This window comes from Sipha flava, unplaced genomic scaffold (assembly GCF_003268045.1).
Source record: "Sipha flava isolate LNK unplaced genomic scaffold, YSA_version1 41_pilon_pilon, whole genome shotgun sequence".
Lineage (NCBI taxonomy): Eukaryota > Metazoa > Arthropoda > Insecta > Hemiptera > Aphididae > Sipha > Sipha flava.
This window is the reverse complement of record NW_020273144.1, coordinates 363,135-626,086: the sequence shown is the minus strand read 5'-3', so window position 1 is coordinate 626,086 and position 262,952 is coordinate 363,135. Positions and strand designations below refer to the sequence as shown.

General features: G+C 31.3%; 10 protein-coding genes and 1 long non-coding RNA gene across 20 annotated transcripts; 6 read left to right on the top strand and 5 right to left on the bottom strand.

Annotated features, from left to right (window-relative positions):
• Positions 1–2,143: 2,143 nt before the first annotated feature.
• On the bottom strand, positions 2,144–8,264 carry LOC112688939 (cathepsin B-like cysteine proteinase 3). The gene is made up of 6 exons (XM_025562377.1): positions 8,072–8,264; positions 7,187–7,405; positions 5,456–5,656; positions 3,193–3,340; positions 3,006–3,116; positions 2,144–2,450 (listed from the first exon to the last, which is right to left on the bottom strand). Exons 1-6 carry the CDS (start codon positions 8,189–8,191, stop codon positions 2,242–2,244), a joined length of 1,008 nt encoding a protein of 335 aa, XP_025418162.1. The 5' UTR covers positions 8,192–8,264; the 3' UTR covers positions 2,144–2,241.
• Positions 8,265–14,095: 5,831 nt separating this feature from the next.
• LOC112688992 (transcription intermediary factor 1-alpha-like) lies at positions 14,096–24,930 on the top strand. The gene is made up of 10 exons (XM_025562466.1): positions 14,096–14,261; positions 20,651–20,775; positions 20,935–21,102; positions 21,210–21,317; positions 21,611–21,759; positions 22,834–22,935; positions 23,238–23,447; positions 23,560–23,767; positions 24,110–24,253; positions 24,383–24,930. Exons 3-10 carry the CDS (start codon positions 21,064–21,066, stop codon positions 24,476–24,478), a joined length of 1,056 nt encoding a protein of 351 aa, XP_025418251.1. The 5' UTR covers positions 14,096–14,261; positions 20,651–20,775; positions 20,935–21,063; the 3' UTR covers positions 24,479–24,930.
• A 27,831-nt stretch (positions 24,931–52,761) lies between these two features.
• LOC112689018 lies at positions 52,762–62,871 on the top strand. Its single transcript, XM_025562510.1, has 3 exons — positions 52,762–52,959; positions 57,686–57,769; positions 61,778–62,871. The coding sequence occupies exons 1-3, from the start codon at positions 52,890–52,892 to the stop codon at positions 62,221–62,223; spliced, it is 600 nt and encodes a 199-aa protein (XP_025418295.1). The 5' UTR covers positions 52,762–52,889; the 3' UTR covers positions 62,224–62,871.
• Positions 62,872–70,471: 7,600 nt separating this feature from the next.
• Positions 70,472–73,336, bottom strand: LOC112688988. The gene is made up of 3 exons (XR_003149094.1): positions 73,057–73,336; positions 71,727–71,849; positions 70,472–70,736 (listed from the first exon to the last, which is right to left on the bottom strand). It is a non-coding gene; the product is annotated as an uncharacterized LOC112688988 (long non-coding RNA).
• Positions 73,337–76,688: 3,352 nt separating this feature from the next.
• LOC112688997 (SUMO-conjugating enzyme UBC9-B-like) lies at positions 76,689–86,264 on the bottom strand. Its single transcript, XM_025562475.1, has 7 exons — positions 86,167–86,264; positions 82,606–82,769; positions 78,757–78,917; positions 77,734–77,817; positions 77,227–77,344; positions 77,016–77,160; positions 76,689–76,921 (listed from the first exon to the last, which is right to left on the bottom strand). Exons 3-7 carry the CDS (start codon positions 78,826–78,828, stop codon positions 76,825–76,827), a joined length of 516 nt encoding a protein of 171 aa, XP_025418260.1. The 5' UTR covers positions 78,829–78,917; positions 82,606–82,769; positions 86,167–86,264; the 3' UTR covers positions 76,689–76,824.
• Positions 86,265–98,237: 11,973 nt separating this feature from the next.
• LOC112689049 (nuclear factor 1 X-type) lies at positions 98,238–222,360 on the top strand. 6 transcript variants are annotated; one of them, XM_025562549.1, is made up of 13 exons: positions 98,238–98,746; positions 130,163–130,318; positions 166,987–167,178; positions 179,062–179,245; positions 187,365–187,403; positions 198,797–198,892; positions 204,572–204,700; positions 207,222–207,419; positions 208,093–208,271; positions 210,101–210,209; positions 213,096–213,343; positions 220,936–221,227; positions 222,085–222,239. In XM_025562549.1, exons 1-13 carry the CDS (start codon positions 98,744–98,746, stop codon positions 222,237–222,239), a joined length of 1,980 nt encoding a protein of 659 aa, XP_025418334.1. In that variant the 5' UTR covers positions 98,238–98,743. The 6 variants fall into 6 exon arrangements, with proteins under 6 accessions (XP_025418334.1, XP_025418332.1, XP_025418333.1 ...); XM_025562547.1 differs by lacking the exon at positions 98,238–98,746 and adding an exon at positions 99,251–99,685; XM_025562546.1 differs by lacking the exon at positions 98,238–98,746 and adding an exon at positions 108,764–109,236 and having other exon boundaries at positions 222,085–222,360.
• A 9,050-nt stretch (positions 222,361–231,410) lies between these two features.
• Positions 231,411–233,801, top strand: LOC112688985. Of its 3 annotated transcripts, none has more exons than XM_025562454.1 (6): positions 231,411–231,470; positions 232,657–232,742; positions 232,862–233,061; positions 233,134–233,193; positions 233,252–233,396; positions 233,458–233,801. In XM_025562454.1, exons 1-6 carry the CDS (start codon positions 231,447–231,449, stop codon positions 233,690–233,692), a joined length of 750 nt encoding a protein of 249 aa, XP_025418239.1. In that variant the 5' UTR covers positions 231,411–231,446; the 3' UTR covers positions 233,693–233,801. The 3 variants fall into 3 exon arrangements, with proteins under 3 accessions (XP_025418239.1, XP_025418242.1, XP_025418240.1); XM_025562457.1 differs by lacking the exon at positions 231,411–231,470 and adding an exon at positions 231,939–232,193; XM_025562455.1 differs by lacking the exon at positions 231,411–231,470 and adding an exon at positions 231,939–232,193 and having other exon boundaries at positions 232,646–232,742.
• A 3,055-nt stretch (positions 233,802–236,856) lies between these two features.
• Positions 236,857–239,402, bottom strand: LOC112688938 (thioredoxin reductase-like selenoprotein T homolog CG3887). 2 transcript variants are annotated; one of them, XM_025562375.1, is made up of 5 exons: positions 239,176–239,402; positions 238,775–239,118; positions 237,699–237,828; positions 237,064–237,259; positions 236,857–236,995 (listed from the first exon to the last, which is right to left on the bottom strand). In XM_025562375.1, the coding sequence occupies exons 2-5, from the start codon at positions 238,948–238,950 to the stop codon at positions 236,889–236,891; spliced, it is 609 nt and encodes a 202-aa protein (XP_025418160.1). In that variant the 5' UTR covers positions 238,951–239,118; positions 239,176–239,402; the 3' UTR covers positions 236,857–236,888. The 2 variants fall into 2 exon arrangements, with proteins under 2 accessions (XP_025418160.1, XP_025418161.1); XM_025562376.1 differs by having other exon boundaries at positions 238,775–239,112.
• LOC112689027 (zinc finger MYM-type protein 1-like) lies at positions 238,949–243,648 on the top strand. Its single transcript, XM_025562524.1, has 8 exons — positions 238,949–239,042; positions 242,016–242,074; positions 242,187–242,264; positions 242,362–242,607; positions 242,695–242,793; positions 242,944–243,064; positions 243,238–243,494; positions 243,628–243,648. Exons 1-8 carry the CDS (start codon positions 238,949–238,951, stop codon positions 243,646–243,648), a joined length of 975 nt encoding a protein of 324 aa, XP_025418309.1.
• A 2,944-nt stretch (positions 243,649–246,592) lies between these two features.
• Positions 246,593–252,044, top strand: LOC112688934 (rab11 family-interacting protein 5). The gene is made up of 11 exons (XM_025562368.1): positions 246,593–246,931; positions 247,021–247,059; positions 248,497–248,608; positions 248,667–248,804; positions 249,178–249,341; positions 249,439–249,504; positions 249,574–249,719; positions 249,797–250,022; positions 250,098–250,304; positions 251,198–251,340; positions 251,425–252,044. The coding sequence occupies exons 1-11, from the start codon at positions 246,901–246,903 to the stop codon at positions 251,593–251,595; spliced, it is 1,443 nt and encodes a 480-aa protein (XP_025418153.1). The 5' UTR covers positions 246,593–246,900; the 3' UTR covers positions 251,596–252,044.
• Positions 252,045–254,474: 2,430 nt separating this feature from the next.
• On the bottom strand, positions 254,475–262,926 carry LOC112688993 (serine/threonine-protein kinase 26). 2 transcript variants are annotated; one of them, XM_025562467.1, is made up of 10 exons: positions 262,096–262,926; positions 257,548–257,772; positions 257,311–257,476; positions 257,096–257,253; positions 256,843–257,028; positions 256,639–256,784; positions 256,354–256,564; positions 255,759–255,959; positions 254,943–255,136; positions 254,475–254,881 (listed from the first exon to the last, which is right to left on the bottom strand). In XM_025562467.1, exons 1-10 carry the CDS (start codon positions 262,132–262,134, stop codon positions 254,869–254,871), a joined length of 1,539 nt encoding a protein of 512 aa, XP_025418252.1. In that variant the 5' UTR covers positions 262,135–262,926; the 3' UTR covers positions 254,475–254,868. The 2 variants fall into 2 exon arrangements, with proteins under 2 accessions (XP_025418252.1, XP_025418253.1); XM_025562468.1 differs by having other exon boundaries at positions 262,108–262,924.
• Between the last annotated feature and the right edge of the window lie 26 nt (positions 262,927–262,952).

Genomic DNA, 262,952 nt, shown 5'->3' with positions numbered 1-262,952 from the left:
CACACACACACACACACACACACACACACACACACACACACACACACACACACACACACACACACACACTTATGGTACGACGTCGTCCAGGCAGTTCTCCAAGTGATTTGCGTTTTGGCCAGTGTCGTTGAGTTAGCGCAAATTTATTATACCATTTTTTATTATTATAATTAGTGGTGATTTTATTATTATACTGTCTTCATCTAAATCCCGGATGGCTTACTCGAAGATGGAGTGAGGACACGAACATTGGCCAGTGTGTGGCGGGATGGAGGCGGGAGATCCGGACGCAACATCAACTCAACTCTAAACATTTTGTTAATGTATAAAAATTTAATTTTGTCCTTTTGAAAAAACTATATCCATATCCTTTTGATAACAAAAAAAAAAAAAAAAAAGCAAGATAATAAAAACAAGAAATATAACGAAATTATTTCTCTATTTCTTTCTTTATTCCTTTTAATACCAAAATCAAACGTAACAAACTTTTACCGATTGTAATTCTCAACAACCACTGTATGGATGATATTTACGAAAACACCTCAATAGTTATTTTATATAATGGCGACCCTCAGTTTGAAAATCGCTGGTTCAGATGACCGTCGCGGTAACAACGATAACCGCGTGACGCTCGGAGCCCGTTGAACGTTCGCATCAAGGGTGTAATTGGAGATGTCGCCCGGGGCAGGACGTTTGGCCGACCGTCGTGATGATGAACACTGGGGTGCTTGGGGTTACGCGCGAATAAACAACGCACCTTTTCTGTTGATACCTATACGCGTTGTTATAGTCGCGAGTCGTTTCGGATTTCGTTATACGAGTTCGCGTTCGTATGTGGCAGACACGGCGCGGGGAAAAAACGATCGCTTCCGTATTAATTGAAAAACAACGGACTAACGACGTTTTAATGACTGCGTTTAAAATGTTACCGAGTGCACACAATTGTGATTATTTGAATATTTTGATTAAAAACCGAATCGGAATACGGCCGTAAGATTTGACCTAAAGTCGATTGATAGCGAGAAAAGTTTTCTAAGTGGAGGGTACATTTTTATTAAACTTGAGAATTTACAACCTTTGTTGAGTAAAAAAACTACCCTCTCATTTACTTTTAGTTTATTATTATTACTTACGGTTATTTATTCAAAAACATGATTATATCGGTTTTTCGACTTATATTAATAAAATATACTTAGAATATAATTATAATAATCGTTTTCTTATAATGTTTTGAACGAAAATGTCAGTACTCTTGAGAAACAAATACAATTACAGTTTTAAATGAATAGGTACATTGGTGCCGAAGTCCTAAAAATCTAGCCAGACGTAAAATATTTAAAAAGGCCCCGTCCTACATTTTCAAAAGATGTTGATCAAAGGCTTAACCGCAATATAGGGTTTGGTACTACTGAGTAGATGTATTTTACTTAATTAAGCGCTATAAAATAAGTACTAAAATGTTGTTTGAACTTAAATTAAGTTTTTATACAATAGCTAGTAAATAAGGCCATCAAAAATTGGTTTTAATCATTTTTAAAATGTTTAATGCATAATGTTGTATTATTTGAACTGGAAAATGTACGTTAAGAGAAATCGAATTTCTAAGTTATTTCTTAAAAATTCTAGTAATCCATTCAATTATTATTAATCCAAATACTTGGGATTGTACTTCTTTTAATATTTTGCACTTTCAAACTTTATGTTATAAGTACAAATCGCTTTTGTTAAACTTTTTAATAAATATATTTCACAAGTTTTTTAAATTGAAAGTTTGACGAAATAAAACAGTAAAGTGTTGGAAAAGCTCCTTTTTATAATGCATATAACAAGGTTCTGCCTTATTTTTTTTTGTAAATGTAAGCATTAATTCATATATTTTTTAATTCTTAGTATGTTTATGAAAGATAACTTTTTAATTTGAATAATTTTTATTTTTTTTCAAACACATATGCCATACATATATTTTCTTAATATATTTACTGACTTTTCGAAATAAATTTTAATCGATTCATTCCAATAAGAATTTATTATTTTTTTTTCGCAAATTATTCTAGGAAAAATTGGATTTTATATTTAGTTCATGTACAGTTTCATAAAATATAAATGTAATACATATTAAGCTTTAGATTAATTATATATTTCATTGATAAAAATAATGATTATAATATTTATTTTTGAAGATATAATCGATAATACATAAATGCAGTACATTTTAATAATAATATTTGTATTTTAGTCGTTTCACACCAGTGGTACACCTGCCGTAGTAGAATTTTCAATACCACACTCGTTAACCCCTCTTAGAATCTTAAACATTCCTTTGTCTCCCCATTGTTCACCCCAAGAATTGACCATCAGCCAGTAAGGTATTTCGTTTTCCTTACCCCATCCAATGAGTTTAACTGCATGTCCACCCAGATAGGATGCGTTTTCAGTTTTTTGATAAACACCTAAATTGCAATAAAACGAATTAAAAACAATTAAAGTGTTAAAGCCATTTTATAGTTTGGTAAAATAGTACTTAAAAATGTGTATTTAATCCCGGACCGTATACAATAATTTACCAACCCGTAGCAAAAAAAAAAAAAACATATATACCTATTGTTTTTTTTTTATATAACATATATACCTATAATTATTAATAATTTAAAAAGATAAAAAATTATCTACCCTCATAAAATCTGCTATCTAAAGTATTATTATGTTTTACTTACTAATAGGAAAAAAATAATTAAAATAATGATACGAATATTAAAAACTTTTTGCTCTGATTTTTTTAATATTTTATCGATATGATAATGTTTAGTTGGGAACACATCGAAGTTGTAATTCGGATCAATAATGAAAAAATCTAATAAGCCAGGTACATAACTAGATAAATTTTTAATATTCACTTAGCTTAATTAAAAAGTATTCAATAATATCAATTGAACATTAATCAAGTATTAAAATGAATAACATAAATTATTTATTAGACTGTTCATATCTCAGTTTAAAGTACGTACCAGATTCGTAGCTAGGAAAATCATCGTAAACGTCGAAAGACGCCTCAACAGGCCCATAGGCAATCACATCTTTCTGAATGCTAGAATTACTGAGATAATACGCGTCTTTGACTGTAAAAATTAAAAATAAACAAAAAACGTTAATAAATTGCACGATTATTAGCGAGGTTGTTGCATAGTGATTTACTTTTGTGGTGGTCGGACTTGAAGACAATCATTTTGTTGCCGTAACAGTCTTTTGGACATTTGTGATTACGTTCAACTGATTTTCCTTCACATGAACTATGCCCTTCTGTGTCTTTTTCGCAAGGCGGTACCTTGTATGGTTGACATCCCTATAGCAAAAAATTAGTTTATCACGTACATTTGATATTCGTTTCAAATCTAAACGTAGCTATACGTTTATTCAGACTTCTATGGTAATTCAGTTAACTAGATGGCGATTTTAAAGTGAAGGCAAAAGTTTCGAGTGAATGTCGTATCGATGTAATACATTTTAATATAATATTATACATTTGGTACTAAAGGTCAGTGGCGAATTTAATATATACGCGCCCCGGGGCAAAATCATTTTTCCGCCCTTCCCCCTTACCAAAAAAAAAAATAAATATATATATATAAATAAATTCAAAGTTAAGCAATAAAAAAATTAGTTTTTTGAAACAAATTATAAATCAGTTGTTTTGCAATATTGTATTAGATAATTTTATAGTAATACATATCATAACGTTAACCTAATTTTTTTTTCAGTGAATATTTCTTTCTTAAAAAAATATATATATATATATTAAATATAGAAAACGGAATTAATACTTATATGCACAATGATTAACAATACATGGTTTTTTATTAGATTAAATATATTATATTTGTTATTAATTATATATAATAAAATAATCGATGCTTATAATTTTTTTCTTGACTTTTGAGAAGAAAAATGTTCAATAATATCAATAAAATTAATAGTTTTTGTTAAATCAGCTTCAATGTTAAGGGTTGTTAATTAATTCAGACGATTTTCTCCTGTTGTTGATCATAAATAAGTTTTGACCCTTTTTAATGTAGAAAATGATTTTTCCGTTGAACATTTAATTGAAGGTGTACATACATAGTAGCATCCTTAGAGCAATATCAATATAAGGATATACTTCAACTAAACTATTCTCTTTTATAATTGCTAACATACATTGAACACTTTTAGGTACAATTTTACTCCTTTTGTAAACTTTTTAAATGTGATCTAAAATGAATACCGCGTTTTGTGTATCCGAGTATTTATTATAAACATTGAACGAAAATATAATATCTTATCGAATAATAAATGTAGTATACCTATTTTGCTATTTCACTATTACCTACGTGACTAGGTATAGTATAATTTTTTAATTTCTTTTTAGATGCTCAACAATATTTTTTAAAATACTAAACAATACTGAAAAAGGTGTGAAAATTAAAAAAATCATGAACACATCAATAATAAAAGTTAGAATATTTTGCCGCCCGGAGTATTTGCCCTTTTCCCCCTTAAATGTGCCACTGCTAAAGGTATTAAATCATAACGATTGAAAATAAAAACATTCGTCAACATTCGTTTTACTTTATTTTATACTTTTATAACTTAAACTATTAATAATTATTTTGTTATAAAACAGTATAAAATCAGAAATATATTTTTGATTATACTCAGTTTATTTTTCGGTTTTATCTTCAACTCGATATAACTACTAAAAACATCGAAAAAATGTAATATTTTAAGTCATGTTTTGAAAACTACTTTTAGTAACCATTTCGACTATCAACTTCTTAAGTAATTTTTAGATTTTTAATTAAAACTCTCCTCAACAATTTGTTTCTTTTAATAATAATTAAGTACTGCAAAAACAGAGGTTTTTGTATATGAGCCTTCTAATATCCATTTGGTGATACTGTTATATCAATATATATATATATATATATATATAATGTCAAATTTATTTTGGTCGTCATTTATGTCTCATGAATAATCATTTTGTACTTAGTAATAATTATATTTTAATTTGTGAAGAGTCGTGAAAAAAAAATCGATTAAAGTAAAAAACGTATTTGATACAATGCGTATTGAATTTTAATTTAAATACTCTATCGGACATTACATAGTTAAAGTATTTCAAGTGGTATTCAATGCCAAGAAAATATTTAATAATCGGTACCAGAACGTGTTTTGTACTTAATTACGCTGAAGTATGGTGTTTGATTTTCCCTAGAAAAAATTGATGTGCGAAATGTTGGCCTAGAAGTTTGATCGGAAATCATGAAAATTCCTCGTTTCCAAACAAATAACTCCAAACCAAGCTTCGGGGCGTCAGGGATGTTAAACGATCTCATTCGTATCTCAACCCTCCCGGGAGACAAGCGTCACCGAGAGCCGGCTAATCGTTACATCGATCGATAAACAACGTCCGAGTACTTACATCGGAAGTGTTGTAATTGCCTCCGGTGACCACGCCATTTCTTTTGAAGTATTCCCATGCTCTGTACGGGTTGCCTCCGTGACAGCCGAAACCGCATCTGTGACAGCAGAACGTCAGCTGTTCGGCGGATATGAGCTGATCGAAACTGCCGTCGGTCGCTACGCACAGTCGATCGGCAAACGCGCTGGTTGTACCGAAAGCCTAAACATGTTACGATTCATTAACGGGTTTTTCTCCCAGGGACGGACAGGGCCGCCGGGACACTGGGATTTTCCCGGTGGGCCGCTGCTTATATTGACGAAAATGGGCCGATGAAAAATATTACCTACTACTATTACTATTATACATATACATTTAGACAAATAAAAATAAATAAATATAATACTGATAATATATATTTAAATCTAGCTTAAATCTATAAATATCATAGTAATTCCTTTAAAATGAAGAAGAAAAAAAAGTATTTACTGTAGGGTTACATTATTTTAAATGTAATTTTTGTTATGTATTATTTTAATTGAATGATCAAAAATTAAAAATTAAATTTTATTCAAAATTTTGAGTGCAAATTTTAACATATTAGTGCATATACTTGTATATGTTAAGCGCATATTTGATTTTTAATGCATATAATTCCGTGCTATAATGATAACTGATTGTTCAGATTTAAATTATCAAATATAGTCACTAATAAAACCCAACGGCAAATTTGATTACTGATATATAATTTTTTCCACCATAATTATACGCGAACCATGTAAATAGTATAATATTGCTAAAATATTGTTTAACAAGGTATACTTCAAAATGAATTAAAAAGAAAAGGAGGTGTAGAAAATAAAAGAGATAAAAATCATAGAATTGTTAGAAGAGAGCAAAATATGTGTAAAATTCAGACTTGGGTAAAATACTTTTTAAAAGTATTTAGAATAAATACTCGAATACTTATAAAAAATTGTATTCCAAATATGTATTCAAATACTTTATACAAATTGTATTCCGAATACATTATTTAGAATATTTTAAAAGTATTCCGAATATTTTTAAAATACTTCTAGTTTTCATACTATAAAAATAATAGATTTCTACTCAACAAAAATATTTGATATTGTAGACTAAATATATGTTATTTTATTGTATTTCTATATTACATAACTGTTATAGTTTATGGTTTACAACAATAATAAATACCTGATATTAGCTTGTACAAGATAGGGTATAATTAATAGTAAGTTAATATTAATAAAATCATTTAAAAAAGAGATGATTTAACGGTATTCGAAATACAGTATTCAGAATACTCATTATAAGTATTCGAAATACTTAAAAAGTATTCTGAATACAGTATTCCGAGTATTGTATTCGGAATACTACCCAAGTCTGGTAAAATTGGATAATATAATATATATTATAATTTTAAATATTTAGTTTAAGAACGTCGAAAAAAAAGGTGGTAATTGCCGGGTTGGTTTTCTCAAAGTTGAGGTAATTGTTTAGTTAGAACTTGGATATAATCATGCTTGCCTCTGTATTCTATTTTTCCCGGGTCTGTCAGATTATGCCTAACCGCCCCTGTTTTCTTCCTTTTTTTTTTACATAAGCTGTATACACATATAAATATATAATATATGTTGATTTTTTTTTTCAGTCGAGCTCTGAACACGGTAAGCACACAGCGCTCCGCGACCGTTTGAGAATAATATAATAAATATAATAACGCTAATTATTCACCCAGCACGAGCCGCAGTTCCCTTGATTGCGCACCAACCCGATCGTCGAACAATACTTCCACTGCGTCCTCGCGTCGAATTCACTCGGGATTTCACTGTCTTCCACGTACAACGGGTCGTTATCCTTCACCGGACTCTTTAACACGTTCGAGACGCTTTGCGAACCCAATAGACGTACAATCCGTTCTCTGGGCGTGTTGGGTGGAAAATTTTGTTTGGCCTGGAACACGCGTCCATAACATATGGATTACAATATTATTACTACCAGGGTTTATTTTAAGGTTTTTTTTAGAAATGCGCAAAACTTAAACTCAACCCCCTCTTTATACTCTCAAAAATATTACTCCCTGTGTGTGATTATAAACCCCGCTGCGGTCGTGCAATAATATTGGTATAATAAAATAATAATAATAATAATAATAATAACACAGTCTTAATAAACCTAATCTAATGATTTTACCTGCACTCGGCCATGAAGTCGATAACTACAATTTATTATTGTGAGCAATTTTATTTATAAATATTATTTACAACTGCACAATTTTTTAATTAGAGCTGCGCTTTTTTCATTTAGAGTTACGCAAAATGTTTTCAAACACACATTAAATAAGCCCTGGTTACTACTAAAACGGTTGTTGAACATTCGGGTATTGTTTTTTCTCTTGTTCTTTCTCTTGTGTGTTTTTTTTGATTTTCGTACACCATGGTCGATTTTCGTTTAAAATTACTGAATTCACATCGAGCAAAACACGATTACCGTATTTTACTACTGCAACGCGAAAGATCATTATTTTTGCTGTACCTTATTTTAATTTGGAAAAAAACAAAAAACATACCGTTTCTCTCAATCCTATTAAACAGATAAACGTATACATGTTGATATTACCTTCCACGTTTTAGCGACTTCATTAATCTTTTTTATATGATCTATGCTCAAAAAATTTGATTGTTCCGTCAAGCGAATACTGATTAAAACTATGGAGGTCAGAACTACCAACTTAGTCATTTTATTTCACTGTTACACTGTTACGTACAACCGATTTTATACACTGCCACCGTTGAAATGATTAACATAATTAGTTGGAGTTAGTAAATTATATAGTTTAACTGTAGTAATAATTGATAAACATATAATTTGAAGTACCCTTATTTATTTATAAATAAAACACTTTTATTGCAATTGCGTTTTAAATCTTATCGGTTTTTTTTTTTTTTTTTTAATAAACAATGTAATCGGTCTTCCATGATGAATAGTATAAAGTATTCCAGCTCTCTTATACTTGTATAAACAAGTTGACTCTCAACACTCGTTCGTACACACAATGCCATTTTATACCTACTTGAAATTAATATCGCATCACATGTTATAATTGGTTTGGTTCAAGTAAACGTAGTTTTAAGTACATTAAGGATACAATTTTTTTCAACTTTAAAAAAAACACTTTTCTGTTTTTAAGATGATAAATTACGTTCCAAATCGTAAGTGACATTTTATTTTTTAACCATTAACATGTTACATACACTCGTAACATTACACATTAGTAATAAACTGATACATTTTTATACAATTTCAAATTAATTAACAGTAAAACTTCTCTGGCACAATACTGTACAATCTGTACTCCACTACGTTTTTAAAACTTTCTCTTTTCTCAAATATTTCTAATTCCAATTTATTTCTCCAGTGTTTTTTTTTTTTTTTTTATCGAAAATATATGTTTAGTTTTACACACAATTGTAGTATAAAATATATGAACTATGAACACGGAAAAAATGGAAATATCTTAGTACATATATATTACTAAGTAAACACAAATAATATTTTCTAAAAATATTTCGTTCGAAGACACCATAAGCAAATTTTATGAATATGATTTTATTTGAGATTACTTTTTAAAAACACTCAATAATATATATACATTTAAAAAAAATTATCGCTTGCCTTAGTCACTTGACACAGTCACGTTATAAGTGCGAACTTAATCAATATATTAAGTTCAATCTCTTTATATCGAGTTAAATCAAACTCTTGTACTGATTAACTCAAGTTGTTCCTCGAAACTCACTTAATACTTCACTTAATAAATTACTGCAATGATATTATACAATTATAAACAATAATTGACCGGTATTGTGATTAAATTTGTAATATCACTTTTTATAAATATTAAAAAATAACGAATAATTGTATATATATATATATATATTATTATTTAATGGTAATTGAATAAAAAAGAAAAAAAACCAAGTTAAATGTAAGGTGGTGTAATGGAATAATACATTACGCAGTTTGGCCATAATAAAATCGGATAAGTAGTATTAGTACAATATTGTTGACCATTTAGTTAAGAAATATTAATCAGCATTTTCTACTGACAAAAAAACAAATATTTGTACAAATACTGTTTACCAATAGAATTGTAATCACTATTGTTTTTGTGGCTGTAAATGGTTCTGCACTGTATCGTGGTGGTTTTTTCTTTTTATTGTGATTAGAAAAAGTAGGAATTGCCTACGATTCGAATAAATATTCACCCGGACAGTAATTATACGATGATAAGCGTTTTGTATAAACGCGTTGTTTTCTTAATTTTTATAAATGGATTTCTTTCATTTCGGTTTGTAGTTTTTGGTTTCAATTTAATTATGTTTGATATATTAAACAGTTAAGTCGGTTGTTTGTTTAAAAATGTAATTTAATTTAATATGGTTCTCGAGTGTGAATTGTCACGCGAACGCTGTTGATAAGTAAATAATACTAAAAAATAAAACGAAGAAAAAAAAAAGTATAAGATATCACGAACAGAACAGATACACGTATAAATATAAGGTCGACAATTCATTAACAATATTTTCGATGGATGTTTATAGAAAAAGTATGTAGTTATTTAATAACTTAACGATAGTAAAATGATTAATTTTCAAGTCCGAAGACCTAATTTATCAAGCGATAAGCAATTAAACAATTTTCTACGATGTACCATATTCGCGTGTTGACTTTTTAATCGTGACGCAGTTTTTAACTATTATGAAAACGAAAACGGCTATTCAAGAATTTCGAAACATAAGAAAAAAATATATAATCGAAATAAAAAAAGAAAAAATATTGTTTTTGAAAAGCAAATAAATAATGATAATATTACATGATTTTCAATAGTTTACAATTTCTTATAGTTTGAAATCTGAAAATATAATAAGCATTTTCGAATTACGAGTGCAAAATTTAAATAGCCTCTGGGCATAATTTATATTTTAAAAAGAAAATATAATGATAGTTATTGTGATCGGAAAAAAATTAAAAAAGGGAAAAGTCGATATCTAATCTTATACATATTAGAAATTCTAATTTAGAATATCGATTTTTTTCACTTACTTACTACGTAATCATACTTATCACAACATAAAATCAATATTGGAATGAAAAAGATAATTTTTTCCGTGAATAAATTAAACTTTCACGAACAGTATGGTTACTATTTTGTCTCACCCTTGTGGAAACTAGTTTTTTCTTTTCACACATAAATACTATACTCGCACTAAGGAATCGTTTTATTTATTTATTTCTCGTAGAAGCACTCTCCGCATAAAGTAAACAGAATCGCTGGTACATAATCGCTTACTAAACAACTGCTTAAAATTCCCATAAAGTTACTTAAAAGTTTCTTCTCTTTATTTTAAAGTAAATTGTTTCTTTTGTAAGTATTATTTATAGTTAGCTTATAATTATTATGAAATTCTTCGTTTTCGCGCTTGATTTAGACCAGAAAAAGTCGCTTGAAAATATTCGCGTACAAAATATGAAATAATATAATATCATAGTAACTAAAACTATACAGATTATTATAAAACCCACACAATCGTTCGAAACCTGAAAGTTATTCAGAAAAGGTCGAAGAAACAAAAGTAGGCTATTGTTGCATAAATATGCGTAAAAAATTTATAAAAATTTTTATTAATGTGTCTTTGTAGTTGACATATTTATCTGTATTCTATTCAACTCTCGAATAATCAGCTTGTTTCAATAATATTCAAGTATACAGTTATTGTTTTCTGTGCACGAGTTTATGAAATAATAAATGATTACGGTTGACGCTTTTTTCACTCACACTCTAAAATCATCTTTATTGATTTTTATAACTGAATTATTTGTCATTTCAACATCAACCCTTGTTCTTAAGAAAAACAATTTTAAAACCGCATTCATTGGCTTAAATTTAAATGTATAAAGCAATTTTGTTCAGAATTATTAGATGAAATATTTAAATGATATAATTTTAATATATACAAATCTATTTGTTTTTTTTAGGTAAGTTGACATAGATTCTACATAGTTAAAACATTTTAATCAATAAACGTGTATAGTAAGATAAGATATTTTTAAATCAAAATAATACAAAAATAATCTCATGAAGTATAACTGGAAAAAATAAAATAAAATATAGTATAATTCAAAATGTTTGAAAAATATTTTACTCACTATTAGTCCTTTATAAATGTTTCCGTTATTCGAACTCTTCATGTCTCCAAACAATCTTTTGTATGATATAAATTCTTTATGTGATTGTTATTTTCTTTTTAAAAATTAAAAGAAAAAAATCAACATTTTTTTTTTCTATTATTATTATTGAAACCATTGCGGTTAATGTTTTAGAGTTAAAAAGGCAATATGCGACCGATCATTTGAAACTCAAACGAGAATCTATATATGTTGAAACTAATCACTTTGTACGTACGTGTATTTCAAATTAACCGTAATGTAAAATGATACTCTCTTCGCATACACAATGGGGTCCAGCTACCGATACTTCAATCGTTTCCAGGTCTTTATAAATTTAGATAATATACATGTACAGTATATCGTATTAATTTCAGTATCAAATGAGTCACTTGTATTGTATATAATTAAATATTCCACGAGACGAAAACACAACAAACGCCGAGTTAACCAAAACAATGATGTCAATATAAGACGACGGCTACGACGGTCGGGCAAGTAGCAGAGTGTCGCGGCTAAGACCAGTTCTAATCAACTGTTAATTGTTTTGATTCATTTTATTATACTTCAGTTATGTTTTTAATCAATTTTTCTTATTTTTTTAAAGGTATTAATTTTAATATAAATTAATAAAATATAACCTCCGATGTGTGTACTGAGGCGTATACTGCGAGAAAACACTTTTAAAGGTAGTCTAGACGCTGCTGTGCTTACTTTCATTTTCAGTGCTAATTATCGTGGTCAGTTGAAAAAGAGTACGTTTTAGTCTAGAATAGAGAATTCTATTACCATCGGACATCCGGTACTCGTTATCGTGGTCAGTTTGCCGAGAGTAAAGCGACCATAGAATAATGAAGTGTACATTCTATAGAGCCTAGTTAATTTATTCTTTTGTACAGTACTCGTTATCGTGGTTACCAAAAGGAGAGTAAAATAGTATTTTACGACAGGTATCGGTGTTTATTCGTTGGATGGTCGGAGAATCAATGATTAAAAAATATCGGTTAAATACGTCAAGCCTTTGTATAGCGTACACGAAACTTGTTAAAAATAAAAACCATTTAAATATTATGAAATTACACAATACTTAATTTTTAAACTAAATTAAATGTTAGCAGAAAAATATATATTTTGATATTTTATAAATTTAGTTTTTTAAGAAATGTTTTAAAAGCCCCGGATTTTAAAAAATTACTCGGCTTACCTAATTTGAACAAAAATAACCCATTGCGCACATGTTCCCGAATGATTTATATTTAGTTATATTGGTACCAGAGGAGCCGCCAGGAATTTTGTCAGGGCGTCGTACATAGGCTGATAGGCTGATTTCAAAATAATACATTAGTTGTTTAAATAAAATACGTAGGAATATTTTCTCAAATTATATGATAATGAAAAATGATTTTAGTTTTTTTTTTATACGGCTACAAAGTAAAACGGGCTACATTTTTAAATTTTATTTTTTTGTTTATTTTTGAAAAGCCATGAATGGAATGGATAATGCTTTCGGAGTTGTGTGACACGCGTAAGCGATAAATCTGCTGGGTAAAAAAAAAAAAAAAAAAAAAAAAAAAATAATAATAATTGAAAATACTCTCGAAAAGTGTAAAGCGTAAAGTTCTGAAAAAAATTCGCGTTCGAATCCGTCGGGGTCTGTTATTTACGATCCTACGGGGTTCGCGACGAGAACAATAAATCGGAAAAAAGAGCTATTAGACGCGTATCGAATATCGGAACCGGACGAATCGTTTTGCAGATCCGTCGCGTTCGGACGTACCGAAACGGAAAAGCGGAAAAAAATCGATCCGTCCGTAATGAGAACGTTAAGCTGATTTCTGGCCGCAACCGATTTCTAGTTAAGCCGATTAAGGCCGGCGCGCAGCGCTCGGTCGACGGGATCTCGAAAAAGGCCCGAGATCGTTAAAACCGTATTAGCAAAAGACGGCATTCGTCCCGGATGTTTTCGACCGACCAATCGTCTTCTTTAGCACGCACGCGCACGCGCAGCAGCAGCAGCAACAGCAAAAGCAAAAGCAGCAGCAGCACCGCGAAACTCGCCGCCACCGCCGCCGCCGACGTACACCACGTGCGTCGTCGCTCCGGACGGTCCGATGGGGAGGGGTAGCGGTAAGAGGGGGGCGGTGGGGTACGAGGAGGAGGAGAGTAAAAAATAAAACCGAACGAACGGATCGTCCGTCGGCGCGATTCACACGCAGTCGTTGGCACGCGTACGGCCGCGTCGTACGCAACCTTTGCTCGTCGTGACATCGGGCGCGGTGCGGTGGCGCGCGCGTCTCCGAAACCCAAACCGAACGGGTAACGCCGTTTGCGCGCAGAGCCGGTGGTCGCGCGGGCCCAGGCTGACCGCGAACGTTTTCGCCTCCGCCAGAGCCGCCGCCGCCGCCGACGACGACGTACCGGCGCGCCACGAACGCACGCGAGCGCAGGTCGCAGCCGCAATCGGAGCGCGCGCGGCACCAGCACGCGGAAGTACGGTCCCGGACCGCGAAGGAAACGTACCGCGCGCGCGCGTGCGCGGACAACGTGTTTCGCACCCGATCCTGCCGGCCAACGTAACCAGGTACAGTGCACACCGTCCAAGCTATCGTTTCGCGCGTACCCGATGCGTTTTCGGCTTTACGCCGTTCGTAAACCCATGTTACACGTTGGGTCCGGTCGGCCGGTTGGGGGAAACGGGAGACCGCGGCGTACCCGTTACGGGATATGACGAGTGATTTTTTAACGCTTAGCGCGGCCCGGGTTTTCATCGATTGTCCGGCAAAAAATAACAACCGGAACCGTCCGGTCGGCAGTCTTTTCGGAGACGCAATCGTGTTCTCATCGGTTCAGTGTTTTTAAAAAATATTTTAATACGTGTATGGTGTGATAATATAACGGGGACACGCAAAAGATTATTTACACGCCGAAAATAATATATTCACGAACGTTTATAGAAAATTCCAGTTTTTTAGTACGACTCCGCGGTCGGGGATCGATCTATTCCGATGAATAAATTATGATAGATGATATTTGTAAATAATGAATTCAAACCCAAAATTTAGGTCAAGGAATCATTTTGTAGTATTTTCGATGCCGATCTATTGTTTTATTACCGGGTATTTCGTAATACGACGTGTATTCTTAATTATAATATTCATTCAATTACAGTTAATATTTTGCATGTTAATAGACATCAAATGAGTAAGAAACAATCAATGAATGATTCGATGAAGGATAAAAATATAATTGATTTCTACTCCGAAATAATAATTTTTAATTACTCAAATTCACGTACGAATGAGTTTCAATTGAGTAATGCATTATAGGTATATATGTTTACAGTATTTCGTTGTCTTTAGTATTAATTTAGAGTCCTTTGATGACATAATTACAGCTCGAGTATATATATATATATATATATATATATATATATATATATATATATGTCCTCGCTGTGAGTTAAAATATAGTAAAGTTCATAATGTTATAATTCAGATAATATCCTCCAGGTAATATGTGTATTACTAATATTTCTTTTTTACTGAAAAAAATTTATTTTAATGAATAAGAATTACATGTTTATTATATATATGTGTGTGTTTGTGTGTGTCTGTGTGTCTGTGTATATGTGTGTGTGTGAATGTTTATATAAATCCACTGAGTAAATGATGTCAGTGGTATGAAAAGAAAATAGTAAAATGTTGTAGACGCAACGGACAGATGTAAATATAATTATAGTATGTAAAATATACTCTTGATGTAAACAAAATTATTTATCAAAAAATAAAATTAAAAAAATATTCGCTTAAAAGACTTATGGTTCACGAAATTTCAAATTACTCGCGGATGCATTGATTTAAAAATGTTTTTATGTTTTTATATTCCTTTGATCAACTTTTCAAACGGTTAATTTTCATCTAAAATCTCATAGAGTCCCTGAATAAAATCAAATAATAAACTATATATACCTAATTGGTATACTTTAAGAAGGTTATTTTCGATTTTTCAATTATTTCTCCGAGTAAGGATTTAATTTAGTCAAGCAATGTTTGATATGTCTTTTATAAAGAAAAGTAATTTTGTTTTTGGGTACGAAAATTTCAGTCAAGGTTAACGCCTTTTGACCAAGCATTATAGCAATAGAGTTAGTTGAAAGATATAGTTTGGATAGGTGTTTTAATTTTTTTAAAAGGATTTAAAGCTTTAAATTCGACAATAGTAATTACATTTATGAGTAGGTTCAGACGGTAATTATCCTTTTTTATGGTGGTCTCAATAGTTTATTTTGTATAATTTGTAGATAAAATAATTACCTCATTAAAATACATGGTTTAAATACGAGTATGTAAAATTATTTCATTGCATAGCAAGTAGATTTGAATTATAATAATTATAATCGATAAGAATATATTTGACATGCGCATGCATTCCACAATACCGAACTATGCCCGGATCCTTTTTGGAATGCGATGATCGATCGTTGCATTGAAACGGACCAATAACGAATAATACGACCAGCTGTTCAAAAAGGATCAAACAATCGGACCCAGTGTCTAGCCGCGCTTAATTGTCTTTACTTATTCGATAATTGTCAACTAATCGCATTCAATAACCGTTTACAATATGTTATTATTCGATAGTATTTTTGTAAAAAGCGTTTGCTGTAAACTAAGGGAAAAAAATTAATTTAGGATGCTGAAACGACGTAAAAACATGCTGCGTAATATACGCAGTACACATATAATTAAATGGGAGCTATATACATATAATTATATACAGTATAATGGAAATGAACTGAGATGAAAATGTCACTACGAGAAAATGTCAAAAACCGTGTGATGCGTACTATATCGGAAATGAATATGATAAACCGTGTAAACAATGCGTATCTTAATTATAAGCGTGCACACGGGTACAGAACTTGCAGCCTAGGGTGAATCTGCTCTTTCTCGGACTTCAATTTTTTTTTAAAAATAATTATACACAGTTTTGAGTTTATTGATAGATGACAAATTTTCCTTTGTCTTTTTGCATGTTCGTGGTACGATTACAAGGTTAATAGATTATCTATTAAACTTGATATGATTATAAGTTTAAAATTTTTAATACCGATAAATATACAATGTATCTATTGACAAAATATTTCCTTAGAAAAGTATTTCGTAGTACTGCGGCTGATTGGGAACTGCGCGCGTCTATGATCTCAATATTATCTTATAATATGCTTGCGAGAAATGTTTTTGTTCGTATGGACGGAAATTCCGCGTTAGCAACCGACGCGCGTCAATCCCCGACACAACATAATACATTTGTTCCGAATTCGGTAGTATCTCTAGGGGACCGCGTCAAATGGGTGTGATTTTTAGCCCTCTTTATCTGTGATGTTTGTGTATATAATTGAGTGACGTAGGCTACTCAAATATGTTCTGTGGCAGTCCCAGTCCATTTCACAACCGTTTTTATCACCGTTTCTTTTGTTTGCTATGGACATGTTATTATTATACTGAACTAGCGAGGAACAAATGCTATGAATTGCGCGTATAGTTGTGTTATTTTATACTCTTTGTAAGGGAGGGCAATGGAATTCTAAAGCACCTATAAAGTGTGCCGATGTAAGGGCACGTATTTCTCGACAGCGAGTAATGTTCAAGTGCAATATAACCCTGATGCAGTTCAGCCTTTTTCAGCAGCATATTTTACTTTTTGAGGTTTAAGAAAAATTTAAATTATTAGGTCATATGATACAACTGACATAATATTTGACTAGAAACGATCATCTAATCATAAATATGATTCGTACAAAAGATTTCAATAATTAATAATTAATAATAATATATACATATTATTATTAATAATAATGAATTAACTTTTAATTAGATTTTAATAATCTTATGTGACATTATCGTACTATTAAGTTAATGCAATAAGATAATAAAAAGTATGAAATAATACTGAATTGCCTTTAAATATTTATTTTTATATAGTTTACTAAATCGGTTGTTTTTTTTATGTACAGATGTACATAGATAGTCTGATAATGATCGGTTGTATTGAGCAATAACGTCATAGTAAAATTACTTCATATTAAGGTACCGAAAATCTTTAATAATTATTTGACACGTCTGCCCTTTTACGTGACCTATTGTCATTCAACAAAATTGTTAACACAAACTTCATGTTCTATGAAATATTATTTTTTATCACCGAAACAGGATGTGAAACAAAATAAATATTATGTACCAATTACGAGTTAAAATCAATAATTAGGTTACAGGTGTAGAGATTATTCAAATATCATTATCATAGAGAAATCATATCGACAATATAAATTTCTTCGCGGTCGTTTGTTACACAACTTCTAGGTATTTTTATAATATTTAAAATTTAATTATCGTACCTCGAATAAAACTAAAACTGAACATTATTTATCATTCATTACGTAATAATAACATAACTTTATAAATTGTGCGGACTAAAAATTGGTTAATTAAAACGGTAATTGTTGTAGGTATTCGATATTATAACGTTTTTTCGCATCTCCTTCCTGGTATTATTGATAACCACGTTCGATACGACTCGGTTATGATTTTACTCTGAAGTTTCAATATTTCATAAATTATCAAGCATCAACGAAATCCAGTTGATTTTAGGTGCTTAATTGCATATATCTTGTGACTAATAATAATTTATCAAAATAATAAATATAAACGTATCATATGAAATATAATTCAAAAAAACAAAAAGCCTTAAGCAGCGATTTAATTCCACGTACGAACATTTAAAAGAATTTTAGTATTGCTTTGCGATATCCAGAAACCGATAAAAGATCAATTAATTATAGATTACATTCATACGTTTTTAACAGCCAACAATAAATACTCTAATCGTTTATCGGTTCAAATATTATAACAAGAATAATTCAACAGTACAATTTCTTTGTCCTCTGTACATACGATAGATGCTGTTAATCTCCATAGTTGTTCCGTTGTTGACGAACGTGATACTTGGCGTTTATACACATTTCGTCGGTGATATTTCAGATCATGATTCGATTTCGATGTCCGGTTCCCGAAACCCATTAATGCGGGTACCATTAATGTATAAGCGTATCTAAAGAGGGAGGGGTGTAGGGAATGAGTTGTACAAGCAAAAAACTAATAATAATTTTTAAACGTAATGGGCAAAAAGACTTTTGAATTTGGCTATTACGAACATCGACGGAGATACCTACTTATTGATATTTTAAATACATTTTCAAAAACCGAATGAAAAATAAAGCTGTCGATGTACACACATACACACACGTATAAACACACACATATTTATGATGTATTGAGTACCACATCAAAGTCCCCGCAACGGTAAAAACGTATACGGAAAAACTACACAACGGCGGTTACGGTGCTAGTGCATTTCGCCCGCAAAGCAGAGATGAACAACGCGTGACCTCGTCGGACCCCTTTCGGCGGCCGTCGAGGAGTAACGCGGCGTCCGTACGCGTAATGCGTCATCATCAGTCCCATCAGAGAATGATCTTGCGAAACACGGAATTCACCGAGGTGTAACTTTTTTTTTTACCAAGTAAATTTTCCCGAACGTTATACCGACTTAATTTACGGATTTATTTATGTATGTATTTTCAAACGACCGCAATCGTAGATAATCGAATATGAATTAAAACAAATAGAAAATTAACTAATGATGTCCGATATCATAATTTAGTACATTTTATACATTGTACATCGTTTTTAATGATCATTACTGATGTTTATTCAATGTTTTAAATATTAATTACATTAAATCATACAAACACTTTTAAACGATTACATTTTAACTCACGTTTGCACGCATAATCTTATCTCTGTTATTCATTTTAGTATGTCGGTACAAACGCACGTCCAGTTTCATAATCTCTAATATAATTTTTATATTAGATTTTTCTTTTTTTGAGAAAAAAAAAACATGTTTCCGTCAAAATGCGCTTGTGGTTGCATGGTAAACGGCAAACATAACACATATATTTTTGCTCACATGAATACGAACTGTCAAAAACAATATTTTTTCATTAACCCCGTTATTGTTATTGTAATACGTTTTTTTTTTTTAATGAAACCTAATAATCGGTTCTATGAAATACAATTTTAAATTTTCTCTGAAATATACTGTTTATTAGCTATTTTGAAATATCTTTTTCACGCCATTCCCATGTACTTTTAGGTTACCAATAGAATGGTAGGCGAAACCATTCTTATTTTTATAAAAAAAATTTAGGCATCCAAACAAATCAATACAGTACGTTTTCACAAAAATTATTTTTATAGTTTAATAACCAGCGTTCTTTTTTCGAAGAAATTCATCATACTATTAGGGTTATAATTGATTGTGTGATGTCAAAAATCTATCAATGAATATCATCAATATAATCATTAAGAGTCTGGGATAAAAAATTTCACAGTTAACAACGAAACAAAATTATTGGTTAAGTTAGGGAATATGAATTTTTTAGAATTAGAATTTCTAAACCATAAATCCGATACTGCCTACTATTAGTTCAGTCGAAAAAATCGATTCTAGTCCAATACAATTTTAATAAAATTAATAATATTATGATATTATTAATTTTAAATTAATAATCATACTTATATTCACATAATAATGATATACTATGTTACACATAGGAAAAACAATTTGTATTATGTTTTGCGACAACTGTTCATTCATTATAAAACTGACATTCTTGTCATATTACGTTATATAATATGGTTATTTAAAAGTTATTTAAAATCTTCTTCAACATGTAACAGTTAAATTATGTCGTTTTATTGAAAATATTTTATATTTTATTCATATAAGAAAATCTTGAATTTCAATCTGTAGGCGCGATGACACATCATATACACTACACTATAATTATACCTATTTTCATATTGTAACGTATATGTTATAGTAAAAGTGACTTTTTTTTTTCAGTAAAAAAGGAAATATGGCTTTAGTTTTCAATTACGATAGTGTGTTCGAAAGAGCTGACACTTGGGATACTGAAGAAAGATGTATATTTTTTGATGGGATAGCGACAGAAACATTAAATTTCGTATGTAAGTAGTACAAAAAATAATCGGATCCAGTACATTACATTTATCACGTTGATAAATGTAATTGATTGTTGATAGCAATGCTTTTTATTTGAAAATCCAATAATTTGACACTAAACAACATTAAAAGAAACAAATGTTTTGTTATTGATATAAATTTAGATATATCATGCAAATGTGAAAAACGTTTAAAACCTGAATCTCATGATGATTATTTTATACCGTTGAGCGATCCGAGATCTGCGAAGTGTGGCGATCCGGTCTGTCGAAAAAAAAGGAACTTTAAAGTGCATGTTTTGTGATGAAGTGTATTGCAGAGCTTGTATAAAGGTATAATAACGAGTGTATTCGATCGTTTTTTTTTTTTCATCTGCAGGCATAATTTTGAAATGCAATTAGTTTGTATTTTTTTTTAAAACGCGTATTTTGTTCAACAGACGCATTGTATTTTTAAGAGGCACAATGCAAAGATTCGAACGTATTTAATGCCATACCCTGCTACAGAGAAAATAATTTTTCCTTGCTACAACTGTAAACTTGATGACGTAAGTTTCGTGTACATTTATTATAATAAGTATTAAAAAGTATAAAAATATGTAGAATCATAATAATTGTAATTCTACATTTTTTTTATTATTTGTTTTGCATTGTTGAAAGACAATTTGATTATTATAAATAAGAAATAAGAATTAACTAAAATAATTTAATGGCAGTTCTAAAAAAAAAAAAAAAAATGTTTAACAATTAAATGTATTCATTTTTAAAACTGACTTATTTTTTATATAAATAAAAAAAGTATTTTATATTTATTGTATTATTTATTTGTTTTTTTTTTCAGAAATGCGCCGAGTATTATTGCACTCAACACTCTAACTTTGTGTGCTCAACATGTAAATTTCGCTTTCACTCTGGACACAATTGCAAAGTCATTATATACATCGGAAATGAAATGAAGTTAATATTTCAATCAAGTATAATTTGGAACGGGTACGGATACATATAAATTATTGTATTATATTTTATAATTTAGAATGTTCACAACATATTATATTTCTGAAACAACATTAATCTTATAATTATTACGAAAAAAATATATTCGAAGTTATTTAGCAAACAGCATTGCAATTATTCGAAGATAAACTCAAGTGTTCATTGTTATTTTTCTAGCGTATTGTTATTATTGTTCTTCAACCATTTTTGTTTTATATTGATCGCCAATGATTCTTCTAGAATTAAATGTATATTCTCTTCTTAGGAGCGTATATACATATATTATATATATATATATATATATGTAGTTGGGCACTCGAAAGGAATAATATTATTATCCACACGTATCCACACGTATTATGTTTCACGAGTGGCTCGGATAAAGTGCTTTATGAAATAGAAAAAAAAATATAATAATAACAATGAATCGTAAATTTTACTCGGGAGTAATTGCTATGGAAACACACGACTTGTCGTTAAATTTGTATAATGCGTGCAAGCCTTATTACCTTTCCCGCAGTATTGTGAACCGTTTCGTAAAATTTACGCCAAAACAATAATTATTGTTATAATAACGTACATTAAACGAATAATTATTACCTATTCGTTTAGTATACGTTACTGCACAAAAAATTATTGTGCGTGTAGTAAATAATTATATCGGTTCGTGTGTGTATTATTAATTCGTCCTTTTGCCAAGTGCAGCCGTAACTCTCGTTCGAGAACAGCCGGGGTACATTTTGAATTTGATTTTTTTTTTTTTTTACGATGAATTATGTTTTTTGTAATATTTAAATAAAATGTACCAAAATAACATTAATTCAAAAACTAAACTTCTTTTCGTGTTGCGTTCGTGTTCTTTAATTTTTTTTTCATGTAAATCAATAATTTAATCTCCGTTGAATCTGACAGGATTAGAATTTAAGAATAGTTAGTTGTTATTGCCTACTGTTCCACAACTTATTAGAATATTAATCATCGACTGATTATTGAACAAGAAATATGAAGAATGTGTGATATAGTAACATTTGACATATTAATGGTTTTGAATTATTTATTAACATATTTTAGAACGGACAACGATACAGATCAATATACATCAACAAATCCAAACGAAAACTGTGACTCGGGTCGTGTACCTATACCGAAGTCAACACGGTTTATGGATTATATGTAAGTTTTGACGAATTTTAATAAATTATAAATTAATCAAAAACACAAATATCAATTTAAGATAATTATATAAATTCTATGAAATACACGAATACGGTTTTCGATTAAAATTAATATATAATTTTTTTTTATAAGATAATTTTGCCATTTGATACATCTTTATCCATATTTTCATATTTGTTCTGCTTCCTTATTCGTTTTTATGACAATACGTTCTGATCAAAATATATTATTCTCACGAATTTAGAAAAAATATGAAATTATAATGATCAAATGATCTGATGTTATTCTTATGTTTGAAGACCAGCAACAACTTCTACAAATAGGAAGGTGTTGATTAAAAATCGTGGTAAATATTATCCGCCACCGCCTTCTGCTGCAGAAATCGACCCGATAATAGTGTGCGCATGCTGCGGTCGCAAAGCCGAAACATCGGTTAAATGTTTTTCATGTAAGAGATCTTATCACCGTAGATGTCATATCCCTTCACTTCCGGAAGAGACCACCGACGAGTAATTGTTAATTTTTATAAATAAATAATATAAACATATATATATATATATATATTAATTCGATTGCGTTTACGCGTTGTTAATATAATTATTATATTATACCGTTTTATAGTGCACCTATGGCAAAATGGAAATGTACAATGTGTATAAATATCACTAAACTCAAGTCTGCAAATACTCCTGATGAAAACAGACACCGTCATGCAGGAAGTTTTTCGCTTAGTCCGATCAAAAAGAAGATCGCCGAACGCATACTTATGGAATTGTATTGCCGAGGTCATGACAGTCAACATTACGAAGAGTGCCCTGATCGACAAAAGGTAAGAATTAAAAATTCTTACGTCGAACTCGGTATTTCAATCAATTGAAAAACAGTTATATTCGAAAACGCAAACATCATTCAAATCGAATATTTCTGTGCGAGTGGGTTATTCTGTATTTGTATTTAGCGTTCTAAACAATAATAACAGAATCGTAGAATACATTTAGATACGGAAATATATACGGTTTCCATTTGTCCTGCGCTCTTATGTTTCTCTAGAATATTTTTTTTTATCGGGTCGTTAACCGTTTCAGAAGGGCACGTCGTCAATGCATCACCACTCCGTCGTTTTACGCTTGCGGCGATAAACGTAGTCATTGTGTTTGCTTACGTGTTTCAGAATCCTCAGTACTATCAAATTATTGCTAGGCCCATATCGTTAAATGCCGTGAGGAACCATCTAAATTCCGATATGTATACGTCATTCGGCGGCATCGTTGAAGATTTGAATATGGTGTTTTCGAACGGCTTGCTTTATTATTGGGTAAGCGCTTTATGTACAGTAACATAATGCAACACTGCAATAGTTATTATAATATACTGCTATAGTTATTAATATAATACTGTTACAATAGTATCCAGTACGTTTGACACTTTTTTTGTCATACTTTAGCCAGGTGATGCACGACGCAATGCGGCTATGAACCTTCAGGATTCGTTGAGGCGAATGCTTCGAGAATGGATGCCGGCAAGTAAACGGTCTAAATGAAACGATCTGGATGAGACCATACTAATATAATATTCGGATGTTTACACAGTTTTCATAACGTTAAGCCTTTCGCAATTATTATTTTTATTTAACGACAGTTGTGTATTGCACTGGTTATTATTTTTTACGCATTTTCTAAAAACTATTGTGTTCAGTAGCGATAAATGTAGTGTCTTACAGTGTATTTAATAGAACGATGATGTGTTCCTGCATTGTCACTTGGTGGGAGGGGGGGTATTGGGTGAACAAACAATACTACCCGGTACCTTTTTTTTTTTTTTTAATTGTTTATAAACGTTAAGTTTTTATTTATTCCAGTGCGATGCATAATTACAAAACATATATAAATATAGTTTGTACTTCCACAAGCTTATTTTTTTGCATACATCGCACTTATCCTTTACGAGCATCCGACCTGATGTGTCCAGTACAAATAATTTGTAGTTTTATTAAGTAACGATGTGTTCAAAAAAACTTAATTTTGTTTTATTATTTTGTTATTTATCCTTGTATTTTAGATTTATAAGTATTTAAAATAAATACAATATATCTCATCAAAATATGCTTATGGAATTTTATATTTACTATGTAAATAAATCCTGCAGAAATAAATAATACTTTATCACACAAGGTTTTAGCGTTCTATCCTTTCGTCCCTTAACCTATCTACAGCTATGTCTATACTCCAGAATTCTCCACTTCAATTTTCAATTCAATTTGCGTTCTAGCATTCAATTCCACTTTAAACAAGCATATGTCATTATTGAATACCTTAGACGCATGCTTTTTCCTGTTCACATTGGCGACGTCACAGAGCAGTCGTCTTCCAACTTTAAATAAAAAACATGTCGGATTCACATATATTTTATTGATATTTCGAAAAGTTAAATTTGAACTATCATTACCATCTTCAATAATAATTATATTTGGCTCTCTTTTTTTTTTTTTTTTGTAATAAAGTTGAAAAAAATGTATAATTTGTATACATAAAATAATTAATTTTGTCGACATTTATTTATTTTACAAGGCTGGACGGCTTAAGTGATGTAAAACTTAAAACTTGAAAATGTATTACTGGATTCTTTTGTATAATATTTCTCTGTAGTCAATGAAAAAAAAGTTAAACGGAAAATCACAAAAAATATATAAATGTATATTTAATTCCATTTGTTCGATAAATAATTCTATTATATATTTTAGTTTTCGTCGATTCAAACATTTTTTTACCCTCCGTGTTCTATGAAAATTACATATTACCTATTAAAAAAGATTTGACAACGCGGATAAATAAATAATGATATATGTTCACACGTTTATCATTAAATTATTTTATTATTATTATTATGCGATGAAGCAGATTACACGGCGATGTTTCGTGAATAAAATTATAATAATTAACATTTCATTTTAAATAATAATTGTTTAAATTATTATTGATACTATCGTTAATTCTTGTTTAATAATTATTTGGTATTTATTTTTGTTTATCGGTTGCGTTATCAAGTCGGTATACCCTTTATCTTTCACGCTCTGTTGTGTTTTCATTGTCGTGTTGTGCGCAATCACTATATTTTCGTTCCCGTTTTACAGCACTTTTTCCAGCAAATTACGTTTCCGACGTTTTCTGTTGTGTTCCTGTTTCGGTAACTTTCGTTCGGGCACTCTCTTGTTGCCCGTATTTACATTATATTTCTTTTTAGACAAATTACCAGCGGCCATTGTAAACGAAGTGGTTTGGTCATTTTCGTCGTTGTATGTTGCAAACGCAACTTGTTTTTTCGTCGTGAGCAGTTGACGACGTTCGACCGCACGTGCGTGAGTTCATCTTGCACCTTATTTAAATTTTAATTTAGTTTCTCACGGAACCCCAGTACCGTAGCGTGGGTGTAAAACCAGTCGGGCGCAACAACTGCTATGTGAATATTGGTCGACCACATATTCGTTTGTAAAAAGAAGCCGACGGGTCTAGCCGACAAAAGACGTCCCATTATTTTATTATGTTTATATCTTTTACACTGTATTGGTTACTTGTGCCTCTATAGGGCTATTCAATTGATTCTTAAATATTATACTTTCGTACTTCTTCCCGTGGACAAATGGCACCGATGTATTTTTCATATTGCATAAAAATAAAATCTGAATACGGCTGCAACAAATGCCGAGTATATTGCGTTGTAACTGACATTTTGAAACAGTCTTACATCCAAAATGCAAATTTCTATAACATTTGTCATCCTAGGACCAGTGTACTATCTGTCCACCACGGGAACACCCACCTAAATGGAACTATACATAGGGCTTGGCGCCACTGTTTTATTCCGTGTCTTCCACATTATTCATTGTTTAAATAATTGTTATATTTATATTGCTTCTTGTGTGCGTGGGAAACATTTTTATCGATTAATCTTCATTATTTATATTATATTAATTTTGCCAAACAGACGACTACCGATTAATATTTATTAATTCATTTTTCAATTATTATATATTTTTTGTTGTAAGCCGCTTTGGGAAATACTAATTATTCTTATTTTATTTTCATGTTTATTTTATATTTATTTTGCGTCACCAAACGTGACTGATTCCTCTTCCGATATTGCACAAACAATATATAATTGAAGAGTTTAGATAGTAAGCAAATACAGTTTTTTTAACTTTATATTTATCTTAATTTTATTAAAATAAAACGATAATAAAAAGTTGTTGCATCATAACTTTTATAATTGAAGAGGTTAGATAGTAAGCAAAAACAGTTTATTAACTTGATATTTATCTTAATTTTATTTAAATAAAAACGATAATAAAAATTTGTTGCATCATAATCTTTATAATTTATAAAATAAATGAAAAAATTGCTGAATTAATTTTCAACGATTATAAATAATTTTTTTTTATAGTATATAAAATATGTATAAATATGTTAGAGATCAATAATATAACCCAAAGTTTGAATTTGCTTAGAGGAACTATCTAAATTTGAAGAATTTAATATATTAAAAATAATTTAACAAGATACTATTATGATATAATTTAGTTTAATATAGTGAAACAGAACACCTGTATATGTAACATATGTATGTTATATATGTTATACATAACATATGTATTAAGTTAATTTTAATAATCAAAATGCATATGAATTATTCATATGTATAATTTCATGTTTTTGCAATGAATTATTGAGTGATGACATACCTGGACCGGTGCATCCGAATCGTGTGCGAAAAAAAGTTCAATTGCGTCCTCGGTTTTTTTAGTCGGCTACGAATTGGGGATCACCCATTGCTCTAAAATAAAAAAGGTATGTTATTTCCGACAACCCGTATGTGCCAAATTACCTTGTTAAATATTTTACATTAACGACTTGGTTAATTCAAAATGTACGTATACCTACTAATTATTTATTATTGTTTAAAAAAAATATATGTATTATTGATTATTATTTTAAAAATAAATCGTAAAATTGACTACAATCGACTATCATTTAAATAAAATGTTATTTATTATTATTAATATTATTATTTAATTATTATTTGAGAAAAAAAATGTATTACTTTATTATAATTATCTTGAAACGAAATAACATCCGGATAATAAAGGGTTCGTTTAATGGATAATCTGTACTGAATATGAATATTTTATATGAATTAATCAATTTGATATTGTACAATGTATACGCAGGTAAATTTGGCACAAATAGGCTGTCGGAAATAAAATTCTTTTTTTTTTATTTTGACACAAATGAGTAACTCCCACAAATCGAGTGTGTGATATATTTTTGGGTTTGTACAAATTCTTATAGGTATTAATGATACTTAAAAGTTTTAATTTTTTTTTTCATGTAATCAATTTACTTACTTAATATTACTCGTCAAAAAAATAAATAGTACGTTTATTTTTTAATTTTTTATAGATTTAATATTTATTGCGCTTCGGGGATTAAAATTCATAGTTAATGTATAGAAAAATATATAATTTAAAATATAAATAATATAAAACGTATATTAGTAATAAAAATTAAAATGAATAATAATGTTTTAAATAATAAATATAATTTGTATATAATCGAACCTACCACGGGCTTCGGAACCGCACACGCAACTCGGTTGTTGCGTTTTATTTTCGCACGCAATTCGGATGGTGCAGGTGGCTGCCACCTGGACTATAAATATTACATTGGTTCATTAATGGTCGTGCATTGTCACTATTCTCTTATTATGTTCCATGTTTTTATTGCCTTCTGATTGCGGTTTACAAATACCAATTGCATCTAGAACACAACATAATACGAAAAATGTCTTTAGTTACAATTGTTGTACGGTCGAATTAAACGTTTCGGGTTATCTTACAAAATATATTTTGAGGACCAATGGATTGTCCACACTACTCGTACGAGGGCAATAGCAGATGTGAAATCATTGAGACGTACAACGGAAGGAGACAGGTGGTCTCTGTATGTGGTCCTATCTCTCTCACTCTCTTTCTCGCCGTCACCGTAGTCCAAAAGTTCAGTAGTTTTTTCTCTTCTTCCGACTGCACACGAGTCAGGAGGAAAATCTAAGGCCATGGCTGTACTATTGAGAGTTAATTCTCGGTGTCAGTGCGAACTCTCGATTAATGCGAGTGCGAGTTAAAAACGTACGAAGAAGCTTTCACTGCGAGTTCAAAATTAACTCGAATGTTCTCAGAATTGATGGCGATTCGCCATTATACGAAGGTATTTTGTTCAAACATTTAACGCGAACGTCCAGTGTAAGTTTTTACTCATAATCAAAAACAATCTAATGCGATATAATAAAACGATACACTCGTTGTAGAGAGGCTGTTCAAGCTTAAGTTTAGAAATTGTTCCTAAACGTAAGATATTTAGTCGCAGGAGTTTCGTTTTTCTCATTAATGTATCGGTCTAAAGTTTCCAAGCCATTCAGCCATGCATATCGAGTGTTGCCCGCAGTTGTTTTGTTTGGCATTATAAATCAGTCAAAGTCTATGCAAAGAGCGGTGTGCTGAACGAATTACCGCCGATCGCAGAAACTTTGCGACGTAGCGCGCGTCACGAAACTGTAGCAACTCGAAGGGGCACAACCTATTTTTCGTTTAAATCGCGGTGCACGGTAATGCATACATTTAACGTAAGAAAAATCGCATGAGTGCAAAAGAGTGTATTTAACATCCTTTATCGTGCCCGATCAATCAATATACATCTTCTATTTCATTCTTGACGAGTTCGATTGACGACCAGACCTGCGAATACGCGGGGCGACATACGGTTATTGATGTTTTTTTTCATTGCACTTGTCCATGAAATTATTTTCGTGAACCGCGTCGCTATAAAAGTATTAAAAAAATGAAACGAGATATTTAGAGAAAAATGGTATATAAAAAAAAAAGTATACAAAATCAAAGAGCCGCTGGAACAGAAAACAGAGATAAGCAAATAACTGCATAATTCAACATTATCGTTTCTAAAATACCACTAATTAATACGATACTAATTGATAATTTTCGTATCGTATTATTTATTTATTTATTTATTATCGTTATATATTTCGTATCCTGAAAAATTATTACTAATAACTTATTAGGCTTTGTGTTTTTGAGATTTATTTTACGTTTTTTTTGTTGATATTAGGAAGGCTGAAAGGAAATATACATTAGTTTAATACATATTTTTCTAATCAAAACGGGACATAAAATAAATGAATATCATCATTTTGATTAAAAACAAAGTTTTTCCTTTTTTATTTAATTATTATTATTAAAATTAAGTACTAGTATAGCTCCAAGGAACAAAAAATTTAATTAATTAATTGCACTTATTAATAAGTAACTCATTTTTATTACAAACAACTTTTTTTTTATACATAGGTATATAAGAAAAAGCGTCTACGTAAACAAAACGATTGACGGTTACTGAAACGCTGAAATAATAAACGATGAAAAATAATTTTGTTTTCGTTGATATTGTAATGTTTATACTCGTATATTATATACTTTATTAGTATAGTTATCTATCTCGATACACTGCACACAGTCCCAGCCATTCGCCGCCATCACTCGTCACCGTACACCATACAGTATATACACATCACGTACACGCACTTTTTAAACAAATAGTTTAATTGGACATCGTAATTTTTTACTATTTTCTAAAAATCGGATATTTGAGTGTCCCGAAAAATCCCCGGGGAGGGGCAGCGGGAAAAAGATATGAAAAATAGGATTGTCCCGTTCAAAACAGATTTTTTTTTGACCGCGACAGAACTATTGTTCTTAAAAAAATATTGAGTATTTTTAAAATTAATGTTTTCGACATATCTATGTACCTAAGTATATCTGTAACGATCGTAAAAATAATTGATTTTGGATCATTGACCTTTTAATTTGAATGAGTAAGTAATAAGAGTGTTTCTTCACGCATTCAAAAAATGTCCTGTACGTATTTATTGAGTAAAATATATGAAAACATTAATTATAATTTATTAACGATCAGTGACGTACCTATCTAGGATTTTTTTTCGCATAATTTATGTATTATACTACATGAAAATATATATATATATACGAGTATAATAGCTGCAAAATAAATATGAAAGTTTAATACAATAAATTACATTTTTCGATAATTTTGGTTAAAGAAACACCGAATGATGCTTATGTTTTTTATATTATTCATCGTTTAAATTTATAATTATAGATTTCCTGAAATTTCGGATGTGGCCACAGACCCCTGAACCCTCCTGGGTATTATATTATAATTATCTATAGCTGAATAATTATACCTATAGTAATTAATGAATAAAATTATGGTATTTTTAGTCATGAATCATTGCGATATTTTGAAATTAATTACGTCCCGCTATGATAATATTCCGTCTGCTGTTTTCACTTTTCGATGTACGTCAATATTTTACATGCCTCAATCCACGGCTGTTAAAAAATGTCGAAAGTTTCACGTTTAATAAACATGATTGTAATAACGAATGATACGCAGAAAAATTACGACTAAGATGATTATTAATATGTCACACGTCGTTTTTTTATCATCCGATTGTGACACAACTGAATTAGATGCTTCAAAATTACTAATTTTATTGAAAACGGTTGGAAAATGGAAATATGTAAACCGAAAACGAAAGACGGTTCGTCACATGTTAATCGAAATAAATACCATGTCGTCCAAAATTTGGTCGAGTGTAGAAATGCAAATCAGTGTCTGCAGAACCAAATTCAATATTTTTATAAAAACACAATGGTGAATTATTTTTAATTGTAGTCGTTAATTAACGCGCCGTGTACGTATTTAAGGGAAAGAGGTGGGGGTACGTACAGTAGGCGATCGGAAGCGGAGGAAATTACTTTGTCGACAACGAAGAGGAAGGAGGCGGCAGGTTGATGAGACACTTGCCGTTCAGATAGTTTCGATTTTACAACAGAATGTAAAGTAAATGAAAGATTATTGTAAATATAGATGTGATTTGAATTTTAAATTTTTGCTCATCAAAAAATGAATCACCGGGAAATATTAAAAACCAATTTCTCTAGAGAATAAATGTGTTCACATTATGCATAAAAAGAAAAATCGATATTAATTAATCATTAGATAACTTTTCTCGCGAACGTTTGCTTAGTGAAATTCGTCTCGTAAAGCCTAGTAAATTTCGTTTATCACAGCAGGGTCGTAGCAAAGGGGGGGGCTTAAGGTGGTTACGTCTCAGGTGCAAAAATGAAGAATATGCAATTTAATTGTTACTTATACGAGTAAGTTATAAGTTATAACCAAAACTCGGGAGTTAAAGCATTTGCTTTTTTTTATAGATTGACTTAAAATGTAGCAGAGTGTTAAAGAAGTGTATATCAAGTTATAACATGTACAATTATGAAATTTGAAAGTGACTTTTTTTGCTTTTTTCAAAAAATTTTTAAAAAAAAGCTTATTTCCAGTTTTTCTGATTATTTTTGCTTATTTGACCAGTTTTTTTATGTTTTATAGTTTTCTCCTGCAAAGTCGTTTTTGATAGAATTAAAATTAAAAATAATTCTTAACTTATCTACGATGTCACGTAGTTCATCGCCGTCCAAGGCATCGTTGTATAGTGAACAAAGATATTCCAATGCTGAAAATATAACTGAGTGTCAAACGTCAGAATGATCAAGAACAGAGAGAACAGTTTACATTTTAATTTTCAGAAAAGTCCATAAAAACCTTTAAGTCTTGAAAGTAAAAATTTATTTTTATTTTGTTTGATTTTTGCGTTATAGTTTTTTTTTTTTTTTTTTTAATAAATATTTTTGCTTAATTTTAAATTTTTTAAACACTTATTTTAGTACTTATAATAATGTTTTTAAGTGCTTATTTTAATGATTTTAAGTGCTATATGTCCCGAGTCCAGGTTATAACTTATAAGCAAGGCTCGGAACTTTATGCTCTATAAATTACTAAAATATGCGTTAAAAAATATCAAAATATGCGGTATAATATGCAGTAGAAAATTGGAAAATAATTGCTTAAAAAATAATAGACTGACTACTGACTAATGAACACTGTACAATGAAGTCGCTTACATGCAGATGTATGTAGTATTATAACGCACAGAAATAATATTGTGTATAAGCTGATAACCTAATAGTTAAACATAATTTTTTACGAATTACCTATGGTTATACAATTTGTTTATGTCATGTTACAAAATATAAATGCCGTGGTAAATTTGTATAAAAATAAATACGGGCCAGTGGTGGTCACTATTGCGAGTTCTCGGTACTATAAAGATTATAATATTATTGTTAAATGCATTGGGAGTCGGAGCAATACAAATAATAGCCGTTGATGAATTAATTTATTTTGCCAAACGATATAAGACTTAGAATTTTGGTTGTCATATATCTAATATTTTATTATTAAACTATACATTTTTTTAAAAAATTTTGTTAAATCCATGAAATATGCATATAAATGTTCTTAAACCCAGAATATACGTATTAGTACAAAAAATAATAAAATATGCAAAATTACGCAACAAAAATTTTTATATCTGAAATATACATAGGTACTATGAATCGAATTTGTATCGAATCAGAATTTCAATAAGCACTTTCTAGACAAATACGCAAATGCCTAAAGTTCCGAGCCTTGCTTATAAGTAAAAGTAATATTATGTATTTATGTATTTACTTATATAACATAAATATTATTATGTTATACCTATGTACCTATTTACAATTATATTGTATAATTATATTATATTGTATTATTATATAATTATATTAATAAGTTATCGATTAAAATAAAATTAACAAACGCTTAAATTGCTATAATAATAAAGAAAAATCATTATTTATATTGCGTTTATAAAAAATATTTAGTTTTTTATGAGTCTATTTTATAAATTAAAATACTTAAGACGCATTTTGAAGTGTCGCCCCGAGTGCAATTTACGTTCTTACGGCCCTGATCATAGATATTAATATAAACATGTGTAATTTATTTTTAAATCGCTCTTGGCTGAATATATTTCGTTGCGAATAAAAACAATAATTTAATTAGTATTAAATAACGTTGAAATGTTTGTTGTATGACTTTCACTAATTTTTACTTTTTTAGTTTTACTGAGACCGACGTCTATACAAATATCTGAGAATTATCAATTCAAAGTGTTCATTATATGAATTAATACGAAAATACTACGATTGATTTCGAATTGTTGCAAAACTTTTTTGCGTAATTATTTTAAAAACTTGAATAATATTCTACTGCTATGAAGATGTCCAGTTAATCAACATATCTTATGCATCTATTGTTTACAGTTCTATAGCTTCATTAAAGGTTTCCGAAAAATAATAAACATTATTGTATTGTACACATCACAACAGATATTATTCCGCTTAATCGGAATGCAAAAAAAAAAAAAAGAAATCGATTAGCATCCGTTTGACATTCCTTGCCGTTGTAATGTCGATGTCTCGCAGTATGAATATATCAGCCAAGTTATGGGTAAAATTGTCCTACGTGATTAATGTGTCTATATTGATTATACGTGTAGGCGATGTTAATTACCAAGCACGAATAACTTTATTTGTTTATCACCGACGTGTTTTAAAATCGTCACGCCCCTCGGATAGTAATGCTGCGTTCGTGCACAATACAACATTAATTACTTCAATAAAAGTACACTATAATAATTATATGTTCGCGTTTATTGTGTTACTTAGAAAGTTCTTCAATTTATCTCGAAGTGAAGTCAAAGGCCAACAATATGCAATATCGTACCTCGTACAGCAAAATACGAAAGCAGTGAATGCAAAAATAAGAGGTGATAATTTACCACAACAAAGAAAAAAAATCATCTTTTGTTTGCGCGTTGGAGCACGAGCTCAACTTTGTGCGGACGACTGAATGATCGTACGAGATCCTATCCGTTATTGTGCACCGGTGTTATAATATTATAATGCGTAACATGACGTAACTAATTTTAAAGTTGCACCCGTACGTATAAAAAAATCATGTTTTGCACGACAAGACCGTCAAAAGATTGTATCGTATTGTTGTTTTTGCGAAAATATTGCAATACGAGAGTGGTTTCGTGGTTTCATCCGTGTTCGATATTGATGCAACTGCGGTGCTTCCCGTTGTGTAATTGCTTATCGGGACCATAAAATATTCCACCCTTGCAGTTGCGCGTGCAAAGGGTGCGCGTACAATTAAAATAATTAAATATCTTTCGACTGAATGTCACCCACTGTCGGGCGACACGGCCCCTGAAACGAAACACGATTACGATCTGCGAATACGTGCTGCAACAGTACTCGACTAGTATAGGTATATTTTCACACAGCATGTATGTTTGTGCGTTGAATTTTGATTGACGGTAAAAATTGTGTAGCTAATTTTTTTTTTTTTTTAGTCCGTCGTGCGTTTCGTACTAAATCCATAGACGCGCGTTAAATCAAAACGATCTAAAACGACTTCGCGATTGACGGAATTGACGGAAGGAAGCGTAATGTTTCCAGCCGGATATCCTTTGAAGATAACGAAAACGGTGATCCGGGCACTCTCCGCCAGCGGCACGCGCGACGTATTCTATTTCGACAACGCGTCGATCGATGCGTGCCGTGCAATACTGGGGAAAATATTTGACTCCGTATTCGTCGCAATACTGCCGGTACGAAATACACAATAGAGAAAAATAAAATATGTAGATTTGTACGGAGAAAAGTGTACGTCGCCTGATCTCGAGTACGCTTTACTACGGATTCGTTTTCGAAATATCTCGCATCGTTTGAAAATAATGTTTAATAACAATAATAATAATAATAATAATAATAACTATAATCTTTCAAGTATATTTTTATATTTATTAAAAAAAAAAAAAACCTAGACCCCATTGATCTTGTATCCCCTACTACGTCGATAATTTCGAATACGTAAACGTTGTCGTCGAACCTTTGTACCGTACCGACGTGTGCGCGCGAGCGGCTCGTAAACAGTAAAAAAAAAATTGTTAAGCTCTGCACGTGAGTAGGTTGGCATTGATAATACATGTATGATACACAGGTCTGTAAAATACGATAGGCATATCATGAAAAAAATATGGTGAATAAAATCAAAATACATTTTTGAAGTTGATTCACTTTAAATTAGACGAACGTTCAATGATGTGTTTCGGTTATACAAGCTATTTAATTTTCAAATTGACTGACCCTTTTTTTTTTAAGTCGAACACCCATAATCGTTCCTCTGTTGAACACTCAAGAATCGTAGACATTCCACGTGTACACTTACCGCCAGAACCGCTGGCGGCTAATATTTAAAAAAGGTGCTCCAGCACTCCTTTCATAATTGAGGTAGGTGGGTTGCAGCCTTTATGTCTCAGTTACAAGTCGAAAGATATTTGGTTATCAGCAAATTATAAAATGTGGTGCAGTGTACTACGTAAGTACCATATAGGTACTAAACTGACTAGCTCAAGTAGTAAACAGATATTCAATAGTAAATCGAATGATTAAAGTAACTGTGCGTGCGATTATGTTTTAAGCGCTGAATTGTGAGTAAAAAAATTAGAACTCAGGGTGGGTACCGATTATTTAAGTGAGCACCAGTTGTACTTTTAATGATGGTCGCCACCGAACTGCAGTAGATTTGCTCCGGTTGACGGTATCGTCGTGTAAAACATTTCGATTTGTCCGACGAAAACTCGACCAAAATAAACGAAAACATGTTGCTCTACCGATAAACCGTCGTAACAGTGTGTTAATCCTACAGTCTTCGATTGATTCATGTACGCCTGCCGTTCGTTTTTTTTCTCTTTCCACAAAAATCTTATCGCGGTAGTGCAACACGTCCGCAGCATTACGAGCACACCGTACGGTTGTTCTATTTCGACCGTGACAAATCTCGACAATGGCTACACGTGTGCGTTCCTAACAGACAAATGTCCAGCAAGAACTCGGGACACGGTCGATAGTCGAGCGGCGGGATACAAAAATATTATACCGGTTTACAAATGACGTACACCCGGCACGCACTCGCAGGCGCGCGTGTACCAGTACGAAGACGCGTCCACGTTCGGCCGATAAACGCCATCTCGATGTAATACCACCGGGCTTTCTCCGATCCGGACCGACACTCGTGGGATTCGGCCCTGGCATACCAGTTGGCAAAACATTGCCGAGCAAATGGTCCGCTGTTGCAACTACGGCGTACCCAGAGGGGTAGTTAGGGGGTTAACCCCCCCCCAATAAAGTGTTTAATGTATGTAAATTGTCTATTGATTACAATGAAATCACACAAAATTCAAAAAAAATGTAATATTACATTTCTCATAACCTCCCCTCAAAAAAAAAAATTAAAAAAAATTCTGGATACGCCGCTGGTTGATAACGTGCGACATTCGGTAAAGCCACGCGGCGTGGTATTCACGCGCCTTAATGCGTGCGTTCATAACGCGTGTACTAGAACGGTTTCCCGTGCACACGCCTCCTCCGTCAGCTGTCTCCGTTGTTACGTTAAATCACGAAAATCACGTTCTGGCAGCCGGCACCGATTTACATAACATTCTTACCCGCCGTCAGATCCGTATTTAGGGGGGAGCACGGGTAGGCACAAGCCCGGGGGCGTCAAGTCTCAGGGGCGGCAAAATATTTTAGCAAAAGTAATTTTAAAAATGATGTACCTAAATGAAAAAAAAATAAAACAATAAAAAACATAAAATAGTACGTTTTATTATGTTATAATTTATTTAATTTGTTAGTTAAAAAAAGTATTAAACGATTTTCATTTATAAATTATATTTTAATATTAAAGAATCTTGATTATGGACGAAATATTAAGTGTTATATTATTATTAATTATTTTTGGGGAGGGGTATAAATCATGTGCCCGGAGGCGCCAAATTTTTAAATATGGGCCTGCTCGCCGTACGTATTTAAATCGTGTTATGTAAAAGAAAAATAAAACTCATCGGTATTTTTCCCCACGGACGTTACCGGTACGCCGTAGCGGTGATTGTTTTGATTTTCGATTTTTTTATCACGTCGTAAACGATTCATAAAACCGAATTTTACCGACAACGTGTTCCGAAACACGGTTGGACGACGTTAGCGCATTTTCGTTTTTCAGTCGTCGCGGCCCGTTCGAAAAACTACCCGATCGACGTTCATCCTTCTTTTTCAAAACGATCTTTATTCGATGGCGGACCGTCGTATTATATTGTTTTCACCAGCTCGTAAAATAAGTTATCCAATTACTATGCGAGCAAACGATCGGTTTAACAACCATCCGGAATGTTTTTTTTTTTTTTTTTAAATGAATCGTTCGGGTTCCCGAAAAGCGTTAAACGTACGACGCGTAAAACGTTCTAACGTATTATCGTAAAACTGTCTACTGATAATGACTAATAATTACACGCGCTTATCGGAACGGAAACGTAATAAACTTAACGATTACTTATGTACATATCAATTTCGTACTACGTAAATCTTATTATTCAATGATTATCTGTAAACAGCTCAAGCGATAAATCGATTTTAATTATCGTCCATCATTATATATGATATTTGAGAAACGGATGTGTAAGTATACGTTTTTTACAGTTGTTTACAAACGCAGATGTTTTAAACGCTACTAAACCGTGAACTGTACAATGATGGTTATGCACGCAGTTATTTTAAAGCTCAACCGTGTACGTCTTATGTTCTATGAAATAAGATAGAAATTTTGATCAAAGATATGACTCAATACTTATATATTATACTTGAATACTAGTATGAGCAATGAATTAAGTTATGGTGTCTGTGTAATAGATATGTTATGGTTTTCACGTTCAATTGCGAACAACGTAATTTATTATTATAAGAATCCGAATTTCAATGTAAAAGTCGTTTTTTTACTTTTTTTTTTTTTTTTGAGGTATACGTATACCTCAATATATAACAATATAATTATAATGAATAAAATATAATAATATAATGCTTTTTAAGTACATCATTTATTTCATTTAACAGACACATCAATGGTAAAAGTCTTATTTTGCATTTGCCGTTTTTTTTAAATTTTTGAGAATTTTTTTTACCATTTTTCGATCATTCTGTTTGTTATAATTAGGGCTCAGAAGTTGAGCATTTAGCATTTTTTTTCGAATTTTTTAGAAGATGCTATCCTGGCCACAAATGTGTTTCATTAGCATGTGAATCCAAATAACTAATTTTTATTTTGCATTTTTTGGCATTTTTTGGTGTTTGTTACTTTTTAAGTCATTTATTGACATTTTTAGGTAATTTTTCCACATTTTTAGTCATTTTTCTGATTTCACACTAGTTCATTTTTTATTGTTTCTTATCGACCATTATGCGATTTACATTTACATTTCATAGTAAATAATACCTATTATATCTAAATTTTATTATTTTTTCGTAATATTTTCAAAATAGCGAAAATTAAAACGTCGGTTAATGCTCGTCCGAATCTCACAATCACTTCAGTGGACTTGGAGAGAAATTTTTCCAAATATAAATATTTATAAACAGATAATCGTCACTGATTTACTTTTGATAACATCAAATAATCGTACAATGCAATGATTTTGATTTTTGGGTAATTTGTATATATTGATAAATTTATAAAACAAATGTTTGTCATTTTTTTATTTCATATTTTAAGAACATTTGTTGTCATTTTTATGTCATATTTTGAGTAATTTGTAAGTTTTGAAAATTTATATAGAATGTTATAATAAAATAAAATAAAATATTTAAAAAAATGTATTTTTATCAATTAAAAACAAATACTTGTAATAATTTAGGTCATTTTTTAAGGACATTTTTTGTCATTTTTATGTTATATTTGTATCTTTTTTTAGGTCATTTTTTTAATGTTTTTAAGGTCATCAACTTCCGAGCCCTTGTTATAATGCATATTTGTACATTATGTACGGATTAATAATTAAAATTTATATAATTTTTAATATTATCTACAGTAAAATTGCAGTCGTACCATACATAACACAAATATTGTCACTGCATCACGTTGAATTATTCAAATTTAAATTTTTTATTGTAATTTATAAATTAAGTACCTAATAAAACAATTCATTTCGTTGAAATACATTATTTTTTATTTTTGTTCATATCATGCATAATTCAAAAGTAATATTACTGCCAATACACAACGATATTAATTATAATTAATAGTAATTACATAACATAAGCGTTCGTGCCTTATTACGTTCTTTTTTTTTTTTTACTTAGCTCCACGCCAATACTCACGCGCTGGGTAAAATATAAATACTGACGTTAATTATTTTTTCTTGACATTATTACAATATTTCTGTATCTAATACATGTTTGGAAAATCAGAATTTAAACATTTCTCGGACTTGACGGTTTTCGACGATATTTAACTGTGCCAAATAATCGTTTGGATTGTTTTGTTCCGGCGTGCGTTTGGAACCGGAGTCTGCCTATGGTTTCCCGTCTGTGTGACAAAGAAACGAGCTGAGTGCAAAATACGAGTATTCCAGTCACCTGCAACGCGATGATTACCATGTCGTCGGCCGTTGGTTTTGCAATACGCTATTTGCCATTTATTGTTATGCCGACGAATCAATGTTGTAATCTCTAATCGATATTTTCCGCTTGGCGTTACTCTAACAATAACTGTTCATTTCCCATACGATTTGCATTGGCATGCCGTGCCGTATTTCCCAGTAAACACTATAAGCTAGTGCTTAAGGCGGCAAATAATTTTTAATACTACATTTATATTATATGTAACTAGAACTAAAATAAATGCAACTAATTTTAAAATGTTTTATTTTATAAAAGCCGATGGGTACTAGACACCAACTATTTTATTTTGATTATAATTTAAACATGAACTATTTAAATATTTTTTACTACCTTCATATTTTTATAATTCGGTTTTGTATGAATGCATTTTTATAACAGCTGTATATTTTTATTTTACATCATTAACATTTTAAGTAATAAAAGAACCTACTATAATTGTATGTTTTAATATCATTTATTAGACTAGAAAAATATTTATATTAATTGGCGGCAATTTGTTTAGTGCATAAAGCGGCACAATGATGAAATCCGGCTCTGGCTGCAGCACTGGCTAAATTTTGGCGCGAGGTGTGCGAAGCGTCAACGCCAACGGCACAATAACCGGACTACCGCACAGAGCCTCGGTTTTTTTAAAGGGTCCCAGTGTCCGTAGATTCTACCTATCTTTAATGTTGCTGGAAAAAAAGTTTCGAATTGCAAAACAATAACAACTTTTCGATTAAACCATGGTCTTTATTATTGAAAATAAAATACGGCACAGTGTTCATATCGACCTTCATTAAGGCCTCTGATAAATTATGTATACCGATTTGTGGTGTCTGGTCACGGGCTCGAACGACACATTTTTTGTGTCGATTTCATACCGATATAACGAGATGAAAATAGTCAACATTGAATAATATCGGAATACATTAAGTTTATGTGTTTACGTAACACAATAATGTGATTCACAGTAAAAGTTTTATGAATGATACATCGTCATATTTAAATATTATTATAAAAGCATATGTATATTTTGAATAGAGTTTGTATTTTTTGTTTCTATGTTTTAATACGTATGTTTTACATACACATTTTTTTTTGATCTATTCACGTTTTTGTTTTTCGTATAATACAAATCGTAATGTTAAAGCCAATTGTTCGTTTTAATAATGTTCTCAGTGTCTTCTTATGAACATTTAAAAAGTAATAATTTCACTTGTGTTTTCCCCTTGTGAATTCTGCGTATAGCGATCTATACGATCTTGTATAGGATGAAGATACTCGCAACCATATAAAAATATGTATTTATAAATACACATTAATTCCTGTGGTATATTTAAAATGTAGTTTTTAAGTGTATGCAGAAACATACGATTTTTGGAGGTTACATATATTATTTTTTAGGCAAATCAACCTTTGCACTACATATCGTCTATAAAGTGTAGAAAGATTTTATATAATTAGAATTTCTTAAACAAAAACGGATATTCTTCCATAAAGTCAACGAACTACGTCTGACGCGACCAAGCGTATAATGTAAAATTATAGTCCTATAACAAGAGCACAACTGTAAAGTGTGTTGATTATATTGATATTATAGTGTATGATGATTTTATTGATCAATCGAACGTGTAAAAAGTTCCGAGACGGAATAGTTGCAAAGTAGGTTTATTTTTTACGTATATCACATTTATTTTATTACTGTCAGCCAGTCTTACGCCCGTTGACTGCACCGCGATTTAATTCATTATTGTGCTTTTACGATTCCGCGGTATTTTAATTGAAAATCACCAATACTCTACACAGACGAAACATATTTTGATAATGGTTCACTAATGCGTGAATCGATATTTTATCATTACGATTAAACGATTCTATAAGTGTTTTTTTAATACACGATCTAATTGTATTGGCTTGATTGCTGACCAAAATGATCTACCGTCTTAGACGTTCACCAGTGTTTTGAACGTTTAAATTTAGCTTTTATCCGTTAATTTTCGCCCAAAAATATCGACTTTAAATGAAATATTATAATTAATGAACGGATTTTAATTTGGTAAAAATCAAAAATGTTTAAATATATATGTGTTTATTATTTCATACAAATAATACATAACAAAAATTAAAAATATTTATTCTAAATCATTCAAATAGTCTTCGTAAGAGAAACAAATAGAAACAACTTATAATCAAAAATTGTCGAGTTTAAAATTACGGCAATCCGATTTTAGCATTCATTCATAATGACTTCTCCGCTTCAACAGATGTGATATTTACATATTTCATACATGGTAATTATTTTGGACAGAACTCGATTTTTAAATTCTTTTTGGGGTTTTCATTAATAGTTTATCCCTTATTGAGCGTTTAATCTCAATATTTTTTGTAATTTGTAATTATTTAATACTCCGATTTCTCTAAGAAATCGTTTCATTCGTTTTATGACATAAAGAATTATTTCTAGACTTTCGGTTAATAAAATTTTAGAAGTTTCTAATTTTTAATTGGTATGAACTAAAAATCCAAAATTAGCGGAAATAAATGCTAAATTGTTTTGCAAATTTTTATTTTCTATGAGCTCAAAAGTATTTTTTTATTCTTATTGCAATAATAGCATCAGAATCTTAATTTGATATAAAATAAAAACGGAAAATCCACAATAATACTAATAATACAGAATATGTATATTCATTTGTAAAATGTTTAAAATAAATCAATTTGTTATTATTATTATTTAAAAACATATTTAAATTAGCATCAAAATATTCGAAATAAAATGGCACGTACACATATGTCGAAGACTTTTCGACGTTAAAATATTATTTAATAATATAAAAATATTTGTTAAGATTAAAATCTGTTTTATACGTTCGTGTTAAATTGTATTAATTTCGTTTGTTACGAACGAATAGCATATTCTCGCGTATAGAATGAGGACGAATTCTCAATAATTTCGTTACAACACTATGTTTACCACGGTATAATTCAATCCGTGTTGGTTTCCGTTCAAAATGCGGTTCACGTTGTATTCGAAACACGTGTACGATTACCGCGACGAGTAACGTCTGTAAATCATGGCCGAAATCTACTGCGCTAACGCACGCTCCAGTTGCGTATTAAGAATTTATTTAACGATGGGGCGACGGGGGGGGGGAGGGACGATACTTACTCGGTAATTGTTGTACTAACGATATTTTCATATTTTCAATCGAAACGCAGTCCAATCGAGACAAATAACGGTGTAAGGACGAAACGTATGTTTACGTCGTAAAGTAAAAAAGGCTTAACGTTCGTGGTGTAACGCAGCCGACGCATAGATTGTATTATTTCGGCCGGGACGATTGTTGTTAATAACACATTCGCGTTGCCGATCGGTCGAACGCGCGGCCATAGTACGGGCTCGTCGACGACACCGGGTGCGCGCGTTCGCTGATTTCCGCCGCCGTCCCTACCCCGGTAACGCTACCACCACCACCGGTCGCAGCACGAACATCCCCTAGTTTAGGCTCCTACCCGTGTCCGCACACACCGCGTTGTTCATAACATTTTTCGCCATCGCGTCAAGCGCACGTGCATAAGAGAGCTGTCGAACCCGCACGGATCTGCACATCTTTACTTCTCCACGTTTTTACAATCAGGTATGTACTGCGTATTATTCGTATTATTCACGCCTGTACACGCGTGTTTGCGCGCGTGTGCGTGCGATCAGTGGCGTCGAGAACCGCGATTTTTCAGGATCAGTTGATCTGGTATTCGGAGGGAATCGTGGACCGTGACTCGGTCCTTTGTTGGCAAACGGTTGGGAGGAAGACGGCGGTCGAATTCGAATAACATATTAAATTTTGAAATTTAACGTGTAACGCTAACGCTTAATCGATTTAGTAGTGGGTTAGTCAATACATTGTTCGTTTCCATATTCATTGTAGTTCGTTATAGTTAACTGCGTGTGTTTACGTGCTCGTGTGTGTATATGTACTTGATTTTGTGTGTGTGTGTGTGTGTGTGTGTGTGTGTGTGTGTGTGTGTGTGTGTGTGTGTGTGTGTGTGTGTGTGTGTGTGTGTGTGTGTGTGTTTGTGCGTCTGTTGCGCGTTTGCGCACACGTGCACTAGTGCGCGCACGCGTGCGTGCGCGTGCGCGTGCTCGTGTGTAAACACCAAAAGCGCGTCCTCCGTCGGAATTCGAAATTCGTCGGCGTTTTATTATTATAAGTCACTCCGGTTCCTTTTGCACGACCACTGGGTCGACCTGAAGAACGATGTTTCCTGTCGACACCGGGATTAAAAAGGTGACTTCTACCTGTAGCGGTACACATGCCTGGGGCGCGTATCCTCTTATTAACAACCTTCGAACACTTGTATGCATATGTTTTATTTGTCCACGGATTACGGCTCTCCCGACAGTGTTAGACGGTAATACACTTGCTGTGTGTTTATATGCACGTGTGTGAACGTGTGTGTGTGTGTGTGTGTGTGAATGAGAACCGCGAGTGACCAATGCAGTCCGCCCAATATATTCGTTATCCGTGCACGGGATCGAAACAAAACGGTAACATCGCATTATTGCCCCGTATCCGTCCTAAAACCGATTTTTCCGTTGAAATTCTGTCGCGGTGCGTTATCCTCCGATGGTTGCGGATTACCGTATTTAATACAAACAACATGTACCTGGTCGGGTCGAGTAGTAATATACATTCGAAATATAACAAAAACTGTATTAATATAATTTGGACATAGGTGAACAGGCTCGGCCGGAGCTGTTACGGTTACCTACATGTTTTGTAGTGAAGACGCGTAGGAAATATCTTATTTAAAGTAATGTTAAATTATTAATAAACGAGATACTAATCGGTATAGAATAATAACGGTTTGACGAAACAATTTCATTTTGTAGGTAAACGACACGCTGTGTGTGTGTCAAGGGGAGATATTTTTGAAAAATATAAATGTAGACAAAACTAGAAGACAAGCCGTTACTTTTCTAATTTCCAATACTCAGATTTATTATACCGGGTTCTTAATATTAATTCCCGGTAATGCGTTCATATTTCCTAAAATGTTTTTAGTCAACAGGTAGACTTTGGTCACTACTAATAACCTATTGCGACCATTCTGTATTAACATAATAATTATTACCATAGCTATAAAGGGCATCGGGGTTACTTATAGTGCCCCTCTCTGAAATCGATTTCCTGATTTCGTACGCTAACACATTGGTCGATTAAAGCTACTACTGTGTCGAGTAAACTAATTATTGAATTAAAACATATTTCTTAGATAAACGTGTTGTAACTGCCCTCTCCCGTACCTCATATATTAGAAATAGATATAAGTATATTAGTTGAAATAAATGTGTTAAATAATTTTTAATTTTATTTATACGATACCTAACAAATTAGTACAATAATTCCCTGTAAATACAATTTAAAATATCTATGTGAATTTGCACACTTCGTACTTATATAAAAATTATTTAATCGCAGATTGGCCAGAAGCAATGGACGGGGACATTCCAAAATCGGAGCTATTACAAAAAATCGAGTAAGTAAAAACTCTTCTACTCCAATTATTTAACAAATCTGCTATTTAATGATGAATACATAGTTAATAAAATAAATTATGTCGATTTCTGAAAAAAACATTATTTAATTATTATATGTAAGTAGTACAACGGTTTGACCGAGTCTATACTATTTGCTGCGGCAAATGATTATTGTAATCGTAAATTGTAATCGTTAGTATAAAAATATTTATTTAAATATTACACATTTGAAATAAAATATTTTTGTAGAATCCACTGTTTCGGTGTACTAGATTATTATTCTAAAAATGAACGAAATACTAAGATCGAAAGATTATTTTTCGTACAGAATACGGTGAAGTCTGAATTCTGTTTAGGAAGTTGGAAATAATATGAATTTTTTTAAAGTTGTAGAATGATACTCGTATTTTTTTCTTACATATTTTGAAGCAATGATTATTAATTGTGTTTGAAAAATTATTCTTAATTAAGTGTCACTTATTTTATTTCTCGTATGATTTAATCCAACACTAACAGCATTAAAATTAGTTAATGCTATAGCAACAACAAATATTACAATAAGTGCCACTAATATTCTAAGTATAAAATTGTTTAGAAATAATCGTAATAACTGTCATTTATGATTGTGTAAAAATATAGAAATTTCACGGATTAAAATTATTTTATATTCTAGTATATAAATAATAATATCGATCAATGTTTTTTGAATTTTATCAATGTTAATAAATCCCACAACTTACAACATTTTCTATTTATTCCGAAAACAAAATACTGTTCGATATATTTTATGTATTTTGGTAACAAGTGTAAGATAATATTTATACTTCCCTTGTTTTACTCTATAACTGTGTGTACCTATATATTACATCGGAAGGCGATAAAAACATAAATAAAATCAAACGTACATTTTATTTAGGGCCAAAATGAATTACAATAAAATAAACTGTATTTAATTTGTATTGAATATATAACGTCAACCGCTAAATCTGATAAAAAGGTAGATAAAAATTAGAAATTAGAAAAAAAATCATTCATCGTAATATTTACCGTGTACTTTTATAAAATAACATCAAAATACTTTTACGAATTACCTCATGTTATAAATTATTCAATTATTTTTGTTTTCAGAGATTATTCACCATACTCATCGGGAGATGAGGAGTGGGTCAAAAGTAAGGCAGCGAAAATACTTGAAAAGTAAGAACGTACTTAAATATATATCATACTATAAGTTATAGAATATACATTTTTTAGTTTAAGAATAATCCCAATACCTAATCTATGCAGAGGCGGAATAATCAATAGCCACGTATAGATAACTAATTTATGGGTGCGATATACTGATAAACGGGAATAAAAGATTTTTCAATATACATTTTTATAATTTGAACTAATCGTAAACTAAACCTTTGAAATCCGTCTGACGCGACTGCGGCTATTGTACTACGATTAAATAAATGTTGTGATAAAAACTAAATAATTATAAATATAAAAATATAAAAGATATATTTGATTAATTTTTGAATTACAAAATAATATTATAAAGTATATTTATCGCCCCAAAACCATTTAATTAAAAATCAGACCATCCAGCTGATGATAACTAATTCTCCTTAATTTTTTAATTAAAAACTGTAAAACAATAATTTATTTCATTCATGCTTCTACATATGTATTAACTTTGTGTCAATAAAATAATTTGAAAAAAAAATAGTGAAGAAAAGTATGTTTGTATTACAGTGAGCTAAAAAAGAAACTTGAAATCGATAATGAAGAACTGATGGTGGTGGATGAAGCATTACCTACTATCGAAATCAGCGACGACGATGAACCCATGTGAAAAAATATGAATTGAATTATAAATAAAAAAAAAAAATATATAATAAGAAAGGATTGTTTTTGTTTTTTGTTTTTTCCCCAAAACATAGATTATATCATATAGGTATAGTTCGAACTGTTCATTACGGATCACTGTCAACAGAATCGAGTTCGAAAATCGAGTCCGTCACATCGGAACAAATAATTTTTAAAACCGCCATAGACGGTGGTGTCGGCGACGGATGTAAGCATGACTTTTCCTCGTCCAGCTTGTCGGCCGCGGCAAAATACTTTACCGCACGCTGCGCCGTTCGATTTTCGCCGACCAGACTGTCCCCCCCCCCCTGAAATATTTAAAGGGGCGGCAATATTTTACCGTGATTCTAAATAAAACGAAATCGATTTTTTCGCATTCTCAATGGAAATTATTTATGAATAAATAAAATTATATAAAAAATAATTAGTAAACTATAAAGTCATTTATATTATTTAGTATCGTACAACATTAATAACTATTTAAGAGTATTTTATTTGACATATTATTTTATTGAGATATGTGCATTGATTTATTGTTGATTTGTATGGGAATGTGACATTCGGACCGAAAGGTTCTAAGTTATTTAAGAATACCACCATTTGTCTCATCAAAGACAATTTTCTATAATTTAATTTATGTAATTTTAACTCAGTTATTATTTTGGAATCGATATTAGTTACAAATATTGCGTAACAGTGTACTGAAATGAAAATGCGAGCGGCTTTTTAATAAATAGTTGGAGACACTTATTATCGGTTTTACAAATTCAGAGAAGAGGGGCGGTAAAATGTTGTTGCTCCTAGGTGGAGAAATTTTAAATACGGCCCTGTCGGTGTGGTGTGACGACAAATTAAAACGGCGAGCGTGTTGTGCAGCGGGGCCAGGGTGGAAAGGTTATTTCGGTCCCCGGCCCGATTATTGCGGCCCTCGCCCGCGCTCAGTAACATGGGCTTTCAGCCCTTATAGTGCATTGCGAGCGGGTTACTCGCCACGAACATGTTCAGCGCGTGACGCCGTTCGAAGCCCATACCATGTAGTAGTATCTACTATTGTGTTTTTGTATTACTGTACCCAGGTACTATTCATGTGCGGATCCGGGGGAAAGTGCCAATCCAATCGGAAAATAATAATAATAAAAATAAAATACATTTAGAAGAACTAAATAATAGATAGTAAAAATCAACGTTTTAGTACAATATTGTCACATTATTTTTTGAGGGGGCCCTAAACCCTCCCCCCTTCAAGACACCCTTACATTAGCCGATGATTGGCTATAATACATAATTTTTGGATCCGCCCTCGGTACTATTAAAAAGTTTCCCACGACTCTCCGGCTGAACTACATACGGGTTGCGCATTAACGCTACACCTATATGTACCGGTTAAGTGATTTTTTTTTTCGTGGCGAGCACACACCTACGTACAATGGGAGATGGTAAGTTCCCACACGAAGCATAGCTGGTAAACATTTACATATATAAGTGCATCTACGAAAAAAAAATATACATACTTTTATATATTTTTACATGTTTAGTATATACGGATACACGTCAATTTATCGTAAACAATTTACCGCACGGCAATTGATCGAAAAATAACATTTTCAGGAATAATTCTTAATTTGAATAAATTTGATACAACTCTGGTTACATGTATGGTTAAATATATATTTTTTCGTCTTAGATTAAAAATGATTAAAAAATATAAAAATGAAACAAATTAAACTATAGTATGTAATATTTTTTATATAAATCGACAATATTAGTACATTTAATTGAATATAAAAAAAAAAAAAAAATAATAAATCATCAAGGTAGGTATTTAATAATGAAAAACGCTAAAAATTAAAGTTGCAATTGAAAATTGTAAGCAATGCCACGAAGAAAATCTTCAATATTTGTATTATTGTTATAATTGGTATATATTTTTTCTATTTTAGCTGCTCTATCTCGGTAAATATTTTTTTCGGAGGGCTCGTTACCCCCTACATATTGTTCAATTTTAAATCTGTTAATGTTCTCTTCTGCGATCAATTATCGTGCAGTAAATTATAATTGCGATAAATTGGCTTGCGAACAATTGTTTGCGGTCAATTGTCACGCGGTCAGTTGCTTACGATGAATTGACAGTACACCAGTATATACATTTATTTATCATATTACCATTTATACATATATATCAATTAAATATACTGGTATGTAAATTCCTACACCAAAAATTTTACCGGTACGTAAGTTTCTACACGAATAAAAGTACGTAAAGTAAGTTTTATTGCTGAAAAATCAGATCATAATAAAAAATAAATAAACTTTGCGATTATTTAGTGACAATTTTCATACCAGGAATATAGTACTTTCCTCTCTGGTATTTAGACTAGTGCTAATTCTTATAAATGTCTTACTACAAATGTTTGTGAAAGTTTTCAATTCGAATTCAAATCAAATATTTACCATTATTACCCTAATATTTTCAAAATAATAGAAATTTTAAAAAATTTTCAAACAAATAAATCAAAATAAGAACATCAGATAAACCTATAATATAGATGTATACACTAATAAACATAACAAGTTAGCAAAATAAACAAAACTATATAAACAATAAAATATTAGAATACAAATTTAAACAATTAATACAGTATGATTATGTTAAAATGTTGAGCTTTCATTATAAGCCACATACAATTTAATATATTATTATTATTATTATTATCATCATACTATATTCGTATAATTATACGAGTATATGATGTATGATCTCGTATGATTATACTCGTATATAGTCATAAATGGAAAATATTCAATTAAAAATTGGATTACATTTTCTTACAACATTTTTACTTTTTAACTCTTAAATATGTACTTAAAAACTCTAAAATATGCGCAATAAATAGCGCGAAAAATAAAAAATATGCATTTAACTTGAAAAAAAGTTAAATGTAATTTTACAAATTTTTGGGCTCATAGACGTTTGGACTGGTTGAATTATAAACTGTTAACAAAAATGTTAAATTAATTAAATATATTTATAAATGTGTACTAATAATTAAATTATTTTATAAAAAATTGGAAACCACCCTGAATTATAAAAATGTTTGATAATCCAATGCAATGATACAATAAAGGAATAAAAATGACATCACTAACTATTAATAAATCAAATTTTCGATGAATACATAAAATAATATTTGATGAAGTCTATTTATTTCCAATAATTCAAATATTTTTAAAAATATAACCAAGTAAATACCAGGATTATCGACAAAATGTGATTATTTTCTGTATTATGTGAAAATATACCAAAAAATAGCACCATAAACCTTAAATTAGCATAATATCAATCCCGTAAATATGCAAAATTAAATGTTGTGTATTATATCCAAGTAGTGTGAAACATATTTGTTTCTTACTTTGGATGTTCTAGGATGAACCAAGAATAATATGCATTTTCTAGAACTTCCGAGCTCTGCTCATTACAAAATTGTAATCACACCCATTACACTATCAGTCCTAAGTCTGGATAAATTAGGAAGAAAATTTGTATTCGTTATAATTTTTATTTGTGTAGAAACTTACGTACTGGTATATTTTTTCCGTGTATGATTTTACGTAGAGTAGACAACCCAAAGGTGTTACGAGTAAAATACGATTGCCGCCGTCGAAAAAAATTTCATATGGGGAATAATTTCATCGCGACATAGACATATATATTAATTTGGCGCTCACACGTTCACATTATCGTTCTTCGATCTCACGAGTTTGAAACTAATGTTTTATTGGTTTTAAAAAACGATTCGGAGCAAAGGAGAACGGTGGCAGATCAAATTATATGTATACAGATAGCTTATATGGTTATCTTTCTGTGTTACCTATCTAAATCGTTTTAACGGGTACAAAAAATAAAAAACACATTGTAATACGTGCTGGATTCACTGATCTTGAATTAAAATGTATTAAACAAGATTAAGGAAATCGTCAACTAACTAATGTTTTCAGTTCGATTCGTACATAATAACAGATAGTAAATTCGATATGTAAATCAATCAATCGACCGTAAATCGTTTAACTAATTTGGAATCAACGTTGGTTTTAATAAAATAGCATACGATGACACATTTTGAAGTTTTATTTATACATTATATCAAGGAGTAAATCGTTCGTATGCTGCGTCTCAGATGTGTTAACTAGATAGTAGAATGTGATATTATCAACGTATGCTGTTTACAAATAGTGTAAACAGCGCGATATCGTTAAATACAAATATTGATACATAATATACCTGTAGATAGAGCTCTTGGAAAACGGTGACCATATTGCACATGTATTTTATTCGTTACCATACGAACTATCTAATTGGTCATAATTATCTAATTTATAAATAAATATATTTAATACAAGTATAAATAGGAATAATTGTAATATCAAATGAATTGTACATCTTAATTAAATTGCTTCCCGTGTAAAATATAACACAACGGTCCAACGAGAATACCTGAAAAGTACCTGTTGAACACTTATATATTTCCACTGCTCGTTATTGTTATACGTTATTTGCCGCGGTGCACTGCACGTTCACCCGTTCAATTGGAATTGTATTTTAAAACAAAAACCGAATCCGTTAGAAAAAGGAAAAAAAAATGGTTGTCCTTCCTCTGATAAACTGTTGATGTAATAACTGTGTCGATTCCGTTGCAGACACAGCTCATTATAATAATAACGATATTACACCGAAGTAATTATGACTACTGAACACATGGAACAACCTACTACCACTTCCAACAACTGCGCGTACGAAGCCGTCGGGAATGTCTGACGGACGGACGCGAGAGGACGTATAATAAAGCTGAAGAAATCGATCGCGGTAAAGTGAAAGTTTCGTCGAGAGAAAACCTGTGTTGCGTGGGGACATATGAGTTCGTACGGTACTGCTATTATTTTTCGACGACAGTCGACCGTCTTATCGCTCGCACGATGGTTCGTAAAGTATCCACGCCACTGGCGCGTCTCCTGCTGCCACTGATCGCGTTGTTCGTGACTACACGTAAGTACAGACAATTTACATATATATATATATATATACATATATATATCGTATATACGCATTAACATGTACCGCACACGTAGTACCTACGCCTAATCTCGCACACAGAACGTGTAAATTCTATAAAAACATTGGTAGTAGGTTAATACATATATCGCACGATATTATGTTCCGTTCTAGAGACGACATTAGTTTTCACTTACTGTCGGTATGTGGAATTCCTAGTTCGCGAAAAAATACTAATGCGAAAATCAACGTCGAAAAACTGGACGTAACGGGAATTGTTTTTTTTTTTTTTTTTTACGCTTGGCCAAAGCGTTTTTCTATTACAATATACGGCTTACGTCTCGTTTCCAACCGCGTCTAGTTAACACGAGTTCGACTTACGCGTAGTACCGAGTAATAATGGCTGCACATCGAGAACGGATTAATTTGCTCGGGAATATCAAAAAATATACACTCGCGTTTAGAACATTTTTGTAATAATTAACGATTTTTTTTTCATACGTGTGAAAAATGTTTATTTGTCGCGTTAAAAATTATGTGACGGAAATCGAAAAACGCGCTATATAGTGTACAATTTGCTTGGGAAAAAAAAATTAAATCGATGCACACGTACCGATATAAACGTGCTGACGATGATAAAGTAAACGAACAAGAACGATTTTAAAATCCAGTCAAAATACGTAGAGATGTGCATTCGTACTGTATGTAAAAAAAACGATCGTTTTCACCAACCGTTTGAGGTTTGAAAACCGCGCGATGATCAACGTATTAATGTCTACCGGTCATGTTTGTCACGTATAATTATTGTTAAAACGCCTGGGTCGCTTGTTAAAATGTTGAATATTTGATGTACGAATGTTTATGGAATCACGAGATGACGCGACGGGAGAAAAATCCAAATTTCAGCTATCCGAAATTCATTTGCACGACGATTCCGTTTTACCGCGATTTTCGAATTCGGTTTTCCGTTCCTCGAACATAAGATTCGTCTCCTAAGCCTTTCCGTCGACCAGACGACCCGGAGCGTTGCGGCAGGACGATACCGAAGACCGAAAGCGTATCGCACGCGCGTAAACCGTCGTCGAGCGCGTAGGTATATGGTATATTTTACGGATATAGATTGAGGTCACCGCGAACCGGCCGCGTACAAATAACACGCTGGAACTCGTGCACCTCGTCGGAACGCGAGTCGAAAACGAAATCGAAAACGTATTATTATTTATAACGTTACTGTAACGCCTCGCCAAGGCCGTGTACAATACAGTTCACCGGATGATTGTTACTTTCGGTCCGAATGCGTGTTTTCAAGCGCACACCGTAACCGGACAGGTTTACTACGACGTTTTCGGACGGTCCCGCGAAAGTCTCAACACCGGTAAGCCGCGTGTAATAATTAACATCGAAACGTTATTGTCGTTATTATTATTATTATTATTATTATTATTATTACTCGGACATAAATCGTCTCGTACGTTTTACCGCTGCGGTGCGCCCGAAAAACGCGCGCGTACGATGTTAAAATATGTCGTACGTTGAACCGTTGAACCAGTCCCAGCAGCGAGTCGGTCAACGAAATCTAAAAAGATCTATGACTCCGCGACAACGCGTGGTGTGCGGAGACATCCGGAAACAGCGGCCCGGGTAAACGTGGATGTAAGAAAAATGATACGAAAATGGCGAAATAAAATTATGAACGCAAGCTGGGTGACGAAACGCGATCGTGGAAAAGTTATCGTTGCGAAGATCATTCGACAGCGGAGATGAAATGCTAAATCCGTCGACGTACTACAGCTCTGCTGTACTACATCTCCGTTTGCAATGGTTGTTGTCGCGATTAAATCATCTCCGCGCGCGTTTTAATACTGAAACGCTAGAATAGTTGTACATTTGTGTGTTTATCCGAGTACGGACTGTGCTCATTGGAAATATGATTACAACGTTTATATAATCACACTAGTCTCGCTCATAAACCATGATAAACGTACGCGCGAACGAATGCACGAGTACAACGTAATCGATCTCTTCGGGGAGATTTAAACGTACCGCGGTTGGGTCAGGTCGTCCGATCGGTATTCGTTGTGGAATCGGTGCGAGGTGCGTGTTCCGATGGACCGATTTTCCGGTAATCACGTAAAATGCATACTAGCGTTCACTTGGATTAATTTTGAATTTTTCCGCAAACGCATCGCAATACAGGATTTATATCCTTTTTCGATAAGACGGAATAACGTACTGACGTAAATCATCTATAGACATATGTGTTAAAAGTATCAGTTGTTGGTCAATGATACGGTTTATCGTTTTAGTACGTGTTCGCTATCGCTTTAAAAACGATCATAATACGAGTATACATATTCATCCGAAACGCGAATGGAATTGTGTGGCGGAACAAAGTTTGCAGACTTAGTCATCGAATATCGTAGTACTTTTAGTCGTAAACGTGGTTAATATTTATGAAATGTTGTACACAGTAATGACCTAAATATATCTTACGCAATATCGTTTACATAGAAAAACGACACGGTCATTCTACAGAGGGTTTTTCAAATCACGTGTCTATACTGTACCTATGTCATGCACAAAACCAAGGTCTAAAAGTTTTGTATTTTGTCACTGCCCACAACAAATCACAATCATTCCTCAGTAATCCGACAGTAAACAAATTAAATAAAACAAGTTATATTATTAGATACTATATTTTTGAAATATATATAGTATTGTAAAGATTAATAAAAGCTCTACATTTGTTTTTTAGAATGAAAAACATAAACTTAATATTATTTGTACAACGTTGGTAATTTATTCACGAAGAGGAGAATTAGCCATAAGTATTTTATTATATTTTAATAAGAATAATGAATAAAAAAAAACAATTTACACTAGGTATTGTGATTTGAATCGAATCAGCGGGAGACTGGCCGTGACACTGAATTCAATATGAAACACGTACATGTGCGTTAATATATATATTTTTATATTTTTGATTTGTTTTCCCATCAAACTGTTTATTTTAATAACGAACCCGAAATACTAGATTATCAACAAAAAGAAAGTCTTGGCGACATTAAATAAAAAAAACCTCTCTAAAACTTCTCCTTGAAATCATTTGTTATCAGATAGTTATAATGTGTAAAGTAACATCAGTACAGGTGACGTGACGTAGGAATATAAAAATAAAAATGTGCGTACTAAATGTAGTGAAATTATTCATTCACGTTTACAATATGTACCATTAATTCGAATACAAACAACCGACGAGTGTTATTTATGTAAATATAGTATTCGGTCATTTGCTAACCCATACCGAAACACATTTAACGATTGTGATTATTATTATTATTATTATTATTATTATATCATCTAATTAACAGGACTAATAATTCGTAACAAATATAGTACTATTATTTCACTGTAAAAAATTCGAATCGTATATTTCGAGTATATTTTCGTGTATATTAATAATATATATCTGCATATCTACTTGTTTTTAAAACAGGTACTCGAAGTAATCCAGAAATAATCATTCTATACTGACTAATAATAAAATAAATTTGTGATTATACTAAAAACAACGACAAATAATAAATAAAACAGCTAGATAAAAATTCTTTACATTTAGTTCGATACCCAAGTCAAAAATTGTCTTTTCGTTTCATATTCAGTGTAAAAAGTTTAAACGACAGTATCTATAGATCATTTATGTAAATTCTTATTTCAAAATGTTTCCAATATCCGCATAGGCACATTATCTTACTATAATCGAACGGCGCAACAGTATGTGTGTGTGTGTGTTTGTTATAACGACGAGAACACGTATTTTCTCTACGATGATAATTATTATCATTGAAAACGAATAACGTTATATACAGTATTCTAAATTCTTATCGCGTAATATACGCCGTGGGTACGGAAAATAAACGAAGAAAATAATTAAAATTTCGCAACGGTTTCCGTTTAATTATACAGTATGATTCGTTTCACGGCCCTTATTAAATGCAATATTAACCGACTAGAGAATCTAATGTATGATGTTTTCTCTTTTTATTTCATTAAAGAGCTCAAAATCTAAAACTATCGTTCCGTATTTCCGTGCAGTAAGAAAATTGTTAAGATTTTTTTAGTTCTAAATGTTAACTTGTTTTTTTATCTATTATTATTGTATACAAGATACTGTTTATATTTTCATGCTTAGAATATACTTTTTACAGTTACAACTAAAATTTAAAAAAGCAGTTAAAATAAACCACTTTATCAACCAGTAGTTTGTTACGTTATGTACTTAGTACTTAATACTTAATAAAAATGTATATATATATATATTGAAACCACAAGATATCAGTGTTATAATGATAATTTCGCAATTATTTTATTAGTATAATATTATTTTGAATAAAATTTAATTTCACGATTCGTTAATTGAATTTGCAACGTTAAATACTGACAGTTAAAATCATAAAAATGTCTGAAGTTTTTCATAAGTTTGATGTTCCGAGAAAAATAACATCTTAAAGAAATAATCAACAAATATTGGAAACATAATTAATCGATAATATTATAAACGACGTACTTACATATTGTACCTATTTGTAGTAAGAGTAGGTACACCTATTATTATATTTTTTATATTATTATTAATTATATTATAGGTTAACTGTAATCTACTCTATTATTGACCAATAAATAAATATAATTCCATTGTTTGTATTTATATGTTTTACAGACGTCAACGCTACGATCTTCGTGCCAGAAGAAATCCCATCGTTATTGTCGGTGGTCTACAGTAACATACCACCGATTAAAAAAGGTAAATATCGATGACGAAGAACCCCATTTATAAACATTAGAATATCAAACGCAGTAAATTATTAATAAAAATAAAATGTACCGAATACGTAGTTAGAGATAGCTATTGAACATGACACATGCATTTTTCTAAAAACATCAAATATTACTTTTATGTAATACGATAGCCACAAAGTCGCATAATATAATCTATATAATAATAATTACTTATTATAATAATTTTCAGTTAGGCGCCTAGGTCGTTCAGGTTGCCCATAGCTTTCGCCGACCATGATACAGATTATTATTATTTAAGGACGACAATATTTTATTTACTAAAAATTAATATCTACGGCGCATATTCGTGTTGCCACAAAGTTTCAAGAATTATTTAATTGATATTATGGTTAATAGTGTATTGATTACGTTTTACTTTTATTTTTTCAACAAAAACCGTAAATTCTCGTCAGCAAAGATATTTATGAGTTTTTTAACACCCAAGGATTTCAATAGTGCTAAAACAATAATATCATGCAACTTATTACAGTGTTAAACGTAATGCGAATAAGTTTATCGCAATCGTTTATTTTTACTGTCGAGTTTACACTGCAGTTGAACACTTGTACTTGCCGGAAACGAATGAATAATAATAATAATGAATAGACATATTTTAGTACGCACAATATTATACGGTTTATTGTAATATCGCAGACGTTAATAGTAGTGACAGGACTGTTTAGTGACGTATGTACAATTTATAAACAATCGAAGAGTACGTATTTATTTCAATACAAATCTTATTTAGTAAACCAAATGTTCAAATTTGTGTCCATGATTAACAGTGTACGCAATTAACCAATCTACCAACACACGTGCGACATTTTTCTATTCATAATAAACATTCGTTTGACTATTTTAATTAACTTATTTGACACCTGACAGGTCGAATAAACTGTAACAATAGTAGGTAATATACCAAGATAAAAAATAAATATTGAATCCAAAAACACGTACGTAAAAAATTAACATGACAATACCGTAATTATATAGTACATTATATAATATATACAATTAAAAACGTTTTTGATAAATTCAAAATACCTTTATTAACGTCCATAAGGCTTTAATTTTTTTATTAATTCCTTTTTAATTTTATCTAATAAGATCATAAAAGTAATCTTGATCGTAAATGGTACAATAATTCGGTTATATGACATTCGAACCGTACATGGGTTAATATTTTTTTTCTTAATTATTGCACCAAAGATCTATCGCCGTATTAGTTAATAATACAAATTTAACTTTATTTAAAATTATTATAAAAAAAATTGAAAAGTCGAAACATAACATTTAACAAATTGCGTATTTTCGTCCGACTTTACGACCAAATCGGTTATGTATTAATGTAAAAAGAAAAAATATGTTCATGAGTAGAAACACCCGTCGAACTTTGTTTGCACTACATCCCAACGTTTCGATACGAACAATCGAGTATCGACTATCAGAGTATTGTATTATACCGTATGTGTTAAAAAATCACATCGAAATTGTAAGGAGAAATGGGCGCATGCAAATTTCGCCTAAAATAGACTACAGGTAAAATAAGATATATGTAAATTCCGGCCAAAAAATATACAGGTAAAGAAATATGCATGTAAATTCTGCCCGAAAAAAATTGATGGTTAATAAATACATCCTACATATAACTTATAAGTTATAAGTAAGAAGTATTACTTAATGAAGCTTAAAAGTTTAAAGTTACTTTTATTTGTATTTTACGATCAAAACCGTATAGATATAATAGCCAATAGGTTTATAAAGAATATATTTATTACTTACTGTTAATGAACAAATTTCTGAACTGGTCTTATTAATCATACTGACTTAACATAGATTAATCATTATAATTTATAAGTAGGTATTTAAATAAATATATATTTCATATATTAAGTCAACGATTACCACATATTATAAGTCATGTATGTTGTATATCATATAAAATTGTTAAGCGTATAATACTCTAGGACGTGTACTGAACACAATTTATAATATTTCTATCTGATATTTCCAATTATTAGATCCACAATATGTGGCGAAGCTGATAAGATATGACATGATTGACGATTGTACCGTGTTCATTCGAACATTACAGTCATGGGAAGCTTAGTTTAAAATTTTTTTTTTTTTTTGGGCGGAATTTACAAATCGATTTTTGTACCTGAGCAGGTTGAGAGTATATATGTGTCAGTGTATTATTGTTAGATCTCCAATCTCTTACGATTTTGATTGGGCGTCGTTCATAGCCGCACACTTTCAAAAACAGGTCATCGTTCAAAACCGCACACTTTTATATCTTAATCCCACATATTTTCGCCAAATTAAACTGTTCAATACCGCACAAATTTATATATATATCAATTACGTACACATTTATCTAAAATAACATGAGTGCACCTCAGCGGGGTCACTCGCTCGCTCGAACAGTTAACAACGAAAATATCCCCCGATTTTTTATGTAACATCATCCCAAGCGGGTCCCAGGATAAAAAAAAAGATTTTGTGTGGGACTCATCCGAAACCGGCAACGTGAACTGTACATGCAAAATGTGCAGAGAGAAAGGAACTGTTAACCAAATGTGTGCGGTTTTAAATTACCGACCTTTAAAATTTCCCTTTTTAACAATAGAATAAATATGTGCGGTTATAAACGGTGAGTGTGCGGTTTGATTATACCCATGTACCTACATATTTTCCCGGGCGGAATTCATCATAGACCTTGTTTTTACCTATTAATTTCGGGCGGAATCTACAACACCCCGGAGAAACAAACCATATCCGCCACCACATACGGCATAAGGCACAGTAATCTGTTTACGGATTATTTGTGTGCAAAGAAATGACACGTCCTTACACTGTAACTATTGTGTCAGCCAGAGCGGAACAATTAAATTGGCTCCTAAACCCGGGCGATAGATTTTTTTGTTCGAAAACGTACCGACAAGGATTTCTAAGAATCCGATTTTGCCACATGGTCTGCTCCCACCAATAGCGTTGAATCAAAACAGTAGTATTGTGTACCGTAATATTGAATTGTACCAACTGCATATTTAGTGTGATCTTGTAATACTGTCACAAAGTATTGAACCAGAGACAATTTAAATACAAGTACAAGGTGAAATATTTCAACAAGACTTGTGTCGAACTCATAGACTTTTCTTTCCAAAGATTACTTTTCGTCTTCTCCGACCGATACATCGGTTTTTCTAATCAATATTATCGGTACACGGTTTTAAAAAGTAGTCAAAATGAAACAAGTCTGTATGTACTTGTACAGATGAAATTAAAAACAATGTAATATCAAAGCAAAATTTCGTCGACGGTGTCATTCGGATCGCGGCAATTATTTTCCGCTTAAAGATATGTATATTACTCCTATCTCGAATGTTTCATGTTTTCGTCAAATCTCTTATACATTTATAATCATACTAAAATGATCGTTGAATTCTCTCGCCATATTGTCATCGAATAACTGAGATCTTTAATAACTCTGTAAACATTTGTATTATATCGACAATTATATAAACGCTATATGAGCGGTGCGCAGCCTTTTTTGATCCACGACTCTCAATTAAATTTGTTTCCTTGGACCCCTTTCCCATCAACATTGTGTAAGTGTATAATATATACAAAAATCGTATTCATATAAATCAAACCGTTCGTTTTAGGCAATTATAATATTTCTTTAACTTAATTAATCGAAGAAAAAAAAAATAATAAAACAAAATACAAAATTATAGTTTTATAAAATAATGTGCATAATACATAACTGTTGGTGTTAAACTGATGACGACCGTCGGGTCGCGCAACACTGCATACATACGTTAAACGTTAACAACTTAAGAGAGCGTTTGGGCCGCTTAAACATTTTTGAATAAATAGAAAATTAAATTAAAAAAAAACGTTTTCACGATCTTCACGCGCGGATTTTAACCCTCCGACGTTTGTCTAACACTGTCCTTTCGCGCAACAGGTACGGATTCCCGGCTGGGAGTGGGCTTCCGGCTGGGCCCGAACGCGGACGTGCAGTTTCAGCTGGAACTCGGGCCGCAGACCAACACGCAACCGATCGGGGCCGCGGCCGCGGGGACGAGCGGCGGCGGCGGCGGCGGCACGGCCGCGGCCAGCAAGAGGCACGCGACGGTCGCGCCGGCCGGCGGCGGCAAGCCCAAGGACTGGTTGAACGCGTGGCGGTTGCAGATGAGCCCGGGCTACGTGCCGGCGGACGACGGCGGCCGCCGGGCGGAGACGGGTCACGCGGACGACCACGGTGGACCCGCGGACGCGGTGGCGCACCTCCAACAGCTGTACAAGCCGCAGCCGGCGGTGGCCCGCGAACGCCGATCCGAAGACTCCGCCGGGAACGGTCCGAACGGGAAAACGGCGTACGCGTCCGACCGCGGCGCGCACGTTTCGTAGGATCGGCGCTCGTCGCGGACTCCACTGCAGCGTTTCCGAGACCACGTGCGTTGCCGCCCCGGGCGCCATGCTGCGGGGATACGTTTCCGAGAACACGCGTGTCCCTGCTGCCACCGCCCGAGCACCGTGCCCGACGATCACGAAACGTTTCCGGAAACGTTACGTACACCTCAGCGGCGACCGTTCGCAGTGATAAGTCCGTGCGTTCCGTTTCGCTAAACTCGTGCACGCACGTCCACCGTTTTCGTCGTTCGTCACGATCGCGTCGTGTCCGCCTGAAACGCGAAACGTTAATTTATTTTCGTCGCCCCGCGAAGCTGGTGCAGGCATCCCGAAAACGGTTTTCCATTATCATATGTAAATATTCATCACGTTCATTACGTTCCGTCGACACGCCGTTGAATAATAAACGCGACTCGGTACGAACAACACTCGTGTAAACGATAATCGAATATCAATACGGACGTACTGCACGTAGTATGCGGTGGAGAGTTTCCGTGTGTTATACGCATGCATGCCTATGTTAATGTTCGATAATATTTTATGTACAGTGTATTATGTTATTAGTTGATTTCATTTCGTATATAGATATAAAAATATGTACTTTTTTTTGTTTGTTTCTAATATAATGGTATAAATCAAGAACAATTTTCAGTTATTACAATACATTTTAATGACACGTACTCGTACCTTGTACACAGAGCCGCAGCAAGGATGGCGGGAAGTTCCCGCATCCAGGACGAAATTCCTGGAGAGGGGAGGCGCAAAAAAAAGAAATATTTGTATTTTATGTTAAAATTTTCAACAGTCAACTGTTGAAAATAATATCTTATACCTAACTATAATGTTTTTCAATTAAAAATACATAAGGGCGCATTTTGAAGTTCCGCTCCTGGCGCAATATTCGGTTGCTATGATACTGATTGTACATGACTGCATAATTGTTTTCGCTTATACGTTGTTAACTATTATGACTGCGTCGCGTTATGAACTTCTCCGCAGAAACTTTTCGAATATCCGTATTATATGAATATAAAAACGGGGGAAAAAAACGATGTATTGTTATGTTTTTTTAATGCCCGCAATTGGTGTTAACAATGAACCATTATATACGTCGAAATATTGTTGGAAAATATTATAACGCGTTGCCGTTTAATGCGTTTACGTTCTCGCGTTAAGTACACGGTAATATTATGCGTTAAAAATATTTCCACGAGAGAATGTTCTTCCACATACACAGTGCGATTTCGAGCAATAAACGCAAAACATAACCGTAAACTCGCAACGCTTATAATACGTTCGTTTGAATTATTTCCACGGGTATAATTTCACGGCTTTATATCAATTGCGCCGAAAATCGCAGGTAAAGAAAAAAAAATTATGGGATGGAAAAAAGTATACATCTATTGCGCCGGTATAAAAAGAGTATAATTTAAAGGTATAGGTACATCTATTGCGCCGATCGATATTCGAGTTAATACATTTTGCGACTACGTCATTGATACAAAATTGATGAAAATGCAACTTTTCCCTCGTATCTTTGGCCATCATGTAACATATCAGGCGAAAGAACAACAAATGTCTGTGAGGCATTTCACTCGGCGTTTAGGAAGTATTTTTATTCACCCCATCCAAATATTTTTGTTTTTTATGAAGTTTTAAAAATAATCTAACGCAACAATCATAATAAGTATTCTCTTAGTTATCACAAATAGATCAAACTCTAAATTTATGACAAAAAAATAAATAGTAAAATAGACGTAACTAATTTTAATATTAGACTTAAGAACTTTTCAAAATTTGTAGGATTAGTGTAAATATATATTATAATATTAGTGTAAATACCAAGTATGTAAAATGATGTTTGATTTTAATTTTAATTTTTGTTTTTAGCCATTATGATTTTTACTTATACTGTATAGTTGTTATAAGGGCGTAATAGATGTATACCTTTTAAATATAGCCTTTTTATACCGGCGCAATAGATGTATACCCTTTTTATACCGGCACAACAAATGTATATTATATAGGTAGTGTCCCAAATGCGGCGCAATTGACGAATACCGAATTTCACAGCGTTTGAAATCTCCGGCCCTCTGTAAAAATACACGGGCTGTACGGACCTGAGATCATACTTACATATTAATGAACATTATACTATAATACAATATTTTCTACAAATCAGTTGGTACTCAATAAGTATTTGAATACAGCTATCTATAAACATTTTGAATAACGCCCGTTTAAAATAAAACACAAAAGTGTTTCTTGGGTTAGAAATACGGTATCTTATTTTTTTTTCAATTCGTGTACACACCTTTTGCAATGAGAGAACATACATATACACACGCACACACAAATATAAGTATAGTTTCGGTAGATTTCGAGATAAACCTTTAAAACGTTCACTTTAACATGGTAAAAAACCTTTTAAGCCACCTGTAAACAGAAAACATAGTTATTTGAGCTCCTCTCCATCATTTCCCACGAGGTGTTTGTGCAAAGGAGGCAGCAAGGCCACCGTATAGTGCGAATAGAAGCTATACGTACAGCGGTGTCTCTTATACGACGAAAAACTAATTATTCATTTTTTATTCTTTTTAGAGGGAAAAACGTTCTATTCAATGCACTATTAAAAATTAATATGTTTCGAAAAAAACAGATTTGAAAATAAAAATAAACATAATAAAATTGTTTTAATAAGATTAACCGGTCTAATGGACGTTGACTAACAATGCGACAACCAGGCGCGGGAACAAGAGGGACTATGGGAGCTGAAGCCCCCCCCCTCCTTAGGTAGAACCATATCGGACGGAAGTACTTAAAATATTAAAAAAATTAGGCATAAGAAAGACTTAGTTTAAATCGACATATGCGACGAATTATAGCAGTGACTCACTTTTCTAGCCCCCCCTTTTTTTTCATTTATAGATCCACGCCTGGTACCTGCTGCATACAATACAGCATAATTAGTTCTGCACTGATATTATTTCAGGTAAACTCGTTGAGTAGACAACTTTTTATCGGTTTCGTTTTAACCGCAAAATGAAAATTTTCCACTGGAAAATCCCTACCATTGCGAACGCGTTACTACGACTTGTATTTTCTATACCGGTAGGAGTGCATACTTTTGAAACAATACGAAAGTTTGGAATCATCTCAACGCTGTCGAATCTTTCGGAAGCGTACTGATCAGTACAGCATCAGCGGATCGGAGCAATTACATCAAACGGTATTATTACATTTACGTGGAATTCGATGTGCGAGGGTTGATTACGTCACGATTGCATGTCACTTAAGAAATGGGGGTGAAACGGGACCGGAAACGGAGCGTGCGGTGTCTAGAGTGTAACGAAAACGGAATCAGACGCCAGATAGGACGTAGAGTAACGTTGAAGAGTAAGAGTGAGTAACGTACGTTTCAAGTCTTCCGCGAATGTTTCCAATCGGATGTGTAATAATAATATTATTCATTAGGTCAACGGGTTTTCAATAGAGACGTTGTGCGGTGTCTAAAACCGAACGTAAAAAAACACTTAGGTTTCGGCCGGGTGTTATTTTTCTGACGCGCACGTCCGTACGTAATATACGTCGAAATACATTATACGCGTGCGCGCAGTGCCCCGTCCGGTGTTTAGGGTCGTGACGTTATCGTCACCGCGTCCGTGGCTGCGCACACAAAGACCGTGCAAGCGCGTCCAAGACGAAAACATCATATAACAATAAAAATAATAATAACGAAACCGGACATGTACCACGGTCGAGGTATTATTTATCGGGTCGTACGTGCGGACGAAAATACGTTCGACGCCGATTCGGTTTTATAGCCGGGTCGGTCACCCGGCGGCTACGAGAAATGAATATAGGATCGTCCCTCCCCCCTCACCCCCCGGACGACATTATTCTAATATCGTTTTATAATATTATCGTCGTTAAAATTCCTTCGCCGCGCGCGCCGCCGCCGCCGTATCCGTCCGAGACGCATTCCGCGCGTCAACGAAAATAATTACAACAATGACATTGATCCATTTTGACGAACGAATAAATGTTAAAACCCCGAAGGCTGTGATCAAAAGTAAGTAATGTTATGCTCGCAGGATCAACGTCGATCACGAAAACCGTCTTGAGTACACGGATTTTGTTTGTTGAAGAGTAAGAATCGACGAGAACGATTCTTAATTTATTACGACGTTACACACATAGGGTAGGGCGGTACACCGGACTGTTGGTTTTTTGGTCTGTCGTATAAGGAAAATACGTTATGTCCGGAATGTTTTCAGACTAATTTTTATTCGATTCACGGCCAATCGTCGATTCAATACGAGAAGAAAAAAAAACCAGAAATCAATCGTTTGGTTGTTAACGACTACCCGTTGCCCGGTTGCCGACTTAGTTGGTATTATTGTGGCTATCCACCTTAATGTCGCATGTGCTATGTACGGAAACGTGGAAAACCTCTTCGGTTTCGTTCTAACTTCTTAACTAGGTATACCTATGGTTGTACGGTAAACGGTCACTTTGTACTGTCCATTGTTTAAAATGCAGAACGCGGACATTTAGTACGGTCTGGTAAAAAGGTACATTGCAGAACGCGGACACTTTGTACTATTATATACATAAAGTATATATTATAAATATAAGTTTTATACCTAAGTAGTAACTAATAATTATTTACAGATTTTTACATGTAGTTTGATGATAGAATGATATTATTGATTATTTGTTTATTTAGATTATTATTATTAATATTATTATACAATCAATATTTTATAACAATTTTATTTTTATTTTTTCTATTTTAATAATTAACACTATACATAATTATTAGTTACTACTTAGGTATAAAACTTATATTTATAATATATACTTTATGTATATAATAGTACAAAGTGTCCGCGTTCTGCAAAGTACCTTTTTACCCGACCATACAAAGTGTCCGCGTTCTGCAATGTACCTTTTTACCAGACCGTACAAAGTGACGTAGAACCATGCATGTACATATGCATATAGTCCACATTTGGATTCCGTTGTACCGTATCGGATATTCAATCGCGTTGAAGCGCACGGATTAGATTACCTTTGCGAACCGCTGCGAAGTCTGCCGTTTGGGCGCCTAGGAAAGCGTTTAATATTCCGTACGTAATGCCAGTGGCGTAACTGGGAAAAAACCTAGGGGGGGGGGGCAATATAATATATTTATTATTACCAAAACCCTGACACCCCTCCCCCTCACCAGTTAAAACATATTTTTATTGTATGTATTTTATACACTATATCTAATTGTTTAATTTTACATAAGTCTTTTAACTCATTTTATGGTTTAGATAAACATAAATTGTAGGTAGCATGTACTAGGTACCAATATTGTTAAATAATATCCATAAGAGCTCACAAACAAAAGGTGCTATTTATACTGTTGGATTATCTGAGGGGGTAAAATTATACCTTTATCTCTCAAAAAATGGTTAGAGGGGGCACTTGAACGCTAATGAGACGAGATACAGGTGGTGGAACGAGTGACTTCTGTTGTCGGTGAATAATTTAATTGATTGTGTTTTTGAAAAACCATTATACGATACCGAGGCAAAATTATTTTTCCGCAAGAACGTTACGGAAATTTAAAAAAATAATTGTCAAACAGAACTCGCGAACCGTTGAAGACAAATGAAATCAAATACTATAAAATAGGGATTTTTATTTTATTTCACACGGTTTTCGTACGCATGGAATTGACGTACTCGATCGAAAAATCTACGAAAAGAAAATCGTTACGGGCCTTTTATATCTTATCGAAATTAAAGTATGGATATGTGTGGTTTAATATTTTTTTTATTATTTACTAAAAATCGCACTCACTGTCGACGTTGCCGATCAATATTTATGTCAATCCGTGAAGTGTATAGTATTATACAAACATATAAAATAATGCAATAGATGAAATAATAATGAAATAGTTATAACAAATTACAACTATTGAACTAGGCACATCAAAAAAGTTGTATTGACACTTTTAGAAGAAATATTAGTTCATCATTATTATACAAACCGAGAGATATAATAATAAGCTAGAACAGAGTTAATGTAAAAAAAAATATTATAAAAACAATATGACGAAAATTAAACAAATGTAAATTAGCATGTAAGCATTTTTTTTTTAAGTAGGTTAAGTTTGATGATAAAGAAAGGAGAGAAATGTGTAACTAAATGGATTCTTATGGTGACCGTATGATACGGTCATGGTTAGGTAGTGTGCCGGCGTTTTTCTAAGTATTTTTATTTATTTTTGTGTGGACGTTCGTTTTAATCGACGTATACGACAAGTGGATTTAAATCGGTAGGCCACCTAACACGCACGAAAAAATATTAGATTGCACTCCACCGCGTAGCACGGATTATTATACATAAAATAAAATAGAAATAGAAATTAATATAATATTAAAAATAAATAAATTAAGTTTAATATAATTTAATTCATTATACTTAATATATATTTCAATATTTTATGTTATTTTATTTAATACAATTGTTTTTAATGATAATAATTTTGTTTTGGCCAAGTATTACAGTTGGTTAATTTAATTTAAATTATATACATTTTTTTAAATTCAATTATTTTGGCCATGTTCGCCACTGAAGAAAACCACATATTTGCAATATAGGAGAAACTAATCAGAACACTAAATTAATATAATCATGTGTATACATTTGAGAGTAATTATAAATAAATTGCCATTTTATTTTATACAACAGAAATCATAAAATAAGTTAATAATATTTCATTATGAAATCTTATTCCATTATATAATTAATTAATCTATAGTTGGTGAGTTGAAGTAATGTATACAATATATTTTTTTATTTATTTTATAAATATATATATATAGTAACTTATAGTTTATATCATTTGATGCTTTATTGAGTAACTTTAACTAATTTAATATAAAATAATGAAAATTTGATCAGAAAATGCTACTTAAGCTTCTCAGAATATTCAATAGAATATTAACAAATTATTTGATTTAATTTAAGGAGTCAAATACTGATAAAAATAGTAACCTAATAAATGCATATTACATCCTAACTACGCAATGTTATTCATAGACATTTTACCAATATCCTGTTAAGAACACTAAACCTATTTCGACAATCAATGACATACATCAGTGTTTTTAACCTTTTTTTATTCTCGACCAACTCTATTATTTTTTTTTTTTAACGACTCCCACAAATAATAAATATGAAGAACTTTTGAATAGGTATATTTAAATATATAAAAAATGTAAAAAAATAATAATAATATGAAAATATATATTAGCAATTTGCTTGTTTTAATAGGAAACTTGGGCTTGAATTTTTGAAATTATAGTCTACATATTAAGTTTTATATTAGAAACTTCTAATCTTAAATCTGGTTTTTTTAACCAAATATATTATTAAACATTATATTTGTGAATAAATTATTGAAATACATGTATATAGTATGAATGTAAAAATAATCATATAAAATGCCAATTTTGTAATTTTAAATTTTGCCTGTAGTACGAGTAATAATGTATAATAATTATAAGAATCTTAATGTAATGTAACATATAATAAAATGTTTTGTACTTTGTCTAAAAAAAAAAAATTGGTATTTTGGATAATTCCTAGGTATTTTATAAAATAATATTGAAAATCTTGTTACGCGACAATCTTATGTTTTATTTACATTGTCTAAAATGGGTCGGCACTTTGCATAATGCCTAGGCATTTTGCAAAATACCCGAATTATCCATATTGCCGATAACAGATATATATATATATATATATTTAATACTGAGAATCATATCTTATTCAAAATCACATTAGATAGGTATCCTTATAGTTTCTATTGAATATCCAGGATATGAAAGTAGAAACTTTTACCAATATTTATTTTTTTAATCTGTTATCGTAATATCAGCTAAATACTTTTCCATATTTTAATTAAACATAATATATACTCTAACATATTTGATTTCTTAATATTAATTCAAAAATATTAAACATATGAATAATTGTTGTAAATGTATATAGTAAAAGTTTGTATTATGTTATATAAGATTTATATATACATATAGTACAATAACAAATTGATAAAATAAAATAATTTATTACTACTGCACTTAAATATAATTTTCTTCAGTTACCAAATAGTTTTTTCTGTTTTATCATCTTTCATGGAATCTTCAATAGTTTTATTTGATACTTCTTTAAGGTAAGCATGCCATATCAATGTTTATATTCATATCCAAATGTTCGGTATTTTCATTCTACCGTTCCCCTGCTGATTTTAATTTTTCCTATGTTATTCATAATATTCCTATTAATCATCCTAGTGACTCCATTCAAGTGATATATGCATGGTTTTTACAAAATCATCTTGATTGTTCATTGAAAATTGATGATTACTGCAATCCTCCATCTTACATGTGAAATAAGTAATTTAGACTTTAGGCTGGTTATCTTGAATAATGAATTCATATTTTGATTACCTAGAAAATATTTTAACTAGTTAAATACATTAATTATGAACTATTATTTGTTATTATAATTATTAATTATAGAGGTCATATTCCTACAGTATATTTTATCAATTTATAAATCCATATATTATATTCAATATTGTATACAAGCAAAACCAGGTAATTTAGCTAGTATTATATAATACTAACATTATATTTTTTAATTGAATTAATTTATTATTATATTTAAAAAGAAAACAATGTAACAAACCAATTATTTGAAGTTGATGTAGGTAAATTACATTCAGTGATTGAATAATATATTAGTATGCAAATATACATTAGTTCACAGATAAAATAGCAACAACTTTTAAAAGTAAAGAAAAAAATTATTCTAGATGCATTAATAAAATACCAACAGCAGCTGGCACTACTTTAGCCAGTATCTATAGATTTAGTACATTTCAGTCAGTTACAGAACAATTGGCGGTACTATAAATAATAAAATGAAAAAAAAAATGCCATATATCTTTTACGTTGTACTAAAAACTAAAATTTGATAACTCTTTAATGTTTGTGCATTCTGCAAGTCCACAAATTTCTCAAAAATGTACATACTTAATCACTGTGTATGATTAATCAACAAAACATATCTTTACCGAAATGTTTATTTGTACTTCATTGACGTTTACTAATCGCAAATGGTTGAACCACTCTTACTAATTTTATTTTAGACTTTCTACACTCCGGGTTATTCAAAAGAAATGGTTAAATGGTGATTTAAATTAATGATCAGTTACTAATGTTAGTGACTAGAATACATACACGAGGCTACTAATGATTTACCTACTGAAGATTGAAATCTGTAGTTTGTTCTATGTAATCATAGATGAAAGACATTTATCATCAATGTTTTGCTGCACAATAGGTATTGTGATAGTTATTCTAGTGATAAATAAGTGGTGATAGCATACTACTACTACAGAATAAAAAATAAAAAGATTTTATGTTTATCCATACCTTGAAAAAAATGTCTATCGCATCTAATTCATTGTTGCATGACAACTGAATTTTTCAGATGTTTCCACCAACTTTAAATTCATTTTACGTTTGTTCATTCTCCATATATATTATACAGAATGTCTAAAAAACAAAAAAAAAAGGTACATTAGCCAGCCAAAAATTTAAGTGACTCAACGGTAGAACGAAAAAATGAAAAAAAATCAACGGTGACAAATATTATAAACTAGTTCAAATTTTACAAAAAGGTTAATTTTTTAACGTATGCAAAATATTTATATTGATATAATCTCTATCAGATTAACCCGGCATCAGTGGTATCGTTTAAAAACACGTGAGAGGTGGCATCAATCTTTTTGACCGAACAATACAAAATTATACATTTTGATCTAGGCATTCTCCGTCAGCTAAAATTTATCATGTAAACACAATATTTAATTAATATGATGAATATTTTATTTACATCTAATTTTTTGCATTTTGTTTTTTATAATTTTCAAGTAATGAAATAAGTTTTCAAAATCTCAAAAATAACCAAATACTTAATAATATTAATTAATAAAAATTATAAATAATTTCATTTATCGATACATTTATTTGAAATTAAAATTTTGCAGTTTAGAAATAACATGATCAATTGGTAAAATTAAAATAGATTTGATTTAAAAAAAATATTATTTTATAAAATGAGTGACTTTACACATATTCGTCCGAATTTTCAGTTTTGTCTAATGCCATGCTTCTAGAACATTCGGGACATACTAGTACAGTATGTTCTCGGCAGATGGGTGAATTACAATGAATACAACGGCTAAAATTTTAGACAGTACTGAACAGTCAAATGTCAATCTAATCTTGGAAGCGTAAATGTGCGGTGACCGATAATACCTATTACCTACAGTAAAACAGATAGTATAATATATCTATGGGTTTAGCCACATTGTTTATAAATAGACATATTATTATAACTGTGTAAACAATATGTTGACGTCAAAATTAAATATACTAAAAATAAATAAAAATAATTACAAAATCAAGAAAACAATGTTGAAATCATATGAATGAAAATAGTGGCATCGGTCATAAATTTATCAATAAACGGTATAAGTTCATGTTAAAGATATAAATTTACATTAAAATATAAAACAACTACTCTTTATGGGTCGAAGAAAAGGTAGTGAGTAGAAAAAATACGGATATGGTTCCAATTATAAAATTATTTAAGAAATTAAAAAACTGCCGGTCAAAAAGATCGAAGCCACTGATGCCACTGACTTAATAAGTCAGTTGCATGACGGGGTCAGTGCAACGGGAGTAGGTAAGAACTTACATGTATTATGTCCGTAATAAGTCTAAGGCGGCAACTCACAAGCAAAACAAAAACGAATCGAAACGGTTGACTGGTTACCGCGCAGTTGTTCACTATTTTATCGGTCGCGTACGTTATTTCGTGTACCCGACTCGACCGTCGTAATAACGATAATTGCTATTATTACTATGGAAAATTAACCGTTTGTCTTGTATTCGCGTAAGCTGTACGTCACACTCATGCTTCAGTTGTTTAGAAGCGAACAGTCGAACCGTTAAGGCTGGGGCACACAGAACGCGGTCTGTCACGGCGGTAAGCGGTATTTTCCCGCAGCTGTTAAGCGGTAAAGAAAATGTAATACCGAATATCGCATTATCCCTGTCACACAGATGGCGTTCTGTCGAGGCGGTACAATTTAAATCGCAACGACAGGCGATACCGTTGTACAAAATTACGAAATTCCGCGCGGGCAGCTGTCGATCTGTTGTTATTTATTGGTTTTTTTATATTCTATTGTAAAGCAATTATATTATATTTTTTAAAATGGCTAAAGAAACTGAAATGCTCACCGAGCAAGTAAGAAAGTATGTGTACTATCCGACACATCTCGTGAGAAAAATTTAGTAAAAAAAGCCGAAGCATGGAATAAAATATCCGAAGAACTGGGTATAACCGGTAAGTATATACTTTATAGTAGAAACTAGAAATAGTAACATACAGTAAAATATAATAGATTTATTAATAGAATAGACTTCTATATTTATAGTCTTTATGCAGTGGTGTATCCAGGATTCATTTAACGGGGCTGTTTTAAAATTTAATAGACTTATAGTAAGCGGGGGTCTGCCCCACCCCCCTACTCCTTACATTTATAAATACCATGTATTTATATAAATTATTATATTGATAGAAATTATTATATTTACATATACCTACGTTTAGTTAAATTATACTGTAATTAAGTTTGCAATTTGGTGAAATACAATAAAATACGGTCGATAGGGGGTGTTCCAACACCCAAAATACGCCCCTGTCTTTATGTATCAAGTTTTTCCTTTTATTTTTAAGGGCAAGCAATAAAAGAAGTTGTTCCTCGTCAGAGAACTTGACATTATTGTAAAATGGCGATTATTAAAATAATGAAATCAAGTGGACAGATATGAGCAGCTGTGTATTAGATTACTAAATTAGGTACTAGATTATGACTGTTGTAGCGGTACAAGTATAATTTGTAGTTAATACAAATTATCGCTGCCTGTGTGCCGTCATCAAATCGCTATCCGCCGCGACAGACCGCGTTCTGTGTTCCCGAACCTTTAATTGTGTTGTCGCGTCGACTACTATCACTGATATCGCATTATCTCGCTTTCCGCTATCCGAGACAACGGCCGCGCCGTGGAACAATAAAACGTTTCAACGGTTTTACGAACAATTGAAATTTTGAAATATTTTATGAAGTACCTTTGTACTATACACCGTACAATTAATCCGATAAAACATTTTGCGTGTATTCCCCTTGTTCATTGTTCAGTAATCGTTTGCACTGCGTTCAGTTGGCATACGTTAAAACGCAATGGCGTCGGGTGTTAACGATTTGTGACCACATCACAAACGTAACGCCTCGACCCATTTATTGTTTTCGTTTTCAGATCGATGGTAGAAGTGTTAGATCCGTAAGTGTAGTCCATAAGTGTGTTTCTTGTAGTTGTTCAGTTGTTTGCACCAATTATTAATAGCACCTATTTTAATCATTTTTGGATCGATAATTTTTTTGAAACAAAAATTTGACATACCGGTTGAAATACACTAGTACAAAAATGGTTGCGATGTTTTGTTCAGTAAAAAGTCTTTAAATTTTGTATTCGACGTCAAAAAAACGAAAGTGAAATAAATTCAAATAACCCTTGGCTTGCCAAACATGATTTGACATTATTAACAAATTGGTTTGAAACATTGATTTACCCAATAAATGAAAATCATTTCAATTGCATGATATGCATCATGATGGACGATATGTTTGACATTCTCAACAATACTGATGACCAAAGTAATTAAGTATAGAAGGAACGACGAGGAGACAGGGTGTTGTTTGAACTTATTATTAAGTATAAGATTATGATTGATTAATCAATCTTGATAAAAAATATAAAATTAAACTGTACTCAAATTGATGTATCCATGTCAGTAAAAAAAAAAAAGAAAATTGTCTAATATATGGTTATTTATGCTTTTACTAGTTGCTGTCATATCTAACTGATAGATTTTTAATCACAACCAGACAGAAATGTTCAATATGTGTATCAAAATAATTTAACAACATTTTGTATTTTACAATAATTAATTTCAAAATGTGATGAACAAGTCTCGATTCTATTATAAAATATATTTTGTTTGTTTGCTCTTCGATCTAGGAATTCTCTAATGAAATAATTTATTCATTTGGTGAAATGTGGTTGATAAAAAGTGTCATTCATGGTAAACTACAGCATATCCATTGGTAGGTCAGTGTTAAACTCTTGCAAACCAAGAAGTGAAAAATATATTAATATCTTGGATTCTTAGCTACCAATATGTAAATGCGTTAAATCGATCATGCAGAAAAGTGATGGGAATGTGATAAAATAGATAAATTTTGGTCGCTATCCAGTTGCATTATCTTGGAAAAGAGAGTATAGATAGAAGAAGACACTAATAATCTATAATTTCTGTGGAATTCAAAGTGAATAATGGATACTATCAAATTTGGAGTATAATGGTACGTATAATATATATTTATTTTATTTATATGTATTGAGCCAGAGCTCTTTGAATATGATTTAAATACATTGAAAATAATTACAAAGACTGACAATATAATGCAACAATAATATAATTAATTTTACAGAGAAATAAACACTAACAATTTAATTTAAAATAACAGAAAAATATTTTTCTAAAAAATTTTAAATTTAAGAAAGAAAGAATTTTATTTGTTGTTTCTTTACATTAATATAACACTACATTTCAACTTTAATGGTACGTTAAATTATTGAGCCATTGGTGTAGTCCTTTAACGGTAATATTTATATTTATATATATATATATATATATATATATATATATACATATATTATAAACAAGTTTTTATCAATATCTTATAACAAATTGGCAAATATGAGAACTCACTGTACACTTTATAAAATTAACTGCATGATAAATAATAATATACAAAAAATTCAAAACATTAATTCATGTAAACATTTAGTGGCCAATTCTAAAACCAAAATAATTAAAATATCACACCTGAATCACCATTTAAGTACAAGGTATAGGCCATGTCAGATACATAATGTAAATGTGTATTATATTTAATACTTTAATTATATGTAGTATGGCACATAACTGTGGGTTATTAATATTTTTATTATACCCTATAATTGTTTTATAAATCGTTCATTGGGCTTCTATTTAATTGAGAAATCTATCTCTGCTTACAACAAATTAATTATAAATACTTCAATATTAAATATCATTCCTAATGATTATTTCAATAGCTATTATATAATTAAATATTTCATATATCATGCTAAGTAAATACAAGGTTAGGTTAACTAAGAAGCCAAATAATAGTAGCCAAAAAATAATACACAATTAATTATAAAACTGTTGTTTATTGACGATAATATTTACCATAAAGTGGTAAAGAACGTAAATTAGTAAGTAGAGCTTGCTCTTGTATTAATTTGTATAACTAAGAAGCCAAATAATAAAAACGGAAAAATAATTCACAATCAATTATAAAATTATTGTTTAATGTTGATAATATTCACCATAAAGTGGTAAAGAACGTAAATAAGTACGTAGAGCTTGCTCTTGAATTAATTTATCGTACTGTGTTCTGTTCTGCCTGAAATTAAATTAAAAATAGTACTTATAATATTGTTAATAAATTAATAATTAAATTGTTAAATGAGAATAGAAATTAAATTAAATGATATTACTCATAAAGTTTAAATGCATCCATATTCACACAGCAATCATCAGTATAAGTTGGTCTATCCAAAAATTCTTGGAACGAAAACAGTATTGTCTTAATTGTATTCTCTGGTTTCCAATTGAAAATAATAGGTGGTAAAATGGCAAGACCTTATCATAAAAATCATGAATAGTACTTATATTTAAAAAAAATTGTCATAAGAAAACTATATTTACCGCAATCCAAAATATTAGGATGGAATAAAACAGGGTTAAATAAGCATTTAGGTGGTTTTATCGGATATTCCTCGTCAAAAATGAGCCTTAACCGATAAACACCACCTTCCCAAAAAGTCTGAAATTATAATAAACAAAACCATTGATTATTTTGATCAGTATATTTAAAAATATTATTATATGTTAGTATTTTTTTTTTAAAAATTTACTAAAAAGTTATGTGCTTTTGAAATGTAATTTAATATTTTTATAAGAGACACTTTGAAAGTATATATCTGTTTTGAAAGTTTATCAATATAGCAGTTTAATTTATTAATGTTACCATATTGAATATAATGTTAGGTCAACAATTTAATTTAAAATTAATAAATACTAGAATTATTTTAAAAAATATAAAATTTAATTTAAATAATAAACCATACTTTCAAAGTTTTAATGAAATAATAACATGGATGTTGAATTATTTTAATGTCAAATAGCTTATTATTTTAAAACCAGAATACGTACGTTCACTTTACCGGGGATCACACATTCCCATTCAAGAAAATTTATACTTCCATCTTCATTTTGGGCTGGTCTAGCAACAAAACCCTACAATAAATTATGTAATAATTAATATGCTATGAAATAGGTGGTTAAATAAGGAAAGTGCGTTCTGTATTGGTATAAGACATCATATGTTTTAAGGGTTTATTTGACAAGTAAATGGTGGGACATATAGGGAAATAAAATGTCATAATGCAATAAGAAGTACATTGTGTAACTTTAAGATTTATATATGAGAGTAAGATCGGGAAATCTCTCTACCAGCTAACAATTCTTTTAAGAAGTTACCTCCCATAATGCGCCTGCACATTTCTAATGAAGTTAAACCAATTATATAAGAGTATATAAGGAAAAAGATAACTAAGCATAAGATTTCATAGTATTGCCAAAAATACTGGATCACAGTTGAGAAATTGATAAGATCATACAAACAAAATTATTTTTCTTGGATATAAGGTTAATGCATTGCAAATATTTAGCTAATTAATAATAAAATAAATTATAAGCATTAAACTAATAGTCGGTAACTGGTAAATCATGGCCCAAATGTAAATGATAGAAGGCAAAAAATTGGACAGTCAATTTGACATTAATACATTAATTTAATTTTTAAAGTTATTTTTATCATAAGTAATACAAATTAATATTTATCACATAAAATTGCTTGAAAAGTTCTAGATACTATATTGTATTTTTGTATAAACATTTTAGTAATAGATACTAATTGTATAAAAAAAAATTTGTTTTCCCTTTGGACATTGTTAATTCATTAATGTGGTTTTGACTCAAATATAAATTACTCGACGTTTGCATTATACCGAGTCACTACTCTACTTGTGTAAGTACTTGCAATATAATGTAAACTATCTAAATTAAGGCATATATATATTTAAATAAAAGTTACCTTTATTTTATAAAGGAGAAAATATTTGAAATGGCTAACTAAATGAATATAGAATGGGTAACCTATTTGCTTTTACTTACTGGAACAGGGTCTCCTCTAAGCCATATTTGTAGTTCATTTTTCAATTTCTGTATTCTGGTCGGTTTATCCATTATGCGGCCACTAATGAATGTTAATTATTGAATGAATGCGGTATTCAGAATGCCAACCAAAAATATGCATTCGTTGAACATGTGAATTTCTACAAAATTGTATAAAAAAAAAATTAAAAAAAATTTACACACATATCACAAGTTGTGTTATCAAATCCAACAGAAATAACGGAGATACCAATCTCGACGACTGACGAACAGGTACAACCTGTTGAACGTTGTAGCGGTATTCATTGTTGTGTGCGTATTGGTGACAGATTCAAGGACGGAGAGTATGTTTTGTATTTACGCGCATAATCCACGGTTTTTGACTACGTCGATAACATTATTGTCTGTAGATAATAATTTTTTTATTATCTCTTAAGGTGAATTCACAGTTACGTCGTTTGTTGTGTTGTGCGATTATAGAAACAACCAGTGCTTTTCGTGAGGGGGCGACGCAGGGGGTCGGAGTACCCCAACTAATTTTCAGAAATTTTAGTGTCCCCCTACTATTATTTCGTTATAATTATAACGCTTAGCAAGTCTTGGGGACGTTATTTTCTTTAAAGTAAACAGAGTCCCTCTTCTTTAATTTTGCTAAGTCAAGCACTGGATACAACTAATAACTACTTATTGGTCACTTTGGTATCTGTTTTTCCATAAAGCCCGTGCGTTTGAAGATAATATAATAAATTGACTTGGTATTATAAAATATAATTATTACTATTATCTATACTTATTAGTTATTATTACTGATTAAAATTGTACGTGACAATAACTACTGCTTAAACTTGTGCAAAAAAAGCCATATTTGTATTACCGAGGATCGGTGGCGAATGCTGACTCTGATATATGGGCATGCTCATTTATCATAATGTTTTATAGTTATATTTAATTTATAATTAATAAATAATACACAAATTCGTATTAATTCAATAATAAGATTTTAATTTGATATATATACAACAGTAATTATTTAAATAATATATAATTAACTAAACAGTAGTAAAAAATAGCACAATAAAACAAAACGAAGAAAAATTGTCTTATACTCGTACACGTAAATTGTATAAACTACGAAATTGACGAAATGCAACAGAATGAGCATGCCCTGGTTAATAAATACCGCGGCAACTAGTAGAGGTGGTCTCGGAATAACTGGTATTTTACAGTGATAACAAGCATCGTATAATTTCCGCACATATCTATCGCATGCTCTGTCATTAAATTTTACAAAGTGGCGATCTACCGAGGGGTGGGTGATCTACGTTTTAATGGTATAAAAACACATTATATTTTTTACTACGAGTGCGTCATATCATACAAATAGTGATTGAAAATGAAACGTCAAAATGAAATATATAACCATAAAATGGCAGTATATAGAAGAAAAGTTGCGTTATTGTATATGTGGCATAGGTCCCAAATAAAAAATACGTAAGTTCAATGATGGCTTTTTGAGTTATCACAACCATATTTATATCATATTATTATTATTCAATAATAAAATAGTGATAGTAAATTAATAATTTTTAACCGTATATACCGGAAACGACAAAAGTTGAAATATAAGCCGGGTTCACACTTCATCGTGCCGTTTGGTGTCTTCTAAAATAATTATGACTGCTTGGCTGAACCATGTTTTTACATCAAGGTATACCGTACAATAAATCACAAGTTACCTCACTAATCATATGTTAGCGTGAAGTTAATTTCAGACAACTTTTGAATGTGTGGCTACCGATTTTAATAGTAATAATTTAATATCCTATGATAACATTAGATATAATAATTAAGGCTTGGAAGATGTTGTATTTGCATGATTTTATTGGGCTATTCAATTTATTACTAAATAACCTTGAAATTATTTTCATAGCTCTACGAAAAACCTAATGGGAATATTTTGAAAGAAAATTTCAAATTTCAAGCTATTTATTTTATTTTATCTTATATTTTATACCTAGGAATTATGCTTAGGTTAGTATATAATATACCAACAACATTTGTACTGTTGTTATATACGAGTATATTAAAAATAATATCTTTATTTATGAACATTTGCGTTAAAAAAAATTAAGTGCATTTTCAAAGCATTTTTGTACTTTTTTAAACGCATGAGTGCATGCATATTTAGTACTTTTTAAGTGCATTAAGTTCCGAGTCCTAGTAATAATATAATATAATAATAATACTTACTATCTACTATATAATTAAATATTCATCAGTTATTGTTTATTGAAACTTATGATAATATTTCATATCTATTAAAAAAACCAAGAAATTTGATATCATTACCGTAAGATATACACAGGTAACAGCTGTTGTGGGCCGGCCACTTTTTTCGTCGTCTTTTAACGAGGTTCTACCGTCCTTGAATCGCTTGTACCACGTATAAACAATAGAGCGTTATACTACACCACCAAAAGCAGTGTCAATCATTTTTCGTGTTTCCGTAAATTTTTTTTTGTGTATCAAAATTTAACTTAAGAACGATATTCGAATATTTCCTCCATTTTGCAATTTGCATCAGAAATACCAATACACGTTCTTCAAATACGTTAAATACATTAAGTACTGAACGGAAAGTGATAAAATTTTGTACACATACTGCTGATAAATGTAGCTACATGGTACCAGTTTTGTTTGATAGATTGCTTCACTTGTACAGGCGCTGGAGAGAAAGTTCGGGAACTTTTCCGACACGCTGTGTATATTGGTATCACATATTTTTAAAGCACATTATCTGGTTAAATACACGTCACGGTGTAGTGTGAACACCCGACTGTATTCAATTCTTGGTATCTTCGGTTTTAACTTGGTTATACCAACATACCAAAAGTTAAACGTCCAATTAGAATGCGGTTTGATTGATACGACGTAGCTGTGAATCCAGCTTTAGACTTGTTGACCACCACGAATTATGAAATATTGGATGCAAAGTAATATTTTTTTCTGAATATCTTGTATTGTCTTATATTTCTTCTAAAGACGTATTATTGCACCTTATATAATAATTTACCCTATCTTAGTGATAGTACCGATGGTCATAAATTTGATTGATCTGAGATCGTACACGGTCCTTGATATTATTTGCACTATTTTCTATATTTTTAAAAGTTTATAACGTTCCTAACATTCAAATTTTTTGTTCATGACGTTTTAATACACCCGTTGTATACACTACTGATATAGAGACATTTCTATACAATTCATACATTTTTTGGTTGAAAGATGTGATCCACTTTTTCAGCGATGGTTGAAATTATTTAAAAAAATACTAGCCTAACTACAACAGTATCAAGACGAGAACAGGAAAAATGGATTAGTCTTTTATTCCTGTCCGCCGTTGAAGTGAAGCTCTATTCTTTTGAGAATTGCTGCGCATCGTTACTCGAATTGATGAGCGAAGCGGGTAGATGAACGAATGCGGTCCTTCATTCATCATTAAAATGTTTTAAAATATTAAAAATGAAATACGAAAAAAGTGCAAGACATCTAACGTCGGTTTAAAACTCATAAAAAATGTTAAAAACGTTCTAATCGGGATAGAACCAAGTCCTGAACTACTTATGTGAACGATTTTATAATTTGTTATTGTCATTTTAATGGTTCATTAGTCAATCTATACTTCCTAAACTTAATAATGAATCATATTCAATATATTTTTCTTTTGAATCACTTATTATACAATTTTTTTTTTTAATTTTTGAATAATAAAACCAGTTATGTATTCGGTAATATCATCAATAATACATTTCAATAATTCCTAGTTTTCTGTAACATTTATTACTTTACCTGCCATTATGTTTGGTTGCAGAACAGGAATGTAAATACTCGTATTTCTTGTTTTACTTAGTTGCTTAGTAATGATTTAACTTTTCAGTGCCCATTGTTGCATATCTGCAGCATGTTATTTTCTTTTTCGTTAGAAACTAGGTTATTAATATAGGTGGTGCTCTCTATGAACAAAAGAAACAACTATTTACCCATTTATTAAACATTTGATTGTAAATAATATGATAAAGTGATTATGTTTCGCGGTGAAAATTTCGTTCTCATCATTTATCATTATCACCGATGGTTTGAGTTGTTGTACTTGTTATTAAACTAAAAATTGATTTTTTGTAGTAAAAAAAAAAAATATTTTTAAGTTAAGGTAAGTTTTAAAGATATATTTTACTATATAGTTGATAGTTTTTATGAATTATTTTAAGATTTATACCATAATTTAATAATGTTGCATTTATGCTATAGTGGATATCAACGTACAAAAAATGAAAAGACAACATATTATAAAGGATGAACAAATTTTGGAAATTTTATTTCAAACAAACTGGTCGGATAGTGAAGATGATTTTGAATTGTCAGATAATGAAAATGAACAAAATAGTATCCAAGTACCAGAACATATTGGAATTCCTAGAAATAATGTTGAAGGTAATTAAACAGTTTTATTATCAATTGTTATTATATTTTAAATTCAGTATAATATTTTTGCTATAGATAATATAGATTTATATGCATTGCCTGTTGAAGTTCAGTTCAACAATGGGGAAGTCCTTGTTCTTCCTCAATATCCTGTTATATCTAATCAAGAACGTAACCAAAATTGAAACTAAAGTAGGAAGTACTCGACCCCAATCATTCTGCCCAACAAAATCTGTAAGAACAGATAAAACTGACCATAGGCCTACATTTACTGAGAAAAGAGAGAGATGTTAAATACCTCAATGTAAAGGCTTTACATTTGTAAAATGCACCAAGTTCAGTATATATTTGTGTTTTAACAAAAATAATAATTGTTTTATGAACTATCATGTACAAAAAAGTTTTAAAATAAAAATGTATTATATATAATAACTATTATTATTATATTTATTACTACCTATATAATATAGTAATTATGTGTATGTAAAATTGTAAGTATGAATTTCTTATAAGATACCATGGACAAAAATTGGTCATTAAAGCCCATTGTTGCATATGTGCAACATGATTTAAAATTGAAAGTTTTAAAAGATTTATTAAGTTTAGATTTTTTTTTCTTATTTTTATCAAATTCCTGACATTTCAATCTTTATAATTAAAATAAAACCAAGAAAAAATAATAATTTGGGCACAAATTAATATTGTATATGGAAAGTGAATATTTTTATGACTCATCACTAAAAACAATTGAGGAGTTAAATATTTTAAAAGACAAGTTATTGAAAAACACATTTAGACTTAAAATGGTTTGTAAATAGGCAGTAGTCAAAATGGCTCAAGATAAGTTAAAGTAAACTTTAACATTCTGGATTTTAAATTATCAGCTAAGCTTCAATAAAATTGTGTATAGTTTATTTTATTTTTATTATTTTCATGAAGTTCAATATTTTTAAAGGCCAAACTGCATTCAAAATTCTCAGCTTCTTTATAAAAAACATCATTACACTTCTCAGACATGGATTCAAAAATCGGAATTTGTCTTCTAATTTAGTTATGAGCATCAGGTAGTTTTGTACAACGTTTTTGAAGTTCTAATGAAATGTCTGATAGTTATTTTAGAGCATTATATAGAAGACATAAATTCAAAACAAAATCAGTTGATGTTATTTTATGTTTTAAACCTTTAAAGATTGCTTTTTCTTTAGATGTTCTCGAGCTATCCAAACTACATTTATCAAAATGTAAATAAAGTGCTTCATAGTTTTTCCAGAAAACTTTAACTGACCTCAAACTTGAAGCTACCCATCTTGTATTTAAAATGCGACCAATTGAAAGAAATTGTAAATCTAATTCATTAGCACAACTCTTTTACCTATACTGGTTTTTTTGGTGATGAATTATATAATGCATAGAGAGTATCAAAAAATATTTAAAAATTACTTATGCCAACTACCTCGTTAACTACATCATCAACAGCTAGTTTAAGTCTATGATTAGAGCAATGCCAGACCAATAAATCGGGATATTTGTCAGTTAAAAGTTCTCCCATGCCTGCTTTTTGGCCAATCATATAAGAAGCTTCATCACAAGCAAAATAAATAAAATTTTATATTAAGTATTCATGAGAAAATTTTTGATTGTTTAGACTCGATAAAAGTTGCAAAACTATGGTCTCAGATTTTGTATTTTCTAATTCTAATAAATCTAAAAAAAATGTTATTGGGTCTGTTTTATTTTTGACATCTATGGAAGCTTTAATACAAACAACCAAACAAGTCTTTTTCGACACTGAGGTAGCTTCATCAATTAATACTGAAATTTTAAAATTATTTTTAATAAGAAAATTTCTAACTTTTGCTTTCATTCCTATTACTATATGACTAGCAATATCAGCACAAGCATGATCGCTGTATAAAATGTGACTCATATCCAATTCAGTTAACTTTTGAAGTTGAATGTCAATTGGTAAATCAGTAAATGGTCTTGTTTTTTTAACGATATAATATACAGTATTAAATACTCTTATTGTACTCTCAAATTTACCAGAAATTCCCCTTGACACAGATTTTAGCAAAATATTTTCTTCTTGTGCTTTTAAAATTTATTCACATCTTTTATGACATTCACTAATTTTATGCTTATTGATTTTTTTGCTTAAGAATTGTCATTTATCTTTTTCACTAGCTCCATGAGTATATACAAGATTTGGGTAAAATACTTTTTAAAATTATTTAGAATAAATACTCGAATTTTTACAAAAAAAAGTATTCCGAATATGTATTCAAATAAATTATACAAATTGTATTCCAAATACATTATTTAGAATACTTCAAAAGTATTCCGAATACTTTTAAAATACTTCTAGTTTTCATATTATCAAAATAATAAATGTCCACTCAACAGAAATATTTGAAATTGAAGACTAAATATATGTTATTGTATTGTATTTTTATATTACATAACTGTTATAGTTTATGGTTTACAACAATAATAAATATCTGATATTAGCTAATGAAATATACGACGGAGAAGTAATAAAATCATTTAAAAAGAGATGATATAACGGTATTCGAAATACAGTATTCAGAATACTCATTATAAGTATTCGAAATACTTAAAAAGTATTCTGAATACAGTATTCCGAGTATTGTATTCGGAATACTACCCAAGTCTGGTATATACACTGCACTCTATCCATTCAATAGCAAATCTAATACCTTGTGTTTTATATGTGGCAAGGTTTTGAACCTGTACGCATATATTACAGCCCAATTTTTGGTATTTTACCACTATCCAAGTATATTTATTAAGAAATGTTAAAAACATTTCATTTGTCCAAATATTTGGATAATCGTTACCATTTTTATCACCACTTTCATTAGAGTTGTTTGAACAATTATTATTATTACAATTTAATTCTGTACTCACAATTTCAGCTTTATTAGATGATGCTTTTATTATTACTTAAGTAAAAATCAATGAATCGTCAATTGGGTTCACGTTTGTTTTTGGTTATCCAATTTAATAAAGACATGCTTAAAATATACTTATTTATTCAAAGTCTATTCGTAGAGAATATAATATACTGTTGTCGAACGGTTGAGCACTAATGTTCTGATACTAATACTAATATTATTAGTGATGGGCGTAATCGAGATATCTCGATTATCAAAATAATAATTCGATTTTATACCCAAGAGATTATTTCGAGTGATATCTCGTTTATTTTAAAAATAATCAATTCTTTATCTCGAAATGTGTATCGAATGAAAAAATATTTCGAACGATTTTCGTGGAACGAAGGAGTGAGGGAGGAATATTATTTTTAATCATCATAATCGAATAAGTAAATACTAGTTGTTCACTTTGAGTCTTTGTATTTATGATTCGTGCTACTCGTGGGACTGGTTGTTAGAGAAATATTGATGGGTATACGGTTGTTATTAGTTATTTATATTTTAAAGTTTAATATAAATATATAGCTATAATTTTTGAATTACTCAACCACAAAACAATAAAAATTTCTTAGAACATTTATAAATAAAATTATATTATATTTATATTTATATATTATATTTCAATGGAACATTTTGAATGATTATTTCGAGACATCTTGTGATCATAAAAATAATATTTCAATTATTGAAATCATTTGATTATGCCCATCACATAAAGAATCAAAATTTAGGTTTAACGCCTACCTTCACAAAAATATAAACGTTTTTCAATGACGTATTACTGAAGACCATGGAGTTATTACTTGTTAATGAGAGACAATGGATATCCCTCCAAAATCTTAATGTAGTGGTAATTTTTATGGGCGCATCATGCATCGTAATTTTCATGAGCGCGTTGTGCATCTACCCGGTTGCCCGGTGGGCCAGTACGGGCCTGGCTTATACTAAATAACGTGATAAGCCCGGGCGCCCGAGCCTGAATGTTAAAAACAATTATTTTCACAGAAAAAAAATAATTTCTTATATATAAATATAAAAATGATAGTAAGTATATCATTTTAAAAAAACAAGTTTTAGGAGGAATCCATCTATTGTCATTGTGGTTGTGTCTGCAGACTTTAATCTATTGTGTACGACGTCGAATTTCTCCAATAATACCTATCTATTTTTAGACTTGTACTGATAAAATAGTATTATCATTTTTACCTTTTGAGTAACAGTGAACATTTATATTTTAATTTAATTATAAACTCAATATGTTTAAAATTATTCATTCTATATATATCTTTCAAATAAATATCTATCAGCTCACTAAATCCAAAATAAATTGTCAGGTGTAGCGAAAGCAGCATTCGCTGCACCAGTGCCCACGCCTATAGTCTCGGTAGTCATTCTTATCCAATACCTCAAATCGTTATGGAAGTGTCGACGATTAGATTGATAGACGACGGATTAATGTATTATACGCGTTCCGTGAAAAAGCAGACGTTTTTGTAGCTATTGATAAGTATTATAACTATTTTCGAAAACCCATTTTTCCACTGCAGTAGACTATAGTATTATGTACAGCACGACGACACGTAGTATGTATACGAATTGTGAATGAGAATCGGGAAAATATATGATTTCCGTCCCTAGTCGACTGATGCACGTAGATGTCGCGCCAGTAAGGTAGGCAACTTAGTATACATGACCGTGTAGAATTACATTTAAAGTAAACCGACAACGTAAAATTATATGGGACTGTAAAAGCGAAAATACGATTCTCTTAAAATGTTTTACTCGAGGAAATTATTTATAGATTTTAGGGACTATCAGGGCCCTCACATAAAATTCTAGGCTTCTGTATTAAATGTTTGTCTGGGACTGTAACAAAACTTCCAATAATACAACTTAACATAAACTATTAAAAAAGTATAAGTTCATAAACATTTTGATAAAATAATAATGTATTTTCTTATTCATATTTAATTAATTTTTATTATGTTGGAAATTGTATTTTACGGGCTTTGAGAACAGTGAACTCAGTTATGATATTGTCGAAGTTAATGTATTCTTCATTGATAAAAAAGCAAGTGAGTTTAATCGTTTTTGACTCGTTACTGATCTTTGCTATAAAGACCATTCTACTTCTGCTACAATCACTGTAATAGTACAAAATATTCGAAAACTAATACATGCGTTTATAAAAAATGTTTGCACACTTTTCGCATAAATATATTTAATAGTTTGAGTGGTGAAATAACAATGCTTTTTTGAAATGTTGAAGGATGAATAGTTTTATGATGTAATATTTCATGACACATATTTTCAGATAAATCTGATTTGTATTTTTATATAAATGATTTGGTTTTTGATTCTTAATTTTCATTAATCAGCAATAAAGAGTATAATAATATTTTAAAAATGTTAAAAATATTTTCGACCAATTGAAATCGATGTTCAAAATCTGACCAAATAATGTCAAACGATATCAAAAATTATGTATAATATTTTTGTGAAAGAATTTATTTTTACCTTCTTTTAATTGTTTACTGGTAAAAAAAAAAAAAGAAAAAACTGCTATTATATTATTTAATTATTTATTTTACACATATTACGCATATCATAATATAAATTATAATAAATTAATAACTACTTATTTTTAGTTTAATAAACTAACAATTACTTGGTATACATTTATTAAATAAAATAAATACCTTTAATTAATAATAATGATCTAATATCACCAAAATATTTAAAATTTGCCACCTTATGAAATTGTCTAGTTTGTCTGACACAGAATTCATCAATGCGTAAATATCGACTTGAAGAAAAGGTCTTATTATTTTTGAATTTTGCATTCACAATAATTTTTAATTTGTTGAACACCTATAGTACTGATTAAACAAGGTATTTTACCAGGGTTCATTCAAGTCAAGGAAACGTCATGGAAAAATTAATTAATTAGATTACACCAAAAAGGACATTCGATCACTGAGAATAAAGTTGGTTGACAATAATAACACTCAACTAGGAAAATACAGTTTAAAACCTTGTAATTGATATTATGTTGTACAAAAAAAAGGTTTAGGTATAATAATTTTTTTATTGTGTAATAGGAGACAAGTCATGGCGATTCATTGTTATTACATTTTGGTTGGCCACAAGTCAACAAAAATACAATTATTACGCTATTCATTTATGGAGTGCTAGATAATTAATTCTTAACATGTCTGAATAAACTATTTTAGAGTATTAAAAGTCTTGAATTATCGTATTAAACGATAAAATAATGTTTTCTGTGATTTATATATATATATATATATATATATATATTAATATATATAAAGACAAAAGGGTATTAAAAAAATATTAGTTTTCTGAAATCACAGAAAACATTATTTTAATGAAATGTTGTGTGTGAGGTTATTTTGATTCGATAATGGTTTAGTTTCACAACTTGAGTCAATATAAAATATTTTTTACTCACACGAAACAGATTAACAAGTTTTTTTTGAACTATTTTTGATATTTTAAATATAAGAATGACGTGTTCGACGGTTTGTGATAAATTTGTATTGATAGTCTCCGGAACTTTTTGACCGATTTTGATCTTATTTTGATTACTGATCTCAAAATGCTCAATAATAAAATAAACTCAATGAATTGAAAATAATTATAAACTAACCCGAGCGAAGTTGGATAAATAAGCTAGTATATATATTCTAAAATGATTTTGAAAATTTTTCTGTGCAGTAAACTTTCTATTTTTCACGGAATTAAGTGGCACAGTAATTGTGGATAAGTGAATTTCACAGGTAAACCAAAATAAGACGAAATAAACTGAAAATTAACACAAAAATGCTTTCAACATTTAAATTATTACATTTTTAGAAGTATTTATTTATTTTCATGCAAATCTGTAAGTTGCCTTTGTTGCTTTTGTGTCGAAACCCATCTTCTTTATTTGTGACTGAAGTTTCTACAGTAAAATTTTGTAATTATGTGTTATCTTATTGCTCCATATATCGAATAAGTCTATCAATAAGTGTTCAAACTGCGTCAACTAAGCTAAAAATCGCGTTATCGCATTTTAGCAAGCCATTTAAGCAGATTGTTTAAAATGTTTAAAAAATATATTAATAATATTTTGTTACCATACATTTTCTATGTTACTTATTTATATACTTCTATAATTATTGGTTATCACATAAAGTTATCATTACTTCTTCTTTGCATTGTAAAACCTTTTTTCTTTTTATATAATTGTTTTTCTTCTTATTTCTTATTAATTGTATTAATATTTTTATATATAAATATAATAATTTTGTATTCACTATTTTTATAATTTTTGTAACTTCTATTTAGTTAGGTACTCTTTCCTCAAGCACAGTCACAGACCTCTGAGAAGAAGTTATGATTGTATTATTTATTTGTAACTGTAATACTATCTATATGCATGTTGTACTTATTAAAATAATTCTGTTCCGTGGAAAATCAAGGATAATCTAGAGTATTATGATTATGTACGTACGCAATGTGCACGACGATTTGAAGTGAAAGCTGTGCAAATTGTGTTGGCCAAATTTTTTCTACACACCTAGAATTATAATATTGACTTTGGTATAATAAAGCTATAAATAATTCGAGATGAAACAACAAATTACATCCGTTAGTCGACAGTTTCACATCGAAGTTTGTAAATCATTTTGATTACATATTATACCATAACGTGTTGAACTAATATTTAATTTTTCCAATCATTATTTTATAATTACGAAAAATTATGTAATGTTTATTTTATTGTCCAAAAATGGTGATTGTTCGTCATTGTACGTTTTCATTATAATTTATTGAACGTCTATTACAATGTTTTCATTGTACATGTAAACAATGTAACAATGTTTACAAAAAGTAGAAAAAGCTAAATGACTTAAAGTGAGGAAAATATTCAAATGGATTAAGGTACTATTAACTTGAATAATTTATCTGAAAAATGTTTTTCATTAATTAATTAAAAATAATTAAAACATGTAAAAATTTTCGTGATTAAATTTCTATAATTTTCTATGTTTTAACATTACTAATTTGCGTATTTATAAGTGTAATACATTTTTGAAATTTTTCTACGATTTTCACTCATTTAGAGTTAATATAACATTATAAATAAATATAGGCATATGTATGTATATAAGTACATAGATGTTTCGTGAATAGAATGGAACTATATTATTATGTGCGTATTATTATGTAAATCGTGAATATGTTTTCGTAATTATCTAGAAAAATATTTAATAAACTACACATTAATATGGTTTGAAACGTTCATATTCAAAATCCTATTATATTGGATATTAATTTATTATTTTTGAATGTAGTAGGTACAATAATAATAAAAAAAATACTTCTATTTATTGGTATATGTTTTACAGAATTTATTTTAAATATTTTTGGGGGATTGCTATGAGTGTCAATAAAATTATAAAGAAATAAAAATTAATATATTTAAAATGTATTACATTATGACGTAAGTATAATTATATTGACAGGATTACTAAATTTTAATATTTTATATTTTGAAGAATATATTAATTTAACAAATAAATGTAATTCACAGATAAATAGACTTCTATGTTATTTGTTAATTTTTATTTACTATGGGTTATTATTTCAAAAACAAATAGCTTATTAATGTAGTTGGAACTAAAATATAACTTAAATAATTGTTTATCGGATAAAAATTGACACAGTTATCTAAAAAGTTATCGAAAAAAAAATAAATATACATTTATATATTTATGCGTAATGTATAGATTATTACGTCTACGAATGTTATTCAAAATGGTTTGATAGTATCGAATAACACATTTTATTATAGTGATTTTTTTTTAACTCTTTATTTAACAATTTTATTTATTTAATGAAATTTGTAATTTTGCTTCTCGAGACTTAAAATTACTGTACAAAGTTGATTCACTTGTCCATGAATTGTATTAAAATGTTATTGAAAGACTTGACCAACAATTTTTTTCATAGCTTCTTAAAATTTGTAAATTGCTTATATATATTCACAAAATAAGCATTTTATTTTAATTTCCAAGCTTGTGGAAATATAAATTAATTTATATTATTAATATAATTTATAAATTAATTTATATTAATTTTAAATATTATATATTTATATTATATTATATTATATTAATTTATATTTCTTAATTTATATTTATAATTTTTTTTCAACGCATTTAATTGCTTTCCTCCATGGTTTTCGAAAACTGTAGTTGAATACAAATAATAGAGTAATAGTACCAAGAAAAAAATATTTTATTAAGATTGGTGAAATTCAATATTGAATATTACAAAACTGATGTTATAACATTGAGTTATTTTCTTGAATTCAAAATTTTAATCGTAAAATGCATCACATAAATATACATGTTTCATTATCAGAGCTCTTATATTAGTTATTTAAAAAAAGTAATTAATAATAAAATATTATTTACATATTTAATGTAAAAAATTTGAATCCAGCTAAAATAATCTGATCGACCCATCAAATCTTATCGAATACATTTATACTGTTGAAAACTTGAATTATAGTTACCTTTTCTTGTTTAATGATCTTCTGTTTAAAATTATAATAGAATCAGGTATGTAAAAAAAAATAATAATAATATTTTTTGAACATCCCGTGTATTACTTGCTTTAAAAAATTTTATCAAACATAAAATCCAACTAATGTAATATATATATACGGTGATACGGGAAAAAATAAAATAAAAATCCTGCTGCGATTTTGATTTAGAATGGATGATAGTTCAAGGACGTGTCCAATGTCCACTATATTACGAACAAACTATCGTATACATTATAATATATACTATTCATAAACATGTGCGTGCGTGCACACTCGTATGCATACGTAATGGATAGGAAAATAATAAATTAAACTAAAAAAAAAAAAAAAAAACATGAGCATACAGATCGATTCATCAATTTGGATTTTTGATAGGTCTAAGTGAATTATTAGTTTGATGTTGAGTGTGTTTTTCGGTCTGCCGAACAAGAAAAATATTAAATCAATCGATGACAGGAGGGGTCTGATTATTATGTTTGTCTTTTATTTTTTTTATTAGTCCATAATATAGTGCGCTCCGAAAACATTTATTACTCTAGTCATCCCTTTAAACGCTTTTTTTCTTATTCTGCTCGTTCCCCTATAGTTTCTAGTATATTTTTTCTCCCATTCGTTCCATTTACAGCCAATTGTTTTTTTTCCAATTTTTCGTTTAATTTTCAAGCCAGAGTTGGGCAAAAACAAATCAAAATGATAAATAAAAATAAAATCATGAATAACTAATTATTTTGTCAATAAAGAATAATATTTTATTTTAAATAGTTTTAGTCGTGAATGAAAAATAAATATTATTCCGAATAATAATTCAACTTGTGAATAAAAAATAAAAATTACTGCAAATAATTTAACTTGTGAATAAATTGATTATTTTGAATAAATTAATTAAATAAATAGTGCATAATGTCCAATTTTCGTGTGACAAAATTATGATAAAAAAATAATTTTCATAACAAAGCAAATAATTATAATAATAATAATTTATATAATATTAATAATAATCATGACAAAAAAATAATAGTAAATAATATACATAATAAAATGTCAGCACCTATAATATGGCTACATCAAGTTATGTCAGATTTTGTTTTAAATTAAATACAATAATGTTATTAAAGCAGTAAAATCGTATGTGTGGGTAAATAACATGTCGATATCGAGTGCTTAACCGATAGCAGATAATATAACAATAAAAAAAAACATAGTGAATTAGAATTTTAAATTATCTACGAATAATAAATACGATAAAAACGACTACGAAGAATAACGAATAAAAAATAACTAGTTGAATTATGAATAACGAATAATAAATAATTATTTTAATATAAAATTATAAAATTATTTTAAAAATTTAAATTATGAATGAAAATAATCTAGAATAATCAAATAAAAAATGAATGACTATAGAATACATTTTTATTCAAATAATCAATCGAATAATTTGTTATTTGATTAACGTCCAACTCTGTTTCAAACTCATATTTATACTTACCATTAGCACGTTTTTGCATTTAATTTGATTGAAAGTAAAAATTATGTGTGAATATAGATTTCTTAAGGATTATGAAAAAGATATTATTAAGATTATTTACGTAATATACAATATATATCAATATTATAATTATAATTATTTATTCTTAAGATTTTTTTTTTATAGGTTTTAATAAAAATTGTTTTTGTTTACTAAAATGTAACTAGACAGTAAAAATTACAGTAGAATTTACAATTTAATGAACGTTGATTCTCGCTGTGCGATTTTTGCAGTTTGAAAGCTTAGTATAAATTAACTTGTACGGTTAAGTGGTAAGCTCGCTACACCAACCGGATTATATGTATCAGATAGTTCTCGTCATACATATGGATCTTACTACCTCGGAGCTGAAAGATCGGTATTTATAATATATTATCGTCAGATATACGTTGTCCCAAGGTCCGAAAGAAGAATTGCTAGGGTTGCTACCGCTCTCACGACGAACTCGTAGGGAAGATATAGCAAATGCTGTGCAAAAATGCCTGGAAAACAACGGAATACATTTAAATAAAATCGTTTCCAAAAACAACTGATGGAACCTGTTATATGTCATGAATACATAAAAGGACAATATCGATACTTCAGACAAAAATTAACCACGAAAACCTAACGTTTCATTGTATAATTCATTAAGAGGCGCTTTGTGCCTAAACATTTCCGGCCAAAATAGTTGAGGTCATAAACTTAGAAATTAAGAGTATTAACAGTATCTTGACAAAAGCGTATTCTAACTGTATTCTGACTTACTTTTGCATAATGAAGTACGATGGCTTTCCAGAAGTAACGTATTGAAAATAAACTAAATCACTTACCGTCAAGTCTTTGGGTAAACCATCTAACAGTTTTCTTTCTCTAGTCATTAAATCATTTATTATACCATTGATTTTATAATATAAAATTTAAAATTTAAATTTTTTTTTTGTATTATAAAATCAATGATTATACTTATGGTTTCAAATAAGGTACTTTTTTTTTTTTTAATAACTTTAAAGAATTTTTCAATATTATTTGTGTTAAATATATAATCTTATCCATACGCATTGTAAATACGTTAAGTCCGATAATCGTAGTATGACGAAACTGATACGATTTTAAATTTGATTATATATACAATAATATCAATAGAAAATGAGATACATAAACAATATACATCAATACATTATGTACTTCAGACTTAAAATAATTTGACAAATTTTATTTCATGACATTTTTATAAAACAGTTTAAAAATAATTAAAAAAATGAAATTATATGAAAAATTTAAAAAATGTAATTTTAAATTTTTAGATTTTCATTCGTACTACATGTAAACGTACACGCCATAAGAAAAATGTGGTTTATATACGTACGCGTCTTTATCAGTAGTCCCTACTAGGTTTTTAGAATAGAACAAGTATCATTATTAAAAATAATTGACCAGCCGCATGAATTAAATCATTTGAATTTATGCAACAGTCATCTAAAAAAGAATCTTCGTTTGTCTTATTTCTTTACTCGGGTATAATAATTCCTAGTTCCTAATTATATTATTTATCATATTAATTATAATATATAAAGATTGAAAAATTTATAATAACTTTAATTTTTTTTTCATCCAATTGCTTTGCTGTAATAATGTTTGATGAAGGCAAAATAAAATAAAACTACTAACCATTGGTAATAAAAATATAATAATGAAAATAATATTATAATCATTATTAGCATAATATATTTATTTAATTGTTAAATTTATACTGATATTTGATTTAATTTTGTTTTGATGTTGGTTGACGGTACCTCTTTATTTTTTTATCATATGGTATCTTGCATAACTCTACCAGTGTTTTTGATATTGACAACTGAAGTGAATCGTCCAAATATGCAAATTTCAAGCGATTTTGGTACTTGTTTTTAATAAATATAAATTTACCAAAAGTGGCTTCGCATAAATATTATCAACCTAAAAAAATGTTATTCGCCTGTAAAGTCGTACGTAATAAATGAATAAAATTAATAATTATATTAAATCTAAAAAAAAAAAAATGTCACACGCATAATATATTTGACCTATATAAAAAGTTTATTTTAACGAACCCTTTTCGGAAACTGTTGAACCACTTGAAACTTTTCTGTTAGTCCCTCGATATAACGAACGTACAGCAGTTTAGGTTAGGTTATACTGTATGCAGTAAAAACGTATCCAGTCTTGAGAATGTTCAATAACGAAAAAAATAATGGTTCTTAAAAGGGTTTTAATGGCTTAACCCCATTAGATTTATTCACGTAGCGCTTTTAATATCACGTTGTTGTATACAATTGTGCACGGGATAATTTATACGTAATAAATTACATTTGAAGCGTGCTGCAATGACCGTATTACCGGTTAGTCGGTATTATATTTGAAATCGCATGTTACGCATTTTAGACGTTTTTTTTCTTTTTTTTTTTTTTTTTATCCTAAAGCAGCGTGCAAGTACGATCATCGTGGCGGTACCGTTTTTTCGGACGTCCGCGCGGCGAAACGGGGACGAAATTATTATTTCGCCGATGAAATGAAACACGGTTACGAAAATATATTAACGGGCGCACGCGCGCACGCGTTCGATCGAAAAGAAAATAAATAATTGAAAAACCTCGAGATATTCGGGACGAGCTGCCGAAAGAAAAACTTTTTTAATAACCCGGAGGAACCCGAAGAAAAAAACAGAAATAAACAGTAACGTTCCGGTCATAAGAATTTGGAATGATGAAGTGTGCGTACGTGTGAGAGGGAAAAAAAAAATGTTTAAAAAAATCGTATCGCATCGCGCGGCGGCACTCGGCGAGGAAGACGCGCGTTGTCGGCGGCAGACACTAAAAATAAAGCGCACACACGATGTCACCGCCGCCCGGAAATTGGAACGCGTTTTTTCGCGCCCATCCGCCGCACGTGGACTCTTTTGGCTTTTCCACCCGTACGCGCGACACGCGCGCGAGAGAAAAACGCTCGAAATCGATATTTCCGACAGCCTGCGGTTAGGTTCTAGGAGGTCTAGTGAACGTGACGATTCGACGTATTATCCGTTCGGTACACGGTCGAGATGACGAGAACGCTGTTTATAAGTTGACCAGCTTAAGTATGTACACCTCGGAATACCGACCTGGCGACTAATGGTTGTGGGACGATTGTGCCTAAATATAAAGCACGTGCGGGTGAAATGCCGCGCAACGAGAATAGGTAACGACTTGAACGATTCGAAAATAAATCAACGAACTGTTGCACTACTGGTTGAACGGTTATATAACTTTCGCACCATTTTCGTAAACGTTTTCGTCAGCGTTCCAAAACGTCGTCTTATTCAAAATGGTCGTTCAGAGCAAAAGTTCAGTAACGCACCGGTTCGAAACGGAATGCAGAAATGCGAAAATCAATGGTGAGATCCTCGTACACGATCGCAGCAGCCCTACGTGTGCACCCGAACCGTGCAATACTTTTTGGACTCGACCTCTGCGCACAGGGCACGAGAAGTTAGATAAGCGGTGGAAATTCGTCGCGCGTTCGGTTTTCGGAGGTGGACCTCCACAACACACGCGCGCGCGCGTGGTCGAGTTCGTTGCTCTGCACACACGCGCACACACACATGAGAAAATTTTACTCCTCGGCTACGGTTTCGCGTGAGTGTGTACACGCGTGTGCGTTCGCAGGTGTGCACATGTGTGCGTGAGTTTGTATATGTGTGCACGTGTGCGGTAGCTGCAGCAGAAGCAGAAGCAGAAGCAGCGGCGGCGGCGGCAGCGGGTTTCGAGTGTTTATTAATAGAACGGCGGCCGTCCGGTCGGCGGCGGACGGGAAGGAGAGTTTATTTTTGCGTCCGGTAGCCACCGCGGCCGGCCCAGCCGCGCAACGTCCGCGGCGAGAGCAGTCGACGGCCCCGGCCCGGGACGCTGCAGCAGCCGCCGCTGGATGCTGTTTACACGCGCACACGCGCGCGCGCGGACCAGAAACCAGCAGCGGCGGGCGGCGCGCAACAGCATCGGTCCGCGAGTCACCAGTCTGCCGGCGAACACCCGCGAGCGCGCGCGTACGACAAAACGCACGACGCGCGTCCTCCCGTGTGCACACGTCTCGCGCGCGCGCGCGCGCCGCCTCGACCGATATCCCCCGCCCCACACCCCGTCCAACAGTACCCGTTTTCGCGCGCGCCGGTTTTCCGCGCACCGGTTTCCGCCGCGCGTCCCGCACCGGTTTCCGCCCTCGCCCGCCACCCGACGCCCGCGTCGTCAAGTGCGCGCGCGATCCACCGCCGACGGACCCTTGCGGGGTACCATGCACGCGTGACCGACGCCCCACCGCCGCATACCTGTTTACTCCTGCTGCGGCCGAACGCGCATCACCCGGATAACCGACGCCCATCGGACTCGCGTTTCGCATGATATCATCGTCATGGTGAGTACATACAATATTATTATTATTTGTAAAGCGTTTTACGTTCCGACCGGTCCGATCGTGTCGTGTTGCGGTGGAACACCATTACGAACGCCTCGTAAAGCGTGGGTTTTTCCTTCTCACGTCGTCCGCAGTGTTCCGTTGCGGTCGCTCGTAATTGCACTTCAGCGGTGCTGTGTGTGCATATAGTTTCGATGCAGGTACTCCGGAGCGCAATATGATGTAGAGATTTCCATTGGGAACGCGACGGTGGCGGAAAATACGGGCGAGAGATAGAGAGAGTGCGTGCGAGTACGAATCGCAACGAAAACGGCAGCGTAATAAATTGGTGGGGAGGGGGTTCCGAGGGGAAGGCGTGCGCGGCGGCGCACGTGCGTGTTCCCCACAGGGGGGTGGCGGACGGGGGGCCGGCGCACGCGCTGCCGCACGCTCCTCCCCGACGGCGGCGTCCGCCCATCGGTGTTCGGGCCGCGTGGTGCTCGGCCGCCGCCGCCGCCGCCGCGTGCTTATTCCGCGTACACGGCGAGCGTACCACACACGCACCGCGCATCTGCTCCGTGCCGCCGTCGCATCGAGTCGTCCGTGCGCTGTACCCGTCGCCGAAACGCGTGCGCTTTCCACTCGCTCGTTGTTACTTCGTACCGCTCTAACCGCTCGCCGTAATCGCATCGACTCGGACCCGATCAGGTGCGGCTCTTTGCGGACACTGGCCGAAGGGTGAACACACTTACGCGGTCGTGTGCACGTGCACGCGAGAACGCCGATCGTGAAACGGGGGCGGGGCGCGGGGAACAAGTTGAGGAGAACATATCGCGAACTTCGCCTTTTCGCCGGACTTCACGGTAACCAAACCGTATTATGTTCATACCGGACTCGTTGCGCAACTACATGATAGAACCGGACGTGTCCAACTATCTGCAAGCTCCTTCTTCCAGCCAGGTGCGTCTACATAATACGGTGTTGTACAATTTTTTTTTCTCTCTTCACGTGCCAAAAAAAAAAAAAAAAAATCCACACGTACCGTCGAGATCGACGCGGGTTCATCTCGTTTTTGATTTTTTTTTTTTTCCCCCCGCCCACGACCGGAGTGTGTCGCGCGCGAACGGTCGTACGTTCGTAAACGCCGTCCGTCCGCGTTACGCGGCACACGTTATGGTGCCATTGTCGCGCGTACCGACGTCGATCTTACGCGTTCGTTACGCGTTGCCCTAAATATTTGCCCGCCGAAATCATCTAGGCGCTATTCCGCGTGCCGCATACACGTACGCGTTTAAAGGGCGAGACAATATTTTTAACCGCATAGCACAACAATTGCGTATTGACATTGGCGCAGGTGTAGTTTTTTGGCCGATGTCCCGTACGCATTTTGTTGTATCAGTAGAAGATTTTTATATATACTTAATGCACGCCGATTGAACTCACCCGGGCCGCTGACGCTAACCCGGTGCTATATCAAACGCGAGTTGTTGATGGGCTGTTACGAAACGAAAACATGTGTCTTTTAAAATAATAAACACTTTTTGGCGGTGTACCTTTCACCGGTGCTTCTTATTTTTCTCTGTCGTCGAAATCAAAAAAGTTTTCCCGACCCGTACGACCACGGCGCGTACGTATATGTTTTTATGAAAACATTCGTTCCTTCGTCGATCGTACGTTCGTTTTTTATTTTTTCTCCCAACCTCGTGCGGTTCAATCTAAGTAAATTATATAAAAATAGATTTACGCGTTGAAACGTATTCGCAGCACGTATCGCCATAAGATGTGCACATGCCTATTAAGTCGATTGAATAGTTCAAATCGGATGTTAAAAACCATTAGACAAACGTATATTATTACGTATATTGAAGTTATAATATCGATTTCTCAAAAGGTTATATTTTTATAATTTTTATAAAATTAAGAAGCAATATTACACGGACAGATAAAGATCTAGGTAAATATTTATTTTCACTACATGTTTCATAAATTAACAAGTGTACGACACACAATTTTGAACAAAATTCATTAATTTACAGAATAAATAATTATTTAATGTTTATAATCTTCATGGACATAACAATTAATTTAAATCTGGAATTCTGTGTATTATTGAATTTTATTTACTTATCTACTTAATATACTTATTTACACTCTGTAGTATGATTGGATTGAGTCCACAAGCTATAATATATTTTAAGTACTAGTAACTTTAGGTATTCATCTGTAAATTTGTTTCTAATTATAAACAAATTAACTAATAATTGTATAATATTTGGATTGTAAAAGTGTGTATAAAAGTTTTTTTCTCTTAATCCGAGACTATGTTTAAAAAGAAATATATGAATCAATTAATATAAATGATGTATTTATGATTAAAGTAGTAAATGACTAAATCATTTGTTTCAATTTTAAACGCTTTTAATTTCTGATGTATATTATGTTGATTAAATTTGCAAATATTTTCTTGTAATGATTTAGTATATCATTCATAATACATGCATAGTAAATTGTATTTACAATTTAATTTAATACATATTAAATATCGATATTTGAGTTATTTTAATTATTATTTTCTTATGGCAATTAAAAATTAAATAACATAAGTAGGTTACTTAAAAAATATTAATCTATTGTTAATATATTTTTTTCGGTGAATAACCCGTGATTGCATGCTGTATTTTTATTATAAAAATGTCAGATTCAATAAAAGATCTCTATGTATAAAGTATATTTAGGCATTATTGAGATTTTCAGTTTAAACTACTTATTTAATCAAACATTTTGAACACTATTCATAATAATAACAAATTAAAAGCCCATCATTTTATATAGAAAATAGTTTAAAACACGTATTACTCCTCTTTACCTACACGTGTCTATATAAGTAATTGATTTTTTTTAAAAGAAAATAAATCTTATGTAAACCTATCTATTTTATTTTAGTATATTTCTTACTCGCCTATTTATAAACAGGACACATCAAAGTTGTTGGTATGTTCATCAGAGTATGTACATAAATTAATGTATTAGACAATAATTATTCAATATTCATTTAAATTTCATGAAAAAATTAATATTTTACTTAAGATAGAAAATAATAACATTCTAATATCACGCTTATATATTTATATTATAATAATAATAGTGATATATATGTGCTTATAAAAAATATGCGGAGCTCAATGCAAAGTTAACGTCTCTCCTTGTTTTAAATATATTTAATAATTACCTATCAAGTACTATGTTGTTCTATAAAAAACCAAGATCAAACACAAGGCTTGCAATACAAATATCGGGACTAATAAATTGAATTATAATAAGAACCCGACTTTATTAAAATTATAGGGACTTGCCGTTTATAGTACTGCGGGGAACTAAAAACATAAAATTCTGTCTCTACTACAACTACAGCCGTTAAGTTTCGTAATGCCCTACGTGTATCCGATTTTGTCAGAACATAAAAGAAAAGAATGTCAATATTAAACAGATCTAAAATTCTATGAAACGTATAGATGAAGACGTCGAGCGTTGAGAAGTATTACGGATTCTAGTAGCTTTCAGTTCGTGCAGTTATTTATACTAATGCTATAAATTGTCTGTACTTCCAACAGAAACATTATTTGAACTGAAATGAAAACAGATGACATTTTTTTCCCAGTGAAGTGATCTAAGTTCGTTGTTAGAAGTTGGTCTGGGTAGCGCTCGTGTTTTATTTGAACGCATTACACGCAAGGTTCGCAGAATAAATAATTTTTTAAGAAAACTGCAGTCGGCTACGGTTGAAAAACGAGAAAAAAAATAAACTACATAATTACATAGTTTAGTATCAATGTTAATGGCATATTATAATTAAACTCTGTATGCGTACGAACTTGCGCGTGAGCGTTATGCCGGGGAAATCGCTGCGGTGGTGTTGTCGTCGGCGAGGACTCCAAGAAGTTCTATTAATAATGTTTCCGTCGGTGTACGGTGATAATTGAACGCACATTCGTGGACACAGGACACAGTAAATATAAACATACACAATATCCATTGTACACATGCACGTATGTTTATCTACTAGAACACGGTAGAATGTGTGTGAACATAAATATTATATAAATATTTCTGTGTACCGTGTAGTATATTTCATGCGATATGGTTTTTAGTTGTATACTGTTTATATGCGGTCGGTACTGCAATGTTACCGATATACAGTGCTCGAAACGGGGTGGTTCTCGGGAGAACGGAACTTCTCCACTAGATTTTATTTTTTGCGTATCTCAACTATATTTTTTTACCGGGACGGGACGACGCCACGGACTTACGCCCGAAACAATTTTCATTCAAATGTGAAGTTAAATTTATGTCGACCGTAACCGCTTTTTATTATCTTTTATTCTTTTTTATTAATCTTTCTTTTTATTCATATTGTATGGTTCTATATATAATTTTTTTAATATTTTATTTATATGATACTGCTTTAAACTTTAAACTTATAAGTATTAGGTCTATGGATATTATAAATATATGCAGCTGAAGTGTAGCATTCAAAATGCAGGTAAGATGGTGGTGACTACAGTGTCAGAGTGGCTCAAATAGGACTACTACGTATTTTAATTTAAAAGGCCCTAATTTTAAAAATTTTTAATATGTAGAAGAAGCTTTTAGGATTGAGGTCTAACGTGCAATTTCGTGTTTACACCATAGGTCAGTATGGATTTGTTAACGAGTGGGGTGAAAGGAAGCGAAACCCCTTATGGGTCACTCCTAGGTTTTTAAATAGTTGTATTGAATTTTTCTACTTAATTTATCCCAATACGAACGCTGCTTATACATATATATTGTGTGTAACGAGTGGCTCGTGCAAAAAGAGAATAATAATCGTAACATTTCGATAAAACGTTTGTGTATGATTTAGTTGATGGAATTTTCCTCGTCGGGTTATGTGGGGGGAGGGGGAATCCTCTCCTCGGCAAAGGGGACGTCCGACGGCGGAGCCTTTTCTCGCGCACGCCCGTTGAGCTTGTAAAAAGGACCACCCGCGCACGATTCGTGTCCGGAAAAATAATTTTACCACCTCTGCGTTTTTGTCGTACACAAAATACTCCTCCCCGCAGCCGGATTTCGGTTGTGTATGTATTATTGTTTGCGACTACCCTTTACAGTGTAACCTTCTCCTCTCGTTTCTCTGTCACTGTACCTGTTGTATAAGAAGTGAAAGATGCAATGTTTTTCATGCGTTTTCAGCAAAAGCAAATGGTGTTTTCTATATTACCGGTATATAATATTATATTCTAATTAATCATCGACGACACACATGCGGTGCAATACTCCATGTGTTGCTACGCGAATAATTTTGCGGTCTATGATTCTAAAATATTTTTGTTGTGGTTGGCACAAACTATATAGGATGTGTTATTTGAACTATTCTTAAAACCGTTTTTACATACGCGTTTTACGCGTGCAATATTATAAAACAACACGGTTAAACAATTTTCTAGGTAAACTATAAAAGTATGGCCTACCCACACGACAGAAGCTATATCACACATTGCTCTAGGCCTAAATATATATGACTTGTATTTTTAAACACACTTCTAACTTTTCATTCAGAAATGCTTTAACAATCATTAAGAAAATAAAAAAAAACAGTACTTACTCGTACCTATTTTAATTTGTTATTTTATATATTTTACTGGATGTAGAAACGTGTAATTTAATTGTTATAAATCTATATTGGCTATTTATAACCATTCTAGGTAGGTAACTAAAAAGATTATTTCAAAATAGTCACTTACTTCTGAAGTTATATTATTGTCTATAAAAATGCAATGTTTTATTTATATACAATTAATTAATTTTAATTCAAAGTCAGTTTTTGTTAGTCTAAAAATGAAGTGTTGAAAAATTTTTACATACTTAAATATACATATATACTATTTAATTATTTAATGTACTATAATGGTATTGATTTCTTATAGTTATTTTAATAATTATCTATACCCTTGATTTCCAAATTTACCTGTATACGGTTAATAATATAAACGGTATAATATATTATGATGAAAATAATATAATTTTTTATGTAATAGATGGATATACATTTGATATTTTTTTAAGTTGTTATTGAAATTAAAAATATTTTTGATATATAATACATTTATATGTACAATTTATTTTCTATAAAAATATCTATAAAAGATATTATAAAAAAAAAAAAACAAAAATCACCACTTTGAAGAGTTGATGCAGCCGCCTTCGAGCGTACCATGTAATATTACATTTTTTAAGGCTAAATTTGAATAATCATATTTTAGATTGTCTTATAATTTAGAAAATCAAATTTGAACTTGTTTTGAAAAAGTTGTTTTAATTATAAATATTATACTGTATTACTCATCTATCAATTCGGATTGAAATGAAGATGGCACTACAATACGTTCCCCAATAAATTACCGAGAAAAAATGTTTAAACCAATAACAAAATATGTTAAGTTGTTTTCAGTAATTTTATGTAACGGTTAGTTTACAGGTCCCATTGAGAGAAGTATTTGGTCGTAGTCTTCCCATTTGATCACATCTGATATATACATAATAAACTGTATTGTATGCATAATAAACTTCTATAATTTATATCATAGTTAGATGTATTGTTAGGTACCAATAATATTACCACAGTAAAATTTTTTTATCAAAACCAAAATGTATTGTATACAGTAGTGTTTTGTATTACTAGTGTTATTGTAGGATATTACCGGATATTTAGCATCTCAAAACTGTGTAGGTATAACACGTTTAAATAACAAAACGGGTTATTGATAATGAAAGGATTGGCAACAAACCGTAAGATCAGCTGATGTGTATATTGGCTATGTTACAGAATTTCACGTATTGTTGTTGTTAGATTTTTATGTTTGTTGATTTTTTTTTTTCTGAAAAACGAAAACCTTTCTTAAAATTATATATTAGGTCAATTTAAACCACAGGTGACATTTGGGGAGGAGGTCATGTGCGAGCAGTTGCCCCACCAGAAAAAATATTGAGGGGAAAAACTTATCATTTTGCCCTCCTCCTAAGTTAAATATTATTTAAACAATTTTTAAAAAAATATTTATGTTAAAATTACGTTTGAACAATTATATAAGAAAATTATTCCATTTGTTAAGTCAGATCAATACTATCAAAATTATCAGTATTACTATAAATTAATATAAACTAATGCATTAATTTACATACATTGATTAAATATACAATACAGTATATTTAATCAATGCTTTGATCTATACTTTTAAAACATAATGATATTATATATATGTATATATTATAACATATTACATTGATATTAATTTATATACTTATCGTCTTAAGTTATCACATAGTAAGTAAGTAAAAATCTAGGTGTAACAATGTATGATATATGCATAAGTTGAATGTGAGTAGCTTTTTAAATTGTGATTAATTGTTGCCCCCCCCCCACGACAATAAGAGCCAAGTACCGCCTATGATTTAAACATATGGAATACGTTAATTAATGTTTGCACGTTTGATTTAGTATTCTTAAATGAATATATATCTAATGGAACACTTCTCAAACTCTTTTTGTTTGTTATAATGAAGTATCATATTTTTACATAATTAATAAAAGAATAACTCCATACAGCTTGTAGGTATATAGAATTATTAACTTCATTCAATTTATACAACTAGACCGATATCGATTGATAATAAACTGCAAAACATTATAATCATTATCGATTTTAAATTTGAATATAATTTCAACCGTATTAACTTCGTACTTTTACGAATAACTATAGGCGGTTATGAAATATTGTGTTGGTTATTTAAATTATGAACAACTATGATATATAGGTTTCTGATAATAAAAACTATACACAGGCCTTCGAGTGAACGTAGTTCAGATATTTATTGGTTATACACGTAAGGACAAATTGTGCAGTCACGATCAGTATATAGGAACTTGAACCGTACATGATCAATTATTACTAGCATTAAGATGCTCGTTTTTTCTTCTTTTTTTTTTTACCGGTATAAAATAAAATTAAAATAATCACCACAAAATCAGTTTTTCCGCCATAGTAATTGAATGATTTTTTTTTTATGAAAATAAATTACCTGATGTTGCGTTAGGGTTAGTTGCGTGCTGTTTTTTCCTCAATAATTTCTGCTTGTGTTAAATAAATTTAAACGATTCCAGACGATTTTACGCGGATTGTCAATTAATAAAAACCAGTTCTTATTCTTGATGTCACTTAATGTAAAAAAATTGACAATATTAATTATGGGATTGAAGATTTTGAAAGCTATACATTAATGCAATAACATCTTTACTATTTGCATCTACTATACTATTATAATTCAATGAACATAATATATTCTGCAGTACATCTATGACGGATAATAATTTATACGAGTTGCCGACGCACCAATGTTTTAGTCAATTACCATAAAGTATGTACTTAATTTTAACATTATTCGATGACGTTTTCACGCGCGTACGATTTTTACGTTCATCTGCGGTACATCAAAACCAGACGCGTTCAGTGTGTTCAAGTTTAGATACGTATTTTTACACTTCGCCGAACGTTTTACGGTTCGTAGACATTTGTTGATCAATCGTCGATTCCGAGAAGATCACCGAGAAAATAAGTATAATTATAAATCAATAAGCCCGTCGTTAACCGGACGACAAAACTGTACTCCACGACGGAGTTCGTAAGCAATTACGTTTGCCGTTTAAGTATTTCACGCGGGAAAACGATGACGAATACACACGGTGTTTTTTTTTTCGATTGTTAATTTTTATAAATTTAAAGGTGTGGCCAGAGAAAAGGAAAATACAATAGGCTGTATTTATATTAATTATTATTAATTTTTCTTCTAACTTTTCGATGTTTACCAAAATACAAATTATACAATATAACAATTTTATTTTCATAGAGAACTGTGATGGTTGAGCGTGCACACAGCGTTAAGAAAATACCTACCGCAGTACTACCGTGTCGATGTTTTTATGATATCAATCTCCTCGGCGGTGAAATTATTTTTTACAAGTTTTCAGTTGTGTATTGGAAAAAAATAAAATGTTTTAAACGAATGATTTTTATCCGCTGTTCGAATCGTTTGTTTTAAACACGTCAACGGAAACCGATCGGGATCGGATAACGCGCGCCTCGCAGCGGCCCGCACGTAGGGCAACGGAACGCGGCTGCTGCGGTTCAGTGACGAGACGGGGGACACGGGACGGTTACGGGCGCGAGCGTCCTCGAACCGCGTAGGCGTAATGAAAATCGCTCGGGCGCGCGCGCAACACCGGCTGCGGGCAGGTGTACACGTTCTCTCTCGCTCCCGGACAGGTACGTGCACGGCGCGCGCGCGCGGTGGGCGGCCGCGACCGGTGAAACAATTTGCCGTCGCGCTCGCGCGAGATCGTTCGTCATCGCGGCCGTCGTGTCCGCGTCACCGCGCGTCATTGTCGCGGACACCGCCGCCGCCGCCTCGGGACGTTTACCGCGCGCGCGCACCCAACAGGATTGGCCGACGTGCGGCGACGGGGGCGTGGTTTGGGACGTGATTGATCTTTTTCTTTTTTTTTTTTGCCTCTTATCCGTCGTCTATCTCTCTCTCGCGCGCGCGCCGACACACACGTACACGCTCACCGCATTAGAACGTGTACGCGAACTGTATAATTTTCGCGCGCGTCCCTCTCACTCGTTCTCACTATCGCTCCGTCGCGCGCGCTACCGCATCGTATCGCTCCCGTGCGACACCACTTTTCTTCTCCTAGCCGTTTCTTTTTCCTTTTTCGCTCCTCCTCCACCTCCCCCTCCGGCGGCTACCTCCACCTCACCGTTGACCGTTTTCCCCGTTTTCGATATCATCGCTACCGTTGTTGTTATTATTATTATTATTATTATCTTCTCATTTTTTCCGCGCGTCAGACAACGCACCCGATAACATTACCACACACCGTTCTCGTCCGTTCGAGGCGTGTGCGTGCGCGTGCGCGACACCGCGATTATTAACGCCATACATTTTATCGTCGTACCGCAGTTGCGTCTTGGGTACGTACCTATATAAACCTCTACGCGCGCGAATACCGCGGTCCCGTGCACAACAGTTACCCGGGTACAATTGTAAAACTTGTGGCAGCTACATCGTGTCGGCGGCCGAGGCGCGCACGTACGTGTTGATGTTATGCGCGCATCGGTTGCTTTTGGATTCGGTAGCCGCGGGCCGATTACAGTTTCGCGAATCGTACAACTATTCTAACATTATTATTGTTGTTATTATGCGACAGTGCCGTGTCCGATGTACGTTCGTGTCGTGTCGAACGTAGGGATAAGATAGAAATAAACGTTTTTCGACAATTTGATCGCGAAATGATCCGGCCTAGTTGAGATCATCCGTATCAGTCCGTTCAAATGTATCAGTGCGGTTCATATCCGTCCGCGCTCGGATATCATCACCAATCGTCCGGCTGGCCAACGCAGTGTTATCCGCCGCACAAGGTAAAAAAAAAAAAAAAAAACAAAAAATCAAAATAAACCTCGTTCATTAATAAAAATATATCACGGCTTGTAAAAGTCGTATTTAAGATTTTTTCACCGATAATGGATAGAAATGAATATTTGGGCGCGATCTTACCCGTCGTACCTATAAAAAAATTAATAAATTAGAATTGTTAATCTTAACATTTTATATTTGAAAGTCAAATTATCATATACGTTAAAGATTGTTGTAGTTTTTTGTTAAATTTTGCCTCAAGTATATTTGGTTCGAATTTAATTTTAAATAAAAACAAAAAATTACATAGTGTAAGCCAAGTACAGCTTTTTGATCATCTATACCTAAGGTTATATTTAGGCAGTATTTTGAGTCAATAGCTTAGTATTATTATCTGTAGTATATTATATAAAGAATATTTAAATAGTATTAACTAGAATTTAGTTAAATTATGAAAATATTTTATAATTATTCACTATTTTAAATGAGTCTAGTTACTATACTCATGTTTTTTATAAAATTATATAAAATTATATAAAGGTAACTATCGCATCAAATGTTAAATACTTTTATTTCATTATGAACAAAAATTAAATTATACTAACATAATCATTTTTAATTTTTATGAGCCAATTAATAAAAATTAGTTAAATTAGTTTTAGTGGTAGCTATATCATAAAGAACTTAAATTTTCTTCCAGAATCAAAAGATATTACAAACCCATTAATCTAGTATATATAAATTAAAAACAGGAAGTACCTATAAATCATATATTTATAAAAAAAATACTTAAAACAATTGATCGAATTATTCTTTGACATTTTAATGATAGACGTATAATCTGTTCAAATTTAATTTTTTTTTTTTTTTTTTTTTTTGATTCACGATAATCGTGTCTGTTTGTTGTGGAATTTTAATTACACTATTACACTATAACAGGAAGCTCTTTTAGAATGATGACAGTTGAGCATAGTATGTTCATTGTATTTTTTTCTAAAATCGTGATTCATATATATATACACATTTATATTCAATATCTCATTGAAAAAATAAATTAATAAATAAGAAACAATACATCTTATTAATTGAAACTTACCATATATTTAATATTGAATAATAAAATATCATTACTGTAGTCTGTATAACTGTTTATGAGCAAGCTGGTCTATACGAAGAAAATCACATTATAGCCCAGATAACGATCGAAAAATTGCAATCATTTATTACTTTATGCACTAATCGTTAATGCATTTTAAAATTAAAACTCATTTCATTTTAAATAGTTATGAAAAGGTTTTTTTTTAACTTGAAAAGTTATATAATTAAAAATAATGTATTGATAGATATAATGTATATTTATTTATATTTATATATTCATAGCAAAAAGTTCATTGTACTTATATTTTACTAAAGAGTACATCATGTATGGTATAACGATTGGTGTACATTTTTCTACATATTATCAAGTTTTAATTTTCGTGTTTTTGACACATGAATAGAAAATTCAGTTTTTTGGCATTTGCTGTAGTTAAACTAGTTGGTCCCAGTTAGTAAAGATTTTGGCATAAAAATCGTTAAGGTTAAGGTTAAGGTCGAAATATTGGATTAAAGTCGGAAAATGAATTTCAGTTCCAGCTTCTTTTCACTCGGTTGATACATATATTTTCCTTAATATTCTTTAGTGCCGTAAACAATTATATATAGCTGAAATTTAAAAAATATCCGGTTTGGCCACGTGTTTCTCTTGTAAACGTGTCTCACATCATCGTACTTTTTAACGGATTTGTGTGTATCAGTCCCACCACGATATGACCTTGACCCGGAATAGTGGGTTTGCAAAATACTAATGTGCAGTTGATTGGAACGATTTCAAAACGGAAAAAAACGCCTGAAACGCATTGTGATTTAACTAACAAAGGAGAGTGGTGAACTGAGAAAAAAATCTAAAGTTATACGTCGGTCCCTATCCCTATATTTCAATTAGAATTTGCAGTCAATGTGTAACGCATTATCTATTGAATTGAAAATAAATAAAATGTATTGTGCATTGTTATTCAAAGAAAATATAAATAAATTGTTATATAAATTGTTACAGTTTTTGTAACTAATGTTTATGAAATATTTAAGTGCTTGCATACATGGATATATAACTAAAAACTTAAATATAAGTATTTTGTATTTTGTATCAATTATCTTTAAAAAATAAATAATGCGTTATTTATACTTGACCTCTGTCTTAAATGTCTATCAGTATTGCGTAGTTTTAATGCATTTCAACATTTTCAACTTATATAAGTCCAATCAATAGAACAAATTATATATTTATAAATTATGTATTTCTGTATTGTCTCACATTTACGGGCTTATTTATACGAGTAGAATAGTTAATTAACAATTAAAGTATACAATTACATACATTTCAAACGACCTTTAATAGACTTCTATTAGTTTATATTTTAGTATTATTACTAGGTATTTTGTTTTACTTTTAGTTTTATCTAAAAGTAATTGAACAAAACAGTTTTATACAACGTTCAAAAATAAATGTAAAAAAATATACGTCATGAAATGATAATAAAAATTGTTTATTTTATTTTATTAATACTGTAGCTAATGTATTATTGTTTGAATATAATATTAAGTACTTTTCCTGAAAATGTGTATGAATAGGTAATAAACATAGGCAATTTTAAATTTACATTATTTTTATGTACTAAAAACTAACTTACTCAGTGTTCATTGACTGCTTCATTTATATATAACAAATAAAATAAAGATGATAAATATTGAAAAACTAGTTAAAACGTATTTAAAATTTCGAATAATTATTAACAACATAATAATATGCTATTGAAGTCAAGAATGAACCACAAGTAATCGGTTTAGTTTTGTTGCATTGAATAATTTCTCACGAGTATTTAACAAATGTGCAAAATCTTTGAACATCTGTTATACATATAAAGATATACTATACTGTTAATGTTATACGATTTTTTTTAATTGGAAAAAAGTTTATTAATAATATTAATTTAAACAGCTTCAACATTTTGTTATAACTTTTTTAATACAGATATATAATTCTCAGATTTTTATTGTGAAGAAACTATTGCGTATGTTCTTTATTAGTATTCATTCAGTGTAAAACAGAAAAAACCTAATATGCATGCATTATTAGTTATATGTTGTGTGTTCATCATAAGCGACTATATATTCTATATTTTGATAGTGGATTTTAGATACCTAGATACAGATTTGTTTTGTATTTAATTTGACTATTTAAATTTTTACATTTGTTAAACTGATTGAATTTGTATTTTTCTTCTTAAATGTTGGTTTGATTTACAATATTTTTTAACTAATTGTTACACTGGTGTGTTTTTCAATAAATAAATTATAATCTTAATTTATAATAATATTATAAATTAAGGTTATAATTTATAACCTTTTATTTTTTTAACATATTATGTTCTACATTTTTCTTTATTAAATAAATTTGCCATGTAATAGATAGAAATTTAAATGAAGTAGTACACATATTTGATATAAATTATATAAATTAAAATATATTAACTTTTTTGATTTGGATTTTACTGTATTATTTATAATGCTAGTAAATAAAAATTTTCAAGGAAAAAATATTCAGTGGGTGGATATATTCGATAGATAACGGAATACGTTTGGACAATAGAATTGCGTTTTGTAGCCGTAATTGATATACACGACCAGATGTATAATATTCTACTCTTTCTGTAATTCCAGTAGTTGGTGGGCGAATCATTTCTACTACTTTATTTATCAAAAATTAAATCTATACAATTCTCCCTTTCTAGATGATATATTACATATTATTCAGACATAAATGTTGCAAAGCAATTTTCACCGTGTCCGGTACGACTATTCGGTTACAGAGTTAGAAAAAAATAAGTATTATATTATATACTAAGCGGAATTGTTAAATAAAAAAAAGGCGGAGAAGTTCCACTCGAATTGTAGAGCTATAATAAAATTTACGGTCTGGCAAATTTTCAAAAGGACAAAATCTTTTTATTTTATTTTTTGTTTTGTTAGAAAATGTTTTTTTTTAGAACGTTAAAACCTTGATGAAGGCGTCATGATTAGGTAATTTAGGTACCCTCGAGCTTCTGTTCGAAAATAGCAGTGATAACTCATATATAATATAAATGTATAAAAATAACGTGTAGAATATATAGGCCATTTCAGTTCGTGAAACAAGCACTCTTGTGATGAAAACATTAGTGCGGTACTAATTTAAAAACGCAATAATGAAATAAAATTGATATTTGACCGAAAACTTGTTTATCAGACTTTGGAATGAAATAATTCTGTAAAACGATTGAGAGTGATATTCACGACTGTATTAGCACGTGATGTTTGGCACGGTTATAAGACACATACTAGACTTGAAAAGATTTCGATTTGAAGGGCATTTGGATATAATCCAGTTGGACCAACGTTTTATTGTATTTTATTTTCTCACGACGTTATGGCTGATAAGTCAGCTTTTACTCATGAGTGTTGCAGGTAAATGTCTGCAAGCCCAGACAGTGTGGCATTATTTATTCAGACGGTACAATGACCATAATATATTTACGTATTTATTTATTTACATAATTCAAATGGTTCGAAAGTATAATAACGGCGATATTGATTGATTTTTAATTTTTTGGTTAATTTTATTAATTATTTTTATGCACATATTATCATGTTTATTATATGATTACGTACGTGTACCTTCATAACTTGAAATATTATATTGAATATGAATTGAATGCGTTTTTTCCGACACCAGATGTATCAAAGTACTGAGCTTACTAAAATTACCTTGTTAGTTTTAAGACACGGTTCGTTGAGTTGAAAAGACTTTCAACTATGGTTCAAAGGACTAGGCGAGCTTATAAGTATCAGAAGTTTTATCTATATTATATTGAGACTGGGTTTTCTAATGGAGTGGACTTCGTGGAATTACTACAGTGAAGCCCATAGCAATAAGTTAACGTAATATTTTGAAAGACCCGAGGGTGTTTTTATGATTTTTGTTGTTGTTGACATATGTTATTTTAAAGCCTCGAAAAACTTCTACGTTTAAACCTACTGAAATTATATACATCTATATACTAAGCATTTTTAGAATTTTCATTTGAAATGTTGTTAATTAATTATAACTTTAAATATGATTATATTAATTATTTTATCACACAAATAATATAAATGTCATTCAATTAGTATTATTGACTAATTTAACCTTTTTTTAATAAATTCATTTTTAATTTATTATTATATTATATTTTAAATATAATCGAAAACATTTTTAATATCAGATAAGTTTAAAGTGTAAATTTTACACTTTATGAAGTCTATCACATTTAGATTGAAGTATTTTTTCTACGAATTTAGATAATTATATTCTTTCAGAGTGAGTTTTTACATGGTTGTTCGATTGTTTTATTATTAATTTCACTGTGATTTTTACTAATATCGTAAATATCCGTATAATAGTTACCTTGAATACTTTACCGTGGTTTGACAGACCGTGCGTCTTGAATCACTGCGGCATCTGTAAATTGGTAAAAAGGTTCCTTCATTATGTTCACTAAGTGTATGTACGGGGGCCCAAACGTTATTAGCATTCCGGTCGGCAAGAGCTAATCAAAGGAGGAGGCATAGTAAATGCATAATGTACAGAGAATAGAGTGAATCTTTGGTGTACCTCTGGGAACATTCAGGTCATGTCTCTCCCTATTTAAACGATACCTTTATGCCAGTTGATAGTTCCTACAGCATAGTTGGGCAGAATCTGATACAATAACAATATATTAATTATGGTCGCGATAACGGAGGAATATATATAACTAGGTATGTATATAGAATGTTCGTGCTGCTTTTTCTCTCTCTATCTCTCAGGCACATACCACCATTTCATCCTTTGTCTAACCCTTTCTCTCTCGTGAAGATAGAATCACACACCCACACATACATACACACACATACAGAACAGAGATTGTGTCAGACAAACTGTAAATTGATATGCGTAACCCATTCGGCGGCCGAGTGCAACGTCGTATATGCCGTAATTCGATTATTATCGTCGTTATTGTCGTTATCCGGATTATACTTTTGGGGTCGGCTCGACGTTTCAAAAGGGTACTAATATATATATATATATATATATATATATATATATATATATATATATATATATGTATTATTACATATATACAATGCATATTACACACACTCGCACATCTTTATGGTCGGGCACTTGTTTTTGAGTATTAGACCGAAATTAGTACAATCAATAGTAATTATTCAATTACATAAATTGACCAAGAAAACATCAATAATGTGTATACTTTATAATATATTATATGTGCATTTATATCTTTATTATGTTTGTTCATTGTAATTTTCATTTCAATTTTTATTCCACATTATTCGAATTATTGGTTGTGATACGAAAAATATAAGAAAAAATGCTCTTATAAGCATCTATATACTATAAATATCGATTAAGTGTTGAGAATTTAATTGAGAATTTTAGTATGATAATATCAATAAATACTAAATAAGTAAATAAATTGTTAATATATAGAAATAAATAATAAATTAATTTAATCTTAGCTTGGAGTATACTTGTAAAGTACGAACAATTTTGAATAAAAATTCATTGTCAGGTATACAAAGTCAATAAAATCGCGACTCAAATTTTTGTAATTCAGTATATACGAGTAAACTATTTGTTTATTAATTTTTTTAATTTGTGAGTATCAACCATTTGATAATTTTTAATTTTTGATTAGGTATACGCATATATACAATAAATATTAGGTATATACTACTTTTTGAGTTTTTTGTCTCTATTTTATTTATTGTTTACTGTAAAAATCGTATATTTGCTTATATATTCTTCTTAGAATATTATGTAATTTATATTATTTAGATAATTTTTAATATTCTGTATTTATTTCCCTAACTATCCAAACGCCAATTCTATACTAAAAAATATATATGTAAGTTAATGTTATTAATATAATTATAAATATGTAATAACTGTTTTCAAACGTTGAAGGATGTAGGTACGTTCACCTATGTAAAAATATAGTTACTTGAAGGGATACTGAGTTATTTTTAAATCATATAGTTGATATAATAATTTACTAGTTCATATTTCATAGAAACCTCTGATGTGGTTCGGATTTATTGACTTGAAACAAAAGCTTCAGATTTATACGGCTCATTTTATGCTTAAAATAGATGAGCACGCACCGAACATAGCTAGTAGCTTATAATAAGTCCTTGGAATAACGTTTGTTCAACAGACAGCATTGTTCTACCAACACTACGAAACTCAATATGAGCTTCATCTGCGTAGCAATTCGTTGGATTATACAATTATTGAAATAATATTCAAAAATAAATATTAAAATGTAATAAGATTCAATTACTAATTTTAAAATTTAAACCTCAAACTTAAATTAATAATTAATGTATATAATTTATGTATACAAGATTTAGTAATGCAGTAAAAATGAAGACTCTTAATTATGTTTCTTAACATTGATGTTGACAAATAAACAATAACGTGCTGAATAATTTCGTTTTTATAATAATTATTCAAAATGTACGGTTTATAAACCTAGTAAATAAGTGTAACTATATGTTGAGTATTACCATATGTTCATTATTTTTTTCCTATAACAATTATTATTTACACATTATATTTATAGTTCTATTATAGTATACACCGGACTGAGTGGTTCGGTAACTTTGTTTTAAAACATTAATCAGAAAAAAATTGTTGTGGCATCCTACCATACTTCCCGTTAGTTTTTGATAGCGAATAAATTTAATGCATCTCGTGTTTCTTGTTTTAATATCAAATTGATTAGCAATATAATTCAGAAGTAAGTTTGGGTCACCATATTATATGGTGTGCAATATGTTAAATATTGTTCCAAAGTGTATGTGTTTATATTAGTTTGAAAAGTAAAAATATAAACAATATTTATTATACATTGGTCATGCAATAATTATATAAAATTATGTATACATTCGTTTTGCGTATATTGTACAATATTATATAGGTAGTTTATGTAATATATATATCGTATATGACACTGAAGTCGTTGCCTGCGTTATTGATTTCAATTGAATTGAAATATTTCGCATAGTCCGCTGTATGATACAAAACTATGTGTACATTGTTTTCTATTGTGATCAACAGATTTTTGCCGTTGTAAAGTTCGTTTCATTCGTTTTGTGCTGCAGAGACTATACTCCACGATCAATTTGTCTCGATAATATCATCTGAAATAAGTCGGTCGGAGGGTTAACAAGCGCGGAAAAAAGGGCAATTAATCTAGGGGGATGTCTAGTTTTTGTATATGTAAGATTGCAAAGGATTTAAGCGTTAGCCTCCGCAGGATTTAAAAGAACCGGCATGACGACTCATTAATTCTAAATGTCAGCGGTGCGCTGGAGAAACACTACCGCAGCAGCAGAATAACAGCAGCAGTAACAAATCTACTAGTAAATGGCGTATAAATGACTGGCGATTTTTCGAATAAAATTCGCGTATGGCTTATACGCACAAATGTACATGCAAGACTTTCATGGATCCGTTTGTCTCCTATTAAGTCGGCGGCGTTGGCAATCGATTTTTCAGACTGATTTTTGAAAATCTCTGCAGTTTGCATTTTGTGCAATAACAGCAGTACACTTCAACTGAATTGTTATACGTATTTGATATTCTCACTGAAATATTTATATATATAATATATAGTATATATCAGGGATGGCGAACCTATGGAATGCGTGCCAAAGGTGGCACGTTGATCAAATTTTAATGGCACGAGCGAAAAATTGAAATTATTAAAAACTGTACAAAAAAAAAAAATTATACTATTTATAAAATGTTGGTTATAAAAAATTCAAAGAAACAAATTATATATTTTTATTATTTTTTACTTTATTTATATCATTACTTATATTTTATGTATTTTAAAAATGACAATATTCCTTATGGTTTCATATTTTTCTTCAACTTATGTTTGTGAAAGCCATAACAAATTAAATTGAATCAAAGGAAATACATTGTTTGATCAATGAAACGACTGCTGCTTGCGTTTCACTAAGATTGACTAAAATGTAATAAAGATAATGTAATAAATCTGTAATTTTATTTTTATTCTTAGAAAATATAATTTTCTTTGGGCACGTGAATGATTTTCAAATCCTTAATTGGGAAAATTTGGCACTTGAACCAAAAAAGGTTCGCCATCCCTGGTATATATGATATACCACTCGTAAATGCATTTTTCATAGTAGTAGTTATTTTAAATATTTTGTTGCAGATGCTACTGAACAAAATAAGTAAACAAAATTGCATTTCATTTTAAGTATATTCTATAATGGATATGTAAAAAAATGAGCTGTACTTTATCTGTTCAAAATTATTTATACAGTGGCTTTCATATTTTTTAGAATTAATTCTTTCAATAATCGTTATTGTAAATAAATTTTTGTTTTTATTATACTGTTCTGAGATTTATAAAAATTTAAATTTAGGGGATAGCGACATTTTCATAAATTTACTTTTTAATACATCATGATTGATCATTTGTTTTTCACTGTTATTATTATTATTTTTTTTTTTTAATTATGTATCCTCGTCTACTAAGTAATAATTGTTTTCCCATTAGAATCATAAGGATGCTTCAATTCTTTCTCGTTTTCGCGTCAGTACATTTGCTTGCTATTAAGTCCTGTACAACAGTATTATTGAACACGATTTATCCGTATAATGCGTACCATTTACAGGATCGTGGGACCACCGGAACGCGAGAGGACAGAGAAAAAAATAAGTCAAATGGAGGGAGGAGTGGATAAAAGCACAGCGTTGACCAAAATTTATAGCTGCGTTTTCAACCAAAGTTTAGGCACTTAAAAAATATTGAAAAAAAAAAACATCCAACCTAAATACGATAAATTAAATAAATATAAAAACAGAGGGAGATGGCGTTCTCGCTATAAGTTTACGTGACTAATAAATTAAAAAAAATTAAAATTAATTTCGGGAGAAAAAATAAAAGAAAAAACAATGAACCCATTATTGTGAAATGTCGAAATCGTTTTGTCTGCCGCTGGTAGCTTTTTGGACGACTCAGTCGTCGTGTTTAGGCGGCCGGACAAGAACGGTGAGCGGGCAAAAATATAAAAGGGGTCAACAAACACAAGCGGGGAACGACGGCAGTGTAACGTGTTCGGGCATCGGTTAGTACAACTTTCCGACCCGTGTCTGCGGCGTGTACGAGGGTATTATATTATTATTATGTATGGTCTTTGGGTCTTTCTATTGTGCTTTCGGACATTCTGCTGAGGATAATTCACGGTCTCTACTGCTGTGTGTGGTACATGTCATTTACAGTTTTAAAACAAACGGATAGTGACCAAAGGGTGTGCGAAATTTCACCCGAAGGATATAGCCATCACAGAGTTTAGATGGGATTCAGTATATGACATAGATTTGAGCGTTTTATCTCATGACCAATATAATGACGACATGCTTGTTTTTAATTATGTAAAATTTATCTCGTTTACTCATGATTGCAATGGTATTTTATATCACTAGTAGTAAAGTATCTTTGTACCTAATTGATGATAGTTTATTCACCACTGTTGATGGACAATCCAAGGATTTCAGCATTTCATGCGCTTAGCAGCGAGGAAATGAAAATGAAAATAATATTTCATTGAAAAGCATTTATTAAAATCATCAACTTAAAACTTGAGTATAATTTGTATTTTTTTCAATTGAACATTTCATATTTTTAAATCAATTATTACGTACTGATTTCATAGAAAATATTTCCAGAAAACATTGTGTTAATAAATTGAAGCGTATCATATATAATCCGCATCCGGTCCGCGAGCCTTATTTATCTGGCTCGTGATATATTTTAAAATTACATCATAAAATTTTAAACTTTATCGTATATACTCTAACTTATCGATATAACAATTGTTATCTGGTGTTAAACATCGTTAAATGTCATATGTATGTATAAGTATAGCTTTCGACCATAGCTGTTTGTACCGAATTATTTAACTATATCAGTTTCTTCGTATCATTCGTATCGTGTTGTCATGTGCGTTGAATTTATTATTTCCGTGTATATGCTAATTAAAATTCTAAAATTCATATTTTGAATGACCTTTTTTTTTCTATGCTCTGGTCCGCTAGATTTTAATTTTCAAAAGATTGGCTCTCTAGTAACTTTAAGTTGCTCATTCCTGATGTATGTAATAAATGATGACGATTATATTCGTTCAGTATTGACCGTTCATTGTAATACTTCGCTTTTAATATGATCTAAACACATATTCCATTAAATGTAATAAAATCAATTGTAATATTTAAATCATATAATATTTGATTAAATACTTATAGTGAATCAAAAGATCGTAAATTTAATTAGGTATTTCAGTAACAATAAATTAAATGATGTATTAATAATTGATTTTTCATTTTTCATTATTCAAACATCATTCTTTCAAGAAATGCATAAGGTGCATAAGGTTATGTAAATAATATTTGAAAAATCCTTAAAATAACTAAGTATAAAATATCACTTAGAACAATAAATGTCTGAAAAAAAGTTGTGAACATCGAATTGCATTTTATCATAGTTGTAATTTACGATTAAGCTTAAGAAATGATATTATTGTTTATAGCCAATTTTCATGAACGCAAATTATACGATCGAGTCATCGTGTTCACATATTACGTACATTGCATGAATACGTATACGATTTTCTTTTCCGGCTATAATAATAAAAATAAAGGGAGGAAAAAACTTATGTTTATCGTCGTGTACGACGTTGGGCTGCGTAGTACACGCGTTATTTACATGCCGGGGTGTGGTGCGGTTGAATCGGCGACCGTTCGTGCGGTGGATAAGGGTGGGGATGAGGGGTAAATTTGCGAATAAAACCAAAGCGGCGGTGTTATGATATGGCGCGGCGACCGTTTGCCCCGCTGCATTTGTGCGCGCGCGACGTAAATCGTTATAAGCACGTCCGTGTTCGAAAAGGGCAAGGAAAGGGACGGACATAGGATCCTATATACTGCTTCTACATAAATACGATTTATGCGATATCGACGGGCGTCTGTTATACGCACGATCCCGGCTCATGGCACCTCCTATGCGATGTCCAAAAGTCTGTGGGATCCGTTCGGACACTCCTTTGTAAACGTCCCTTTGCGTGTAACGCGACTCCCGCCGATGCCGCCGTTTAATTAATAGGATATTTTGAGTATTGTTATATATACATATATATATATATATATATATATATATATATAGTTAGAAATCGACAAGTCTCCTTGATCCTCCGCTAAGCACAAACGGCGTTTTAATATTTTTTAGTATATTTCTAGAGAAAACAGAACCAATACGTGAATATTGCACTCTGTACTCTAAACTATTTCCAAATAAAATCAAAAAAAAAAATGTTGTTCCGACATTGTTAAAATACTCCTTTGTGTTATTACTGTGTGTTCAAGTATAATTGATTAGCGAGTTAATGACTTATCATATTGAGTCAAATTTTATCTTATCTTACTATAAAAGTAAGGATATTAATAGGTGATAAATTCTCTAATTTAAATAATATAAATTTCCTGTACCATTATTTGATTTATCCTATTAGATAATTGTTTATAATTATGAGTTATTAATTTATAAGGGATACAAAATCTGAATGTATAATTTTTTGTTTTATTTCATAAAATTAAGTTATTTTATGTGCTCTGTATCGTATGAATCGTATGAATTGTTGTTATATTATGATAGTACAGTTAAAAATAATACTATATAAATTCTCTTTAAAATCGTTTAAAAAATAACATAAATATTAGTTATCATTTGTAATTTAAATTAAGTACAACGTAGTGGTTAAATGTAAGGTTTTATAATTTAAATAATAAATTCACGTATAATTTTTGATAAATTTCATTTATTATTTTGAATAATTATTTTTCTAAGTATTGGTTTATAGTTAAATGTAATTGAAATGATAAATTGTATAGTACAATTAATATACTTTATATGTTTAACTACTCAGATAAATTTGAAGATGAACTTTTTATTTTGATGTAATTGTATATAATTAATAAAATGTAGGCCATTCTAAATTTTAAAATATGTACCTTAGACGAATGGTTTTATTTTTCATCATAAACATGATATTTTCATAAAATCCAAGGAAATTTTCGGATATTTATAGAAATGTGAATAAAAAGGATTTATAATTCGATAACTCAATTGTATACACTATTCCTATAATCGCGGTTACTTTATATCACCCGCTTATAGTGGTTAAAAAATCTATGTAAATGTAGCGTGAAAATCCAGGGGCAAAAATAAAAAAAGGCAAAGAAAAGATTACGCCGTTTTATCCCTTAATTCATGTTAGCACAAACAGTGCGGCGCACGGCACCCTTCCTCGGGCATTCTCCATTGAGTTATATGATGATGCGTTCCTCTCGATCTTATCTGCGCGCTTCGAAGAAAATGTGCATTGGTGGCGGCAGCAGGAATGGAGAACAGAAAAAAAAAGGAAAAAAAGAAAAGGCAATCGCATTAATACGCCAAGTACAAACTACTATTTATTACTATTTGGGCGGGCGAGACGCGACCGAGAATGAGACTGCATATTATATAAAAATCGTCTGTGCCCACCCCAGCTGCAGTTGTTTATTGCTCTCTGATACGAGCTGTTCTCTCGAAAAATTATGCAAATGGAATATCCACTTTTAGATCATTGTGCGGCGATGATGGTGAAAAACGCAATTGGATAGAATGAGAGAGAGTGAGAGAGAGAGAGCGAAAGAGAGAGAGAGAGAGAATAAGACACACGCCACTGTCGCGCCTATATATGCGGCAATAATCCTCGTCCCTCCGCCGTTTGTCTTTTCGTCGTTTGCAACTGCACACATAACGAACTATTTCCACCCTTTTCCCGATTTTTTATATGCACTCATTGTGTTCTAATCAAAACACTTTCTTTTGTAAGAAAACGCACGTTTATTAATATATATTTATGTATATTTATAATATAATTATTTAAATAAGAGAAAAATGCACGTGATTATTAATATAGGTACATAGGTTGAAAATATGTCTATCACATTTAAGATAATTTATCAGGATTAGGAGATATTTGATTAATTTTTCTAGTGTGGACAATATAAATTAATCAACATAACTGAAACTCACGTTATTGGATTTGAATTTCTAATGTCTATTCGACAGGTATTATAATATCTTAGTGGATACCTAACGTCAATGGATTTAACTACTTTAAAAATATTCGTATCATTTTATCACTTCCTTTGTATTTGTATGGTTCTTATTTTTGGTTTTTTTTTAATGTTCAAATTTTTTGCCATTGTTGATAATCGAAATATATTTAACATATTAATCAGATTAAACTTTAAATTTACATTAATTTCAGAACGCTAATGTAAAATAAAAAATATATTTATTGTATTATTGAAAATAATTTTTGCAAATATAACTGCATAATTGAATAGAAAAAAATTCTAAAACCCGAAAATTATGTTAATTTAGACATGAGTATTGTATCCTAATAAAAATAGAATATAATATTCTAAATATTTCAAATAATATTTTTTTTATCTTTTAACTCTGAAAAAATGTTCACCAAACTTACATAGTGGAGTAAAATACAGTAAGAATGACTATTTTATAAAAAATGTAATTCAAATCAAGTATTATAAGCAAACAAGTATAACACATATACATATGTACACCACAGATTATTTTTCAAATTCTTTAATTTTATTGTAAATTATAGTGGATACTCTCTTCTTATATTTAATGTTATGATTAGTTTTGCAGTCGGATATGCGGTCTCCACTCTTTCCTATTTCCAGCTAACCTCTTCAGTTCTGTGTTACATCGTCGGAGTTTATTTGCTTATTTATTCTCTCTCACCTTAAATTTTCCCTTCTATTAATCTATTCATCTATAAACTAATTAATTACCGTTACTCAATATGTGACCAATAATGTTACATTTTTTTTATAGTTTTAAGCACCTCTCTGCGTTCATTTATTTCACTGAATATGCTATCGTTGGTAAGGTGTTCTAGGTATAACTAAAGATTAAATCGTTTTAAATTAACATTTAGTTAAAAGTAATTCAATATTTATTTTTATATTTTAATTTTAACTTAAATTACTACAAATAAAGCATAATACTAGAAAATATAAAAAATTAATAAATTAAAAAAAGTTGCTATTTCCAACTTATCGATGAACTAGATTTTTATTTGATTGTTACTTCTGTATCTCAAATTTCAATAATAAATGTATTTGTACGGAACACGTCGTCTAGTAGAAAGTTTATTTGGCTAATAGGATACAAATAAAAGATTATTATGTATAAAATAGTATCATACATGAAAGTATATGTTTTTTCCGAATTATTTTATGAATTTAATTCCTTTTCCATAGAAATTAGTCTCTATACTATGAATACATGTGTATTGAAATATTGTAACTGCTTATTTTTTTTTTTTTTATACATGTATTGAAGGCATTGCAGTACTCTTACCAATGCAAATATCTTATTGTAAATAACATACATTTTCTCGTACAATATATATTTAAACGTCATCGTTGTTACGTGTACGTATATAATGTGTGTGATGATAGTACTTGGCCGTTTAAAAATCGTGTACCACAATACATAATAATGGTATTGCATTACCATAGTCGTTGTTAATCGGAGGAGCCGGTGCACTGCAATCGAATATAGTCGGTGACGGCGCGTGTGGCGGTGTGTAGGTTCAATCGGCAGTCCAAACTAGTCGTCGCGCGGACGTTCCTTGACATTTATCGACGATACGTATTTTTTTTTCACGTTTTTTATATATAAATATATATATGTAGATTTGTATACTTATATATTTCTCCTTTCCGATGCTAGTTCTATACGGCGTAAAAAAATCGTACAAGTACACAACACATAATATCTGACAACTATACAAGTTTTGTATATATTAAACGGTCGCGCTCACGCGCGCATTTTACACACGGAAATAATAATAATAATAATATACTAAATCAGATTATAAAATATTCCGGTGTGGGGTGATATGCCGCCATCGCTGAAGGTCGAGTAGAATATTTTTCCGTTGAATTTTTTTTTTTTTTTTTTGTTTATTATTTATATCACACTATCTGTACAAGCGAGCCTTATTGCACTTTAGAAGTTTGCGCGAGGAGATTATACTTATACGTACACGATGCGTATAAGTTTAATATGAGTGCATTCTTCGGACGATCAAGCGCGGTATCATGTTACCCGGGTCGTCGCCGTCGTCGTAGCCGTCGCATAGTGATCTCCGCAGGGAATGTGGGTGTCCCGTGTAAAATGCATATAATATCTCGCGATGTGTCGGTGTATGTGCGTGTGTACGTTTTTTTATTATTATTATTATTATTATTTTTTTATTCTCCACATATACGAGAGGAGAAAACAAGGTCGTCGACCTTATTCCATGTGGTCGGTGGTTATGCAAGAACTCTGACGGATAAGCTTCGTACACCGTCACAGTCGGTTGTTTTATAAATAGCGCGCGCGCGCGCGACATCCAGCGGATTCATCGTGGTCTGCTGCAGCGTGTTAGAACCGTTCAAAAATACCCAGCCAAGTATACCGTACGTACATATCGCATATGAAACGTATGTGAACCGCGGTGCGTGTGTATTTATATATTATATATAGACTAGGGCTGTCGTTGCGGCACGACCGAAACGAAACGCGAAGCAAACCACTCGCAGACGCGCTACCACCGCTGTATATTTTGGCCGCCTCCGCAGCAGTTTAATATTTTCGCTTTTATTCGTTTGGTTTTACGTTCGTAGTATATGCACGCAATTATACGCACACTACCCCTGTGTAATTTGCCCGAGCGTACAATATTCAGTATATATTCCTGTAGTATACACGTTATAGAGTTGAATGGTTTGTGACACTTATCAAAATCTAAACTACGTTTCCGTTGAGAGTTTTAATTGATCGCGTTTTGTTTTTTCACTGCTCCGTTTCGATCATCGTTTCACGAGATCTGGTGGTACACGAACGAAACGCGATGTGTCACTTTGACGCCGTGGTGGACCGTTGTCGGCGTACGCGTGCGCAGAGAAATTCCGCAGAATCGGTTTACCGATCGTGGTCTCCAAACTGGTTAGGTTGGATCTCTTACAGATTGGCAAATTAGTATTTGGTCGTTGATATTCAAGAATTCGCACGAGAATATACGTTCATGCGAAAACATTAATCGTGCCCCGAACGAAAAAAAAATCATCGTTCAAGCTGTTTTGTTTCATGCGTAGGGAAAACGAATATGAGTATTATTTTAATATATAGTATATTTAATTTGTTGTGCATCGTCAAGAGTGGGTTTGGGTCATTGCTGTATACTTTAAACGACATTTTTTTTTTTTTTTTTTTTTTTTTTTTTAATAAAAACTAAATAATTTATTGAATCTTCATTGATATTTGTATATTCGTAATAAGTAGTTTTAAGAAAAAAAGTTAAATTTTTCATGTACATTTTATTTTTTTTTTTTTTAATTAACTTGCTTTTTTATTAGAAATAATTACAGCAAAGCGATTACGATATGATGATATGTTTAAAAATTAAAAAATTAATAAAATCTACAAACAACAATGAACTACATATTAACTTTAAATAAGAAAGCTAGCGGTATGAATGAACTGTATAAGGGAATGAATTATTGGAATGAGTCGAGAGTTGAGAAAAAGGTTAGAATCGGTAGAGATATAGCTAAAAGAAGAAAGAAAAGAAAAAAAGAGTTGTCCACTATTGATGAGAGAAGGGCAATTGAAAAATATGTGATCAAAATCGCATATCGATTCATCGAGATGTCGTGTACAGATAGGGGAAGAGTTTAGGTTAAGTTTAGAAGAATGGTGAAGAAGTAAGCTATGACCAATTTGAAGTCGAGTGTAAGATACAATTAGGTGCCTAGAAATCTCGATGTACATATTATGTTAGTCAACATTTTTTTTTATTTTTTTTTTAAATTGATTATACTTATTTTACAATATTTTATCATTTACAGTCAATAATAAAGTTGATAACTTTAATAGAAAACAGTTAATATCCCTAAAAACTTTATTTGTTCGTTGTGTATAAAATTTTATTTACCTTTGTTACTTTATGAATTTTATGATTTTAATTTAAAATATCTTTATTTATTATGAACTTGTTGTTCAAAAAAGTAATTAAATTTAACACTTGAATGATTGTATTAGTTTATGTTTACTATTCACACACTTTATATTCATTGCTAAAATATATATTTAATAATACAATTAAACATTAATAAGATAGTTTTATGTGAAAAACGTATTCTATTTATAAAATAAAAAAAACAGATGTTTATGTATATTCTGTTTGATTTAGGAAAATATGACATTATCTTTACTGAACTTTTGTAGAACATAGCTACTAAAAAATAAACAAACGTATTTGTATATAATATGCATATAAATAGACAAATTAATCAATAATAAGATATTTTCCCGAATCTTGAAATTATAAATTTTATATCGCATTCACACGTGTATATACATTTTCGGTTGCCGTGGTTACCTCGCAAGTCTCATTACATGTGGTCATTGGATTTATTATTTTCTCAGTTATAGACTCCATATAGAATTGCGTGCATGTGCCACATGAAACGGTATGCGTTAATTATGAAAAATTATATATTTTTTTATATATAAACATAAACTCGTTCTTATTTTTACACAGATACAACAGTGGTTTAAATATCTGTGTACCGAGGCGACAGACTTTCATTTAACTTCTAACACGTGTAGAATACCAATATATGTATATATAAATATATATACATACTCATATGTATAAAATATTATTTTCAAACGCATCGCACATGTAAGTTGTTATACGCAGTGTGCGTGTGTTTTTTTGTGATTTTCAACTAGCATGTGCTCGGAGACTGCGTTAAAAACCACCACCAGGATGAAAGACCAACAGGACGTCGTCGTCGTAGGCAAGCTACGCGGGATTACTTTTTTGTTATTGCCCGGTATTTTCCATTATGACTGTTGAAATGCTTGATTTTTATGTAATCAAGTTTTTAATTTATTGTACTACCTTAATGGTGTTTTATTTTTTCTCCATTAATTATTTTAATATAAGTATTAATATTCGAATTTGTATTTTTTCAATACTACAACAATTCTTATAATAGGTATGTAATGACTGTGTATAATTTAAAATACTTGTCTAAAAAAGATTCAAATATTTTTGAGAGACTCTGAATATTAAAGATATTAAATCTCAAATTAAGCATATAGGTATACGCACATGTTCATGGTTTTAAATTATATAGATTTCCTTAACAAAAAAAAAAAAAACTTGATAACTGTGATACAAAAATTATAAGCTTGATAACTATAACTGAATATCTTTGGTGAAGTGTTATTAAATAATAAAAACGAAATTTTTAAATAAATGTAAATTTAGAAAAATTGAATTAAAACATTTCTATTCTATCAGTTTTTAAAATAAATTTCCGTCAGAATTTCCATTGTGGTTATAATCCTTTTATCTTATTTTTCATAGTTTGAATCGAAATTTATAATTTCATTTTTATATTAAGTATTCCTCTGTGAATACTGAGATGTAACTTCTTTAATAATATCACAATATATACAATATACATATTCTTAATACTAAACATACTTTAGTATTATATTAGATTACAATTTATATTAAACTGTCTTAGAAAAGTTGAATTTAACCATTTACACAGTTGTTTATTAACCATACAAGAAATGCCACTGAAATAATTATTATTTGCTCGGAATATTATACTACTGAATTTAAATTCAAAATATGTCGTCGATACGATTTCAATATGTTGTACGTGTTTTTTGCCAAACGACATATTGTTTTGCCAATTGCGTTATTCTCTGATGACCTATTATGCGATTTTTTTCTCACGGAACTATGATTAATAATTATACTGCGTCGTTAATCGGATTGACAGACTACCGTGCGTGCGCAGTTAAATGACAAACGTGTTTCTATTGCAAATATACGGCTCGATTATTAAATATTTTCATATATATGTTTATATATAAATAAATGTATGCGGTAGGTATTAGATTAGGAGATGTTCGGTTGATTATTAACAAATTTTAAAAATCTACAGATCCACTTAGGCTTAAGTTGGACTTAATGCGCGAAAAAAATGTTTGCCAACGCGAGGAACTCGTCCACAGGATGATTTCCAATAAATTACTGTAAACAACAGTCTCGTGCGTTTGTTTACTATTGCTGTTGGCTGAAACCCGTTTGAAAGTCGAAATAATTTGGCAGTTTCCGATATTATATAGTGTCTTTGTATACGTACGTAGTGCACACATATGACGTGTATCCTCCAGTAAGACTGCACACACCGATACACTATGCCAATTGCATAAGAAGTCTTGGCCAACGGGGTCATGGCAATGACAACGTCGACGACCACGACCACGGTAGTGTGCACGTTTGGCAGACTGTAACGGTCTGGTTGGCACCGGGTGTCGGAGGATCACGACGTGCGCTATTCCCACTAACCCAGTGCGGTGCAATGCGAATTGGCAGCTCCTCCTGCCATCGACCCACGTGCTCAGGACTGTTGCTTGACTAGAGCTGGGCGAATCGTATAATATGTTAATAGATCATAAGGGAAGGTTTTTCACTTAAAGTCCAAAAAAAACGGTGTATAGTAATATGGTACTATATCATTGTTGCTGATTAGTATTTTAATTTTTGCAGGATGAATTCCACCCGTTCATAGAGGCGTTGCTGCCAAATGTCAAAGCGTTCTCTTACACGTGGTTCAATTTGCAAGCCGCTAAACGCAAGTATTTCAAAAAACACGAAAAACGAATGTCACTCGAAGAGGAGAGACGGTGTAAAGAAGAGCTTATGGTGAGTTCATTACTGTATATTATGTATGATTTTAAACAAATATATATTCGTACCACACCAGCATGCATGCCACTGTAACCACTGCAACGGTCAAACTACAGGTGGCGGTTGTGGCAACGACGGAGGCGTATGTGTAAAAATATGAATCTCTTTATACATAAAAGCTATAACAAAAATAAAAAATAAAGGAAAAATAAAACATTAATATAAACGATGACTCTCGTGATGTACTTGTACGTTTTATCATTATATTATACTTGATACACACACACACACACACATACACGGGTGTTTTTGAATGTCCTGCAACATCGACCTGTTTGATTCATTCAGCTCAAGGTCATTTTATTATATATTATTCGCCTGGCTTGTGCAGGAGTGGTCATCATCAAATTCCTAGTATATGGTGCGATAACTTAATTTTATTCTGGACGAAGTTCATCTCTGAACTAATTTGGAACGAAAATTTCCGATCACAAATCCTCTTAAATGTTTAACAATGGAAAATATATGATATTGTAAATATCGATTGCAATCAATTTTCCATCGGAAATAATAGACGAAATACTTTTATAGTTAAACAATAATTATTATTATTAGAAAATATCTTTATTTTGGTTATGAGTTATAAAACGGTTGTAGCCTGACTAGATCATTCGGTGATATTGCTTCGTACTGAATCTTATTTAGGTATCACATCAAAAATCCTTCCTCTGATGATATTTATCTACTAACTGGTTTGAAGGATGTCCAGTAGCGTTCGATGAGCAGTCATATTTTTGTCATATGATTAATTGGTCACCCATCGATCCAACGAATATCCTTGTATTTTTAAATAAAATAATATATGATAAAATCTGAAGCAACATAGCTAGTCTTATTTTGAGGGAAGTTACACTGTTGAGATTTTTATATGTGCTTGTATCGATGAAATTTTAAGGAACTAAAAGGGATATTTTTCGATTTTCATACATTCATATAAAAGTATTTCTTTTTTCGTATATATTTATGTGTTCACGGTATTGCATGCGGGCATAATGAACCAGTTGAATGTTTTATCATTATAAAGTATGTTTATGGTGTTGTTGCATTTAGAATTATGTTTTTGATTTAGGAAATATATATATATATATATATATATATATATATATATATACAATACAGATTTTTAGATATAGGTTATTTTGTATGATTTATCTTTTAGGAAAAAGTTAATATAATATTATATACCTATATAAATACTAGTATATGTTGTGCCAATGCTAAGTTAATAGTAATAGTACATTATCTCTAATTATAGTGTCCTATCTCTATATGAAATGTAATAAACACATTTTTGTCATTTATATTCCATTGGTGCAGCTTGGCGTATTGAAGATGGTTTGTTGTTTGCACAATATGATATTCATTGTAAAAACAGTATTAATATTAACAATATTATCTCGTTTTTATTGGATGGAAAAAACATCTCCATAAATTAGAACCCACCGACGGTCGTTCGCGTATGTGCTTCGATGGTGTGTGCGCGCGTACCGAATCTTTTTTTTCGTATAACATTGAAACGAACGACGCGGCAGCAGCAGTTAACTCGTTCACCTCCGCCGAAGTATACCTTCGCTTAGTGTCAACCGGATAACGAATGAGTTGTCTGAATAAAATAGTATAATAATCATGATAATAAAAATAAACGACTGAAGCGCGTGGTATGCCTGATCAAGTGTGTGTGTGTGTCTGTGCGTGCGTATATAACTAAGAAATATAGTTTGAGGTGATGGAGATATGAATCACTTATAGCAACATTACAAAATTAATCCTTTGGCCGGAGGTTTTTGAAAAACAGATGACGATAACCTTTCTTTTGCGAGTGACATAGGTATTATCGTAACACAAACATATCTTCTTTTTCAACACACTAACATGTATAAAAATGCAGAGAAGCTCTAAACACGATATTATGATATTCTCGTGTGTTTATACTTTGATGGAAATCGTAAATTACATTTATGCTATATGAGCGATTATATTGTGCTCACTAAATATTTAATAATTATACATAATATACAATAGTAGTGGTATGTATGGATTTTAGGAAAGATATTTAACGAAGAAAAATGAACTTAAAAAGTATTAAGTATATTAAGTGATTGGCCAGTACTTGAGTTTAAAATAACACACGTTATACAAATTGTATTGTCGATACATTTCTTTTTGTTTACTTCGGCAAAGAGTGAAATCATTCATGCCATTTTCATTACATGTGTACATAAATATCCATATCGAGTGTATACACTATATATATAGATGTATGTTTTAGATATATATATGCACAAAACATGCAAACACAAACACTATCATCGTTGATGGATTTCGATCATTTAACTTTGCTATGGACATGTTTAAACATATCCATATTATATATTATAAACATGTTTAAGTTGAAACACAATTTTTACGGACCATTCTTATTTGTTTAGGCCGGGTTACTGGTTAGTGACGGTGACATAACATAGTATCTTCCAGCGTTTTGAAGTTAAAATCATATTCCCAGCATATCCGGTGCGCACTTCTCCCGTCCCCCGTTCCTAAATAGTGTATATTAGTCTACATCGAAACGAGTTGCAATGTTGTAGGTAGATATTACGGTGGGATGCGGCATGCATACGAAACGACAACGCTGGATAATGAGTTCCCGGCTGCGGCGTATTTATTTATGGAAGAAGGACTATAGACAACACTACGCGAGCGCGTTCGAAAATCTTCGGACTATTACTTTTTATGGCTACGGGTTGTTTTTAGAACGATGAACGTCGCCGGGCTCGGAAAAGCGACGAGCAGCCATCGAATACCTACATCGTCTTATATTGTGATGCACAGGACTGATTGATAAGTCGACAAGAGAAGGCGATAAATTTACCAAGATTAAAACAAAAAAAAAAAATTACAAATCAATTCCGATTCTAATCTCCTCTTTCGCCGCGTTGAGAATAACTACAGCCGCCATCGCCACCGCCGCTACCGTGTGTCTCGTGGTGCGCACGCTCCGGGCGGGGCAGTAGACTCATCAACCGTCCGATCCGTATAATTATTATTATTACCGTTCGCACACGTCATGCAAGAGACGGCGACGGGCGCCTAAAAATACATGTGGCCGCAGCTCATATTGTACGCACTCCGTGGCACGGTCGCATTACAACTTTGTCCGGAACATCATTGCACGGATGGCGTATAGTATATAGCACGGATGATACATTAACTTACTACACAGAAAGGGCCAGTTTATAGACCTTCAAAATCTAGCCGGTTAGTAAGCAACAACTAAACTATTACTGTTAAACCTCACAGTGTTAGGATATCAAAATATAACGCGGGCCAGATCTAAATGGTACGCGATTCGTTCGCCAGTTGCCCATCCTTAGTAATAGGACTTGTGTACGAGACTTAAAATGTTGAGAAACGATCCGGAATTGGCGACGTGTGGAAAATCTACGTTCGAATGGCATTCGACGTATACATTTATATAGCACGTGAACAAGTCTACGTCTTTGGTTGTATTCTCGTTTAAAGTGCGTCACGTATTCCGCAGGCATATCGAACTATATAATAATATTATCATTGAATAACTCTTCGTTATGTGGTGTATATCATATTATAGATTAATAGTTTTGGGCATTTCACTAATTTTATTGTTTATTTTGTTATTTACTTTTCAAAATATTCAATTAAATACGAATACTAATTAAACAAAGAAAACGTTGAGAATATTGATGAAATATTATATGTCAAAATTGTAAATATTTTATAAATAATTTTACATTACTTTATAAAAATTAAAAATTCATTTTAAACTCGAAAAAAAAAAACTTGATTAATGATTTATTTGTATAAGATTTTAAGGTTTTAATAACCCAAATTGTATTGATTAAAAAAATAATCTCTAAAAGTTTCCGATTAAAAGAATTTTCAATAGATCAATGAATAGGTAATGGTTCAATAATATTAGCCCGTGGTGCGTTCTATCCTTTCGATAACGATAAAATAGTATCGTGTTTTTACTTTTCGTAGTATGCATATAAAATTACCATGCACGTATAAATCGTATTTGTGTATATTGCATGCTGTGAAAAATAAAATTTATGAATTTTTTTTATAATATTTATTATCTTAACGTTTGAGTATAATAATATGTGTGCATGCGCACCTTTTCGCATTGCCTCCGTCACTGTTATTGCTGCTGCGGCGGCATCGTATCCGCGCATACCTCGTTTATTCGGTCCAAACAAAAAAGAAAACCATATTATATCATAAAATGCACTATACATTTTTTATAGCTATATATATTCAGTATGCACTAGCAAAACGCAAGACAAGTACATCGTGTTTCCGGCTCGGACGTTATTCTTCTATACACTATACGACACGCACGTGTGCATACATTATAATATAAGTTGATTAATCGTTGGACAGCCGGTCTAAAGTTGTTGAACGAAAAATAACCGTGTCGTTCGTTGAAAGTAAAATAGCGTTTATGCGAATGTGTGAGTGTATGTGTGTACGTGTGTGTGTACGTGTACGTGAACGTGTACGTGTACGTGTGTGTTTGTGTGTGTGTGTGTGTGTGTGTGTATGTGTGGTGTTTTTGTTCCTAAAGTAGGAAATTGAAATAACGCTTTGCTGATCTTGTAAGAATCCATGACCTATGGTCGCTCGCATATTATGCACCATACCTACATTTGTATATTAATATAAATATACTGTTAAAACACATGCGCGCACCGTTCTGCGTGGATTGTGTATACGCAATGCACATTTATACCCATGGGCGACTTTCCAAGGTTCAGGCAGCGAAGACTTGATGAAATTTATATACGGTTATAAACGATTTTTAATTGTAAAACGATGCTTCCTGTACTTACGATTATATCGTGAACATTAATTTGGTTTCGTAGTTGGTTTTCTGATGATGATGATGATGACTATGCAGTGATCACGACCTATTAATATATATATTGGTTTTTTTTTACATATATTGAATGTGTGTGTATGTGTGCGCGCGCGCGTATGTGCGTCTGTGGAATTTCGTCCCTTGTCTAGACGGAAAGTATAAATCGCGTTAAGACATCCCATGCACTTAAATTAATCGCATGTTGTTGTAGTCGACAGGGGCTTGACTGTCGTGAAAAAATACTGATTAAAGCCACGACTTTGTCACGCCCCGAAGACTATATACACACTCTCGTTTTCGAAACTTTGATTATTTTTTTGTACCAAAAATAAATTGTCAAAATCAATTGAAAGCAATCGTTTCATTTTCAAATAGATTTCTTTATTTTTCTCAGTTATTACTGTTCAACATAATTTATATTATTAAATAAATTTGCTTAAAATAAGTTTTTATAAAGTTAAAAAGAAGACAAAGTTATTTTGTACACTGTACTGTTACATTAGTGCAGTTCTATAAATCAAAACATTTTTGTGTAAAAGAAAGTGTAATGTCTTTGTTAGTATACATTTTTTTTTTTTTTTTACAAAGAATCTTATTAGACACATATACTTATAAGCAAATATTTTATGAATTTTATCAAGCAATTGAAGTATTTCCTATAGAGCACATAAAATAGATCAAATAAAATATTTTTATTTTAATAATAAATTTTAATTTTATACAATCTGTATTCTGTACACTGCAGCGTAATTACTTCATTTTCTAGGTTACAGTGGCAGTATATAAATAAATGTATGTAAATACAATCAATTGAAATCATATCTTAATATTTGTTATTCTTTACAAATTAAATTTACATAATTGTTTGATGCACTACGAAGCAGAAACGTGACTTTAAAATGGTTTGCAATACTTCATGTTTTATAACACAACTTTTTAACTTCTAACCAGTTTTTATAATACCATTATAATAAGTACCTATCTCTTAATATCCAAGTATTGATTATAATTTGTATATATTATAAATATATGTATGAATATAATTTACATGATTTACATAAGTGAATTTAATAAGCAAATCAAATTGATTAAATCCGGTATTTAAAATAGTCTCAAACGCGATGTATGTATAAGCTTTCATTCAATCATTAGCAAAACGTTATAAGTAGGTATAAAAATAAATTACACTATATTTATAGCTTTTGTTTCACAAATAACTGCATTAATATAACTAAATATTTAAGTGTAGAACTAAACATAGAACTTTTAGACGATAACTATAAGCATTGCCTAGGGATTAAATAATATAATGATTCACGTTTCAGATAAAAAAAAAAAATGTACAATGTGCTCATATTTTAGTTGGTTTTAATTTTTTTATCAATGTCTTTTCTCTTTTCTTATCTGTAATTTGGTGCGTGTTAATTAAAACTTGTTATTTCGTATTTGAGGTCGGACGCCGAGTATTTTGCAGTACCGAATTCCACTTAATTAAAAGCCGTGTACGCGATCATGTCTTGTCGAAACAAGGGAAATTTAAGCCTCCCGACTTGAGTCCGCCGCAGCACATTTGCTCGCGCGATTTATGCCCGACCGTGATAAAATGTCGTTCTTCTCTACATACACATACCCAACGCTAACGACCCTTACTGCTCTTCGGCTGCTACTGCTGCGGTTGTACCGATCAACGAGTATTCGCAACATGATATATGTTTACGTATACAGCGGTCGTGTGTAAATCCATCGTATATACAAAACCAAGTACTTATATATATATATATAAATTCGTATATGTGCGTGCGTGTACGAATAACGCCCCTACACTATTGCGTAGCAGTAGTCGTCGTCATCGTCGGCGACGAAATATGGTTACACTTAGAGCACAAGCCCTGTGATGGCGCATCATATAAGCCAAAACGTAAAAGCGCTACTAATTGCTGTTGCCGTCGGTGAAGGGTCGTGTGTTAAAAAGTCGCCCTTGTGGTAAAAGTCGTTTTGTGTGTGTATCGCATTATATGGTATACGCGTTCGTAATATGCTCTCTTGGACAGAATGGCGAAAAAACAAAATAATAAATAAATAAAAGAAGAATGTTTTATTATATATATCTGTTTGGTTTCTTTGCGGGTGGCGCAGGAAAATAACCGTTTTGCGGGTGAAATGACCCAAAGGCGCCTTTGCAAACAGCTTGTCTGAGGAGCACGCAGCGTCTCTTCTCTCTAGTGGTGAAAAACCTCCGAAATTGTTCTCGTACGAGGGACGACGACGTAAGAAATATGCCGCCCCGGCTATATCCGCCTTGTGTATGTGTATACGACAGTCGCATGTGTCTCGTTTCTCTTATTTATACATCTATTCGAGTTTTTAATCTTTCCCTCCCTCTTGACTCTAATGTGCCGCATTTGTTTGGATTATATGCATTTTGTTTTTGCACACATAAACACTCTCTGTTTCTCTCTCTTTTTCTCATACACACAAGCGTAAGCACGCACGCATATACAAACATAGAATACATAAATGTGTACATACATATGTATACATTGTGAAATACCCTTTCCTCTATAACGACTGAAGGGTGGTATATACGATGCTGCTATTGGCTTTTTGATGATTTGAGTGTTTCGACTTTGCCACTTATGAAAAAAAAAATTAAAGGCAACATTACTTCAGTTTTACTAAAATAAATTACACTATAATATATATGATGTACTTATGTACTAACAAATATTTTATTTACAAACTTAAGCTCTGTTACAAATTGTTACTTTGTCATTAAACTAACCAATTATTCTAATATGGTATAATTCTTTAATTAGTATTCAGTCGTTTCATAAACCAATTAAGTATTAAAAGTTTATTTTATAAAGTATAAAAAATATTCTATTTAACTCGCAATCCACTGAATTAATATACTGCCGTTTACCTATGTATACGGAATTACGTTAACTTAATGAAAATCGTTTGGCACGATATATAACAAAGTTTATAAAAAAACGAATGTGATTAAGTGACGCTCAATGATTTATAAGTATTTATATTTTATATTTTATTTATGTGAAATTTCCACAGATAAAAGTGTATTAAATAATATTGTTATTGATTTTCACGGATGTTAATTAGTATAAAAATATTAATTTTATACATTTTAGTTTTTAATCGATTTGGATGATTTATACCTCTTTTGTAATTATAATTAAATGTAAAACGTTAAAACATATATTAAATTATTATATTATAGGAAGTGACAACATTATTATTATTATTATTTATTATTCGTGAATCTCGATGGTTACAGGTAGTATAATAATTTTGTCCCGATTTATCGCTTCACGCATAACGTGAATAGATAGAAATCTACGTTTTTTTGTTTTCTTCTAACAATTTCATTTATACAATAGAAGAATTCCATTTGAATTAAATTTTACTTTTTTCATGTGCTTATATTATTTTATGTCTTCGCATTCGATATTATTATAATACTCATTCCGGAAAATAAATATAATACATCCAGTATGGCTATTTGTTCTTCTTAGGCTTAGAATACCGTCATAAATGTGAATTTAGTAATATTATACTGTTATGTGTATGTTATAACTGTAGTTCGTTGTGAAATATAATTTGAATAATAATTTGGGGATACTCATAGAGGTCTGACAACTACGTGTTATCTAAACCAGGGGTCTTCAACCTTTTTAAGCAGCGGGCCACATATTATTTTTTTTAAATCTTGCGGGCCACATTCGTTGTAAAAACATGTATTATATATAAAAATTCAATTTTATTCTTACAATTTTTAAAATTATGTAGGTAAATTTAAAATTACAAATTAGTAAATTTAATAATTTAAAAAAATTGCTATTGGACCATTTTTCTTGAAAAACGCATTTTTCATCCAAGATCTTACGTTTTTTACTCACCGACATAATGTACAAATATTACGAAGAAAAAGTATGAAATTTAAATTTTTACACATAAAGGAGAATATTGTGCTCGTTCCACAATCGATTACGAACCAACAGACAATAATAATTATATATTGGTAGGTAATTCAATTTATATTATCACATATTTCTGATAGCGATAGCTTAACTGTTATAATTTTATTGAACTAGAAAATGTAAATGCTAAATTTAAAATGTGATCGCGGGCCGGGGGTTGAAGACCCCTGATCTAAACAATGATGTTTCCTAAACTATTATTGTGTGCAGGGTGCGTTCAATGTAGAGACACGGGTTGAAGATAAGTTTAATTCATAAACAATATAAAACGTCCACCAATATTATATCATTGTATTATACTATTATATTATAGTGTAGTTGATATACTAGCTGGTATAAGTCCATTAATATTTTATTATCATCTTTATTCACCAATTGTATATACAGCAGTATACATTTCAACATCTATATTATATTTTCTTGACTAGTAATTTTTCATTTTATAGGATGTAAATAATAATTATATAAAACATCTGGTATACATTTTGTTTTAAGTATAAAACATTTACACGTGCATATGTTTGTTGAAGTGAATGGTGTGTATAACATATAATTTCGATATAATATATTACCGTTGTATACTTATTGGAAAAAATTCTACTTGCATGTGTAGGAATATACCTGTTTTTAAGTTGGTAAATGACAATATTAGTGTATAAAAACTTAATGGAGTTATCTTGTTTTACCATGATCTACGCTATAAAGTCCATTTGATAAGTTACAGAGAAAAATTCTTCGAGTCTATAATTTAGGTAATCCTTATAACGATAATATTCTTTTATATTCTTTGTCTTCATAAATCATAACATTAAAACATTTTTGGAGTAATATTTAGTTGAAATATAATGATTGTTTATTTCAAAACCTTTTAAAATCATTATCATTAAATTTGTATTTTTTTTTATGTATACCTATCCCTAATTATTCACCATGGTGAATAATACTTTTATTTTTAACACTTATGCATGAGGTTTTTATTATAAGTGAGTACCAACATTTAGTTATTCGAGAAAATCTTTATTATTGATTGTTATGATACATTTTAAAGATTATATTTGGAAACCATCCATTTGTTGACATTAAACGTTTTATAGATACAATATTGGTTAAGATCGTATGTGTTGTAGTTATTTCAAATTTGACGTTCGATCTATAAGGTCAAAAACCGGTTTGATGCATTTTTATTTCTTTAAACAGATATTAATAAAAAAAATATTTAAAACTAATAAAAGTGAATATATCAATGTCCCATTAAAATGAAAGTGATTTTATTAACATATATTATGTTACTAAATAATCAACTAAGTTCAACGATGGACAATCGTCTCCATTCTTATAAATTCTTTAAACTTGTATAACATCTACAAATATATGTTTTAATGGTTTGCGTGCGGCGTTACGGTTTTATTTGTTAAAAAATTTTCAATATAACTTTGTGCTGACTGATTAATTAAATTTATATTTATCCAAATGCGCGCCGGGATATAATGATACGAACAAGTAAAACTTTTATTTTACACCAAAATACGAAAATCCGTACGCCGCTCATGTATCCTTTGTATTATTTTGTATATATAAAGAATAATTAAAACAGTGATAAACTTGTGCTTATTTATAATCTCTGCGATTATATATTGTTATAGGTACATATTTATATTAATTGGTGCAGACAGAATGATAAATGCTGTGCAGTACATATATACAGCTATACCGATGTATATTTATTAGACACGTAGCCGAGTCATATGTAGGGAAAGTTAAGGATTTTGCCGAAATCATTATTAGGTTTAAAGTTGCAAACTTTTTACCGGCTGTTTGCGCGCATACGCGACTGGCGTTGGTCCAAAATATTTCCAATTGTTTTATATTATTCCGACCAAAAATTATCCAAAGTTAGCAACCGTATATCCTATATACATATACATATACATATAAGTCTGTATGTGTGTAAGTACATATAGCGATCACGGTTCCACGATTACGCGTGTTGAATCCGGTGAGTACGACCGGAGGCGCGCGCGAAAACAAAAACCAGACAAAAGGAAAATAGAAAACATTGTCAACAGGAAACCTGGGATCTCTAGGTTTTTGTCCACTAATCGATCATCAGCTCATTTTGTTTCGCTTGTTCATTATACTTTCTGCGTGCGCTCATCCCTAAGATGCAATATATTTGCTGTACCGTCATCTTGTCATCTTTGTCGTTCAGTCAACGCCGACTCCGCCAACTCGACAATGGATTAATATGTAAAATAATGTATAATAAGTTCCTAATGGGCATATATGATTCATTGTTGTATTTCCAGTGTTCAAATTGAAGCACATTCTATATTATTACCTTGTGTTAGAAGTGTTAATCGTGTAATTTAAATTCCGTAAAAATTTAGATCCATATATGTGTTTGTGTGTTATGCGTACATGTTTTATTGTATTGATTATTATTAATCCAAGTGATTGTATACGAATAATAATACTGGAGTCGATTTAAACGTTGTCACGATTACACACGTAAGATGTTACGCGCGTGTTTCTCGAAGGTTATAATATTATTTAAATATATATACGCGTATAGGTGTACAGATTTTCTAAATATTATACACCTGATCGCTATACACCTCTATTGTGTACCTATTACTTATCGATATGATACCGCCGCGGTTATCGTATTATTTGTCGTCGTTTATCTACTCCGTTTTTTAACCGACAAACGAAGATTATATACCTTAGTTTTGTTCAACGCTTCGAAACGAGCACAATATAATACTATATTCACCTATACGTTCAATCAGCTTGAGTACTAACTCTGCGAACAATAACGATTGGTCGAAAGGATTTGAACACTTGGTATAATAAAAGAAAAAAACAATAATTTCGTTAATACGAGTAATTTAATTCAATAAAAGTTATGCATACCTTTTCATATTTGTAATTTCTTTGTTTTGATGAACTTAATTTTGTTTTTCATGAGCATTATGTCTTTTTTTTTTTGGAATAAATGAAAATATTTCGATTACGGGTCAAGGACATTGAGTTAAGAGAGAATACTATCCAAAATATAATCGACAACCCATTGCTCGACATACTGTTAATAATATTAGAATATTATAATAGTTTATACTATAATAGTGTTTAATATATTCTAAATCGTTTAACTTATTATTCCTCTTATCTTACTCTTTTCGTATGTGTAATAAAATTTATATGTTGTTGACAAGTTTATGTTTAAACTTAAATTAATTGAGCACCACATTGAGTGCATTTTTTAGTTTTTATCGGACTCATTATATATACATAATACAATCAGATACTTTCTAAATTTTATTTAAATTAGTATTCCATTTAAGAATGATATTGATGTTTTAAAATGAAACTAAAAAATCAAAATTCATTAAAACCACGTTAAAAGATTATGAAACGACTGAATGCCATTGTCACGTGATACCATACTTATATCTCTAGACTTTAGTGGATACGGTTAAACAGCATACCGGCGCTTAACTAAGACCCCTTTCCGGCTCGTTCGAGGGTGGAAAGATGGGAGAGGAAAAAGAAAAAACCGCTAAGCCGGTGAAATATATTTTATCCGCGGAAAATGTAATAAAAGCAACTTATGAGGGCCTGATAAGACTTGTGGTCAAGGAAGCTACCACTGCACACAATTGTTCAATGGTGTGTGCGCTATAATTTAAGTGAACGGCCGTTAGGGTTTGTCACGTGTATTGCAGTTTTACACATTACCTGCTGCAGGGATAGTGGAAAGAGGTTAATTATTATCGTTATCAGGGTCCATTTATCAGACTGGAGTGTGTGAGCCATGAGGATATTATAGTGAAGACATCTTGATTGGCTTATGTGAATTTATTTTTTATAACAGATTGTAATGCGCATACGTTAGGTCGTCCATGTATACATACACACATAAATTATTATTTTTATCAATTTGCTTAATATATACCAGTCCAGAATTTTTACAAAAATTAAAGTTTTGTTGTTCCAGCTTATGCCATTATATCTAATACTATTTTTTTCATTCTGCGTCAGAAATATAATTACACACTATCTACCCCATAACCACCCCCATCTATTCGGGTTATGAAATTTTTAAATGTTTTAAACACCGATATTTTTTGCTTGTAATTTATTAGAACCCTTTAAACATCAAGTGTCTCTTGAGTTACGTTAAACTATTAGTTATTATTATAATCAAATTAATCAAATTGTATTATGTATTTACTGTAATGATTTATTTCACCACTACTGTATTTTTTTTTCTTAACGATTATTCATTATTGAATTACCGATTACCTATTATTTACTGCTTTATACATTGGGATCGTCTCGTTTAAATAAATAAATATACATTTTATTAAATTTATTTATTTCAATTCGAAAATAATTAAATTTAAATAAAAATGTTCGATTGTGTTTTATGCTCAGAAATTTTAGTTATTAAAATAAATAAATTACTCATATTATGTACATTTTTGTGAAATAAATAGTAAAACTGTAGATTTCCGATTAAATTGCAAACAAAAAGCCATTATAATATACAATTACAATAATGTAGGTTTTTTAGGTATATTCTTGTGGCCATAAATATATTCTTCGAAAGGAACATTTTTTCAAAATTTCTAGTAAAATGATTGGCTTATATTCTTTTAATATACAATATTATGAATTATTTTATTATTATAAAAAACACTATTTTAATTAAAATCTCAAAGCTATTTATGAGATAATTAAGTTATAATATGAACCATTTCGAATCATTATGAAATTTTGAAATAATATTAATTCTTCAGATTTAAAATAATAATATTACATACATTTAGTGTGCTTGTTCGGGGTGAATTAGTGAATAAAGAAAGCCAAGTAACCTACAGTATAGAAATCATTGTTAATATTTGTCCAACTTAAAATTAAAAGTAATAAAACCTTTTAAAAAATTAATATGACCGCAATATATTTATGGAAAATATAATTGTAGAGTAGTAAGCAAATTCCAGTTGGTTAGCTATAAGGGACAAGTACACCGTGTGAAAATTGTCACGTATCTTCTGCGCCCGTTGTTTTTGAACTGAATAATCGTAAATGATAAGCACGTATAACACACTGAATTTTTGTTGATGCTTTGCCAAAATCCGGGTAGGAAAACATGAAATTTAACACGGTACCGTTTTGCTCTGCAAATGGTAGACATCTACCTGTTAGTGATTTAAATTTTTGTTTTATTTTTTCTTTTTTTTAACAACCGGGGACGTGCTTCTTTACAGTTATTTTCTAAACCAAGTTGTCTAGTTTTCACATTACTTTTGGTAGGAGAGGGTCACCATAATTTAGCACTACTTGGGTGAAATTCGTCGTGTTTTCAACCTAACATTTTGGCAACGTTTCAAAAAATTAGGTTCGTTTTAACACTTTTCTCATCAGGCATTTTTTATCCTTTTTTTTTTAAAAAAAATCCTTTATTTTGTTTTTAAAAATAAACATTTCATGCCAAAAAAGAAGTACTTTACACCAATTATATTTATTTTAAACGACCAAAAAAATAAAAAGTCAAGCCTAAAAAAAAAAAAATAATAATAATAATAGTGCAAATGAGTTGATTAACATTAAAAATAAGTCCTAATATTTAAATATAAACAACCACTTTATTTATCTAATCATTAATTATGTTTTTAATTTATCAAATATTTTTTAAATTTAAAAGTTTTTTAATATATTATAATATAAATGTATGATTTTTTATTGTACATAGTATAATATAATATCTCATCAATAAGAGGTTGGATTACTAAATATACTTGAATAACGGGTGATTTGGATGAGTTGGATATTCAAAAAATGTTACTACAAACGTGGTTGTGAAAGCACGTTATAACAACAAATGGTTATTCTACGTGGACACGATCTTATAACACTAGAATGAAGCAACGTGAAAAAGTGTTTATCGAGTAAAACGTTTTTCACCATAAATGTGATTAAACATTATTATCGATGTTAGATTTGAGACTGAAATTACTTATATGCTGGATTGCTCATATACTAATAGTGTTATCGTAGATAATGATGAATTTGTTTTAAATTTATTATAATATACGGAAAAAAGACCAAACCAAATTTTTTTTTAGTAACGTTAAAACGTACAGCACGATGAAGCAGTATTTTATTTTGTCCACAAAATTTAATCACAACTCTCCATCAGTGAAACTTGAACCAAATACATCATTGCTCGCTAAAATTAAATTCTGATTGATACCGTTTTTCAGGTTGTAACTGGGTTAGATAAATATAAAAACCAATGACGTTGTCTTGACCCGTGTAGATTGTATATACAAAAAATAGCGTCATCGTCGTTATACACGAAGTGCTTTCAACCCCCTGATAGTATTAACCCGTCGATGAGTCGCGTGAGGGTTAGCTGAAAACGTTATATTATATTCAAACACTGTCGGGTCGGTTTGAAATCACCATGCATAGCACATTACATCATATGTGGCTGATGTATATCATGGGGAGATGAGAGCACCACGAGATAATAATTAAAATAGGAGAAAAAATTAAATCCCATTCCCATTAGTAATATATAACAGCAGCAGCAGTAGTATTATTATTAATACTATATTATTATTGTTATCATAATCATTATCATGGCTATTATGCGACTATTTGCGAAAGACTCACAAATAAACGCGAAACGACAACGACCACGGTTATAGGAGGAGACGGACCAACGGAATGGATTTGTAGGAGCAATATCTTTAAAATAATGACGTCTGAATGGCCGATATTACAGTGACATCGCCTAACGTTCGCCTGAGTACATATATTTATTTATATATATGCACGAATGTTTTCTCCATAACGGTCACATAATTTTCGGAAACATTATCTCGTATACAAAACGCTGGGTGGCAGTGGTAGGAAGAGGGTTGAAACGATCAATGTAGTGTGCAGAGTTATTAGCTATCTGGCGGCCCCGTCTTCGTTCAGTATCGTACAATACGCGAACGAAAGACCGGAACGCTGCCAGAGATCAAGCATATATATATATATATATTTAATATACATATACTGTAATATATACATGTGTATTATAAAATATGTAAACATTATAATATAATGTATACAACAACAATGTGCAAGGGTAAATGTCCATGTCCTTGCGTACATAATATCCATACACGCCGTTCGCAAATGTATAGATATTGCCACTACGCTGCCGTCGGCAGATTCGTGCCAAACGGCAGTGGTGTATTCGTGGCTAATCTGATAATCATCGAAATAGATGATATTATTGTACAGACGTCGATCGTTTAAAATATAAACGCCACCGCGGTCGGCCTGTAAAGATGTTCGTATCCGTCGTATTTCTCCGATCCATTTTCACGAGAACGTACAGGTAAGTAAATCACAAAGTAGCAGTTGATGAAGTCCTAGTATTATAATATATTTATACGCAATATCTAAACGAAAAATAAAGCAATCGATTCCTGTGCATAAAAATTACCCCCAAACTTGATATACCCGCACCGATGTTATATTCGTACCGAGCATATACAGTGTGATACATTATAAGATATATTATATTATTTGCCATAGCTTCGAATCTTGCGAACGCACAAATAACCATTTTATGGGTTTCTCGAACGTAAGCCAAGAAGTTACGAGCTTTCGATGGAAGGGTGGGACGCGCGCGCGGTATATTATATAATTAAAGGTTTCTATTTCGCGGCGACGCCCGGCAATTGCTGCGTTGCTGCGGCAAAGGTGGCGAGGTTAATAATAATGAATGTGGTTAGCTGCGGTTGCGGTCACACCTCACGGCGACGACTTCATTAGCTCTTTTCACGTCTCTCCTCCGATTTTTCCCCTCGACGGGTCGGTGCCAGATTTCTTTCCTAAACTAATCCCAATGGGTTTTTGCCCATCGCGCAAACAATCCAAGGGTGATGGTGATATAGTGGGGGGGGGAGGAGAGTCGGAAGTCAGCGGGAAAGAGAAAAGGTAAAATTAAAATGAAATGTACTACAGCGACGATAGTTTGGTAGTAAGGGGTGAGAATACCTCGCTGCAGATACTTTGTATTTTATTTTTATGATGACGACGATCATCTCAGATTTTATTGTGTATGTATAAAGTAGTCATTTAAGTAATTATGTATATATATATACACATTATAATTTAATCCTATGGAATTTTTTTCTTATCGCTTACGATTCCGCGTTTTATAATAACTTGAACGTAATGATGGCACGTAGATTTTAAGTACAGCTTTTATTTTTTATATTGCAGTTAAACTTATAAAGATCACGTCAATCGATGAGAACGATTACGATAAAATGTTGACTACGTCATTATAACACTATAATACAACCGAATAACGACCGGAAACGAAGCGTTGTAACGATAACGATTTACCATTTGAAAAAACATTAGAAACAAATGAAAAAATTCCGATTGGGGAGAAAATAGTTTTGTGCTGTTTTAAAATCGTTCAAAATGATTTATGAATTCACGTGCTACTTTTAAGTTTTAGGGATTTGGATCTCAAGATTTTCAGGAAATTCAATCGAACGCATTTTCGAGTAATTATATAGGCAGCTTTAATTATTACACAGTCGTGATTACATAATCCAATTACTTATAGTAAAATATAACAATAATATTTTAATTAGATTAGTAATTTCAAGTCTACTTATTGTTTATTATTATATTGTTTTATATTATTTATTGGTATCTATATCACTATATGGACATATTGACTCATTGTTTATACAGTACATTTATTGTCGCCAATGGAAAAATTCATAAAAAAAGCAATCGTTAATTATGATAAAATGAGAGGTATGAGTTTTGAATTGTACCGAAGAAATTAGCATAATATAAAATTAGTTTGATAAAAGTCCGTTCAAATTAATTGTTCATTCAAAGCACTTTTGTAGAAGTATAATGTACATAGTATATATTTATACGTATTATACGATTCGGTAACAGCAGCAGGGATATATTATACGTATCTCTTGTTCAATCCAGCAGCGAGATAAGTATGTATATCTATATATAAATATATGAGTCTGTTAATCTCTCTGCGCGAAAGACTCCGCGCCCATGTTTCAACTAACTATATAACTAATTAACTTAATTCAATAGTTTGTTAAATTAATTAATTAGAACATTGTTTTTTGTTTGAAAATGTATCGTTTTTGTTTTTTGTCGTCGTTTTTCCCTAGTAGCATAGTTGTATAAATATAGTGTGTGTGTGTATATATATATACTATACAGGTACTGCAGTTGCATTAGTGGTAGTAAATAGTGAGCGTTTAAAAAGTTTTTAATTCGATGTAAGAGTAACATAAATAACGGGGCGTGAATAAGAGTTTTAAAATGGTTTTAATTACATTAAAAGGGAAAAACCGAAACGAATTCCGATATTAATTTTCATCCGAAATCCCGAGGCTGCGCGCCGATAATGGTTGTTAAATAAAATTAACCGGGAAACGACAACAACGACAAAAAACAACTACAAAAAATAAAATAAAATAAAAAGCGGTTCAAAGTTTATTAGCGCAGTACCCTATATTGGTCTGCTCTCTCTCTATCTCTGCAGGGAATTTCGACAAACGGTCGTCGTTTTCGTCGTTGTCGTCGGTGCCGTTGCGAATAAATTCGATAATTCGATTAAAACGCGCGCCGAACAAGAGAGAGGAAGACTGTCGGGAGATAAAAAGGGTGCACTCGTGTCGACGACAAGCGTCAGCGCGTAAATCAAGGTAAAAACGGTGTAGCGGCGGCGGCGGGCCAAAGGGGTTAATCAGTTGAAACATTTTCCGGGCTTCTAACACCGACGCGTTCTGCGTTGCTCGTGTAAAATGCACGTTGTCGTGTACGCGTTCGCGGTTTAATACGATCCGTCGCAATCTTCGTCCTTCCGTAAGCTCTTTCCCATTCTACTCGAGTCACGCTCGTCCACTCACTTCCTCGATTGCGTTCCCTCTGTACCCAAGGGTATAACGTACCTTTAAAACGTACACACTATACGCACAATGTGCGTCGCACATATATTATATGATCAATTCGAGGGTTCTCTAGGTTAAATTTCATTTATACGCTTTCTCCTGTATTTGAATATGTTCATATAAATTACTTGCTCTCGTGTACGGGAGAAAATATAAGATAGCAGCAGGATTTTGTTTTTCGTGTACAAAAGTATTAAGCTCGGGTTTAAAATGTATGCATGACAGTTAAGATTTTGAGACGTATTAGTTTATATTACAATTAATATAATAGACATAATTGACCTGTAAATTTCATTAATGAAAAATGTGAGATAGTAATTTATGAATTACTAATTGGCCATGAAAAGCTAACGTATAGGTTACCTGATAGTATAAATGTTTATAATAAGTAAAACCTTTCTAACTGTCAATAAATAAAATTTAACATAATATTAAAAATATTAAGAACAAAGAAAAGAAAATAATAAATTACAACAACTAAATTAAATATTAGGACCGCAAGTAAATAAATAAATAAATTATAGAATTTTTTTAAAACAAACAGAACTAAGTAAATTAATTGAAAAATTACAAATAGAAATTGCAAATAAATAAAATTACAAAATAAAACTAAAGAAAACAGTTTCTAAATCTTATCAGTGATTACTACTATTGTTAATGCTTTCCAAACCAATATTAAAAAGAACAAGACTTTTAGATCGATCGAGATTTATGATGGTGTTACTAACCGTTAAAAAGCGGTATGGCGTAAATTTCTAGTATTTGTTTAATTTTTTATCAGTTATTTGCAATTATTGAGAAAAAATTTGGAAATTTACTGCTTAAAAAATACCATCTGGACGAACATTTTTTTATCGATGTGATAATTTGAACATTCTGATGAAATCGTGTGGGCATAAAAAAAAATACATATCATGGTAAAATCAATATGTTTCTCGTTTCGTTCTGAATCCACATTTATAACAATAATGAATTCAATTGAAGTATAGATTATTTGTCTGACAACATTATGTATACTATAGGAAGATATACGTTTGAGAATTTAATCATTGATTATTCTTAACATTCTTAGAATCTTTATTGGTTATAAAAACAAGTTTTCTAGTTAATAATCACATGATAAAATATTTCGTCGAGTATTTGAACGTTATGATTTTCACTTTTTATTTTTTTTATTACTAGACTCCCAAGAGCCTGTTTTTTCCTTTTTGTACTACGATTATCTATCTTCTCAAACATAAGTTTCGACGTGATTTCGATTCAAGTCTACTAAGTATACTATAATTTGGATTTATTCTTCACCTGAATATTGTTATCGAGTTTTATAGGTACTTCTTAATAGTGAGCCCACCCGATAATCGGTCAATCGAAAATCAAGTCCTTAGATATACCTTCAACAAACCAATTTGTGCAAAAGCGTTATATTTGTAATAATTTTTGTGGTATATTTTTATTGCACCTGAACCTTAATATTCTTTACGTAAACCTGCATTGACTAGGTCTCGGCGATTTGTCTGTAAATAATGTTTTACAATGTGTAATCCGTTATCTTTAAAAGCATAAAAATTATAATTTTTATAAATATCCACGCCCAGGTACGAATGAGTTTCAGAAAAAACGTTTCCGCTAACTGTCGTAGACCTTTTATTTAGATTACACACAAGTAATAAAAATTATTGATATAAATTAGTGTATATTTATATGATTCGATGGTAGAATTGGGGTCCCAAAAGAAATGGACGGAACGAATTTACGGTTATGATTATTAATTTCATAAAAAAAATATTGTTATTATGTTGTAATTTGATACACATATAGATAGTATATAAAAATGCAAAATTTATGGTAGACATATAATTTTTGATGACTATGTATTTCCATATATATGTAGTACATACTCGTATTTTTGTCAGGAACCCGTCAGACCTCTTCTCCCTCGACGATTGTATGCGACTCTATATATATATATATATATATATATGCTTATTATTAAACGGCTAGTCGGCTTTGAGGTGTAGATTCTCAGTGTGCTCCACTAATTATTACCCATACATATATTATCACGTGCGATCTTTCTTCCCCGGTTATATTTATCAATTACAATGAATTGTATCATGGTGATTGCGCGGAAGAAAATTACTAAACGTGCATATAAGGAAAGTTTGAAAAGCAATAATTGTAATTTAATGTGTACAAAAAATATCGTTCTAAACATTTTTGAGAACTGTCGTTAAAGCTATCGAACTAACTGATAATTACGGTTAGCACGAGGGATGTGTGCGTATTTACGACATGTAAATATTTAGACATGTAACCGTGGTGTTCGTGAATTAAGCTAATTTTGCAGCACGTTGTTTATGAATCATTATTTTAGATAAAATATTTAACAATTAGATTTGAATATAAGTATAGAAAAAATTACAAAACAGTTACAGGTAGCCGACCGAAAAAATAGTTATTTGATAATAAAATCAAATTGTCGGGATTAATATTTTTTACAAAAAGCTCAAATAAATAAGACTAATTTCTACTATTTTTTTAGTAAATAAATAATCGGACCACTGTCTAAACTATATAAAATAATAACTTGTTTTAGCAATAATAAATATAGTATGTAATACAGTATAAATATTTTTCAAAGAAAAACAAAACTACTATTTGTACATGAATCGTTTTGGATATATTCAATATATACATATACAATGTAATATATACAATGTATACTTATATACATAAGTACTACAAATTAATCCCCTATTATATTGTTATTATTATTATTACGTAAACCAAGTACCTATTGTACCTTATTTCCAATCATTTTTTGGTTTAGCTACAGTCTGATAACTTCATTTTTTCCATTTACTATAGATCATGGGGTACTTTCGAAAAAATCAGCTAATATTTGCAGAGGTAATTTTGTCTAATACAATTGTAGGTACTAGTATGATATAAATATAATAATTCGAAGAGAGAGAGAGAGAGAGAGAGAAAGAGAGAAAGAGAGAAGAAACAATTCCATGTCCGTTTGATTTTTTGAATATGGAAAAATATGCAATAAGAAAACCAACGAATGAATAAAAATGAAAATAAATTAAATGCAACGTTTTATTAAATTTATTATTGGAATAAAAATAGTGATTTGCATATCCGTTTTCGTACCTGCTACGATAGTCGTCGTAATCTTATGGCGTACATATTATATATTTATACGTCAAGTTTTATACATAATACACTCTCGAAACCGCTTCGGTGCCTTAATGTGACAGAGTCATGGTAGAGGGGTGTCATTACACGCGCGTTGCACATTAACTGCGCTGAGAATAGTTCATGAACGCCGATCGGGTCTATTTGCAAATTTTACCCATACATAATAAGCTAGTAATAATTTAAAATATATATATATGTATATATTTTCTACATTATCGTAAATATTAATAACACGTGTAACATTTGCTGTACGAATGTTCAAATGGAATTGTTTGTTTATGTTAATTAAATAATATTATGTACGATTTAATGTACATAAAACTCTAACACGGGTAATAATAAACTGTATAAAAGTGTTTATACAGCAGTGTTAATATAATTTTGGACACATATAAAATCAATTACAGTTTGAAATAGATTTAAAAATCGTTCTGCTCTCATAATGAATTTATATTTTCTATAATCTCTATTATTTACATGTTCAGATTATATCAACCAAAAAAATGCTATAATATCACATCGAAAATTATTTACGTTATCCGTATTGGTTTTAGATATATTTTTGTTTTCTGTACAACAGTCACACCAAGATTTCGGTCGGTTCTAACATTTACCCGTTGTCGATGGTTTGAATTTTACAAGTTTAACGAAAGGTATCACAGAAAAAACCGCATTAGCTTTCACAATCTTTATATATATATATATATGTGGTAGTTTTACGCGGGCGAAATGTAAACATGATACGCATGAACGGAGATCACGTGGCGGAAAAACAGTGCTGATTTCCGGTTTTTTTTTTTTTGTTTTTGTTTTGTTTTCGGTACCTAGTGGGCACACGTCCAGGCAGAGTCCAGTTCACGGTCCTAATACTTTCACTATAATCAAACACCATCGTCTGACGTCACAGGGGTGGTAACACGTATTTCGCATAATCGGTATGTGTGTGTGTGTGTGTGTGTGTGTATGCGTACACAAGGAATATTTTAGGAGTTCAAACGCCTCCTAAAATTCAGGAAAATTATTAAATATATTTTTATAGAGTTAAAAAGTATAAGTAATTTATAGATTATACAAGTATGAAAATGTACAATTTAAAATCCCTCAAAATATTTTTTACGCCTGGTGTATGAGTGTGTAATATTATATTCACCGAAGACCGTGTTTTGGTTAATTAATGTATATTACAAACTCACAAGTATGATATTTACGTAGTATCATTGTTTTATAACGGAACCGTACCATGGAAAAATATTCACGTCATAGAACACGCACATTCCCGTCGGAATAACAATATGTATATGTTTAATAGACGTAAAAATAGTTGAAACTAAGTTATATTTAAATCAGATGAAATCTAAAATAGTATATCTTCAAGAAGAACAGATCTAATTTTATAAGAAATGTGTTGGATATTATAAAAAAAAGGAAAAATGTTTCGGTGGTTGTTTTTCTCTCAAATTCACCCCAAATCGATTAAACCTATATCTTATTTGCATTTTCAGATATATATTGTTATCCGATATTTCAGAAATGGACAATATTGTTAATATTACTTTTCAAAAGTATTTCAAATAGGAATTTAAATACTTCAATTAAAAAGTATTAAAATATTTATTTAAATACTTTGGCTAATAAGTATTTTTCAAATTGTCTTTTGATGAAGTATGCGTATTTCTGAGTTTTAAGACATAAATTAAATATTACTATTTTTCATTTTCTAAACACACCTTGATAATATTTCAAAAATGAAGACTCTCAATTAACTGTAATACGTTTATTAAATACTAAACATTTTTACTACCATTTATTATACACTTGTGAAATAAAACTACAATATGCACCAGAATTTAGTGCAAAATAATATTCATTCAAAATTGGTATTTAAATAAAATAATTTATCATTGTTATCAAATATATGCTAATTAAAAAACTATAATACACATTTATCCTACTGACCAACACAAAACCTTAATACTTACTAAATTATACTTTGATATACGCAACACAAGAATCATGTTCGAGATACAAAGTTAATTTATATAGACACATTTATTTGTTTAAAACTTAGACTTTGTTCAAATTATTTATACTTGAATAAATTGGATAATAATTAATTTCAGTTTAATCCAATAATTTAAGCACATCCTGTAGTTGTTTAATTAATTAATAAATAATGACCTACCCGACGCATATACAATCTTCGTTAATATTATTTCTTTTACTATGCGTACATTAATATACCTAATTCGAATATAATATTGCGGGCTTACAATTGATAAGCAATAAGTATTATTATAGCTTCATCGTGTATGTAGGGGTATGAAGAGCACGAAAGTAGATCAGATTTACAGTATTGTCTACTGAAAATGATGCAGTGGTTAACCTTTTTATGTTTAAAAAACGGGAAGGGAAACAAATTGGCCATGGGTTACGATGAGCCGGGGAAAAGGATTTCTCAAGTCATTATTTAAGATAAAGGAAAACGCCTGGAAAAACAAAAGTGAAGCACGGTGAGCGTATTGTTCTTGCAGATTTGTTGTTTCCTGTAATCCCTGTCCCATTCCCAATGACTTATTATATTCACCAGCAACTCTCCTGATTTTTATATATATATACATTTAAATATAGATAACCATCTTCTTCCGGGCGTATTTGTTGTTGCGCTCGTCGAAATTGCATTTTAATTATATATTAGTGCGCAAAATCGCCATTCTTTTGTACGCCTTTTAGCTGTTATTTAACGACTTTTATTTTTATTAAAAAAAAAAAAAAAAAAAAAAAAAAGAAAGAAAGAACTTTTACCCTTCTTTACAAAATACCCCACCGGGTGATGGTATGTGCTGGGGTCGGTGATTTTTTTTTTTTTTTAATATATATATAACCACTACAGTTTTTTTCTCCGCCATCCACTTTTCACGCAATTAACTTAACAGTCGAAAGACTGGTGCTTTACTTTTCTCGAACATCTTCTCCGCCGCGCACGCATGTAATTTATCGCTATCCTTGTAAAACTCGAAGCAGTGTTAAAAGAAAAAAATAAACAAAAAACAAAAAAAAAACAAAACAGAAATGCTTCAAAGAAGCAGAACATAAATAAAATGCATTATTTCACGAGATATCTGTTTTCGATGCGAATTCTCAGATGCCCGTTACGTATAATTAGAGCAATTTAACCGCATAAATTTTATTATACATTATATACGAGTATGTATATAAAGAGAGAGAAAGATAGCGAGAATAATATTTTGTCCAAAAAAACACAAAATTAATTTCGTTCAACACTATTATTGAAATTTGACATTTTGTTGTATTTGTACATTTCAAATAAATTTACAATAAAATATATTTATTTAATATTATAAATATATCTAATACACTGAACCAAAAATATCGTAATTCATAATATACTTGCATTTATATTTGATATCATGTAATAAACAAGTTTTGAGTTCTGATCAATACTTAACGGTTTCAAATAATTTCCTAATTAAACCAATCAGATGATTCGTTAAATCGATTTTTCATTCAATTATTATTTGCGCCTGAGTCCAAATTGATTCGGCTAGTGACTTGTTTTATTTTGCAAAATTACTACTTTTATTGGAATAACAGAAAAATAAATTGCACTTAAAACCGTTTTCAATGTTATTTAGAATACTGTTGTGATAAAAACCTGTTCGGTTTGTACAATTTCTAAGTAATATACTATGAATACTGTTTGCAAGTTGCATAGAATGACCTTCAATAAAGTTAAAATGCAATATTTATACATATTTTATATGCACTTATAGATACTAAATTAGTATAGTGTCTTCACTGTACTATATCGACCACGTCTTCAGCGAATTTTGTACGCCGTGAACCCAAATTTTTAACTTGCATAGATACACACATAAATCATGAATACATTTTCCGTATTATTATTAAATTAATCTTCTACGTTACAATAAATGCTGTAATTGTAGCGCATTTAGAATAAATGTTAATAAAACCTGATATGTTTTAATAATATATAACGTATAGCATCCGAGCCTTATTATTCGTAAAAATATTTTAAAAACTAGTTTTCATATGATAATTCACATTTACTTAAATATTTAGCAGTACATTTAAAATATTCTTATTCATTTTATCCATATGCTATTTTTCTTAAATAAATATATCTATATGTATAATATATACGAGTACCTACTTGTACAATGTATGTGACCGATATCGTATATACTGTATAGTGTGTGTATATATATAAAGTGGTTAGTAAATACGAATACATTTTTACAAATAACATCATCAATGACGAAGAAAAAACACAATTATAGCTAATAATTATGGTTATTTATATAATTATAGTGTTTCTATTTAAATTTGTCTAACCCTTCTACTTAATTATCGGTGTAATTTTTTTGTGAAAACGCAGATACGCTTTTAGCAGCGAAAACCTTTGTTCGCGCCATTATATTATATATGCACACACACACACACACACGCGCGCGCGCGCACACATACATACGCTCACATACACATAACACATCCATATAAATATTTTTTCATACACGATTTTCGAACGAATATAGAAACAGTTATGTTATTTGCGCGCACATACAGGCGATTATATCTCACGACGAACAGAACCCGGATATCAACGACATTGCATATTTATTTAGAATGATCAGAGATATACCCATACTGGGTGCATATGAATCAATTTCTATACCGTCACGAATAATGTATATATAATGTGTAATTATTTCATTTTTACTGACTTGTGACATTTTGTGCATATTTATGCACTTTGAACGGTTAGGTTAGATTATTGGACGCATACGTAATACAATAATAATTAATAGTAATAGTATAAAAACAATATAATATAGACCAGCGTTTCTAAACATTTTTTCATTCATGTATCTCTTGACCTCTCACCATTATTTCTCGTACACCAAATATCAATTTGGAATATAAATAATGGAAAATAATATTAATTTTAAAGGAAAATTTGGAAATATTTATTTATTTTAATTAGCTTACGCCATACAATGTGTATAAAAATAATAATATCAACTTCACAATTTTATTTAATGTGAACCTTGAGCTTGTTTGCTTGAACTTAATTTTGAAAAATCTGATTCAACATATGAGTAATAAATCCATAAGTCTGAACTTACAGGCAGTTTATTATGATACTTATTTTTTATGAACGTGTACGTAGAAAAGGCCTTTTTCATCAACACAGTGTTTGTGAATGTTAGCAGAACATTAAATGCTTTGCATGGTAGCTCAGGACATTCTTCTTTCGCGTCAACCCAAAACGCGATAGTAGATTTCTTTTCGAATGCTGCCTCAATTAAAGAATCCGTTTTCAGTTCTATTAGTTTTTCTTTTTCTTGTACTGATAAAGCTGCAATTTTAAAATAGTTTTCACGAAAAGGGGATGCGATCCAGTGGTCTTCTTTTCCACATTTAGGAAAGTATTTTTCAAAAGCTGCTATGAATCCATTCAATTGTTGAATAACTTGTTTTTAGATGACTTGTGATAGGATCATAACAGTATCACAGAGGAAATGGTGTAGTGTTTCAAAAATGTCTGGTTGATTATTCTCAATATATGATTTCCAAAACTTTAACTTTTTAACAAAATATTTTATTTTGTCAGTAACTTGAAATTTTGTCAGTGCACTGTTTTTCAGGGTCAAATTTAAAGTGTTTAATTTCAAAAAATCATCGGCCAAGTATGCAAGTTTTTGAAGCCAATCGTAGTTGTTAAATTTGAATGAAAATTGAAAAGGATGATCTTTGAAGAACATTGAACTTCATGCCTAAATTTAAATAAATGCGTGAGAACCTTACTTCGTGATAACCATCGAACCTCAGTACGAAAAAGGAAGGTTTAATGAAAACTTTCAATGTCTTCACACAATGATGAAAATATTCTGGAGTTTGTGTGGTGAGACTTGATGAAGTTGACCACTTTACAAGAATCATTCAGAACGTTCTTCAAATATACTGGAAGAGGTTTGCAAAAGCTTATCGATGGACATAATAAACAACAGAAAATTTTCGGTGCTGGAGAAGGGGGTTCGATTTTATATTATTATTATCAAAATCACCAACACGATTCGTTTGAAACCCACATGAACCCGGGAAATTAATATATATTTTATCTAATAGCCGCAATTTCGATACTAAATTTTTATTCGTTGCGTTTTATACTTACGCTATGATTTGAAATCTAACATCGATTAGTACAGGAAAAGTAGCGTTAATTAATTTATTTACTATGCGCGTCCCGATAGATATAATACTTATACATGCAGTGTTATTACACGTGTAACTACTTTATTACATTCCAAGCTGACCTTAAGCCAATATTGACGGTGGCGCCAATAAACCGTGGTAGGTAGGTACATACCATTGCGTTACTGTGTAATACATTAACGAAGAATACGCGTGTATATGTACTCTAAGTGGACTCATACTTAGATATACATACATATGAATGCGTATGAATATTCAAAAACATAATATATTTCATATATTTACTTGTGGTTCGAGTAAGTCTAAACATATTGTATTGACGAAACAATAATATTTATACGATGCGTCTCTGTAATGTATTAGTGTATATTGTACTGTAAAATTAGGCATTTTTATTTAATTGGAAGTAATGATCAAAAACCTGATTGTAAAGCACATCGAATAAATATCAACTTTTTTTTTTACACCGTTTATTATATTATTGACATAAATTATTTTTACTGTCGTACATACTTTATAATATGACATTAACAATACATAGATTTAATAAATGACTGAAGATATATTATCTGTTGTTGGTATATATTATACAATTTATAATTCCATAATATATTATTCTGTTGTACCGTAGCTAGGATTTAAATTAATGACCTTGGTTAAGAGTATTTTTTTAATCCTGTATCTTAATTAATCACATAAATAGTGTATGCACGTTTGATAAAATACATATTATTCGACTTAACTGATGGTGACATTTAAATGTGTTTGTAATTTTGTACGTCAGGGCTTATACATTTTAGTATTACACAATATAGTACCGAAAGACCTAAAATTATCTGAGACATAATTTAATTCCACCGACGAGAGTTCCTTAAACTTTCTTGTAATGTGGCCCTCTTAATTTATTATAAAATTGTTATTGCCTTCCTCGATCAAATGTGTTGACATTTTTTTCTATCAAAATATTACAGAATTGTTATTCTTAACAATATACTTGTATAACTATAACTACTAAATAATTACAAACATCAATATTTCATGAATCTTCCATGAAATAAAAACGGCCCACGGTTTGAGAAAAACTGCCTTATACCATTTTTAACTAAATTTGTTATTTTTTTTTAATTATTATTATTACATTGTATCATAGTTCGAGGTGGTAAATAGTATTTAGTCAAACAAATTAAATAAAAATACCTATACAATTTAGGAGTTTAGATACATCACAATAGAATGACTTCGTCTTTTGTCCCATACTGTATATGCTTCATAGTGCAAAATTTTATATTATAATGCATATTTAAACGCCATTTCGATCATATGAATTCCTAATATTTTTAATGAAGGAAATTAATGATAAAAAGTGATTTTAAACCGTGCAACGAAAACTTTGGTGGTTATAGTAGTATATATATATATTTTTAGGGTTTTGTGCGTATGTATGAGTTTTTTTGGCATACTTGGCATTTTCACACACTAACCCCAGTGCACACGCATACACGATCGATGTTAAATTTGTTAGATCGCAGTGGTATATTATGTTATCGGCGTAAATCAAGTGCATTGGTGCTCACAACACACATATAATAAAGGCACGTGTGCGTATCATTTATACATATATATATATATATATATATATAGAGAGAGAAAGATAATGTGAATTTAGTATAGTTGAGGGTTTTAGTATGGCCCCACGGCGCTTTTTACTTAACCGCTGGCACCACTGGGAAAAGCCAAAAATCACATCGGTCAGACCTCTCTCACACCGTACCCTCTCTACCACCTAGATATATATATATATGTAAGGAGAGCTATAAATCGTATGTACGTATGTATACACGTACCTACCTTTATACATACGTACCGACAACGGGCCGAACAAGATGAATGTGTCGGTAGTAGTGGGTTGTATGTGTCCGTATTTTTCGGTCGTTTAAGGTCCGCGTCCTGTGCCCAGAATTGATCTCTCGCGGGACTAATATCGGATAGACGATTCGGGGGGAAAAGTGAAAAATCGCTGGGCGTCGCTAAAAATAAATGCCATCAATAAAATACATTCGTGCTTAGGTGTATCTCCAATATATATATATATATATGTATATAATAACTAAACATGATATTATATTAATCATTATACACGTGTGTGAAGTTTTGTTTGGTAAAAAATAACGTTTTCGTTATTGTGGCCGATGATAAAATACGACATGTACATATATAGCGCACAGATTTACCGATATCGACTGCCAACGCGACTTTTACTTCTTCGACGCGGACACCATGGACGCGTATTTTTATAACGAACATTATGTTTGCGTAAATGTGTATGGTAATAGAGAATATGACACGTTTGGCATATATGGTATAACTATACTGCTGAAAAGATTTGCTCAGACCGTGGCATGAAATCTGGTAGAGTGGGAAGTAGTGAGTGTAACAGCTACAGGACGTTACGGGAAGAAGTTTTGTGTGTATGCCTGTGAAAGAGAGAGAAAGAAAGAAGGAGAGTGAGTGAGAAAGAATCAACGACGATCGGTCCAAGGACGCGTTTTATACGTGATTCGAGTGTAGAAAACAAAAAAATAAAATACACGCGCTGGGAGAGGCGTCAACGCGATGCGTGTAATGCTTACGGGTCTGAAAGAATAAATACGACCGATAAGGTATAATAATGATAAGACGACACATTAACTAGTACCAGCGACGACCTCATATTATATTGTACCCGAGTTGTGTCGAATGCGTTACGTTTTGTACATACGATGTTTATACTGATTTTATACCAGACGTAGTTGAGGTACCTAACGCCAGTCGTCCGTTTGTGCGCTAATCACTCGTTTGAAAATGTCCTGCGAGAAATGTATACTATTGTAGTTTTTTATACCCCATGTATATGGTCCATAGGTATATCAATACACATTACACACTTACTACGCTATATAATAATAATAATAATTTGGTTTTGTTGGCACTAAGTGGTCGTTTCAATCGTCTGTATTCACTTGTGCTTTCGATGAAAACCGGTCATCATCTGTTAAATATGTTCCCAAACCCGACTCACTGCAGTAGTCCGTGTATATACGTATATGTTTAGTAGCAGGACTGTTATGCATATAATTGCAGCTAGAAAATCAAAAATGCATTGCTGCATTAAAAATAATAAAACACTTACAATTTTGCGTGAAATTTAATATAGCTAAATTAATTTTTTATCTCAAAACATTCGGCTTTATACATTTAAATATCACCAGCGTTTATTTGATATATATGCGTATACAATTTAATTAAAAGTATTGCTTACTCTATATGTCTGGATTCGAATCCATGAAGTAGTGTTACATTTCATTTCATTGAACACCTCATTCCACAAATAATCATCATGTGCTTTTAAGTCTCTCTCGCATTTGATCATTGTGTTTCGAGAGTACACAGATTGAATAAACGTTCAATATATATGTAAATCAAAAAGAGATTTGTATCTTAACAATTTTAAACGATTTTATTGCAATTTCCTGTACAATAATATACAGCCAAACGTGTATATTGTGATATATTTCATTATATAATATATTCTTCCAGCTTTACAAATATACAGTTACATTCAAATAAGCTATGTGTAATTTACATTTTAACTTTGATACATACACTCATAGTCAAATATCGAACATACCGTAAGTGTAATATTATAAAGAATTTTCAAAAATGTATGTTAGAATAATCATTTACTCATGATTAGTGTTGGCCAACGATATAATTTTAATCATCGATATCGCTTTTATTTATTCGAAAAATATCCGATCGATATAGATTTAAATTTATTTATAATTTAATTTATTGGACGCATATTAAAAGTATAGAATACATATTATATTATTATATTATGAGTGTAAATTAATTATCAATTATGAATTATTTTGTATTAACTAAAAAGTATCCAATGTATTTAATTTCTTCTTCAAGCAGTTTTTCTTTCAATGTTCCAAAACTTGGGCTTAATTAAATTGTTTGGTGTGGTGAGCTATTTTTTTTGAAACGTATCGCTTCGTATCATATTTTAGTATTTATTTTCTAGATATAATTTAATTTTATACTGTTTACTCAGTTTAGTGTTTAATTGTCCATATAATCCCAATCCCCGATTAATTGGCCCGATATCACGATTTTTTTGAAATTTTTTTTAGATATCGATATCAAAATTATAAGAAATGTACTCACGATATCGATATTGTTGGCCAACACTACTCATGACAATATTTTTTTGCAACCCAGTCGATATCATGCAGATCAACTGCCGTATAGAATTTTGTCGCAATAACTTCGTTGATCCCTTCTATGTGTATACGATGTCTTGGCCAAAACCTGCAAACAAAAAGAAGTAGTATGCATTTCAAAAGTTAACATATTTGTTTTGTTTTCATATTCGTTAGCATGCGTATAATAATAATAATATATTCGTATTGCTCTTCCATCGGCTCGACCCGGTACATATAAATAATGTTGACAACGCATATAATTTAATAATGTATATTATACAGTGTCGGTCGTCCGTTTGAATAAACACGAAAACAAAACAATTTTATACACCCGATCCGAGTGATAATAATTCGAAATATTGTTAAGTCGTGTGAGTGCAACTCGGTACATACTACACGGACGTGAGCTCACAAGTCCATCATACGCACACACGTAGTGTCCGAATTGAATTCGTAATCGAGTGTGGCGTGTAAGTACACCTATACTCGTATATATATTTTTTCTCTCTATTCGTCTTTTTTTGTCGTCTGTCGTTGCCTTCTTTATGGTAATAATAATATTACGCGTCATCGTAACGCGCGCGCGCGCCGCGTGAATAATAAACACGTGCCGGATCAGCTTTCTTTTGTGTTCGTTTATGTATACGGTGGCGGCAAAACGTTTCGTCTCGGAGTGTTCACTGTGCCGGACATTAGATTGTATGTGCAGTCTCGTATTAGGACGAATCTCGGAAGAATCGATCCTTTTTTCAACGAAACAATCAAATCCTGTGTCGTGTCTACGGTGACCTAAACAAACAATAACCTACGCGTGGTGTATATTTGTTTTTTTTTTATTATTATTATTTCGTCGGACGGAATAATAAAGGAGTTGCAAAGAACTTTCCGACTTAACCACTGCGGGGTCACTGCGTACAGCAAACCGTTCGTTAAAATGCAATTTGACATTTTCCCATCCCCGCCACCGCCACTGCCAATGATGACAATGATGACATTTACAGTATTGCGTTACGTGCTCATTAATTACACAGATTAAATCCGACCAAAAAGGTTAATTTAAATATCAAAACGTGCCCGAGTCTACCCGAGTTGAATTTCTCCCTCACCCTCATGGTAATTTAATCGTGACCGCATATTGTAGTGGCTTTATAAATGTCCGTGTAACGATAGTAGTTGATGTCGGAAATCCGTCGAAACACGCAACAATGTCGTCGTATACTTCAGTTGGTTTTTTTATTTTATCTCCAGTTTCGGAAGCCATAAACTTTCGGGGATTTTTTTAATACTATGTACTATATCGGTGGCTGTAATATACGTGTTCGCGGGATTGTAAAGGGATGATTGTTTTTATTTTCACCCCCAAACGGCGGTGGGAAGAGCGCACGACTTAACAAACGGCATCCCTAATTTGTTATATCCGTCAAAAGACCGTTCCCGAGGGTTACTGTTACTAATACATATACCTGACAGCAATTTGGCCTAATAGCCAGATAATATAAAGGGGTGTGCGGGTTTTCTTCCCTCTTCGATCGTGGCAAAATCACTCGTGAAATCAGTTCCTGACGGGCGATTTATAATTCCACTACTGTGTTATCTTTATTCCCACGCGTTTATATTATATTTTACGATACAAGTTGTTTATAATGAATAACTATTTATATATAATTCAGGTGTAATCACAATATTCGTATATTTGACACATTATTTTTATAAGTAATTCTGGATTACGTTTTGATAATTTCGGTGGTTTGAAACTATTTGCCATGGTTTTACAATATATTATTATACAATCACATTGAACAAATGATTGCAAACATTTCGATTCAGTCTTTCAAGGTTATCGATAATATTATGTCACGAAATTCAATATTTTCTTGTGCATATTGTAGTGTCATTTGCATATTAATCGTTGCATTTACGTGCGTGTGAAAACTATAGTACGTCCTCCCTGAGAGTATGTTATAATAACAACAATAATTATTTCATCGTCTTCACCGTTTATCGTTATTATTATTGCTATCATTATTATATTATTATTATTATATAGTGAAAATTAAGTTCCACTAATGACGCGAACAATTAAGTAGGTATACTTAAGTTTTACTTTTATTTTTAGTCTTGAACGTTTGTTTGGCTAGACATTGCAGCAACCCTAATAAAATCCTCATGAGCACGCGTCGCCGCCACAGTTGATGTGGGTTTTATCTGTTTTAAGGGTTGTTGGGAGGACAAGGGTTGTTGTTAATTAAACTCTTATGCACGCCTCGTGCCGTTATAACGAGATGTGTTGTGTACAACGTGGTATATACGGTACATATAAAGATACCCGTGGGCGCGATATTATTGTCACGCATCACCGTGTGTGGACATATTTTAATAATGTATTATATAAATGTTAATATATATATATGTATATACTTTCTGGTGGTGATGTATTTGCATATAGTATACATGTACACAGGTACGCGCGTATAACAACTCGGACAATATAATAACAATATATACTGCGCGAGATGACGACGCGCGTATAATGTATAAAACTCTTTCCCAAGATCTTATCGACGAAATAATATAAACCTATATAATTGACTAGCACTCGGCAGTGTGTGTGTAACATATATTCGAATTTGACTTTGCCGCCTAATTGTAAGTGAAAAATATTAACATAATCAAACGAGTTTCACGTCGTTTGGAAGAAACGTTAGATTTCGAAATGTGATTCAAATCCATTATTACGTCATTGCGTCGTAAATGCAACGCGTGTTTTTTCGTATCACAATGCCCCGTTTGGAATCGTTCGATGATCATCGGTGTGTCGGTCTTTATTATTTCTCTATCAAAATGTACGTATTAAATACGTACACGGTGAAATATTACTCGCTTAAATAGATGGTTTTTTTCTCTTCATTACTTACCTACTCTACATGCTAAAATATTTGTACGTTTAATAATTATACAAAATGTTTAATAATTCTAGGCCGATACGTTTGCGCATATACTCATTAAAACAAACATAATGAGCGTCTACAGAGACGGTGTAATAATAATAATCATAATATAAACTGCTGCCTACACCCGCTCATACAGTACGTGGTGTATAACATAGATATGATTATTACATGTTCTATAAAACAGTGTACTTACTCTGAATTTGAAATTTCGTCCCAGACGATTCGTAAACGTATATAATATTATTATTATCATACGTGTTTGGTATTTAATATTAATCTGCTGCTGCTCGTACGTTTCGGTTCATGTTTGTGGGGAAAAACAAGTGCGCAATGATACAAAAATATAAAAACACTTAATATTCTTGGACGCGCGTTAGATTATTTTAGAATAAAAAAAATGGTAATGATATCATGTACAGTACGGGCAGTTTTACAAGAGGACGAACATCTATATTATAATAATTTAAATTATTAATCGCATGCGCGTAATGTTTTATGCGTGTATCGCGAATGTATTTGGAAAATTATTTTAACTTAATACATATTATAATACACGGGAGCTACTGAATATTTATTTACTTTCTCTAGGCGAGAAAGACTCTCTGAAAAACAGAGCACGATTTATGGATGTATTCCGAAAAACTGTGTGTGTATTATTGTATACTTTATTATTTACCCATTGAACCAGAGACGATATACTAATACTGTTAAAAACAGTAGTATATTATGTATCTAGGTATTGTAATGAAATATACGTATATTTATTGTATTTTTCGCTATCAATTTTATGTTTTTATAGCTATTGCATATCGATTACACACGTGCGCGTATACACTCGCACACATACTCACACGTAATATATTAAGGTTATTTTAGTTTTTTAGTTTTTTTTTTTTTACCACAAAGAAGCTTAATGTTCTGAAAACTTATCGTCGGTCTCCCTCGTATTTGTATATATATATACATCGTATTGATAATGCGTACTGACGGCTGCGGCGTATATCTATACAATTTAATGGATTTCCGTGATTTTTGCATTGTTGCAGAACGAAAAACCCGAGGTGAAACAGAAATGGGCGTCTCGGCTTTTAGGAAAGCTTCGGAAAGACATAACTCAAGAGTGCAGGGAAGATTTCGTGCTGAGTATAACCGGCAAAAAACCGGCCATGTGCGTTCTGTCCAATCCCGACCAGAAGGGAAAAATGCGACGTATCGATTGTCTCCGGCAAGCTGATAAGGTTAGTATGCCGTGTACGGTGGACAAATGTTCACGTATATATATTTATAACAATAAAATAATATTTTTTATGAATGACGTATGGTTTTTTTTATCATGCAAATTTTCCACGACTTTGTGATATTCGCGCATTTAATCGGTTATTTATTTTTCGAGTATGAAACTATTTTATAACACTCATATGTGTGCACATATGAAATAAATAACTGATACTTATGTAATTTTAAGGAAAATATGTTTGAAAAACTGCATGATAATTGCTATAATAGTAATCCTAGAGTAATATTTCATCTTATATTACTATACTGTTATAGCAGTTCTCGTGATTCTTACCAATATTAAACTTACATAATGTATTAAATTTTAATTAACTTTCGAATTAGCAATAAGCAATATATTTGTTTTAAATCGGATTGATCGTAAATAGTACGAAGTAAATCATGGAACTTTTTTACGAATCCATTTTTAACACATTTAACTAACTTTTTAATGAAAACAACCTATTTTTTCCTTTTTTAATTAACTTGTTCGATTAATTTTTATTTGTGATTAACAGACATAATTAAATTTAAGCAATGAATAGGAGCATGAATCAACATATTTTTCGTATAATATTTAATAGAATAATATTATATTTATTTAATCTTCTATATATATTTTGTATATAATTTAACTTATAAAATTAAATAGCATAAATTTAGTAACCGAATTTCTTAATATTTTCAAAAAATACGTGATTCTCTTTATTTTGTTAAAATTACTGGTGTGCGTTTTCCTTATCAGTCTTAAAATTAAAAATGCATAAGATTTCTTAAACTTATGACCAGATTTAAATAATTTCCAATAGCAATAATCAACATTTTTATGTTATTGTTGAACATAAATTAACAGGTTTTCGGAGGATTGGCTGTTCATATTTTAAATTAATTTATATTATTGCTTCGAATTATATTAGTGGATTTAAAAGTATTTATGTTTAGATTAAGGTTATATTATAAAGGTATTGGAATTATATTACCATTTGATGTTCTTGTGTCGTTTTTGTAGTACCTACTGACTAGAGGTTAGGGTTATCGTTAGTATTAAATAAATTTATCGATTGTATAATTGAAACTGTTTATCCGTAAAGCTATTAAATTGTTTCCTTCGTTTAATATCCATAAAAATCAGTACGAACTGGAACTATTATAAATTTTGTGTTTATAATTTGAAATTTTTATAAACATTATTTTCTACTTGATGATAGAGTTAAATTAAAATTTGAAACAAAATTAAAAAAAAACATCTTATTGTTAGTCATATTTTATTCATGTATTTAAAAATAAAAAAGAACGGAATTTCTAGGCCAAGTGAGATTTTACAGTCAAATGCGGTGTAGGGGCGATTGATTGATATTGATGTATTGGTCTTTTAAATTTGAAACTTTTGTATCATTGCTCTCAAAAAAACAATTCTGAATAAAAGTGGTCGGTTAAATTAATTTATATTTCTAAAAAAGGTTGATATAGTTACAGAACTTCATTTTTTTAATATACGTTGAACTCTTAATGTTAAACTTTTTTGCCACTCAGTATTTTTTTTCTTTTTTGCTATAAAAAAAAAATCTTTGAAGGAAAATAAATTTAATATTCGAACGTTCGTATTTTATATTTTTTTTTATTAAGCTTAATTTTTTTTATCAATCAATAAAAGATATTTTTGAGGAAATTTTTATTAAATGTTGAAAATTGTTGTCAAACCAAAATTATTTTATTAATATAAAAATAATGACATTTTCAACTGTTTATAGAATGTATAGTATAAATAGCTCAATATTTAATTTTAAACTTATTTTAACTATAGAAAACGGTCATATAAGCTTTCAGTAAAAATTGTATTTATCTACAAATTTTTTTTTTTGAGTTATGATAAAAACAAAAATTTGATATTATCAGAAAACAAAATGTCGTAAATGTTGTAGTTTTTTAAAAATATACAACACTTTTTCACAATTAATAAGAAAATTATTAAGAAATTCGTAAAAGGACTCCCATAAATGTACCATACATACAGCATTTAGGAACAATACTTCTAGTCGAAATCACCTACACAGACATAAAAACAAACATTAATTTATTGTTGATTTTAAAAAAAAAAAAAAAAAATGAAAATAATTTTATATAAAGTCGTTATGTATAGGATATTATATCGATTACATTTCTTTGAATAATTGAAAAAATGTATAATTAGTTAATTTATTGAAATTATGTGCATAGAATAATTTTAAATAATTTTCCATAAGGTGCGGTGTCTAATGCACGACCAATCGTAGCTATTAGGTTTTGAATTTCGTCAGTAGTACGTCGATGTCTAGGGTGACGTACAATAAGTGACGTACCAACATGTTTAATAATGAGTGCGTTTTAAATATTAATAAATTACATCTTAATTTACTAGAAGATGAGTTGGAAGAGAATGAACTATTATTTTCATGTTTTATGCTTAAAAAAAAAGAAAGTAATTGATTCCTTATTTTTAAACCACGATGTTGAAGGATATTTAAAAATTCTAATAAATGGACATTTGTTCGAAAATTACGTCAAATTTCGAGTTTTTTCGTATTAGCCACGAACAATTAGATTTTTTGCTATCGTTAGTTGAATTAGAACTTACAAAATTACCAATAAAGGGAGTAAAATATTCCATTTTATCAGTGGAAAAATTGGCAATTACCTTGAGGCGTGTGTTTAAACTACTATTTGGTTTTTGAATTTGTCACACCTAAGTAGAATTTTTTAATAAAACGTTGGCTGTATTGAAAGAAATTAATACCAATATTTCTGAAAGACTCAAAAAACGTAAATTTAAAGGCAAAGCAGCAGAATTTAATTGTAAATGGAATTTTCCAAATTGACGGGAAACATAAACACATACGTAGTTAAAAAATTCTGGAAATTTTTTCATAATTATTAGGACTTCTTTTCCATTGTGTTATTAATAGGGTTCGAAAGTTGATGACCTTAAAATCATTAAAAAATGACCTAAAAAAAGATGCAAATATGACATAAAAATGACAAAGAATGTCCTTAAAAAAATGACCTAAATAATTACAAATATTTGTTTTAAATTGATAAAAATACATTTTTTTTTTAATATTTTATACTATTTTACTATAACATTCCATATAAATTTATCAAAACTTACAAATTACTCAAAATATGACATAAAAATGACAACAAATGTCCTTAAAATATGAAATAAAAAAATGACAAACATTTGTTTTATAAATTTATCAAAGCTTACAAATTACTCAAAAATCAAAATAATTGCATTGTATGATTAGTTCGCATTTGATGTTATCATAAGTAAATAAATGACGATTATGCGTTTATAAATATTTATATTTGGGAAAATTTCTCTCCACGTCCACCGAAGTGATTGGGAGACGCAGACAAGCACTAACCGACGTTTTAATTTTCACCATTTCGAAAATATTACAAAAAAATAATAAAATTTAGATATAATAGGTATTATTCACTATAACATGATAATGAAGCGACAAGATAATATCGGATACTAATCAAATATTAGGAAAAAATAATAAAATTTAGGTATAATACTATTCACTACAACATGACAACGACGAAATAAATGACAAATGTAATCGACGAAATATATTCGGAAAAGTCTTAAATTATTAGCATAATGGTCGATAAGAAACAATAAAAAATGAACTAGTACGAAATCATTAAAAATGACTAAAAATATGGAAAAATTACCTTAAAATGTCAAAAAATGACTTGAAAAGTAAAGAACATCAAAAATGCAAAAAAACGATAAATAAAAATTAGTTATTTGGATTCACATGCTAATGAAACACATTTGTGGCCAGGAAAGCATCTTCTAAAAAGTTTGAAAAAAAAAATGCGAAATGCATCATCATCCAAGCTCTAGTTATTAGTAATGGTCGATGCAAACTAAAAATGTATAGTAGTAGATATATGCTCTTATAGAAAAGAAGATTATAGTGGCATTTTCCTAAAATCAACTATGGGCAAACAAGTTTTGAACAAATCATTTGGTTTTCCGAAAAATTCTACATTACCTGAGTTTAGTATAGTCGTACTCCACGTAATCGTTGGTGATAAAGCGTTCAAGCTGTATAAGCATGAAGCATATGATGAAGCCCAATACAACGAAAGCTAGTAGAGACGATGTAACAAAAACCATTTTCAATTATAGACTAAGTTGAGCAAGAAGAGTCACTGAAAATGTTTTTGGTAATAATAATAGAGCCAAATTTTTAGAGTGTTGTATCAACCGATAAATTTAGATGCATCAACTTGTGAGAATTTAATTTAGATAGCGTGTTGCTTGCAAAATATGTTGAGAAATGGTTACATAGAAAAAAATAATCAACTATTTTACGATTACAAAGAAGGACAACCAACAACAACGAATAATAATCACAATATAATCACATGTGCATAGCTCTGGATATTTACGCACAAATTTAATAAAAAGTAAAATAATCAAATCAATAAAAGTAAAAAAAAAATAATCTTTTTGTGAAGAAAATACTATAGTCGAAATATTGACGCCAGCGACGGGTCGCGCTACACTGCTCCTGTTACGTTACTGTCGCAGATCACGACGATAAATTATCTGTCGCACGTTGCATTCCCGAGTAGGACACCAGTCAATGGGAAACGCAAATAAACGGTAGATCGCGACATTGGACACCATACCTTTAGCGTTAAAAACGTATAAAATCTAACTAAAATTATTTTTTTATACGTTAAAAACTGATGCGCTAATTGTTTTCATAACTATTGATAGTTTATGTTCTTTGTACTTTCGTTCTTAAATATTTTCGATGCAAGGAGATTTGTACTTTTAGACTAATGGTTTCGATTTAAATAATAAAACGTTCAAGTTACAATGTAACATATGTTAAAAAATTCAACAATTGAATGATATATATTTGTCATTCATACCATTATTTAGAATAGGTTTTCAAAAGTGATTGTTTATCAATTTGTAATTTTACAGATAAACATTACCGATATAAAAAAGATTTAATACCCGAAACTTGTAACACCTATACAGATTTACATGATTTTCATTTTGAAATACATAAAATAATTTAAAAAAAAAAAAATCCATATAGTGGTAACTGCAATACTTGCTGCTTTGCTGAGTGAAATGGAGGTTGCACGTTTCTCCAGAAGTGACCGTGGAGAGGTGGGGTGGACGCAATAAATCGACGCTTAGAATGTCGCTTCAGTAACGCCTATTGTATCACTTTACATTGACAGCAATTGTAAGCATCGCTGTAGCGGTGGAATTTAATGTCGAGCGTTTCGACGTTCACCGCCCTCTCATCGCGGTATCGCACAAATCTTTGCGACACATATTATTATTCGGTCGATGCTTTGTCTTACGATTCACTTCTTGAGAGAGAGATATCTGCAACCATATATACTCTCGAAATACGACGAAAAATTTAGAATACTTTGTCAAAGTGGACGAGTTGACCGGCCACCTTTTTTTTGAATTTCGACTTTAAATACTATAAACCATGAACATTTGACTCTGATCGAATTTAGATTTGTTTTTTTTTCTCATTTCTAAATACAAGTACTCATTATCTAATATAATTGTCGTTTGGACTGTCAACTATCTAATTTATAGACATGCACATTCCGATCGGGTCAGAAACGATCTGTGATTATTATATTATCGACATGATTCCCCAATATTTTCACACTCTTATGCGGCCTCGAGAACTGACACAAAACTCGCGTTAAATATCGGGTGATTTTCAAATTCCGACTAATAACTTAAGAAGTTATCTTAAATATGATAACTAAATTGTATGATTTCGTTAATAGAACCACAACATTTTTGTTTTACGCATTTCTTCCAATATTTATTTATTAATTTAGTAGATCATTTTTTAAGCTTAAACTTAAGCTTAAGCTTTAATGATGACATAAAATATCTACATCGAAATAACGTAGGATAAGAATACAATAAACGTAAAAATATACCTAAGAGTCTACGAACGATATAATGTATTATACTAGATTTAGATTATACAGATACGCCACCCTATAGTAAAAATTGGTATCGCCCACGTAGAAGCAGTCAATTGATGTCGCTGTAATTAATTGCATTTTACTTGATAAAAATAGAATTTCTACAATATAAAGCCATTAATAGTTGTGTGATTTCTATGATCGAAAAAGTGTTATAAAGTAAAATATGAATTTAAATGATTACAGTGACGTTCGGTGGCTGCGTCCACGTACGCTCTACTTGAGCTGATTGGCCAGGGGAATTGTAATTCAACTCCTTAGCCCGGTGACAATTATAAGATTATGTGCGAGCCCAGAAGTATTGGAATAATTATATGAATCTTATTGTATTATATAATATGTTTCTGCGAAGTACATTTTAATATTATATCGAAAATATGTACCTATTGACCAATCATGTTTATTTACTCGGTAATATTATGATAGGTGATAATTAAAATACGAATAATATTGTATAATGTTTTTCAAGGCCGGATTAGATCAACCAGAAGTTAATATGCAGATATAAGTAAACAATTTTAATTCAGTTTTCAAAAAGTGTTTAGAACCAAGGTTACTTTATGAATTATATTTTGATACAAGTCTGTCTATTGAAAATTACGAAACCGCTAGATTATCAAATATTCCTGGGCCATTATGTTCCCAGTCCACTTCTTGCCCAAGTTTATCAACATTATTTATTAACGTATCTGTATTCTATAAAATCGGTGGCGTACAATAAAATATTAACGGGTCGTGGAGGGGCGAAAAAATGTGCGAAAAGCAAAAATATCATAAGGCCGCGTACATCGCTCGCGCGAAAAAATCGATTAATACCGTTGGCGAGTCTTTCCCCCACGTCGTTGTCGTCGTTTTTTCTTCCTCGTTGACGCTTGTCCGTATTCGGTTCACGTGCAGACAGGTTCCGTTCTCACACACGCGTTTGTGACCCAAGAACTATGCGCCAGCTGCATGATATCGTCGTATTAGCCTATAACTAAACGTATACTCGTACATATTATATTACTATATTCATTATATCTCAACAAAATAATGTACATAACGACGCGTACTTATACACAGATATTGGTTCCGTGTTTGTTACAGTGGTGCATTTAAGATTTTTATTGAAAAATTATGTAAGAGATTCGTCACAATAAGAAACAAAATACTACCATTGCATTATATAGGTGTATTTCTTCAATGAGTGTGATAATAGAAAAAAAAAAATCTTAACCGTTACACGCTGTACAACATTTTAACAATAGCACTAAACAAAGGAATACAATATTATAATATTCATCCGCTCTTCTTCACTTCCATATGCCGCTCCATATTCGAGAAAATTTATTAGGTTAACCAAAATGTATACACTAGGAAAATGCAACTGAAAAATAATATAAAGCTCCAGTTTTAAAAAGTTATACTTTTTACTATTATACTTTATTCTACCAGAGAAGTGTATAATGTCTTCCTCCTCCCTTATAATAGAGTCTAGGGTCATCATTGAACAATAGATGACTACTTCGAACCGGAATAATTCAATTATAACAATATGTGATTCTTGATTAACTAAAATCAGATTGATGATATTTTAAGAATCTATGTTAATATTCTCATAAATGGTAAAAGAACGAAGATTTATTAAAATTAAAATTTTCCGATTGATAAATTTCTTTCGAAATGACAATTTAAACCCCACACAGATAATATAAATCATATTTTGCGTTCAGTAGCAATGTACTCGTAGTATTTAGTTTATCATGTATCGATTAGCTTGGCTATGTTATTACTGTAAAAATCACATGAGAAAATATTCTCATTACTTACAGGTAGTCAAAATATTAAATTTCATCCCAATATTTCCTGAGTTTTAAAATAATGCCGTGTGGTTGAGTGTGTATATTATTCAAGTGATTATAATCAAATAAATATTCGATAATATTGCAATAGCATTCAATTTTGACAGCCATAAGTAATCTCAGTACTTAATTAAAAATTAAAAAATACTGAATTGCGTGCGCATTAACCTTGTAGCACCATAAAATAATGGAATTATTTAAATTATAAATAAATAACTATTATTATTACAGAACGGGGATACTCATACGTTTATTTTCTTACTGTCAGTCATCTAAAATCCAATTAATCGATTTTTACGTATTATAACATTATTAGTTCTCATTAATAAATCTTTAATTTATAGTAAATATATAATGGTAGGTTCAATCGTGTCATGGACGTCATTGATACATTTTTGGTGATTTTATTTCTTAGCATTTAAAGCTGTCCTTATTTGTATCTGTATAATGTCAAGTTCATGTAACTTGCCAAACTCGTTACACTGCGTTTCAATAAATTTTAATACACATATTGTTTAGTTATAAACCACTGTTGACACTTGTATTGATAATCGTGAAACTGACAAAAATATCAATAAGATGATTTGCTTTATTAGATTTACATATTATTATACAACTATTCAAATAATACTAATAACAAATCGAAATATTTCTAGTCAAATGTGAGAGTGTAGTCACCGAATAATAATGATCATGTCGTACGTATATGAAATGCACCCGATATTATAATATGAAACTTTGTTTGAAGGATAATAGGATCCCTTGTCTTACGGTTGTTGTTATTATACGGACACAGTACGGATTTAATGATTCACCAAAATTATTATATTACGGTACGCCTTGTTCAAAAATATTTATGCAATGTTTTAATGACTGATGGACGAAGATAGGTTGTATATAATTCGGATACGGTAATAAATCGCGGTATTGCGGTCTTTGATGTGTCTATATATTATATATGTATACATCGTGTTCCTCTCGCGTCAAATATTCTATACACGCGGAGTCGTGTTCGAAACTTGCCTAGGTCGCATTACTTCGTGAAAACAAGTCTTCAACAACGTGTGACATTTTAGGTTTTATGTACCTCTTTCGTGGCCGTTGACATAACACGAGTTATAAATCAAAAGGGACTCATCCGTGTCCTGCAGCAGCGTACACTTTTCTTCCTTGTTCGTTCTTATATTTAACTTACTATACTATTTTACACGATCACTGCACCACTGCTGGTACTATGTGTAATGTACTGCATAATTTTTTTTTTCTTACTCCGGGTTCTCCCGGCTGCATACAAAACGTACACGTCTTGCCTGCATAATATCATATATTTGTTGTAATATGCATGCGAGTGCATATATGCACAGATACATGCCAATACACGGTCATAATAATATATTATTCACGGATTCGACTCTATGCCGGTAATGAATTCATTGCATTTGTTCCTCGCGCCGAGTGCTACGTGTGCAACCGGCCTAGGTGTGTACGAGGTATAATATTATCATTAGTGCAAGATGAATGCACGTGCTACCGATTCACACAGGAAGTTTGAAATGTTAACTCTAAGAAATGGAAAATGAACACAACTATTATGCTACGGTGACGTTTTCGATGCAAATTCGATTTTGATTAAAACAATCGCGCACTACTAAAGATATTTCTGTCAATATAACCGCGTGTATCGCACAACATCGTACACGCATTACATGTGCATATTTTAGGTCAAATTATGAAGAGTTAAAAATCGAACACATAATTTTTTTTGAAAAAAAAAAGAGAAATAGAAAAATTAAAATTAAATTTATTTTCGCGTTATATTTATTATAAAAATACCATTTCTATATTCTTATATTTACGGTCAATTAAAATAGTGTGTGTTCCAACTTTCACGTGAATCACTTGTTGTAATTTTTCATAACATTGTGTCGTTGTCTAACTTATAATGAACTATAATTTAAATTTTACTGTAAAAAATACTGTGTACTATCTTAGCACCACACCACATTCATAAGAAATGTTAATTAAAATTGTAATTTAAATAATATCGTCAACCACTATAAATCTTAAACGAAACACATTTTCTGAGTTTCATTACACTCAATCTTATGTGACCAATCTCATTATAAAATGTTAATTTCAGATCTAACATTCATTACTGTTACCGTGTTACAGTAATCAGTTTAAAAACACAATGACTAATTATATTGAAATGTAAAAATTTTAGTATTAAAAAAAATGTCTCCGTTCTTATACTCTTTAGTTCTTGAATGAATCGTGTATGCAGCGTATAAGTATACACGCGTGCCTTCGGAGGAAATACATCGAAGGTGGTCAGCTAATTTACGAACCGATGAGGTGTCTGTCGCATCCAATTATCGAAATTTATTATCCATGGCATTTTAATGTTGATTGTAAAATACAATTTTCATTTTACCAACCCGAGCTTGTTGGTGTACTTTTAGTGGTAATAAGAATGGAAATACTACCACGCGACCATAAGACTGTACGCAACTATTTTTTTCTCCTCCATACGCTCACGGTGGAAAAAAAATATAATATACCGTGGGTACTAAGTATTTCTACATAAAGGTGGATGATACATGAAAACTATATTTAAATATTGTTTTACTATTAGTGACTTACTATTTTGGATGCGATGTGGAAATGATTGCTGTACAAAATGTTTCAACATTTGACCTTTGTCGATTGCTGCACATATTATGGTTATTGCGATGGTTGTACTTTGTTTCGTATTACTAACCTGTCAAATTTCAAATGTTTCAATGCAGATCGTATAACTTTTTTCCGTTCAAAAAAATTCTATCAAATAACAAAATGAATATATATATAAACATTATTTATTTTTAAATCTTGAAAAGATTTGATTTGATATGCATTAATGCGCTTAGTAAATTGTTTAATGGTTCTTACTAACTTATTAAAATATTTTATGTTAAATACAAAAAAAAATAATAATAATAAATAAACATATATACTCAATACAATATTTTATATATAAATATCTTCAATTATTTTAATGAATTACATTTTACAATTGCAGTATTATTAAAAAACATTTTTTCCCGTACAAATTAAACTTAAACGCATTACACAACTTTTCTAAATAATTATAAACTATAGAAGTTATTTATGTTAACAAAAATTTAGTTATTAAGTTAAAGTTTTATTTTTAATTAAATTATATTTTTAATTTCGTAAGTATTTTAAATATACTTATATTATACTAAAATTTATGTATGTATATGTCTCCCAATAACTTATCGTACTAATAATTTGTGTGTAGATTGTAATTTTTCTTAAAAAAAAAAAATTAAAAAGTATTTTACTACTCTAGATATTAATATCATATGATTATAGAAACACAAGTGTTAAAGTTTTAACTGATATATTTTAAATATAACTATAAATTCTCAAAAAATAATTAGTATACAAAAATAAATGAAAAAAAAATAGTTTAATAAGTTCATTAAGAAGTAAAGAAAGTATACATCTAAAGGAAGATTTACATTTTTTATTATAGATGTTGAATCATAGATTATTTTATTTGTTTATCAGAAATCAATTATATAATTAAATTGTCAAGGAAATAAAATAAATAATCTGTGCTATTTTTCTTTAATTTTTCGAAAACTACAAAGCGTCAAAAATTTAATTGATTACCATTTATTATTTAAATTAAAACAAATTATTATTTTTAGTGAAAAATTTAAGAAAAAATTTACTTCAAAATCTATGATATATAATGATATTTAACAAGCACTTATGTGGGTAGATTATAATTGATTTAAACTGAAATTATAGTTGTTAGAATATCTACTCTTGGTTCCGTTATTTCTGTACATTTATATCACATGGCATTTTAACGTGAAAAAATGACTTTCTGTGAATTAAATAGGAAATAAATATTCGGATATGATTTTGTTAAAACTAATCGTGTTCTAGGTATGGCGACTGGATCTAGTCATGGTAATACTCTTCAAAGCAATACCACTCGAGAGCACGGACGGAGAACGGTTGGAAAAGTCACCGGAATGTACACATCCCAGTCTGTGCGTGAACCCTTACCACATCAACGTGTCCGTCCGCGAGTTAGACCTGTATTTAGCCAATTACATCAATAGCCACGGTAAGCGTATTTACGATTATAATAATATATACAGTACAAAGTAAAATATTATACAATACATTGAGATCATCTTATCCCGAGGATGAAAATAAGGGGTCAAGTATTTTATGGTATTTTTTTAAATCAAAAACTGTATTAGTCAAGTCGGAAACATATCTAAAACGGAAATATTTGTTTGGTTCATCGCGATTCCACCTTAAGGCAGTTTTCACCGTGTATTATATATAATCAGTGATGAACGGTATATTGTCGTGACATTCGCGGTGCCCTCGTAAATTCCTACGATATACGGAAATGCCCAGCAGTGGTCTTTTAAAAAAAACTGACAGTTTATCACTTCTCAGATTTCGACGATATCAATAACTATTCGTATTTTAACTTTGAACATAATATTTAATAACATTATTATTTCCTCTTTTCACTTGCAAAAAAAATTATGACCTGGAATAATCGCCGTAGATTATCGCCTTCGGAATATGTAATAAGATTATAAAACGTGCGCTAGATGGGTTTTTAAACATTTTGATCTCAGGATGATTCTGGACAGCCGTCTGGCGTAATTCTTATGTGGAAGTACAAAGTTGGCTGTAGGTTTCCCGAGGAAGGGTTGCTCGTCGTTGCAGGGAGACGAACACGCCAAAAGGCAGAATATGATTCGGAGCACTAACACACACACATCACATGCACATCATTAGTATTCTGACGGGCGCGTCATTTTCCTATACATGTAAAATATTATAGTTTCTTCGGTGCTGCACGCTGCAGAGTCCCACGCGGCGATCGGTCGATTGGTCTCGGAATACTAACCACAAGAGTCCTAGTCCGTATCCGATGCGTCTTATGTATGTATAATATATTATTTGTACGCGCGCGCGCGCGCGTGTGTGTGTGTGTGTATGTGTGACTCACGTCCAAACGATTGTCTCACAAGGCTCATAATTAGGGCAAGGACACACGGCGACAGTGGGCGGACGGACGAACGAGCATCATAGGTCGCGCACTTGAAACGGTTGAAAAAAAAAATTAAAAAAAATTCGCCACCGTTAAACGAAATAATAATAATATTCTAATACGCCCGATGACACGACGACGATGCTCATATTATACGTTTGGGACGTGATTAGAAATCGTTCTACTGCGGTTTCCAGTGAATATATGAATCCAAATTAATAATAATATGTACCTCTGCACGATGACATCGGTGAGAACGGTCGTGTATACGTACGCTATTGTAAACCACTCGACATGGTGATAAATAAATAGTTTTCAATTTCGCCACATAAAACACCGCGGACGTGTGTGAACCGAACAGCCTGTACTGCGCGTGTTGTTTTACAACGAGACGTTAGTACGTGATCGCGGGTTCAACGAAAATCTTAACAATATATATTCCATGTGATCGCTCAATCGAGCATGCATATGTAATCAATTTAAATACCGCAAATCGTATCTGTCACAAATATAGTATGACGAGTTCAAAGTTTTCGTATTTTTTTTTTTTTTTTGCCCACACTCGTATCCAAATACTACACGGTAAGATAAAAAATATGTGCATTCGAAAGAAATCGATTTCAAACTGAATTAAGACTACACTGTATTTTTATTCGATACTATCGTAGACAATTTAAAATTAAAATTAAAACAATGCGGTATCGATGTCGAAAATGGGGAACGGAATGTCGTCCAATATTATGCTCAAATCGATCACTTGTATTTAATATGTGGCTTCCGTCAATCTAACAGTGTGTTTTTGGAGTATTTTATGCCCGTGTGCTTCCCAAAACTTATAATAGTTGCACCGTATTATTTGCAGCCGATTAAAAACGGTTTTAGTGTTATCGTTCATCAAATATTAGTTTTTCGTGTACGTTTATTTCAATAATAAAACAAAATAGGTCAGAGCAGTGTAGGCATTAGTACTTAAATTATTGAACTCATAAATGACCTACACAAAGGCTTAAGCTTTTTTTTAGAAAATGCATTTGCCAGTTAGTTAGCAAATAAATTACTGTAATATAAAAGCCATTGAAAAAAATAACCCCAAGTGCATTTTCGTAATGACTTACATACTTTTGTCCCGTATACGTTGTATAATATTCTTCAGACATCCACGCCACCCACGCGGTGGACCTTTAAAAAAAAATATATAAAAACCGCCATAGGTGTACGACGCTAAGTATATATTTTTAGGGGTCGATATCATTACGAGTTCAAGTTAAGGTCGTTTTGGCTGCTTCACTCTAGTGACAATAAAAAACAGAGGGTACTTAGGATCGACGCGGAGCCCTTGAAAACGGTTCCGCGGGAGGCACCGCGATTATTATAAAATAATAATAATAATAATAATAATATACGTAAATATTTTTCAGTTTTCTTTCAGCACGAAATTTCCACACATTTGCATAATACCGTATAATATACAAAAATATATAAATATACACGTTAAACGCGACGCGATTCTCAGTTATTCGTCCTATCCAGTGGTATAGGCGCGAAAACTTGCCCGTGCGATTTTGCCAGCGCGTCCGTTATCCGCCATGGCAATAATATGTACACACACACATGGTCACACACACGTCAATTATATTTGAAAACAATGCGTATGTGTGCGATGGCGCGTTTTTGTGTGTGTACAACATATGTTATACAGTACATAAATATATAATAATAATATACCACATGCGCGGTATGAAACGAAATAATAAAATAAATAAAAATATTGAAATTTGTATTCTTGTCGCGGACAAGACGACAATGATGTCTTTATTCGTGTGTGTATGTATACACACACACACACACACACACACACACATATACCCATATACATATAATAATAGTATAAAAGTGCAATCACAATATCATAAGGTTGTCACGAACGTTAGATCCCACGCCGGTCGTTGACCACTTCGGTTCGTATTTTGATAAATTCGTATGTGACCTTCTGGCCGCACAGACATTGAAATATCTAAAATTGCTGCACACATTTCGTTTATTCGTTTTCAATTGTCATCGGTGTAAACAATATTATTTAGTTTTCATAGCTAATACCGTTATCACCACCGTCTCACAGACGAATCGTTTCTCGTCATCCATCGGATGGCGAATAATTAATAGTAAACGATAAAAGATATTCTGTATCTAAATGCTAAGTGGTGTGTTTATTCACCACTATCACGACGTATACATTCGTTGATGTATTTAAACGATAATAAAATAATATTTTATGAAATTTGTTTATTATTATTAATAAAATATATTATATTTTGATTAGTATTTTATATGAGATTAAAATAGTTAATCGTTTAACAAATAATAATGCACTTGGTTTGACAAAACAATTTTTTTTTTTACCAATATTTTAATCAAGCGTTTTCGTATAATATATGTTATACTTTAGGTATACATAGACTATTATTAATAATCGCTTTGCATGTGTTTGCACTTTACGTATACGCATAATATAACTGTACACAGCATTGGAAGATTGTTATATTTTCTCAACAATTGTAATATATTTTGTGTTTTTTTTTTTTTTTAAAAAAAAAAATTGAGTCAACCGAGGAATATATTATGCAGTTTTAGATCATTATTATGTTATTCATAATAATACTATCTAAAACTGTATATTATGCCGAAAACAATCAAATATTCTACAAGTCTAACTGCAGCTTGTTCGTGTCCAGCATATAAGTGTAATAAATCCGGAACCTTGATTTAGTATTTTTTTCAGAATACGCTATGTAGTAGATAGCATCTCTAAATAATGTAATACTAAGAGTTTGAAAAAAAAAGTTGTTTCCGTATTCTATATATACTTTGTTATCCACTTTTTATTATATTCGTTTCTTTATTTTTTGCATATGAAATATAATTCACCATAAAATCATAAATATAATGTCTCGAGTCGTACATTAATTTAATAAATTTAATATCCAGTGGGCACTGTTATATACGTATTGTATTTATGGCACAATGCGTTTGCGGCTTACACGTCGTACATTATGCGAATAGATCGAATAATACGTTTGCGCTAAACACGAATTCCTATTATTCCGCTAATATATATTTTATATTGTACATATTATAAGCCCAATACATTTATTATATACATCTATGTACTATAATATTCTGAAATGATGAAACATTTGAATTATGAAAAAAATAAAAAATAAAAAAAAATGTAAAAAACTTGTTTACGTACATACAATATACATTATTTTCTATTTTGAAGCATCGAGCAGGTAGCAAATACGTTTAAACAGGATTTAACATATTCAAAATATTCGCTTGTGTTGTTTATTCTTATAGATTCTTATATATTCTCCTTGAACTATTATACCAGTTTTCCGGAATATTTATATTCATTAATTAATACGTAGGTAGGTATACAATGTATAATAAATTAGTTGCGACCATCGGTCGCGCGGCGCAATGCCTATAATATCATTTTTACTGTTCTTAAATTGCTTAATTTTTTATTTCAATATTATGCATATAGTAACTGTTTAAAATATTGATATTCCTACATAATGTGCGCCATCATTAAATTATTCGACCTTTAATTGTCGAATAGATACGGAAAATCAATCACAGCACGGTATAAGGATAATTTGTGTTGGGCCATGCGAGGATTCTCTTTATATTATGTATAAGTAATATACGTGGTACAATAAAACCTGTTTTTTATTTTTTCATAAGGTACGAGTTAAATATATATATATATATATAAACTGGCACCTAACTACTTAACTCGCATGGTGACGGCAATTGCAGTATTCCGCGAAAATCTAGTTGGGTGGCACTTATACACGAATACATTATGCACGCACAAAAAGTTATTATTTTGCAACGGATCACACTACTACCATAGTCAATATTGAGTTCACGTGACGGTCTAATATGAAAACATTGAAGGAATCACATTCAAATAGTGTGGAAAATTCAGTTAGCGATAAAACGTTTATAGTTTCTCCTCAAAGGAGAGTACAAACAACTATTATGAATGTTATATTTTTTTTATAAAGAAACAAACTCAAAACTCGGTCAAAGATTTTCTTTTTCAATTTTCTAATTGCAGTGGAAAGTTTAAATTCTAAGTATAAATATTTTATACACATCTCCAATTAAATAGTATACAAGTAGGATATGTCTTACGCGTTCTTTTGATAAACATCGAATATTTTAACGAACCTATTTTTAAGACCATACTACTGCGAATAAAGTATAATTTTTATATTAATACTCGTATTGAGCATATATCCTCTATAAGTTTTTTGACTTTACGCGCTCGTTCACGACCCCTCAATAATCATTTTTCCTTCAACACGGCAGCGGCTAAGACGTCAAAAATAGCATTTACGTTAATAGTAAACACAGTCGTTGTGTGTGCAGTGATCGTGAATACGTTAAATCGCTTTCCCGCTCTAATACGTTTTATCCCTTTTATCATCATCATCATCATCATCAGCTTCGTCGTCGTTCGAAATCGAAAATACTTAAACGTCTGTTGTTTTTATCGTGTATACGTATAGAACATTTACATATGTGTGTGTGTATATATATAAATATATAATGCACACGTGACCGACGTCGTGGCAATATTTTAGAAAAAAGAACACGCGACGTTTAATGCATAAACCAAATACCTACGTACGGGCTTCGCCAGTTCATTTACACGTGCGGTGGATACGATACGGTAACGGCGGCGGTTTATTTTTTTCTCTCGTTTTTATGGGTAGCGAAACGGACGTTAGCGTCTGCATCCACACCATGGTGTAAAGCTAAATCACCTCTCCAAGATAAATCTCGAGGCCGTTATCGAAGCGTGTTTCCTCGCGGTCCAGGTGATCACGTCGTGGTGTTAACGGTGGCGTTTGCGTTGTGTATAATATGCGCGGTCCTATTTCCCTAGATCGAAATTATATTCTCTATTCCCGTCTTACAATGTTCGATTTCTATTTTATTCTCTCTCTCTACACCACCAATGAAGTACCAGATTGTACGCCCACCCCGATCGAAAGGTTAAACGATAGAAATAACCACAGCGTTACTTCTAGAAATAACAAAGAAATGGACGAGCCCTTCTTGTACACCAGACACGTCAAAGTATCAACTGGGCCAAATATATTGAATAGTATACCAGGCGGACTGCAAATAAAAAATGTAATAAAAAAAAATATATATATATATTATATAGGTACATAAAAACCAACAAAAACGTATTCGATTGCATTTAATCAGAATATAAGACATAATAATATGATACAAACAATAAAATTCTCTACAAATCTTAGATAGTAGCGACACGACATTAATATTTTATAATTATTTTCACAATTTATTTTTTATTTTTTCCATTAATTTTGTTAACCGTGGACCAAAAAAAAAAAAAAAATTAACCGTGAGTGGCGTGTTTGACATACCTGTTGTGCGCTGAACGTAATGTGCCCGAAGAGGACCAAGGTGGTTACTATGAATTGTTAATATTATTTCGTGTTAATAGTTAATCATAGGCATAATCTGTGGTATTAGGTATCATCACAAAAAATAATTAATTCAAATAATCATGCGAAATATAACTAATAATTTAATTCGTTATAAAAAAATAGGTTTTTAATACACTACCGACTACTACCACAATACTCGTATACTACCACTGTCAACCTATGGTAACATTGTGATGTCTCTTCCGACACACAGTAATGATTATGATGCCGATTCGCTTTTTTAGTATATATGTATATCTTCCGAGTGAGGTAATTTCTCGTAGCGATCTGATCCCAGAATTTTATGTAAAACAATATTGTGTTTTATTTATCGCATATTATTGAATAAAACAAGACATGTTAATAGTCTCAATTTCAGTTGAGGATTGCACCGTTCGTCGTTTCCTCCCTATTTTCTCTGTACACTGATCCCCCCTATTTTATAAACGATTTTCGTTGCAACGCGTTGAAATTCTGATTTTTTTTTTTTACTGTAATAATTGTTTTATTCATCTCTGTGGAAAAAACTGCCATCTTCCGTTTCTAATATTCTTACAGTTACTTTTCACCTCGATCGCGCCCGTAACGATTATTGCGATAACAAAGAGGGCCCTCGTATTTGTTTGGAACATTAATTATTACATTATTTTATTTATTTATTTTTAAATTGCTTCATTTTTTTTTACCCAATGTAACTCGAGCGCTTTTGTTATTATCTAAAAATAATTTTACGAACTGTTACGCGAGACGTTACTGTGTTTATGAGTGAATGTTATTTTTAACACGGAACAAAATATATAACAATTTTTCCTGTATACAATGTATATTGGTAATATGTAAACCTTAAACGTGTTTCAGGAACATATTATTATATTAAATTTACGTTTATTAATCTGCTATTTCCTATGATTCTACTAGTTTTTATCTGAAACCATAGTTTTAAAAATTAAATGTGTGACGTAAAACCGAATAGCACCAATATGGCGTGATAAAATGTACAAAGTGACAGTTACTATTCAATGATATATTGCAATAAGTTTCTAGGATTGAATTGTTTTTTTTATCAAGCTTTTTTTTTATCTTTTCAACCAGAAAAAATTTATTTACGTTGACGTATTTTACCAAAAAATTATTATAAAATATTCTTTTAAATAGTTAGCTTAACACCTATCAATCAAAGTTTAATATTTTAAAAATTGCATTTACAATTAGTCCCAACGTATGTGTTGATTTTTCTGACATGCGAATTTTTTTCTTCTATTTTTAATAGCCACCTTATGAGCCTTGTGATGATAGACAGAATCATATACATGAGTTTAGTCCGCTTGCCACAAAATAAAAATTATTGGATTTGATATATAAAAATATACTGTTATTTTTCTTTTTTACGATTGTAATTACGATTCCTAAACAGAAATATTGAACAATAATATATATTTACATTATAATTTTTCCCTGGCTATATTACGATATTGCAATAAACTAATATAATATGTACATATAAATTATATAAACTGGATTTTAAAACAACAAACCCGTTAAAATTAACTTGAAAACGTAAACAAAACCTTATTCTTTTTTTATGTTATTATCATAAGTGACTGGGGTGATTTTGTTTTACATTTTTTTTTCAGAAGTCTTAAGTGGAATATATGACAACAACAATGAAAAAGGTGAGATGATTTCAAAGCATGAGTTTTTATCATATTATGATTACATAATTGTAGTTCAATACGTATTTATTATTAGCATGTAATGGATTTAAAATAGAAATATATGTATGTGATAATAATTTCAAAATTGAGAATACAAATTTTAAATATTCAAATATGTGATAAAAACTATTTAAAAGCTTACTGCATGTATATTTCTATTTTTTATTTTATTTCTCGTAATTTAGAAAATATATTTACTAACATTTTTATTTTTTCTAATGCATGCATTACGGTTCGTTAAATAAAATTATTAAATACATTTCGGATAAAAAAAAAATAAAACGAATTGATAGAATGACATTAATGTTTATTCGTACATAAGGCGCATTGAATAGGCAATACAGTAACCTGTACGATGTGTTTCAAAATTGTATAGTTGACATAACTATTATTTAGGAGCCGATTACAATATTATTTTATTATAAAATTCTATATTGGAACACATTTGTTTCGTAGAACTTTGGTTGCATTGTTTTTAACAGCATAAACTAATTAAATTCAATAACGTATGCATGTCGTGTTGTTATATTTGATATATATATACTCGTATATGCTTTTGTGATACATTTACAATATGCATTCTACTTTGATTTTGCATATTACTATAGCAAATTTTGGCAGTGAAAATATTATTCTCATATCATTTTTGAACTTTAAATTATAACTTAGCCATGTTTTAATGTTTTAATAAAGAGGGACAATAAATACAAAAACACAATAAAAAAATAATAAAAAAAAAGTTAACTTGTAATATTGAAACAACTCCTAAAATTAGTATTGTTAAGAATTTCAAAGTATTCAAGTTATCTGCAGTGATGAAACCTGATAGATAGATAATTCAACATCAAACACTAATCGCATAATTTTATTTCTTCAACTATTTATTTTTAACGTGGTTGATATATTATTTACAGTAAAATAAACCAAATTGTTTTGTAGTTCAAACCTATTTGTTTAAAAATTAATATTATTGTATTTTAATATATCAAACCAATTTGAAGCTCTGATAATATATGCTCCTAACGAAATTTTCATCGTTGATTTTTGGGTAGTAAAGTTAGTACGTTAGATTAACATGTATATGTTTCAGTGTATAAAAATATAAATGTGTGTATGTGTATGTTTGTGGGTATCAATATTCTATATATAGACATGCACATACGAGCGTTCTATGGGACTGTATAGATATTATCCAGAAACGGAATTTAATTGCGTTTTGTGCGGAGAAAAAACATTTTTCGTCTTTCGGATCGGCAAAAATTAATTTCTCTATAGTAACATTAATCTTCGCGCTGCGCTTCGGATTTCCATTCGACAAAGGAGTAAAGGAAGCACGCAATTTTAACATATTTTAATACACTACACACGCGTGTGTTCGTTGGTATTCGTATAAATTTATAAACATTAAGGTGTACGAGTGCAAGCGCAACGTTATAATATACCGGTCGGTTGTACGCGAAAACAAGTCACATACATATTGATTTACGTCTTATTTTCCCTGCGCGTGAAGCGTACGCAATACGGGAACGTGTGTAGTTATAATACGAGTATAGAAATATTATGATTTAAGAGCAATCACGTGAATTGTATAATTCAAGTGCGCATTATAAATGCTGTTATTGCTATTATTACTATTATAAAATTGCGTATTTTTTCACAACAATAATTTATTAACACAATCTTCACTTCGGTTTCCGTGAGTTCAGCACACTACTCTAGGTATAACGTATTTCGTAGTCAATCGAAACGATTGTAAATTCCTTAGTGTTAATTTCGTAACCACAATTTGGTTCATACGTTCGTCACGCAGTCGGGGCACAATCTCCGAGTCTTCCGAGAAAACATAATACGCGTATGTACGATGTAATATGTAACGAGCTCTCGTCTTTAAAATAACCGCATACGGTATAAAAATATAAAAACAATTTTTTATAAACTATCCTACGCGTTTTTTATTTATATTATTGCTTTTCGTCTGGCAAATGTAACATATACATATATATATATATAATTGTACACATTATACACATGTTCCGAATGGAGTAGGTGTAACTATAATATAAAATACGTATAAAATTAAAATAACAAAAGTGGTCGATGTCTGTAATATTATAAAACACTTTGTTATATATCAAATAAAATGAATGTATAAAAAAAGGACATTTCAAACATAAAGAAATCGTTAATCCATTGATCTAAATAATTTTTATATTGTACTAAATATGAGACGCATAGAACCAGAACGGCCTACCTACAAAAAATCAAATTTTGTTTTATACGATAAAACATTTCGCACGAGCGAAATGAGCGCAATCAAATCTCCGCATGGTCCGCATACTCGTACATAAATTTTAACGGTATTTGTTGGACGTATATAACGTATATATTTTTTGTCTTCAGCTGGTTACGCCAGTCACATCTTCGGCGATAATAAAACAAGCGTTCTTCTTTTCTTTTTACGAGACGCGTCCAGTAGCGTTCGGGCGCGGCGACGAGCTGTAACAATACAAAATGCGCTGCGGACACATTTATTATACGTTCACGGGAAGTGTAAGGGTGGGCAAAGGGAAAACAAACGTAGTTATACGGGTACGGGGAGAAGGAAAAACAACTGTTTTCCGCACGATAATTCAACTACGTAATCTAGCGCGCGCGAGATGGTCCTGTGCGTGCGGACCACGCCGGATCTTTTTCCGCCGCAAGCACTGCGGCAGAAAACAACAACTGCGACGACGACGACGACGATGACGGCGATGACGACGACGACGAGGTCCGACGACGAGACCGGAACTCGGAGCATCCAACGAAATCTACGACGAGGAAGAAGAGGAGGCTTTGTCGCGTTATATGTACGAATTTGCGCGTGTGTACTCTTCCGTCTACACACATATATATATATATAAATACACCCCCTTACGCCACCGTCTCTGCCGAGGGGTGTCAAATGGTCAAACTGGCACCGGAAACAAGACCTTTTTATACGCCCCATCCGGTCTACGTCGTCGTCGGTTCCGGCCGGCCGGCCCGCCGTTCTCCGGGCGCGGTCTACGTCACGTCGGTCGCGTACACACGGCCTCGCGCGAGATATGCACATATAGAGACTCCGGAGCCGACCGAAACTTACTTTTATGGACTTTCGCTGTTGTTGCGCGCCGTCGTCGTCCGTTTTTTTTCCCCCCCGTTTTCTGTTCGCTTTGTTTTGTTTCGTTTTTTTCTCTCCGTTGTACTTTTGTTGGTTTTATCCCTCATCCCACCCTCTCATTATCCCGCCGTCGCAGTCACGATTGCCGATTCTGCATCTGCCTCTCTGCGCGAAGAGTCTTCCTCTGGAGAAAATCAACAGACCGCGGCGAATTTTTTTTTTTTTACTTCCCAAAAGTCTGGCTTGTGTACACGCGCACCCGTCTTTGGTCGTTTTCGACCATTCGCTGCTGCAGTGGATGCGACCATCGTGGAACTCGTGCGATTCAATCTCTCCTCATACGTTACCTAATGCCTGCAGGCCCAACAGTTTTTTTTTATTTCGCGTATATCAGCAAATTTTTATCATACCAGTATATCATTATAATATTATCTCGATTGTAGTAATATACGAGTATTACGCGTAAACTACCCAAAGACTTCTTTTGGTCATAAGATTGCTCTTACAAAATTATTTTTTGAAATATACTTTTCTAGAACTTAATCTCAATCATTCCGCTCCTAGCTTGCAAGTAATCGGTGTGATTGTGATATCGTCACATATCATTAATCGGATTATTAATAAATAACTAAATAACTAATTTTATTTTTTTCGTAATCTCTATTCTACTATTTTTTTTCTCCAGATAATTTGTCTAAGAAATATATAAACTAAAAATTTACACAGTTACTCGATTACATTTCCAGCAAAAATTGTTGCTCATTTTATAAATGTATATATATATATGGTTGTGTACGTATGTGTGTGTGTAAGCGTATGTATACTTTAAAATGTTTTATTACAAAAAAAAAAAAGACAAAAAAGCTAAAAAAAAAAATCTCCGGTGGATGCGTAGTAAATGCCGGATTCTCGAATAGTAGTTCCGGTCTTTTCCCTATTCGACATTTTGTCTAACATTATATTGTTCTTCGGGTCGTTTTGCGCCCTCCGTAAGCGTGTACACATGTGTATTCACACATACGTATGTATGTACATGCCTCTCTGATTTATTGACTTTCATTTTGAATAGAACTTCGAGTTCCCCGTAAGGTATAGGTTAGATACATCCCATAGATAAAATACACACGTAGAAAAGTGTATAAGCTTAGTGTATACAATAAATTGATTTTAATCGATTCGTTTAGCGAACGTGTACGAGTTTTTATAATCCCTATGCAAAAAATAACGGACCCAATGAGGGGAAAATGATCAGTGGCCATGGTTTGGAAAAATACTCGAATAAGCTATAAACAAAAGGATCTTTTTCAACAGTTCAAATTATAGCGTTTAATGTTTTTAGGGTTGAAAAAGACACCTTGTTATTAAAAACATCACACGTTGTAATATTTTATTAATTTCAATATTATCCAATCTTATGAAAGCCTCAACCTGCGCTAAAGACTAGGTGTATTACTTTTTGTCGAAACTTTCAAATCTTAATCTAAAGTAATAACAAAAATCTTGATCTGGACTAGCGCATGCTGTACAATTACGTCAACATGTATTGAATATGCTGATCGTTTATTTTTTTCCGCGTAGTTTTCGCTGTTGTTCAGGATTGGCCGAACCATTTTCATTGCTTAGCGTACCGGCAAATTTACGATCCATATGTGGTACGCAAATTATGTACACACACGCGGTACAATGTGACTTTTCTTTACGCCACATTCGCGACCGTTTCTTTTTTATCCCGTTTTTACGGCGCGACGTTTGCAGCTAATTGAAGCAAAAGTTTTCAAGTTTTAAACGTGATTTGTGAACGTACTTAAAAAGTGTGCGCGCCCAAAGAGGGTCGTCCGCCCGCGTGTATCGAGAACGGAAATATTTCTGATAACACTACAAAAATCGTGCGCGTGATATATGCGCCCTCCCTTATTAGCTATATTGCGTGTTATACAGCCGATATATAGGCCGTCGTTGGACGGTTTTTTTGATTTTACTTTCGGTGGCCACCGCCGGGAGTGGAAGGTTAATGTTTTTTTTTTACAATGGCAAGGTTTCTATACTTGGCGTTGGTGGTAAAAAAAAAAAAATAAAAATAAAGAAAAAACAAAAAGAGTCACTCGTGCAATCGTAAAGATCATGAATCACGTCAGCGGCGCCGTCGGGGAGCTGCAATATAGGCTGGAGAGAGTATAAAAAAAAACAAAAAAATATTATCGTCGGCCGTGGTGGTACCACGTGTGCGTTATTCATTATTACAACGTTCTGTATACATAATATTATATATTGTTATTATTAGCCGGACGAATATTATGCACGCTGCGAGAAATCGTATAGTCTCTCTCTCTCAGTACAAATTTCGCGAGTGTTATTTATTATTATTATTATTATTATTATTGTTTTTTCATATATTATCGCGTATATTCCGTCGTCCTCGCCGAAAACCGTGTACACCACTACTGCTGAATCGCTGACTACGACTCTGACGACTTACCCGCGATTTTAATCTGTAAATTATTGTGTATGTGCTAGTCATCGCGGAAGATATTGCAAAATTTTCCATATGAGTTCCGTTTCCGAACGAACGAACATTTAAATGTACATTATACGGGGCCGCGCGCGCGCGTATATATTATTATTGTACGCGCGCACACACTCGCGAATATATGCAAACACATATTATATACATAGAGGCAATTCACGCGGCACATTGTGCATGTGTGAGCACGGGTATTTATATGTGTGCGCGTGTGTGTGTATCGTCATCGTGCCCTCTTTTTCTCTCCTTTTATTTTTTTCACATAAACACTACGTATATAAATTCATTTCTTCTCGCGCACGGCTCCTACGAACGACGGACGACGACCGCCGCTTTTGTACACGCGTATACATATTATTGTGTGCGTGTGTTAGTATAAGGAAAACCCTATAACTCACTCGATCCTCTATCAATTCACACGCAAACACACACGAGCAATTTTATCTCTCTCGGCTCGCGCGTTTAAAAAGGTGTCGACCAAATGGGATAGAATAAATACAGGCGGCAACGTCAGCGACGGCGGCGGAGCAGAGACGCACACACTCCTTTTGTGAGTCCCGTTTATTGCGATCGTGTCCTGTTTCTCTTCTCCGTTTCTCTCCGCCTCGCACATGTATAAATGTATTATAACAACGCATCATTTTTATGTGGTTACGGAGATAGGGCATTAGACCTATTTTCACTCGGCCGTCTGCAGTTGCGGTGTACAACGTACTCCCACCAACACTAAAAACCGTTGCACTCCGCTTACGGCTAACCCCTTCAGCGGGTCGCGTAGTTCGTAAGAGAAAGACGAACATCTTCGTAAAACTGTTTCAAGTACAGTGCACATCTATTGCATAGGCACTCGTTTTTCGTCGGTTGTAACATTGATTTTATTTAAGTCCCCTGACACCAGTGGCGGTTTTACGGGAGGGGCGATACGTGGATCGCCCCCCCCCCCTTTGGGCCGTGTAAGAATAAAAAATATGAAAGAGCAAACAATTTACTAAAAATCGTTTTGGTGATAATTTTATGTCAAAACTGTTTACTATTTACAAAAATGTTTACTCCTATAAGTTTGAATAAAAAATCCTTTTTGTTTTAATTTTTTTATTGATACATATATTTTCATGTTATTCCTTTGTAGTATAAAGTTTATAGAAACTAAAATTACTTCTCATGTATGAAGCAAAAAAATAAATGGGATGTGTATGCAAATTGTAAGTATATTTAAAATGTTTTCACCGTCCCCCCTAGTGGTTTTTCAAAAACCGCCACTACCTGACGCAGGTTTTCTTACGTTTTTCTGACGCACAATTATTAGGACGCCATTTTAGGCGTAAATTCAGGACTGTTAAATCCACATCGGTCTAATTGTTACGCGTAAAATAGGCACTATCACAATGAAACAATGTATTGCTGAGATGATGTAAACTGTGTACAATTTCTACACGATTGTACGATTTACTTACACGTTCCTACTGCTGAACCGAACATTCGACGCTTTGCGTATACGTCTTATCATGCAGTGACGATGGTGTCCAGTCAGATGTTTGCTAGACAATTTATTCATTTATCCACTATATTGCGATATAACGTCTGTTCAAAGTCATCGGACGTTTGCAAGCTGAAAAACATAATTTCTCGAAATGTTCTTAAAATACTACTTTAATCATCAAAAGTCGTAACACTATAATTCGGCTCAAAATAATTAATAGAACGCATGTTTTAATTTTATGGTTATTCTGTTTGCCGCACTTTAAACGCACATGCATCCGTTAAAGATTTGTATAGTGTCGAGCATAGAGTAATTTATTTTAATGCAATTTGACGGGTCGTGTAAAATTTTACTCGTTCCAAACTTTAATTTAGTATATCACACTCAAGTGTGTTGACCGAATATTTCCTTGATCTTGTTCCAAAAATTCACCGAGTATAACCTTGATTACATTGTCGATTTCAAACGTGTGAAGTACCTAATATATGACCAATCCCTGTTATGATTTTTAAGCGAAAACAATTATTTCGTTCTTTACCGTGGCGTAAATCATAAAAATTCATATCAGCCGTGGAGATGCAATAATGCACGATAGTATGCACACATTACTATGATCCATTCCAGAACTTATAGAAATCGTTATAGGTCTGTTTAACCACTTATGTAGCAATAACTGCAGTGTACCTCGTGTATTTTCATATTTAATGAGTTTACCATTAGTTAGTTTTATAAACAGCATCGTCCACGGTGTATATTGTGTGTATTGCATTTTTATATATTAAACACTTGGTTGATTTGAAATCTGAAGACGCTGCGCCCACCACCCCTTATTTTATGATGCGTCGAACGTATTATATATGTAGAGGATAAACAAAAAAGAAATTACCTTATTACTGTACAAAGGACGGGACGTTAGTTTTATAATTTTTATATATATAAGGGCAAAGAAGAGTAATAAATTATTATTCGACACTGTCACCACGCGAATATATTTTATAAAACGTATTTGTTTCGTCGCGTACGTTGTCAAAAGTATTGTCTTCATCGATCACGCGCATCGATTTTCAACTCGTATTTTTTCCCAAACCCAATCTAAACATTTTTCTTCTGCAGCGTTCCAGCTCGTAAATTACGCTCAAACCGTTTTAGTTGCGACGTCTTTAAAAAGTCTATATGCATATAAATGACATACTCGTATTCATGTATGTATACATGAGAAAGAGGCCAGAGATAATGTGTTTGTATCGGGAAATAAGAGATGCAAAAATGTACTGAAATTTACGTCCCTAGTGGTATGAATGTATCGCGCGCAGAGAGAATTAAAAAAAGGATGTAATATATTATGTGCATATATATATACACTATATTTGCTTAAAAAAAAAAAAAAAGAACGTCATTCGTTCTCTTCTGATCGAACGTTGTACAGTATTATAACATGTGCGAAAATATAAAAACGTATTCGTCGAAGCTATTGATCATAGACCGATGGCGTCGTTGCGAATTTCTACGATATTTTCGTATGTGTGCAAATAGATCGTGTACGACTACGATTCTTTTGTATACACTCGAACCGTCGCATTAGTATATTTTGAAAATATTTGAAACGCGTAAAGAATCGTTTCCTCCTTCTCCTCCTCCTCCGAGAACGATGTCTTCGAGATAAATCAACGACGGTGACGCGCGCGCATATTACATTATTATGTGTATATGAGAGAGGCGTGAAAGTCAACAGAGATCGTTACGCATGGCGCGATGCAAATTCTCGTGCGAATTTATATGCGCACTGAAGACGGTCGTCATGGACCGTTTGACTTTGTTGCGGCCCCTCCGATATCGTTTATTTATTTAATTTTTTTTTTTTACACTCGCTGTTACTATTAAAGCAATACATATTGTACGAGTGGAAAATTTATCACATTTTGTCAATCAATATATAATAATATTCTGAGCGTTGACAATTTGAGATGTATCCTTTATGATACATTAATTGATTTCTTATGATCCTTTCTGTATGTATCAAACATGTGTGACAGAACGCCGTGAAATATTGAATTATCTGGACTTAGAGTTCACATAAAAAATACATAGCATCGTGTCGTTAGTTTTCTGATCACGCGCGTACATGTGTACCTTCGTCGCAGCTACGCGTTTTGCTGTATGCACATAATCGTCCAACGATGACATTAAAAAAAAAAAAACACGAAAAAACCACGATAGCGAAAAAAATGGGAGAAAAACGCATTCTCGTGTACGTTTCACGTATGTGTACATTGTAGTACGACCTACTGCAGATGCACTAATGTAAGCGCCATAAATCGCCCATCAACAGGATCGTTACCAGGTACATATATTATCTATATATATATATATATTACCATTATATAACCATTGACCCGGTTATACATTATACGCGTATCGCGGTACATATATGTGCTGTAATATACTTATAATATGTTTTATACATATTATATATATATATATATATATATATATATATATATATATATATATTTATATTTATATTTATATATAATATATAAAGGTATTCACGGCTTAAACGGTGCATTTTATTTTTCTTTCCCTTAACATCGCAGTGTTTATAAGTACGTGCGTTGCATAATAATTCGGGTATACTTGAGCGTACGGTGTGCAATAACCCATAATATACTGCTGCTGATGCAGGATGCTTCTTTTTAAAGATTTAACAATACAATAACACGTATAACACTGCAACACCTCCTACGTCTCGATGTTACTAAAAAATTCACCCCTTTTATTGTAGATTTTCCGCCGCTACAATTGTTTTCGTTTTATCAACTTATCGCTCTATTATTATTATTATTATTATTATTATTATTATTATTATTATTATTAATGGTCGTGGAAATTAAATGTGTTCTTAATGGAGGACCACTTTTTTTAAATACACACATTCTTGCATTCAACTCGTGATGTTAACAAACCAACGCTAGTAGAATATATGAACCAGAACTTTTCTCGTGATGATGTATAAAATTTATATCATACATCTCAAATATGCTGCGTACCACTTAATTGCAACTGATTCGCAACGAGAAAGCACTTTGCGGGTAAATAGAATCATAAAATGATTGCGAATAATTTCCACTGTTGTAGCGTAGATACTCGAGTAACATTATCGTGTATACAATTCTGAACGATTTTGAAAACTTTAAACAATTTAAACTAAAAACCGTGATGAAAAATAAACAGCAAAAATTAAATTTAAATAGGACTTTCCGTTTCCAATAAAATGTAGTAAAAGTCTTATGATTTTTTCTTGATGTTTGTAACAAATTATTGTGAAATTTGTATTATAATAATTCTCAGGCTATTTTATCTTTTGTTTTTTTTTGTTTAATTTTATAACTTTTTTGTAGTACAAATAATGTATTGTTTTGAAAATTAAAAATCGATCAACAATTAAACATATTTTTATAAAATATTATAAATTATATGTCGTACAACATTTTTTTTTCCTCGGGCTCTCTCTCCAATCTGATTTGGCCCTGTTCTTTGCGAGACGCGTAAAGTCGATCATGCGTTGCGAACACCATATATCGGATTCACCGACTACTTTCAACCGAACGAAATTGCGCGTCATTTATTTCTAATAATAAAAAGCCTCTTAAGACGGGTGTTCTCTTAAAACCGTGCTCGATTAATTTATACCATCGAATAATGACATAAATGGCGTAGAAGAAGCATGAGCACACGATACGAAAATGGGGCCCGACATCAGTTTTAAATAAAATTAATTGGTTTCTCCTGGATTTATTTAATACATGTACGCGTAAAATACCATATCGCTGTTGTAAAGTTAATTCTTTAAATTCAAAGAAAGCGACTGTGCATATGGTATAACGTTACACTGATTTACGAGAGTCGAGTCTGGGCCTTTAAACCGACCGACCGCCGCTGTTTTTGCTGTTTTACGTATGTATATATAGTTTTAAACCCACGTCGTAGTTTTTACGCGCGAAAAACGATGTGTTAATTATATAACGGTGACGGTGGTGGTTCGTTTTCCAAGGGTTGTGTTTATGCGTGAGCGCAGCGCGCGACACAGATAGAAAGGGGTGAATGAGAGAATATGTATACAAGGGATAGATGCTCTTCACATTTATTTTGTTCAACGATTTTCACCTACACGAAATACATTTTCATTTATTTTTTCTGGTTTGTTGCAGGCTATTCGCACAACCCCTATAACGGTGTGGTATGCAACGATAACATTTTAGCGACCGGAGTTTTTTCGTCCAAAGAACTTTGGAGGCTTTCCAAAGGTAGGGAATAATAATAATAATAATAATAATAATGTACAGTAAAGTAGGAGCAGATACCTTTATATATGATATATTTGTATCAAATATATTCATATATGTAATATAATATATCTCTTTCGGTAGTAAAAATACAACATAATATATAGGTACACATAAGGAAACGCGCGCGTGTACAATAATCGAGTAGAAATAAGTAAAATTGCGTTAAACCATCAAAACGTGCGGACGATCTAAAAATATTATAAACAACGCTCATCTATAAATGCACACGTCGTAGTTATAAAACGCCCAAGAGTATGAAATGTGATATGAACGCGTATGACATATGGACTACAAAGCGTGGCGGGCAGGTAATATTACTGCGACACCCATACGTGTGTCCTAAATTAAACACTGCTCGTCCGACCATCGGGAAACCATTAACGTTATAACGAAATTGCATAATGTCAGAGGTGGAACTAGGAATTTTTACGCCCGGGGAAAATGTTAAAATTACGCCTTATCATAGACCGACAGTCAAATACTCTTCACGATATTTGTTTTCTAATAATTAATATACAATCGTACTTATTGAGTTTTAACCTGATAACAGTATTTAAAAAAGTCAAAAATATCAAATTAGATGTTAATAAATACAAAAATTACACTCTATAAAAATTTCACGCACGAGGATAAATCCCTGTCTTCCATCCCCTAGTTCTGCCCCTGCACAGTGTACCTACAGATCCGACCTACTACAACGGAAAGGCGGATGGCAAATATCGGACGGGTTAGAACTCGCACTCGCACGGGTCGAATCTTCATATGTTTTTTCTTTTTGTTGCGATGCGATGAATTCGATTCCGTTTTATCAATGTTTCTGTACCCCCACGGTTCGCGTCCAGGATCCTTGTCCCCGTTACGTCCGTACCGTGGTGGTTCGTCGAAACGTCGAAATGCGGTCCGCTCGGATCCGCATTTAGAAACGTGCGGCCGCGAGAAACGGGCCTCCGGGGAAGAAAACAAAATCGAATCCCACTCGGTCCCTCTGACGTGCGTACGTTTAACGTCACGACCTCGGATCTCGTTTATATATAGACGGCCAGGACGCGCAGTGCGCACACGTCGCCGTTGTGCGACCACTGCTGCGCCGGCACATGGCGCTCGTAAAAATAATGCCTACTCGAAAATTCGGCCGAGCGATGACGATGACGGGACAGGAAAAATCAACCGTACTGACGCGCGCTCGTTTCTGTACATAAACATGAGTGATCCGTCGTTTTATTTGCCCGGGACACAGCAGTAGGTGGCGCGGGGCTAAAAAAAAAAAAACGTTGAAAACGCTGGTCCATTCCGTAACGATAACTTAATGCTAACCATGCATCGCGAACGTTTCGAATCAAACGAGATTTTACCTTTTCCGTAACCGTATTACGCGTAATAATATAACGCGCCCGACGCTGCCGGTGACTTGATTTGGCCACCCTTTGTGGAGAACAGTTGTAATCCAATAATGTTCTTGACCGAACGTGTTATCGGTCAAGTTTGTGTCCACGCTTTCCTGTTACAAGACCGCTGGTCCCAACTTACTGTTACCGTTCCGCGTCCTTTTTAGTACCTTTAATTGTTAAAATAATCGTCTTATACAGCCATAATGATAAAAATTACTTACGAGGATTCATCATTTATGCACTCCAATACGTAGTATTGTTTTTCTTGACTATAACACATGCGGTTCGTATTGAGCGAGCGATGAAAATAAAAAAAAATAATAAAAAAATTACTATGTAAACGAATCAATTTAAACGGGTTCATCAAACGTTAAAAATATACCAGTGGGTGTTAAATAGAGAGCCGATGAAATCGAGTACAAACTTAACATCCTACATCGTATCTCGTTAAGTAAACTTTTCTTTTCGTCCCTCCCCTCACCCTAGTAACCTACTTGGAATCTAAACTAGTCAAACATCTGTAAATGGCTCTTACAGTGGTCTAAATTTGAAACTTATAAGTACTTTTTAAACGCACTACTCTTGCCATTAATCTTTATTTTTACCAACAAATAATTATTATCCATGTACACAAAATAATGAGCACGGATTTTAATTATTTAATAAATGTGTGAAAATTATTTGTTATTGGCATTATTGATTACATTAATTTATCTTATGATTAATAACTACAAATTGTAATTATAATCTTTAACCATTCATCAGTTTACGATTTGCCCAATCAAGTATTCATTTAATATCAAATGCTAATTTTGTCCCGACTACTATTTAATGTTAAGTCGAACAAAAATATTTTAAAACATTTGATCATTACGCGAAATTATAATTCATTTTAAAGTATTAATTTAATTGAAAATGATTTTATTTGAACACCACTCCGATACAAACATAATATTAAGTAAAAAAAAAAGTTATTTGTTTCCTAAATGACTGTACCTATTAAATGCATAAATTAATCGATTTATAAGCTATTTCTTGCCGTTAAATATTCGTTACAGTACGAGTATCTATATTTATACCAATTGTTGAAAACTTTCATGAATAATCAAACTTTTATATCCAAACGAACGTGTGCACGTCCCTCGTGATATCTGCAGTATTTTACAGTCGAAGAAACTCGTTGAAATACATAATTTATAATTTACAACGTTGATCCTTGACTCAATCGCGGCGACGTGCTTACGATAGTAATAATTATTTGCATCGCAAGTAAATATGTCCGCGAAAATTCAACGATGCCCGAAAAAATGATATCGCATTATATGTACGAACGGCAAGTGAACTGCATACACGTAATAACAATATCCTACATATTATCTGCAGTTTTGCACTCGGCGATGCGCGGTTTTATCGTGACTGAATGGTTTTGCGACGATATCGATCGTGAAATGAAATGATCTGGAACGGGTCGCAGCAACACGAGTGCGTTGACTCAATAACGTATCTATACGCATTTATAGCACCTCGCGTTACGTGATATTTGCATATATAAAATATATACAGCGATTCGTCGATTACTAAAATATTATGTTTTTATCTTTGTTCATAGATAAATCTAAGGGCGTTTTTAATTTCCAGTCAAATTTCCGAACGAATAAACAATTTCGAAAAATCATTTTTTTCTTACACCACTTTTGAATAAAACTAATGACCAGTAAAAATGCCAAAATTAAAACAAATGATTTGAAATAATTATGCTAACCGCAAATGCTTTATTAACGATTGAGTTATTGTCTGGAGTTTCCTTTGTGCGTTCTATATTCCGTCTATTAAATATTTTAATTATTCCATCATGAACGAACTGCAGTTGATAAATTAATAATAGAATTTTTTTCATTTCGTAGTTGAATATCATAAAGCTATAATGAAACAATGTAATAATCTCTAACGGTCTGCGAATTAAAAAATATCGGAATACGCATGCTTAACATTTAATATAATATGTATTATTGTTATTCAATATCTGTCCGAGATAAGCAAGTGTAATACTTTTGTATGAAAGAATAATTCGGTTATCGAAGGATTATACACAATGATAAATAAGTCGTTAAGAGAAAAAAAACCGCAGTTTACTTTGGTCGCGTGACCACAAGAATCCGGAAGTGTGCTGTTCCTATCACCGCCCAAGGAAAAATTGATGGGATAACGTAGTCGAGAGGGACGTTGCGGACTACTTGGTGTATACACACATATATATATATATGAAAACGAAACGGAAAACCTTTTCAGGACCGTTTGTGGGAATAGCGTGAAAACATCTATAGCCAATGCGATCGTTAAGCGCGTGTGGTGTACGGGTGCGGAGAAAGCCGTCGCGCCGGTGTACTGCGAACACACTACACGCATAACAGCAAATGCCTTTGCCGCGTTCGTGCACGATTTTTTCTGTAACAGCAGAACGGATTCGATTTCGGTTTACGCTAATGGACTAACGGCTAACGGCAAATGTTTTGGGATATAATAATGCTGTTTGCGTATCGGTACCTTGTTGGAAACCGGAAAGAAAAAAAAAATCGTAGCCAACCAGTGGTACGCCCCATCGTACCGCGCGATATCGTTGCGTGTCGAGATTTTCATCGAGATCGTTTTGAAAATTTCTTCTTAAACTTGTCTTACACGCACGGTGCGGTTCGTGCGACGAGTCCACTCGGGAGTGTACTATTGCTCGTGTGTTCCGCGCGGAAATTTCGTGACGTCGTCGTGCAGCGAAATCCCGTTTTCGCGGTACGTCGGGTTCTCGTTTTTCATCCCTTCCGCGACGCACAAGAGTTCGCGGTGTGTATTAAAATATCTCGCACGGGTGGCCGATTACACGATTCTCCTGCGTCGTCGTTAGGTCCCTCGTGACTCGCACCCTCTCCGCCGCCGTCGCCGCGTGCTAACCTTGCACACGCATGCACCCGCGTGGGAAGATCGCCTGTTCCAAAGCCGTAAGTCATCCATTGGTATCCGCAACATTTACTGGCACACAACATTGCCCCTTTTAAGGATTAGTCGGCGTAGATGTGCATACATACACAGGTTCCTGGGCCGCAGTTAAAGGGGTGACGCGTTGCGGTCGTTTGTGTGTACGCAATATGAGTTTATTAAAACATACTACGCCCGCGCGCGTACGATCGGATTCGGTATGGACGACGTGAAATCTGACAATGAGACGTGTTCATGTTATCGTGTAGGTATATCAATTATATGATTTAAGAGACGAAAAGGATATAATAAACTTTCGTTTATTGTCGAGACGCATAGGCGTGCGCAGACCTGCATTTCAGTAGGTGCCTATAATACTTTTAGGCCCTATCTTAACAAAATGTGTAGGTATATTTAATACATATTATAATGTATTAATAATTAAATAAACGTAACATTTAAATACTAACATAATAATAACTAAATAATAACACGTAAATTCAGAACATTTCGTTTTATTTTTTTCTATTTCGAAACATAATTTATTTTTTATCAAATATTTTTGAATAAATTATATTTAATTTAAACAACATCAGTTACAAATTCGGGCGATTTACTCTTAATCTTAAATTTTAGGGCTCCATTTACAAAATGTCAGGGCACACCCGGTACTCCTCGTGCGCACGCCGAGACGCTACTGTGGATTATTATCCCCGTGGTGACCGTGGTAATTTACCCGGTTGATTTTGATCAAATCGTCGTCGCTGCGCTTGTTAATTGCTAATATCGGTTTTATTTTCACCACATGACGGTATCTTTTTTCGATCAACGTGTTTACGCGTCAGATTTATCAGTTTAACGGTTGTGTTTTCACATAAATATAAAATGTTAATAAATCACAAGTTTTTCGCTAAACCCCGTAAATACGATCAGAGCGTACTCAGAGCCTTAATTATAAATCTTTCTCCGTACACTTGTAACTTGACGATACGACTTATTTATTTTCTTTGACAATAAATACTTCTTACTAATAATTAATTATTTTAACGTTTTTTCGATTACTTAATTGATTTTACTTTGTTTACAATTATTTTAAAACTTGTATCGTTTTACACCGTACAAACTGATATTATTATCATACAGTATTAGTTATTGCCTGTATAAAAAAAAAACTAAAATGGTTGTTAAAAAAAAACTTAAAAAAAACTTCTTAAAACATTATTGCGTTTTGTTATTTCTCATTATTATTGGTTTAATAAAAATATGTATTTTTCTTTTACAGCATCCATAATTCAAAACCCTAACGGTATGCCACCCATGAATATTATCAAAATTGAAAACCCAGGGTATTATTGCAGCAGCTTTACCCCGCCGAGCGACCACTCGTCCATTATGGCATCTGGCAGCTACAGTGAGTATATAACCAATTCGTGTGTATGAATAATTCTGCTGTAGGTACGTGGCGTAATATTTTAGTTAGAAATTATAAAATAACTTATGAAAAATTGGTTCATGACGTGTTTTCGTTTTTGAACAGACGGTCAGCATAATCATTTATTGTTTCTTTATACATCAAAGTTACACTTCAGTACCGTTGTAAATTATGAATTAAATTCATATAATTTTTATTTTATATATAAGCATTTGCAATACATTTTGAGTGTATTTTATCAAGTACTTATCATTATATCTGATATAATAATATTCTAATCGGGCTCAAATCAACGTATGACCCAATTTTATCACGTGGTGTCAAGCAGTTTGAGGAGGAGGAGCGTTGTCGATAATTTATTGAAACTTAAGTGGATATATGAAATGATAGGATGACATAATATAACGGAACATTTTGCTATATTGAAAGAAATGTCGAGTGAATTATCTGATCGACAAATCATTGGAGGTGAGACTACATAAGGAGATCTAATAAGAGCAGAAGTTTACTATTGTTGATATTACTTTACGTCTTCGTCAAAAATTATTGATTCGTTTGTGTGGTGAAAGGAAATAATTAACCCATGCTATATTGTATATTGTATATTTTATGGTATTTCATATATTAAATATTCACATTTTTTACGCGATAATTGACGTGTGCGGTATTAACACCCGACTAACAGAACCACGTCTGTGTAATATTATAGACGGTAACATTTACATACATACGTATATAATTCTCCTTATGTACTATAAACTGCAGCTACACACGTATATTAGTGCATAATATACCTTATATTTACCATAATATAACCACGGTCGCGGTCGGTCGGATATGATTATTGTCTCTCGTGGTGCCCGCGACCAATATAATAATACACGGTAAATAATTGTTCATCCACGCCTGTTATTATTATTTAGAAATGTGAAATAATGAAATAATTCCCGCAAGATGAAGGATAAATGAACGAGTTCTTCGCATTGTTTGTGCAATTTTCCTTATTAGGTATCAAAATGGACGACTCGGCTATCGAGAACCATTTATATACATTATAATACATATATATATAATTTATGCGTAAACGTGTACATTGTAATCGCACGCCATGTGTATATTTGCGTGTTTCCTCCACCACGTAAAATAGACGATATCGTTCGCAATAAATAAGTCGTAAACTAATAAAACTAAGTTTTATTTATTTTAAATAAGAAATAAATAAGAACAAAAGAGACCATTATAATTTATTTACCGTGCACATATAACATAAAGTATACGTATATAAATATAGACATGATAAAACGTTTTGATGGTTTCGGGGTCGGACCTAAGTGGTATCTGTTTTGACATCCAAAGCGTGTTTTATTATTCATACATAATATGTAAATATTCATATTTACCTCTTTATAGTCTTATATTTAACCATTACCATGTTATATCTTCAAGAAAGTTCTCATAGTTTATATAGTTATAAAACCACATATGTATAATATATACTTGAAAAGTTCAATAGCATGAGAACATATGTGAACAGGGCCGTGCCTAGGGGGTGTGAGAGGTGTGCACCGGGCGCTATGATCACTGTGATGCCAAAAGCATTTTCATAATCTAAGTAATTTTACTAAAATGTATTCATATTATTTATTTCAGAATATTTAACACGTTCAACGCCATGGTTTCGATGCATATTCAATATCATTAATATTGTCCTGAATCAGGACTCCTTATCGGCGCTGTTGCTAGTTTATTTTTAGTATTAGTATTTATCTTTTCCCCGAGATGACAACGTCTTCGATAACAAATTAACAACAATATACTATTTATAGTATAAATTATAGATATGAGTATAATAAAATATTATAGAAGTATTAATCTAGATTCTATTAGTTCTGTTCTACCTATACAGTTTGAGTTATATTACTTATATTGTTCTTTAGTTGTAGATTATTTATTTTATTAATTTAATAAATACAAAATAAATACAAAATAAGTAGTTATATGGAAACCCCTACTCTTATATAGTCTATGGGTATAAAAATATTTGGTAGGTAGAGGGGGTGGGGGTGCTAAAAATTATTTCTGGCACTGGACGCTAATTATTCTAGGCACGGCACTGTCTGTGAATATCGTGTGAATCTCCCCAGACTATATCCATATATGTTAGTGCGTTGTTACATACAAATAGCAACAGTTTCATAGTAATGACATTTATAAATTAAAATGTACATATTGTACTGGAACAGTATCAGTAGGAAGACGTAAAGCGATCATTGATAAGAAATGGTATGTTATTGATGTCGAAGGTGAGTTTCTCGTTGTGTTCGATTATGAAGTCATGCAGGCCGGGTAAAACACAACTTATAGACAATAGATATTTATGTTGAAATAAGCATAATGTACGCGTACATTTTTAGCATTTCATGATATCTTGTCGATTATATGCGGAGGTTACATGGATATTTATGGTAATCTGAGCTAATTTCATTTTTTGTTCTCAAAGGCCCGATGTCGATCCAAAGAACACAGAGTCCGTTGAACGAGCCCAGAATCAAACGGATGAGGAGAATGAGCTCCGCTGACGACACGGAAATCGATTTGGGCGGTCCGAGAGAAAAATCCAACTCGGAAATCACGTATTATGGTCAGAGTCCTGCGTCCTTATCTAGTCAAACCAGTTGGCACTCGGACATCGATCATGGTATTTTATTTCGCATCAGTTACCTTAAAGTGTGCTTTTTTAACTACTATGACAATAAATAATTAATGTCCATTTATGTTCCGTTTTCTTCACTCATTTCATCAATCGAAGAACCCAATATAAGAACCATACATGTGTTCATTAATATGATGACTGCAGACCTCTCCGGATTATCTTTATTCATTTATTTGCTGCCCCTTGGTTATCATATAACCGATACCAGTCTTCTCTTTAAATTTCGAGCCTCGATTCTCAATTATTTCCTTCATTATAAGTAAAAAATCCTAATTATGATACTTAATTGGCTCCAACAGAGCAGGGTCTGTTATTGACCTATATAACTTAATCGGCTCGCTGTTATTTTTATTTTTGATAAAACGCTTAAATTATAAAAAAAAATAAAAATAAAAATATAGTAAATCCACATGGTACACCCAGCTGTAACCATTACTGCACACGCATAACATATTAATACTTACACTCAAATATCATATTATTACAATTTTGTTTCTCTTTTATGACCACCTATTATATATAATAGTATTATTATATTATGTTGTTTTATACAGCTGAAAGCTTTCGATAACGAAATTGAAATATATTTGTACCCCTAAATATACTATTAAACTGTGTACGTTTGCCGAGCGCCTAATGAAATTGATTCGTCCCGCAGGTATTCCTGGCCAACATTCGGGAAGCATTGCGTCCTTGGCATCAGCTAACTATTACGGTTCGGCGACATCGGGACCCGAACAACACAGCCCCGCCAAGTACCCTGAGAATGGACACGATACACTGTCGGACTTTGTCACTTTCGTATGTCAAGAAGCAGAGAGCTCTCAAGGCGCACAGGTACGAAGTCGTCAAAAGTTATTCTCCTACTGTATATTGCAATAAAATAAAATAAACTGCTGTGTCCAAAAATAAATATTTCTAACTGATGTAAACGCATACGTTTCGCTCGAGAGGAAAAATATACACACACACGCCCATAAAGAGAGAGAGAATATATAGCATAAGACTATTAAATAAATTGAATGAACTGTATTAATATAAAATAGAAATAGATGTATCTAAAAAAAAAAGAGTTGCGTTGATTACGTCCGCTTGTTATTTTATAACGTCGTCTGCTGTAGTCTGTATTTTAGATGTTACGAAAAAAGATTCGAGCGACTTAGATACTCAACGACGCTTGTAACTTTCTAACCGCATTACGATCGAGTGATAAGTCAAAAATATGAAGCACGCTGTCCATACACGTAACACTTGACAGTTATTTTCGCTTTAAAATATTTGCAGTTATTTCGCACAGTGCACAATAAAAATCAAAAATATTGGTATCGTCATGGACTTGCACTTATATTTGAAAAAACTTCCGTTCCGTTAACAAAATCATATAGATTTGATTTTTCGTACTTACATTTCCTGTGCAATAACAACCATCGTACATTTTGATTTCGATAATCGAATTTAAAATTACATTGAAATTCAAGTAAAGAAGGGCAAAATCAATTTATAATAATTATGTATCGGTAACCGAGTTTTAGTTTACGTAGACTGTCGAATACATATTATCTAGTGAATAAAACTATTGTCCGTGACTACAATAACTTATAATTTCTTTGAAATTTTAAACACTTCATCAACTTCGATCGAAATGACGAACAATTCAATGAACGTACTCATTTTCTTCGGACGCATTTCGTACATGAAGTCACAGTCTTAACTCGAACCCAGAGATAGATAAAAGATGTGTTTGATGAATATTGATACATATATCCAACAAGAACAAAATGACTATTAACTGTAAAATTATTATTTTCATTTTCAAATTTTATATTTCTGGCATGTGTATATTATACGTAAATTGCTTATTCTATTTATGATATATTTATTATTAATATTTATATTTATGATATGCGATTGGTTTTCAAACAGTTCAACTCAATCAGTTTAGATTAATTTATTTTAAATATATTCCTCCGTCTCGTTGCCTCGGTTTGTGTACAGCGTTATGTGTGTTGAGTGTTTAATAAAATTACTTTTCTATATTTCTATGATTAAGTATATAGTTTTAATCAAATTTTATGAGATATGATCAGTAAGCCGAATTATATGACACACTCATGATGACACATTATCACAAAATAAAATATATACGTTCACACTCATCGTTAAGCTAAAAATAATAATGTAAAAATATGTTCTGTGTGTAATATCTATGATATATGTTTGATGTTATATTCAAATTATTATATTATGTTATTAATCTCACATTTTAATTACCGTTTTCTTTTGTTTTTTATGCCCCACGTAGGGATGGTCCTATGGAAATCAGGTTTTACATTAAATTATATATATATATGTATACATAGATATTTATGTATTATTTTTTTATTTTTAAAATTATATTATTAGGTCAAAACGTGATTATATATAAAAGTGATTGTCGTTTTCAATGTCGTTTGTCAGTGTTACTTTATTGTATAAAATAATGCATAAATGGTGCAAGGTGTTTGAAAATTTGGATAACTGTTCAAACTGTATACGCATGAGTAAACTTTACCGAGTTTTCAAATACCTTGTGCACACACTTTATTTAAGAAATCAACTAATGCACATTTACTTATCTGTAAATATTTTTTCTTATACTAACGTTGTTTTTTTCCCCGATATTATAGGCGGGCCCTACGCGGAGTCCAAAAATGGCCCAATACTATCCGAGCACAATGCTACCACCACCCCCTCCGCCACCTATGGCGCGGCCAGTAGCCATCATTCGATCCACAGGTGAGTTGTTAATATATTATACGCGTCATGCTATAACTTTTGATCTCGCGAACATCACGAGATCGTTATAAATGCCATCGAAAGTTACAATGGAAAAAATCGTTTTCTCTATGTGCGTTATGGCGTTCGAGCGCGTGTCGCGATCCCTCCGAATTGTGCAGAGACGGTACAAAAGTCACGTAAAGACCGCTCGCGATATAAAGGTCCGCACAAACCGAAGCGGTAGCGGTGTTGGTAGCGGCAGCGAAATTTTATGTCCATACGTTTTAATACGAGCACTCACTATCGCGAAATTAATACCGCGACGAAAATGTTTCCGCAAGATTGAGCGCGATATTTTTATATTTCGCTGCAGACACTATATTTTTTGCTTACCACTGCGATAATCAGTTGTAAATTCCCAACTATGAGTTATCTACATTTCATTATTAATATATTAATATCCATAGAAAGCTTATCATTACATTGTATGATATATTTTGACTTAATATTCAAACACATATCTATTCATCTTAATCGTACACCTTGCAGTTGAATCTAACGTGATGGTGTTTGAATGTATGGTTCTATTGTTTAAAATTTATTATTTATAATAAAAATGACCAATAAAGTTGAACAGTTAATAGCTATTGTTAAAGAATATCCCATCATATATATAATATGACACTTCCAGAATTCAAGGATACGAGAAAAAAAGATTATATTTGGGATTATATTTAAGATTTAATTATATTTAAAATAGTAATTTGTTATTTTGTACTTTAAATTATTAATATTAAAAAATAAAAATACAATAATAACTAAAATACATATACGTGCATGGGTGTCACAATGTCAGCTAATAATTTTCAGCAAAATATTTCGCTCTCCGGTTAAGTTAGATCAGTGGTATTTAAAAAACGATAAATACCGCTGCCGCTACCGCCACTGCTACCGCTTCGGTTTGAGCGGACCATAAGGCGGGAAAGGATAATGATTTGCTATACATGTTTACGTTCTGCGAACGCGAAACCGCATCGCGAATTGACGTTCCAGCTCATGTGTAATTTCAATATACGACACGAATATTATGTTATCGGTAAATATTATACGGCCGCTGAGGAAATATTTCGCTTCTGCGTTCATATTATGCGCCAGACCGAAGAGGATGGGAATAAAGGTCACCCGAAATCGTGTGTACGGTAATCGATTTCGGAATATCATGGCACTCTGCCACCGCGTACAACCGCAAAACATCGTACACTCGCCCACACGCGCCCAGCCTTTTAACGTGTCCTATTTTTCTTACCTATACGTTATACACGTTCCCCGACAAACAAACAAATATATTTATTATATTAATCGCAGATTGCTTTTTCGATTTCATCGAATACGTTTTTCCATTTACGACTTGCATCGACTTGTAATAGATTTTTCCGCGCGATCGCTGTCGGTTTTCCGAGTCAACTACATTGTAGGTTGCTAAATTTAAAAAAAAAAAAAAAAAGGATCCGATCCGAAATGTAAACGAACGCTGGATACGAATAAAATTATACGCATAGCACACATATGATGTAAAAGGCGTACGGTAGACCTGTAATTCAGGGTGTGCCTACTACATTTTTGGGCCCTATTAAAATGTAAAGGTATATTTTATAAATTATAAAGTATAAATAATTAAATAAATATAACTTTAATTTTTTATTTAACATTGTGGTACCTATATTAGCCCCAATGAATATGTTTTCTTTGAACCTCGAATATTTTTCTCAGATGATTATATATGATTTGTACTTTTGTAGTCCATTACTGCTGAACATATATAACTAGGTGTATATTATTACAATAAGTTTTTGCACGAAAATTTAGAAAATTTTATTTTATTTTGTCTATTACGAAACATAATTTATTTTTTACCAAATATCCTAAAATAAATAACACTTCGTTTTAATGACATCAGTTAAAATACGGCCCCTTACTTTTAGACTTAAAACTGTAAAGCTCAATTAACAACATTTCATAGGATAACCGGGCACACCTGTCATTCCGTTTACCTATGATTATACGTCCCATAATATTTTGCTGTGAAATACTGTTCTTGCGCAAGTCTATAAAGACACCTTCATATACCATGTGTTTCGTTATTCTATTCGATCAGTCCTTTAATGAAAATTGTAGTTATTGATATCTATGCTGATAACTGATAAATATATAGTATATTATATGTTGAAAAAAAAAATTATTTCGTAATCTATATAATAACCTAATATAAAAAATAAATAGTTAAATAGTTAATATTTAAACTGCCCTTTAATGAATATAGTTTAAATCGTAACTATTACTATCGAGTTATTATAAAGGTTACTAAACATTTTTTTTTTTTATAACATAATATACATTATATGTATTAGTCATCATCATAATCATCAATAACTGTACTTAAACTACGGTGAAATGACTGAACATTTCAAACTATAATATAGACATATGTATATATAGTGTGTTCGCTAATTTAGGTAACACTACCTTTTTCGATCACATTATATTGGAATAAATCGAATTTTTACAAGATAGTGATATAAAATACACAACTCTAAATACATTTCGAAATGTATATTTACATACCTCTAACTTGTAAAAATAATTCGATTTATTCCAATATGATCCGAGAAATCCAGTGTTCCCTAAATTTGTGAACACACTGTGCACGGTGTGGTAAAGTATACTAACTGTGTTTGGACATTAGTAAAAATCGGTCAATAAGGATGCCCGATCCGGCATTGTCCAAACGGGACAACAATTATAGTAACTGCTTTAACGACGATCCCGTATCGTTCCGTATCACACGGACAATTTTCTGAGAGGCGAATTAATGCAATATCGAATACTAACGGATTGTTGTTGTAGGTGAACTGACCATCGCGCCATCAAACTCGCCGCCAACTTCCAACACGCCACCCATGGGCGGCGGTGGCGGTGGAGACGGATCACCGGGCGGCGGAAGGGATTCCGACCACAGCCCGCCGCCGATGAACAGTCAACTTTCCGAATCGCAGTTGTCCGGAAGCGGCGGTGGTCGCAGCGTGGTGACCGGCAGCCCATTCGCCGTGTCCACCAACCGCGATTACCACTTCTCGCACATACAACACGGCCAGGTACCGTATACGTTCAACTTGCCAGCTCACGATTACAACCCGTCAAATTATTAACTGGTTTTCGATTTGTTTGTTTATTTGTTTGTTTTTTTTTTTTTCGTTTTGTTTTGTTCTGTTTTTTTTTTTTTTATTATTATTATTATTCGTCTGTTTTAACGCAATAACAACAATATTAGAAAAACCATCTCTTCGCACACATTTTTTTACATCGTTTACCGGTAACTTTGTTACGTATTACCAAGCCCTTCTTTCTATGTGTATATGAGATACGAAAAGTCTAACGAAGACGCGAACGATGTCAGTAATATAAGTAAATTCTTATATCTAAGGCTGGCGCGACCTTAGATCACACTTATCATAATGTGTTAAAGGATAGTACTAAAGATCTCTGGAATTTTCTTAAATTTAAAATCTCGCGCCGATTAAAAGTGCCTAAAACTTGTGTTGATGAGATAGTTAAAACGTCACAGTTGCTATCGCCTAAGACAAATTGCAAATAAATCTATACGTTCCGCGGGCTCTGATGCAAATCAAACAAGATCAATCCGATCGGTTAATGAGCACACCAAATTACTCGTATACACAAACATGCGTTCGCTCTTCGTTTTATACAATAATATCTATAACATTTTACACATAAGCTTTGCTTAGTAATTTTTCCTCGCCTTTTAGTACATTGTTGTTGTTGTGTTTTTTTTTTTTTAAATTTTTATTTACCATCTAAACTATATCAATTTTATTTTTTAACCGCACGAGATGTTTGAACCTAAACATTTTTTTTTTTTTTTTAGAATACATTTAACAAAAATTGATTACATTTTGTTTGTACGCATTTTAATGTAACATCGTGTTAATATTAATAATATATGTGCTGTCCGTTATCTTATTGTGCTACATGCGATTTCATATAGCTTTCGTATGTATAAATATGTATATGTGACATTGCGCACAACGAAATTGTTTTTATAATCGTTAGATTTAACTATTTGATACCAGAAAATCATAAATATTTATTGTAAAATAAAAATTTAAAAAAAAAACATTAATACATGTGCGAATACACGTAATAAAATAATGTGCCATTTCGTTAGGTTATAATAATTATAATGAAGTGAATCCGTAAAATGTAAATGTACAATAAGTGTGTATATAGTAAAGTGCAATAAATATAATATATATTAACGGTAGATAATATTCAGTTATGTATTCGGTATATTATGATTGTGTATAAGTCCATGTGTTATTATATTTTTATTATTATCATTATTATTGTAATGTTTAAGCATAATAATACTATTATTATTATTATTATTTTTATTATTAATTAAGTTAGTTGTGTACATATAGGTGCTATTGCAAAACTGTTATTGGATGTCGACCTCGACTGATGTTCTAATAATATAGACGTAACAGCATTGTTGCAGTCAAAATTTGTCATCATCACATCATTATATTCTTTTTCCATTCGTTGTTATTATTATTGCTGTAATAGAATATCAAATTTGAAAAAAAATTATTTTTATCAAAAATTCGTCCCCAAAACGCAATGAAATCGTTCGTAACGTGCCTGGACGTCGGCAAACATAATTTATTATATCGATTGATTTGCAAATCGTCGCCAGTGTTTTGCTTATCGGCTTTTGGACAGCGATCACATAGGAATCATTTTTTCGATTACTACCGGTCGATTTAGAACACCCAATGCGTTTTGTTCGATTCGCAATATTTTGCACTCCAAAAAACATCTTTTTTAGACGTTAATGATTTTCCTACCTCTTGTATTCTTCGATTACGGTTGAACGAAAACCGCTTGAACGTGTAATACGGCCGTTTTTAAATTCGTTTCGCGATACCGCAACGCAACTGCGCTGTTCGCAAGAATTTCATTGATTCCCGTTGACCTTACCGTCGGCGCGCGCGGCATAACGGCACGTTACTCACATAAATAAACGTGTTATTGCGAACGTACCGAATGTCGTGTACGCGTATCGAAACGTTTTACGACCGCGTTATAATTATTCGCACCGGAGAGATTGTCGTACGCAACGTTTTCGGAATTAATCCCGACGCGAGATTCGAACGAGAAGAAAGACGAACGCGTTGGACGCTAAGTAAAAAAAAAAAAAATTAGAAAAAGTTTACGCCGCGCGAACACGAACCAGAAATTCCTGTTTACCGCGTATAGGGTAACGCGCGTTTCGTTCGGATTAATCGAAAAATAACAAACATTCGTATTAATCTTCTTCGCCGTTCTTCTCCTCCGTCGCCCTTTCACAATTCTTCCGAAATCGTTTTGTCGTCGTCTTGCGCGCGACTTTAAAAAAAAATAAATAAAAACTGAACGAATAAAATAATTTCGAATCTTACCGACGTCACAGGACCGCGGAACACGCCAGCGCCCTCTGTCCCGGAACAAGCTTGCGGGAAACCGTCGGGGCAATACGCCGCCGCGACGGGAGTCGAACACATCCTTCGGCAAGAGATCTCGCCCCAGGTTTCGCGTGACGACTGCTGCGGGGACGAGATTCGTAGTCGCGACCGATCGATATAAACGAAATCCAGAACCGGTTCCGCGTTAAATTAAACTAGCGATTAAATAAAACTAAAAAAAACTAGCTAATTAAATTAGCGACGGTCGGCAAGCATTCCGTAGATCCGACGACGCGATTATAAAATGTGCTCGCGATGACCGATCGATCGGAAACGCAATCGAAGAGGATTCCGGAACGGTGGTAGGCGAACTTGATAGGCGATGTCCCGATTTTCTCTCCCCGAACGCGCCCTAGAACATCTCCGCTGCGGTACATCGCGCCGTGGCTCTGCATTCTTTTTTCGTCGCCCTTCGCACAAGGTCGTGTTGTAACCGCCTCGAGAAGATGATAAAATAATTTCGTCGAACAACTCACCAGTTTCTCCCTGTCCCTCCCATCCGGATATACCCGAATCACGCGGCACGGACCGGTCAGTGCACACACGGTAGACGAAACAAGCCTTGTTGAAAATCTGCGAACGTTTTGGCAATAATTGCAGGGCTACGGCATAAAACGGTAATAGTAAAAAAAAAAAAAAAAAAATTTGATAATTATATCATCTTGCCGTTTGTTCGAAAATTAGTTATAAAACTGCATTACAATTATTATTTCGTACTTTTGCTCTTAGTTCTTTGAGGTCTAAAACTTTACAACTAAACAGTTTAGGAATATTGACATTTATTGTTTTTACCCATAACCTTTCAATTGCATAAATATACACAGGAATTCAATATAATTGTGATCCATTATTTTCAATTACATTACCGTGTGTACAAAACGATTGTACGATATTGGCTCCTCCATTGATCCTCGTTACGATGTGTTACGTCTGCGTTGCACTAGGGAAGTGACTCTTATTATTCATATTTATTTTTTACGATTTAACTATGTACACAGTTATTACATGTATATAAATATTATCGATTAACTCTGTGTATTTCTGTATTGAAATAATATTATTTAGATGGATATATATATATATACATATTATGTTTTTTTTTCTTTTTTCGTTATTGTTTCTGTTTGTTAATAGATTTGTGTGTTACATAATAATTTATTCGTTTACGCTTCATAATAATAATAATAATAATAATATTATATATGTATTAATGTAAAATTTTATTGTATTTAAAACAAAAATCGTTTTAGCGTTTGACGTGTACCTACGTCCAGCAATAATTATGACTTACATTTCTAATTATTATTAAATTGTTTTCTTTTGAAAAAAACGATTACACCCAACAAGTTCGTTTCGTACTCAAATCGATCATGAAACATTAAATCTTACAAAATTCCACCATCGATACGTACATATATAACAAATACATGTATAATTTATATATATAAATGTATGCTTATTATTATTATTATTATTATTATTATTATTATTATTATTTTGTAAGACCGATATATGTTTTTAACTACCAAAGTATAAGATATTATATTATATTTCTTTTTGTGAGACTATATATTTATGTATAAATATGTAGTTACGAATAGGATCTGTTTTGTGATATTGGAAGTCCTTATAGAATATATAATTGTACATATACACTCATATACGCACAAAAAAAAAAAAAAAAAACCAATATACATTATTTCATCTGTATTACCTCTGTTTAATATCCTCGAACGTCGGTTAGTTATTATAATTATTCAATAAAATTAAATTAAATTAAAAATTAGTAAATGGTTAATACTCGTAAGTTAATACATAAATAAATAAACAAATAGCTTATGTATAAAAATAAATACAATAATACTTCAAGCTAAGCATTTATTTATTTATTCGTATATTCTATTTGTTTATTTATTTATATATTATAATTATTCAGTCGTAACAGGTTTTTTTTTTTTTTTTAACGAAAAGAAATCGTCTTCGACAACGCTCTAAGCTTTTTTTTTTTCAACCATTTAAGTCGCTTAGGCTGATTTCGCTGAACACCACGACTATGTAAAAGTTTCGAAGAAACGGATTGAGCAATTATTTTTTCGTCTAATATATACTTATCCGTAATCGTAAATTTTATTAAACCTAATCATCACGCCCCCAATTTCTTAGAGACAATCTTCAAGCATAGACTTGAAACCAGTACTTCACGCCCTACTCGACTCAAAATATGCAATAATAATACACTTAGTGATCGAATATCAAATGTATCACATATCATCAGTTTTCCGAGCTAGAAATAAGAAATTAATAATTATATATTTCAGTAATAACATACGTGCATTCGAGAATGTTTTTCCGTAGACTTAAACGATCGGCGTTGTAGCTTTAAACTTATCAACCGTGGTGAATAGCGGTGCACTAAAGTCCGTTCGAAAACTTTTTGATTTTTTATATTTTATTCCTTACCATCAATAAAAGCTAATTAAATAATGTTTCCTCCTGCATTTCGTCTACTAGATAATACAACTTTCTTCGTTGTACTAAACATTTTTTTTTATATAAATGAGTTTTCCGAAATCGAGAGAAAAATTATTAAAACAAACAACAATAATGTTCCAAAAGTTATAGGAATCAATTTTTGAATACTTAAATACACGAATACAATGGAACAACACAGTTTCAATCGATTTATTCATGTTTAAACATTTTTTATTTATTCGCATAATCCAAGTGCAACAGCCGTTGTAGAGTATTATTGTGGGAACGCATTCAATATCAACGTCACCCGATCAGGAAATATATAACTTTAGTTAACTAAACATGTTTCATTAAATTCTGCAGAGGAATTAACTCAACTCGTCCCCATAAGGTATCACTCACGCGACCCATCCAGATCAGTGGTATCATTTCAGTGCTTACTGAAGTAGTCGGCATACTTTATAATTTTAAATTGCCGACTCGGTTGCTAATTTTATCAAAATGTCGAATCAGTACAAAAATATAATGATTTGTACTTTGTGCGCAAGTGAAAGTATCCGTACAAGTACGCGTCCCATTTTTCCGGCTAACAATATGTCAATGTCTTTATAAAAGACGTATTTATACTGTGATGATGTGCAGACTTTGGAATAGCTGAACCCTAGGCTGTGGAAAATGCATGCCCCTCCTCTCCAAATGACGCCACTGATCTGGTTACGATATATTCCTTCGTCCAGGACCGATAACTACGTTTTCTGGTTTTAAGAACGAAACTTGCAATAGCGGTGTAGATGATGGATTAGTTTTTAGGTTATTGTAGATTCGGTGCGATTTCTACAGAACGAATTGTTACGCGAAAACGAAAACGATTTTGTATCAGGTACCTGCAACCGAACGTTACCAAAGTGTTTCCGAAAACGGATCAGTAGACATTTCGAACAACCGAAAATGTTGTAGCTTCGAAAAGAGTAATCGAACGCCGTATGGTCAGGTGAGAGACCCGAATGGACAATTGTTAACAGAATGAATACGGTAATATGTTGTGCGCTTGTTCCGATGGCTTGCCCAATGTGCACGCGTAACACCTTCTCGCCGAACGAGAGACGATAACACGTTTTTCGCGCTTTTTGACGTAATCAAAACAATTAACACACGGTTTGAACCAAAGGCGAGTCGAACACCGACACGTTACCGGGGCAGATCGATTAAAACCATCCGCGAAAAAATTGCTCCGGCTTCGTTCGCTTTACCTTGTAACTGCTCAGATACGCAACTACTGAGCACTGATCTTACTGACCGGCCCCGGTAGATGCGGTGGTTGCGAGCCGCCACAGGTTTGAACGCGCCTTGACGCACGCCCATACGTGGATGGTGTGCGGGCTGATTGGTTAACGCAGTGTGGGCTCAGTGCAGCCTACCAACGGGGTCGAAAGCTCTAGGCCCGTAGCCAGAACAAATCATCGGGTAGGCAAACCAAACTGTAATGAAAAGGAGGGTGGGGGAAATTAGAAAAAACAATATAACGCAAAACATACCACTACTTAATGCACACGAACGTTTAAAATACTTGTTGGAGGAGGAAACTATTGGGTCCAGGGATATAATTTCCTTCCCCCCTCCGTGGCTACGAGCCTGGAATGCTCGCGACCAGTCCCCATCTGATGCGCCCACCGGACCCGTGCGAGGGACGTGCGTCCGACCGCAGAAAAGAAAGTGACGAGTGGACGACTTTTGCTTCGTCACTCGTTCCCGGTCGGCACACAGTGCCGTAACTGAACTACCCAAGGCCTACGTGCAAATCAAAATCTTGAGACCCGTTATCGTTATACATTTTTGAGCATTTCGACTGTCTCAACGAAAAAGGTCATAACTCGTTTTTTCTAACTTTTCAGTATAAATAAATTTAGCATTGCAATTCATATTCTAATTCCATTTTTAAACGTACATTTTCAAAAATAATATCACTGATAGAATGAAGGATAATTTCAGTTAAAAAAAAAAAAATACAACTTCAGGGTTAATTAAGACATACCACTTATAAAAAAAAGTAGTATCTATACTTAAGGCCCTTTTCGTGGATATTTTCTATAAAAAAAATACGTATCTATACTTTTACAGTCTTTTTCGTGGGTGGGTGGCTATTATAATAAGACCCATATTTATTTACTACCTTTTTCCTCGATGGCTACTGAAACCAAATAATAATAGTATATGTACGACTGTAGTCATATCTGAACATACTATTGTTTTCGTTGGAAATCATGGTTTCAGTACATTATTAAATCATTTTATTTATATTCTCTTTAACTAAATAAAATTACGACCGTTATCGTAAGAGATACAGTAAGAAATCCTTCACTAGATGGCAGTACTAATTCAATATTGGAAATAGTCGAGTTACGACCTTTTTTCGTTGGGGCAGTCGATTTGACCTTTTGATAAGGCCCTATATTGTACTACGAGGCTCGGGCCTATGTGCAATACACATCCGGTTTTCACGGCACTGTCGACACGCTTCGCAACAGCATGACACGCTATTACTAACACGCCACCCACGGCTGCCCACACCCGTCGTCGGCCGGTGGTGCGCAACGTCTCACGATATCCTCCCCATCATCCCCCTCGTCACCGTTCCATTCAATACGATTGTTGTGTAACTATGTTGTGCCTTGTACGCGCGCGTGCGACAGTTATTCAGCTACTCGAACATCGGCACCGTGAACGCGGTATCCGGAGTGATAAGTCCCACCAACCTGAGTCTGCTGTCCAACCCGGGCGGCAGCCCTTCGTCGTCTTCGGGCGGCGGTGGAGGAGGAGGCGGTGGCGGCAGGTCGCGCGGACACTCGCAGACCACGTTGCCGCGGTGGAACACGCAGTGCTCGTCCGGGCAGCCGTTCATCACGCTCGACGAGGACTACATGATGACGCCACTGATGTCCGGGAACGGTGGTCAGGGTAACGCCGGCACGTTGATCGACGACGGTTTGCATATATTATTATTATTATTATTATCGTTATTATTATTGTTGTTACTACGCTATTATCGCTGCACGACTCGTATGTGTTTAGCTGGTACATCATTTCGACGATCGAAAACACAACCCAAAAAATATTACAACCAAAACTTATAAGTATCATGTCTTGGACGTCATGTTGCTGACGTTGAGTTTGTGCACGTGTACATTTTTCAAACCGAACGCTGACATTCTGCCACAACACCCCCGAAATTCTAACGAAATGCAAAGGCTGAAACCGTTGTCGGATTGCAGTTACTACGGTTCAGTGAAAAAAATGACTAAAACTAACACTGAAAATCGATTGATGGGGTACGGTGGGTCGTTAATAAATTGTTCGTGTCCGTATTCTTTACAGTTCGCTATGCCTCTCTATCGAACTGCACCGAAACGTAAACAGTTTTTAAAAAATATACCGTCTACCGTCGAACAACGAACCGTTTGTAAATCAGCCCCATAAGCGGTTTGACATTTTTCAGTTGGTGGTTAATATCACCCGCCCGCCTACCAAAAAAATCATAACAGGTACATACATTTATCCGATTTCTATCGAATTACCAATTTCATATTACCTGCAGCTGCCATTTGCCCCAAGACCAAGTACCCGCCCGTTAAAACGACACCCGCCCCAAACTTTTTGGTTGTTCAGTGAACCACAAAAATGCATGATCCGAAGCCGCCTCTGATCAGCGCTGCAGTGCGCATCGGGATAATGTTTCCAGTAGATACGACGAGCTATGATGATAACGATAATATTTGTGTATAACGTTTGCATTCGTGATCCGCTGTTTAACGTTTGTTAAGTGTTTTCTGTTCGTTTTGCAGACAGATACTTCAACAGCGTAGTCCATCAGACCGACGGCATGGACAGGATGGACACAAGTGAATCTCAACACATCCAATCGTCGAATTCGGGTAACCGGAACAGCCCGAACTCGGTCGACGGACAACAAGACAACATAACCAAACCGCAGACGTAGCCATCAACGAGTGCGCGCGGAGTACAACGCCCGTCAATCATATTATTCTAGGCAATTCATTCTAGTTAATTATACACAATTATTATTATTATTATTATTTTATTATTATTATTATTATTATTATTATTACTATGGACATTTTAATACGTGTAAAAAAATTATATAAGTACGTAAAATATTATCATGCATATTATTAAAATTTTAAATAAATTTAATAAAACAAAAAAAAAAAAAAAACCAAACGAAAAATGTTCATTGATAGTCGATAAGGATTTAATACACGATGTACATCGTTTTAATGTTTTTATAAATCACCAGCACCGTTAATATTATTATTATTATTATTATTATTATTATTACATTATACTATGAATTAAATCGATTTTTTTTTTTAACCACGCACAGTCCGCGCAATATTTGTTTTATTTCAAAACGCGCGGTACGACTGGTACAAGTCGGAGCGGACGATTCCTTCGGGCGCTCGTTGTACGCGGACAACAAAATGTTGACAACAATATCCTTTACGAAGTTATCTATTCAACCGTTCGGATTGGTTCGGATGCGTTGATAAGTGTTCATTTCGTTCGCCGTTGGTCATCGCGATGTTTACGGTTTTCAATCGGAAGTATAATTTATTTTTATTCGTTCTGTTGATGGACCGAGGATGAACACGAATCGCCCGTCAAATATATACGAATAATAATGTTATATTCACTCGTATTTTTATTTCGTTCTATTTTTTCATTTGCATATTCGACGGGTCCTTTGTTCCTTGAAAAATGTATTCGCACAAGGTACTTAACCGTGCGTTGTTATTATTATTATTATTTTTGTTGTGGTCGAAAAATAGGATTTTGTAACTGCCTAAATACGTACTTGGGTTCGAGAAGTATTTCCTCAATGTGCTCACATATTGCGTGTAAAAATGGTTTGTTTTAAATCGGATCAATATACTTTTTATGTTCGTTGGTATTGCAAGGCGCGTTGGATACGCAACACAGTTAACACGTAGTTCAATATTTCAACGAATGTTGTTATTATTATTTAGGAGCTGTGTGTGCACGATTTATGATGGTAAACGATTTGATAATAACATTTCCGGGAGTAACCGAATTGGTTCCTTTTTAAAAAAATATATTGTATTAGGTATAGTTGAATTTGTTCCCATTTGTGTACAGGTAAAATAGTGCCAGTTTTAATTTTTAACACAATTTACCTACACTATTAAAAATTAAAATTCAGCGGGCCAGTGTATAAAGAACAAAAAAACAAAATTTTAAAAGCTTTATGTATGACATATAGACACAATTATAATATCGATAAGAAGTATAATAGACTATAGATTACTAGAGAATAGCAAATTACTAGCAAACAGCTAAGAAATAGCAAATACTTGGAAAATTGTATGACTGAGGACATTAATGAGAAGATTATGAGAAATGAATATTTAAAGAAAGTTAGCTTCAAATTTGCAAATCAGTGGTTTTTAATTGTATTTATTATGATTTATTATTTGTATTTCGTACACCTAAGTGATGACTTCCAAATCAATGATTTAAAATTGTATATATTTTATCATTTTTTTTTTTTTAACACACATTAACGCACATTGTTAACCAAGACTACTTTAAAATTGATAGTCTTCAGCCTGTAAAATTGAAAAGGAAAATGTGCGTAATTAAACGGTAACCAATTCGGCTATACCTAATAAAATACCTTTTTCAGACGAAAACCAATTCGACACATGGGTTTGGAGCTTGAGAACCAATTCGGTACCAACCACATTTCCAGCATAAGTTAATTACGTTCGCGATAATGTGTGCATGTCGACGCGTTGGAATATCTCACATACAAATGTCATCTTCAAACACTTTTGTTCGTATAGATTATCAATACAAAAGAGTGAAACCTCTCTTAACGGATACCTCTGATTAGCGGACACTTCTCAATAACGGACAAATTTTCCGTCCCCGGCATAGCCCCTTTTTAAAATAATGGATTACGCTCCTCTAAAAAGCGGAACCTCTAAATAACGGACGTGGACAGGTTTAGGTAGTCTGGTGTGTTCAAATACCTCTTAATAAGGAACAGATAAACCGGGAAGCACGAATCTGTTTTATATACTATTCCTATATTTCCGATAAAGACATTTATCTGTATGATTTAATGGGCGATTGTAAATTCCATCGATTTACAGTTAGTCGATTTTAGGATTGAATTAATAATATGTATATTCCACTGATAATTTTTTTTTACCTGAAAAAAAAAATGTAAATTCCACCAGTACGTATTTTTGACCTGAAACACACATAAACTCCTTTGAGAACACACATCCAAATATACATCACTTTACAAAAACTCTATAAGACAATCAATCATTCACTTAAATTAAATTAAACAGCATTAATGAACCTAATAATCTTAGAAATTAACAATCAAAATCACGCCGAAAATATTTAAACACCATAATTTCGGCATTCAAAGAAAACAATATTACCATTATGCAATTCGTCAAAGCTGCATCTAAACATTACCCAACCAAATTTTTTATTTTAATTTATTGTATTTAAATACACTAAATATATTATAATAAATCTGTATCCACATAAATTATGTAATCTTAATTAATTAGATTGGGTTTGGATTAAAATTTTACCTACATAATGTTACTTTTATTTCAGGGCTTTGAAATAGATCATGTATGTTTTTCCGAGTGTCGATGAATTTCTATACTTAATTTTGAGTGAAATTAGATACTTATTGATTTTAATATGAATGAATATTTTTTTTTTGTGCTAGTCATAGATACCCTCTTAATATACATAATAATTAGGGCTCAGATTTCAATGCATTTGCATCTTTTTTTTTTAAATGTCTTACACGATAATTTCCAAGCTATTATTTCACTTCCTATTATCTTAATTCATTATCTATTACTGATTGCAATGTTATAAAAAATATCCCAATGGAAAACATTTTTCAACCCCTCCCCCAAAAAAAAAAAAAAAAAAAAAAAATAGAAAATCCTGGATCCGCCACTGGTGGAATTAATTGTATAGTTCGTTATTTTAAATTGTTTTTTAAAAAAATGTACTGAAATATGCATTTTTATTTTTAAAACCCCAAAATATGTAATTAAAAACAAAACCATTACATATGCAAAAATATGCAAAATAAAAATAGTATTTGATTCAGTAGAACATTAACTAAATTTGTGTTCATATTAGCATTAAATTGAATAAATAGAAAAAAACATGCATTTTCATAAACATCCGAATTAGTGTTTGTTATTAACTAATTAATATCTATAGCTCGTGCGGGGAAAGGCAAATTCAGTAATGACGAAATGCAGGCTTCACCTGTGGCTTGCACTGTGCCCGTCTTGTAACACACTGTTATTATTCGTTAATCGGTGAGTAGTATACTCGTAAGGTAATGAATAAGTCTATAAAAGACTACGCTTACACTCATGCATTTGCACAACTATTTGTTTGACAACGATGAGTATGATATCCGACGTGACGTTTCGGACATAATTTTAGCGAATAATAAAAAATATCAATGTCAATAATATAAAACAGTTGTTTATCTATTTGAATATAACATTCTTTCGTTTAACTTTTCTGAACATTTTTCCGGCCATCTTTGTTCGTTTCGTATATCACTATCACGCTTCATATTTTTTTTTATAGAGAATTTTTAACCTTAAAGTTCACTAACCCTACCTCACTGTGTGTTTATTTTCGGTATAGTATGATTTATATGAATGGGTTTTTTTTTTTTTTATTTCTATAATGATTTTGTGGACTAAATTAATTCGAGGTAAACTGTATTGTTACATTTTTATTAATTGGTAACACACCTCAAATCACAATACATTTCGGCTAGTACCAGCGAAACAATTAAAATTAAAATCGTCGTATTAACGAACGGCGATGAAGGTGTTCAGTGGCAAATCTCAGGTCAGAGTGTAATCTTGACATATCGTGATTACGATATAACTCGTTTATTGAACATAGTCTATAATATAGATCAGTGGTCTACAACCAGTGGGTCGCGACCCAATTTTGGGTCGCGTAAGCTTTAAGAATGGGTCACGATAAGTGAACATCACAAGGAACAAGGCGAATCGTAAATTTAGAAACTGTAATATTATCAATATTAGAACTAGATCAAGAATGGCATTATTTTTATTTAAAACAGTATTGAATTGGGATAAATTTAAAAATGAAATTTTAGATAGAAAGTCTACTGACGATTGATTTAAATTTAAATAGTTAGGTGAACAGGAAGGAGAAGTGAATTACCATTTTAAATTTGGCGTATTATAATCACCTACTAAAATTACATTTATAACGTAGGGATAGGAAATTAATAGATCATTAATAATATCGAAGTTTTTATTGTATAACGTTATAGGTGAGCAAGGAGGAAAATAAGCATTACCTAAAATATAGTAAATGAAATTAATTTTGACAATAATAAATAAATGTTCTACGGAACAGGGAGGTAAGGGTAACATACGAGAATAGTATTTATTATTTATTGCATTTAGCACACCACCACCTCTTGAACAATCACATATTGTATCTCAAATACTGTTTATCTATAATTTTCTATTGGTGTATACTGTATGGTATTTAAATTTGTCTCAATTCTTTTGATTACAGTCAATACTTCTATTTTTAACTCCCACTTCTGACAGAAGTTAAGGAGTTTGAAAAAATATCTTCAGAATACTACACCTGAGTTATGGCTTATAGGCTTGATCTTTTTTCCATTTATAGATACGTAAATATAATGAATGATATGGTAATAGATAAGTTTTCCAATAGTGGTAAACTGGTAAAGCTAGACGACTAAAATTAAAAATCTAATTTAGTTGTAAGTTTAGTTTATGGTTTTTTAATTCATATATTAATGCTATTATAGTTTTATTTTGTAATGTAATATGTAGCTGATTAGTGCTCCGCTAAAAAAATACCTGGATATGCCACTGAATGTTATAAATATTTATGTACTATACTCCATACTTCCAACTAAGATTTGCTTATAAGGAGTAGGTAGGTATCAACACTAATATTATAATTTATATTTAAATATTATGTATGTCATAATATTGAAATATCAATAAATCAAATCAAATTTTATCCTTTATTAATACTTTTTCATAAAATAACATAATGTTCATATTGTTTTTCTTCATCTTTTTAGTTAAGTGTATATTCATGATTTTTAAAAAATATTTTCATAGACTGAAGTTAATTAGTTGATGAGTTATTTCAATTACCTAATTATTTTATTTATGTTATTAATCTTATTTTTTTTTTACAATTTGACGTAATTGATACATTTAAATGGTTCTTATTATTGCTTATTAATACAGCCATTGTTGTATTAAATGGTTTAGGTGATTTTACTTTTGTAGAAGCACTGGTGTATTTCTCTCGAAAATATTAATAACTTCTAATAATATCTAAGCAGATGTGAATAATTAAAGTGGAAATTTAATTTATTTTAACAATTTTCTTTTAAATTTGACAAACAATTAGAAATTTTACATTTTCATACGCATTTTGTCGATCACCTGATGACATTACGAACATTTTTCACATAGATCTACTTATAGTATTTTACAGTATGACCTGTCGTATACGCCACGCAAAGGCTTGACATATATAACAGATATATTTCGATTATTAAGTCTCAGACCGTCAAAGAGTAAATATCGATACCTTTCGGTTAAAACTTATTTAATTCTCCTTTTGGTGACCACGATAACGAGTACTGGACAAATTAAAAGTACCATAGGATTTATATTTTATAACTCTAAGGTATTTTTATTCTCGAACAACTAACCACGATAACGAGTACCAACTGGATGAGAAAGTAAGTACAGAAACATCTTGTTACTTTACAAAAGTTTTATATCGCCACAAACGCTTCAGTACACACACTAGGATTTGATACTCCCAATTTACTAGGAAAAAAATGAAAAACAAACATTTTATAGTTTAAAACCAAATTAGAATATAATAACTTCAAAGTCTCACAATAAAAGACACAATTTACTTTTAAATAAAAACTTGTCGTTAGTCGCGACACCTTGCGACTGTTCGATCACCGTTGATGTTGCCTTAAATAGGTTTTGAAATTTAAATGACGGCAATCATTTATTTTTGCCTCGTATGTAATTTATTACAAATTATTAAGTTTCAAGCTATAATATTTTGTGACCATTCATATATGGATCAATACAACAGACCTGTTTTTAATTTTTTCAAAAATATTGGTTTTGAAATTTGAATTTGAAAATAAATAAATTTGAAATTCAGGGATTTTTTTATTATTATGTTAATGACACTGTAGAGGGTGAATTTGTGAGAATTTTTTTTTCGATGTTGGCACCAATGAATTTGGAAACTTGATTTCTTATCAATGAGGAGAACTGACCCAAGTAACTTATAAGTACATAACTTTAAAGTACCTTACTTCTTCGCCGTCCATCACAGCTGCTGACAATAATAAATCGTCTTTGTCTGAACTTGATCTTTCATAATAGATAAATAAATATCCATAGTAATAAATGTTTCACATCAAAAAACCTTTAGTAATTAAAATTTAACAAAAAATAAGCATTTTGTCTTTTATGTAGGTACTTAAATATATTTATATCGATAATGACTAATTTACGGATACACGCAGTATGGGTGTCACGATGAAATATTTCGTTTCGGTTAGATAGATCAAAAGATATTTAATAACGATAAGATATCGCCATATTTAATGCTACCACTTCGGTTTGAGCAGATACACAACTACAGCCGGGTTCACACTACACCATGTCGTGTCATGTCTTCTAAAATAATTATCTCTGATTGGCTGAACCATATTGTTACATCAAGGTATACCCTATGATAAATCACAAGTTACCTCACGAACCATAAGATACCGTGAAGTTGATTTTATCCAACTTTTGAGCGTGTGGTTATTTATTTTAATAGTAATAATTTAATATTCCATGATAACATTATTCATAATAACAAAGGGCTCGGAAGGTGTTGCATTTGCATGATTTTATTGAGATATTCAGTTTATTGCTAAGTAACCTTGAAATTATTTTCATGACACTATGAAAACCCTAATGGGAACATTTTGAAAGAAAATTTCAAATTTCAAATTATTTATTTTGTTTTATATTATCATATATATTTATACCTAGAAATTATATTTAACTTAGTATAATATATTAACAACATTTTTATAGTTACGTACGAGTATATTTAATAAATATAGGTAATATATATATGTTTAATATATATATTTAAATATAAGTATATATAATATCTTTATTTTGAACATTTTTGCGTTAAAAAAAAGTTAAGTGCATATTTTTAAAGCATATTTGTACTTTTTTAAGCGCATAAGTGCATGCATATTTAATACTTTTTAAGTGCATTAAGTTCCGAGTCCTAATAATAATATAATACATACTGTCTACTATATAATTTAATATTCATCAGTTATTACTTATTGAAACTTACGAAATTATTTTATATCTAATAAAAAAAACTGCGAAAATATGTAACCAAAATTTGATAGTATCACCATAAGATATATAACCTAACCATTATGGTATCACACATTTTCAAAGCACACGGTCTGGTAAAATACACGTCACGGTGTAGTGCGAACCCGGCTTACCGCGGTGAGGTTAAGCGGCCCTCACACGATCAATATTACTGACAATATTTTTGATACTGACAGTATTATTGATCGTGTAATTTGAGTACTGATGTACTGTCAGTATGGAAAACCCATACTGATGACTGATGGAAAAATCGGATATCGAGTCGTCAGTATTTATTTACTGATGATTATATTGATAGTGTGAGGTCGATATTGACATGTCATCAGTATTGGCATCTCTGCGATGGATGACGGAAGTGAAACCACTAGTCACGAATTCCGCGATCGGGTCATTTTGCGTGACTTTATTTCAGAGTACAAACAATTACCCGAATTGTGGGATGTTCGTTGTAAAGAGTACTCCAATAGAGATAAAAAAAAATTCTGCCTATAAAAAACTTATAGTTTATTATAAACTTTTGAAAAACGACTCTACAATTGAAGATGTAAAAAAATTAATACATTTAGAAGCAACTTCAGAAAAAGAAGTGGTACTGGAATAAACGACGTCTATCAACCATTATCTTGGTTATTTGAAGAGCTATCATTCTTAACGGATTTAGGAAAACCAATTAAAAGCGTTTGTTACAGTATCAAAAATTGATCTAAACTACTGTGAAAGTAAAAAATACTGAGTATTGGCTATAATTTGTATTGACCGTTTGAGGAGTACACTGTCAGCAATGTAAATACTGTCAATATTTCTACTGTCAGTATTACTGATGGTGTGAGGTCCACTTTAGACCGACCGTGAGATTGCCGTGTCGCAGCCGTGCGCCCGAACCGCAGGTCGTTCCACCGGCCGACGGGCGACATTACGTCGAATCCGTTGTCCCCCGGTTAATCGCCGGGTTGGCGACGAAAAGTTATTGTTTACACTCTGCGCTTTGCCACTTCAACTTGCGTTCCAACATTCGATCCCGCCGTTCGCCTGACGCATGTATTCGTAGGATGTAATCATGGGCGCGTTCACAGGAGAGGCCGGGTGGGCACTGACCATAGACATATTATAAGAGTGGACCGCGTATATCGGTATTTCTAACAATCGACACCCGGCGGTTTTGTCGATGTCGGACTTTCTGCACCCGATATTTTCAGAACGTGGACAATTTACACTGAGCGATTACGAATACGATAACGGCGAGTAGGTGCCTACAGTAGACACCTACTTCGCCGTAAGCAGTAACTGCTTACCAATAGTCTATAGCATCGGTTCCCAAAGTGTGCGCCGTGGCGCCTTGGTGCACCGCTATGTCTGTACAAGGGCGCCGCGCCGTCATGAAATACTATCCGGTCTGAAGATTTCCTTATGATTAGTCATGCTATGACTAGGAGAAGGGCGCCATGATAAAACCTTAGATCAAAAAGGGCGCCGTGAGTGGAAAAAGTTCGGGAAGCACTGGTCCACAGTCTAAAAGTTATTCGTTCAGTATGAACTCGGATTGTTCAATAGATGAAATCGAAATAATACAAAATCAATTGTTAATGATTACTTGTACGTTTTTCAAAGTGAAGTGAATGATTAACTGGAGCATTGTAAAGGTAGTGTAATGACCAATTCATCCGAAACCAAAATTTTAAAATATCAACAACATTCTCGTAATGTATGTACATATCATGTATTATGTACGTATGTATCATATGCAATCAGTGGCGGCTCGTGAGGTTCACATAAGGTGGTGCACAAATAATTTGTAAGATATGTAGGTGGGTAAAAAAAAAAATATTAATTTTAACATAGGTATATGTACGAACTTATCTGTATATATGCATAAATTAATTGCTGTTCGTTAGTTGCGCGAATAATAATATACGTTAACGTCGGTGGTCGATAGTAAACAGAAACACGATTGTTGTTTTGAATTTAAGATAATGACTAACTTTATCAGCCGATAATCGGGATAAACAAATATGAGTAAAAATGAATCATAATGCCGATGCCAGCGCGCAACGGCGCGGCGACATCGAACATAATTCGCTGATAACAATTTAATTTGATATGTGCACAGAAACGAATGTGCACATCAATTCCATTTTAAAATAATTCCATATATTTTGCGTGTTTCGACTTGTTTTAATTTTTACATTGTACAAACGTGCACAGCAATAGTGTGCACCGCTATAACACACACACACACACTGATACAGTTCCGTCGCGGACAACCGCCTGCCGTTTGGCCTTCAGAATAACCAAATCTGAATATTATATTATTTTCATAATATTCTGAATTTATATTTTGAAAAATAATCTTCATAACACTACAGGTATTTAGTTCTATTATTATGGTTTATGTTTTTAATTTTTTTTTTTGAGTTTGGGTAAGCAGTGCACGTGCACTTGTGCACATATACACGAGCCGCCACTGTGTGCAATCAAACATTAAATTCTAATATAATAAGTATATACGTTCATTATTAATTATTATACTATATTATATTATATGCATTTATATTCGGTGTCAATTGTCCTATTACTGGGTGTCGAATGTCCTAGATTCGCGCATATCATATCTTAGCAGTGTATTCGGTTGAAGTAAAGATATGTGCGAGAGAGACAGAGCTAAGTTAGAATTACCAAAGACGTAACAACCAAAATATTATACCCTCCTTTGATATTTAATGAAAATTATAACAGTTGGTACAGTGATAAAATTCAATATATCAATCGCCAATTATCGTCATGAGTCATATTGTGTAACCTAACCTACATTGTTTAGATTTATTTCAGGTCTTAATAATTAAAATGGTTCTTGTGTGCTCAGTAATTAGCTGCAAAACTAAACACTCAAAGGGTTCTGGTATTAAGTTCCACAAGTAAGTAACTTTAATATGAGAAAAAATTATAAACATTTTTTTATGAACATATTAATTGATTATTCATACCAAACTCATTCTTAATGCTAGACAAATAAATAATTAACTTTCTTATTCAGATATCCTGCAGATATTGAATTGAAAATGAAATGGTTGGCATCCATTAAAAATCCAAATTGGTTTGTTCCATATCCAAGATCGGTTGTATGTAGTAAACATTTTGATGATGATGATTATAAAATCAATGTTTGGGGACACAAAAAACTTAAAATTAATGCGATCCCAAAATCAACAATTAACCGTCAATTTTTGTTAAATGGTAAGAATAAATTAATAGCTTGCAATATATTAATTCAATTTTACTAAAACATAAATATATTTTTAATCATAGAATTTGAAGTACTTTATGTGTCAACAGAAAACAGTGGTGGGAGTGAACTTAATTCAAATGGTATAAACTAAAATTTTATTAAATATATATTTACAATTTCGTAGTAATTTTTTTTTAGTTAGCGAAATAGTAAATACTATTACAAGTGGTACCTCGAATCTTTCAACCAATTCTACAATGGATCTTGATGATTCAATAATACTTGGGTCGCTTGATGAAAATAATGTTGCTATAAATTTATCAATCACTACACCTACACCAAAGTAAAATTTTTTTTCGTACTTTGTTATTATTTGTGTTTTATTATACAATGTTAATTTTTAGAAAAAGAAAACCATTTCGCTACTTAGGAGATTTTAAGGAAGAAGATTTGGAAACGCCCCGAATCAGAAAAATGTTTTGGTCTATGTACAAAACAACATTGGATAATAAAATAAAAGCTGAAAAGGTGTTAAAACAAAAAAATTACAGATTAAAAATGAAAATAAAGGCATTGAACAGTTTAATAGATAAATTACAAGCTGATAACAAAATTACAGCCAAGTGTTCAAATGACTAACTTTTAATTTATTAATAAATCATAAATTATTCAGATCCCTGCTTCAGATGAAGAAATATTTTCTGGTGATACAAATAATAGGTATTATACTATTTATTTTATTGTTATAACAAGAGGATATTGTTATTATAATACATTTTTACATTCAAAATGTTATGTAAAAGAAACTTATTAAGACTGTTTAATAAATATTCTTACAAATTCAATGTGTTAGTTATTTTTATCAAATAAATTTTAAAACGTATAAAAGTCACTTGGACCATTGCATAAGGACCTATCAATAATGACAAAAACATATTTTGAGTGCATGTTTCCAAAATAGCATAATTACAAATTGTAATATTTCATCCATAAAGGCCAAATATGGCACGAATAAAAATTATGCTATTAAGTGCATGGTGGCCGTATATGGCACATACTACGTACTATTGGTACGCGTTGTGTCATATTTGGCATAAACTAAAATTTAGTAAACTTTTAGGGGAAGTTTAACTTGAATATTTTTTTATACATTTTTCCCATAATACTGATAATTTTTTACAGAAGAAAATTTTTTCTCGGAAAAAAATAAAAATTCATACATGAAAGTGTTAATTTAGTTGTCGTTCGTTGATTATCGCAATTTTGTCATTTTAAATGTCGCTACGACCGAAAAATCTTCGCTAGTATCATAATAACAATATTATTATAATAAAATTGTACGTGTGTGTTTATTATATTATTGTGTAATACTTTTTATTGTCTTATTAATATGTTATTAATTCAAAATATACAGTGTACTAACGACAAATCGTAAACGTGGACTCCGTGGCTACAGCTACCTTACAATGAAATTTAATCGATTAACCTGTTGTGACAATTAAATTTTTTTTCAATTGTTTGTGAGTGTCTCGACTTTACATTGATTCGTCGGTTTAATCAACTGATGTAACCATTGTTACAATATAATATTTTTTATTTTACCAATAAATATGAGTAATACGAGAAACGTATATTACGCTTTTTTCAATCGAGCCAACAACACAACAGCTCATAATAAATAAATAATACATATTATATAAAATTAGTAGTACAAAACCATAAGCAACTTAAAAAACAAAAACGAATAATACGTTTATGCTAGCAATCTAAAAGGAGGAAATTAACGAGACAATAATTTTTATTGTTATACATTTTTCAATCGATTACGGTTCCATATCAGAAATGTCCTCCCTGCATTGTGTAAGCATAAACGTATTATTCGTTTTTGTTTTTTAAGTTGTTTATGTTTTTGTACTACTAATTTTATATAATATATATTATTTATTTATTATGAGTTATTGTGTGGTTGACTCGATTGAAAACAACGTATTATACGTTTCTCGTATTATTCATATTTATTGGTAAAATAAAAAATATTATATTGTAACAATGGTTACATCAGTTGATTAAACCGATGAATCAATGTAAATGCACACTAGATAGAATATTTCATTATTTTGTAGTTTAATTTAAATAATTCATTTTTATATTTAATTTTTAAACTGGTTTTCAATCTAACATATCATTAAGAATAAATATAGATATTCACTAGATAAAAACTGTATTGCTGAATTATCATCAATAAGATGAAAATTTCGATGCATTGAGTTGTCATGTACACATTGGGCTGTAAAGATTATTTACGCAATTTTTTTTTTTTTTCTAACATTCATTAATAATCAAATCTATTCAATACTTATTATTGATCAATGTCAATATTGATTGCTTTCAACACAGAAAATTCATCGAAAGCTTAAAGGTGAGTTTAGAAAACAGACAACTCATTGGTTTTAATGCTTATAGTTTATTCAACATTGTACACATTAAATCTCTAAAACATCTTAAAAATTATTTTATGAATACTAAGAATTAATGAATGACATTTTATAGAAATAAACAATAATAACTCACCCAAATATAGCATACACAGAACAATATCTTTAAATTAACAAATTTAATGTATAAATCAATGTTATAATTTGATTTTTTTGTCATTCGGTTTAATCACAATATGTTAAGATATAAAATTCTTCGTCAAAAACAGTTTATGAAAAAAACAAATTATATACTTAAAATTTTCTTATATTAAATAATTTATTACAAATAGTTTTTTTTTCTTTTAAGTCTGGCGTCAATAAGTTTTTATAATACAATACATTTACTAAATTATAAGTCAATAAAATTAATGCCTTTAAAATTTTCATTCACAAGTCATAACAAATATATAATTTTAGTTTAAAACACACAAATTGTTGATTAAAATGCTTTAAATTATAATCAGAAATAACAATAGTAATTATTCAATTATATTTTACTTTCATTTATTATACTTTCAATCAATGATTTAGAAACAAATGTAGATGATAGTTATAATTAAGAATAACAAATGTATTAACTTTAAATTAATTCTTATTCATTATAAGTATCTGTTAAGATTAAATATAAAACACAAAACTAATGAGTTTATTAGAAATATTTGTATATTAATATAAAGTATATTGACACAATAAACCCATACAATGAAAATACACATTTAACAGCTGTGGAAAAATAATAAATTTTTGTTTTCAAAATTCGGATTTTGATGGTTTCATATTAACAGACAACAGAGAAATTAATTTTATAATGTAAAAGTATTGTATAGTTTGTTATGGGAGATCTATAACAAAATAATTTGATCACTGTATGAAATCCTTAATTCTCCTGTATAAAATCATGACCATCAAAAAAATATTATGTTAATGAAAACAAAATAACAAAAAATGTAATATTTACACAATATGATACTTTTTGTTATTACATAAATAATCAGTTAAAAAGTTATAAAAACTGTCCATCTAAAAATTGTACAATGGAATGTATTAAGTCACATACTAAAGCCATATAATTAATTTCATAATACTTGTGATAGAAGAAAAAAAATGAATTATATTTCACAATTATTTAACAATTAACTGCAGCAATATGTTTTAAGTGAAATACTTGCATATATAATCAAAAATAAAATTAAATCAGCAAGAGAATGAACATTAAATGAATCACCTAATAAAATAAAATATTTAATAATACATTACAATAAGTTTTAAAAAGAAAAACTTAATAGCCTGGAAAAAAAACTGAATATTGATATTAAGATTTTGTTGTTAAAAAAAAAAAAAATGCTATACCATAATATTTATGAAGGATATGGGCTATCGAACAATAAATAGTTATCAATTATTTGGAACAATTCAGCGGGTTGAGGAATTCTTCCGGTCTCCAATTTTGACCATACAGGTATATCTAAAAATCGATAAATCATTAATACATACAGGTTTGAAGGTGATCAATTTAATATTTAGAATATTTACCATTAAAAAGCAACTCAAATGCACCTGTTGAAATTAACATCCCTTCCAACATGTTCGAACCAAAGAACACAACAAGACATGCATAAATTTTATTTGATGTACACCATCCCCACCAATCTGGTTGCTGTTTGCCGATGTAATCAAAAAAGTTGACACCAGAAATAATGGCAATAATAATCAACATTTTTAGAACACTCTAAAAAAAAATAAATAAACTAAAAACATATTCCAAGTTGAAATTATTCAGTTTTTGTACAAACATTATATAGAATGAAACTTTTTAAAGGTGGGCACTAATTTATAAGGACTAACAAAAATATTAAATGTTGCCCACTTTTTTTTTTGTAGATATTAATTTGAGAAAATAAATAAGTTTTTACAAGTTTTCATTATAAACAGATAGTTTCATTAAACATATTATGCATAAAATAAACTCAATGGTATATTAATAAATGACAAATTACCACTTACAAAAGGTTCATTTAGAATTATAAATTGAAGAAAATTGGATGGTTAAAATTCGGTAAATAATAGTTTAATTTTTTTTATACTAAAAAAATTAAAAATAAAAATATCCATAATATGCCACCACCGCCATTAGTTCATTTACAATTATACAAACATTAATCTCATACCAATATTTTTGCTATAATTAAATGTATCATTGAAGGATCATAATTTGCTCCTATAATGTGAAGTTCTGGGTATTTTTCACTAAGAATACTTGAATAGTGGTCAAATGCTTTTTGATAACCACACGAATAACTAGAACAATAAAAATAATAATTGAAATTAGAGATACATTTTTTGTGCTAAAAAACAAACAATTAACTGTGTACATATTAAAAAAAAAAAACAAAAACTTAAAATATAATAAAACAGAAAAATGTATATTAATTTAGTATTTTAAGGGTGAGCCCTATTACATGACATATAAGCAAAATACAAAAAAAAAGTTTGATTAAATCAAGTTCATATTTTATTTAAGCATTAGGAAATAAAAGTTTTCATTTAAATGTTTTTAAATTTCATTGGTTATAATACCTAAAAGCTTTTATTTTTCAATATTGTAACGGTGAATCATAAATTGATAATGATGAATTTCAGATTTTTTTTTCAAAATATTATTAAAATTATTTAAATAACATCAAATTCAACACAATTTTACAATATTTAAATTATGAATGTGAACATTTGATTATTAATAGATCTTTTTGTATAGGGAACATTCACTTATGATAAAATAATAAAAATAAAAAAACCATCAAATATAATTGATTAAAAACTGTATAAAGAATAATATTAATGTTAGGTATTATAACTGTTTTCGGAGAAATTTTTATTAAAAACTAACCAAATATTAAACAAGATAAATTTAATAAAACAACAAAGAAATAAAAAATAGAATAAAACACATATATAAAATAGTTAAAAAAAATCTTTGTACGAATGGTGGACAATAAAATATTTTTGCAGTTAATGAATACGCATTAATGTTAATCAGAATATTATTTTTGGCAGGACATTTTTAAATCTATATATTATGAAATCATTTAGCTTAAGTATATTTTAGGAAGAGACACATCAGTAGTATTATATTGAGCAAAATAATGGAATCAAACCCTTCAAAGGATAGAGACGACACACAAATTTAGTCATACAGTTAAGGTAGTTATTGAAACGGACAGTCTTCGTGATACTGTGAACTTACCAATAAAAGAATTTCAGCGTTGGGTTGCCTTCGATCGGGCCTTTGCCGCCCAGATGCTTCTTGCCGGAACCCAGGTTAGATGGGTCACTACTGCCTTTGTCGGAGGAGATGGAAGTGGGGCCAAACAGTGCGAGCAGGCAGACGACAGTGATGATGAGCACGTTAAACGCGGCCATGGCGAGACAGAAAAACAGCGCCGGAAGAGAGGATAAATGTCGCCGAGAAGATGAAGGGAAGAATAACAGCGGCAACGGGTGGTTTCCAACGGGTGAGCGTGTGTGATCGGACAGCAAACGTTTGACTCCACCTAACGTGCTGCACCGTAACCGTATCGAACACTATTGCTAACGTAACGGATATTAATTTATTGTTTCACTAGTACTACTCATATTGGATATTACTATTTCTACGAACACTCCACTGCTACTCGCCCTCGTCCATCAGACGGTGGAACGCGAAGGAGGTGAACGGGATGACGGCGTAAGCGCGCGGACGAGACCGATGACCGTTTTCACGAGGATGGGATGACTCAACGATAATAGGATTCCCGCCTATAACGTATCGTAAAATCGCATCACTTCGGGGACGGGCAGCGCGATTGCGTAATGGAAAGAAATAATCAAAAATCAAAGAAAAATGATAAGAACCCGTGTTCCCGTCACGGCTTCGCCAGTGGTTCCCAAACGACTGCGTGTTATCATTACGACGGTGGGCGATCGCGATCAATGCGAGACGACGCGCTTTGCGTGCCCATGTGTCGCGCAAATACTTCGCGGTCCTTCCGAAGACGTGGATTTAACTTGAATACGGGCACTCGGTGGCGTAGCAAGGGTATGGCGAACTGTGCCTACGTCAGGGGCGCAAAATTGTGCAAAATTCGTATTTTTTCCCTACAATTAACTCGAAAATTTTCCATTACACTTTTCGAAATACGTAGATGTTGTCTGTTTGTACACATCACGTGTGAATTTAATGATGACATTATGAAAAAATAGGGTATTCAAATAAAAAATTTCGCATGAAGAAATTATCGATGAATTTGACAGTCGCAGTAAAGCGAGGAAATCAAATTTTCATAGTTTAAATTAACACTGCGATAATAACTTATAAGCATGAATTGTATACTTAAAAATATTAATAAAATTAAAGGTTGAAAAAAATATCATGTAATCGAATTTTAACTGGTTGGATAGGTAACTTTTTCTAGGTTTGCCAGGGGCGCTAGCGAGTCTTCCTACGCCACTGAGGGCGCTAAACATTTGTCACCGCAAGCGTTAAAAATAAAACAGTGCATCGATCCGTTTGAACTTTTAGGCAATTCTTTTCAAGATTTTAGTTATTCAGTCTGCTTCGGGGAAAAAAAAAATAAAATTCCAACGGATTTCCGCGGAATTTCAATGAAAACGTACAACGATAATTTTTACGAACCACCGTTGTTAAAACCGTTTTCCGGACGGTCTAGTTACATAATGTAATGTGTGTAATAGTACACGGTTTTTCGTATACGAAGGAATAAAATAAGTAATTTTCTATTGATTTATCTTTAATTTTTATTACACGTATACGAATGATATGCATTTCAAAAAAAAACCACCGCAAAATTTGCCCGTAGACAGCTGCTGCTTACTCTGTCTACTGGAAAATCCGTTCATGCACCGTAAGGCCGCGGGCGGTGAAACGGTAAGGGACGGGGAGAAGCGATCGACGCGGCCGGGCGGAAGTACGGAAACGTTTTTAAACGCGGTAAACCAACGTGGTCGCGTCTAGGTCGAAAATCGATTCGCCCACGACGCCGCGGTACCTACCGCCCGAAATGCTGCGCGTCGTACGGGAAACGAACGGTGTTACTTGTGTTTGGCTGCGAATCCAGGGCCGTTCGGAGGGGAGGAGGGGCAAGGGGACTATTTAGGATCCCCCCCACACCTCATAAAGTCTTGAGATGCATAATAATTAATAATAAAGCCTCGGTTAAAATCGCGCGAGTTCGAGCGTGTACGACTTGTCCGATTCCATTGAGCGATTCAATTATAAATAATATGAATAATATTCAATTCTATTACGTAAATTTTTATGACGAAAAACAATTGTGCCGTCCTTCAACTGAATTATTTGTTCGTGGAAGGTATGCCGCTACCAAACCATAACAGTTCCATGCAATGATGGGGATGATCCTAATGTAATATGTTATAGATTACAAAATATATTGTATGATGACCAAGTATTATTTTTTGTTTTTTTTTTTTTTTTACGAACAATTGTCGTACTCAGTGGCGTATACAAGGGGGGGACGTGGGGGTCAAATCCCCCCCCCCCATTAGCTTTTTATTATTTAATTATTTTTTGTTTTTCCTTATATTATATAATATGCACTATAAAAAAATATTTTGTGATGTGAATCTATCGAGCTATTGAATTTTGACAATTTAGTCAACACTGAAAACCATTATAATTTTATTTTCGTTTATTTATAGCAAAGTAATGTTTATTTGGTATTTTGGTCGAAATGCCAATGACGACTATGATTATACTTTATTATAGCTTATATAATAATTTATAGAGACGATACTATGTATGTAACAATATGTATGTAACCTGGCCTAATGGGCTTCCACTGAATGTCCGTGTTTAAAATATTATCGGATACTATCGTTGTTATGAGAAAAGAGAATGAGATCATTATCGTTACGGATTTAGTTCACCGCGTATACATAGTACATTCTATTTATTTATCTGAAACCTAAAAAAAAAAAAAATTCAAGGGATAGTTGATAATTTATTGAACCTATCATGGATTCGTGGAGAAACATAGTTCATAATTGTACCCACATTTACAAAAATAGCAGTGCCGTCAGACGTCAATGCAACATTTCGATTACCGAGTATAAAACACTACATCAATTAATCTATTTTAGTCAAATTTACGTTATTACTTATTGTACTCGGTGCGCACTGAATACAAATAATACGTCAAATTGAAAACGATTAAAATATAACTTTTACTATATGATTATAAACATGGTCTACAATATATTCAAACCAACTAGCATCTGACTACACGCGACAGCGAATAAAAATAATAAAATTATTAAACAATAAAGTTGATAACTATAACATTGTTATAACTTATAAAATTAGTTATTTAGTTATTACTTTATATAGTAATCAAACATGAGTAATAAAAGAAAAAATAATACTCTACTTTCATATTTCAATAAAAGTATAAAGTCAACTGTCGATTCAGATCCAAATAATCCACAACCTGCACCAAGTCAACAAAAACATACAGACACAGTAAATTTGGTGAGTAAAAAAATTGTATGCTTGACTATTTAACTTATCTGAGTCTTTAAGTCTCCGATTTATGAGTTTTTAATGTTTCTATAAACAATATTATGTTATAATTTTTTTTAAGACAACATTTTCATTAGCAAGGGAAAATGATATTGATTTGTTTGTTAGTTGTGATTTGAGTGATACTGATAAAAACCTAGTAAGTTATTTAATTATATACAAATAGTATTGTACTATGATATTTAAATGAATCATTTTTTTAAATTTACAAAATTATAAAGTACATTTGTTTATAGATTCTGACAGATGTGTGGGTTTCATCAGAAACTTATATATTTCCTATAATAGAGAAAAATAAAGGTTGGAATCTCAAATTTCAACACCATTGGTTGAAAATGTTCAAGTGGTTAGCACATTCAGAGATAAGCCAAGGAGGTTTTTGTAAAGTATGTTTAATTTTTTCAAGAACTGGTGGATTCAGATGTCAAAAATTATATACACTTGTGATTAAACCAATGGATAACTTTAAAAAAGCATTAGAAGTATGTCTATAAAGTTATGATCACACATTTTAAATGTTTTTATATTATTATAAATATTTAATATGTATGTTTTATTTATTATATTAGACTTTAAATAATCATGCTAAACATCAATATCATAAACTAGCTCTAGAAAAAGCTGATTATTTTTTGAATATTGCATCTTCAAAGGAACCTGAAATTATAAACAAATTAAACATAGACAGGTAGATTTAAATATTTTTTAATATTCTATTTTTATTATAAAGTTGTATTATTTTTTTATTACAAATTTAGTTTATGTTTAGTTTTAAAATATTATTGATTATAAATGAACCTAAATTTGTATAATTTCAGAGCAAAAAAGTCAAAGAAAACCGAGAGAATTTAATTCCTATTATTGATTGTATTTTGGTATGTGGTCGTCAAGAGATTGCTTTAAGGGGTCATAGGGACTTTGGTGCTTTGTCATTTGATGGTAAGTTTTTTTTAAATTATATTAAAATACTTTAATACTATTAGCTCTAATATGTTTTATCTACTATATATTTTGGATACAATTTTATTTTAGTAAGGAATAAAATTATTTTTAATAAGAGCTTTAACCCAAACCTGAACTTATTGGGCCTTTCTTTGTCATTATTTTTCTAGGTGAACCTGAGATGAATGAAGGAAATTTTCGAGTTATACTGAAATATAAAGCAAAAGAAATAGAACATTTAAAAAACTTTCTTTCATCAAGCTATCGAAGTAAATATATTAGCCCAACTATTCAAAATGAAATTATAAGTTCTTGTGGTGATATTATTTTAAAAAAAGTTGTGAAAGAAGTTAACGAGTCACATTATTTTAGTGTTCTTGCAGATGAGACAACAGATATTTCTGTTGTAGAAAAACTTACTATTTGTGTTAGATATCTTTTATCTATCTTTTATATGAATCCAATCGTTGATATAATATTTTATGCGAATCCATTATGTAATACAAATTAAAAGTTATTGCACGTTTTATATTCTCATCTACTTTTCACTTAAAAAACAGAATAATGCCATCAAACGATAAAAAAAAAACTTATAAAGCGAGCAGAAATCTTTTTTGTATCGTTCTTTTTATTCCAATCTCAATCGTTTGAAAATATCGATCCATTTCCGATAGTCGCTCATTACTTAGTCCACGTGGCTAAAACTTCAAATACGAGTACTTATTATGTTTCCCGAGTGAACTACATGCTGAAATGGCCCTGAGATCGGTGCTTACCCCGGTGTATTCTGCTAGCGGTGGTATGCCCGAACCAGTGAGATGTGCCGTCGATATATTAGAAGAAGAAAATTGTCCATGGACGGTGGAAATATATGGTCGGAAATCAGTAGTGAAATTATTTCGGTCGTAAAACACGTAATCAATTTGTGTTCGTATCGTAAGAACTAGGGCATAACAATTGTTGCACCGAAAAGCATTAAAATTGATTGCACAATTGAAGTAAAAAATAACCAAAAGTACATTATCACAGTAAAAAATATCCGAAATTGCACTTAAAAATTGTATTGCTGTTTTAAAAATACCCAAAGTTAGTAGTTTATTGTAATAAACTTTTTTATTAATCACAATAACTATTAAAAAAAAAAAATGCACAAATACTTTTTGTTAAGACTAGGTATCATATAAGAAATGCGAGTTTTTTTTTACAAAATATTTCAAAATAAAAATGTATGTTAGTATTGGAATTGTGGTTTTAGTCTGGTCTCCCAGGAGCTTACAAACAAAATTATCAACATTTAAAAAACGTTTTATATGCACAATTTTTATTTTATTTTTTAATACACATTTGTGTGGCTGGGTACCTATGATCGCGTTGCACGATAAATGATTCCTTTAAGTTCTCAAACACGAAAGATCTCCGATTTGAGAATATCAAGTTTTATATATTTCCATAACTACCATCACAATTATTAACGCCCAAATTAACTATCAACAGGGCCGGCTTTCAGCGCTCAGTGCAAGAATTATTTTGGCAATCCTCTATCTTAAACGAATTAAACAGGCAGAATTTTGATAAATGGAGGTGCATCATTATACATATTATAACTTAAGCCTCGTTCATAATCATAAATGCTCAAAATAATTTTTCAAACATGCATATTTGCCACGTATTTTTAAATCATTCAGAGAACAAACGTAATATAGGCTAATAACCTGTGATGTTGAAGCCTTATTTTCTAATAAAAAAAAAAAAAAAAAAAAAAAACGTATTAATACTTGTAATAGTATAATGATAATTTATAAAACTGTAATTTTACCTACAAGAGTGGCCTATTCTTGCATGTTGATAGAATAATAAATAATTACAATTATAATAGTAATTAAATTTATATTAAACCACATCGTAAATTTTTTTTTAATTTTATTTATAGAAGATAATTTTTGTCACCAACGATTGATCAAATTTAATTCTAATTTTGACGCCTTTCACGCGCTCTTCTGATGTTGGCACCCTGTGCCGTCGCACGCGTCGATCGTATCTAACCGGCCCTGACTATCAATGATCTTTTATTTATTACTATTGTGTTATTCTGACACGGCCCCCATTGTTATTTTATTTCTTACGAAAAAATAAATAAATTAGGTAAATTGTGTGAATAATATTTAAAAATATCTCAAATTGTATTCTAAATGAGGAAAATCAACAAAATTGCATAAAAAGGTACTAACATTTTTTTTTGATTTTAATTCGTACTCGTGTTGAGTTTAAGTTGTGATATATTTATATATTATTCGCTCGGGCTTAAAATGTTGTGTTATATGTCAGGGCCGGCTCACGATCGACGCTTGCGACGGCACAGGGTGTTAAAATCGGAAGGGCGCGTGAGAGGCTTCAAAATTAGAATTCAATTTTATCAATCGCAAATTATCTTTTATAGATAGAAAAAAAAATGTTACTATGTGATTCAATATAAATTTGATTATTATTATAATTGTCATTGTTTATTATTCTATCGACATGCAAGGATTGACCACGTTTGTAGGTACAATTACAGTTATATAAACTACCATTACTATATTATTACAAGTACCTATTATTATGTTTGTTCTATGAATGATTTACAAATAGCTGGCAAATATTATCGCTTGAAAAATTATTTTGAACATTTTTAATTATGAATGAGGCTTAGGTTATAATAATGTCAAATCGTCCAGACCTTTGTTCTTCTCAAACCTTTTCATTGAAAAAAAAAACGCAAATATGGGTAACGGGAAATAAATGTAATGTAGGTATTTATGAAAAACGTGAACATATGCAGTCGACGCAGAGCAGCGAACTTTGTATTAAATATATTCAAAAATGTGCTTTGAAAATTCCGTTTCGTTCGATAAACTTGGCTGTTGTTAGACGCACGTAATAATACCATTGCATTTTCTGACCAACGCGTCAAAACGGTTCACCGAAATACTTACTCGATAAATATGATTTTCGTCCGCAGCACAAGACCGCTAAAACATTTCCTTACGTTAGTAATCGATTACGGTTCGAAAATGAAAATCGTATTTGTCGGATTTAAAAACGAGCGATGTGTTGAGTGCTCTGCCGCTCGACAATCTACCTCTGCGAACTCGCTGTGCAAAGAAAGAGGCATTTTTCCTCGTTTTAGAAGAGATGAGTTTAAATCGTTAAAATATTTTAGTTTATTGTTCTCTCGATATAGATATTTTTTTAATTTTTCTTTTTTTTTTTTTTTTCATTGTTACAACAATCGTTAGCGACTACTTGGAAATGCGCATTTTAAAAACGTATTTCACACAAAACGGAATACGACAATAACTGTTAGATTATTTAGACACTCCAATAATAACATCATTGTAAATTGCATTATTATTATTACACCATGACGGAGCGCATATTCCATCACGCATTGTTATGCCCACACGAACGATGCCGATGACGAAGATCCGGTGAAACGATAGTCGCTCTCGTACGTTCATTTTTTTTTTTTTTCCGCTCATTGTTCGGTGCACGAACGTACTTCTGCTTCGCTGTGCAATACGAATTACTATGACTACGTCTGCATAGCGCGACCGTGTTTTTTCTCGCGGTCGTGGCGCGTCTTATCAGGTTCGTCTTATCAAATCCGTGCGTCTATATTATTCTGTGAATGCTATACGTTTTTTTTTTTTTGTTTTTACTTTTCCCGCTTTGCTCCCCTCGAGTCTCGCTCGCGATTTTTTTATGATCGTTTCTCGACCCCCCCCGTCATATCGTCCCTCCGTTCTTCCAGATCCAAACTATCACCACCGCCATCCCTGCCATCGGACACGACGATGTGGAGTCCCACGCACGTACAGGTCACAGGTAAGTGTTGTGTGTGTGTTGGCCGACGGATAATTATTATGGGACGTTCGTCGACTGTGGTATATTAATACTGTTTGTTTGATTTTCAGTTCAGAGGACCAGGAATCTGAACGTCAAAAGCAAAAACGGTTAGTAAAACTACACTAGTGAAGTATCATCCCTTAGCCACTATCGTTTCACCACTTTATCTGTATTCACGGTATCATGGTATCCTATAGGCCAAATTATAGTCCGTTCGATGTTTATCGCATTCCCTATATTTTAAAACATATACGACATAGGATAATAATAATATAACAGTAATGTTCCAACGATATTCAATTGAATCACCTACTTCAGTTGTATCGCCTATATTTTATTCCATAATCAGACGTATGTGTTACTCAACATGCATGTTCAGTATGTCATTTATCACATCCAACTACCTATTCATTTATTACAAATAATCCTTTTGCTTTTAATTAGGTCATAGTACTCATCATGATTCGCTTTTTTATCACTCGTTCACACAAAGCATTACAACATTTAATTTTCTATTATTTTTTTTTTAGAAATAATATACTGCTTATATTGTCGAACCCATTTTGATTGATTATGCTTAATTATTCTTAATTTGTCCTAATTCTTCACTAATTATAATTTACATTAGTTATAAAAATAATAATTATTTATTTTAATACCTAATTAAAAAGTTATTACAAAACAATACATGTAAAAATTAAGCATGTATAGATACTTTAAAATGTATAACTTATTCAAAGGTTCTATAATATTTATATTTTATCACACTGTATGTAAAGTATAATATTTAAGTGCAGATAATTCTAGCAAAAATGGTTTGTTTAAAAGGCTTAAATTACTCTTGATAATTTATTCATAGATTTAAGCTATTTTATCTTGTTTAAATAAAATTTACTATTAGAGGTCATCATAAAACTACTAACTTATTAATTCATTGGGATTAAATATCTTATTGTAATCAAATAACATTTATGCAGAATTGATTCATTTTCTCATTTAATTGGGTTAATAATGAATTCCTGTGTTATAGAACAACATTTAATAATACTTGACATGTAATATATAAGTCAACTTGAACTTATTAATATGTATTAGGACATTTGACTCAGAATTATGCGGTATGAATAATTTTCCTAAATTAAATTATATTTTAGGAATAATATATTTTTATAACTACTAATTTTTTAAAATACAATTTTTTGTCCACCTATTTAATTATAATGTATTATTGTACTTTTAAAACATTTTCTATGATTATTTTTAAAATAAAATAGTTACTTACTAGATTTCAACATAAAAAAGTTGAATCAATTCAGTGAGTTTTATGCAATTATTTCATTTTTTAATTTAACAAACATTTAACTTATTTAGGTAGGTAGTTAAACATATTATAAATTAATAAACCAAAATATTTCTGCAATAAAGTGAAATAAATCAAGTTTTCACTTTTTTCAATGATTATTGATTATAGATTTCATACATATTTGTTTTGTATATGCTTATGAATATAATTAATGAGTCTTAATTGTATTGTTTCACTTTAGCAAAAAATGATGTATTTGTTACTATTGGTTTGGGTAAAGAAAAGTATCAAACATCGCCTAAAGAAAAGGCTGTTGATGCTGAATTTACCGAATGGCATGAAGTTTGTGAATTGTAAGTAGTCCAGTTTTTAAAAATTACAGAACACTGAATCTTAAGAGTCTTTTTTTAGGCAAATCCCAAAACAAGGAAATACTGCTGAATTAGTACTTAGTGTACTTCATAGAAATTTTTTGGGAATAGACCAATTTTTAGGCCAAACAACAATACCATTAGCAGATATAGATGTATATGAACGTCCTAAAAGCAAGTATGTAATACATAAAATTATATTGTCAATTTAAACATTAAAAATTTTAACTCATGAATCAGCATGTAAAATTGGAAATTTTATTTGATTAATTTCAACACTAGTGCTAACATTTTATATCATATATTATTCATTTCATTTAGCTATGTAAAAGTATTTAAATGTATAAGTTAGTTACTCAACTAGAACATTTTGGTCATTTAATTCAACTAAAACATTTATATTTCTTTATAATGTTAATTTTTTTATTAGTCATCACTGATGTACATTATATTCAATTATTTTAAACTTCATTGAATTTTCTTTGATGTATTTCCCAATTAAATTACTTTTATTTTTTTTAGTATTTTTTACTATTTGTTTTATATTATAGATGGTATCCATTGAAAAGTAAAAATGGTCAAGAAAACAAAGACCGTGGTGAATTGCAAGTTAAAATTGCATTTACAGTTAAATCTGGAAGTTTATTAGATCTTAGCAAGAAAGAAAAACATAGACTATCTGTTGGTCAATTATCACATACCGCTTCTAACATTAGTAAGTATATTTTGTATGAAACATTTATCATGTAATACCAATATAATATTATATATTTATTTAATTATTTAATTATTATATATTTTGTGTGTTTTAGGTGGTAGTTTGATGAGCATTAGTAGTGTTGATAAAAAATCTTTTAAAAAACTAGCCAAGACAATAAGTAATTACTGATTCGAATATAGTTGTTGGTTTTTGATTATAATAAAAATGTATTCATTTTCAATTACAGCGGGAAAAATTAAACGAGAAAAAAAAATCCAAGAAATATCATCGTCTAGTATTAATTTAAGCTTAGAAAATCCGAACAAAATAAAATCCTCACAAGCTAGAGATGATGCTGACCCTGGTGTCATTAGTGATGATGACGATTTTGCTGTAAATATAATGATTTCCATATCTTGTAACAAATTGTTTTAGCTAAACAAAATATTTATGAATTTTTACTCTTATAGCTTGAAGATTTATCTCATAAAGGATCAGCATGCTCTTTAGACACATCAGGTCAATCTGATCGTAAAACTGTAAATGATTCACCTATAAGTGGATTGACTGTAAATTTGTATGGATCAGTTGAGAGTGTCGGTAACAATGATACATTAAGTAAATCTCCAATTATGAATCGGTCACCAGTTGCACAACAACAAGATGAATGGCAAAGAAAACTTTACAAAAACAAAGGTATTCATTTATAATTGATTTAGTTTAAACATTTAAAATAATTTCAACATTTGGGTATATGGTAATTATTTTCAGATAACACATTGAAACTTGCTGACACTTTAAAGTCAAAACTAAAGGACACGGTGGAAATGCCCATCAGTCATGATAAGAGCAAGGATAAAAGTCCAACACCATCCCTTAAAAATAGTCCTAAAGTGCAGAAGAAACATCTCATTTCACCGCTGGATGATCGTTCTTACAACCATAAAGAAACTAATCATGAAAATGAAAGTTCTCCGAGTAAGTAATTTATTACTGGGGCTCAGAAGTTGATGCATTTTGCTTTTTTTTTTCAAACTTTTTAGAAGATGCTATCCTGGCTACAAATGTGTTTCATTAGCATGTGAATCCAAATAACTAATTTTTATTTTGTACTTTTTGGTGTTCGTTACTTTTTAAGTAATTTATTGACATTTTTACGTAATTTTTCCACATTTTTAGTCATTTTTACTTATTTCACACTAGTTAATTTCTTATTATTTCTTATCGACCATTATGCTGATAACTTGTCCAATTTTATCTCGTCGATTACATTCCTCATTGTCGTGTTGTAGTGAATAGTATTATACCTAAATTTTATTATTTTTTCCTAATATTCGATTAGTATTCGATATTGTCTCGTCGCTTCATTGTCATGTTATAGTGAATAATACATATTATATATAAATTTTATTATTTTTTCGTAATATTTTGCAAATGGCAAAAATTAAAACGTCGGTTAGTGCTCGTCTGTGCCTCCCAATCACTTCAGTGGACGTGGAGAGAAATTTTTCCAAATATAAATATTTATAAACAGATAATCGTCATTTATTTACTTATGATAACATCAAATAAGATCTAATCATACAATGCAATGATTTTGATTTTTGAGTAATTTGTAAGCTTTGATAAATTTATAAAACAAATGTTTGTCATTTTTTTATTTTATATTTTTTAAGGACATTTTTTTGTCATTTTTATGTCATATTTGAATCTTTTTTTTAATGTTTTTAAGGTCATCAACTTCCGAGCCCTATTTATTACAAACCACGAAAAAAAAATCTAATAATAATTATATTTTTCATACTATTGTTTGTTAAATCATTAAGTTTCTCTAATTTGTTGAATATCTTACATGTCTGTGAACATTGTAGAAAATAAATCAGCACTATCTTCATGGAACAAAGCATATGAGCGAATCATAATAGGAAAAGAAAAAGATTCCAGTCATGTCCAAAATTCTCATTCAAAACTTTCTCCAGAAGTCCTTCAGAAATTTGATGGTAAATCCAGGGATGTATGTATTTGAATAAAATTTATATAAAATTCAACCCCTTCATATAAACTGATAAATTGGCAGCTAACAATAATCTACTTTCAGGATCTGATTGAAATGATTCTTCAGCTGCAGAGCAGTATGCGTGAGGAGATCAAACATAGAACAGAAATGGAAGAGTACTTGGATAAGTTGTTGTTGCGAGTCATGGAAACATCTCCGAAAATCTTGCAAACACCATACATTTGCTACTCCAATAACAACCATGTTTTGTAATATGAACCGATCACAAATATTTTTATTACTATCAGCCACTAGGAAGCTCTTAGAGTATTGGTTATACCTTACTCATTGAAAATCAGTGTGTAATATAACACATACATTATGAGTTCTTAGTTAACAATATTATTTGTACAATGAGAGTTAATTAAATTACCATTGAGTATATTTTTGTACCGTTTATTATATTTCTATTTTTATAAATTATTTAGGTACACATAATTGTACTTGAGTGAGATTTTTTGTAGAAAGATGCAGCACATAAATAATAGTCAATTAATTTGATCAATTGATCACTATTCAACTAACTTATTATTTTGAATTTTTGTTTTTTTTTTTCATTCTTTGTTTTGGAGAAATTTATTATTTATATTATTTTTAAGATGGTGATCGTACATTTTCTTACCACTACATTTTAAACACAAATTACAATTTTAGAACAACATTGTTTATTATTGTGTTATTTATTTTTGAGTTATCATTACTTATTATTTTTAAGTTGATTTTAAGCTAATTTTTTTTAAAATTTTAATGATGTGAACTTTAAAAGCTAAAAATGGGTGTTATGTTTTTTTTTTATAAAATTTCTATAGTTAAATAACCTGCATAACTTTTTTATTTGAAACGATTTTGTATTAATATTTTGAGTGTAACTAATGTTGTGATTTTTATATGTTATTTATTTATTTATTTTTTTTTTTTTTAATGTGATGCAACTTACAATAATTTAAAATTTCATAATTATTTTTAAATGCATATCATGTTTATTTAGTTTTACGTTTTTTAGTGTATAACATCATCAGTTAGCTATAAATAGTCACTTTAAGTTATAATGGTGCATTAATTTATTTTGATTTTTAGTATAGCTATTAAATTTAACAAAGCCATTGTTTACTATTAACATTTGTTAATTGGTATATTGAGAAAATTTACCGACAAGAACAAAAAATTAATTTTTATTATTTAAAGTAATTGAAGTTACTGAATAATATTATTGAAATATTAAATGACGTTCCTATTTGGAATTACAAAATTTGCCATTGTTAATTTTTCACAGCAAGCCCACATTATTATTTTGTAAGTTGTTTAATTTAAATTTTATCCTTAAAATTAACAAATATGTTTATTATAATATGAAAGATTTTTATGTGACATTTTAGACTATAAGATGTAGTTAAATTTTTTACATTATTTTATGATAGCGAAAACCAAAAAGAATATTTATTTTTGTTATCGGGGTGAAACACCACCACAATTTTTAACAGCCATTAACATGTATTGTTCATAATTGCAATTTGTGATATTTATATTTTAAATAACTGAAACGCCGAGCTTATTGAAACATTGATTTTATTATTACGATTCCAACTGTACGACACATTGTATTTGATAGATTATTGTTACTATATATTTACAACTGTTGGTAATATTGATAAGTATTGATGTAATTAATTATATATTTATTTTGTGCTCTAATATATTATTGATGGAAAATTAATGTTTGGGACAACCTAAATAAAGTGTTTTAACATTTTCATCATTCATTTCAGTAATACAGCGATCAGCTAGGATCAATTATTTATTGTTTTCTAGAAATCGTTGTTCTAGGATGACAAATAATAATATGATGCGCTTTGTGCACAGGCAATATGAATATGAATAATAATTAGCACTGCTGTTTATATGTTCACATAACTCCAAATTATATTGTTTGAAGTTTTCTATTCGATTGCGAATCAAATTGATAGCAAACTCTTGGCAAGTTCAACTACAAGTATTTTAAATAAAATATCCTTTTTTTTTTAATTTTTAATTAATCATATATTATTGATCATTGAATTGAATATACTTATTGTTTACTACTGTTTATAGTGAAAAAAAAAACCTAACAACACAAATAATGAAAGCAAATCCATTGAGAGAAATATGCTGAAATGAAAAACCACTGGTAATGAATATATATAGAAAATTTGTAGCACACCAAATTACATGGTGACAACTAATTGGAAACGATCAACGTTATTCACAATTGTTTTAACATAACAATTAAAAGAGTTTAATGATGTTTAAAGATGTGAACTAAATCGATGCATCAGCTTGAAAAAAGTTTTACCAATCAACTTTATAGATATTTTATCCATTGTATCATATATACCATTGAATGTGTTGAGGTTTCTTTCTCTCATAAACTATTCCAAGTGAAGTTTTTTACTCTTATTACTCGAAACAACACAACAGTACGATAAACTTAGACTTCTTGAATAATTTCAAATTATTTTGAAATAGTAAAAATAGCTGCTCGTAAGTATTCCTAAACATACCTTGATAAAAGACTGGTTTAGATACCTTAAGCTTTCCATTGCGATAATGTTTCACATATTAAGGGAAATCATTATGTTGAGAAATAAATTTTACAAATATAATTTCGGTCAATATCAAAGTATTGGTATTTTAATGATAATGCTGTAAATATTTTTCAAAGTGAAACAACACAATTTTTGTTAACGCACAGTTCTTAGCTTAAATAATTATAATATTAGTGTGGATGTACAAACAGTAACAAGTGTTGTGGGTCGTTTTACAAATATTATAATATAATAGAATAACAATGAAGATGTTACGAACAATTGGGTGATAATACAATTTTAATAAATTAAATACTGTGTTAAAAACAATTAATATAAATTGTATTGTTATTATAATTTTAAAATTAATGAAGAAATATTTAACAACAATAGTATTGATTGTGGGCAGTACAGAAAATACCTATAGCTTTTTTTTCTTTGTAAAAAATAAATAGCATTTTTAATTTCTTTCAATTTAATTACTCTGAACATTACAAAAATAATCTCATTAATAATCTAAATATTTTCAACATTATTTTTATATAATATATGCTTAACATTGTTTAAAAAAAATAAATATAATATTATTAATAATAAAGTGTTAAATCTGAGGGTTCGTTGTTTAACTATTCAAGCAGCCCGTACAAGATTTAACACAAATACCCTACGATACGTACACAATATTTAGGATCTGAATTAAATAAATTTATGACACATAAATCATACAACAATTCAAATTATAAACAAAAAAAATAATCAAGTTTTCAAAACTCACAATATAACACAAAATGAAAAAAAATTAAACAATAATAATTAGAAAGGTAAAGTAATTATTATTATTGTCTTATTAAAACTGATTGGCTAGAGGATATTTATGAAAATACTATAACAAAATAATGTGTAAAGAAAATATGTTCAACTGTCATCAGTGTTTGTCTCTGTAAAACAAACAAATATTGAACATTTGGAGCACTAAAAAAAAAGGTAAATTAATAATACCTAATCATATGATCTAGCATACTGGATATCCTTTGTTCAGATAACGATGGGAGTAATTTGTGTATCATTTCTCTCAGAAACTGATCGCTAATGCCTGGACTAGCACGTTCAGCTAACTCAAAGGAATTTTTCAACTCTTCAATAGCATCTATCTTATAGGACATATCGTTTTTATAACGATACCTCTTTTGTAACTGAAAAAAAAAAAATAGAAGATTTTAGATTTATTATTTGTAAAGATAAAATATTTTGTGTATATGCAGTTGTTAATTTTAACAGACATCAATGAGTGTTGATGTATACAATTTCAATTAATAAATTTTGACCGTACACAATATGTTTTTAACATAAATTGATAAGGAAATCATGTACTGTTATTATTCATTTTTTAGATTTTAATTATTAATATTCAAAAATTGTGATTATACTTAATTGCCATTAATTATTTTTTAGTTATTTTACTTATTATAATAAGATAAACTATGATTATAAATGAAAATCATTCATGAAAACATTTATATCACTATAACTATACTCCCTATATAGGATGTATTTTATTTTGCATAAAAAACACAAAACGGTTCTTAATTTATTTAAGAAGGAATAAATGTTTAACTAAATGAAATTTCACTGTTAGTTGATTTTTAATATTATAATTTTACTATTAAAAGTAACATATCAACATTTAGACCATTTTGGTGCATATCACTGAAAGTGATTCCAACAGAGTTTCATCGATTCCACATATTCATAATAATCTACTAATTTAAGTCATAAGTATAACATATATTACATGTACCACTGATATTGACTTACCTCAGATATTAGAGGAAAAATTAACAATGAAAGACATGGTGACCAACATGAGGAGTTATTATGGTTCTGGCTAGTTTTAGGATGAACTTGCTTTTTGTTATCAGTGTGTTCTAGTGTACGAGGAATACTGCGTTTTGGTTCAATTTCTTTGGAATTACGTTTGTCCGGATTCTTAGAGCCATGGACATGAGTAACAATCAACTAATTTTAAAAACATGAGTAAAAATAGTTAGATTTTTTTTATTGTAATAATAGTACAATGTGAACAAAATCAATCATAATGAAGATAAACAGATAATTAAGTTATAAATGTAATTTATAATACTTTAGTCAAAAAAATAGCTAAAATTAACAATGTAGTTAATTATTTAAATGAGTCAATTACTGTATGATATACCTTATTTATATCATGTTATGTAATAGACACAGTACTTAGATTACTTAAGTAATAAATAAAAATTTTACGATTGAAAAATGTAATACAATATAATTTTAACTATGAAAAATATTATTTATTAAAACCATAATTTATAATAGTATTAAATAGTTAAAATAGTAAAGTTATTTTTATTTTAAAATCAATGATAATGCTTACATTTGATTCGACAATATTGGATTTCTGGCTGGATGATTTTTTAGATGATTGCAGTGATCCATTTTGTTGAGTTTTCTTTGATAGTAACTGCAATGAGGCAAAAGAACTTGATTCAGCAGTGGAATTCTTTAAGGGCTTCATAGAATTTGGACCTCTAACAGTCATGATCCATGGTTCATCTAGATCACTGTCAGTTTTACCTGAGTCTTCCCTAAAATAAAATATACATATAGTAAGAGAAGTGTATTTATTAAAACAAAAATATAAAAACGCATGAATATTTACACATCTGAATTTTCAGACTCTGTCTCGCTTTCTTCGTTACGCTGTGATTTCCATTTTTTATAACGGTCAATGAGATCGACCAGATATGAACTTTTCTTGGCTTTTCTGATAAATGGAAATTTTAATAGTTCTTTAGCAGTTGGTCTCTGAAATATGTATTCACATTTTTAGTATAAAAATAATTTTAATTAAAATAATGCTCACATTTTCAGGGTCTTTATTTAAACATGCCTCCACAAATTCTTTAAATTGTTTAGTATAGTTCCCTGTCAATTGAGGAGGATTATTTTTTGGAATCAAAAATAATACTCTCATTGGATGCAATTCAGAGTTAGGCGGTTCACCTTTGGCTAATTCTATAGCAGTTATTCCTAAAGACCAAATATCCGCCTATAGAATAAAATATATACTCATTAACTTTTATCTAAAGACATAGTATTATAAAAATTGAATAAACCTTGGAATCATAAGCAGATTGTTTGATAACTTCAGGAGCCATCCAAAATGGTGTACCAACAAATGTGTTTCTTTTACTAGTTGTGTTTGTCAACTGGCCAGCAACACCAAAATCAGCCAATTTGACATCTCCAATTTCACTTAACAATACATTTGCCGCTGTAAATCAAAATTTTAAATTAATATACAACATTGTTTCCTAAGCAAAATAATTACCTTTAATATCTCTATGTAATTTTCGTTCGCAATGTAAATAATCAAGACCTTTTAAAACTTCTCTCAGTATAATGGCAATATGCATCTCTTCAAAATTACCAGCTTTCATTAAATCAAGAGCTGATCCACCGCCAAGATATTCCATGATAATCCAAAGTTTAGTGCCCTATATTAAAGCAGTCATTACTTGTAACTATTTAAAAATACATTTATTATATAACTCAATAATTCACTCACTTTGAGATAGGAACCAAAGTATTTGGTAACAAAAGGACTATCACACTGAGATAAAACCATAATTTCTTGTTGAATATCTTCAATTTCATCTTCAGCCTCTTCTAAATCAATTATTTTAATAGCCACAATTTGTTGTGTTCTGTTATCAATTCCTTTGAAGACTTCACCAAATGAGCCTTTACCAATACGTTCTTGTTTGGTGAATATAAGCTCTGGGTCAACTTTCTATAAAATTACAAATTAACTTTTATATATAATTATTTAATTCAAATATAATATAATATAAATAAATTATTATAATTTGAGAAGGAAGTTTTAAGTTAAATATTTACTACACAATTTTAATACAGTAGTTATATAGTTAATTATAAGTTATATTCTTATAGTTAAAATACATAAATACTACTTAAATAATTATTTAAGTTAAGTATCAAGAATTATGAAAATAAATAATTATTTTGGGACTAGAATTATATCATAAATAGGGTTTGGATTTTTATGCAAATGCATCTTTTTCTGATGTCTCAACACATAGGTCTGTAAGAAAAAAATGTATTTTAAGTAGAACTGATTAATTATATTAAGTTTTTATTTTGCATTTTATGACAAACTTAACTTCAAATGCATTTTTAGGGCATATATTGCTATTTATTATTATTTATTATCAAGTTTTTAGAGCATTTTTCAAAATTATCTATAAATTCTTAAATATTATAGTATTTCATTAAGTGTTTCGACATTTGTTCGCTCAAAACTTGCACGTTTAGTATGTAATTTATTAAATTAATTAACTAATAAATACGAGCATAATATTTATGTACCTATCTATTTTATCAAAAATAGAATTATCGTATCCGTGGTGCCATGGACATGTATCAAAATTATCGAACGAAATTCCATCCAATAATAAATATAACTGCAGTAACAATTAATCAATAATTCATTGCACTTGAAGTTAAAGTTGATAGTGTTATATAATATTATTGTAATTAAATAATATAATAATATATTTATTAAAAATGTCTGTAAAAAAGTGATTTATGATACGACAATGAAATTTGTAAATATATACTCGACATTAGAAGTTTTGTAGTAACATATTAGATATATCAAACTTATTTTGTTTAGAAATACATTGCCAAACCCAAAATTTTATTTTATTTTTATTTTACTAGACAAAATTTGTTGTTTATTCACATTAGCTAAAAGTCCACAAACTAAAAGCACGGCATCCGCCATGTCTGAATCCATTTTCAATATTAAAATGTAAATCTATAAAACGCATACTTTGACAATATACTGTAATGTCAGAATTTATATCAGTGACCCCCGGACATGGTCTTGGATATAAAACATGACAAGTGGAAACCGACCTTAATAAATTTTTTTATTTACAAGAGTCCAACAATGATCATAACTGCAACTTATGAAATTAATTTAATTTAAATAAAGTTATATAAAATGTAAATATTAGACTAATAAGTACCTATTTTGTTATTATTATGTTAAATAAATGTAATTAAATATATTTGGTAACATAATTTTTATAATATCATTTTTAAACTATAATAAATAAAAAATGTTACTCATTTTTATGATTTTCAGAGCATTTTTGCATTTTTTTTTTAGAGAATTAAAATCCCAGCCCTAATCATTAATAATTATTTAAAATTATTATGAAAGAATTGAAAATTAAATTAAATTATATTAAATTTTAAAATTAATAATTAGTTGAATTGATTTACTTTTTATTCTAGATCAGTGTTTCTCAACATTTTTTATGTTACCGCCCCCTTGAGTAGGAATCAATTCTTTAACGCCCCCCCTTTGTGAAAATTCTATAATTAATGGTATGGGTTGAGAGATTGGAAAGAAGTTAATGATTTGGAAAATTTGAAAAAAAAATTGAATAATTATCTCATAACTAATGTTTTCATTTATGTTTTATTTTTCATATTTTTTTAATTATAGTACTAATAAATTAATTAAATTAAACAATTGAAAAAACTTAATAATTTATCAATTTTATTTTTTTAGTAATAAATACATTTTTTAGATTTTTTAGAATATATATTACTTTTAAAAAAGATTTCAAAATCAAATAAAAATTGCTTTTATTGTTTTTGTAGATATTAACCCATGTATTTTTGTAGTAATTTTTTTTTAAAAAAACACATTTTTAACAGACTGAATAATACGAGTATAATAAAGAAAACTAATACAACACGCGCGGGTCTAATCAGACGGTTTACTAAAAGGTTGGTTAATATAGGTACCTACTTATAATAAAATACAATGTCTAAGCACAATCGCTAAAATAATAAAGATAATAAATTTATCAACAATGAAAGATATGTTATTGTGTATTGCTCAACATATAGTACCTATTAGTAACTAATAGTTATTATATGGATTATCAAGTATGAATTTTTTTTAGGTCACATCATGTACAACGTTATTGCGTGAACACGCTTGCCGCCTCTCTACCACCAAAAACTAGTTCACTGCTCCCCTACCGCCCAAAAATAGTTCAATGCTCCCCAGTGATACTTCACCGCCCACTGGGAGGCGATATCGCCCCTATTGAGAACCATTGTTCTAGATATTCAGAAAAAAAAACATATATTTAAAAATAGATTATTCAATTATCATATTCTTATTATTATGAATAAGAAATTAAAAAAATAATAATAACTATCAGTTGATTAGAAATAATATTTAAAAATTAAATAGCTTTTATAATTGGAATAAATTTAACTGTTTGAACAGTTGACAGTTTCCAATGAATGTTTAATTAAAAATTAGATATTCAACTTTCCAAAATATTATAACTGAAGTATTGTAGAACAATAAACCACAGTATGTAAATTAATAATTTAAATGTTTATTATATAATTTTAACAAACCATAGGTCATGTACGAGATAATATGCATTAAAATTTAATAATCTGTTATTAATCAAATGTCATAATGCAAAATCTTAAGGCTCCTTACATTTTTTTTTAAATTAGTATTTAACTTAAGTTTTCTATAGATTAGTTTTAAAGAGACAAAATAAATATATGGTAATATAAGTAAAATTATAAAAAAAAAAAAAAAGGTTTATTTCTTTAAAAAATATTGTTTTATTTATAAATAATACTATTAGTGACAAGTCATGTGGTCTTTCAAGGGCATTTCTAAGAATAAATAAATGTATAGAGAAGGAAAATCAATTGTTTTTATTAATATAAGTAGTATTAGAGAACTAAAATACATCAAATGACCTTGATTCAATAGAACACTCACGTTACCCTCTGCATTACCCTTACCAGTCATTTAATTGTGTTGATATTACATTATATAAGAAATCAATAAGGAACATTTCATTTTCTAACAAACATACTCTTATAAGTATGTATGTTCTCACAAAATTATTTATATATATTTTTCTAGTAATTATTATGTAACTAATTAATGAAATTGTTTTATTACTAAACAAGTGATTGATTAATCATAAAAAAATAGAATTTAGTAATACATTGTATTCTTACCAAATTAGTTATTTAATTGAATAATAAAATAAATCATAAATTGGACTAAGGTAATCAGGCATTTTTATAATAAAATGTTGATCATTATATGATTAATTTTAAATTCTAAACTATTTATTTAAACTTAATGATGATGTAAGAAATTATTTAACATGCTTCTAATTTTAAATTATAATATCTTCACTATTATTCCAATCCTAGGGAAATTAAGTAAAACCAATTAAAGTATAACTACATAGGGTTTAAATGTTTAAAAAATAAGTCATTTTGAAAGTATAAATAATTCTTAATGGTAGGTACAGGTTACAAAATAAATTGAATTACGGTACTAATTTAACTGTGTCAAATTAATAAAAATATTACAATTTTATTTGTTAGACTAATTGAGTAAACACTTATATTAAAATTGTATTCAATAAAATACAAGTTCAAAAAATGTAACTATGTATTAATACATCAGCTGCGTATAATCAAAAACATTTATAGACTATGTGTATACAAATTATATTTTAATTGGCTATAATGAATCATTATCTAACTTTGTATATGCATTTTGAAAATTATTAATAATTGTTAAATCATACAGGTACCAAAGATTATTACATGGGTAAAATAAATTTAAGAAAAATTCTTATTCAAAAGGAAGATAGAACTTCAAAAATATAAGAAATCTATAATTTGATTTGTTAGTAGTTTTCTGATAAAAAAATGCAAAGTAAACATTGACAGATAAATGTTGTTATTCATTTGGTTTTGTTGTATTGATATTATTAATTATCATATTGTAAGAAGTTATAAGTAAATATTTCTATTCATGGGATGATAATAATAATACAAACAAACTACGCACAAAAGAATAACTGACTTATAAGAATTGGTAAGTAATTATGGTCGGAGGATGGGATCATTTGTGACCATTGCAACTGTATGGTACATTCATTAGAATTTGGGTTAACCAATGGGACATCATGACAACGGTAACACGGAATAATGAACTCGATCTAATCGAACGTACACCAACACTCACCTCGTTGAAAGCCATCGCTTTTGTCATGTGGGCAACGGCGATGACAATTGTCTTTCGATGTACGTATCGGCTGTTGGTCGCGTTATCGAGCGTGCCGGCCGTGACGCGCGGACAGCGAATGTCGTCCCGAGATGTTCGTCGACGACGTCGATGTCACGGCGGCGGTTGTAGTGGCGGCGGCGGCGATGTGGACGTCGTCGATTTGCCACCGACGGCCCGACCACATTATCCGAGTCGGCACGGACCCGCGGCGGCGGCGGCGGCGGCGGCTGCTGGTGGTCCTATCGGCCGTCTGGTGCTGTCGCCGTGCGGGTGACGAGCATTTGCCGACTCCGACCGCCGCGGCACTTTGGTGTTGTGTCCGGTTGACACGTATGAGCGGCGGGCGAGCAGGTCGTTGGACGCCGTACCGTCCGGGGTGTCGCGGTGGTCGATACGCTCGCGGGCGGACCGTCGGCGGACGTAGTCGTTGCGACGCGAACGGGGGGTAGGTGAGAGAACGGAAGAAACGCGCGACCGACGGAGCCGGGCGAACGCGCGAAACGGACGGCTAACGAGACGGACACGGCGACGGGACACTGACGACGTCGCGTTCGTTGCGTGTGTGTACGACACACGTTACGCGTTACGACGGTACGCTACGAGGGGGAAGAGAAGAGGGAAGAAAAAAAAATAAATGAATACCATTCGCGCGATGGATTTTATTTTATTTTTATTTTTTTTACGTAATTCACCTTACTCCGGTTTTGATAGCGATCGCGATTATCGTTACCGTGCCGTGTACGCGGCAACGGCGGCGGCAGCGGTCGGAGGGTGGAGGGGGGGGCAATAACTATTACCTACGC

Excerpts from the sequence above, each read along its gene's own strand:
- LOC112688985 (XM_025562454.1), top strand. The coding sequence starts at position 231,447 with ATGATTAACTGGAGCATTGTAAAG. Across the intron at positions 232,743-232,861 it reads TCTGGTATTAAGTTCCACAA|ATATCCTGCAGATATTGAAT; the intron begins GTAAGTAACTTT and ends TTTCTTATTCAG. Across the intron at positions 233,194-233,251 it reads GAGTGAACTTAATTCAAATG|TTAGCGAAATAGTAAATACT; the intron begins GTATAAACTAAA and ends ATTTTTTTTTAG.
- LOC112689049 (XM_025562546.1), top strand. The coding sequence starts at position 109,150 with ATGTATCAGTGCGGTTCATATCCGTCCGCGCTCGGATATCATCACCAA. Across the intron at positions 167,179-179,061 it reads GTCTCCGGCAAGCTGATAAG|GTATGGCGACTGGATCTAGT; the intron begins GTTAGTATGCCG and ends ATCGTGTTCTAG. Across the intron at positions 207,420-208,092 it reads GCACTCGGACATCGATCATG|GTATTCCTGGCCAACATTCG; the intron begins GTATTTTATTTC and ends TTCGTCCCGCAG.
- LOC112688939 (XM_025562377.1), bottom strand. The coding sequence starts at position 8,191 with ATGACTAAGTTGGTAGTTCTGACCTCCATAGTTTTAATCAGTATTCGC. Across the intron at positions 7,406-8,071 it reads AAGTCGCTAAAACGTGGAAG|GCCAAACAAAATTTTCCACC; the intron begins GTAATATCAACA and ends CGCGTGTTCCAG. Across the intron at positions 3,341-5,455 it reads GCAATTACAACACTTCCGAT|GGATGTCAACCATACAAGGT; the intron begins GTAAGTACTCGG and ends TTTTTGCTATAG.
- LOC112688993 (XM_025562467.1), bottom strand. The coding sequence starts at position 262,134 with ATGACAAAAGCGATGGCTTTCAACGAGGTGAGTGTTGGT. Across the intron at positions 255,960-256,353 it reads CCAATATTGTCGAATCAAAT|TTGATTGTTACTCATGTCCA; the intron begins GTAAGCATTATC and ends TTTTAAAATTAG. Across the intron at positions 255,137-255,758 it reads TTTTTCCTCTAATATCTGAG|TTACAAAAGAGGTATCGTTA; the intron begins GTAAGTCAATAT and ends TTTTTTTTTCAG.
- LOC112689027 (XM_025562524.1), top strand. The coding sequence starts at position 238,949 with ATGGCGAGACAGAAAAACAGCGCCGGAAGAGAGGATAAATGTCGCCGA. Across the intron at positions 239,043-242,015 it reads CAACGGGTGGTTTCCAACGG|ATCCAAATAATCCACAACCT; the intron begins GTGAGCGTGTGT and ends CTGTCGATTCAG. Across the intron at positions 243,495-243,627 it reads TAGAAAAACTTACTATTTGT|AATAATGCCATCAAACGATA; the intron begins GTTAGATATCTT and ends CTTAAAAAACAG.
- LOC112688938 (XM_025562375.1), bottom strand. The coding sequence starts at position 238,950 with ATGGCCGCGTTTAACGTGCTCATCATCACTGTCGTCTGCCTGCTCGCA. Across the intron at positions 237,829-238,774 it reads ACGCTGAAATTCTTTTATTG|TTATTCGTGTGGTTATCAAA; the intron begins GTAAGTTCACAG and ends TTATTGTTCTAG. Across the intron at positions 236,996-237,063 it reads ATTTGAGTTGCTTTTTAATG|ATATACCTGTATGGTCAAAA; the intron begins GTAAATATTCTA and ends ATCGATTTTTAG.
- LOC112689018 (XM_025562510.1), top strand. The coding sequence starts at position 52,890 with ATGGTTCGTAAAGTATCCACGCCACTGGCGCGTCTCCTGCTGCCACTG. Across the intron at positions 52,960-57,685 it reads CGCGTTGTTCGTGACTACAC|ACGTCAACGCTACGATCTTC; the intron begins GTAAGTACAGAC and ends TATGTTTTACAG. Across the intron at positions 57,770-61,777 it reads CATACCACCGATTAAAAAAG|GTACGGATTCCCGGCTGGGA; the intron begins GTAAATATCGAT and ends TTCGCGCAACAG.
- LOC112688992 (XM_025562466.1), top strand. The coding sequence starts at position 21,064 with ATGTTTTGTGATGAAGTGTATTGCAGAGCTTGTATAAAG. Across the intron at positions 21,103-21,209 it reads ATTGCAGAGCTTGTATAAAG|ACGCATTGTATTTTTAAGAG; the intron begins GTATAATAACGA and ends TTTGTTCAACAG. Across the intron at positions 24,254-24,382 it reads ACGGCTTGCTTTATTATTGG|CCAGGTGATGCACGACGCAA; the intron begins GTAAGCGCTTTA and ends GTCATACTTTAG.
- LOC112688934 (XM_025562368.1), top strand. The coding sequence starts at position 246,901 with ATGTGGAGTCCCACGCACGTACAGGTCACAG. Across the intron at positions 248,805-249,177 it reads TATGAACGTCCTAAAAGCAA|ATGGTATCCATTGAAAAGTA; the intron begins GTATGTAATACA and ends TTTATATTATAG. Across the intron at positions 249,505-249,573 it reads AAAACTAGCCAAGACAATAA|CGGGAAAAATTAAACGAGAA; the intron begins GTAATTACTGAT and ends TTTCAATTACAG.
- LOC112688997 (XM_025562475.1), bottom strand. The coding sequence starts at position 78,828 with ATGGATAAACCGACCAGAATACAGAAATTGAAAAATGAACTACAAATA. Across the intron at positions 77,818-78,756 it reads TTAGAGGAGACCCTGTTCCA|GGTTTTGTTGCTAGACCAGC; the intron begins GTAAGTAAAAGC and ends AATTTATTGTAG. Across the intron at positions 77,161-77,226 it reads TCCTAATATTTTGGATTGCG|GTCTTGCCATTTTACCACCT; the intron begins GTAAATATAGTT and ends TTTTATGATAAG.